Source organism: Rissa tridactyla, chromosome 1 (genome assembly GCF_028500815.1).
Source record: "Rissa tridactyla isolate bRisTri1 chromosome 1, bRisTri1.patW.cur.20221130, whole genome shotgun sequence".
In the NCBI taxonomy this organism is placed as follows: Eukaryota; Metazoa; Chordata; class Aves; order Charadriiformes; family Laridae; genus Rissa; species Rissa tridactyla.
The window spans coordinates 164,199,939-164,443,131 of record NC_071466.1 but is presented as its reverse complement, the minus strand read 5'-3'; the positions used below and the strand labels follow the sequence as shown (position 1 = coordinate 164,443,131).

The 243,193-nt window shown below is 46.7% G+C and overlaps 7 protein-coding genes across 31 annotated transcripts; 2 read left to right on the top strand and 5 right to left on the bottom strand.

Annotated features, from left to right (window-relative positions):
• Window positions 1-18,704: 18,704 nt before the first annotated feature.
• TEF (TEF transcription factor, PAR bZIP family member) lies at window positions 18,705-41,785 on the bottom strand. 3 transcript variants are annotated; one of them, XM_054200739.1, is made up of 5 exons: window positions 41,520-41,785; window positions 30,334-30,660; window positions 28,639-28,859; window positions 27,780-27,991; window positions 18,705-25,887 (listed from the first exon to the last, which is right to left on the bottom strand). In XM_054200739.1, the coding sequence occupies exons 1-5, from the start codon at window positions 41,620-41,622 to the stop codon at window positions 25,866-25,868; spliced, it is 885 nt and encodes a 294-aa protein (XP_054056714.1). In that variant the 5' UTR covers window positions 41,623-41,785; the 3' UTR covers window positions 18,705-25,865. The 3 variants fall into 3 exon arrangements, with proteins under 3 accessions (XP_054056714.1, XP_054056708.1, XP_054056723.1); XM_054200733.1 differs by lacking the exon at window positions 41,520-41,785 and adding an exon at window positions 36,561-36,902; XM_054200748.1 differs by lacking the exon at window positions 18,705-25,887 and having other exon boundaries at window positions 25,907-27,991; window positions 41,520-41,784.
• An 8,708-nt stretch (window positions 41,786-50,493) lies between these two features.
• On the bottom strand, window positions 50,494-98,042 carry ZC3H7B (zinc finger CCCH-type containing 7B). Of its 8 annotated transcripts, none has more exons than XM_054201577.1 (23): window positions 97,769-98,042; window positions 91,414-91,474; window positions 89,458-89,491; window positions 88,896-89,093; window positions 87,855-88,013; window positions 85,152-85,232; window positions 83,604-83,663; window positions 82,151-82,193; window positions 77,792-78,051; window positions 76,529-76,877; window positions 75,431-75,540; window positions 74,387-74,549; window positions 74,139-74,300; window positions 73,085-73,290; window positions 72,242-72,342; window positions 71,377-71,558; window positions 67,841-67,926; window positions 60,260-60,393; window positions 58,882-58,987; window positions 57,354-57,462; window positions 55,512-55,645; window positions 54,560-54,723; window positions 50,494-53,757 (listed from the first exon to the last, which is right to left on the bottom strand). In XM_054201577.1, exons 2-23 carry the CDS (start codon window positions 91,464-91,466, stop codon window positions 53,565-53,567), a joined length of 3,087 nt encoding a protein of 1,028 aa, XP_054057552.1. In that variant the 5' UTR covers window positions 91,467-91,474; window positions 97,769-98,042; the 3' UTR covers window positions 50,494-53,564. The 8 variants fall into 8 exon arrangements, with proteins under 8 accessions (XP_054057552.1, XP_054057526.1, XP_054057545.1 ...); XM_054201551.1 differs by having other exon boundaries at window positions 75,431-75,543; window positions 97,769-98,041; XM_054201570.1 differs by having other exon boundaries at window positions 75,434-75,543; window positions 97,769-98,041.
• A 4,511-nt stretch (window positions 98,043-102,553) lies between these two features.
• Window positions 102,554-123,957, top strand: RANGAP1 (Ran GTPase activating protein 1). Of its 4 annotated transcripts, none has more exons than XM_054222356.1 (17): window positions 102,554-102,678; window positions 103,328-103,365; window positions 104,943-105,081; window positions 106,319-106,446; window positions 107,363-107,422; window positions 108,064-108,243; window positions 109,518-109,652; window positions 110,849-111,007; window positions 111,197-111,310; window positions 112,831-112,930; window positions 113,645-113,729; window positions 114,144-114,300; window positions 114,744-114,857; window positions 115,202-115,304; window positions 116,043-116,131; window positions 117,931-118,052; window positions 123,044-123,957. In XM_054222356.1, exons 3-17 carry the CDS (start codon window positions 104,970-104,972, stop codon window positions 123,111-123,113), a joined length of 1,728 nt encoding a protein of 575 aa, XP_054078331.1. In that variant the 5' UTR covers window positions 102,554-102,678; window positions 103,328-103,365; window positions 104,943-104,969; the 3' UTR covers window positions 123,114-123,957. The 4 variants fall into 4 exon arrangements, with proteins under 4 accessions (XP_054078331.1, XP_054078340.1, XP_054078323.1 ...); XM_054222365.1 differs by having other exon boundaries at window positions 102,558-102,660; XM_054222339.1 differs by lacking the exon at window positions 102,554-102,678 and adding an exon at window positions 102,743-102,842.
• Window positions 123,958-125,590: 1,633 nt separating this feature from the next.
• CHADL (chondroadherin like) lies at window positions 125,591-133,057 on the top strand. 2 transcript variants are annotated; one of them, XM_054188511.1, is made up of 5 exons: window positions 125,591-127,576; window positions 128,916-129,083; window positions 129,167-130,828; window positions 131,502-131,668; window positions 132,046-133,057. In XM_054188511.1, exons 1-5 carry the CDS (start codon window positions 127,232-127,234, stop codon window positions 132,269-132,271), a joined length of 2,568 nt encoding a protein of 855 aa, XP_054044486.1. In that variant the 5' UTR covers window positions 125,591-127,231; the 3' UTR covers window positions 132,272-133,057. The 2 variants fall into 2 exon arrangements, with proteins under 2 accessions (XP_054044486.1, XP_054044487.1); XM_054188512.1 differs by having other exon boundaries at window positions 127,495-127,839.
• Window positions 133,058-134,158: 1,101 nt separating this feature from the next.
• Window positions 134,159-152,085, bottom strand: L3MBTL2 (L3MBTL histone methyl-lysine binding protein 2). 9 transcript variants are annotated; one of them, XM_054181051.1, is made up of 17 exons: window positions 152,003-152,085; window positions 150,014-150,281; window positions 149,635-149,768; window positions 149,162-149,285; window positions 148,115-148,194; window positions 147,081-147,198; window positions 146,574-146,708; window positions 145,773-145,861; window positions 143,894-144,125; window positions 143,103-143,182; window positions 142,400-142,504; window positions 141,066-141,213; window positions 140,106-140,188; window positions 137,776-138,010; window positions 136,937-137,002; window positions 135,862-135,984; window positions 134,159-134,983 (listed from the first exon to the last, which is right to left on the bottom strand). In XM_054181051.1, the coding sequence occupies exons 1-17, from the start codon at window positions 152,021-152,023 to the stop codon at window positions 134,874-134,876; spliced, it is 2,151 nt and encodes a 716-aa protein (XP_054037026.1). In that variant the 5' UTR covers window positions 152,024-152,085; the 3' UTR covers window positions 134,159-134,873. The 9 variants fall into 9 exon arrangements, 4 of the variants coding, with proteins under 4 accessions (XP_054037026.1, XP_054037036.1, XP_054037060.1 ...); XR_008463237.1 differs by having other exon boundaries at window positions 134,966-134,983; window positions 135,862-136,475; XR_008463240.1 differs by having other exon boundaries at window positions 134,966-134,983; window positions 135,862-136,472.
• Window positions 152,086-152,694: 609 nt separating this feature from the next.
• LOC128905372 (histone acetyltransferase p300-like) lies at window positions 152,695-157,723 on the bottom strand. 2 transcript variants are annotated; one of them, XM_054191408.1, is made up of 4 exons: window positions 157,469-157,723; window positions 156,576-156,693; window positions 155,899-156,073; window positions 152,695-154,368 (listed from the first exon to the last, which is right to left on the bottom strand). In XM_054191408.1, the coding sequence occupies exons 1-4, from the start codon at window positions 157,582-157,584 to the stop codon at window positions 154,325-154,327; spliced, it is 453 nt and encodes a 150-aa protein (XP_054047383.1). In that variant the 5' UTR covers window positions 157,585-157,723; the 3' UTR covers window positions 152,695-154,324. The 2 variants fall into 2 exon arrangements, with proteins under 2 accessions (XP_054047383.1, XP_054047373.1); XM_054191398.1 differs by lacking the exon at window positions 152,695-154,368 and having other exon boundaries at window positions 154,490-156,073.
• Window positions 157,724-167,692: 9,969 nt separating this feature from the next.
• On the bottom strand, window positions 167,693-232,613 carry EP300 (E1A binding protein p300). Of its 3 annotated transcripts, none has more exons than XM_054191374.1 (33): window positions 232,546-232,613; window positions 231,373-231,485; window positions 230,631-231,251; window positions 215,530-216,188; window positions 206,447-206,623; window positions 204,702-204,963; window positions 203,844-203,957; window positions 202,745-202,981; window positions 200,005-200,098; window positions 199,538-199,672; window positions 199,049-199,166; window positions 198,370-198,544; window positions 197,054-197,131; window positions 196,066-196,175; window positions 195,395-195,550; window positions 193,905-194,348; window positions 193,189-193,377; window positions 192,254-192,410; window positions 191,561-191,679; window positions 189,305-189,544; window positions 188,653-188,741; window positions 186,096-186,176; window positions 183,501-183,557; window positions 181,971-182,048; window positions 180,833-180,900; window positions 179,268-179,418; window positions 178,769-178,915; window positions 178,211-178,324; window positions 176,248-176,413; window positions 175,410-175,574; window positions 173,158-173,319; window positions 172,428-172,709; window positions 167,693-171,110 (listed from the first exon to the last, which is right to left on the bottom strand). In XM_054191374.1, the coding sequence occupies exons 3-33, from the start codon at window positions 230,722-230,724 to the stop codon at window positions 168,867-168,869; spliced, it is 7,362 nt and encodes a 2,453-aa protein (XP_054047349.1). In that variant the 5' UTR covers window positions 230,725-231,251; window positions 231,373-231,485; window positions 232,546-232,613; the 3' UTR covers window positions 167,693-168,866. The 3 variants fall into 3 exon arrangements, with proteins under 3 accessions (XP_054047349.1, XP_054047359.1, XP_054047339.1); XM_054191384.1 differs by having other exon boundaries at window positions 232,550-232,566; XM_054191364.1 differs by lacking the exon at window positions 232,546-232,613 and having other exon boundaries at window positions 230,631-232,148.
• Between the last annotated feature and the right edge of the window lie 10,580 nt (window positions 232,614-243,193).

Sequence of the window (243,193 nt, the reverse complement as noted above, 5' to 3'; positions counted from 1 at the left end):
GGGGCCTGGGGTTGGTTTACAGCCGATAGCTGCGCAGCCTGGGCAGGGATTAGGGAAAAGGCTTAGTATAGCCTTGTTCTTCCTGAGGGATTTGCTCCTGTGCTGTCTCAGGGAGCCTTGAAGGGTGTGGGGAGGTGAAATGTCCCTCTCCCTGCCTTGAAGCGGCAGGGGAAGGGAGCCCAGCAGGGCACGGGGATGGGGATATGCCCTCCGTCAGCCTTCAGAGAGGAAAGGAGGTGCTGGCACTCCGCGTTCAGCCGGTGTGGGGTGGTGCCCGGGTGTGGGAATGTTTGCCGGGTGTTTGGGCAGTGACCGAGTCGGTCCCCAAATAGGGTGCTCCAGCAAGGCACGGCAACAAGATGGGACTTGTCTCCTGAAACCTCCAAAGCGAGGGGCGTGGGGGTGGTGTTTAGACACTCGTCACAGGGGACTCCGTTATTAAGAAGGAAACTTGCAACTTGAGTCACCCAGCGGGCGGGCTCCCACCTTGAAAGGAGGAGACAGCTTGGGTAGAAAATGCCACGCTTCAGCCTTGGGCTTTTCAGTCTGTGACAGCAGCCATTTCTGACACGAGTCGGGCTGTTCTGGGAGAGGGAGGGAGGAGGAAGGCCTTATGCAAGGCGTGAAAAGCTGTCTGCGAGGCAGCCTTGCCGTGGACTGCGTGTTAAACAACAGGCCCAGCAAAACAGCCCGAGTTTGCTCTGGCAGGAGAGCATCTCCCGCTGCCCCAGAGCCTCCCGGAGATTTGGGACTACTGGGATTGAATAACACATGGCGCAGGTGCCGCCGACAGCGGGTGTCCCTCCCGTGCCCTGGCGCTTGCCGGGTGGAAAAACACCGCTGGTGGGGGGGTTGGGACCCGCCGAGTCCTTGGCGTCCCCGAGGATGGCGCCTGCCAACACCACCTGCTCCCCGCTCACGTGGCTGCGGCCCGGACCGTGCAAGGGGCCAGGCTGACACCATGGTTGCAGGGGGACGGCCACCACTTCTCACCCCACGTGTGTCCTCTGCCGGAGCACGGGCGCCAGCCCACAGGCTGGCGGTGGCCAAGGTTAGCCGCCTTCCAAACCTTGTGCTTTTTCCTTCAGTTTCTATGGCTGGGCTCCAATTCAAACATGGCCGGGAACACACTCGCCCCGGCCCTTGCAGAGCTGTTCTTCCTCTGTCACCCCGGCAGCTGCCGGCATCGTCACCTCCAGAAACACGGTCTGCTTTTTATAAAGGTGTGGAAGAGCAAAGCTTTCAGCCCCCCACATCCCCAAGACACCTCGGTGAAGGCTAAGCCCTGGCCTGGTGCTTTTGGGTTGTACTGGTCAGTGAAGTGCCAATTTGCCTGATGGCCAATTTGTGTGTGGCCATTGCCAATGGCAAAAGTGACTCCCATGTGGTAAGTGTGTGCGCCAGGGAGGGACACGTGATTTTTTTTCCCCCGAGAAGCCCCCAGAGGCACGGCGGCGGGTCGGGAAGAGGAGATAGATCTCTGCGAAGAAGGTTCAGGGTCAAATTTTGCCGCTTTGCCTTGAGGAGGCGCAGGGAATGATGCAGGTGGAGGCGAGGGGGAACTCGCTCCCTCTTCACCAAACGCCGAGGAGGCGAGTGTGGTTCCTGTGTTATTCCGCGGTTGCTGAGACCTAGTTAAGGGGTTTTTTTTGCTTATTTTTGTTGGCCCGGCGCAGCCTGCCGTGCTGCCGGTGGAGCCTGAGTGCTGAAGGAAGCAGATCCCTGGGAGGGAGCGTGTCCCTCCCACTTGGCAGGATGTTTCCACCAAGGACAAAGTTTTCCTTCAAGTGAATCAGCCAGAAACTGCTTGCAGAAGGTGCATCTGGGGCTTCCATCAGAAAAAAAAACAAAACCAAAAAAACAAACCCAAAATAATCCACACAAGGTGATACAGCAAGACACGCTTCTTCCATGGGCCTCGCTTTGCCCACAGAGCTCGGTGAATCCAGGCAAGGACCACGTCCAGCTTCCCTCAGCAACAGGCGCTTTTGCTTTTCCTGATCTTCATGTGGTCGGGTTCAGTGTCAACATGCTGCTCCGGGCTCCCGCAACGTCACAGCAGGCCCTGGGAGCCTTTCCAAAATCTGCCGAGGTTGCCTTCCATCCTTGCCTCTGCCCAGCATCGCTCTGCGGAGCCTGGCTGCAGCTGGGAGGACGCACCGGCATCACCTGCGGAGCCTGGCGAAGCGTCAGTGCTCGCATGGGGCAAGTCAGGGGCCATGGGCATGCAGGAAAACTGGGGGAGAGCCTGAAGGTACTTCATCTGCTGGAGGAGGTCTGGAGTTTGCATCCTTGGGGAGACAGTGTCAGCATGGCAGAGAACATGGGGGAAAGGAGCAGCAGAGATGTCTGGAAGACCACAAACACGAGCCAGGGGAGGACTGAGAGGAGCAGAGGGAAGGAGGACAGCACCCTGGGGACATCCGAGGTGTTTACACACAAACAACCGTGGCAGGGAGGCTGCAACTCTCTTCCCCCTCACCGCCCAGTGAAACGGTGCCTGTTCCTGGTGACCCAACGTGGGCGGCAGCTGCGTAGGCCTCCTTCCCGCCTGGAATAGCCCAGCACAACCTTCCTGTCCCTGCCTGGCTCCAAGCTTGTCACACTCTGGCGCACGATCATCCTCCGACTCTCCCGCTGGACTGGTCCTGACGCGGTGGTTCCCCTCTGGGGACACGGCCAGCACTCGCGGGGCACCCGTGAGTCACCGCCCTGTCATTGCCTCCAGCACAGACATGGCGACGCTGAGGCTCAGGGAGGGGCCATGGCTTCACCCCTCTCGTGGGGAGCACGAGCACCCATCGGTCTCCCCTGTCACCTCGCACTGATCCCACCAGCGCCGGGAGCTGCTCCGAATGGGAAACGAGATGGCAGAAGGAACGAGATGGAGACACGCTGGGGGAGGACAGCTCATCCCTCGCAGCAATGCCATTGCCAGCCATCCACTGAGGAAGGGAAAGGGCTTGACAAACCCAGGCAAAAATAGGATCCAACAAAATAAACCCAGAAAGGGCACAGGCGGGCTGTGACGCACCAAGGCAGAGCCGAAGGTGCCCAGCGCTGCTGAGGAGAGCAGTCTTGCTGCCCGAGCAGTCGCTGTTGGACAGGGCATTGAATGCTATGACCTACAGCTTAAGTGCTAACACATCAGCACAGAGAACCACAAATTGCTGATTTTTGGAAACACAAGTGAGGAAACTTTCCTATATTCCAGATTATAAATCACAGCACAGATCAAGTGTATAAAACCACGCAAGAGAGACCTCATTTGGTCCTTCAGACTGGAAACTTGTCCATTGAGACCAACTGGTCGGTACCAAAGCCAGCTAAGAAAGATTTTATTCTGATAAGACTTTGTTTTTTATCTTGGAGTCATTCTCTTCTCCAAAGGCACAGTGCCCTTTGGAAAAGATTATTTTCCTCCATAAAGATACTTATTCTAGGAATTTGTTGACCAACCAGTGCATGTAAGTAGAAACCTTCCCAAAGCCAATGGTTACAGAGGTGATAGTGGAGACTTCAATAGCCCCGTGGCAAGTAGAGAATAATACATCATCTAACCAATACACGCTCCATCAAAGTCATATTAGACCGGTATTTATTGTAGGAGAAAGCCACTGACCACATCTCTTTGTCATACAGATATTCAGCACACAGACAACATCGCAGCTGAGGAGATTTTCCTACTTCATATTTTTAAGAAAAAACTCCAGGCTTCCCAACATGCACCTTAAAATGCCATGAAAGGGCCTGAGTCCATCCAACCTCGGCCCTCATGTTTTATACGGTGGGATGCCTGAGATTGAAGCACTGACTCCTCTGAGCACGCAGAGTAACTGCTGAGACCTGCTGCAGGGACCCCTGGCTCTGCCAGCAGCACCCCCAGTTGATCTCTGCCCCCTGTCACGGGGCTTTCCTGGAAAGCGGGATAAACTGGTTGAACGAGGTTGTCTGAAGACCACGACAGGAATCTGCAAAGCATCACGAGGAAGTGGAGGTCTGTGTTAGTAACTGTGTGTGCTGACCCTTCCCTTGCCTGGCCAGTAGATCTTCATAGTCCAGAACCGGTTGGGGCTGGACATCTTTCTTTCACATGCCTGGAGTCTCCTGCAAAGTTGCGCAAATGTCTGCCCCAGAGCTGCTCTGCCCACGTAGGGCTGCAAGAGCTGGTGGGACCTGCACGTTACCGTGAGGAAGCCACAAAAGCAAGACCACAGCGCCCCAGTGGAGAAGGCCATGTCACCTCAGTGGTGCTGCAAAGGATCCCGCGAATGGCTGAAGGTGCCTTTTGGCTTCCACAGCCTGGGAGGTAAAAGGGGGTGTGTGTGTGGGTGTGTGTGTGTCTCTGTGTTTGCCTGAACCCCATGCATTTTATCCAGTGAGACTTGTTGACCTCAACAGACTTGGGTACAGGGAGCTGGCTATGATCTCACCAAAAAAACAACCTCCCCAGGTATTTTTCTGTGATACAACTCTGTTGAGGAAGGTACGATTAGCAGGGGGCCCCCATTTACTTCACTGTCTTTAATTTTGCCCTCCCTCCCTGCAAGGTCTGCGGACAGAAAAGGGTCTCCATCGCAGGCTGTGCCCCTGCCCTGCCAGCCGAACGCACAGAGAGCTCCTCCTCTCCTCCCATGCCTGGCGAGCCTGTTCGTTGCCCTCTTCTTCACCTGAAGATATTGGTGGGGGAATTAGTAGCTGCTGCTCCTGAAGGGAGCCATGTTTCCTCCTGGAGATAATTGTCGCTTGGCAGGATCTTACTCACCTTGTGGTGGCAGTGGTTGGCTTTCCGGGCTCTGTCACCGGCGAAGCAGGCTGCAGGGCCATGGAGCTCCACCTGGCAGCCACACAGAAGCCTCCTGCCCAGGGGCACAGCCAGCTTCACTCCTGCCTGCAGCCTGCCCTGCCAAAGCATTTGCTTGTGCTGGGTGAATGCTGGCCTCTTCACACTTGGCGAAGCAAAGCAGGTTGGACCTCAGGGACTTAAATGCTCACGCTGTCCCGCAGCTGAGTCTGTCTGCTCTCCCTTGCGGATGCTCTTCACCAAGCAGACCAGAAGGGAAGGTGAACGGATGCAATCGCATCTCTATAATGTTTGCCATTACGTGCCCCTGCTGCCACAGGCTATAGGAAGACCCCAAGAGTGTGGAAGGGTGTCCCAGCTCTCTGGCTGTGAGACCAGCTAATGCCACCATGGATGCTGGTATTCCCCAGGTGGGAGCTCATCCACCTGGGGAACTTGGGAAGCATCCTCCTCTAGAGTTTCTTCTCCCTCGCCTCTCTATCTTTCTTGCTCCTAATTATTTTCTCTAAATGCTGTGGTCTGATCCCAGGAGCAAACAGCAGCCAGCAGCGGGGTGCAAGGAAGAGTTCTGCCACCGGCCATATCTCTCCCCATAGTACCTTTGCCTCCTGCCAGGCCCATCCCCGCTGTTCCATTCACTTGTGATCGGCCTGGGTCCCTTTTTTCCCTACCACAGCTCCTCCCTGTCTTCTCCCACTTCCCACGCATGCCCTGCCTGGCTGGCAACGGCTGACCTCCATGCAGCGAAACAGCTTTTGCAAAAATATCTGCATGGCAGGTAGCTGCGGGAGCTGCGTAGCGCAGGGGGCTTCAAGCACAGCGAGGGCACTGGCTGCACACTGGCGCGTCTTGGATCAGTTGCCTTGGCTGGCAGAGGCGCCCCAGCTCTGTTAGCGCTGCTGCAATAGCCCAATTAGTAGTTCAGGTGTTGCCACAGCCTTTGGCTAGGGCCCAGGAGCTAATGACAGAGCAGGTGGCAGATGCGAGGATTGCAGGAATTGTGGCTGGAGATGAGGGGAGCTCGTTCTGAACAGCTTGTTGAGACCAGTCTCTGCTGACCAGCTGGGATGATGGGTTTTGCGAAGTGGATTCTTGCTTTGTGTAAGTCTCCAAAACTCCCTTCAGCCTTTGAAGGATGCTGCAGCTGCGTTTGGCTCTGCCACCCCTCCCAGGATGTCCAAAATTATCCTGGGATTACTGAGGTGACCCATACCCATGACCACTGGTTTACAGTAGGAGGAGAACTCATCGTTAAACACCCAGAAGTGTTTAATCAGAAGCAAAGTGGCAATGGGACATTGACACACCATGCATGTTGGTGCAATATGATGACAGAGGGGCATAAATGTCAGCGTCTTACCAAATTCCTGCGCTGCGTGTCTACCACAAATGGCCTGAGGCACTTGTGAACTACTGACCCCAAAGCAAAGCTGTGGAGGGAAGCTGGGAGGGAGGAGAGGAGAGGCTGAAGAGTGGCAGTGGAAACCGTAGAAGTGTATGGGCAACGCAGCGAAGAACGTGCGACTTGACACACAGCAAGCGCTTGAGGAGATTTTTCCAAGCACGTTGAAGAACTGGTTAAAAAGAGGCTTAGAGCTATGACCAAAGAAGCTGTTGATGCAGTTTGATTCCTGCTGTGCTTACAGAAGCAGGAGTTGGTATATTCTTTGTAGGCAAACAGGATTATGTCAAACCACCTAGTGCCATCATTCAGTTCGCTTACTAATGGAAACACTGAGTACGGGCTAATTGCTCGAGCCAAAAGGGAGGCAGGTTTTTGTGATCGCCACGCTGTGTTATCTACAAGTACAAACTGCTCCCGCGGTGCCCTGTACAAAGCAGGAGTATAGATGCAGTTCTGCTTGCTTAGGCACACAGAGGAGTCAGGGTACACGAACCCTCTGAGTCTTCTCTGTCCCAAGCCCTTGTCATTGCCGTCCTTCCGCAGGGCCCGCTTCTGCTTCTGCTGTGCTCAACATCAGCGCTGACTTCAGTGGGAGCTTTATGGCCCTTGAGTGTCTGCCCCCAAGTGGGCTGTGAAGGAAAGGGGTCAAAAGGTCTGCTCTTGTGTCTGTGTCCACATCTGTGTTGATGCTTTTTTCCCCCCTCAATGGCTCCAAAAACACCTTCAAGATCACCCCTTGCTACTGGAATACAGCCCCATCTTGCAAAGAGCTGTGTGGCAGTGGGTGTCAGGGCAGCCATTTTGTACTAATAACAATAATTTTGTACTAATACCGTGTCATGGTAGGGAAGACAGAAATGACTAATTAAAATGTTGGAGAGATAGTCAAGTCATGAGAGCATTACTCAAGTGCAATTTAGCTGGGAAGCTGCGATTTGCAGCTCTGCTATTACAAAAATACCACAGGACTTAATTCAGCAGGCATCGTCGTTAAGGTATCAGATTATCATCCCACCTGAAAGCAGCTCCAGGCTACCCACCAACCAGCCTGGGCATCAGGTCAGAGCCACCCACAGAAAGCACGGCCCCGGCTCCCAAGTGGTCAGTGCCATTTCCAGCAACCATAATTTTTTTTCTGGCCTAATATCAGGCAGGCCCAAGGTGTCTCAGCTTGCAAACAGGCTCGTAGCTCAGTGTGGCCTTGCTCAACATCAGGATAACACTATCATCAATGGGAAGCAGAATCTCAAAGCCCTACCATTCCTCGCATAAAATACCTCACATAAATGCCCTATATCATTTTGCAACTGTTGCTCTCTCTCCTGGCCCATCTCCAGAAGCTCTAATGAAGAAGATGATGAAGAAACTACTTCATAGTGAAGGGAGAGACCTGAGGAAACAGCTTGGTGCTTGTTAGCTGGGGGTCAGACCGGGCTCAAAGTGGACTCTGCATAGCCCCTGAGTGCGTCCTGTCACTGCAGTGAAGGTCCCGAGGCATGCAGGGGTCTGCGGCACATGGACTTCAGGCAGCGGAGAGAAGACAGGCAATAAACATCAGCCTCTACGGGCCCGATGCAAATTAATGGGAGAGCTGGAGCACGAAGCATGTGTTTTAGCAGCTACGATGCCTCCCCTGCTGTGTTGGTCCCTGCTTTTACAGCTGTAGCAACAAGTAGCGGCGGTCTAGAGTAGTGGAGCTGCGTAGGAGGAGGGCTTAGCTGAGAGAGGATTGTGCTGCAGATGGACTTGAAGCCCACGGACTCGGGTAGAACTGGTGTTTGGGGTTGTAATAGGGTTTGTAGGAGTTGAAGGGCTCTTTTATTGACAGCTCCGGCACTGCTTTGGTTGGTGGCCACCACTGACTGGTGAATGAAGTGGGGGAGAGGGATGAGGCAGTGTGGGGAGAGGGAGAAGGACAAGGAAGAGGATAGAGCAAAAGAAACCTGAAGATCAACGTCTAGCCAAGAGAAAAATTAAGTGTAGAAAGCAAAGGAGGTGGAAGGAGGGGAAATTTAGGAGTAACACAAAGGGAGTGATGAAAGAGAGACAGCAGCCCTCCACAGGCCAGAAAAGGGAGGCAGGAAGGAGCAGGGCGTGGAGGACACAACAGCTCCCATACCTGGTGCATTTCTCTCCTGCTGTTGCTGTCTTGGAAAAGATGAGCCTGGCTTTTTCTGGGAATGCTTAATGAGCAATTAGCACAAATACCTTCCCTGATACCATCCCTTTTGTGACGCTTTGAAGCTAAATGACGTATGTTACAGGAGAGAAAAATAGATGCTCAAGGAGGCATTGTACCCATGTGAGAAGAAGCTCCCGGAAGGGTTAATGCAGGGCCAGGACTGTGCAAGAGGCAGCAGGAGCAGCCAGGCTCTAGGAAAAGGCTGTTTCAGTCCCAGAGAACCTGGTCCAAAGGAAGGGAAAAAGTTGTGGATGCATCCTGGCAGTTCGGTGCCAAAGAAAATCACTTTCGTGAGGAAACACAGCTGAGATCTTTCATGTAGCTGGCCTGTAGGTAGTCCCCCTGCGAAACTCTATCCTCCTCTTTCGGCTCCTCACTGCTGACTGCCAATGCGGACGTCACGCTCACCAGTGACACCTCCTTTTCCATACCCTAGAAATGCCCAGTCTCTCCCCATCTTGGCCGACAGCAGTCCCTCAAACCTCCTGCCAGGGTACGAGGCGAAGGGCTGGCAGTTGCTCTTCTCCTCAGTGGGGCAGGAGGGGGTGGCTGTGGCAAGGCTCAGCCTAAGTATGGCGTGTGCCCGGGACCTCGGTCGGTGCCAGCGGGATGGGGGGGAGAATGAGCTTCCCTGAGCCTGGACTCATTCATAGGCCAGCGGCCTCGCAGCAGGTCCGGAGGAGTGATGCGGAGCCAGGAAGGACATGCACTGGGACTTACTCATTGCTCTGGGATGTCAGTCCTAATGGAAACCAGCAGGGAGTAGTTAGAATATGCCATAAATATTTACTAGCTAAGACATCCATTTCCCCAAAGGTTGTTAGAAGTCTGTAGCTGCCTGAAGTTTCGGGGTTGGACTCTGGCTCCTGCTCCAGCACCAGGAGAAGCCAAGCATCATTCCAGTGCCATCCCGGTGTCTCCGGGCCATGCCTCCTGTGCAGCGGGCGGCTGCATGGCTGCCAAACCAGCCCCGGGCCTGCTGAGCCCCCAAGTGACAACACGGTCACCTCCTGTGGAACACGGTTGGTTTGTGGTTATGGAAATTGTTCGGCATTGTTTGAGGCTGGGCTGAGCTGCTTTGCTCTCCCCACCGAGGGAGAGGGCTGCTGAGAAATGCCAAGTTTTCCCTTTGCTCTGGGAGAAGCTGACGGGGGCTCGGCGTTTCTTTCCTCTGCGTGTCGACCCTGGGGTCCGGCAGCGCTTTCCTCCCCAGCCTGCGCAACACAGGCACGTGGCGAGCGCTCAGAAGACACACTTTAAATAACTGCACCACAGTGACTCATGCCTTACCCAAGGCAGTCTGGCTGCTGGCGTAGAAAGCATGAAAGCCGGTGATCTTTGGAAGAAGAGAGGATCCTACAGCGAGCAGACATATGGCTCAGTTCCTGGCCAGAAGGTGGGAGGGGTGGAAGCGTTGCTAGATGAGACGGGCTGGGAGGCTGAGGCTCGGCAGGGGCAGAGCGGTGGCCTCCCCACCACTGCCCAGCTCCGTCCTCCTGACCTGCCGCCACATGCGCAGCCCCTTGTCTCTGGAATTTCCCCAACTCAGCAGTTTTCGGAGCTCGGGGAGGTAGGGAAAAGGCATGTGGGAGCAGCGCCCAAGCCCAAGCGTGGCCGTCATGGAGGGGGCGTGGCATGTTCTTTTTGCCCTTTGCAGCCTTTGGCCTGTAGCACCGAGGAGGCAGACAAGGATAGGCAGTCCTGATGGATCCAGTGGATCTTCGCCTTTCCCTCAGGCACTTGAATCACCCTCCATTTCCCCGGCCCCCAGTGGTCCCAGCACTGCCCTTCTCACCCTGCCTCCCTCTCAAAATTCTCCCCATCCACTCAGTCCCCTCGGACCCCTCCTCACACCAGCTCCCTCCAGCACTGTCCCTCCCTGCACTGCCTGTCCCTCTCCTCCTCCCCCAGACCTGTCCTCCCACGCCTGCCGCTCGCCCCTTCCCAGTTTCTAATTCTCCCCGGGGAGCTGCTCTGCAATGCCTGTGCTACTCCACTTCCCGGTGCCATCTCCGCACCCCTCCTCCTCCACCCGCCCGCGGCCACATCCTCCCCTCTGGCAGTCGCCCCTCGGGACCTACTGCGGCATCTCCGGCAGCCCTCCCCACAGCCCCTGACCCCTTCCCACAGCCTGTGGCTGTGGCTGGGTTGCCCCTGCTAGCCAGACAAGCCGCTTTCCCCAGCCCAGAGGCTGTTTCCAGGGCCCAGGCTCCTGGGAGCTGCTCGACGGCTTTGGCAAGGCAGCGTAGATGCCATGTCCCTGCCTGTTCCGGGCCCGAAGCGATGCCCGCATGTCTGCCATTATGTAAGGCACAGTGTGTACGGGAGCTGGGAGGCCTCGGGCTCGCTTACGCACCCTGAATGGCAGCTGCAAAAATGAGATGGGGACTATTTTTAAATCTCCTCCCCCCCCTCCCTTCCCTCTTTCTCCAGCTCTTCCCTGCAGCCCCAGCCAGGCTGTGCGGATGTCCAGACCTGACCCCACAGTGGGAACTGGTACCGCTGGGCTGTGCCAAACTGGTTCTGCTGGGCAACACTTGGTACTGCCACAGAGGGACACGCAGCGCCTCAGCACAGGGCTGGTGGTACCCGGAGGACACATGTCCTCTTCCAGCCCTTCTTGCCCATCAACAGTCCCTTGACATTGTCTCCTTCACCTCTCATGGCCCTCCTTGCCGGCAGGACCCGCGCTGCCCTTTTCCTCCCCCCAGCCTCTCCCTGTAACTTTAGAAAGGTCATTCTCTCCTCCTCGAGCCGTGGGGTTATCGCAATTCCTCGGAGCAGAGCGGAAGGGACCTTGAGGGGGGAAAAAAAACCCCTACCTTCTCATGCAGAAACATGATACCCCCAGCACCACCCTCTCCCTCAGAGCGAGGGCAAGAGGCAGATGGTCCGAGCAGGACCGCGTAACGTCTCGTCTCCCACCGAACGCTGCTGGCACAGGGACCGGCAGGGGAGAGACGAGGTGGGTGAGGAGCTGGCTAAGAGAGAGGCAGTTTCGGTCACAGGGAAAGGAGAGTTGTCAAAACCAGCAGTGTTTTGCACCAGAATGCTGTGAGACAGGCACCCCTCAAGGCAGAGCAATGGAAGAAGACTGTCTGCCTGCTGCTGCTTTGGCTCTCAATAAACATACTCAGTTTAAGGATATGCCCAGCAAAGAACTGTCTGGAGAGACCAACAAGTATGAGGTACCACTTCACCTGGCATTGTAGATGCTGGTCTAGACATCCCTCCTCAGGAAGGATGGATCTGACCTGCAGCAGGTACAGAGCAGGCTTTGTGAGTGGCCATTGTGAGCATGTGGCTTGTTTAAACCTAAAACAGGAGAGGCTGAGGCAGGGGCAGGACCCATGCGTCATAAATACATGCTAGGGCAAAAGTCTAAGTCATTCTCCTAGAAGCTCATCTGGATCACAAATATATTTAGACTTAAAATTAGAAAGAAGTTCCTAGCCAGCCATGGTGTAAACTCCTGCGACAGCCTGTTAGGCTGGAAGGTGGGCAGAAGCAGCCTAATTTGGTAAGAGATCCAGCCGGCTGGTAGTCACTGCATGGCAGGAGAGGAGGGAGCCCGGAATGAGCCATACACACATCTGAAATAAAGCTTGCAATCACGTCCCCAGGCTGGTCCCCAGAGGGAATGGTACAGAGCTGAAACCGCGGTGTGTTGCATGCATGTTACATGTTATTAATCTTCTGCTTTGGCGTCATCCCGGATCTTTGAAGAGGCAAGGAAGAGGTCATCTCTTTTGCTTCTGGGTTTTTAGCAAACTCTTTCATTCCCTTCATCTCTGTAACCTCTCTGGCCAGGGCTAGGCCACAGGGGTGAGGCAGGGAGGAGAACGGGACCCCTCCTTCTGCTCTTAGTCATGCTTTGGGTGTGTTGGTTTGCCTTGCTCACAGGCTCAAGACAAAGCCAGCTCTAGGGCCAGGAAGATATTTCCCTCGGGCTTTGTGTGCTGGGGCGACCTGGGGAGCTGGAAATGTTCACTGGAGGAAGCAGTGCCCTTACGGGACTCCTTGGCTGCATTTTCCCTATTGCAGTATCTCGGGGACATTAGAGACACCTTTGCTCCCTCCCACTTGCTCCCTCTGCTGTATTCATATCTTTAGGCTTCTGTGGAGCTTCACCATAGGAAGTGAGGTGGTGCCTTCAAGCTGAGGTGGTCAGGACGTTCCCTGGATGTTCCCCACATGTCTGGGCTCAGGCACTACACTACAGTGTGTTCAGGTCAGAAGGACAGGAGTCAAAGTCCCAGGCCTACGTTTCCATGTGGCACTGAGCCTGCATTACCACACTACCATGCCAACGTCCCCAGCCTTGTGACCAGCGTGCCAGCTATTTTTGCCTGCTCCGAGTCCTCAGTGCCAGGGGCAGCTGGGCAGAGCCCCAGGCAGAGCTGCACTGAAGGGGGAGCCTTGATTAAGGGCTGCGGTGGGGTCAGTTCAGGAGACTGTGGAGAGCTATCAGAGGACAGAGGTCCCTCAGCAGGGGAGTTAAGGCTGCCTCCTCCAGTCTCTCATCTCTTAGTTTACTTCCAGGCCATGACTGTGTCCCACCCAAGGCCCTCAGCTGATCCTTGCTGTTCTCCCCCCACCGCAGAGGTTGCCTGTTTTGCTGTTGAGCTGCGGGGATGAGGAGAAAGCTGTGTCTAGCATCGGGACAGAGGTTTCGGCGCCCTTGGTCTTGGGATGAGGGAGGGCTTGTACCCATTACCACACCTCCTTTCCGTGTGACTCCTTGTAACAAGGGAGCCTCCGTCCTCTTGGTAGCCACCCTTTAAGCACTGGAAAATGGTGACATGGTTTCCCTAAGCCTTCTTTTCTCAAGGCTGGATAAACCCAATTCTTGCAGCCTTTCCTTATATGTCAGGCTTCCCTGTCCTTCGATCATCTTTGTGTCCCTTCTGTCTCCCGCCTGTCCACATCTTTTTTGTATAGCGGGAACGAAAACTGAACACAGTATTCCAGGTGTGGCCTGAAAAGCACCGAGTAGAGCGCAACAATGACTTCTTTGTCTCTGCTGGTGATAGCCTTGTTGATGCAACCCAGCATCCTGTCAGCTTTCTTTGCCACGTTAGCTCATAGTGAGCTTGTCCACCAGGACCCCCAGGTGCCTTTCCACAGAGCTGCTCCCCAGCCAGGTAGATTCCAGCCTGTGCTGCGCTCCTGGATTATGTTTTCCCAGGCGCAAGACCTTACACCTGCCCTTGTTGAACTTCATAAGGTTCTTCTTAGCCCACGCTTCCAGCCTATCCTGGTCTTCTTGCAGGGTGGCTCTCCCTTCTGAAGTGTCCACTTCCCCACTCAGTTTGGTATCATCAGCAAGGTTTGTCAGGGTACACTTGATCCCATCATCCAGATGACTCATGAAAATATGAAGAGGAGGGCCAGGAAGATGATGAGGGGGCTGGAGCACCTCTCCTGTGGACACAGGCTGAGAGAGTTGGGGTTGTTCAGCCTGGAGAAGGCTCCAGAGAGACCTTATAGCAGCCTTCCAGTACCTCAAGGGGGCTTACAGGAGGGACGGGGAGGGACTCTTTATCAGAGAGTGTAGCAATAGGACGAGGGGTATCGATTTTAAACTGAAAGAGGGGAGATTTAGATTAGATATTAGGAAGAAATTCTTTACTGTGAGGGCGGTGAGACACTGGAACAGGTTTCCTAGAGAAGCTGTGGATGCCCCATCCCTGGAAGTGTCCAAGGCCAGGCTGGACGGGGCTTTGAGCAGCCTGGTCCAGGGGAGGGATCCCTGCCCATGGCGGGGGCGTTGCAGTTGACGATCGTTCCCCGCGGTTCCGCCTCCCCGGATCCGTCCCGGCTCTTCCCAGCCGGGGCCCCGCGCTGGGCGCTGTCGCAGCGCCCCCTGGCGGCAGCGCTTGTCAGGGCGCGGCCCAGCCGCCATTTGGGGCGCCCGCGGGGGCTGCGCGGGCCGGGGCCAGCGGTGACGGCTCGGTGGCCGCTCGCCGGGCTGGCGACAGTCCTGCTGGGGCGGTGCAGCCTCTGCCGGCCTTCCTGCTGCCTCCCACCGGAATCCAGCCGGGCCGCGGGGAGCGGGCACCGGCATCGCCCAGCTCGTTGTGCCCCTGCGAAGCCACCACTCGTTTCTTCACAGCTGGGGTGTGAGGGATGGAGGCGAGGACTAACCAGGGAGGGAAAAGCAAAGGGTTTGAAACGCCTCCCTTTCCCCACGAGCAGCCCTGCCCGTGGCACACACATACCCTGAAGCCTCGAGGTGCCGGTGACGGTGGGCCCGGGGGAGCGACGTGCCCCTCCGTGTGCTGCAGCGAGGAGACACGCCACCATGACACGGCTGCACGGACGGGGGAGATGGTTCCCAGCTCCTGCAGCCACCCAGGGCTTTTCACCGTGCCCGTGGTTGCGTCGACCCCCCGGGACTGAAAGGCGGCATAAACACAAAACAATTTTTCCTTCAAACACCTATGTTTCGGCACCTATGCTCGCATTTGGCAATGCGAGCAGCCGAACCCTCCGTCAGCCTTGCTCAAACAAGCACCCCAGCCAAGCCACCTGCCCCCCACACGCTGGGGGGGTCCTGCCAGCTTCACTGCCCCAGTGCCTTGGCCACGCTGGGGGGCACTGTGCAGAGCCCCCCTCTGCTCAGGTCCAGGCTCTGATGGCGACTGGCTTTCTGCCCAACTGGCAGGCTGCTGTCCCCCCCAAATGGTGGCACACCACAACAACGTGATGTTCTTCCCTCTTCAGGAGCCATCCTGGGTCAGCAGGCCTTGGTAGTGCGAAGAGTAGCGAGATCTCCTTGTGGTCAAGCTACTTGTAGGTCACACGTGTCCCCAGCTCTGCAAACGTCCCTGATCTCACAGATTCTGATGGGGCTCCTGCTGCACGAGGCACTGAGCGTACATGACAGCTCCTAGTTGCTGAGAAGGGATGAGCAGAATGAGCAGCAAGTCCCCAAACCTCACGTCCTGCAGGAGGCCTGCAGTCTTGTAACTCGGTGAAGCCAGCCTTACCTTCAGGATGAGAAGGATTTGGAAGTGGCACCTTTTCCTGGGCTGCAGCAGTGTCCCAAGCAGGAGCAGGACACTGGAGGACCCATTGCTTGCTCGATTGAGGCAGTACCTGAATCTAGGAGAACATGAGGCGGCTACTTCTCCTCGAATTATGTATTTTACATTTATAGATAGCACATAATGCCTTAGGAGCAAACAAGCAGCCAGCAGGATAAAATGGAAGGCATGACAAAGACTGAAGCTGGCTGAAGCAGCTGCTGTTTGGGAGACACAGGCAACCGTCTCAAGCATGAGAAGCACTGAGGCACGGGGTGCACCCACAGCACAAAGTCTGGAGTGGGCTAAGTGCAGGTGCATGGCCTGTTGCCACCAAACTGCCACCGTGGAACATGCACACGGGTCTGGCTCAAAGACTTGCTGCTTTGGGGCTCAACCAGGGCTGTGTGGCAAGCCTGCTCTCACAAGCTGGAAGCAAATTTCATGATTAAAGCATTCAAGTACCGGTTTTGACCATAAACTTGTGATCAAGCACAAGAGGGAAAAGGTACTTTAACTCACCTCTTGCCACGTCTGGAATATTGCCAGCACCTTTCCTCTCTACTCCGCCTAGCTACCTCCCAACCCAGCCTCTTCTGCCTCCTCTCCTTTCCAGAGGGAGGATGGCTGGTCCCGTGTTGCCCTTTTGCAATTACCTAAACCACCAACTTCTGGCTTGACTCCCTCATGCTCAGTTTGCTCCTGATTTCCTTACAATGCCCTCCCACTCCTCAGAAGCCTGTTCTACTCACATAGAACACTGATCTCCCTTCCCACCTCCCCTCCCAGCATCACAGGCTGGACATCTGGGGCACGTCAGAAGACAGCCTCTTCCTCCAAGGTCTCTACACAACTGCATCTCTAGTCCCTCTGTGTCCCTCCTCTTCCAGGGCAGGAGAGGGGCTCCAGTGTCCTGCTGCAGGCAGAGGCTACGCTGGTTGCTGGGTCTGGTACATACACAGGGTCTCCAGCAATGTTTCACCCATACTCATGAGCTGGGACTCCCACCCTGTTGCAGGTTCTGCTAATTCCCCAGTCACACAGTAGGCTCCCTCCCAGCTCTGCATGTCAGCAGAGGTGGTGTCAACCTGCTCTTCAGTTGTCTCCATTCCTTCTTGCTTGCACAGTCACACAGGGCTACAATGCCATGGGATGTCCGAAGGGGAATTCGGAAGCAAGTAGCAGTTGAAACCACTTTTGCAACCTGGTCACCCCACAGATTTAACCTCTCAAAGCCCAACAGTCTCCCCAGCTCTAAGAGAATGGTATCATTTGAAAGCCATGTAAGACAAAATATTTTCTCAGCGGCCCTGTCTAGCCAACAACCACAACCAACAGCAAGCAAAAACCCAGAAGAGCTTAGTGGATGCAGTTCTTGCATATTTCTCAACCAAGGCATTCCAGTTGCCGCTATGCAGCACTACCAACCAAACAGGAGCCAGATCCTTTCCCCACTCCTTTGCGGATCTGGTGTAGCCAGGAGAAGAAAAAACAAGTACAAATGCATTTGAAGTCCTGAGGTCAGCAGATCCCCCCCAACACACAACAGGAAGGAGGCTGAGTAAGAGGTTGCCATTTTTTCCATTGTCATCCTTCAGATCGCTAGTGATCTGGAGATATTAGGGGAATGCAAATAGGAGAATTTCCTGAAGGGAACTAGTAATATAATGTGCAGAGTTAAGACATTTATAAACTTGCTCCCCACCCACCCAAGAGAACATACGGTCTCCCTGAAAAGACGACACTGTTTAATAAACCTCCGTGCTGCTGACAGCTGCCATCACAACAGAGAAAAGATACCAAATATCGTCCATTGATTCTATCTTAAGGCTGCGTAACACCAGAAGGATACATCCAACATATCCTTGTATCCACTCACTTTCTACCGCAATTCCTTGTTTTGTCTACGTCAAGTCCTTGGCCTTCAGCACATGGCACATGTCAGGACACTCCCTCTAAATAGGTAAGTTTTTAGCTTTTATATACAAATTGCCCCGGCTCTGGAAGATAGGCAGAGAAAAACAACTAATTGACACAATTTCTTCCTTCTGCAAAACCATATGAATATATTTCCTAATCGGCTATGGTAGGTTGCAGGTAGTCATCTTCATACATATGTTTCAAAAATAGCACTGAATGACAAGACAAGATGCCAACCCAGTCTTCATAGACCTTCTAGTGCCTGGGCTAGGTACCCCTTCCCTCCCTCAAGTGTCAGGAAACAGTCACTGAGTGTTCACGTAGACAAGAGCCCTACCTGCAGAGTTGGATCAGAAATCCTATCTTCCCCTTTTCCTCCTGTTTTGAATTTTATTTCCTTCCTGTCGCCCCCATCACCAATCATACAAGATACCTTTTACAAAAGCAAAGAACCAAACTCTACCTTACTGCAGATTCTATATATGCTAAAATATTCCAGATATATTAAAATACCAGTGATCTCACCTTCCTTGAGAGCGTGTGTCTCTGGTAGAAATAGCATGGACTGTAAGTGGCCAAGGAAAATTAACGCATTCTGGAAGCTGTCCTTTCCAGTCAGAGGCAGTGAATGTATACAAGACATACATTTCTTACCAGCTTGATCTTCACCTACCAGCCCTTGAATCATAGGATGGTTTGCGTTGGAAGGGACCTCAAAGATCATCTCGTTCTAACTCCCCTGCCATGGGCAGGGACACCTCCCACTAGACCAGGCTGCTCAAAGCCCCATCCAGCCTGGTCTTGAACACTTCCAGGAAAGGGGAAGGGTTGGAAAAAACAAAACAAAACAAACCACCAACAAAAACACACCAAACCAACCAAAAAAACCAAGATTTATGTCAAAAAACGGAAAGGAATGGAGAAAGCTGTCCTTGTGGTCAAAACTAACTTACTCTAAACTCTGTTTCTTCCCATAAAGAAAGAAAACTAAATTCTTGTGGTGGCTGTCAGCCCACAGGTAACAAACGAAGCAAGGTTCAAGTGTACGCAGCTGACTACCACTTGTCAGGATTTCTCCCTCTACCTGAAAGAGCTCAACCTAGACTCACTACAGAACAAATGCAAAACCTCGCGAAGTTATTGAAATCAATTAATCCAGAAAATAAGAGTGGGGAATTGTATACCTGTTACCAGCACACCTAACAGTTAACATATGGGAAATGCACAGCAAGAGCATAATCCTAAAAGTTGATCAGTTGCTTTAGTGTCTACCAACTTCAGTGCAAATTGCAGGTGTAATGCTGACAGTTGAGGTGTACAGCACACAGTACGCTATCTAGAGAACAAAATTACTGGATCTCAGCATAGTGGAATATACGTTTTATTTCTTAAAAAGGAAGGGTACTAACAGAATTTAATACAGTCAAAATTTTACATTTTAAACAAAAGCTTTTCTTTTTCTTAAAAACCAGTTACGAGCAGAGAGGTGAGAGGATTTAAACTACTCACAAAATCCAAGCTGAAGACTTTGAGAATTCAAATCTGTGGTTTATACATTTAAAAAAGTGTAATAAATGGAAATATAAAATAATACCAACTCCGCAACAGTGAAATGCCCTTTCCTCATTAGATTGCTGTTTAAGCACCTTTATTTTTACCCATCAGCTGCCAGGAGTGTGTAGGTTTATGTACAAAATAAGCAGTTTGGGACAAAAGACTCATATATAAATTAAAACCATTTATGGCAATACAGTTTTACCCAGCCGCTTTACAATCTTTATTATCTCTTTCATTTCTATAGAGTCTTTCAGTCAGGATGATCTCAAATGCACTTGATGGACTGCTTCAAAAAGCAGCTACATTTACAGGAATTATATAGACAACCTCAAGGAATAGATATCCAAGAGATTAAACAATATAACAGGCAGTAAAACTAAGATCAGATTTATATCTTATATAAATACCGTGCAGATCTATCATCCATCCCACTGAATGAATGGGACAGATCAGTGTCACATCTGAATCCAAAAAAAACTTCTATCCAAGAGGAAACAGAATTTCAGGCCAAATATAAGAGTTCCCTCAAACTATTTAGTTAAAAAATGTATGTCTCTGAAAAAGCTTTACAAGAACAGAGCTTTCTGAATAATTTGCACATATGCTTAGCTGTTTCATAGCTATTTTACAGCCTAGAGACACTGAGAGGGGAGCTAAAAGAAAAAAAAAGAAAAAAAGAAAAAAAGAAAGATACGCCACCATCTCTGCCCACTACAAAAAAAATGTTGTGGCTTTGTCATTTATGGGATACTGCTGATGTAGCTGCTACTGGAGAGAAGACTGCTCCAGTACAGCATTAAAGACAAAGAAGTTACGTTATGGCTGGAGAAAGTGTCATGACAGGCTAATCTTTTTAGATGAAGGCTGATGGTTCAATCTCACGTCCCTCTCAAAACCCAAGTGTTCATATTTCCTAGCAGACTGCTCATGATTCTCATTCCACTGTTTGGTTTTTTTTTTCTCCTTTTAACATGAGATAGAAAAAGTCATGAACGCTGATGAAAGTTCCAGCTGTGCAGCATCCAGTGAACATGTACTCAGCAAAACCTCAAGTCATTAATCACTTTCTCTCCACAGCACAACAGAATACCTGTGTCATCTATGTACCTAATGGAACTAATAAAGCTGTAGGCTATCTAGGTTACAAATGAGCTTCCGTAACAATAACTCACTCTTTCATTGCAGCTTGCTGCACTCTGGCTGAAGGGTGGAGACAGATCTGTTTGAGCCAAAAGAAAGAATAGTTAAAAAAACAACCAACCAACCTTTAGTTTTCCGCAGTCACTAGGCTTTATGAATAATTAAATATCACCACTTTCCAAATGCTACTCACAAACAACAGATCAACTGTCCAGCTAACGGGATGGGAAGAGTACAGTTATGAGTGTCATCAGTGACTACTGTTAAAGAAAGACTGGAAGAGAATCAATTCCCTCAAATTCTCAGTTTCTCTGCTTAAGTAGCTCATTATTACTTTTAAAACATTTTTTTGTTGATAGAAAGCATCACAACTAGACTAGAACTCCACAACATCAATCTTTGTTTTGATTTCTGTAGTTCTTTAGGAAAAAAATAATCCCAAATCAAGCTACATGAAGCATTAACAATATTCAGATATTACAATGGAAGCACTTATTTATTACTTCATAGAACAGATTAGTTTTAAAAGTGTATTTACACGTTCTAAGTTATACAAAATACAGTATTCCAATAATTCATGTTAATAACCATATTTCAGACAACTTCACATAGAAGTGCAGAGGATGCATTCGTCCATGATCCTGGCCAGTAGCAAGCAGTCACCCGCAGCGTGGCAGATGAGAGCTGCTATTTTGCCCCCTCGGGAAAACAAATCCCACCATACCTTCTCACCGAGACAGAACTGCAGATCTAAGAAAACAGTCAGGCAGGTACACGAGCAAAGTTTGTTGAGACCCACGGACCAAAATCACATGCCTTAATTTACTAGACGTATGTGAAGTACATTTTTTTTTTTTTTTAACATATGTTCTACAGCAAAGGGCTTCTGCTCATGCCTTAGTTGGGAAAATGAAGTAACAAGGGTTTTGGCTATGTAACAGGCACCCAAATTACACTTAATATCAACAGCCTTATAACTACAACTGATTGCACGTTAAGGACACAATTCTGCAGCTGACTGCCGGGGCAGAGCTTCACAGATCCTGTGAAGTCCACATGGTTCTCTACAGATGCAGGGCTAATCCCATGCAGAAGTGACAGCAGAATTGAGGCCTTAAAATATTGGGGCCTCAGATAGCAATTTCCTCACGACACAGCACTATCGGTTCACATTGGCAGGTCAAGTCCCAGTGCAACAGTGCACTTGGTTAAAGCAACTGCTATTTTTTCATGCCTTTCTGCAGTAACTCTCCTATCTTTATATTCCTCTCACTTTTTTCTGGACTGTGGAAACAAGATCAAGAAAAGAAGATTCCCCAAACCTAAACAAGTACATATCTTCTGTATGATGCTAAACTGAGGGGATCCAAATTGGCCTAAAATTGTAAACAGTGAGGCTTCAGTTTTAGCAGTCTTGCTCAGGTCAGACTCTTGCATTACGCTGCTCTTCCTGCTTGCATTCTTTGCTCTCCTTGCCATCTATACGTGTCTCTTCCTCAAAGGATTCCTTTTCCCCTATAGCTGCTTGAACTTTAAGAACTTTGCATTCCAAAAGTGCCTCACTAGGAGATAGCATACTATCAAACTAACAAATTACATTCTGTATGACAAATCTGTATTATCATGAATTAAATCATTGTAATTTCTCAATTAGCATTATGTTAGCATCTCCACAGAAGTTTAGTTCAGCCTATTCTTTCTACCTTTTTCCTAGTCTCTCTTTGTGAGTTTATCTATCTCGACCACGTTACAGTGGCAGATATACAGATCAGAGTAATTATCTGAACATCTAGAAAGCCAGCCGGTGTCTTGCAGTGCTGCAAAGGCAAAACACTAGCATTAATAAATGATTTTGCTGTTTATGGATTTAGGCTGCCAAAAAGATGAGATTCAGGCATTAAGACAAACTTGCATTTCTCATCTTGTGTTTAGCAGCTAAAACCTTAAGGGGGAACAAAAGCCTATCTGGATTTTACAAAGGTCTGAGATACCTCCACTTGCACTAAAAATGAAGGCATCTGATCATAAGGAACAAAGCCCTGTTACGCTGAGGAGGCTTACAAGCCTGAAGCAGCAATATTGTCTTCTGTGCAAGTCCATTATTTCTGCTGTCTACACAAAAATATTTTTCCACATAAGTGGTTTTATTACAGTATTCCCAAAGCTGCTGCCCTTCCACTGCACCTCCCAACTTGAAATGGATTTGGTACAATTAGTAGCAGTCCTGCAGATAACGCTGAAAGTGATTTCTACAGCTAGAACACCTTGGCCTTTCAAACAGCACAGCTGGGAAATGGAGAATTGTCAGAAAACACATAAAATGTTACTGGAATCATAGATTTTTTTTAAAACATTTCTTCTCCCAGAAAATAAAAAGCAGAATTCAGATTATCTGAGTATCAAAACTGTCACTAACTGTCAAAATGCACAAGTGATAGGACCAGTTTACCAACATTACACCTGCAATGAGATACATCCACCTGATGCCAGCACAGAATGCTCTAGAGTAAAGCAAAGACACCCGTGACTCCAGTGCTTGCTAAAACTTTACGATAACTATGTGAAAGTAAAGACTTTTTTCTGTGGGAGGTAATAAGATCTTTGTTAGTGGCTTCAGTGGGAGCAGATCTTGGCAATAGGTGAAAGATTAGTCTTCTAGGGAATTTTTTAAATACAAACCCGCATTATTATAAGGAGATATAACTATGTGTAGATTAGAAGACCATGTATGAAAGCAATACTGTATTATGTTGCGCATCATTTATTCATAGCCCGTTTCTTCTGTAGAGTAAGACAACACTCATTGCCCACAAATCTCATCAACAGTTTATATATTTTCAAAGTGAGTACTGTCAAATGGTCATTTGGTGTCAATCCACTTCTAACGAACGTACAGCTGTGTCAGAAACTGATCCCTTTACTGGCAATCCTTGCAGTGATGCTGAAAGGTGCACTACCTTTATTCTCTCCCCTTGGAGATGGTCCCTTTATGGCTGGAATGGGGTACATTGCCATCAGGCACACTTACGGCCTCTACAGACCATGTTCCAAAGTTAGAGAACTTCAGATTCTAACAGTGTCAATTCAGCATCTTTTAATGTTCAAATTGAGTTAAAAGAATATTACTCTTCTTATGACCACTATGAAAACATACCCAAGTTATCACTTACAGATAGGATTGTCATCCTAGTCAAAGAAACAAAATTATATAGTTACTTGTTCTGAGAGGAGCAGAGAGCTCCAAAGCAGTAAGCTTAACTTCCTGAGACTGCAAAAACTGAGAAAGGAATTCCGCATTGCACATCATTTTTTGTCTCGTAATACCTCCACTCTTTTAAATAGTTACCACCTTCTCATCTATCTTTGAAGATGTTGCTTCCTAACAAAAAAAAATAAAATTCTCCAACTACAAAAGTTAAGCCGCACTCACCATAAAGTGCGATTTTCCAGTTTTGCAACCCATAGGCACATGAATCACAGAATGTGGAAATCTGCACTGTCCTACAGGGAAGCACAAGAGTTTGCTAACAGTATTCTCTGAAAGAAAGATCTAATGAACATTCACTGTTAGTTTCCATGGTGTAAGCTTTTAATACCAACACAAAAGGTAACAGAATTGCACATACTATTCTCACTGACTGAATATTTTGCTGTTAAAATAGCATGACATACTGCAAAACCAAATCCTGCATACAATTTGTTAAGTATTTAAAAGGTATTCCTAAAGCAGCAAGACAGCAAGACCCAAATGAAGGACTAGCAGCTCCTTGCCCAGTTAACAATACCCGTTATCTTTGTGATTTAAACAGGAAGCATGACTTTCAAGAACGGCCATTCAAAGCTAACTGAAAATTCAGAAATGATAAATGCAAAAAGAGTTGCTACATTTACATGCTGTCAGGTTTGTTTGGTTTGCTTTGTTTTTGTTTTCTAAATCCATGGTTTGGCCTTTATCACCAAAATAAAACAACAAACAAAACCCAGTAAATACCAAAAATATCGGTCCAAATCAGGAATACTTGATAGAGGTATATGCTGACATTTCAGCAACATGGAGCTAAACTATTCATCTATTTGAAGAGAATACTCCAAGATTATCTCAGCTTTAGAATCCCAAATTATAATAATACACTCATAAGTATACTTCTGTAACCAAAAAAAAAAAAAAAAAAAATCAAAACAACTTAAAAGTACTTGCTTGACTTCAGAACATGGTCCATTAAAATAATAGGTTAATAATGGCATTTAATGTATATGCTCTTTACAAAGGTTATGTCTTCAAAAAACTGGTTATAAATTCAGAGTTTTGAAATTTTTATTATTTTTTTTTTTAAATTAAGTTCACATTAGCTGCTTCTTTGCACCTTTTTCCTCTTTGCCTTTCTGCTCTGAAATTAGGGGTGGAATCTCTTGGCTAAATGCAGAGTCAAAATACTTGCCCAACATGATAATGTTGAGCTTTGCTGGTAACTAGTTGTGCCTCATAGTTTTGGCACTTGTGCTTCTGAAAGCTGTCAGGATTATTTTTCTTGAGATGTATGCTGTTTATGAATACGCTTGATCATTTTTCACTCCTGTCTTACAAGCTCCACTTTGGCTACAAGCATGGCCCAGAAATTAAGTGCTCTTTTTCTTCCCACGCAAATTTAGCTCTTAAGCTTCCTCAATATAAGAGTAGATTTTTGTTATGCTGATGAAACTCTTACAATGGAACTTCCACCTACTTCCTCCATCTTCTACACACAATAAACATCCCCGCAATCTGTCCAAGCTTTCATCTACTCTCCCACACCAGCACAAGGGTCTTGATACTTAAGCTGCCCATTGTAACGGTGGGAAATCGTTGGCTGTTTCAGTTCTATGAAACAGATGAACAAAGTGCTCTTTTGCCACTGCAGTTCTCATGTAGTCAAGAGACAGAAAATTGTAATATGGCAGCTAATAGACGTTGTTTTGCTGGAGCTAATACTCAGTCGGCGGTTTCAGACTGCCAAAAGTCATGAGGCTCAGCAGCTCAGACTAGCACCTTTTCCATGATTGCTAAATCATTAACAGAAGAATAGATCTTGTTTCAGCAAGATACCATAAAAGAAAGCAAGCCTGATAAAAAGAAACAAAGGAAAAGGCAGCTTACAGCAGTATAGCTGTGGAGCAGGAAAACAACCGAAGTGTTTTACTATTACATGGGTCATTTGATAGAGGTTTATTACTACTCTTGCTACGGCAAACTGTGGTGCTTTCTGGATTGTTTCAATACATCTGCTGTACTTTTCTGCACTGCAAGTCTCACACATCACAGACTGTTGTTGTCCTGGTGTCTTTAATTCTGCACCCACAGTAGTCCACAAGATACTATGCTGTACCAGAAGTGAGCCGCAGTATTAAATAAAATTCATCCTACTGCAGGGAAAAGAAAAAGAGTCTTAAAATATAGCAGTTCTTAATATATACACTTTCATTTAAAGCTCCCTATTTTCTTCCACTTGAGTGCCAAAACAAAGAGTCACTATTCACACAGGCTGTCAACAGACTTTGAGACATGAACTTTGAGTGTCTTGACAAAACCCCAATAAGTAAGCTTATTGTAGTTCATAGTTACAGTGAGAAAGACAGATAAGAAAGCCATATACAGAATTAAGGAGACTTTGCACTTTTCATCATGCCCAGCCCTGGGTAGTTCAGATGGGGTACTTGCAGGCAAGCAGGCAGGCAGGGTCATCGTCAGTTGTTTGTGTTGGGACACCTCATAGATTTCACTGCTCACTCTGAAGACTGGCGATTCATGTGTGCTTTTTAGTTGCTTTGTTTTTAAAAGTCTTTAAAGTTGCATCACTCGGAATCAGATAAGTCACTTTAAACAAAGCAAAGTGTTAAGTGTGACAATTTATTTATAACATACTTCCCACCATCACCACCACACACCACCCTGTGAAAGAAAAACCCCTGCTGAAAGGGTGACAATTTTTAGTACGTTTGAAAGAAGAGCCACTCTAGTCAAATTAAGAACATAACAGAGGGGGAGATAATTCAAAGCATACATTTACTTTAAGCATTCTGAATTAGCCTGTTTCTCAACTTCCTTAAGAAGTCAACACACGATTGGTCTAAACTCACATCAATTTCCACATTATGTTTAAAAGGTAAGCTAGGCAAGAAGACTTTAGTATAGAAAAGAAACCCCAATGCTTTTTTAATAAACTTTTCAGTTTTCAATAGGGGACCTGGAAACTAGCTTAAACATCTTGTATCCCACATTTACTCCCTAATATAAATATTAGCCCAAGATGTGTAGCCTAAGAATTCTGACACAGCCACTATCTTAAGATAGCTTCTCTCATTAAGAGGACTTCTAGACACATATTTCTGTTAAAGCTTCTGGTTCTTGCAGTTGTAGGTCATGTAGAAGGTCCCAACATCACACATAACATATTTTTCTTTTAACGCCACGTACTGTTGAAGCAGCGCTTGGTGCTGAGAATGGATTACTTCCAAGAGGGCAAGTCTCGTGTGCTAATTTTGTAACAGGAAACATGCTGGAGAGAGAACCAGCAGGCATGGAGAGACCAGATATACTGCTACACAGGAGATAGTGAGGTAAACTGTTCGTGTTTAGAGTGGGTGTAGCTTGTTCCATAGAGTGTTCATGAGGCAAAGGACCAAAAGTCTTTCTCAAGCCCTTGTACAACAGGTAAGGTGCAGTAAAGTAACAGTGGCTTGCTTGCTTTTTAAAAAAAAAACAAATCCTTCTTCCAAAGCATAAGGTACTGGCAATTCCTTAACAGATGGGACTCAAGGTTCAGCCTAACGAGCCAGACCTCTTTTCCTAACTCTCCCTTCCTTCTCAGCTAAGTGTGACATGCTGCTTTATCATCAGCAGTTCAAGAGAGAAGTCCCTCTAAGGAAAAAAAGGAGGGGTTGTGGTAGAAATACAGCCTAAAACCCACAGCAAATTATTTTGTCCGTATCCATAAAGTGAGAGATCCCCTTCTGTTCTCTCTCCTTGGTTTCTGGAAGTTATCCAGGATTAGAACCTACCATGATATTTGAGCAGTATTTTAATCAACACTGCACTGACTCTGGTCTGCATAACACTTGTGCATTAACCTTGAGATACCTCAGTTTTTACAAGAGATTGATTACTTTCCTGTCTTTCTGTCCTAAAGGCTCGCCTGTTCCTCTTCGACAGGAAGAGTTCTATACAACAGGTACTTCCTAGTGCCTCTGAATGGGAGAGGAAATAATTTCATGATGCTGCCCAGCAACATCTACTTACATCTTAAAATTATGTTTTACAATTTGACTGGGAGGGGTGGGTGGGCTGGAAAGGGAGAAAAGAGCAGGAGTTTAAAAAGAAAAAAAAAAAAAGCAAGGAGAATCTCCTAGGCTCTTTCTCCACTTAAAATGGAGATTAGAACAGACAGCAAAAGCCCTGTCCAATCAGGAGGGATCCACATCTATTCCTCCAGACAGATGAATCTGTTCTATTGTATGACATCAGAAAATGCTCTATCAGTGTTAAAAACATAGTTGTAAATATGGACATTAAGATTTTGGGCAATACAATGATCAGGAAAGAGCCTGAACAAGTTGTGCCAACAGAAACAGGGTTTGTTTGGGTTTTTTTTGTGTAGATGCAAAATGGCAAAGCCTCCACAAACTTTATTTCTGTGTGTCTCTACAGAAGGCAGAGAAGTCTAAGAGGCTAAAACAAGGAGCCCTAACAAGGAAAAGGGGTGTGCTTACAAGGGTCCGTATCTGGTCTCGTATTTAGAAACAATGTTCTTGCATCGTCCCACTTCCTTGCGTAGCTCTGCGACCTCCGTCCTCAGGGCCGTATTCTCTTTCTCAAGAAAGGCTGCCCGAATTGTGATCTGATTCTCCTTTAATCGCCGAGCATCACGGGAACGCTTTGCTGCCACATTGTTCTTCTTTCGCCTTGTCCAATATTTTTCATCCTGCAGCAAAAAAGGAAAAGAAAAGAACAAAAAAAAGATGCGCCAACCTGACAACTGTATCAAATAGACACCTCTTTATTGTATGATTACATTCATACTGACTGTTATATTGAAAAATCTTCACTGGTTTGCAGGTCTCAGACACCAAAATGAAAGCGACACAGTACTGTAAGATTCCATCCTTACATGAGTCTTTTTTTTAGGATAAACCAAGTGCACTGCTAGAACTAGGGAGATTAAGAGACTTGGCTACTAAGAAGCTGTCCAACTAAAATGCTCCCTTTACTTAGTTTCAACTCATGAATGAACTTCCACAGAAAACAACCCGTTCTGTTGTCTGGGCTGACATAATGCTGGGCAAATATATACACAATGGCCTTCAAAAATGCAGTTGATGAGGATGTGACTTGATAATTCTTCTGATTTCTGTGTATAGCATGATAAGTTACTCCTGCCCAGTAATTATCTCATGATACTAAACCAGCAAAAGAGCAAGAACAGCAGTTGACTTGCCAATTCTATTCCTGGCAGTGCTTCTCCCCAATCACATAGGTGCAGCGCATTAGTTTTATGTGTCAAAATGTTTGGGTAAAGAATCAGGAACTTTGATCAAGGCTTAGAGAAGTTTGTAGCAATAAATCTGTTACCTTTTGCTCATCTGGGACAAAAACCTTCTTGGCTTTTTTAATCATTGGTTGTGGTTTCAGGTCCTCTTCAGTAAACTTGTGCTTGCGAGGATTGAAGAGCTCACCACCAGGCACACTGGACAGCACTAAATCAGCAGGATCAGGGTTAAAATTCACCTCAACTTCTACGCAGTCAGGATCAATGGGGCTGGGAGTATTTCTCTCATTTTGTGGTGGGGACTCTGGCAACAACAGCAGAAGTTACAATACATTCAGCAGAGTGAAGAGAATTAACCAAGAAGCCAATCTGGGTATCTCTGTTTACTACCCTACTGTAGGCAGTATTTAATCGTATTATTTAGTATTTCCGTAAGGTGTGCTCAGTGCTGCACAGCTGCTGGTACAGAGAGAAGTTACACAGTCCAGTTTGTAACACAAACTCTAGGAACACATGCTAGACTAACAGACGTGAGCAAACAGATGCTGGACAAGAGTTAATACTTCCTTGGCAGAAACTTCATGCTTTACACAGTTAAGAAGCACTTTCCACAGCAGTAAGAAATGAGAAACTTGTATCAGCCTCAGTTTTGTGCCATAAGAGAGCCTTACAGAAACAAGGTCCTTCAAAGGTCAGACATTTGTATTTCCAAACAGAGGACTAAATAAAGGTGGGCTTGTTACAAATGCAACAGTATTCTACTTCTTTGCCACATGGAAACAAATGTCCCAACAGATTGTCTAACACTGATAATGTTCATATGAACTTTGTCATATTAATGTTTACGTTTACATACTTCATATACATGAATTGTAAATGTCAGTGCAATTTGAAGTAGTGACGAATGAATAATTTTTTCATATACAACCTAGAAAAAAGCCACACCCTATGTCTTATTGAAGTAGTTCCACATTTTGCTTTTCTCTCACAGATTCACAGAAAAGGCCCCGAGCAAAATGCTTGCTGTAAAGTCTGCTCAGAAAACAGTACTGTGAAAGTTTAGTGGCTATCATGTTTAAACTCCAAATCTAGTGCAAATTGAGCTGCTGCATTTTTTAATAGAGAAGATCTCCATACTACAAACAAAGAGTAGAAGTTTCCTACTACCATTTAAGTACAGTTTTGTTTCTTTGTTCCTCCATTCCCACTTCAAAGCACCACAGAACATCAAACTGCATCATTAACGCACCTTTTCCAAGTGTCTGTTCTCACATTTCACAGGCTAGCATGAAAAGATTGCTTCATTGTTTTTCTATTAAGGATTGTTATTTGAGGTACATTAAGTTAGCGTAAGTTCACCCAAGCATACCAAGCCACCAAGGTAGCACAAACGACTTGTCAGAAACTATCAAATCTGTTGTAAAATAACCTGAGAAACTATTTTCTCAACATCTCCAGCTTCTCATTAGACTAGCAATACCAAGAAAGCAAATACTTTATGTTGGTGTTTCAGCTCTCTCAATTTCAAAAGGGAAACAGACTGTACACTGAGAGACGCTCACTCATTTTTTCCAGGTGGGGGAGAGGGGAAGAAGAGAAGAAGCAGCATCTTCATGAACTCACACATAAACCTAAGGCTCTACACTGAGCATGTCTGTGCTACTTAACCTGCCACAGCTAACACTGACAGGTTAGCACATCTCCTCTTTGATCTGAAGAGGCACCTTTTAATACCAGAAAAACGGAAGTCCCTCAGAGCCCCATATTATTCCATCTACCTGTGCTGGAGGCTGCTTCAGATTGCTGGTAAACTGCAGTGGAAGAGGATGATGCAGGAGAACCAGTGGAAGCACTGGCAGACTCCTTTCCTTCCAGCTCAGCCACAGGCAAGAGTGGATTCTGGTTCAAATCCAGGTGAGTAGGGCTGGAAGGAATTCCATTCTCCAGCAGGAACTCATCCAGATCCATGTACTCCAGGTGGAAAGACTCGCCATCATAAGGAATGGTTTTGTCCCAAATGGGCGGCATAAGGGAAGCCGAGACTGCCATAGTGCTGGCAGCTGCTGCCTCATCTTCCTCAAGCTTTATCTTCTCCTTCTCTTTATCTGAAAGATACAAGTAGGTCACTGTACAAGCTGCAACACAGGAGAGACTCAAGGTTTAAGAGTCTAACAAAATCCCCATGAAAGGAAATTCAGTAAGCTGTATTTCTGCCTCATGACGTAATCTGAAAAATCAGATGTTGAAAGGCGACATTCATACATTCAGTATGGAACGCTCTGACCCCCTGTGATGGCCGGACCACAGGCATTTGAGTAGCCTTGAAGACCAGCATCTTTGCTATGATAACTTACCAAAGCGTGATATAATACGCATGTAGCTTATTGTTAAATAGTCACTGCAAAATAGCCTGGCTCATCTTGGAAGACAGCGAAAGTGAGTGTCCGTAAGTAGGATTACATAGGAAGCCATTAAGAAAACTCCAAGGAAGCAGAGTAGTTTATTCTATGCACAAAGAAGGAAGGTGCAGAAGAATAATCTAGATACAAACAAGAAAGGAATATGGATTTTCAGATTACATTTGAAAAGCAGTCAAAAAGGTCCACCAGACACCAGAGACCCGGATGTCTATTGTTCAGCATTTTAGAAGCAGTTATTTCTGAAATGACTCAGCATGTCCACACAAAGCAATAGCTCCAAATGCTGTTCGCTATAGATAGCTCAGAGTACCTACATACAATTTTCACTCTTTGGGGAGATGTCTAATAAGGCATATTCCCACACCCCACCCCCAAGCCACAAAAGACTGATGAAATTTTCTCCATTTACTGTGCTACAGTGCACATATGACAGAAAAATGACTGATTCTGTGTTCCCCATAGCTACTGAATCTTAACAATCGTCTGGGACAGAATCCAAGCAGAAAAGTCAAGTTATGGAATAATTACATAATTTAAGAGATAAAAATAAGCTGGCAGAAAAGAAAAAAGAATCCAAGTAATTTTCCTGATCCAGTTCTCCATGTAGACATGCAGTTCTACCAGCACTGAAGGAGGCATTGCAGAAGCAGTGCCAGCACTGCCAGCACTGTGCCAGCACTGCCGTCAAAAGGAACGGGCACTGGTTGTATCCTAACCAACTGCAAACTGGGTCTTTCCACAGAAGCTGGCAAATATTCAGTTCAATGGAACAAGGACTCCAGGGACATAGACTGGACCAGTTTGGATCTCCAGTATTGACACAGATTAGCCCAACACAATGCACAAACGTTTTGCATTAGGGTTTTCTAGACTGGCAACAATATCCTAAAGGAATATTTTTCTTTATTGGGGGTGGGAGTGGGGGGTGAAACTCTGCTCTAAATCAGAAAAGCCTATTTATATAAAACCTATTCTGATAGAACTGGCATTCCTTCTGCTCTTGCCTTAGCTGGTGTGGAACTGGGACTGAAAGAGCTTTTTATGTCTTAAAGAACAGTGCTGCCATATGAATTAAATTATCATTTTAATCTACCATGCTCTGAACATGTTATACAAAAGGAGACACCTATTTTAAACTAAACAGCTGAGAAAATACTTACCAGCCATACACTTGGCTCTAAGAGCAAGTACCAAAGAACATGTTAAATTCAGAACAGTGGTTCCTGGACCTGAGCTTTATGAACATAATCTTGTAGTTTTGGCCTTCCCCCTTGCTACTTGACACTGCTGCCTCTGAACTGCCATCTCTCAACTCCTATCCCTGCTAACAACTCCTTTTTGCAGGGAGTTTTGCACCTTTCCTACCCTTCGCTTGGGCAAAGCAAACGTGCAGGCTCACAGTCATGATCCAAATAACCTGCACATTTCTAAATAGCTCCTACTTGAAGCTAGTAAAAAAACAGCATCTACTCTGCTTCACATGTAAGGATGATTTCACTTACTAGTGAAGCACCAAACTGGAACCACCATTTTACATTCAACTTGTGAATCAGGGATTGTGTATTTCCATAAGGTTTGCATAGTGCTCAGCACAACCAAACCCAGATTGGCACTGGAGATTGTGGACAATATCCCAGTAAAGACAACACCAAAACAAGTGCAAGTGACAATAATGAATTCTTTGCAAATCACTTTTATTTTTTGATCAACATGATAACAAAACTTGTGAATGTTGACTCAAAATGGCAGGGAAAAAAAAAAATAAAAATCAGTCTCTACTCTTGAAAACACCATTATTCCATTTTAAGTTATACCAGCTTTAATGCAAGCCAGCAGTGCTTTTGTTTTGCAACACCTAATACAACACCTCCAACAGAGAAGAAAAGAAACCTTAAGTCACTAATAGACTAAACATAAGGCTTAAAAATATTTTTCAGAAGGTAGATGCCTAAAGGACTATTCAGATCTTTTAATGCCTTTTAGATGCGCACCATCATCCTGCTGTACTTCAGTAACCTGAAAAGACTGTGGTCCCTCCAACTTCCTCTTGCTATCATCCCTGGCTCACACCAGATTAGATCCTTTCTTCACATGAGAAGACCATCTGAAATTTTTTGTCCTTTTACTACCTGTTGACAACTGGACAACCACTGGGCCTCCAGTGCTATCTTTGTTCAGCTATGCTGCCTCTCTCTTTCCCTCCTCACTTCTAACAGCAATATCTGAAACAAATTAAAATAGCAGAAGTTAACATGCATATTGGCTGCCCATGTATTTCAAATGCGATACATAAAAAGATAAAACCTTTGTATGATCATTTTTCCATTGACATTTTCCCACTGGCTTTCTTTCAATTAATGTAATCTTCATTTCTGCTGCACAACATCCTGCTGGGTGCACAATATCTAATGAAACACTAATTAACTTCTTGCATCTTGAGGGGGAAGTTTCCGCCCGCCCCATCACAGGGAGCTGAAACATTAATTCTCTTAAGATATTTATAGTGTAAACAGGTATTACCTGACAGCAGAGCTGCAGTATCCTAAGAGGCTCCATTTGCAGTGATTCAAGGTCACCCTGATAAATCTGGACTGTACTTCTGCAGATGATGGCTCATGTCCGATTTAGCCCCCTCATTCTGCTACTGTGACCTACTAACTAGGCTGTACATCTGCTGTTAACAGAGAGGTCACTAGTTTGTGCTAAGTAATTTAGGCAGAGCATTCCAGTTCTTGAACTGTTGGAAATACTGCTGTTTTAGCCAGAAGCAGCAGCCTGTTAAGAGCTTTATTCCACATCCTGGTGGTTTTTTTTAAAAACAAACAAACAAAAAAAAAAAACCAAACAAACACAAAAATCAAACCAAAAGACCCACCACCCACAAAAAAAAAATAACAAAACAAAAGCACACCAAAAGATATTTTGGACACAACTGTCAAGTGCTCCCCCAGCCACAAACAGAACAAACACTTATTTGACAAAGTTCCCCTGGTTCATAAAAAAGTATTGTAAATTATACCAAAAACACTACACAGACTAAGGCTGATCGCTCCATAAATCTTTAGTCCCACTTGTGACAATAGAACAAGACAGGTTACAGGGTTCTATATTCCTGATGCCCATTACTGTGATGTTTGTTGAGGCATTCCTCCTGCCACAGCAGCACACAACTGGCGATTAAGGCATCCTTTGGAGAGTATGCAGCAGCTCATTATTAATATATGACAGACTTATACTCCTGCTCCAGAATATTAATTCTCTTCCCTTACCCCACAGGACTTTTTATAAAAAGACTATTATTTTTATTTATTTAATCCCTACAGCATACATGATCACAATTTACAGCAAGGCTGGTCAGACATACTTGGTATATGGCAGGGCATTCAAGATTACGGCATTCATTTGGAATTGGATGTCCTCCTCTGTTGCTCAGAAGGATTAGAAAGCCTGCTGGATTACTGGGTAGTCAAATTACCTACAGCAGTTGGAAAACCCACAGGTAGCTTGTGGAGACTATAAATGGACACTGCAGCTAGCTGATACCATTTCTCACTGAATAGAACAGAAAATTGTATTTTTCTCAACAGGTGTTTCAGGCAAAAGGCATAGGGTCTTTTCTCAGAAAGCTTGCTGAAAACACACCACTGTTTTAAGTAAATTTGTAATTATTTAACATTTTGGCTGTGTCACCATACTGTAAAGGAACAGAAAATCAACAAGGATCTTCTGAAGTCAGTTGAGTCACAATTCTCCTGACAAGTCTTTTGTAAAATTACCTGCTAACACAGGAGGAGTTCTTTCTTTTGTCTTGCAAATATGCAAACAAGAAAAGCAAGAGAGATCAAAATGAACAGAAAGCAACAAGTTCCACAAAGTGTGAAGTGGAACAGTACAAGATGGACTAAGGAAATCTATGGAGAAATTTTAAGAATGAGAACAATCTGAACTTCATCACAGCATGAAGGGAGAGGGGTAATCAGGATGCAATGGACTCACTAGCAAGCTTTAGAGAGCCAAGCTGAACACCTTCCCAAGATGAAATAGGGTCTTTTACTAAAAGTATAATATGTTTCTAATTTTAGGAAGATGCACTACCTCAAAATCGTATTAATTTTAAAATTTTACATGTCCATAGGCCAGATCACATGATTCTGGACAAGAAAACCACCCCTAAGACAAAGTCACCACATCCCAGTCAGCTACCATCATAGTTTCCACACATGACCTTAGGCTCCTGCTAGCACTATCACCTTAAAAAGGATTGGGTGAAGAAATATCTTAAGAAACCCCATAATACTGTAGATTCAAGATTCTATGTACTGCAACATCCTGCACCATAGCAACATAACTAAAACCTTTATCAGAGGCTGACTTTTTTTTTTTTAAACAGAAAGGAGAAAAAAATATTTTCCAGAACCACAAGATGGATACATTTACACAGTACTGTACAACATTAGACACACAAAGTAAACAGATCTTAACTAGGCTCCTCACTGGGAAGAATCTTGCCAACCTTGCTTGCACTGCAGTCTACTCTGGATATCGCCTGATGTTCCAAAAATTATTCTCAACTTCAAAACTCCTAAATGTAAGGATTTATTTCACAGAATCACAGAATCTTCATGATTGGAAAGGACATTATACACCAGTACACTGGGCGCTACAGCAGTGCGGATAAACACAAACCTTCCTCAAAATCAAACTGATACTCAAAAAGGCAAAAAATACTGCCAGGTGGAAAAAAAAAAAAAGTTTTTAAAAGAAGTGCCATCACCATTGAAGACTATAAGCACCAGCACTGTTACTTACACAGCTGCTGACTGCATAATCGGTGGGAGAGAGCGAGCTCCAGCCTATGCAGCGCTGCATGTGCAGGCAGTCAGTCATACCCTCACGGATTATCAACAAACCTAATCTGAGGAGATTTGCTGTTTATGCGTGTCATCGTACGACTTTTCAGTAATTAAGGTCACGGAAGACTCGGAACCTTTTCACTGCTGCTCCCAACTATGCGTCTAAAGGTAGGGGAGGCTGCCTTTAGATAGCTAAGGGGATAAAAACCAGCGCGTCACGTCCTGACTTCCACATATCCCTCGCACCCGAAGCATTTTGTTTTGCCCGGCGCATACACTTAAATACACCCGAAAGGACGATGGCAGCAGCTGAATTTTCCAGTCGCACCGGCTCGCCGGGGAGACCCAGTCCCGCGGGGCGGCCGCTGCTGCCCTGCGCGGCTGAGGCGGGGAGCCGGCCGGGCTGCAGGCCGGCGGCCGCCCCGTCAGGCCGAGCCCTTTCCCGGCGGGATCCCGTGCTGCCGGCACTTGGCACGGCCGGCCGGGGAGGGGCTGACAGAAGGACGTACCGGGGAAGGACGCCAGGCCCGGGCGTGCGGCCTCTCCCGCGGGTGCCCCCCCTCCGCGCACACCGCGGCCAGTCCCTCCGTGACCCGGCGAGACCCGCCCTCCGAGGCGGGAAGACGGGGGGGGGAGAGGGGGGAAGGAGGAGGAGAAGGAAAGGGAAAAGGGGGGGGGAAGCTGGAGGGTGTCGCGCGCTCCCGCCGCCCCCGCGCGCGCTCCCGCGCTCACCCAGGCGCGCCTCCCGCGGCGGGTTCTCCATCAGCTTCTTCAGCACCAGCGGGAAGGCGCCCGCGAGGCCCCGCTGCTCCTGCTGCGCGGCGGCCCCCCCCGCGCTCCCCCCGGCTGCAGTGGGCTCCGGTCCTCCCGCCGCCGCCGCCGCCTCCTGGTGCGCGGCGCGGCCGGGCATACTCCCCGCGAGCTGGCGGGCGGGCTGTCAACGGCTGTGTCAACGGCTGTCAACGGTCGCGGCGCGAGGCGGCGGCGGCAGTAGCAGCTCCCCAGAACACGGTCGAGCAACGACGAACGCGGAGCGAGACGGACGGACTCGCGCGAGCAGGCAGAGAGCGCATGCGCAGCCGGCTGACGCCTGGCAGCATGTTTCAGTATTCATGAGGGAGGTCCGCCCCCTCCTCCCCTCCCCGGCGCGCCCATTGGCCCGCACCGCCCGGGGGGGCGGAGCCGCGCGCGCACGCGCCCGCCGCCCGCCGGGGCACGTGCGGGGGCCGGCTGCTGCGCCTCATTAGCATGCGGAGCCCCGCCTCCCTCTGCGTCATCGCCAGCTGCTCCTGAAGGCGAGGGGGGGTGGGGGGGGGAAGGCGCGCGCGTGGGCGGCGGAGGAGGAGCAGCGCCGGCCGCGGGGCGCGCGCTCGCCGCTCGTCTCTTGGTGGCCGCCTCTGCGCATGCGCGGGAGTCCCCCCCACCACCACCCCGTCGCTGCCTGAGGCGACAGTTACCGACTGAGGGGACCGTGTGGGCGGCCCGGGCTGCGTGGCGCCGAGGAGCCGCTTCTCAGCCGTAGGCCGCTCCCTGCTGCCTCACCCCTCGGCCTCGGGTCCGGTTGGGCTCGACCGCCGGGGCAGGCAGCGCGGCGCGGGAGGGCGGCGGGCCTGGGACCGGGCTCGGAGGACGCGTAACCGCGTCGGCCGCCGCCAGTGCCGAACCGCCGCCGGTCCTTAAATATCCTCGTTTAGGATCCCGAGATCACCTTTCCCACATGACCTGGATTTAATCTCCCTCTGTCCTACATCATGCCCGCAGCAGCGTGCCCTATATATATAACATTAGCAGGGAGAAGGACCTCACTGCGGCTGGGAAGCTGGAGAAGGAGGGGGTCTCTCCAAGTTCTCATGATCACAAGCGATCCCTTGAGATTCTCCAGCTGATCCCATCTTCCAAGCAATAGGGATGCCGTGCTGGGATTTAAGCTTCTGACCATACAAAGGGAGCAAGTGTTGCTGAGTTCATCCCCAAGAGCACAGGTGGATACTGAGAAGCTTCTCCTGCAGAATGAATAAACTCGCAGAAGTGTCAGATGCTACAGCCACAGGCTTCTCCCGTCAGCAGTTGCTGCCTCTTGCCGCAGAAGGGCCGGCCGCAGCAAACCTACTGCATAGCGCTGCGAGTGGGGAAAGGAAAGGGTGTGCAACCTCCATAGGGTGGCCCCATCCGCAGCCAACAGAGCCACAGGTGCCAGGGCGGAGATGTCCTTCAAAGTGCCAACAGAAAAAGGACCTCTTCTTCCCAGGTAGACACTCAGGCATCTGCTTGGTTCAGCTGCTCTCCCACAAAGCTCAGACATTTCATTTTGGTTGCGAGGCACAATTTGACCTGACCTTTTCTAATAAACCCTGATGGTCTTTGTGACACAAAATCACGTCCAAATTCCTCCCCATGTGCCCCAGGAAAAAGAACAGATTGGAAGTTGCATGGGGTAGGTGCTTTTCCCCATTGCCCTTCTACAACAAGGACCAGGGGACATCTCCATCCAACCCAGTCAGACAGGGAGCTGCCCTACCTGCCCGCTACTTCTCTTGCATGGGCTGGGAGGCTGAATCTGCCACCTTCTTCGCGGGGGCAGGGGTGGGACTCCTGACGCAACTCCTGCTTGCATGCTGCCCAACGGGGAGCTGGGAAAGGGCCACCTCGTTAATACAGGCTGTGGTCCAAAGGCTGGAACAGCATGGGTTAATGCATCGTTTATCAAGGCTGATAAATCCAGCTGCAAGAAGCAGGCAGAACAGGTCATGCTCCGCTGCCCAGCATGCGCCAGGGCTGCTGCTCACCCTCTGCAGACTCCCTCTGCCTTGCCAAGCTCAGCTGGCAGAAGAAAAAAGCACATGCATGAAAGGGAGATGCCACTTCACACAGGGCAATGAAACACAGATGTCAGACCACACATGACAGAGGCAGCACACACAGCTCAGCAAGGGGCGGTGGGCTCGCAGTGATGCTTTTGCCTGGGAAACAGCTAGTGGTAGGCGGTAGGAGAACACAACCTAGTGAATTTGGGAAGGAGCACCTTCTAGGAACAGGGCAAGGGGACGTAGCCAAAGTGGGCAGGCTGCAGGCTTCCCGTTCAGTTACTCATGGCTCTCATGGTTGCTTTGTTCCATTGTTGTTGATGCTGGAGGCCCCTGGGGATGTCACTGTGTCTCAGTACTGTACAATGCTACTTCAAGGAACAGGCTCTGCGCGCATCACCCCCTGCAGATCTCAACGCCAAATGCTTTGCTGGGTAATGTCCATATGAATGGAGGTTATTAAAACCACTCAGCAGCCTTTACTCCAGGGCTCTTCCTTTTAGATCGACCATGTTCTTTCTCCAGCACATTTCCACCCACACTCCACTGTGCTAAACTTTGTTGTGCACCACCACTGGGTTGTGACTTTGCTTGGAGAGGGTTTAAGTATGTACAGTGTTAGCTGCTTGGCCCGAAGGCTGGAGGGAGTTCCTGGGGAGCATTCCTGTGGGTTCCCTTTCACAGCACCCTGCTTGGGCATCAGCTCTGCTCTGCCAGCAAGGAGGGAGGTTGCTCTGAGACCTTTTTCTGGCCTCCTCTGGGAATTAGGGGCTCAAGCTACTGCCAGCAGAAAGTGGCCACTGCACCATCAGCTGTACCTTCTTAGTTGAGCTGGAATCTGCCTGGATTTTTACAATTTCTCTTTTGTTCTGCAGCTGAGAAGGAAAAGGAGGACAATGAGATGTGAGGAGAGGAATGCAGTGGCCTTGGCTGCTACTGCTGGGAGTCTTGTCAGGGCCAGATGATGCAGAACAGCCCAGCTCTGATGCAGCAAGGAGGCAAGCAAGAAGCAGCCCAGCACTAGGCACGGGGCAGGGGGAACACGTACAGCAAGCCCCACTGGGAGGTCTGAAGAGCAGAACACATTTCAGACAGAGGCCTGAGACCCAGCAAATCCAGACAAGTGGTGTATAGGTATGGAGACCCAGGAGGAGGGAACTGAGCTCTGTGGGAAGAGGGCCATGATGGGAACACTGGCCCGGGAGGGAGGCGGCTTAATAAGGACAATTCTAAGGGTTATGGGAGGTGATGCTGAGAGGCAGGGTGGTCCTGGGGCTGAGGAAGAAAGCTGCCACAAAACAGCACTCTCAGCTGCCAAATAAGCCATATTGAGTTAAGACTAAATCATTCCCCCTGCAAATCATTGATCCCCCATCCACTCCCCACTTCAACTCTTGCCAAAGAGATAAATCTTGCCAGCACTCCTCCCTTGGATTAATTCAATCCACTTCGCTGTGGAGGCCAGAGATCCCAGAGAGGCAGCCAAACTTCAGCTTAGCCACAGCAAGGCTCTGTACCACGTGAGCCTCCCTTGGCCGTTACTGCCTCCTCACAGCCAGGTCTGCTTTCTACCTGGGTATCAGTCAGCTCAGAAAACATGCCCTCGTCCCCACACACAGCTTCTTACTGTGTGATATGTAAACACACCCGTTAACAGGCAAAGTCTCAGCAAAGGAGAGAGCTAGCTCACAGGTGGCAGCAGTGCAGCAATGTGACAAAATGAGACCCTTAGCAGGTATGGCAGCTCCCATTGCCCTATTAACCCCTTTCCCACCGGGAGCTGTGTGGGTGCCGAGGGCTCCCTGTATTCCAGCAGGTGTAGGCAGCTGCCTTTCCTGCTATGAATCCTTTACTGCTGCAGCAGAACTGCTTTCACCTGTTGACCCCTGAGAAAGAGCAGGGTCTTTCTCCACATTGTGAATCTGGCTTTTCTGCTCCCACCTCCTGGATCATGCGGCCCCTCAAGACTGCAGAGCTGTCTGCATGTCCTGGTCACAACTCTCTGCAGAAGAGCGAGCTCAGTGCATGTTTGTTTCCATGAGTTTAACTCACTTGTGCCTAGACATGAGCTTGTTGAGACAAGGTGTTCCCACTCACCTCCCCATAACTCAGCAGTGAACATTAAAACACAACAACCAAAAAGCAGCTTGCCAAGGGCATGTGGCATCCTATCCAAAACCAGAGAGTCCCCAAGTTGTGCTGTGGGCACTTGGAGCATGCCCAGCAATACAGAAGTGGTCAGTCCAGCAAGAACGAAGTGTTCAGCACAACAGAAGCCCAGACTAAATAATCTCCTGGGTCCTTTCCATTTGTTTTATAGGATGCTGCACAGAGAGTGGGAAAGCCTAGGAGCATAGAAGTGCTCTTGCAAAGAAAACACATTTGCTGTGTTCCCTACCCCAGCTTTCCACTGATAAACAACTGCAGCATCAAACACAAAGTTTGCACGGAGTCAGCCGGCCTCACACGGGCCAGGCTCCCTGGACAGCCTGCATCTGGGAAGAGTCTTAGCTGTTATTAACCATGGGACAACCTGTATAGGAGCAACTTCCAGGATTGCTACGTGAGCACAGAGATTTGTGCCCAAGCCTTCTCTGTGCACAAAGGTTTGAGGGTTTCCAAGAAGTAGCTGAGCACAGAGATTAAAAGGATCAGGAGCTCAGCACTCTTGACTGATTTTGTAATCAATCCATTGCTGCCGTTTTTCCTCCTAGCTGCACAACATGCTCGGTGCCAGAACTCTCTGTCTGACTTGGACACTTGGGGGAAACACGCCCTTGAAGGGCTTGCAGCAAACGAGATCTTCTGCCCGCTTCTTGCCTTGCAACTTAAGGAGTGGAAGGAGAAATCAAAACAGAAACGCCAGCATGCGTTCCCTCAATCCTACCTGTCATCTTGTTGGTCCAGGGTAAGGAGTACTCCAGCAGGGACTTCAGGACTTCAGGAAAGTCCAGGGCACTGGGGCCCCCAGGGCTGTTGCAGCTTGACATGTCCTGTCCTGGGACTTTGCTAGCACGGCTAAGGGAGGGCCAGGTGCCTGGCCGCCAACGCTACACCCCACTCGCCTGGATGTTGCGAGAAAGGCTCGGAGGCACCCACAGCGGGCTTGCCAAACTACTCCAGCTGAGAGAAAAAAACAAGGAGGAAGGGAAGGAGCCTGGCAGAGATGCAGTTTCCCTGGCTGTCTTCACCTCCCCCTCTCCCTCTCTGAAGTGGCCAATTGTGGAAATAGCTTGCAGCCTCTCAGGGCTGGGCCGGGCGGCTGGCCAGCATGGTTTTACAGGGCCTTTCCCAGCCAATCCGGCAGCAAAGAACTGGGCCAGTTATCTAACTTTGCAAAGGCAGCACCCTTTTCCTTCCCAAGGTGTTACAACAAATATACACGTTCAGGGAAAAAAAAAGAAAAGCCAGCGCACGCTGTCAGGGGTACACACATCGGCTGCAAACGCAACAACAGAGGGATCCTCTGAAGGGAGGCTCTGACGAGCTCTGAGCTGCACAGGCTGCCCCGTGGAGATACACACGCTGCCTGCGTCTGCCTGCTAACTTTTCAACTCTCTGAGATGCAGATAGTGACAATATTTGTATACGGTAGAACACTTACTCTGTGTCCCTCCTAAGTCAATATTGATAACAGCATAAGGTATCTTTCTTATCAAGTGTGCATCATCCCCAAAGTGCAGAATTTCTTTTCATAAGTGGCAGAGTTTTATCAGAAAGCCAACAGCCTCCTCTTGGAGCAGCGATGTAAGGCAAGAGAGTTCATGCACCCTGCAAATACTTTGATAACAGCTGGTTAAGTAAGATCTTCAGCATGCAAAGCCCCTCCTCTCCTGTTAGTGAAGCTTTTTAGCGTGGAGGGATGGATTGGAGACAGGAGGATAAATGTCTTTATCAGGATCTGGCTTGGAGAGGAGGATCTTACACGTGCTGGGGTCTCCTCTTTTGCTGTGTGTGATAATTAGAACAGAAATGCCTTTATTTCGCAGTTTGCTCCTGTCCATTTTGCCAGGCTCAGTCTTACAGCGCCAGTGCAAGTTGATAGGAACCAAGCATTCCTACACTGGTCCGTGAGCCCCAGCTCTCAGGGACAGCCTCACAAAACCATGCATGGCTCTGAGCATGGAAGTGGCCTGAGTGAAGTCAGTAGGGCTTTTCTTGTCCCTAAAGTGAAGCATTTCGCTGCTTCACTTCTGGCCCAGAATTTAGTCTTAAAAAGTGATAGTTTTTTTGCTCACTCCTGATAGCATGGTGTTTGGTCCTATAAGGAAATGCATTTGATTTATCTGCACTGAAACAAAAAAAAAAAGAATTACCTAGCCAGGCTGGGTGGTTGGGAATTTCAGATTAGCTGGGGAAGTTTCATGATCTAGATCCCAATACAATTAGGCTCAGAAATCACAAGGTAGATGCTTTGGTAGAATTCTTAATTACGATACAACTACATTACAACCTATTGGGATTTTCCCTGTGGTTTGGTGCCCCAACACCCCCAGAGAGAATGTAAGAAAGCAGATAGTGGTAACCATCAGTGCTGAAGCCATTCAGGGAGAACAGTCCCCTATTAACCCTAGCCCGTTATGGTGTCCACCATACATGGTGCCTCCACCATACCCAAACCCAGAGCCAGCAGACAGACCATGCAAACATTCTAGAAGGTCAAGGTCAGTGGATTCTGGCTGCTGGGAGCAAGACAAGCGATCATATCTCTCCCTCCTGGAGCACAGTCTGCCGGCCAGGAGGTCCACGTCCTTTCTCAAAATTTTCTGATCCATTCTGGCTGGTCAAGGCAAATGGAGTGGGATCATTCAATCCTGCCAGGCATCGCTAACATTTGGGACAGCTACCGTCACATATGCCTAGGCCTGCTTCTCATCAAACAATGGCAAGGTAAAGTGACTGAGAATGTGGTAGCTGCCCAATGCCAGGTACACCTGGACCTCCTGGTTTTGCCCCAGGCTCAAACTTGTCCTGAAAGCTGGACAAACATCTGATCGCACGTCTGGAGGCACCCAAGGACTTCACAGCAGCTGCTGCACTGATTGACTGACATTTATGGCATCAGAAAATTAAGAAGTTCATTGAGAGGAAATTGTCACTTAGCATTTTGAATTATTAGCCTGCAGTGGACATCTACAAGGAGTTTTTTAGAGATCTGAGAGCACATATAACGTCTTGTGTTTGCCATGTCCACAAAGCGTCCTGCCAACATTACGTGTCCTTGATTCCTAATCCCTGAAAATCAAGCTCCTGCCCCGGAGAAGAGCTTGGGTAACATCACTAGTAGGATGCATAAACGCTGCTCTGACTTCAAGCCCTGGGGAAGCAGAAACGGTACTATGGAGTAGAGTCATAGCAGTAGGGAGTGCCCGTCCGCCCTTGTGTCCCGCCACGGAGAGTGCTTGAGCTGCTTTAGCGAATGGAGTTGAAATGTTGGCTCTGGAAAGCTGCAGGCATGGCCACAGATTGCATCATTTGTGCTGGCTGCACTGTTGTCAGATCACATCATTATTTATTATTATTGTAACCCCACGTTAGCAGAGGTCTCAGCAGCTTTGCTCCATCACTCAGAAGCGCAGTCAGCCCTTAGCAGCACATCTTCTCACAGACTCAACCAGCCATAGTCAACTTATGCTGGTCCTAAGTGGCTGGCACACAGAAGGGGTTACCTAACCAGATGGAGAGGGCCAAACTCTGGGAACACCAATTTAAATGGCAGAGGCCAGACCTACCTTCAGTATCTTTCCTCTAGGTCTCCCAGTGCAGCTACCCGCACCTCCAGCAGTGCTGCTGGGCCCCTCGGCACATTTGCCTGAGGAGCATGTTCAGCAGTGACATGGCTGCACGCAGTCCCAAGCGGAAGAGCAGGGGTCCATCAACATTTGCCTTGGTCCATGCTCTCCCTCCTTTTACATTTTCATTCCAAAGAGTTGCTTTTTTTTAAGCACAACCAAATTCTTGTACCTTACTTCCCACCCCCTCCCTGCTTTGATCTCTGCACTGCTCAGTTACTTATATTGGTATTAGGACATGTAAATGTCTTTTTTAACCCCTAATTCTACTCTTGTCTTTAGAAGGATCTCTCTACAGAGGTCTGTCATCAGGCTTGAAGGGCACCAGGAACTGCAGAGCACCGCTGCTCGTGTGTTATCGGTAGGTACAGCCTTTGTGTCAGTTTGAGACCCCAAGGAATCATTTCGGACATTCAGACTTCTCTGATACAACCCTGTTCATTACAAGGAGCTTGTCAAGGAGGCTCTTTGTGCATCTCTCCAAATTGCACAGTCTCCCTCAGCCCCAGGAGTGCTCCCTCAGCTCCTTCACAGGGCCACATCCATGGTGCTTCTGTATCTGCCTTTCCACTGCCTCCCCTCCTGCTGGTGTCTTGCAGCCCCCTTCAGCCCTGCAACAAGAGGCAGAGGCACAGCTGGGTGGCTCCCCTGGCCAAAACTCCTGCAAATTGTCTCTGTGAGTCTTGTACTTGGTGGTGGCACCTCGCTGCACACCGATTTCTGAGGCTACCATTACAGAAGGGAACTTAGGTGTTTATTACAGGGATCTGAAAACATACCCCGCAGGGAACCCACCAGCAGCAGTGACATTTGACCAAAGAAAGGCATTAATGGTTATTATTACTAATTGCTGTTATCTTAGCTTCCTCAGATAAGATGAAAGCCTGGCTTGATAATCTAATGGAAATAATTTAGAAAATAAAGAACTTTTTGGTCTGATTTTCTAAGGACACAAAGCTGACACAACATATGTATCTATATATATCCATATGTCCACCCACCCCTTGCTCCCCAGAACAGGCTACTCACTTTGGCAAAGGGATAAATATATTTAAATATCTTTTTATATTTGAAATACAAACTAGGAAGAAGAGAGAGTCAAATTAATGCCTCCTCAGAGAGAAAAACTGCTGTTATTTGTTCTATTTGATATGGGGCATATGCATTGGCAGCCAACACCCCAAAGCACATGCTGCCCCGGCAGGCAATAGTGAGGGGAGAGGCAGAAGCCAGCAGTACTGAGGGGGCTTTGTGGTGACAGACAAGGAAGGTTACTTACCCTGAGGTGTATCTGGATATAAGGAGAAAAATCTGAAGAAAACTCTAGAAGCTTTACAAATCCTGCTGCACAGCCATTATTCAGAAATTTTCATATCGCCTCACACGCGGATGTCTCCTGCTCCAGGTCCCACATGTCAGACCTATTTCTCATGGTCTGTGTGGAGGCTCCAGGCCCACCCATGGGGATTGAGTCTTGCAGCAAACCCAACTTGGTAAGTGGTTTCCTCTTTCTTCTTTTATCTAAGCAAACCCTTTGCCAGAGGTCAGCCACTGCCTTTTTGCAGACATCTGTAATTTTTTGTTGTTCTTATTCTAGACCCTAGGACAAACGCACACTCCACTGACAGCTGCCAGATTTAAATGTTTATTTCATAGTGCTTTGGGCTTGATAGGGAATTTTGTTCACCTTGGCAGGGGCCGGCAGGCTGAGGTTCACTGTGGCCTTTCTGAAAGTACGCTTGCCCCACATCCCAGCACCTTGTCTTCTATGGGGTTGAGATGCTGCGACTAGTGGCAATGGACATCTACGGAGATACAAGGACACCCAGAATAGCAGCAGCAGGGAAAGCTGAGGCCAGACCAGCAGATTACTTTAAAAGAAGAGGAGGTGGGAGAAGGAACAATGAAGCCTGTGTGGGAGGGTGGACAGCTGAGGGTAGTTACAGTGGGACTGGAGTTCTGTGTTGGCTAAAGACTCTGCCTGGCACCTGAAGTGTGGGCATGTGACCCTTTAGGTACTTGTGATGGTGTCAACGTGGGGCACGGACACGCAGGCTTGATGAGGCCTTGCACTGAGCCCCTTCCCAACTCTGAAGGGGTTGTCCCTTCCCTGGGCAGGGTATTGCATGCATACACATGCATACATATCTGTACATGCGTGCCTGTCTTCCTCCGTGGAGGAGCAGCGCCGGGATCCCCAAGCGAATGGTGCAGCTCAGTGGAAGGAACCGCCTGCACCTCCCGCCTGAGATGAAAGGATTTCTAAAAACTAATTCCCCAAAACGAGTGCCAAAAAGCTAATGAGCTTTGCTTCCCCAACCCTCCTGTCAAGACATCCCCCCCTTCTCAGGGTGTTCACGTGGCAGCTGGGCTCACCGCAGCTATGCTCCTCTGCACGTGGCCTTCCCCTGTGAGGTGCCATTTCCCAGAAAACTAGGTGCTAGGCAGGGCGAAAACGTGAGAAAGACTCTTGGGATCACCAGAAGTTGTGCTGCCCTGGGCAGGAAGGACACCTAGAGCTGCCTTTGTGCAATTCCCTGCTCTGGAAACGCTCTGGGAGCCTGGGCAGAGCTGGCTTTGGGAGCTCTCCGAACAAGCCTTGGCACAAGGCAGAGCCCAAGAGGTGCCAAGAGCAGCAATAAACCAAGGTGTTTAAAGCAGGATGGGGAAATCCAAGGACAGTGATTGCTGGGCCTCTTCCAGGGTCTGTGAGAGACCATTGGGTGGGACAGCAAGGAAGATATGTGCTCCTTCGGCTGCTTCCTTCTGAAAATGAAGAGGCAGGCTGTAAGCACCTCGTCTGTCCCTCAGCTGTCCCTTCCCAGGCTCACTCACCTCTCCTGGGAACGACGTGGCCTCAGGCAGGAGCAGGGATCCTGCAGCACCATGGTCCAAGAGGTCAGAGCCCGATGGACAGATCCACGAGTTAGCTGAGCCTGGGGAAGGCATGTGGGCTGAAAGACAACAACAGATCCCCCCGAAGCCTGGGCAGTCTGGCTGCTGATGATCCCCAAAAGCCAAGATACGAAAGCCTGGGTCATTAACAGGAGAAGATCCAGCCTGCTGAAAGCCTCTTTTGAAACACTGCTTCTGTATTGAATCCCCACCACAGGTCCCAGGGTCAATGTCCAGCCGTGTTGCAATTATCCTCAAGCCGTTTGGCTGAGGAAAACTAAGGCCATCTTGCTCTTGCGGAAGCAAGACTTTCCCTCTCTGCCCCTGAGCTTTGCTGAGGTACAAACAGGGGAGTGTGCCTTGATATTCAATTAGAGAAACTATGCAGCTCTTCATCCTTCCCAACCATCTGCCTGGAGGGCCCCAGCACTACTGAAAGCCCACAGCTAAGGCAGACGGAGGAAATCCACAGAGAACAAGGGAAATACACCAAAGAGCACCTCCAGCGCTGAGTATTTTTCCGGCTCCAAGCAAGCTAAACCTACTCTGGCATCCAGGTTTAGAGATTTTTATCCCAGCCCTGGATAAACATCATTTTTGGGAGGATTAATCCAGATGGTAAGAAATAACCCTATTTTCTGGGACTCTCTGCTATGTCTATGCCTCCTAAGGCTCTCAGGAAAAATTAGTTTTCTGGAGTGCTGCCATCCATAAGCTAAACTGCAGAGAGGAGCACCCATGGAAGGGGCAGTCTCAGGAGCTGCCAGGGCCAGGATGGTTGCAGTGGAGAAGGAGTCAGCTGGAGTTGTCATCTTATCTGACCCCTGCTCTTGTCCTTGCTGCACCCGGATCTGCTTTTAGGAAACACCACCCCTGCCCTGGGGGCACCGTGACCTGCTGCTCCTGCCTGGAGGGGGAACTGCAGAGAAGCGGGAGGGTGAGAATCCACCTGGGAAGGGAGAGAGGTTATTTGGAATGGATGGGCCCTGTCCCATCCCAGGGAGAAAGGGTGAGGCTGGATGAGACATGGCGCAGAGCTCCTGAGCTGTGCCCACGGATTTCCAGGAAGCCCCAGGAGCTAGCTGTCCACAGGACCTCTGCCCAGAGCAACCCTACAGGCACCCAACCAAGTCTATTCAGCACCTTCCCTCACCCCACACCAAATGGCTGTCTGCTCCAGCCATTTGGAGGCTGCTCCTGCAGCCTTTTCTCCTCCACTTCCTTCCCACCAGTCACCCCATCCAACCCTCTTTCACCATTTATTTAGCACACCACTTTCTGCCCAGTGTTCGCCCTCCATCACAGGCAGTGACCAGCACACCTCCGCAGCTTACAACTCCTGGCAGGAAGGAGCAGTCCGCTGCTCTCTGTGCACAGGACATGATGCAACATGGCCGTGTTCTTGGTTGCAACAGCTGCAGCAAACACAATTAAGAGTGATGACAGCATTTGCATCACCTGTTGTCAGTGCCCAGAAACGTTTCCCTATAGTGTGGGCAGACAGACTTGGTCACAGAATTGCTTAGGAATCCCATCTGCAGCTTGCACGCTTTGCAAGGCAAACTCCCTCTGCCAGGCTGCTGTGTGATAGTAGTAAAGGTCTTTAGCACGAAAGCCTTCCTCCCACCTCTCAGGGGTTTCTATCCCTGCTCCTCTCAAATCCTCCATCAGATCCGGATCCTTCCTGGCTGACCTGGCGCTCTCCCCTTTGTCTTTGTATCAGCAGAAGTTCCTAGGAGGATCTGAATACTGAAGTCACCGCTCCTTTCCCTGCCTATTCAAAATACAAATTTATTTTCTTCAATGAAGAAACACCAGTGAGGAGGTGTTTACAGCTGAGGCTCAAACCTGCAAGGAAAACACTGCCGTTTTTCTCCTCATGCTTTGTCTGCCTTGCAATTGACAGTTGTGGTCCCCATTGTACCGGAAAAGCTGCCCTCGCTCTTGCCAGCCTGGCCTCAGTAATCTGTGCAGGGTAAAACTAATGCCTCTCACATTGTACCTCCTCAACAGATGCACCTTAGAAGCGCGCTGGTCTCCTCATTCCCTCTGCACTACAAGCTTGTATTCAGGCCTCTCTTACTATGACCAGAAGGGCACTAGTCCTTATGTCTGTATCCAGGCACATCAGGGAGGTGCATAACACATCTCCTCTCCTCAGGGCTCACTGGATGTGACCTTCTGGTCACTCTACCGGTTTATACAGCAGTAGCAGGGTGTCTCCATGGCACTTCCTTGTCTTTGCCGCATGTCCAGTTTTGGCTTTATCAAGAATCCCAAATTAATCTGCACCATGATGGATTTGAAAAATAAAGAAAACAGTTTTATTAACAAATGTTTTCAGACTGACCTCTTCCCCCAGGTGCAATCTTCACCACACAGCACCCTCTCCAGGGGGAATCTCCACAGATGCTTCTTGTGGCCCAAGCTGCATGCCACTTGGTGGTCAGGGCTAAGGGCATTTTCCCTGGCAGGGTACACACTGGCAGGCAAAAGAACTGGCTGACCCAGTTAAACAGAGCAGCAGAACAACCTCTATATGAAGGTGATTACAGACCTGATTACTGGAGGTTTCAAAACACAGGTTACCCAAACACCTGAATGTATGTGTTAATGCAGAGCGCGTTGATTCTTGGTGCTTGGGGGAAAACAAAAAAAAAATCTTAAATACACCTAAAGTTCACTAGAACTGTACGTCTGATGAAGAACTGCAGAATCTGTTAATACACATATGGTCAATTTTCCACTCAGAAAGAAGAGCAGCAGATTATACTTAAAGATGGGAGAAAGCGAAAATGATCCAATGCTTGAAGTGCTCCCTTTGCCTCCCTCCTTACAGCAGGGAAACCTGAAACCAAGATAAAAAGCTTTTGCGGGCTATTTGAAAAACGCAAACACACACTGGATCAGGAGAGGGTTTAAAGTGCACACTTTTATTTTCTATTACAAAGGCTAAAAGAAGCAAGTTTGTTGGTTTTTTTTTTATTTAAGAACAAAACCAAAAATGTTGTTAAAACATCTACATTATTATCCTGATACTAGACCTTATGAAAGATACTAAGTTCTTTTTTAATAGTAAAGCGTGGTATTCTTAAATTATATTAATACAAAGACATATTAAAGGACTCGAAATCATTACTACCCAGCTCAGAACTGCAGCATCCCCTTGCTATCTTTTCCTTTCACTTGCTAAAATCCATCCATTTTTGACATACAGTTTCATACAAGCTAAGTAGGGTATTTTTTGGTTGGTTTTTTTTTTTTTTTCACTTCCCCCTGTAAAGGCCAGGTTAACTCCAACACCAGTGTCACTTAAATCCCTGCCCCTACCAAAGGATTTGGGAAAACATCTTCACTAAGTCCTTCAGCATTTAACAAGTTGATCTAAATCATAGTCTCTACTCTGTGTGAGTGTGTGCGTCTGTGGTGATTTCACAGGGTATGAGATCTTCTTCTAACGTTATAAAATTAAAACATCACTTCTTTTGTTAATAACCCTCAAATTTGGTTCTGCGCTGCAAAATTTTCTTCTTCTCTCACGCGAGTGAAGAAACGAGAGCATTATCACAGTGTCTTGTGAATGCCCCACTAAAGCAGCCCTACAACTTGTGGTTTATCTGCTGTAGAGCTGTGAGCACTGAGCTGTTCTGCTGAGAGTACATAACGTGCTGAAGAAAACCCTCTTGGCTTGATAAAGCGAGCCTGGGAAGTCAAGTGTGAAGCCTCCTGCCTTTCACAATGTCCCTTTAAATAATATAAGCAAAGCCTTATCATTAAAACTTTACTTGCTAGTTAGCAGTATAATACTCTTTCACTGAGATGGGACTGCAAGGACATCCTAGGGGGTTTCAAAAATGTGAACAGGGAAACCTGTCCCATCTCAAAAATTATACCTATCTATATAAAACCCTCCCCTCTGTTATTTCCCTTTCCCTAACCCAAATAAAAGTCTTCATATTTAAACTGCAGATGCTGCGTTTCCTGGCCCGAGTCCTTTTCCTTTACCCTCATTTAAAAGATTCCTTCGATACCACACACATATAATATTATATAGAGCGATATATTTAATACTTGTGTATATATGTTTCATGGGAGGGGTCACATATATACACACTAAAACAAGTCTGGTGACAAAGTACTGCAACACCACAGACCAGGTTATCATATCAGGGAAAACAAAAAGAGATACTCAACGCAACCCCCATGACCGTGGGCCTCCCTCACCTCGCACACGCTCGCCCTCTCCCCGCCTCAGCCCCAATCTGAACCTCCCAATCCCCACCGAGCAGCTTGGCTCTCATTGCAGAGATGGGGAGAGGGGACAACGACCCACTCTCCAACCTAAACAAGTTATCGTATGAGAAATCACAGCGCAGCGAACGCGGAGTCGCACCAGAGATGCAGATTTGTTTTAAAAATAAAAACACATTCCAACGTTCCTCGATCCAGGTTCACTTCCTTGACATCTCTGCCCAAGAAGAGGAGAACAAGATAATCCAGGAGCTGATGCCTACCTCCTCCCGTCTCTCTCTGTTTATAAAGTTGACCAGTTGAGCACAAGGAGCACTAGGAGAAGGTACAATGCGGGCAGCTCACGGCCAGATTGTATTTACCACAGATACGGCACTGCCAGCCCCAAGGGCTCTGAGCTTGCTGTCCTGGGAGACTCTGTATGAAAAATACATCCCCTACAAAGGCTGGGAGGGAGATGTATTTGTGTTTGAGTGGATGGTGCCATCCATGCATGCAAAACTGCAGAGCGCAGCTGGACTGCAGAAGAGAGAAGGAGAGGGAAGCTCAGGACAGGACACACGTTTACTGCTTGCAGGATGAGACCGCCAGAAAGGACAAGGCTGGCATGCAGAGCAGTACTGCCTCTCACTGCTGCCTCTATAAAAGCCAAAAATCACGGCCCAGAGCTCAGCATCACTGGTTCCCAAATTGTGGCGCACATTAGGTGGGACCCAGGAGCAGGCGCTGGCCAGGTCCTACCATGCCACTCACCCTCCACCGCGGTCCCTGCCCTGGATCACATCCTGGATGCGCTGTGCATCCGCAAGCTCCCTGCCTCAGCTCCAAGTGCTCATAAGCACACTTCCAGCTGGATTCCCATCAGCAAAGCATTGCCCATGCTGCTCAGCAATGTCCTTTTAAATGGGTCCCCACCCAGTTCTTCTGGCAGTGCACGGAAAAACGCAGCTCTAAACAACCAGTAACACACGCCATTTAAAGAGCGAGAAGGGAACCCCATCACCTTCCTCTCTCTCTTCAGAACACAAGCCAACAGAAACACAGGCTCCTTTTGGTTACAGCCTTCCTCCTGACACTGCTGCATGGAGTATGGTGACACAGGGTGTGTCACAGTCTCCACTATGCTTTCTAGATGGCTGCAGTCTTACTTGCACCAGTCACACCAGCCAAAAAAACAAACCAAAACTACCCAGCCTGAATACCTGTTGCAACTGAGAATGACATCTAATGAGGGAGTCACCCATTTGCTTTCTGGGTACAGGCAGCTGAAACAGTCTGAAGTCACCTACAATCCAGTTCCTGCTGCTGTAATCAGTTTTATTACTTTGCTGCTTTTAGCTACACTCTTTATACCAGATGGTTGTTACCCTCCTCAGCGCCAGCTGATGCCTCAGGGCAATATTCACAGCAGAAGCTTAAGCCTAGACGTTTTAAGCCATATCCAGTGGTTTTCCTTCTTCTGCACCTCAATTCCTAATTCTTTTGGTACTGAACTCTCAGGAGAGCAGGCCAGCTGCAGCAGCCTAAGTGGGGCTTGTTCTGCAGCACTGGGAAAAGGAGCACATGAACCTCATGGTCACCTTTTCACCTGATGCCTGGCCCTTTCTCTCAGCTTTGTCCTCCAGACCTCTGCAGCCACATTCCGAATTGAATGACACAAGGAGAAATTCTCTGACTCACAGCCCAGTACAAACTGGATTCATTTCTTTGAATGAAGGACAGCGAAAACAAAAAGATGGAGAGGAAGGAGAATTTGGGGGAAAGAAGAGAGAGAAGATGGATCACAAACTCAGTGAGCATGGCGTTCGCTGGCCAAGGAGAATCAACTTCACGATTTCATTCACCACTAATAAATCATCATCTCATAATCTTAAAACGAAAGAAAATAAAAAGTTCTCTTTGCGAGACACAGATCTCGCTCTCCCTGCTACTGCCACTCTCGGAAAACCCGCCCCATGTTTCTCCAGCCAACAGCCTACTCCCCGCAATCCTTACTATACGCCATCCCGCAATAGGAAGTTGTATTTCCCAAAGTCGTCATCCCTGGGGCAGAGCAGCATGTCCTTGCGGGCTTTGGCCAGTTTCTGTTTCAGCACCTCCCTCCGGTCTAGCCACTCCGTCAGCTCGTCCTGGCCGTGGGCATAGCGACACTCCTCTCCTTCGGGGCAGGCCTTGCTCTTCTGGAACCTGCCGGCACAAGGAGCGCGATCAGGAGGGCACCCCCAGGACAGCGTTTTGACTCCCCACCTGGAATACTCGATCGGGGTCCACTGAAACATGCTGCAAACTCTCCTTTCTAAGGGCAAAGCGATTCTCCTACAAACCCATGCGCAGCCAGGGTTTGTACGGAGGCTGGGCACAGAAACCAGCAAACAGAGCGACATCTATGAGGGGATTTAGTCAACAGAATGAAACCATGTGAACTGGAACTGGACCAGCAGGGATAAGGAGAAACCACCAGAGAGGAAATGCCAGGTAACAGCCACAAGAGACAGAGCCTTCTCTCTAACCAAAATGACATTTCTAACCATCACAAACCTCCTGAAGACATCTCAAGGCACTGATTTAGAGGGCATGAGACATTCAAACCATTTAATAAAGCACCTGGGATTCCCCCAGACATCAGGCCAAGCAGACTGTACAGCACTCTGGGAGCTGAGAGCATCCTGGCTATGGAGGGCACAGGTGCAGACACGAAGCTCACTCTCCTTTTCTAAAGACATGTGCTCAGGAATGTACTTTTACCACTCAGTGGTGTGGCTGAGCACCTCTGGGGTCCAACACCAGCCTCACCATCACCCAAAAACCTGTCAGCTCGTCCCACACCTCCACCAAGAAAAAGTCCCTGGGGACTCTGTGAGAGGAAGAAGAGGTGGTGAAGGAGCGAGGTGGTGAAGAAGGGATCATGGAAGCCCTGGCCCTGTTGCCCTGTCCCAGCAGCAGCAGGGAGGGAGGGACGAGGGACAGGAGGGAGACGAGACAATAGTACCTTTCGCAGAGCCGGAATTCGCCCATGGGGAAGCGGTAGCTCCAGCAGCTGGAGTCACTGTCCGAGGTGAAGACCTTCTCCTTGTGCTTCTCTGACTGGATGTGCTGCTGCCATTGCTTCTTGCTGTTGCTGTTCTTCCCACAGAGCCAGCAGTGGTAGCCCATCTAACCAGTACAGACAGCGCAAAGGGCCAGTCAGTGTGTTAACAGTCCCACCCATCAGCCTTCCCCGTGCCAGCACTGCCTCTCCCCCTCTCCTTCCAGAGCACCTGGGAAGCTCCACTCAAGTCTATGACCTCCTGCACTTCCGTACCACGTCATCTTCAAGGCATCACGCTGCCACTAAGGGGGAGCAGAAGAGGTGCTTTGTTGAGGTCTACCTACAGCTGAAATGGGCTCAGAGAACAGGGCAACTCGGTTCACGGACATGGCCACCCCTGCCCCTGCTGCAGTCCCGGTGGGGTCTGACTGCAAGGCCCCCAGGTGCACAGGCAATGCAGGACTCTTCAGGAGCACAAACCCTTACACCAGCCACTGCCCCTGGGCTAAGGAGACACATCTGCCTCTGGTTTTCCCAGGCTCCTGACACAGCTCTTCTCCAACCTTCTCCCTCTTTTCTGACAGGCCAGCAATGGCTTTGACAGCTTTCCCAAGGAGCACACAGGTACCCTGGGGAGAGACTGAGCCCACGCAAAAGGGAACCTAAGGTAGACTCCTACTGACTTGAGGATTAACAGAAAAGCCATTGCAGAGCCTTGCTGGCCCCGGGTCAATCCCTTCCCGCCTCATCTGTGCTGCCCTTGCTGGGCTGCTCCGGGCTGTCCATTTAACCTACCATGGGGTCCTTCCCACAAGAGCAATGCAGTCCCTGCTAGCTCACACAGGAGGGGGCAGGCTGTCAGCACCGAGGAGGAGGAGGGGAAGGGAAGAAGGACAAGAGATCGGCTAATTACCATGATGTCAGCGTAGTCTGTGGGCATCTGGATCTGTTTCTCCCCTTCTCGCGAGGTGAGCGGTGTCCCCTCTCCAGGCTTCCCAGGGTTGTGTTTCTTTAGCCACATGTCATAGGTCTGCTGCATATCTAGTACTGCACAAAGGTGACCCATGAAGTCACTCAGACAACCTCCTGCACCGTGCACAAACTACGAGAAAAGGACGAACGCTGGGGCAGCCCTTCCCTCCCGTCTCCTGTGCAGCAGCACCTGCTGTCTGAAGCCTCAGGAGGCCCTATGTCACCTGCCCAGATGAGAGCCCTGGGGAGAGGAACCAAATTCACACCACGCTGCCTGGTGTGGCGAGGTGTCTTCTACAGGTCGAGGGGCAACCCTGATGACAGCCAGACAAAGTATTCAAGAAGGAGAGAAAATGCCCCAAGATCTCCATGGACTTCACCCCACAAGGTGACTCTGCATCAAGCCTGATTCTACTTGATCTCAGCAGACGCCTCACTCCAGCCAGGGATCTAAGTCAGGGGCTGGATTCAGATCCGTCCCTTCCCTCTAAGCCTAAGCTTCATCCTCAGCACTCAAGAGGGAGGAGAACCCTTAAGCAAGCTGGCCACAGGAAGCACTGGGGAAGGGAGGAAGACCTAATGATAGCCTGCCCCAAGTTCAAAATCTGCCCAGAGGAGTGCAGCCGATGTCTTTTGGTACTTCTGGTTTAAAGCCCTCTCAGGATACTAGTGGGAATGGAAACTTTGGGTGGAAGCTTTGACTGCACATCTGCCTTTCCAAGATCAGCTCCTGAGAGAAGCTACGGAAACATAAACATTTGCAGACACGGCTGCGATGCTGTTAAGTGCAATGCGTTAGTGATTTACTCCTCGCTAAATGGGTAATTGAGGAACTCAAGGCAATTGGGGATAATGAATGCAAATTCCCCCAAACTGAAACAACACTGCTGTTTGAAGATTCACCTTCATGCTTGAGCAAACACACCCAGACTGGTCTGATGTGCTTTAAAGGCCTCAGCAATGAAATGACTTGAACTGCAGCAAATAACAGTGTTTGGCCCATCAGAGAGAAAGACCCTCCATCCAAGCACAAAGACCGAATAAACTCAAGGGCAGGCCTGAAACTCTTCAAGCTTTCCAGCACCTCTCAACAGAGATAGGTGAGCACCTGGAGAACTGGGCCTTACAAAGAGCTTGCTGTTGGTCTGAAAACACAGGGACCGCTGACAGAGAGCTGGCATCTAGGACATGGGCAACCCCCCAGCTTTCCCCCAAAAGGTAAATTGGGAGCCTGCAAAATTAATTCCAGACAAGCTCCCCCACAAATGCACCACCCAACAATGTTCTAATTCAGGATCTCAAATCCACCCCTTTGAATACAATGCCATGAGCAGGGAGTGCCGCAGCTCAGAAGCACGGGATATGAGCAGAAATGGCAAGAAAGCCAAGGCAGATGCAAGACAGACAAGAAAGATACAGAAGCAGCTACAGGTCAGGACTGGTGCTTTGGCAGAGCTCCATACAGAGCCAGGCCTGGGACAGTACAGGCAACTGGAGGGGTAGAACAGGGTGGATTCAAAGAGCTGCAGAAAGGGAGGGCAGCAATAGAGCAATGTGCAGTCGTCCCAGAGCGAGGGACTCAAGATACACAGGCACGTTTAAGAAGAGCAGCTCTCAATGACTGTAAACAAACCTGCCCCATAATCCCACCTAAGCTCATGGTACCAGCTCCAACCCGTTCCATCTCTGTTGTCAAGAGTATGTCTTAACAGACCCTGCATCCACTGCCCAAACATCCTCTTCCCTCTCCCCAAACTCTCTGGCCCGTATTTTCCTCACTCACTTTTATTTTCCTTCATGAAGGTCCACATGTCTCTCTCCTCAGGGCTGTGGGCAAAGGAGCAGTTGCCCACATACTGGCATTTCCTGCCATTTTGTGCATGGATACACAACTGTTAAAAGACAGAGAGCAAAATTTAGCATCTGCACAAACACTCCTTGCTAGAGGGGAAAGTGCGTTCAAAAAACCAACTGGGACATTAAATTGCACACAGGAGAGGTCACAAACAGGACACTTCATACATCATTAGCTCGTGCTTCTTTTCCTCAAACTCCTGATGACACAAAGGGTAAGTTTTCTCTATAAACATGCAGGCAGCTCAGTTCAGCACCTGGCCTCTCTCTTGTTGCCATTTCCATAGGCAACCAGGTGCAGCTATGCTTAGCACTGGCCCTGGGGGAGACAGCAAGGGGCAACCCGATTGACCCAACAGTGTCTCCTGCCTGCTGGTCACATTGCTGGTCCTCAAAGGTGACTCATTCTCCAGCCACCTCCAAGCAGGAGATGTGGCCTTACAGGTTGCTTAAACCGCACTAGCGTGCACACAACTTTACCTCCTAGCTACCAACAGCATCATCGCTAGAGAAAATGAGAAGCTTTCCAAGCATCATATTTACTGATCACCCCTTCTCCCCAAGTCCTGCCACCAGAGGAGGACAGCAGTGTGGACACCAGCTGGCCCACACAAACCGAGGAGAAGAGACAATGCTTTTCCTCTCCGGCTGGGGCTGGGTGGGAGCTCGGGCAACGCACACACTCGTACGGCAACCTGTTTTGCTGCACAATCTGCGACTCACCTGCTGGCCTCATCTCCTACTGCAGCAGCCGTTAATAACTCTTGCTCCCCTCCCCAGCTTCTAGCAACTGGTCAGCAACTGGAGAGTGCTCAAGGCCTCACACGTGGCCTTGTGCCTGCCCATGAACTAAGGGCTAGCAGATCCCATAGGGCAGGGGGAGCGGAGCTTTCTCCTTCCGGGGAGAAAGGAAAGGAGCGGGAGAGAGAAACTATCAATCGCTATATTCAGGGCCGGGGTGGGAGGTTGGATATCTGTAGTTTTCCTCACAGCACGTGGCTTTTTAGCTGAGTTCTTAGTTTTGCTTTCAAAACACATTGTGAGCCAGTTTCACAATCTGCGGCAGCGCAGCCACAGCAGAGGCAGGGACAGGCTTCTCCCAAGCGCCTTGTCTTGCCTCTCACCCACATTGAGAAACCCTGACCTAAGGGGAGACTTAAATCTCATTCCCAAACCCTGTGCCAGCCACTTCTTGAGATGGTGACTGCATTAACAGCAACGTCAGAAACTCGCATATGTGCATGGAGTGGTTTAAATGGGTGCTGCTCGTTTTTCTCCTCCACCCTTTTGCTGGATGTCTTTGAGATTTTGCTGCTGTCAGTCTGTCCTTGCCTCCCACCTCAGCCAACACATGCCTGCCTCCCTGCCAGGTCTATAAGGGACCAGCCCTCAAAGCACTGCACCATGGTGGGAGGGAAGGGGAAGGGGCACCTGGCCGTGCTGGGCATGGGGCTTACATCATATTGCTGTGGGAAGTTGCGGATGGAAGGCAGTGGTCGGACAGACACCCACTTCTTCTTTGCTTTGGACATCACCAGCAGGACGCGACGTTCCTTTGTCCAACTAGGAAGAGAGAATAAATCAACAGAGGCAAAAGGAAAGGCAGAACAAGGTTTTGTTTTCCTCAGGGACCCTTAAATATTGAGAAATGACCAGATCCTCTAGTCCAGCTTGTCCCTGCACTATCCATCTGCTCCTAGACACACACATCTATGGCAGAGAAGCGACAAGAATGGTGTTTTAGAAGGATTTCTCCCAGTACTTATCACATATTTCCTGGGGTACGTCTTCTCATGAAGCCACAAAAGTCTCCTCAAGTCTCACATGGCATCACCATGGATTACTAAACAGCTGCATTCCACCCTTCAACACAGCCAATTCTTGTGCAATCAAATCCATGAAAAACATTTGGGAATATTTTCTGCTTGAAAGGTGCAGCAGAAATGCAAGTCATTACAAGCACTGTCTTATGAACAGGTGCCAGGACGTATTAATTCCCCTGCAGCACCAGCGAGTGATCACCAGAAGATACCCTGGGCAAAATCCCCAGCTCTATTCAGTAGCTGCATAAAGAGGTATTCTCCTTCCCATTCCAGGAAGTGATTCTCACCTGCTCATGTCCTTCAGCAACTGCTGCTTCTCTTTCTTTTTTATCAAAGGTCTCACATTTGCAATAGGATGCTGGACTGCGCCTTTGTGGCTTGTGTTATGGGAAGTGAAGTCCTATAAACCCTTCCATCCTATCCTGCCAGGCTGCCTGGGCAAGAAGTGCCACAGTTTCCATGACCCAATGGTGCCTTCCCAGCTGATATTCCTCTTTGACGACACTGAACATCCTCACAGGCCCCAGGGAGCCAGGAGGTGCAAACAGACAAGATGTGCCAGAGAAGAGCAACCAAAGCAACGAAAAAGCCAAGGAAACTAATTTAAAAGGAAGCAGAATACCTTGAATCGTTGCTAATAGTGACCTGACAGACATCTGCAAACAGCTCGGAGTATAAACAAGTGCAGAGGAGAACTATCTTAGTGGCCTTCCTAAGAAGAAGTAATAGCAACTGGGAAAAAAAGGGAATTGTCGGAGCTGGACTGCACACACCAGAGTAACAGTCTGCGTAATGCTGGCAGCCAGTACAAACAGCAAAGATCAGAGCTAGAAATTGGAAAACAGCTATCTGCAACGCTTGCTATACTTGGACAAACACCCCGAGCAGCAAGAGGCCACTAGGAAACCTTGCAACCTCTTCCAAAGAGGCCAAATGAAGCCCTGGAGAAGGTAATAGGATAAATTCCTGCCCTTGAGGAGGGTGGGGGGAAAGAGAGGTTTGCATGGCTCACCAGTGACGGGCTTTGGCACTACAGTACTTGAGGTCTTTATCTGGCTCCACCAGCTGCCCATTCCTCCAGCACTGGCCACACACAAATTTCATCTGGAGGTCAAAGGTGCTTGATGTGGGAGCCCGAGGAGAAGCCTGGGGAAGAGAACCACAATCTCAGGCAAACAGAGCCAAAATGCACCCCCCAAACTGCCACGAAGATGCTGGCAGCTCCCTGCACACCCACATGCCAGCGAAATGCCAGATTAAATCAGAAACAACCCAGCTCTCCAGCCAGCATTAGCTGGTGGTCCATCGAGATACCAGACAGGAGCAAAACCACCGCCTGCTTCAGCATGATTTCCTGGCCTTTGACATCTGGCCAAAAGCACAGCCAGCCTGGCAGCTTCAAGCACTGACCAGGCCTGGCTGCAAAACCCCTGCAGCATATCTCCATGTACGGACAAGCTCTGCAAGGCCTGCCCCAGCACTTAATCCCTGCTTCCCTACAGGGAGGGCAATCCACATCCCCCTCGATACCCATGGAGAGAGCTCAGTCGCAGACAAGAGAGCCCCCTTGGGAGGAGGCCAGGCTGTGCCACAGCGCAGGACCCACCGCTCCCGCTTTGGGACCAAGAGGCTCATGTCACGTCTAGGATTTGACACACTGAATTCAGAGCTGGGTACTCTTGTTAATACCCTTCAAAGCTATTTCTGGGCAGGTTTCCATCCCTACCAGTTCCTTTGCACCAGGCCTCTCAGGCAGTTAATCATGATCTCTGGACACAGGTACAACTGTCGATGCACACCTTTCATTTCCTCTCAGCCACTTACCTTCATTGGCCTTCTATCTGTCTCCTTGAGAAGGCTCTTTTGTGATTATGACTAAGAGATTGTGGAAGGGGAAAAGAATGGAGCCAGTCCCATATCACCGCTGCCTTGCATTTTCTGAGCATATCTCTGGAAAGCTGTGCATATTTTGTACTACCACTGGAAGACGCAAGGCTGGTGTCTCTAGCTCATTTCCAAACCAAAGAGCAAACCTTACTGGACATCAGTCGCCCTGGGCACAGGAGTATGTGAGGGTATAAGCAAGAACTTTTAAGAACACACTGGCCATAGAGCCGACTGTGAATCACAGAATCCTAGAATGGTTTGGGTTTGAAGAGACCTTAAATATCATCTTGTTCCAACCACCCTGCCTCGGGCAGGGACACCTTCCACTAGACCAGGTTGCTCAAAGCCCCATCCAGCCTGGCCCTGAACACCTCCAGGGATGGGGCATCCACAGCCTCCCTGGGCAACCTGTTCCAGTGTCTCACCACCCTCACACTAAAGAATTTCTTCTTAATATCTAATCTAAATCTCCCCTCTCTCAGTTTAGAACTGTTACCCCTCATTCTGTCACTACACTCCCTGACAAAGAGTCCCTCCCCATCTTTCCTGTAGACTCCATTTAAGTACTGGAAGGCTGCTGTAAGGTCTCCCCAGAGCCTTCTCTTCTCCAGGCTGAACAACCCCAACTCTCTCAGCCAGTCTTCATAGGAGAAGTGCTCCAGACCTCTGATCATCTTTGTGGCCCTCCTATGGATCCGCTTGAATAGGTCCATGTCTTTCCTGTGCTGAGGATTCCAGAGCTGGACACAGTACTCCAGATGGGGTCTCACAAGAGTGGAGCAGAAGGGCAGAATCACCTCCCTTGACCTGCTGGCCACACTTCTGTTGATGCAGCCCAGGATGTGGTTGGCTTTCTGGGCTGCAGGAGCACATTGGTGGCTCATGTTGAGCTTCTCATCAGCTAACACCCCCAAGTCCTTCTCAGGGCTGCTCTCAATCCATTCTCTGCCCAGCCTGTATTTGTGCTTGGGATTGCCCTGACCCATGTGCATGATCCTGCACTTGGCCTTGTTGAACTCCATGAGGTTTGCACAGGCCCACCTCTCGAGCCTGTCCAGGTCCCTCTGGACGGCATCCCTTCCCTCCAGCATGTCAACTGCACCACACAGCTTGGCGTTGCTGGCAAATTTTCTGAGGGTACACTCAATCCCACTGCCCATGTCGCCAACAAAGATGTTAAATGGCACTGGTCCCAGTATCAACCCCTGAGGATTGCCACTCGTCACTGGTCTCCACTTGGACATCAAGACGTTGACTACGACTCTTTGAGTGCGGCCATCCAGCCAATTCCTTACCCATCAAGTGGTCCATCCATCAAATCCATGTCTCTCCAGTTCAGTGACAAGGATGTTGTGTGGGACAGCGTCAAATGCTTTGCACAAGACCAGGTAGATGATGTCAGTTGCTCTTCCCTTATCCATCAACGCTGTAACACCATTGTAGAAGGCCAGCAAATTTGTCAAACACAATTTACCCTTAGTGAAACCATGCTGGCTGTTACCAATCACCTCCTCATTTTCCATGTGCCTTAATATAGTTTCCAGGAGGATCTGCTCCATGATCTTGCTGGCCACAGAGGTGACACTGACCAGCCTGTAGTTCCTCGGGTCTTCCCTTTTTCCCTTTTTAAAAATGGGGGTTATGTTTTCCATTTTCCAGTCAGTAGGAACTTCACTGGACTGCCACGACTTCTCATATATGAAGGATAGTGGCTTAGCAGCTTCATCCACCAGCTCCCTCAGGACCCACAGATGCATCTCATCAGGTCTCACGGATTTGTGCACCTTCAGGTTCCTTAGGTGGTCTCAAACCTGATCTTCTCCTACAGTGGACAGTTCTTCATTCTCCCAGACCCTGCCTTTGCCTTCTGCAACTTGGGCGGTGTGGCTAGAGCCCTCGCTGGTGAAAACTGAGGTAAAAGAGTTGTTGAAGACCTCAGCCTTCCCCATATCCTGAGTAACCAGGTCTCCTGTTTCCTTCTGGAGAGGGCCTGCATTTTCCCTAGTCTTCCTTTTATTACTGACCTACCTGTAGAAGCTTTTCTTGTTGCTCTTGATGTCTCTGGCCAGATTTAATTCTACCAGGGCTTTAGCTTTCCTAACCTGGTCCCTGGCTGCTTGGACAATTTCTCTGTATTCCTCCCAAGCTACCTGTCCTTGCTTCCACCCTCTGGAATCACAACGGTCATGTACCAGTACACCAGCTCTCTGACGGCTAACCACATAAGCAGCCCACCTCAGCTGCCATGCCTTGACTTCTAACCCTGCGTAGACAAGCAAACCGTGTTCCCGAGGAGGCGGCTTCTGCCAGCAATTGATTAGCAGTAGCATGAACCCCATGTGCATCCTTTGGCAAAGGGACAACAGCAAGCACAGGTGGTGCAGAATCAAAGCATCTCCCAGGAAACGCCACGTAAGCTATTGACTACCACCCTGCATCCTCCAGGCCCAGTCTTTCAGAGAGGCAGAGCTGACACACAAAGGGTCCTCCATCGCTGTGAAACGCTGACCGGAGAGCTGTATTTGTGCCTGGGATTGCCCTGACCCATGTGCACGACCCTGCACTTGGCCTTGTTGAACTTCATGAGGTTTGCACAGGCTATCAAGAGGCCATCACTGCTCTGGACATCCCAGCAAAAGGACCTTTCCAGACAACCGTCATCTCTCTTGAAATGCAGTGGTGATTCTGGCCTACTCATCAGCAGAACAGCCTTTCTGGTGGCATCTGGCACGCGACTTGTTCATCTGTCAGCTTTCACCAGTGCTGGTGACCGCCAAGAACACATCAAAGCAGACAGATGAGCAGGGGTGAGACATGGGATATCACAGAAGGCAGTAAGGTGTCTCCCTCTCAGACATGTGGCATTTGAACAGTAGTTTTAATCTCGACTTGTCTCCAAAGAAAATTACACTACAGCTCACCACTGACCCATCAAATGTGTAGGCCTATGGTAACATAACAGCACTGCTGGCATGTTGCCTTTTATCAGCCCAGTGCTATCTGCCATATAATCCTCCAGGTGACAGATCTCTCAGCGCAGCCAGGAAGCTTGGTTCAAATCTACTGACCCAGCAAAATGAAAAATCAAGTGGCTCCAGAAGGCACAATAAATCAGAGATAAAGAAAATGTTTCTCAGGTAATTCTGGTGATTTGGCCTACTTTTTCCACAAATTCTTAACAAAAAGAAGCCCTGTGCATTTCTTCATCAGAGTCATGCAAACTGCTGGTCAATCCAGTGGGCATGTATGCTCCCAGGGGATTAGCAGACAAGCGAAAAATCAAAGCTGCTGTTGTTGCTGCTACATGACTGCATTTGTAAAGGCAAGACACACACCTGGCAGGCTGCTGATAACCAACGGTGTGGAAATTAGTATCACATGAGGCTCTAGCAGACAAAGCCAGGCAAAAGTGCTGCGGGCTGTGGCACCACCCCTTGCTACGAAGCCAGACAATATAGTGTTAGCTACGCACCATGGCAACCAAATAAACAAAAGTCTTTGGCACAACAGGTCTCCACTTCAGGCTTTGCAGAAAGCAACAGCCCCAGCATGGCCACTTGTGTCTCCCAACTTCAGGAACTCCTCTCAGCGGTACTGAAATGCTCTCTGGAGAAGCCACATGCCTCAGAGGACTACATGAGGAATCCAGGTTATTTAACCACCTAACTGAGGGAACTGTACTTAGGTGCATGTACTCCTTATTAGAGACTTTCCTTTCATCTCCACGCTTAAATTGCTAATTCTGGGGCCATTTTTTATGGGGGTTCTGCAGCCAGCTAGTTGAGTAAAAACAGAAAAAAAGAGGATTAAAACCCATTATTCCTAGGGATGCGATGGGAGGACACCTGGATACCTACAACAGTCTCTCCTGCTGACTGCCTCTTCAATTTGCAGCCCCTGGGTTTACTCCTATAGCAGCCTCTATGGGGCCGATTTTGTGGGGACAAGTGTGAGATCCCTGGCAGGTGTTTAGCAAGCAGTGTATCTTTGTCTTCCACTTCTTGCTAGGTCTCCTGACCTGCATCATCACAGCTGCTGGATCCCTGTATGCTGCCTGCCTCTTTTCTCCACAACTGGATAGCGCCAGCCGCTAACTGAGTCCAGCTGGCAGCTGTGACAAAGCTGCAGCAAAATCCCTGGGACTGACTCTGCTTCCGCTGACCAGAGGGCGCCGGGGTGAGCATGGATCACACGGGATGGTTGGGAGGAGGGGTCTGCTTTTACAGCACTCCTGGGAAGTTGTCTTTGCTACGCAGCCAACTTTGAAAGCTGGAAGGACACTGAGAAAACTCTGAGTCATGTTAGCCTGCTTGGACAGGAGAAAATAATGGCAAAAGCAAACATCTCTCAATAGATACGTTAATTCTGCCCCCGGGGTCTTCAGCAGCAAGCCAGTGTCTCATCCCGGAGCACAGCCCTCTGGCTGAGTACGTGCTGATGCCAAAGCCACGGTTTGCTATTGCAAACACGAGTCTGACTGACTTGACTGTCTCCCTGCACAGTGTCAATGACAGACTGCCAATCCCTACAGACAACTGACGGTGACATTAGCAGGCTCTTTCTGACTGTACCAACAAGGCTGCTGCTTCGCCTCCGCACAAACCAATGTCCTAGAAGGGTGGCGGGTGCAATCCAGCCCTGACAGGCATTTGTGGGGTGCAACCAGACTTTGACATTGGCCAACAGCCCTAACACTGCCCACAGGGCCCAGAAACTGTAGCTCTCTGCCCATCTCCTGACAGCTGATGTAGCAGGCACTGGCATTTCTCTCTGATCCTCTGCTCCCTGCGAACCCCAAGAGCCAGAAACAAAACCCTCGCTCAGCATACAGATCCCACATGCTTCTGACCATGCCTGCTGAACAACTTGTTCTTCCAACAGCAGGACCTCCAGACAAAGGTGAATTTGAAGCTGCAAGGCTTACAGGAAAACAGTTGCCCATCTATCTTTTTTTATCCCCAGATTATGGACAGAGAACGGCAAGACAGAGCTTTCTGGAAAATGCAGGCAGATCCAAAGCAGTCAGGACTAAAGTAGTCACTAGACTTCACACTCCATGGGGCAGTGACTGCTGATATAAATCCATCTACTGTCACAAACTGCTGCAAATTCAAACTTAGTTTCCTCCACTGTGGAGATGCAGGCCTCTGTCCTCACACCAGGCAGAAAGACATCACAGACAGCTTTGTCTGCACGGACCATTCAGATCATCCAGTCTGTAGAAACTTATCCTCTCACCTTCCTGAGAGGCTAGAACGTATTCCTTAAGCCAGTCAGACAGCTTTGGGAACTAGAGACCTTCGTTATTCTGGACTGCTGCTTCCCTTTCCTCTCCTCCATCTATTTCAGACCACAACAGTAGAACAGGCCGCACAGGTACGTGGCTGAGCACCTCCTCAAAGATAACTCCATCTCATGCAGCATAACCAGTACATAGGTGGACACAGACACAGAGACCACTGCAACCATCAGTGCAGTCACCTGCATCTTTCCTGTTGGGCTAACCCATGCCCATCAGACCTGCTTTTCCCCAGCACCAGTGCCGTACAGCCTTCAGAACACCTCTGCTGGCCCATAATCTAGCCAAAAAACACTGCTACACACCACACGAGTGACTCAGATCCCTTTGCTATAAAACACCTCCTCCGCAGGGTGCTCGCAGGCTGCACTCCGTGCTGGTCTCTGCAGAGGGACTCCTGGCTGAGAGGTCCCAGACAACGGTGAAGCACCCTTGCTCTGACAGTAAGGCACAGGCCAAGGGCTGGCGAGCTCAGGCCTCCACATGGAGGAAAGCAGGCTGTTAAGTGGGAACAAAAAGGACTCACAACACTTTCCTCACCATTTTGCTGGAGAAAGAATTGCTCCTGTGCCTGACAGCTTCCTAGGAGGCATGAAGTTTCTAATCTCGTCGGTATCTTCTGAAAGTAATTAAAGAACAAAAACCTCCCTGTTCTAATGGCAAAACTGCTTTAGTTCAACCTCAGGGCTGGGCTGGGAATCATCCTCACTGGGTGGGCTCTGCTCCTACACTACAGAACATCCCCTTGGGGAAAAAAAACGGGTAAGGCAGCACCACCCATAGCCAACAGGCTGGAAGAAAGCAAACGAAGAGGTGCCCTTTGTTTATAACACACCTCTCCAGAGAAAGCTCTTGGCAGTGCTGGAGGGTGCGGCCAGAGGCACCTTCTCCCACACCGAGACTGGTGCCACAAAGACGGGCAAAGCTCGGAGCCTCCTGGCAAAGCACTGCTAAGATCTCTGCCCAGCCTCAACAGCACCTAAGCTGCAAGTGCCACCCTCTCCGGCGTTTAGAGCAGTCCCGTGGGTCAGGAGTCATTTCTTACAGTCCTTCAAACTGCCATATCATCCCTTGGCCACTAAAGGGCAGCAGGACCCCTTTGATCCCCAACCGTTCCCCGGTTTCACTAGCAGGGTGTTGCATGCAGCACCATTCTCTGCACATTGCCCTCTCTGCTCTGGAGGCTTCACCCCACCACTGAACAGCACAGATACAACGCTGCAAAACAAGGTACAAAGCTCATCACTGGCACTGCAAACAGGAGAGCACTCAGCTGTCCTCCTCCTCAATGCCCAACCTGGCCTGCCTGGGACCACTCAGGCACAGCGGTGGGAGGAAAAGAGAGAAAAAGTGCTGCGACAGTTGGGAGCAAAACCAGGCTGCAAGCCCAAGGTGTGCCCTACTCACCATGCTGTTGGCTGGTTTGCTGGCATGTGCCTCCATCTGCTGCCAGTACTTCTTAGATTCCTGCACGATATCTTCGTGGGTCATTCCTGGGAATAAAACAAGACAGGACTGAGCCACCACGCTTTGGCCAGAAGAAGAGAGGGAGGGAGGGGTTGCAGGACTTCCTAAGATGGGGCTTAGGAACCCCTGTGTGGCCGAGAGCTCCCAACAGTCCCACTGGTAATGTCAGGACATGGGTTGCGAGGGAGCCTGACACCACCACAGAATGTTTTCAAGCACAGGCTAGGGAAGTTCTCTCTCCAGCACTCCCACTCAAGGCAGGTGAAAGGGGAAGAGTTCGGTCCCCTGGGCTCATTCAGACCTGGCTTTCTGCTCAGGCTGTCTACAAAGGACCCAGATGCTGCTTCCAAGATGCTGATTCTTGACTAGGGATCAAGACCTTGACCGAGGCTTTCCCCCAACACCACATCAACAGATACTACCCAACGTCCTGAAGACAATGCTTAGTTACCATCGATCTACTGTGTACTGGAGTTTTTGCCAGTAGGTAGGAAGATCACAGAGACCCCAGAAGTCTCACCTAATCCCTGCTGAGATTAATCAGCCTGTTACACACTTCAAGTTGTGGGGGGCACCCATCAATCAATAGGTGAAGAGGAAAGCTGAAATTCAACACAAACACCAAGGAGCAACTGCTAGTACGTAACCAGCAAGGAAAGATCTGCAAGGTTTCAGGAATCAGAAATGCAACATCAGACAACAAGAAAAAGGGTTGGTCAGACCTTATCTAAGGAATTAGCTCCTGACCAACTCAAGTGGTGAGGGAACAGCCCCTGACAGCACCAACCAGCCAGATGGGTGCTACAATTCTCAGAGCACTGAACAGTGAGAGAAAAGTATATAAGTAGGAACTGTCTGGTCAATGTGAGGATTCTGTTACAAAAACCCCCATGTTACTTAAGTGCTATAAAGACCCAAGACAGCTGCCAAAAAAACCCGAAGCAAGTATCGTACAATGGCCATCTGACTGCAACAAATGGGGTGCTGAGGATGGCCTTGATGCAGCACCCCCAGCACAGACAGGTTGCAATATTGCTTGTGTTGCTTTTGCCTACAGCTTTTATTGTTGATGTGTGGTGTTCCCCAGGCATGCCACATGGACACGATTTTTGATCTGAGAGCCAGCATGTTCTAGAATTTAAGGGCCAGCAAACACAAGTTTTCATCCCAGTTTAGGCCGTGTGTAACTTGGGTAAGTCACAGCATTCCTGACCTCAGTTTCTCCATCTGTGATTTCAGCTGTTCAGGTCTCTGCCAGGCAACAATACTGCTGTTTGTACAGGGCTTGGACAAGATTAAAAACTTTCAGGAAACTTTACTACTCTTCAAGAACGTTTGCTCAGGCCTCTGAAATGGCAGCTGCTGCATAGCTGGTACTAGTCCCAGATCAGAGCTGTTTGTGGATTTTCTCCTTAACCATTAATTCCAGAACAAATTGTGCAGTTAGAAAAAGTGCAACTCCCTCTTCCATGTCCAAGTATGCCAGGGCTGGACACAGCACTGATCCGTACTTTGGGAACAAAAACTATAAAACTGGGAAATCCACAGCAAAGAGTTAACGTGCTGCACTGGACCTAGCAGAGAAAGGGCCAAAATAACCTCCATCTTCTCCATTCTGCACACCTGCACTGTGAGCCTGGGCGTGCAGAACTGACAGAAGAAGCAGATACAGCTCGTGTCAGAAGACTGAATTTCAAATTAAGTTCTTAGCAAGTGACTGCCTTCTCCCAGCCCCACAAATCTGAACTAACTCAACAATACAGTCTAGAAATGTGGTGGTTGTGAAAAAAAAACAACCCTCCCAAATATGAAAGGATGTTTTCCAATACACCAGCTCTACAAAGTATGAACTGTCCCAAAGAGATGACCTGGGAACCAAAAGACCCATGTGTTGATTACTTATAACATTTCAGCATATTTTGCAACATCATTACTGAGGACAAAGACTCTGATTTCCACTGATGGAAGAAGACAGCAAGATACGTCTGTAAAAAGCCACAGCAAACAAGAAAACAGTCCCGCCTGTCCGAATTTTCAGATCTTGGGAACCTTTACTCCACTAATACAATCCTTTATCCCCAAGAACAAAGCCACAGCCTCTGTAAAAGCTCAAATGGCTGTGAAATGCGACCTCCCACTGGTTTCAAATGCAAGCTGCTACGAATGATGCCCCCTCCCTATTCTTGCCGAGCAAATGGTGTCCAAATCAAACTCTCCGCTCCAAAGCTTCCCCTTTGGAAATCACTTCTTCAAGTAAAGAAGGTAAGAAGTGAAAATCAATCTAACCTTTCTTCTACAGGCTGACGAGAAAGAAATAGGGAGGGAGGGAAGGAAAGAGAAAGAAACTTTTTCTAAAAAAAACCCAACAACCCACTACTAAAAAACCCCACAACAACCACAGGGTGGGGAAAAGAGCAAGGTGCTTGAATACTAGAGTGCCCAGAATACTACAGGCAGTATCAAAAGCATGTAGGGCAGCAGCGGTGGCCTACACCTCACTGGCAACATGCTTAGAAACTCTGGTGGTGTAATTTTTTATTTCCTGTGGCCACAAGTAAGTGAGGCCAAACAGGAAGAATAAAAGATAGCATCTGCCACAGTGTGCTACTTGTTCGTAACTGTCCCTCATGAGCCACCTCAGGGCTGGGGACTGTATTGAACTACCGTGAGAAGCACTGGAATAGTAAATTAAAGAAGTTGCCTCCAGTTAAATCAAAGAACGGTGAGAAACATACAAAACATGTTTCCTCTCTGAAGTACTCCCATCACTGCGCTGGGTTCTGCACTAAACAAGACCCTGCAGTGAAAAAAGATGCAGGTAGCGTTGTAGGTGGACCAGCATCTACTCAGTTAACAGAAGAGCAGCAAGAGAAACCCTCCAGCATGTCAGAGAGAGAGGATGAAAGTGCCAGATGTGGCAGTGTCATTATATGACTGACCTGAATATAGTTTCTGCAATAGCCTTTTCAGAGGTCTAGCATCAAAGCCTTTTTGGTAAACACCAAGTACCTTTTCATTTCCCACCGTTGGTGATTTTGTTTAGAGAAACTTGAGATGCAGTCTTCCTTTATATAACTGCTTTGTCACTTGCACATGCTGCCATTCTCACTGCACCAGATGCTCACTCAGGGCCCCAACTGATATTTAGAGTCTTGCCCAGGATTTAAGCACCGAAACACCTCTGGGGATTCAGCCCTACCTAATAATCATTTCAACTTATGCAGCTGGTCACAAGGGAAAGGCTTCCAGGTCTGCAAATTACAGTAGCACCTGTAAAGCAACAAGGGCCAAATCATCTCACAGAACACCTTGGCCCTCTTTTTTGTGTCACTGAGGAGACAATAAGCATATGCACGAGTGAGCGACAACTTCTCAATACCCCCAGACCACGCTGTTCCACTCTTAACTGGCCCTAGGCACACACTGGAGGAGAGCTGGGTGCACAGGTCACCAGCCCTGCACCAAGTCACACTCACCTGAATATTGCTGCAGCAGCCAGACCTTAAGCTCGATGAAACTATGAGCAAAGTGGCAGCTGTCCTCACGCAGGCAGCCATAACGCACCTCATGTCGGCACACATCAAACTGGAAGTGCTCCTGGAACTGGCGGATCTTGGAGTATTTCAGGGAGGTGGAACGCACAATGTGGACCAGACACCTGCAGCCAGATTAGAGAAATATGAAGCACCAGATGACCAAATCTTCACCTTACACGTGACTCTCACACACGTGACTGGGCAGGCAAAGGACACAGAAAATCAATTCTGGGAGAGGCAAACTCTCACTGGGAAAACCAAACCCCTGCCCTCCCACTCTGTATCAACCCCAGGCAGATATTTTCAAGCTCCTCAGCCCACGGGTGATGCCCTGCTCAAGTTCAGAGATCAGACACATTTCAAAATATGCAGCAAAGATACCAACTCCTCTGGCTCAGTAAGTCCCTAAGTTTCAGGTTGCCAGGAGCCAGAAGGGGTTGTATTACTGTGTACTTGACGTGTTTCTTATACTTGTTCTCCTAAACATTCATTACCAGCCTGTCAGAGGCAGGATCCTGAGCTAGAAGATCTTTGGTTTGACCTTTATGTAAAGGCCAAACTGAAAGGCAAATTAAGTCAATGGAAAACTTAGGTTGACTCCAACGGGCTTTGCTCATGCCTGAAATCCTTCAGCAGTAGGAGCAAATGTGCAGGGTGAAGCACACAGTGCTGTTTATCACGCTTTTAGCTGCCCTATGATTGGAACCCATGAGGAGGAAAGAAAGAAAGAGACCAGGGCCCTGGAGTTAAACTGGCTGGACTTGTGATGAGATTGCTCCCGTTGGCGCAAAAAATGTTCACTCACTTGTTGTCATGGAAACTGTGTTTGGCAGAAAGGTTGGAGCAGACAGATGGTGTGTCCTTGGTCCCTTTGCTGATAATCCGAGGTTTGCTGTCGAAGCAAATCTGAGAAGAGAAGAATTAGCATGCTGGGAAAATCTTAGAGAGAAGAGAACCAGAGCCACTTCACTTGGAAGGGGAAGAAGAACCAGAGCCAGCCTATTCTTATGTTCAAAGTGAGAAGAAGCCTGGTGAAAACTTTGTGGTAGGGCTTTAAAATAAAGCAAACAAATTTTTGGAAAAGCTTCCAGACAACATTTTTTGGCTTATTCTCAACAGTATTTTCCATTGTGGTTGGAAAAATTTTGGTCAGAGACACATATTCTTTCCCAGTTAGCCAACAGAGCAAGAACAAAGGGGAAACGAGGGGGAGAAATAAAAGAACAGCCAGTTCACAGCAAAGAACACGGCCCTTTACATGTACCACTGCCAGCGTGGGGAACTCTCTGCTACAGAACATCAAGATGGCAAGAACCAATCCTCAGCCGACCAACTCAGTGGCTCAGCACAGACATCAAGTGGGAATTTGTTGCATTACAGGGTTCTGCTTTCTAAAGTAGCTGGGGCTAAATTCCAATTCAAAGCAACAGCTCAAGACAGAGGGAGAGACAGGTGGTCCCATGAGGCTGTGTGCACTTGGTTCAGCTGCAGGGCTAAGGAGGAAAACCACCTCTCCTCTCTCCTACACAGCTGCATCCACTGCTCACTGCCCTTCTGGGAGTACAGCACTGGCTGAGACATATCAATGGTCCAGATACATACTGAGGAGATGATGAAGGGTGCCTGCTCCCTCCCACCAGCTCTGTACCTCACAAAGGAAGGTGAAGATGCCCTGATGTTCCTTGAGGAGCTTAGCAATGGTGAGGCTGCTCTGCTTGATCCCACCTAGCGGGTCAAAGAGGAGGTCACGGTTGAGAGTCCCCTTCCTCTCCTCTGTCCAAACGTCGATCTCTTCCTGGTGGTACGCGAAGGTGCAGTTATCCCCGTACTTACAGTCCTGCTTGTTAAGCATATCTACAAAGCAACAAACAGCACACACCACCACACAGGGAGGGCGGCCCAGTCAGAAACTAAACTCTCTCTCATCTCCCACTGCCCACACCTCACAAGGAGTTGAAAGCAAGAAAACAGAGAGTTAAAGAAAAAAGAAAAGACATCTCCCCCCAAGTTTGTCTACACCATTCAGGAAAGTTAATGCAAACTACTGAATCGTGACAATCTCAAGCAATGCCATCTGTTGTGGAAACCATCTCAAAATGGAGGCCTGCTTTAATTCAGTGCCTGGCCAGGGACAGACCACGATTTAACCGACCCCTTTCAAAGCCAATCCAGATTAAGTTCCCCTAGCAGCCCAGCACTAAGGAGCCCTGTTATCCTGGCTCTTGCAATCTCCCCACCTCATTAGGTACTTTGTGATGACACTGCCTCAGGGACCAGTTTGGTCACATTGCCTGCATATGAAGGGATGGGCTGGAGCAAAGGAGGAGGCAGAGTGAGCTTTTGCCTTGGAAGAACCACAGCCCTGCCATGGGGCTGCTGGGTGGAGTGGGACTACTGCAGGCACATGTACAGGAGGCAGGTTCTCAGCAAAGCCCATGTCAACAGGGCAGCTCTGAGCCCTTGACAGTGCACAGCACCACACTATGCCTTGGCAACTCTTCTGCTCCACCACTTTAAAAGCTGCCAGCTCTCCACAGCATGGGAGCTCACTGCCTTTCATTGTACTGAGCCTCCCGGCCCATGGGACAGGAAGACCCCCAAGGCAGCAGGTGATACAAACTGTAAGTCCCCTCCCAACCTTCCCTGGCATGCCCTGTACAGCCCCTTCCCAGCCACCGACAGCCCTATCCCCTCCAGATCACCTTTGCACAGGTAATAGGATCCTACAAAGTTGGTTTTGGTTGGGCGAGGGCGGATCCTCTTCCAGGTCTTGTCTTCTGAGTTCTTCAGCCTGCCTAGCAAGATGTCTCGCTTGCACTTGTGCTCCAAGCCTTCCCGATAGGTGTAATCGCCAGCCTTGGGCCCTGCAGGAGAGAATAACCCTATCAGCCCAGGGAAGGGCAAACCCTAGCCCGGGCCAGCGCTCTGGGTGGCAGAGCTAACGCATCACCTGTTTTGGGGTAGCAGATATGACAGGCTTGTTTAAAGACGTGAGTAGATGCCAGGGGGTTCTTTACTAGCAGGGCTGTGTTGGGCATTACAGGTTCCGGCTGGGACAGCAGGTGCTCGGTGACCTTGGGCACAGCTGGGTGACTCACTCCACCAAGGCTGACCTGAGCGAAAACACATGTACCTCTCTTCTCAGCTCTGCAACCACATGGGTAAGAAACCTCTCTATCCCCTACCCCATTCCCTTCTCTCAAAAACCCGTCTCATTTTCTCATTCATCAAAATGTTCACACCTGAAGTGACATTTCCAAAAATGTCGCATGCAACTTTTTCAAACGTAACAAACAGTGTGGTATGTTCACTTCAAAGATGGGCCTCTTTCTCTCTTGGTAAGAGACCTCAGTTTTCTATCATGAAACATGTAACAAAATGTCCCCCTCGCTCCTTCCCATTACTTCCATTGTGACCAAATCTGCATCTGAAGACTCTCAAATCAACGCTACCCCAACATGGGAAAAAACCAAGCCACTTATCAGTGAGTCTTCAGGAGCAATTAATCTGAGGACAGAGACTTGTCTCTGCATTGAAGTAACAGGGATAGTAGGATGACAGGAACTTGAGAATAATTTTTGTTCCAAGCTTGCTAACCATAGATAAGCTTTCCCCTTTCCTCCAAGACTGGAGACATGCAACAGGGACAGAACAGTGTATCTGGAAAAGCCTCCTGACAAGGGCAGAGAGGAGCAAAGAACCTCACTAGTTTTAAGACAAAGCTGGCTTACTCCGCCCCATCCTTCAGTGTAATGTGGCTGCCAGATACTGTGGCACTCTGGCCTCCGTGATCCCCTGTTGAGTCTATAACCTAGGTCACACCATGTTTACCTTGGCAATATGCAGAGTTGCAGATAAAAATGAAGATGGAACAAATGTCTTCCTACTGACTCTGGAGAAATCGTTACCTGCCTTGCCACAACGTGGGAGGCAACACTCACTGGGGCAGGTTAAGTAGAGGGGCCCAAATTACCTACATCACCCAAGTCACTACTACCTTGGCTCCAGAGCACCTTGGGACATCAGCACGGGGGAGCGTCTCACTCACCACGGGGGATGGTTTTTGGCTGCCAGGTGGGTGTCGCAGTTCCTGAGGGCTAGTTTCTTCTGGACAAAAGAAGGGGGAAAGAGCCCCACAAAACAAAAACAATCATTTCACTTTCAGAAGCAGTTCTGCTCACAAAAAGACAAATAAATGCTTATTAAATCCATTTGCTTTATTTATTTTGTAACATTTAGTACTTTTTCCCCAAACCACCCGTCTAAGTCTTGGAAAAATTTCAGGAAAGGCCTTCTTATTCCCCAAATGCTACTGAACCCAATTCTATGTTGCTGAGTGCTGGCATTCCCAAGGTGGCAACTCCAAGGTAGCCCTACACTGAGGTGAATATGAGTGTTGAAATGCTGACTGGGCAATCTCTGCTCTTCTTAAAATACTTTTGCTGCCGACTGCAACGCTGGGGACAAGATAGCCAAGAAAAAGCCTCCCTTCCCTCCTGGGACAGAAGGGGACCTACTCTTTGCCCACCATCCTCCACAGCTTTGCTCCTTCTGACATGACAGTGTAGCTCCCCATGCATCAGGACATTCACCGCCCTGAATCCAGAGATGGGAGACACCCACCTTGGCCTCTACCATTCTGCCCAGCACAACAAGGTCCTGTATCATCTAAAACAGTCAACAGGATTTCACTCATTTGGTCCAAAATATCAAAAAGTCATTGGGGAGGGTGGAGGAATCATGTTACAGTCTAGCAAATTCTACCATCGGAGGCGTCCTGGATACGAAGCCATGTTTAGATCTCATCACTCATCATTATGTACTTTTGTGTTCCTTTCTCCTCTGAGATTTCACACCATGTACATCCTGCTCATCTGGGATAACACACCTAGAGCCTTTTTCATTACTCCTAAGCTAGATACATTCAGTTGCTCTGTTCAAGACAATTCCCTGACCTCTTCTACAATTATACTCCTGTTCTGCGGCACCAGCATACAGAGCTATATGACAGACATTCTCAGCATTGACGGAAATAATTTTAGCACTCATTCACCGGGAGAGCAGCATGAAATTCCATCAGCCCCACACCTACCAATGGCAAAGGAATCCAAGGCATCCAGTGACCCTCTGCTTGTCCCAAAAGAGTCCAGGGCATCAAGCCGTGAGTCTGTGTAGGGGAGCAAATCCAGGGAATCCAGCGAATCTAAGGTGGAGCCGCCACTTCCCCCCGGTGGGGCCTCAAAGGCATCCAGGACAGAGGAAGAGGAGAGCTGCTTGGTGGGATCCATCACCAGGCCGAAGGAGGCAGGTGGCAGCGGGGTGGAGACAGGGATGCTGGCTGTCACGACTGGGGGCAGCAGCGGAGTTCCCCCCGGAAACACAGGGATCAGCTGGGGCATCTCCGTTGGCAGGTTGGTAGGAATGGTGCCCTGGACCAGAGACTTTGGGGAATCGGGAAGGGGGAGGATAAGCAGCATATTAGGGACGAGGAGAAGAGAATAAGTGAACGCAGAGAGCAACAGGCTCCCACTCAGGTGTGTGCTGTATTATCTGAAGCAAAAGGACACCCGGCAGCCCCATCTGCCTGCAAACTTCCCACAGACCTTCCAATCTATCTACACTGCACACAGTCTGGACCAAGGTCCCTGAGGAGGTGTTAGGCTACCTGAGCTCATCAGTCTGCAAGGCAGAGCCCTGCACTGGGCACTTAAACCAGCTCAGGTCAAGAAACAATGCAGCTGAGTACACGCAGCACCGAGGTCAGGGTTACGACCATTACTTGTGGCACCTCTCATCATAGCTTTTTGGCTCAAGAGAAGCCCTGCACAAATATGATTATATTGCTTCCAGACCCAAGTTGGCTCATATAACATCAGCAACACTGGCAACTAAAATCCAATGTAAGTATGAATACACATCGTCTCTACGGCACCCAGACCTGTTCAAAGAGCTTGGGCTGAATGCAGCCTGTACAAAATACACGGAGATTAGAGCATGCCCACTGTATAAAATACACCCATCATTCCTGCTTCAGCACACTTATTTCTACCCTCAGGCCAGCTTCAACTCCAAGGACACCAGAGGCCAGGGAGAAGGTGATGGTGGGGGATGGCTATCTTGGGTACTTTTGAGGGGCAGCTCCATGAACTTGCACACAGCAAAGCAGGCTTGGAGGTGGGCTCTTGAGATACTCTCAAGCTGGTTGCAGAAACAGAAGGAATGAATAAGTTTTGCCAGAGGAAGAGCTAGGTGAAAAGAGTGACAGAAAGAGAGAAAAAGGCAGCACACACGTCCATGTGCTCCAAGGACCTATTTGGAACAAGAATCAGGGAACCCATGCAGCGCCCACTCTTACTAGAGGGTATGGTGACCCTTCGGCGAGGGAGTCCAGGAGGGAGTCCAGTTCTTCCCCAATGATGTCCCCATCTGTGAAGTCCTCCACGCTCTCAGGTGCTGTCAGGGACACGCAGTCTGGAGACGGAAGCAAGCTGGCAGCAGGGAGCGAGGTAGCCAAGCTCTTTGCATCTGAGTCAGAGGGCAAAGGGACCAGCCCCTCGCTCACAGGGATGGAGGTGGCCACAGGAGCTGGGAGGCACTGCAGGTCCATAGAGCAGTCTGTGATGAGGGAGAAACAGAGCCAGTCACCCAGGAGAGCCTCTTGCAGGGGGCAAGCAGAGCACAGCCTGGCAAAACCAATATTGTACAACTCCATCAAATCACAGAAACCAAGTATGCCAATTTTCCGAGAGGAAGGGCTCTGGTCTGAAGAGTTCTTGCCCTTTCATTTTTTTTTTCCCAGTCTCCAATGGCTCACCAATAGGTGAAATACGTTCTAAGGGCCAGTACCCAGACTGACTGTCAGGATTTGGCAAGCGTGTACAGTCACCAGGAACAACACAAACCCTGTGGCTGAGCAGTTACTGAATTCACTGTGGCCAGGACTAAAGGCCAGGGGCACATAACCCAATTTCTCTATAACCCATCACCTGGTGTTTTCTTTAATGTTCCTCACTAATGCATTTGGCAGAGATCAACGCCTTCTCTACTCCTTGGAGCTTCGATATCCCAGCTGAAAGCTTGCTTACTCAGAAGCTCTCTAAAACCTTAGGCATCCTACATGGCAGGAGATAAAAAACACAAGGTCCTACTGGGAAGAGAGTCAGAGATTGGGTGCACCAGGTTGTTAGCACCAGGTTGTGCTAACAATGTGTCTCCAAAAAACCCCATTAGACTCACTCGGCTGTTTTTACCCAGGTAAACTCCCTGCTCTCGAGTGCTTCCTGATGTCCGTAGGTGGGAGGTTGCTGCCCACACTCCCCCTCAACACCTCAGCAACAAACATCCCCTTGGGAACTTGTGTAAGCCAGGGTCAGGGCAGGAGAGAGGCAGTGATTTTCCCTAAGGCTTCCTTGCCTCTCCAGTGCATTACTGAAAAGGTAAGACGTTCCCATCATGCAATATAAACCTCTGTTAAGTGAAGTTAAGATTACAAGCACATATTCTTCACAGAAGAGCATTTTATTCTCCAAAAAAAATTAAAGGTTAAAAAAAAAGAAGTTCAAATGTTAGAAATTCGGAAAATGCAGCGTTACATTTGCAGTTCTCAAACCAAGCACCCAAACTACCTTAATTCTGCCCCTGTGCAGATGTCCTGGAATAAAAGAAAAGAAATAAGACAAAGATGCTACCTTCTCCATCCACATAGCAGTGGCTGCACTGTAGCTACGACGGTCTATGGCTATAAGCAAGGCAAAGTTTGGAAGGAGAGACAATAGCTTTTATTAGACAGACTGGTAAGAACAGGAAAGAAACTAGACAAGCTTCTGAGACACAAAGCTTGATCCACTGAGAAATGCTGCGTCCTGTCTGTGAAAGCTCAGCTCACTCACCCCCACGAGACCTCAGCCATCCCTTTCTAACTGTGACTGGGTGAGTGAGCCACGTTGCTATCCTATGCACTGCACGTTCACTAACCGAGGACTGTGTTGGTGCCCTTCTTTGAGAGCTCAGCAAACCAGCAATTCCTGCAAACCCCGAAGTCCTGTACAAAACAACAGCAGAGATGACACACACACGCAGGCTCCCTTATCTCTAATCCCACCAAGAGTACACCACCGCCCCCTGCAACCTTTCCTCCAGCATTTGTTCTAAGTGGTCCACGTGGATGGACCACAGCCAAGGTCACTGTGCAAGGCACCGAGGCCGAGATGTCTGGTCTGTGACAAAAGGCAGGGAAAGCAGGGGAAAGCAGCAAGGGACAGACACAGGCCCCTCTCCACAACCTCATGCATGTGATCGAAGGAAAGCGCATGTTGTACCTTATGGGATCCAACACAGGTTTTCAGTGCTGCAGCTGAACATTTTCCCCACAGCCAGTGGCTCAAAGGAAGGCTGTAAATATCCTCAGTTTTGCAGGCCAAGCTGCCCCTCAGAGCAGGCTCAGCTCCAACCCCATGCCCCCTTTGCAATGACTTCTCTCAGCTCATCTCCCTTTGGTGCGGGCCCCCCAGCTGCACTCGCGAGCCAACCATCCAGCTTCCCTCAACGCTGGCCTCATCACTGGTAGCTCGGCCAGATTTCCTTCAGTACAAAGGGACAGCTTGTGCCTTCCCGTTTTTCAGATGTTTAAATCTGGAGCACAGTCAAGATCCCTCCAGGGGCCAACAAAAAGTTCAAGACATGCTAGAAGGGACTGGGACACGTGCAGGAGGGAGCAAAAGATTTCATAATGACATGGCCCCAAAGGATCCAGAAGCTCAGAACTTCTGTGAGGAACGAACAAGTCCCTCTGGTTCCCACTCAGACTGGGAAGCAGAGGAAAGAGGCCCTCACACACCCTGTGAGAAACAAAACCCTGAAAAGTTGAACGCATGACCAAAAGGCAGAGAACCATAAGCCCCCCCCAGCTCAGTGCATGTGAAGGGTGCAGAGAAGAGCAGGGACCAACAGGTTCCATTACTTGCAAAGGGCAGAGGAGAAATGCCTGCTCCCCTCTCCCTGACAACCCAAACCCTGTCATTCCTTCAGCAACTTCCTCCCATTCCTCTCTGTCCAATCTTCTCCCCTATCCCTCTTTTCCCATTCCTGCTTTTCTCAGGACACCCCATCTGCTGACCTCACTCACCAGCCACCACAGCCACATTTCATGTACTCCCTTTCCAGAAAGCTCGTGCACCTCCTGTACTCACCTCATGTTTGCTCCACCCTAAAAAATAAAACAGCCCTTCTTTGATGAGCAGATGCCAAGCACACATCTGTCTCCTTCTGATTCCTGCCACTGCCATGACACTGAGTCCCATGTGTTATTATTATAAGCTAAATGAGGGTCTTGTCCATCCACTCCCTCTAACCAAGTCACTCATACCATGTCCCCCATGTGGTATGTTCTCTGGCCATACACCTGCCTGTCCCAGAGCGGCAAGTACAGTGCTTTTAAAAGCCACGTTTCTAGCTCTACTTCCCAAAACAGCAGTGATTCCCTAGAGCATTAGCTGGCCAAAAGCCATACTGAGCAAGATGTGAGCCATGATCTGTGCAGGGCAGGACTGAGTTAATCAGACAACTTTGGGCAAAGCATGGGGGAAGGGGATTCAGTAGTTTCCATCTTCAAACCAAATCAAACCAACAACAACAAAAACCCTTGCTAAAAAAGCTTTGAATCTGAAACTCTTGAGGTACCCAGCACCCACAGCCCTCCTGGTGGCACACCACTCTCAGGCCAACGGGACAACACATAATTCCAATGCTTTTGAAAAGATTTCCTAGTAGTAAAGGTTCTCTCTGCATGACCTGCAGCAAAGGCGGCATGCTGCTCTTACACCAAATCCTGATCAGATAAAGAGCTTACTGGATGCAGTCACTTTTTACTCTGCAGTAGGAGTCCAGTTCATTTTAGCACAGCAAGATAACGTGAAAAGCTCTCCTTAATTCCCAGAACTGGGTCTCATGATTGCACGTGGCACTCAGTTACTGAACTGGCATTCAACAGAGAACTACCATGTTTTCCAAAGCACCCTAATAATGAAATTAGTTTCTTTCTATAAGAAAAGCAATTGCTACTTGCAGTGGTAAGTCTTCACAATTACCGTCACACACACAGCTACCTTTCAAAGCAACAAAGACTGATGTGCTCAGAGGCACAAGTTCAATGCTCCAGCACACAACGAAGGCCAAAGCATGCAGCAAGCCTTTCTACAGGGGCAGAGTTAAGGTCACTTGTTTTCCGGCATAAGAAAAGCAACCTCGTAGCCCTCCTTCTGCTCCTCCTGGGTGCCTAACCCTGAACGTGGCTCTCCCTGGGTCCCTCCCAACTCCCTTTGTTTTCATTTCCTCCACCTCCACGTCTTGGAGGACCATAGGCGCTCAGAGCACAAACAGCTGCCTACAACCTTAACTTCGCTTTATCTGGACTGTTTTGCCTGGGAGCAGAGCTTCAGAAGCTTTGCCAAGCCCAGCTTTAAGAAAGCACAACTGGAGAGAGCTGTGTACCTCGGCAGATCCTTTTAATTCCCAGACGTCTCTCTCACTGGGCCTGGACAAAAAGCTTTTCTGCAGGAAAAACACTCCCGCTTCTCACCACCTTTTCCTCCTCCTGTTACCAAAGCCAGCAGTGTGCAGAAGAGACACAAATGAAGGTGACGAACCTCTCAGGCCTGCCAGCCTGGTCAGATACCTTACTGAAGCCACAAAAATCAGAGAAGAGAGATGTCTTTACCTGTTTCGATGTCATCTATCGAACCCAATCCATTGGAAGTGGTCTGCAAAGAGGGTGTAGGAAAAGGGAGAGAAAAATATCACCAAAAATTCATCTTTAAAAAGATATTCACGCTTCACAGATGAGACTCTTTACTACTCCTAAATGCATCTGGCACTTTCTTTTCCTTTATGGCCTCTTTCAGCGCAAGAGCAGTAAACCCAACAAACTTTAACAGCCCATTAATCCAGAGAGCCTATCCGTTTTTACCTCCAGCAGAGGACAAGCCCTGTTGCTGCAAAGGAACACCAGCCCTGCACAATATCCAACCATGTGAGCAAATCTGTACATTAGAATAGGGTTTTTCATGTGTGGATGAGAACGCTGTGTCCCAAGTCCCAGGATACATCAATCGGTCAGCCCCATGCAGTGTGAGATCTGATTAGCCTGATCTTACACAACATTCCTTTTCTTAGTTCACATGTTTTGCAATCTAACAACCACAAACTTTTATAGCAAACTCAAAACAGGAAAAGGCTTCCGTCAAGACAACTGCTGACTTGGACCTCCAGGCAAGGAATAAAATGAGCCCGTATTTTACAGAAACATAAACAGAGGTAGGTATGTGTGCCTTCAGCTTAAACTTAAGAAGGCACAAGTAAAGCATTACTCTTGAGATACTGCATCTACTGCAGCAGTTTTTGCAACTTCTAGTTTTTGCACTTTTCCTTTCTTGCAAAAGGAAAGACTTTCAAATTGAAAACTAGGCACGACTGTTAAAATAAGCTGACTGGCTCTCCTAGAAAGATGTGAAGGCAAGTCACTCAGCGCTGGGAGGTAAATGAATTCTTTAGGATACCATCTTGTACAAAATGTCAATTTTTACTGTTTTATAGTTTGTTTGCTTTAATGAGTAGTGTGAAGTACCAAACAGCCTGTAAAACTAGCGAGTTTCTGGGGTTTTTTTTGGCCAGCAGTGGAACAAGGAAATCAGCAATTTTTTATATTTTAGCTTAGTATTTGCACAGTGCCCTGCCCAGGGTCTCCCAGGTGACAGGACAATAGAAAGAATACATAAACTGTGTATGTACCTTGCTCAGTACATCGCATGCGCATGATTTAATTTTGTATGTTTCTTCAGCAGTTGCACTTTCTGAATTTTACTTAGCATTGCCCTAACTATGTAAAAACTCGAAAAACAAAACTTATTTAAAATGCAAGAGAAAGCATGCATTCACAATACCTAAGAAAAATAACCACCTTCAATGATCTAATTACTGACATCAAAAATGTCTTCACTAGAAATATTTTCAAAGACATTAATTTCCTTGGCGATACTCCTTAAAAGCTGAAAACACTAATTAACACATTTAAATCATAAAAGACAATCATAAATTTGCATGTAAATGAAACTGCAAAGCATTCTCGTGGCACAATCCATAAGCAGTTAACAATCAGAGGATGCAAACTCTACCTGGTTTGACAAATTGACTGACGTGCCATTACTGAGTAGCGAGAATGTTTCCAATTCCTGCTGCGAGGAAGAGAGAGGTCTTAGAACAGAGACATTCCATGAATGCTCGTAAACTAGGTAAAACTGGGTTACAACACTGTTTCCTCCCACCCATAAATAAAACCCACCCCAAAAGGCATGCCACTGTGACACAAGGGTACACTTTTCTGAACACTGAAAGGGACATCTATTTGTTCTGGAGACCTCAGTGCAAAACTCTCAACATCCAACGCACAACCAGGAAGCAAAAAACTTTCCCAAAGAACGTAAGTTTTTTGTCTTTTCATTAAGGAATTACTACTTTGGGAAAGCATTACAGCACTGGAATGAAAGCTGGAAGTCAACACAATACATAGCAAGGTGTTACCAAAATACCGATCACTAAATTTCAAATAATAAAAAGCATTTTGGAGTTTTTATTCTTTATTTTACTAACATACAGGTGGTCTAAGCTCATCACAGCAGCAAAAAGGTGGCAAGGCCAACACAATGAGCAGCTACAAAAAGTACTTCTGTGTAAAACTTCCCCTTATTTGAGGAGACAGAGTAATTTTGGAGCATTAAGAGCTGCTATAACATCAAGGATTTTTTGGGGGGTAGGCCAATCATATGTGAGGTTGGTCAGGGAGAGGAATAAGATTGCTACAGTCAAATTTACCCCAAAAGCTCTCTGCAAACTGGATGCCCACTAATCACTTCACCGCGTACTGCAAAGGTGCCCCTCTGGAGGTGGAACACGCTGGCTGTTTAACACACCGCTGTGCAGGGGCCCGAGCATGCGAATGCAAATGTAAGCCTCGACTACTACTAGCTCACGTTCCCTACTCCTGAAAACGCACACTGGGATTTTACGTGACCAAGGCAGCCTTATCCAAGAGTGCTAGCAGTGGCCGAACGCCCTCTAGCTCCATCCCAGGGTATGCACTTAAACACCAGCAGCACTCCAGTTACTTTCCAGCACTTTCTTGTAGATCCAGGCTATGGGTCCAGCTACTGGCATCGTTTAATTGGACCCACAATTCGCTTTTTGCTGCCTTCTTTCCTAGCGTCTCACCATATGCATACCTGTTGTTGTCCCAAAGCACAGGCCTTTCCACCACCACAAAGCTGGTGTCTGCCTAGATATGGGGCAGGAACCCTTCATGACCCATCACGCTACAAAACCAGCCATGCGTCCAATGCAGCAGAGGATCCCACCCTCCTCATCCCATAACAGGGAAAGGACTTGTGACGCAAAATCTCCTTTGTGATCAGACCACATGTCCCTCTCCTCCACAAACACAGGCTCCTGGTGCATTGGAGGCCTCTCCTGCAGAGCAGCAAGGGGGTTAGAAACGAATCAAGGTAAAGCGAGTCAGAGGGTCAGGACAAGGAGGACAGCCAGCAGCCTGCTAGAGGGATTGCAGGGTAGTGTACATGTGTCTGTAACTCCAGAGCTGCACCTACCACTTTTGCAAAAGTAAATCTGAAAGAGCCAAAGGACAGTCTCTAAGAAAAAAGAAGTCATACCTGAGGTCTTTTGTATGCTTTTCGAACCCTCAGTCCCAACTTCTGGGCAAGCTCCTGTCCCAGCTGTGTGACGCTTTCATCCTGGGGACAAAAACAATTGGCAGGACACTTTCAGTTTTGCCTTTGCGGCGCACACAGTGAAATAAACAGGAATGCAGTTACCCACTCTGGGCTGTGCCAAGAAGCCTCACTTTTAGACAGCAGCAGGTGGACAATTGCCAGAGCAGCCCTAGGAGAGTCCATGCAGACCTAAGCGCTGTTGTCATTCAGTCATGCTGAGGTACTGAAGCTGCACCAGGACACCCCCACACACTCTCCGGATGCTGCAGAAAATCAGAATTGAGTGTCTGCTTCCAAGAAAGCACCCACTCTGAAGGCAAGGTTCATGAGTCCTGCTGGCAAGACAGCTGAAGGGGCTGCCAAGGCTGGCTGCTAGCAGTCCCCGTGCTGGGGGCTGATACAGCTTCCATAAGGTCCCCATGTCTGGGAAGAAGGAGCCTGCATGCCTTCCTGCATGCACAGCCTGGATACTTTCCCTCTCCACCAGCCACAGAGCTAATAATCGGTTTTGATATGCAGACGGTATTCACTAGCCTGTTTTGCTTGTTTGTTTGTTTTTAAAGCTGAAACCAAGCCTCAGTTTCCAACTTTCTAGCTACAAGGCATTTTCACCGGCTCCGGCTCCGGTTAAACAGCCTCAGCTTAGTCAGGCAGATCCTTCTGCTTTCCCCGCTGCGTGCTATTTACCATCCTCCCTGCTCACTGCCCACGCCCACTCACACCCCACCGCGGGCTTTAGACAAAGTTCTGGGCCATGCTTCATTCCCCTGCTCCATCCTCTCCAGCTCTGCCTAGACTAACAACCTGCCACAACCTTTTTCACTTATTTATCACCAGCAACTCTTTCCTCTCTCTCCCTATTTGCAAAAGTACTAGAGTACTTTAACAGTTTCTTCAGAGAAGAAAAAAGCATCTGCCCACCCTATTGTGACATCCCTCCTTAATGTCCCAATGTCTCCTCCTGCATCTGCTGCTAACTTGAAGTTTGCTCTTTTCTCTCTACTTGTCATGCTGGTCTTTACAACCTCCTTCTCCCTGAAGGTTCATCTTTTCCCTTTCAACCCCTCACTAGCCTCTGGTTCTTCCAGCCCACAGTATCAGTAACATTGCCCTTCAATTTGGAATGCCACTTTTTGAGTGTACTTGCTCCCCCACACCCTCAACATCGGTCTTAGAATCATAGAACCACAGAATCCTCATGGTTGGAAAGGACCTTTGAGATCATCAAGTCCAACCATACACACAAAAAAACCCCAGCCCTACAATCTCTGCCACTAGAGCATGCCTTGAAGTGCCAAATCTACACGTTTCTTAAATACTTCCAGGGATGGTGACTCAACCACCTCCCTGGGCAGGCTGTTCCAGTGCCTGACCACTCTTTCAGTAAAGTAATTCTTCCTGGTCTTGTCACCATCTTCTCTGAACTCAGTGAAGACAAAATCTATCTTGTCTGTTTCCTTTTCTCTCTCTTTTCTCTCTCCATCTTACACCCCTTCAGGATGTACCTTCTTCTTCTCAAACCGTCTGTCACACAGAAGTCTGTCATACAGAAGTCTGACAAAGCGTTCGTAGACGCACAGTGATTGTCATAATAATAATGGGAGATACGCAAACAGAAGTATATGTTTAAAAATTAAATTCAATTAAGTGGCTCAACTGCAATGTGAAAGACAGCCAGATACGGCTTTACATGAACACATAGATTAGATGTTTTTGTTTATAAAAGGGTTTGTTTAAATAACAGTTCTTTGGAACTCCCCTAACATGATACCTTTAATGTGTTTTGGTCACCCTGTTCTGACAAGTCAAAGGAACTAGAATTTACAAGCTACACAAAAGGAGTAACTAACTGCTAATAAGGCTTTCAAAGATTGCTTCTGTAACACTAATAATGAAGGAAAGTTAACTTCTCCTGCTGAAGTAGATGCATTTTTCTTGTAATAGCATTACTGTGATGGATCAGAACCAAATTTAGCAAAGATAAGCAGTGCTCACTAGAATCTAGCTAATCGCAGTCTGGTTTCCTGTTCAATATTTGGCCTAAAAGAACACTCAACAAAAGCATTGTCAGGAAAATATCTAGGGCCCAGTATATGCAGACAGTCCCCTCTGAATGCAAAAATTCACACGCCTGTGAACACAAAAATAACTATGGCATGTGATGTCATGGACACCTTCGCATGTCCGACAAGAAATAAAAAGCTCTATCAGCTTGCCTTAGCAACCAGTAGGTAAAACATGAGACATTTTTATCTAAAACAGGAAAAGTATACATGTTTTCCTTCCAGTGCTCCAGTTCCCCTTTGTCTCATGCTCCTAGTTACTCCCATTAGACATATAAAACCAGCTAATTAAAACAATCTCATGGCCTTAGTTCACATATTATTAGGGTAGAGTTTTGCTCTTCACAAATAGGTTACCAAACCTGCTGTCACTAACCAGTGAGGGTGACCTGGACTGAAGAAACATGGGAGGTCCAACATCATCTTTGAGTCAGAGACACAGAATTTCTGGGCATAAGTGTGTTCCCAGGAACAGACGAGCTTCCTCTTCCACTATCCTCTGGCCTCACACTAAGCATCTTACAGAGGATGAAGGTGACAAACCACAGAAATCAAGATGAGTTGTGTGTCAAAAACTTACATGTGGGAGGGACAGCAAGCATCGGCTATTGCACTCATATGCTTCTTTGTGTCTTCCAAGTTCATTTAAGCAGCGGGCTTTCCGGAAGAGCGCTCGGATGTTCTCCTTGTCAAGACTTAAAGCCTTCTCACTGTCTTCCAGTGCCTTCTCATACAACCCCTGCACAGAAGAGACCATCTCGAGTCAGCTGAGGCACAGCAGACTAACCCCTCCTTCTGTGTGAGTGCAAATGTTTTATCTCTCAGCAGAAAATAGAAACATAAAAGGCAATTGAAAATATATATGTTACCTCATGCACAGACCAGCGCACAAACATACAAAATCTACTGTAATAGAACATTTTGTTAAGTCTTGCAAAAGTCAAAACACTTCAAAGTCAGTGAATGCCAGAATTAAGGCTGCTTGAGCAACCTTATCTTTTCTCCCCCTCTAACTTGGGCATGTGACATTTAACAGTCTTTAATTATGTGACTGCTGGCTAATTTTTTACACGGGACTCAGCCTCATTATGAACAGGATGGACCTGCTCTGGGGCAGTGCCATAAAGGAAAGCTGTTAGATTCCTTAGAAAAATGGAAGCACACAGCCTTTTAGAGCCTAAGTATTGCAGATTCCTTTTCCATATGTGTGCTGAAAGTTCCATCAAGGCCTTCTGATTAACTTCCAGTGCCTCACTTGAGTAGGCAGGAGACTCCAGAGCAATATTCAAACAGTATTCTAGAGAGACACTCAGTCAATACTGGAAGGCACTGGATCTTTCCAATCTCCAAATTGTACTAGCACCTCACCAACATGGACCAGAACTGCATTCTCAGTACCTTAGGACTGGCCCCCTCTCCTTCACAACCTTTCTCTGGTCTTGCAAGACACAGTGCAATAGTGGGGAGATAACAGTTTTCTGTGTGTCACGGTCTCGTCCAGTGTTGGAGAAGGGAGCACACAAAATCAACTGAAACCCTTCTTGACATCTTTTCCAATTGCATGGCACTGCAACCATGATGTCCTCCCTGGCCCCTGCGGATGACTTGAGAAGGCACTCACCATGGCAAAGTAGCAGGCAGCTCGGTTGACATGCAGCTTGCACAGGAGTTCCTTTGGGATGGTCACCTCATCGGAGGCTGCGTAATCTGCCACATTCAGCCCTTCTACATACTGTACCAGTGAAAGCTTGAAATCCTTCTCTCGAAACAAATCATTGCCCTCTGCAAACAGGTTTCTCACCAGCTTCTGCAAAAAGGCCTGGGCAGCAGGGAGAGAGCAGACAGACTGAAGTGGATATTCAGAGACAGGAGAGGTTTCCCAATTTCCCATTCCTTTCCACAGGTTTTAGCAAACTTCCTGCCCACTGAGATTCTCCTGCCTCCCCAGCCTCCTGTAAAACATCAGACTTTGGTAGCAAATCTCCTTTCTTCTTGAACACTCAAGTGTCTTCTCCTTTCCCTGCAAGTTGTCATTGTCAGAAGCTTAAAACTTTAAGTAACAGACAAATTGTAAGAGACCATCCCACACTTTCCACTTTTGGTATGTAAACTAACGGCTGTGCAACAGAACAAATCTTGCTAACCAGAGGGTTCCCAACTTCAGAAAACAAATTCTTCATTACCTCATAATCTTCTTGGCTTAGGGGTAACGTGGACCTGAAAAAAAGAAGAGAAAACGCTCATGAAACAGGCATCCATGCAAACAAGGGCTTTTGTCTGACGAAGAAATCATCTTTCTATCCTGTGTTGATGATCTCAGTGAGTTACTGAACACTTTATCACTTCAAAAGCAGCTGGTGCAAAGAGAACACAATTAGGGAGATCGGTGATGGCCACAGTGGTGTCAAGAGAGAGATGGTCAGGTCTCAAAGGGATCTGAGACTAGAGGAATCTTATTCTCAGCTATTTTCTGCACATACACGATCCTCTGTAATGTGCCTTCAGCCCGCCACCTAAAAAAAACATCTTTGAGAAAGTCCCATGAGAGATTGTCATGGAGAATACAAGCGTATTTTAAGTGTATCTGGCTCTAATGAGAGGCACCAAACCGGCACACCAAGACCTCCTCAAATCCTCTGTGAGACCAAAGACATTCAGTGATAAGTGAATCACTTTCCTCTTTGTTAACTCAGCCACATGCCTTTAGGCCTACACCCCAAAAGGAAGGGAGAAAACAATGCAGGTTTGGGAGCCCATTTAACTCCAGCTATCTTGATCAAGGCTGCCAGGCTGTGCCACAAAACTGGCAGTACTTGTGTGGATAACACAGCGCTGAGACTTGGGAGAAAATTTCCGTTCTTCAAATGGGACCATCCAAGTCATCCAGGCTTGGTCCACATGTATTTATTTTTTCTCTTCCGGGAGAAAACAATCGGCTGTAGAGAAATCCTTAGCATCTTTCATAGCCCTCCTCACCTTGGAAATGCAACACTGTATACATGAACTTATTGGTCAGAGAATAAACTTTTTTTTTTAGATTTCATCTAATCTAATCATCGTCTGCTCCTTAAAATTAATTACAGGAAATCCCATGGCTCTGTAAGAAACATTCATTCTGCTTACAAAATTGGAGTACCCCTCTTTCACATCAAAACAAGCCAAAGATGACACTGCCCCTGGTTCAGACTTTAAGATACACTCCAGAAGCATGAACAACACCCCGTATTTCTAAATTATTTTCTTTCCAGGAATCTTGAACATTTTTATAAATATTACCAAATCAAACCTCACAACTGCCTCTCTGAAACTGGGTTATCAGCCCCATTTAGTCTCAGACTGGGGCAAAAATACCATTGCTGTGCCACGGGATATAAGTATGTAACATGGAAGATTTGGCTTTTTTTCCTATTGTAGACACACAGATTTCAGCCATAACAACTGCAGGACTCAAGGCAGACCTTAAAAAAACCCCAAAGCAATCTGATTACAATCTTGCTACTTCCTTACTCAACATGGAACCTGGATCTGAGAGTGAGGCCTTTGCTAACTCAAACACTGGACAGAAAAAACATGACTATACTTTATAAGGAAGTACTTGGACTTGTAACTAGTACATAAGCAACAACTTCAAGCTCTAGAAGTCCATGTGATATTCACAAAAGGATGACTTGAGGCACCTACCAGGTTGGCAACTGTAAAAGAGCCCAGGTCATCTATTTTTTCTATAGACACCATACAGGGTACCTGGCAAGTCATTTACCTTGCTTTCTCCACCTACAATGCAAAAACACTATTTCCCTTCCTAAGAAAAGTGGGATAACCTTGTTGAGAGAGCAGTTCAAGATCTTCACGCTGAAGATGAAGTAGAAGGTCCAAGCGTTAGCTTTATGCTGACTATAAAGACCATCCTAGAACTGTAGTGGAGGTCAAAATCCAAGGAAATGAAAATGACAGAATTTCAAGTTCAGAGAGCTGGCACGACAAGAAGCACCCTGATGAATCACAGTGAAAATCTTCAGCACCAATATCTCATTCCCATGAAGCAGAGCCGTAAGAAGTGAACAGGAAGAACTCAGTTCCTGCAATCCTCGATACAAACACTCCCAAAGTCACAGGAAACAATGAGGTTGTCCACTTACTGAATGAACTGAAGTCCTTTCTCTATTTCTTGTTTTCTCTTCTGTCTCTCCATTATAGTTGCTGCAGAAGAAGAAGAAGAAACAACATAAAATGAGTCATTTTAGGTCTTGCTGGCAATTAAGCAGCACAATATTCTGTGTGTGCCTGAATTTACTACTAACAAAATGTTCCAGACCAGATGCCCTGAACACTGAAGTCTACGATTTATCCACACTGCAGATACAGAACGGCAAGCAGCTCACTACCAAGTATCTGCTCTTTCTCACATGCCACCACCAGGATACATGGGCAAAGAGCAATTACTTCAGTTTGAGCTCTCTACTTAGGCTGCCAGTAAATAAAGCAATGGGAACCAACTGTTATCATGACTGCCTTCTAAGAAAGGGGAAAAAAATAAAAATCAACAACTCCCCTGCACTGGCAGTCATTTCAGGAATTTGTGCAATTCTGACCACTATTCATCTGGTCTGGATTTAAACTGGTTTACTGCACATCATATGAGACGAGTAATCTATGTAAGGTGTCTGGAGGCATATCACAAAGAGAGACACAAAGGAAGGAGACAGAATCGCTTGCTGCGGTCCACATAAAAGGACAGCAATGAATCTATACAATGGGAATTTCATGCTGAAAATCAGCAGGCAAGAGCAGCAAAGACTTGGGAAGGCTCCTTTGAAAGGGGACAGGGCCCCATTCTGCAGTGTTTTAAATTGGGGTGGGCAGCACCTGAGGAAGGCTCGAGAGAAAGTTATCCCCATTTAGTCAGGGACACAAATGGGCCCAGTAACTTGTCTGGGTTTGACCAAATCCTGTTTGGGTCTCTGTGAGCACAGACAAATAAGCAGTATGATGGAGCCATTTTGGAGTAATGTCCCTTTTCTCAACTAAAACGGGCCTGAATCACACCATTAGATACATGACCATCATCCCCTGCAGTTTGGGAGCACATCTTGGAATGGCTCCTCCCTGTACTCTCCCCAAGCTACACAGGTCTGTCACACAAGAAAAGAATAAAGAAGAGGAGAAGGGATGGCACTTTGTGGCAAAACAGAGTTGCTGGCGACAGCACATTTCCCAGGCTTGACATCAACCAGCTGTGATCACAAACAACGCTCAGCATTTGAGGAACGGTAACTTGAGGACAAAGGCAGCAAGCACAAAAACACTGAGATGAGATGGAGCTGAAGACACTGTGCCCTCCCAGCCTGGAATCACCTCTAAAGAGATCACGAGAAAAACAAAAGTCGTTTCTCTAACTCTACACTACAACAGCTCTTATATTAAGACCATCTCTATCATTCTAAGGTATCTTACAGTACCTATGGCACATTTAGTCTGGAACGGGGTGAAGAGACCTTTAAGGTATGTGAAAATCAATTCTGACAACTCAGCAAGCCCTTATTGATTGTGCTTTGCACCATGTGAAATGTAGAAGAACTGATACCTGCCCTTTACCAAGAAGGACAGTTGGGGGAAGGGGGAAAGGCAGGAGCAAGAGAAAGACCAAAAAGACGTGGCAGAAGAAGGAATCGAGAGCTTGAAAGTGACACTGTGCAGTTTGTAAGTCATCAGACATTAAATTTGAGAGCAATCTGGTCTGAGCAGCAGGCAGAAGATTTTAAGCAGCTGCATTCGGAACGGGATGGGCAGCACAGCAAGAAAGGGAAAGCCAGCAGACGAGTGATGATCAGCATCTCTATAAAGGCTTTTAACAGAAGTGATGGTGAAGAGCAGGTAGACTTCAGTACAACATCAACGGAAGGCCTGGAATGATTTATAAATAGCCTGGATAATGAGCAATCAGGAAGAAAGAAGGAAATTTAACAAGGAGACTGTGAGGTTAATATGATCACTAACGCTACAGGCAGACCGGCATGAGGGGTTGAAGAAAGAGACAGAGGCAATTCATTTGATACCTCTCCTTGCATGAAATTCTACAAAGACAGAAGAAGTAAGAGAGAACAGACAAGCTGAGGAGGAGCAGTAGGAACCATTTTCAGACAGACAACAGTGAAAGCCACAAACGAGGACAGAGTAGGAGAGAACTGCAAGGGCCATCAGAGACAAGAGAGGGGAAACAGTCACCATGGGAAGTGACAACAGATAAAAGGGGAGGGCAAGAGGAGTTAAAAGGTCAAGGGGAACATCACAAAGGCTGATGGGAGAAAGGACAGGGAGGAAGGAGGAATTTCTATCTGCCTGGGCCCTGAGTGCACTAACAGACCCCCACCCCCGCACCCTCTGCGCATGGTCTAGGAGCTCCATTTAAGCTCCGGTCCAGGCATACGGCCTCACCTCAGCTATACTGTAGGTGTACCTGCCCTCAGTCCTATCTCCTGGACAAACCTTGGACCTACACTGTAGGCAGCTTGTCTCCAGTCCTGTCTCTGGCACCATCTGCTATCGCTGGACTCGGTGGGTGGACACGGGACCCGATTCACCACCTCATCTTCTCTGGGACTGCTGATGGACCCCTGCTATCAGCATCTTGTTCTGCCTGCACTGTTCAGATAGATATGGTGGGGCTGTACCCTCCTTAGTGAGGGCACTGCTGGTGGCTGTCATCAGCTTCGGCTCCTAGCTTGTCCTCCCTGGAGGAGCAGCCCTGCTCTTGCTGCTCCCTGACATGAGCCATACTGGAGAGAACAAAAGTCAGGGAAGTGGCAGCCCACCGATCTGATGAAAAGGAAGATTATTGGTGGGGAGAGCAGTTGAACACTGGCTGGTCATCACAAAGTCAATGGCTGCACTCCAAAAATGCTGTGGCACACTTTCACAATTGTGTATATCCACAAAACAGTCACCTTGAAAAGCTTCTGATATGCACAGCCTACTTCAACCTCTGCTTCTGAGCTCAGTTCTTAAAATATGACTGCAAGGAGTGAAGAAGAGATCAGTACCTGCACTCATGGCTACCCTGACCCCATTGCTAAAACATCCTACACAGCAGGATGTGGGCACGCGTTACAACGAGAACTGGTTACTGTTGCTTGCCCACAGAGAAGGGCATTCAAACATTCAAAAGCTGGAGTGGAGCCAAAGAACCACGGGGAAAGGCTCCAGAACGTCTCCTTCCGAGAGTTACCCAACTCGTCTTGCATCCTGGAGCTCCTCTTCTGTTTTTTCTCTCCTCACCACCATTGCCACCACATCCAACATGCCTATCTCGCTTCACGTGGATAGCTGACCAACCCATTGCATCTCTTTTAGTCCCACAATACACAGACACACAGATACAGTTTTGATCCTTGCTACAAAACCCTCGTTAATAAAAACCCTCTGTGCCCTGCATGCTGTTTAATCTCTGCAGTCCTACCCTCATCTCCCACAGTGAACGTTCTCCAACACAAGACTACATTGCTTTCTTTAGACATAAACCACAGGCCTGATCTCCCCTCCTGACTGTTGCTGCCTGATACTGCCCCATATTCCCCTCTCCTTGCAAGTGGGTGACCAGCTTCCTCTGCTAAAGCTCCATCATGCCTTCACACTTATGTCACGACTTTGCACATAAGAGTCATCTCCTCATGGCAACACCCTCAAAACGCGCACCACATGCTGCTGCCCTAACAACTTCTTTCACATCTCTTGGGAACAACCACCTTTCCCTTTCGATCTGACTCCACACCAGCAGCCTCCTCCACGCCTGGCTGACCTCTCCCCCATCCTGCCTGCCCCACTGCTGCTGGAGGCTACCATTCAGACTCCTCGTTTTGCTCCCCACACCTCCTGCCCTGACACCTCCCTAGTAAACTCAGGTCACTTCTGTCTATCCTCGTCATTCCAGCCTCTTTGCCATGTCTCATTCGACCTCAAACCAAGCTGCACACTCGTTACGCCAGCAAACCCAACACACAGCAAGCCACCCATACGTGCAACACTTCAGTTCTGCTGCACACCACACCATGGCTGATGCATAATTAATTTTAAGCCCAAAGCCTGTTTAGCTTTTGTTTTCTCAGTCTTTTAAATATTTTTAGAAACACAGAGGAAAACATTTCATGAAGCAGTGTGCCTAAGCATCCTTCTCCCCCCCCCCAACCCCCCAGATCTGTCTGTTCAGACTCGTCTGCTCAAATCACCAGCAGAATTCGAATCCAGAATATTTATATCCCCACTACAAAGCTCTTATCCTTTCAGTCCAGAGATGTTTATTCTCTCTGGTCCACCATCGAGAGAGGACTTTATTCATAGTCTGTCAATGAGTTACAAACTATTTGCCAGACAAAAATAAAATGCAGGAAATAGGCAAAATGGTTTTCTTGCCTTCAGAAGGAAGAACGAGACAGTAAACAGGGTGACTCAATCACAAACTGGGTAGATACGCTCTGTGAGACACTACGAGATGAACAGAAAGACTTCAATTTATCTTATCAAGGACCTGGGTTTTATTTCCAACCCTGAGACAGATTAATTTGGGCAAAGTTTTTCATACTGTATTTCTGGGATGGCAATGAGTTCACACTTGACCAACTTTCAGGCTTTGACTGTAACATTTCAGCCAGAAATAAGTGCACCGAGATGCAAGTGGCAGGTTGTAGAGCTGAGACAAGAGCTCAGTGCCAGGGTCTGTGCACTCTCGTCCAGGCAAAAGGTTCCAGGATGCGCTAGTCTGCAAACATGGAGTCTCTCACTGGCTGCTGCAGTTTCACCACCTCGGTGGTGCAGCAGAAGGGGTGACCAGACCCACATCAAGCAGGGGACAAGCCGCACTACAAACACGGGCTCACGCTTGCTCCTGTGGCTGGTCTCTGCCATGTCCCACTCCCTGGGTTTGAAGGCTCTCAGGGTCCCCACCACCATGCTGTGCACACCAGCTCCAACAGCCCTGTCCCTCCAGGCTCCAGCCACCCCAAGGTGGCCACTCTACCACACCTCACTAGTCCCGTGGCACCATTGGGACTGCTGGCATCAGGGTACCACCAGCTTCACCCAGCAATACCTCCAGCAAATGCAGGGTGAGGTAGCAACGACCTCCTCACCCCCAGCTGAAAATAAAAGTATCAACCAGATGTTTCCCCAGGAAGGGGATGGAGATGGAGCCCAAAGCCTCAAGAGACCACTCCGGCCCCCATCACCCCATTTTACGCGCCCTCCAGCCTCACACCTGACATGTAACACTCTGTTTACTGCAGGCCGTTCCACACATAACACCCTTCCTCCTCCTGCCCCAGTCCTCCAGGCCCTCCCCGAGGGGCCCTGCATTGCGGCCGGAGGATGAGGAGGGGGCGGTGGGGTGATGCTGCCCGTCCCTCGGCCATTTGCTCTTGATTTCGTGCCCAGCCAGCTCGCCCTCCCCTGCTTCGCTTTAAAAATTAAAACCCGGGGCCGGTTCCCATATGGGTGGAGCGGGAGCCCCCGCTCACCTCCTCCCCCCGACCCCCAGCACTAGGCCGCTGATCCCCGGCCTTGCCTAGCGGCCGCCGCGGACAAAAGCGCCACCTCGGCCGGCCAGAGCAGAGAGGGGCCGGCGGCGCCTCCCGCACCCCCGGCGGCTCGGCCGGTGGCCGGCACCCCGGCATTCCCCCCACCCCGGTGCTGCTGGGAGGGGTCTCCAGCAGCAGTAGACATCCAGGTTTCTCCGGGAAAACAAACCAAAACATACTCTTCCTCCTTGCCCACCCCCCCCATCCGCTTGAATAAAAATCACTCATCTCCAGGAGACTGGGAGGCGACTTTAAGGGTGAGGGGGGGGGAGATAACCTCCTCCTCTGCCACCCGGAAACTGTCTAAAGCATTAAAGAACTGGGGGGGGGGGGGGGGATTAAAAAAATAAAAATTCCACAACCTTCTTATTTTATAAACTTTACAAGCCCCTACGAAAGGTGCATTCGAAAAGCTATTCCACAAGGGCTTCTCTGCTGCTTCATGGGGTTTATACCAAACAAGAGGGGGAAACTGCAGCTTGAATACGGATCTGAACACAGCTTTCAAACCTACAAACCACAAACAGGCACAAACGCATTTAATACTAAGTTTTTCATATAAACCCAGGGGCTTTTCTCTTAGCTATCCACTTTTAGACTACTACCACATTTTTTTCCAGGGGGTGGGATTAGGATCTCTGACAATTATTTTTTTGCAAACCCCACATTTTTGGCGGAAGAGGGGGTTAGCTTCAAAATCTCGCCCATATTATTTTCCTCCACTTTCCTTTTTTTTTTTTAATTTGCAATTACACAACACTTCATCCATGCTGTTACTATCTGAAACCTTTACTTTCTAATGAAGCAACATCCAGATTTTCTTGTTTCTCAAGTCCACCCCTTTCTACATACACAAATACACACACACACACACAGAATTGGTTCAAGACAAAAACAATCCCCCCCAAAATAATAATAAAAGACTCACCTCTCCTTGGGTTTTCCCCCCCACACTATGCATAAACTTTCCTTGATAAATGATATTGTATTACTAGAGATATTATTAATGTATTATTACTAGAAGTAATAATAATAGTAAGTGCTATTTAATTATAGAAGGCAGCATTCTGCTTCTGGATCGGCTGCCCCTGCAGCTCCCTCCATGTGCCTCCTGATCTCTTTACTTTCATTTCCAGGTCTCGCTCGCTCGCTCTCGGCTGCACCAGCAAGAGAAAATGCCTCCCTGCATATCCTCTGGGCCCTAGAGGCTACCGCTTTCCATTGCAAAAAAAAAAAAAAAAAAAAAAAACACGAAAAATCACAGATCTTTCCCTGGTGGTTGGTTTTGAGATTCTTTAAGGTGAATCAGGCTTAAAAAAAAAAAAAAAAAAAAAAAACACCAAAAAACCCGAAAGCACTTAAGCGGTCAAGGCTCCGTTCTTTTTTTTTTTTTCTTTAATGCAACGTTTTTCTTCTTCCTGGTTGTCTTTGCTGATATATAAAATCTACCCCACAAGAAAAGAAAGCTGCCTCTGCAGAGTGATTGCCTGCATACGAAACGCAGCAATGAACCGAATTACGAGACAACACCAACACACAACCCCCACCCCCCCGCCATGGGATTGTCACATAGGTGAAGCAGCGACCCTTTTGCCCACCCGAACATACGTTTGCTGGAAGGGGGCCAGAGCCATTGCTTATGGGAGAGCAATTATCTGTCCCTGCCAGACCTTGCTTATTCCACCCTGCACTGCTGAGGGGGAGTTCCCTGTAAATAACATCTTCTGAAAACATAAATCTTTGGGTGGAAAGGAATATACAGTGTGTGTGTACATAACATATTATTATTTTATTATATACAGTTGGGTATTGTACAATATATGTGCATTATATATAATTTATATGCACATGCATATATATTTATATCTGTACATGGGAGTTTCAGCGCTTTTTTTGAACCAGATTTTTGCATTGTTTTCATCCCAAATCCCTCAATATTTCCAGAAAGTGGACTGAATCTCCGCAGCAGCCCAATGCCGACAGAGCCCCAGGAACGGAGCTGCCGGTGGACAGTGGGGCCCCAGTGGCACACGTTATTCTGTTGTGGGAAATGGTTCCGAAGACAGAGACACAGGCATCGCCTTTGGCGGCGGGTTCATCCATCCCTGCCCAGCTGCACTACCATTAACTCCAGGTAACCCTCCGAAATGGGTTTTGTGTTCAGCTCCCAGTCCAGCCTCCCTGGTAAGGACAGGTTTTCCACTCCTTAAAGGATTCCGTCTACCGTCAGATCATCATTTCCAGACTGACGCTGGTTTAAATTATCACCTCTTTTCCACTGTAATCAGTGACATGTTTACTCCTCGGCGTCTCGCTTCTCTATTTACGGTGACCTCAACCAGTGTCACTTTGGGCTTTGCAGCTGAGCAGCTCCAAGGAGATTCAGAAGCAGGTAGAAGGTATCATCTGAAGCGTACTAAACTTGTTTAGTATTTAAAACACGTTGATCAGAGAAGGAAAGCCTTTATTATATTGAGTAGGACTGGCTTCTGGCAGCTCTGTCAACACAATAAACGGATAATTCATGAAATATAGGTTGCGAATTGTAAAATGTATCATATGACACCGGAGAACACTGTCTTAAGTTCTTCACAATATTTAATCACAATGCACTTTTTTTTTTTAGATATTCGCTATGATCCAAAGATTGCTGTTATTCATGGATAGGACAATGTTTATTTTTATCATCTCTTCGCCAGATTTGCTACCTCTTATTTTCAGTCAATGACACCGTGACAATGAGTAGGGTCTAACCAAGCTGGGCCTCCGGTGTAGAAGCCGCTGGGCAAAATGTACCTGAAAGGACAATCCCTGTCGAGGGGTGGCTTTGGGCAGAAGAAAGGTGGCGCAGGCCTGGGGGAAGGAAAGTAAATGCGATAAGACCTGCCATGACATGCCAGATCACACTGTGAGGGCAGTGGCATCAAGTGAGTCACAGAGACCAGGACGCCTCCAACCTTGCTGCACCTCTGCAAGGCAAGACATCACAGCTGGACGAAAAGAAGAAGAGGGCTTAGGAGGAGCTGAGGAGAAAGAGGAAGAAAACCAAAATCTACAGACAATCAGAAGTTATAGTGGAATAAACACTATTTTTTAATTCAAGAACATTTATTTTCAAGACTGAATTTCCTCACTGAATGTCACATTATACTTCCCTTCGGCCCAATTTCCTTTGCCTGTAAGACCGAGGGGTGTCCTGCAAGGTCCTGATCCAGCTTGTACCTCTCCTCTCATGAAATAACATTTTTCCTCAGTGGTTAACATGAAGATTTTCATCATTTGCAAGCACGGCTATCGAGGTGTCATGTGCAGGTAGTCAGCGGAGTCAAAACACCACCAGTCCCCGCTACGACCTAGTTAAAGTATCATAAAAATTACCCTGATCTGTAAAGCTATTCTTTTAAGGAGAATGAATCTATTGATCTATGCTACAATGGCTCAGCACATCTTCATTCCCACATAGCTGCATCCACAGTTAAAGACTTTATTCTCACCCCTCTGGCCCAGGTAATTAGCCAATATTTGGGAGAGAAACAGAGAAGGGAATTGAATGTACTTGATATGATCCTGTTTATTGCTAAAGATCGTGAGGAACTAATAACAAGTGCCAAATTCCTTGCTTAAATTTTCAAAGTTCAAGCTCCTTCTTGAGATCACACTAATATATTCCCTCATCTGCTCTAAGTTTTCTGGCAGCTTTATTCTTCATCCATACACCCGTACTCTAGTCAGTGCCTCAGCTTCCTAATTGTCTTCAGTTGTAAGACAAACTCCTCTTATTTTTTATGATAAATTTTGCTCAAGTTTTCTACCTGGTTGCTGTACCGGTTTATGGCTTCTATTCTTTCAGCTGTTATGCTCCATGAAGAAACTTAATTCCTTTTTGTATTCCCGCAGAACGAAGGTGGTCTTCCATGCCCTTCAACCTCAACGCAGTCTCCCCGGTCACCCGGCATTGCCAACTACTGACATCCTTTTCTTGGGTCCATATAAACATTTGATATTGTTTCTTAAAACTACACTTGGGAGAACTGTGAGAGAATGAGAAATGCATCTTATCATGTTTTGGGACCAAATGGCAGAAAAAATCCAGCTGCCACCTGAAATGGTACCTACGTCAATCCCTGTACACTGCAACTCAGAGAGAAGGGCTTGGGTTAAGAGGACCTGTGCAAACACACTGCCATAGCAAGCAGGTTTATGCACAGCTCACCTTGTCATAGTCATAGAATGGCTAGAGTTGGAAGGGACCTTGCATATCATCTAGTTCCAACCCCCCTGCCATGGGCAGGGACACCTCCCATTAGACCAGATTGCTCAAAGCCCCATCCAGCCTGGCCTTGAACACCTCCAGGGATGGGGCATCCACAACCTCCCTGGGCAACCTGTTCCAGTGTCTCACCACCCTCACACTAAAGAATTTCTTCTTAATATCTAATCTAAATCTCCCCTCTCTCAGTTTAAAACTCTTACCCCTCATCCCATTGCTACACTCCCTGATAAAAAATCACTCCCCATCTCTCTCATAGGCCCCATTTAAGTACTGGAAGGCTGCTGTAAGGTCTCCCCAGAGCCTTCTCTTCTCTAGGCTGAACAACCCCAACTCTCTCAGCCTGTCTTCATAGAAGTGCTCCAGACCTCTGATCATCTTTGTCCAGACCTCCTCTGGGCCTGCTCCAACAGGTCCATGCACTGATTAAGTTGGAGGCCCCAGAGCTGGACACAGTACTCCAGGTGGGGTCTCACCAGAGTGGAGCAGAGGGGCAGCATCACCTCCCTCGACCTGCTGGCCACGCTTCTTTTGATGCAGCCCAGGATGCGGTTGGCTTTCTGGACTGTGAGCGCAAATTGCCGGCTCATGTTGAGCTTCTCATCAGCCAACACCCCCAAGTCCTTCTCCTCAGGGCTGCTCTCAATCCATTCTCTGCCCAGCCTGTATTTATGCTTGGGATTGCCCTCACCCACCTGCCCATCAGATGTACTTTTATTTCTATACTCAAGAGGAAAAATGTCACACGCAACGTACAAATGAAGCCATCAAGCAAAATGATGCTTTTTGCATCCTTAAGCAGGAATGACTGCACGTTCCTGGCCGAAATGCTTTCCTCAGCTGAAAGGCTTGACAATAACACATTAAATACAAAGGTAAGATCTGCAGAGCCGTTATTAAAAACTAAGGTTCGCAGAAAAAAAGGCACTCGTGTCGCACCCGTGGATATGTGGGAGAGCTGCTGAGCACCTCGGAGCTCCTCTGCGACATCTTCCCTGCAGGCCCCTTGTGAGGGGGGCTGGGGCCGCACACCGCAGAGCCACTCAGCCCTCCGGGACGGCTGCCACGGCTGCCGCGCCCCGGATCCCGCGCTCTGGAGAGGCAGGAGCGGCGGTGGCCGAGGGCAGGGGCAACCGGCCCCACTCGGGGACGCGTGTGGGAAAGGGCCGGGCCCCCGCCCGGGCCCACACCGCCTCCACACGGCCTGCCTCCGCGCGAGGCATGCCGGGTACTGCGCGGCCCCCCCCCCCCCCACAGGACTACAACTCCCGGCGTGCCCCGCGGCCGCCCCATAGCCCCGCCCACCCCACAGCGGCCGCGCCGCGCCGCCCGTCAGCACCCGGTGCGGCGCGGGGTGGGGTGGGTCGTCTCTGTGACGTCACGCCGCACAGCCAATCCAGGAGGGGAGAGCAAAACTGCCTGCTTTCAAATCCTCCGCCTCCCCCGCCCGCCCCCCCGCCACTTCCCCCATCGTTCCCGGCAGCGGCGGCGTGAGGGCTTGGGCCGGTGCCACTCGATCGCCTCCCCCAGCAGCCGGCGGCGGCGCGGAGGTGAGGGGCGGCGCGGAGGTGAGAGGAGGCGCGGGGGGAAGAAGCGTCGAGGGGGCAGCCGCCGCCAGCCGTTGGTGGCCGGGGGAGCGGGGGTTGTGCGTGAGGCGAGCCCGCAGACTAACCCACCCCCCCACCACCGGCGCCACACCGGCTCCCCGCGGCGCTCCCACGCGGAGGCGACGGTACCCCCTCGTGGGCGCGGGTCACGCGTGCCGGGCCGCCCCCGCGTGGGGTGGGACGGGGGCGGTGGCCGTTATGCGGGGCCGGGGGGGGGTGGGCCGCGGGGAGCAGGTGGCGGCGCGGCCGGCGCTCGGCAGCTTCCCCGGGGGAAGAGCGGAGTCGTGGGCGGCGGCGGGAGGAGGAGGGTAACCTTGGGCTGTCACCCCGGGAGCCCGGCGCTGGGCCCTCCGTGGCCGGGAGAGCGGAGCCGGCTCCTCCTCGGCACAGCTCGGCAGGGACCCGGCGTGTTGGCTGTTGGCGTGGGCAAACAGTTGTAAATAAAGCGTTCGGTCTGGGACTTGACTTGTTTGACCATGGAGAAGCGTGGTCAAACAGCTTCACGCAGTCCCTTAGCGATGAGGAAACCTCTCCTCAGGCATTTCCAGATCTTGTTCTTATTTGCCAAGCGTACTAACTCTTCAATTTTTCATTATTTTTTTTTTAAAAGCTTTCCCTGCGGAAGAAGTAGCGGTGAAGAGACCTCTGGTAGGTTGACAGCTGGGTGTGGCTGGCATGTTTGCAGTAAGGCATGCTTCAGGATGTGATGATGGAGTCATATGTTGAAATTAGGAAGGAGCCTGGGTGTAAGGTGAAGAAAGTAAAAGGGGATTTAAGGCAAAGAGAAGCAAAGGGAGTGGATACAGCTGTAGAGCGTAGAAGGGCGTCATAGTAGAACAGATTTTTTTAAACAGTAGGGTGATGAGATATTTAAAAGTGAAGTTAATAATTGAATGAGGTGAAAAGACTGACTTGCTTGGATCCTAACTTTTGTTCCTGCCTGGTAAAACCTTCACGGGTTGGAGGATGTCCTCTCTTTCTTCCTTCTCATTCTTGGATTGACAGAGGTTGGGAATATCCATCAGTCTGGTGTCTGTGTGGGCTGGTAGGAGTGGAGTAAATTATGTGAGCACCTCTCTTCTGGCAGCACCTACTTGAGAGGACAGTCATCCTAGAAAAGTGGTGTTGATCAGCCTTGGAGATGTTCTTTTCCCCCTCTTTGTCCAAAAGCAATACTAAAGGTGATGAAAGCTGAAGAGAAGCTGTACTCTGGGGAAGCTGAAGGCTTCATGGCTAGGTATCAGGGGGAAAGTACGTATGTACAACTTTTGTTTAGGGTTTGTTTTAAAACCAGCACTGTTGAACTCAGAGCTGCAAGAGTGTGGGGCTTCTTCAAAGTCACACAAGAATGGAAGAGAACCAGTTTTCTGTTGTAGGAGTGAACCTTCATCCCTTCTGACACCTGAATTCTGTTTTATATGTATGTTGCTTCTAAGCACTAGTTGTGTGTAGTTTTTTATCCCAGCTGAGGTGCTGGGATAAGAAGCATGTTCTGTTTATCCTGCTGAATGAATGGAGGCCAGTTACTTCATGCAGTGATTGATATTCATTAAATAATGGTATGCCAATGCTACTAGGCATGGTTAGCTTCAATTTTGTGCCTCAAGGCAAAATGTTCACTAATCCATCATCAGTGCAAGATCGTCCTGTTTAATGTGTGATGAATCTGTGTGGGACATCCAAAAGGAAGGAGAACCTGCATCAGTGAGGGTTTTGTATGCAACACACAATGTTTTCAGCAGCTCGGTGGTTCTAGAACTGTGCTGACAAGGGCATTACTGGGGATATCACTGAAAAGCAAAAACTGTTGTATTCATTCTAGCTTGCTTTGGAGAGCAGGGGAAATGCGCAGCATGTATAATTAAGGGATGGGGTTTGAGGAGAGAGGAATGTTACATTTTAATTGTAAAAGTGTTGTGCAAGGAGTAATGTCTTAATGTGGCCTCAATCCATAGTTTTGGCTACTGGTTATTTATGAAGTGTAACAACTGCATCAAAACCCAAGTCTCATCAATGTTGGAAGAATCAACACCATCTGACTGGCTTTGGAATATTAATCTAGCTTAGCTGTCATAAGTGAGCTATGGGGAAAATGACACACTAATGACACTGAAAACTCAGATTTCTCAGGAACAAAAAAACACGTTAGTGTTCAAATAAACATGATTATTTATACAGATTATGTATTGTAGTTTGCTTTTCTTAATGTTTCTTTTAATTGACAGCTCTTAACATTTGAAAAAAGCAGAAAAATGGCATCAGAAGACATCACTAAGCTTGCGGAGTCACTTGCCAAAACCAAAGTGGGTGGTGGACAGTTGAGCTTCAAAGGACAGAGCCTTAAACTCAATACAGCTGAAGATGGTAAGAGAAAATACCCTTGTGTTTGGGAAGTGTCTCCCTGAAATTCTAAAGTCTTGTGGTTAACCTCCTGCTAATCCTGCGTGGGCAAGTTCTCATAATATTAGCTGTGATGCATCAGCTACAGCTGCTTCTGATAGACACCTCACCTTCCCTTCTTGTACCTGCTCTGACCTGGTGCCCTGGCAGTGCTACAGCTGGCAGAATTGGGGTTTGGCTCCCTGGTGTGTAATTTATGTTTTCTTAGTGTTCTCTCCAAGTGCTTTTGACAGTCACTGTGCATTAGAAGTCAGTGCTCCTTTTAAAAGCAGTAAGCAAGCTGTTGAGACAAGTAGATGCTGCAAAGACATGTGCAGAGGAATGGGCTAATATGTTAGTCTGCTGCAATAGTCCAGTTTCTTCACAAATTCTGACTGATTACTCTTCTTATTTTTTTTTCTGGAATCTCTCTCTTGCTGGTGTATATGTTTTTCCCAATTAAAAATGTCTTGCACTGGCTGCTAATGTAGTAAATATCTGGAGAAAATGTATATATTCTTAGAGCAACATTTCTGCCACACCAAGAAACAGCATGTTCTTCAGAGATGTTATTTGCTATATGTCCTATAGCGCATATCTTTTTTTATGGATTCCAAGGTGAAGCTTTTTTATATGCTGCTTTAGTAGTGCAAAGCCACTGAACTATGGGGAAGGGCTTTGGAGCTTGGGAATGATAACAAGTGCCCACTGACAGGAGAGACTCTGCAGCCTGCTCCTGTATCTTGCATGGGATTACTGTAGAGTTAAATTGTTCCGACCTGTTGTGTTTGCTAAGCAGGCGTCTACTTTTGTCAGTCCGTGGAAACTTCTTCCTGTTGATATGGCACCGATTCCCATCAATTTTTGGCTTAGTCCTTGCATCTTTGTAAGCACACGCACTCTAGCTCCTCAACCATGTGCTGAATGGCAGAGGAATCTTACTTAAGAAGTAAAGAAACTTAGTTTTGCAAATAGGAGGATGCCTATCAGAGAATAGAACTAGAAATAAATTATGAAAAGGCAGGGTGGGGAATGGCGAATGTTCTGTTTAGTGATCTGACACTTTAGCTCTGTTTCCATTGCTGTTTCAGGATTCTTTCAGATAATGTTGTTCAGCTGTTTTCTCTAAGGGTAGAGTTGAGCAAGTATTGCTGCATCAGAGTGTTACTCTGGTACCTAAGATGATAGTTAAAAGGCCAACTAAACTATCTGCTTTTTGCAGCTGAAGAAGTGATCAAGCAAATCGAGGAATTTGATGGCCTGGAAGCTTTGCGCCTGGAAGGCAACACTGTGGGTGTGGAGGCAGCAAAGGTCATCGCCAAAGCCTTGGAAAAAAAATCGGAACTCAAGGTGAGATCCTCAAGTGGGTGGTGGTGAAGGGAAAGAACTAATGTAGAAATACTGAAGGCCTATCTACGCTCTTCCTGCAGTAGCCTGCCTTGAGTTAGCCCCAAAGCTTGCTTGGCAATTCTTCTAGTAGGAAGAGCAACCATATGAAAATACAGCAGAACTTGGGGACTTTGGGGTAGTAGGAATGCTTTCTGTGTTCCTAACTCTTCCTGTTCAGAAGGCTTACTGTCTTAAAGTTGGGAAGCTGTGCAGGGAAGAGCCTCTCTGCAGAGGAAGCACCTGTAAACAAAGCACTGTGGCAACAGAACTTAAGTTCTAATGGAAAAGCGTTTCACATCTTCTGGAGAATGAGTCTTCAGAGAGTGCCTGAGTAGGGAAGAAATAATGGAGGATATGCACTAGGGAGGCTTTTCTGTGTCCGAGCGATGTTTCCCAACTGCTGTTCTAGCCTAATGTTAGGAGGATGCAATGCTGCTAGAGGCAATGTCCTTTGCAGGAGAGGAGTATGAAACCTTGATTCATGTTAATCACCCAAGTGTGGCTTTTCAAGCAAGTCCAGATTGTTGAGCTCCATACCTTAGTGAAATCTGCATTCCTAATGTATCCTTCAGTTTCCTGATGCTTTTTCCTGGGGTAATTTTCTCAGCAGGAAAGAATTCCAGCTTGAATGCAACAACAATTCTCGTACAGTGTTATTTACAATGTGCATTTCAGTGGCTTTATGTCCTTGCGAGTGAAGTAATTGTAACATTAGTTCTCATAGCTCTTCAGCACAATCAAATGACAAGCCCAAGGGAAGGCAGACAGTATTAAGCTGTCCCCAGTGATGTAATGCAGCCTGTATGTGTAAACCTCTGTACAACTGTGGTGTTCTAAATATTTTTAATGGCTTCTATCTGTATGTTTCTTATTTTAGAGGTGTCATTGGAGTGACATGTTCACAGGGAGACTAAGGTCTGAGATCCCTCCTGCTTTGGTAAGTAAAAACTAGATCTGAGACTTCTGACTAATGTAACTTCTTTTCTCGCCTGTCATGCTTTTTGTGGGAGAATGTTTTTTAGCACAAAGCTGATCTTTCTCTACGCTGTTAACACTAGGTGAGTGATTCTTTTTTGCTCCTTCTGTATGAGGTGGAGAAGAGTAGATAAAAGGCCAAATGCAAGTCCACGCTAGTGAAGAATCTTGTCCCTTGGGAAAACATCATCATGGTCTGATAGACAGAATGGGAACTAAGCTTTCTAAATAAAAGCATATGCTGTCTCTTCCAGAGCATTACAGAGCTCCCCACCTCCTTGTGTCCTGATAAACTCATCAGAATGAAAAAAATATTTCTTTTAGCACTGTTGAGGGGGAAACTCACTTTGAAAAATCTGTATTTGACCTGAAGGGATGGGATAACTTCCTGGTAACTGCCTTACGGTTATCTTTAGCTTAATTTGCACAACTTCTTCTCTGGCTTTAGTTGTAAAGTTTTATTTCCCCATGCAGCTTTGCCAAATGTCTTCAAAGTGGAAATTTTTTGCAGCATCACTGTCATACCTAGCCACTGCAGTGATGCTGTCACTAAAAGTCAATCCACTCCCTCCCACCAACTCACTGCCATCTGTTTCCTTACAGATCTCTTTGGGGGATGCACTCATCACTGCTGGAGCCCAGCTGGTGGAGCTGGACCTGAGCGACAATGCCTTTGGGCCAGATGGTGTGCGTGGCTTTGAGGCACTGCTGAAGAGCCCCGCATGCTACACGCTGCAGGAACTCAAGCTCAATAACTGTGGCATGGGCATTGGTGGTGGCAAGGTAAGGGTTATCTCCTTTTTGGGAATGAGGTCAAAGCCAGGACTTGGCTTCAGACTGCCCGACATGGGATCACAGAATGGTTGAGGTTAGAAGGGATCTTCGGTGATTGTCTAATTTGACTTCCCTGCTCAGGGCAACTAGACCAGGCTGCTCAAGGCTGTGTCTAGTCAGGTTTTGAATATCTCAAAGGATGGAGACTTCACAGGCTCTCTAGATAGTCTATCCCAGTGTTAACAACCCTCACAGTAAAAAACGGGGTTTTATGTTTAAATGGAATTTTGTCTGCATTGGTTTGTGTGCATTTGTGTCTGGCTTTGCCTTCTTTACACCGCTTTCTTCCCCCATCGTGTCATTCTGTCTGTTCTTCCACGTGGATAAGATCTCCCCCAGAGCTTCCTCTTCTCCAGCCTTAATAATCCTAGCTCTCAGCACTCTCCTAGTATGTAAAACTCTCCAATTCCTTAATCATCCTGGACTCACCCCAGTATGTGTCCATGTAGGAGCCTGGAACTGGACACAGCACTCGGGTGCCTTTCACAGGGCTGAGCAGAGAAGGATCGCTTCCCTGACAATCCTTTTCCCAAGGCAGACCAGTAGCCTTTCTTTGACGCAAGCACGTATTGCTAGCTCATAGTCAACTTCTCACCCACTGTGACCCCCAGGTTCTTCTCTGACAAGCTATTTTGCCCCCAGTTGACCCCTAGCTTATGCTGGAATGTGGAGTTATTCCTCTTCATTTGCAGGACTTTGCGTTTTCCTTTAATGAGATTCTTGTTGGCCCATTTCTCCAGTCTGAAGGTCCTTTCCCTCTATGTGTTTTCGTGGATAAATTTCTGAAATATCAAAAGCTCATCTGTTTTTCCAGGATGGGAAAACAGTTCTATCCTGAACATTAGATTCCATGTCAAGAGAGCTAGTAGCCTTGGATTTGAGAGAACAGTATTACCAAGCCTAGCACAGAAGGATGCCTGTTGGATGAAGCGGAAAGCCAGGACTAAGTGTCGTTATCACTAAGACCCTATCTGTTTGCCTGTTTAAGAATTGAATGTTCTTAATGGGGTCAATGTGTTCTAGTGTTGAAAAATTGTAATTTCTTGCCTAAGACTGTAGTGTGCAAGTGTTGTAGTTACAGACAGTTTTATTGTATGCCTTACTGTAGAAGCAGATGCATTTCAGCAGTGACCAGAAGTATTTCTTGAAAGCTGGATGTACAAAACACATTTGGGTTCCTTCAGAATGTGATGCTGAGGTAGTATAAACTGCTTTATCTCTAGATATTGGCAGCTGCTCTGAAAGAGTGTCACAGGAAATCAAGTGCCCAGGGCAAGCCGCTGGCTTTGAAAATATTTGTGGCTGGCAGAAATCGTCTGGAGAATGATGGTGCCACTGCCCTGGCTGAAGCCTTTGGGGTAAGTAGCAAAGCAGAGCTTCCTGACAGCAAAGTGGAGCAAGGTCGGCTTAAGTGCTGATGATGTTAAAGATAATGTATGCAGAGCTTGCCTCAGCTTGGAGGCAGTGGCTGGCTGTTGGTTCACTAAAGCGGTGATGTTGTTAGCTGCTGAAACTGGAGTCTTCAACAACTGCAGTTAGAATTGATGACTGAATATTTATGTGATATAAGTTTCCAAACACATAACTAGTGCATCGGTAGTTCCTGAGGGAGAAAGAGGCATTTCTTGAGTATATTAATAGTAGTCCTATTCCTTCTCTGCCCTTTGTGCTAATGGAGGTTATCTGGTACTGTGTAGATGTATCACTGACCTCTGGAGTGCTTCTCTGCCCAGTAGTTCAATCATCTAGCAGAAGCAACCTAGTATTTTTCCTAGGATCATCCTCTGAGGGCTCTAAATGGTTCCTAGCTTTCTCTAGCTGTCCCTGGCCAGCCAACTTGCACTTTTGTTGGAGGAAGAGAATTCACTGTGGCTGGGGCCACGTACTTTCCTTTTGCTTCCTCCACTGCTGCTAAAAGTAACTTCTGAATTATAATGCATATTTTCAGGTATATTAATAATGATATCGCAGGTTATAGGTGTTCTTCTTTGTAAAGAGCTATCTGAATGTACCTTTGACTAATGAGCAATCATAGCAAAACTAAGACTTCTTAAATACTTGAGGCATGTAACAAAGTGATGCATGAGGAATTCAGACTGGCACTACCAAAATGGGATTAATTTTGTGATGTGCTCTTTAGTCCATAAACAGTGTTCATACTGGTTTTCTTTTGAGTCTGCTTCTGCAGTCAGGGTGAAATGTAGATCTTAATTAAAAAAAACACCGTATCCAGGGATGTTGCTTGGTCTGTTTCAGGACTGTTGAACCACAGGTGAAGAACTCTTGTTTTAAGGTATCCTAGAGCAGACATGCTAGGAGGATGCTACCTGTGACTTTTAGAATTGGGGGCTTTATATTAATCTGACACTTGCCATGAGCATGTGGTTTCACTTAGATATGTGATGTAATTGCTGGTAAATAGTTCTGTGTAGAAAAGCTAATGGAGTTTTGAGTTGGAGGAAAACAATTGTAGTCAAATCCTAAAAAGTGGAGCACTATGCTCAAGTTGAAGTATGTCTTCTAACAGCTTTTTTCCAATTGCATCCTTTCCTAGATCATTGGGACTCTAGAAGAGGTCCATATGCCACAGAATGGAATTAACCATCCTGGCATCACAGCACTGGCCCAGGCCTTTGCTGTCAACCCACTACTTAAGGTTATAAACTTGAATGACAACACCTTCACAGACAAAGGAGCTATCGCCATGGCAGAGGTGAGTTGTTCTAAGCAGTTGCTTTGTGTTTGTCTTCTGCCTCCCAGTCTTCTCAAATATAGCTAACATTGGCACCTCTGTGATGGTGGAGCCACATGCCACACTGCGGAAGGAAAGATGACCTTCTGGGATTGATAGGACATTCATTTACTTCCATGTCTGTACTTTCAAATTTGTGCTGTCTTGCAGACTCTGAAGGCACTTCGCCAGATTGAAGTGATCAATTTTGGAGACTGCCTGGTGCGGTCAAAGGGTGCTGTTGCTATTGCTGATGCTGTTAAAGAAGGGCTTCACAAATTAAAGGTATTGTGGTCTTGCTGTTCAGCTTTGAATATCTTTTGAAAACGCTTTGTTTCCCATTTACTGATTATTTTAAAGTGGGATTCACTTCAGTGCAGGCTCTGTGCTCACAATGTGAAAGCAATAAACAGTAAGTAGATCAGTGGCATTGCCACATCCAGCTAGGACTGTTCTACATGGAGATGTATCAGTGATCTGTTTAGTCTCCACTTGATGTTTTTGAAGCTGTTGGTTCAGGTCAGCAAATGATATTCAAGAAATCTGGTAGTGGAAGTATCTGCTTTTAGAACTTCTCAGAGGGTCATGAGTGGGGACTGAGATGTTCCTCTTCACGAACAGCTTGTAATCTCTTCAGCATTTCAGAGTTCATTCAGTTAATGCTTTTTTCTTTGTTAGGACATGTATTAAAGGCCCAAATATTTTTAGGTTCTTGGCAATACCACAGCCTCCTAAATCAGTATTTGCATAGGACTCATATTTGACAGCATTCTAGACAGGCCCAAGTCCTGTCAGTAATGTAAGTAAACTAGGATCCCTAGAAACACCTGCCATGGGTCACAACTGCACTGGCACAGATGCTGAACACATAATTCCTAATCTTGCAAGTTTACAGTCAAAGACAAAAATTCATCCCAGTGCTAATATTTATTTACATATATGAACCTGGTACAGAAAGAAGTAGGTGCTTTGTGGTGTGGGATCTCTGGCTCAGGCTTCTGCTGGTTCTACTGGAACTTGTGTCTGAATCTCCCAGGAAAACTTAAGTAAGGATTCTAACGGGAGTATTGAGATGAACAGCTGGAAGTTAAATCCTTTTTTCTAGAGCAGAAGTGGTTAAGGGAGGGTAGCATGAAGCAATCGTAGCTGATTCATTCTGTTCAAGGACTGCTTCCTTTTTGCTGTTAATATTAAATCTCTTCTCCGGAAAGGATTGATTGAGCACAACGTGGAATGGTGGGGGATGGTGCCTGGCTGTTGAATAACTTTACTCTTACTAGACTATCCACGTTGTTTCTCTGTTGGCTGTGTTTATCAGAAGTAGTACCACTGGTAGCTTGTCTTTTGAAGGCTTTAACTTGCAACCTAAGCGTTCAAAAGCAAATGTGCAGTCCATTTGGTGTTGCAGCTACCCTTCTTCAGTAAGACTTACTGGTGTGTGAATTCTGGAATGCTCTTATGACCTTTGAATAAGTGAAGATCTCCAGTCAGCCGATTGCTAAGGACTGAAATGGTTGCTACCTTTTAGGTGAGCAGTCAGAATGGTGTGGTCTCTGTGGCTATTTTAGTAAAGTGGTTACCTTCAGTAATACTGCTCTTAACAATAGTATGTTTCAAAATGCCCCTTTTAGATACATGAAGTAGGAGTATGTGTCAGGTTTTATTTCCAATTAAAAATACTTCTTTTTTCCACTAAGAGCCTCTTCAAATGAGAGTCTTTCCAGAACACTTGTGAGCACCCAAAGCTTATGGGGATGATAGACGTTAATAGGAATTCTGCAAACAAATGTTCTTCTGCTTCTTAGGAACTGAATTTGTCCTTCTGTGAGATCAAACGAGATGCTGCTCTGACTGTTGCAGAAGCTATTGAAGATAAAGCAGAGTTGGAGAAATTGGATCTCAATGGTATGTTTGCTAGATCAAAGTATGTCTGAACCCAACTAGAAACCACTAGGAAGAAAGTTGACAGTATCGCATATTCTAGTCTTCAGTCGTCAGCATTTTAAAAATGGTACTCTGAGAGTAGCTGAACTTGGATAACCTTGGGACAGGAAGCAGTTAGATCCTGAAAGTTTTCTTAAGCCAAGAACTCGTTAATTGTTAAAGTTAAGCAGTTTTGGTGCATCTCGTAAGGTGGAAAGATGAAACTGATACCCATACCTGTTTTCAGTAAAACTTTTTAAATTGTTCCTTGTGATCTCAGATATTTCACACTTGCAAATAAAAACCTCTGTGCACATCTCTGCAGAAGAGTGGGGGAGCTTTGACCAGTGTTGGCTTTTGCTGTTCGTACCTTGGGTCAGTGTATTTCAGTGGTACTGTGCTGTGTGTCCTTGATTTAGAATTGCTGAGAGCAAGAGCTGTTTGTAGGACTATCAGGAAGACTCTGGAAAGTTAGGTGTTTGTCTCCAACCATTGTGTAATGCTGTTGAAATTTACTTAACAACTGTTTGATTCTGGTAACTGAAATCTGTATTGCTGCCTCTAAGGTATGGTGTAGAAATGACAGATAACTGTTCAATTTCAGAAATAGGAGATAGACAAGAATATACAGCTAAATCCTCCAAACCAAACTTGTGTGCATCTGTTAAGTCTAATCGCTTTCTTCTGTCAACGTAGGTAACTACCTGGGAGAAGAGGGATGTGAGCAACTCCAGGAGATCCTTGAGGGCTTCAATATGGCATCTGTGCTGGGATCTTTGAGGTAGGCAGGGTACCAGAGTTTAAATCGGGGAATTTTTTCTGGCAATTTTCATCAACACTTTCATTCATCTATCTGAAAATAAGAACTGTAACATTGCAGATGGCTGTTGGCCTGAGTGTGCAGTGTGGAGGAGTCAAAGGATTCCATAAGCAGGATAAGCCCTTGTGTCTTATTTTCATGGATGGACTTATCTTAGTGTTAGCTATTGATTGCATTCCTCACTCTTTGCTTGCCACTGTCAACTGCGTGACCTGAAGCCTGAGTGTCCTCTGAATCTGTTCTAGATTGAGATGTACTTCTTGCAGTAAGACTTGAGGGGAGGCTGCTTGTTTTGTTTTTTGAAAAAAATGTTTGAGTTAGTGTACAGGAATTGCAAGTATGTAATTAATGTAACATGTAACTTTCAAACTTTAGTGATGATGAAGGGGAAGAGGAGGATGACGATGAAGAAGAGGAGGAGGAGGGTGAAGCTGAAGAGGAGGAAGAGGAGGAGGAAGAACAGCAACAACTGAAGGAGAGAGGACAGGGAGAACAGCAGTCACTGACTCCTAAGAAGATAATTGATTCACAGGTAAGCTTACTTCCAGATGCATTCCTGTTTCCTCAGATGGAGGAGAGTAAAGGAGGAAATGAGTGCTGGTGGCCCTTCACATTCCTGTGTGGGCTGGCACTGTAGTAACAGGCAGGGAGATAACATGCAAGAAATAAAGAAAATGGATGACTTGGAAACAGTTTTGTTAAAGTGTGCATGTGCACACATGCATGGAGGGAAAAGTTGAATAGCAGCTGTAACAAACGGGTAGAAAAAGTCTTCCCATATCCAGAAAACAGTGGGAACTTTGCCACGCAGTTGTGCTAGCATATTCTGGCTGTTCCAACTCTGGGCTCATTCCAGCATCAAATAGATCAAATCCTGAACTGACATACCTGTGTCCTGACCTGTCCTATGTGCCTTTGCTGAACCAATTTATGTACTTCGAACAGTAAACTTGAGACGGATTCTGCCTGTTTCAGGATTCAACTCCAGTGCCGTCTCCTCCTGTGGACGTTGCCACTTTCCTTGCTTTCCCATCACCAGAGAAGCTGCTGCGACTAGGACCAAAGTGCTCTGTGCTGATAGCTCAGCAGGTAGGTGAGCTGGTGGTCTTCTGTGCTTGATTCTCTCTCAGAATCATTTAATCCCCGGAGATGATAACTTTCTTTTGAGACCTAGGTCTGCATCTTCTCCCCAGTGATCCCAAGTAACCTTATGGAAGCAGGTGATGCTTACACTGGCAGCAGAGCCTCTACTAAGAATGTCTTTGTTTCACAGTGTTGCTTGTGCCTTGTGATATGGCCCAGGCAAAATTGTTGTCAGTCAGCTTAAGACCGTAATTCTTGTCACAGTCCTAGCAGAGAACCATCTTCTGTACTTGGCAAGCAGTGAACTGAATGACCCTTGATTATTTTTTTTATTTTTTCTTGTCTTTCAGACAGATACATCTGATGTAGAGAAAGTAGTTACAACACTCCTAAGGATATCCTCGGTTTTCAAAGATGACGCTCCAGTGAAAACAGCAGTGCATGAAACAACAGGTGACTGGGCCTTTCTTCACTTCATAGTGTGACCTTCTTCAGTGTCAAAGACACTGGTGCAATGCAGAGGAAGGCCCCTGTGGGCCAGGCCATTGGACTGTTTTGTCTCTGGCAGCAGGAAACCCCAGATAACAAAGTACCAAGCTGTGCCGTGCCGCTGTGCGGAGTGAAAGTAGAGATTCATTCTGAACTTAGCATGTGCTTCCAGAATATTGTTCCTGAGGGAGCCCAGGAAACAGTTGAACAAGCTTTCTTATTGTGTTCTCATTTATTTGGGTTTAAAATGAAAGGTGAATCCTTGCTGGCCTTCAAAATTTTAAGTCTCTAACTCTTGCTGCTCTAGTTCATCTGAACATATTTATATGCATGTATGCACATAGCATGAATGTTCAAATGCATTCAATAGAGCATTTTGTGATGCATAGGACTAAGGTCAAATTGCATATGAAGCTTGACAGTGGGCAAATTTGGGGGGATTTTTTTGCATTTTTGTGGCATGTTTTTTCTTTTCCTGTGTATCAGGCCTTATACCTAAAGACTGGGTTTTATCTGTCTCCGTGTTTCAGAGGTTATACCTAGTCCCTGCAGAGACAACTGGAATCTCAGCAAATATTACCTCCCAAAACTCTTGTAATAGCTGATATTCGCTGAGGTCCTGTATGATCAATCTTGATCTTAAAAATCTGTAACAGCATCCCTTTCTGTATTGTTTAATATGATGCGTTTATTTCTTTATAGATGCCTTGATGAGAAAAGCCTTCACTTCTGCCACATTTAATTCGGATGCATTCATCACAAGCCTCTTGATCCACATGGGACTACTTAAGGTGAGGAAGCAGGAAAGAGTTAAGTTATGGTCTGTTTAGGCTGTTGAAGACCAGACTGGCTGGGTTTTGGGTAATTATGTTGCCATGGAAGCAGCTGGGTGCCTGTGCATGCCTGGTGCCCAGGGACAATAGAAGTCTGCAGGTCCAGCAGAAATTGCAAATTGCAAGGTTGCAGTAGGATGGAAGGAGGTGTCAGCTCTTTGTACCTCTTCTGCTTAGTGTGCTCTGCATTCTCAGTAATCCCTTAAAGGTAGGGAGTGTCAGGTAAGGAAATAGTGCTGCTGCTGGACTATGGTGTCTATGAAAAGCCATGTCCAGGAGTCTAATCTACAGTATTATTAGTTAATGTGGTCCTTTAGGGCATCTGTTAGTAGCATGGCTCAACAACATATATCCAATAGCTTATGCTAGGTCAGTAGCGTTCAACATCATGCTTTAGAGTATCTTTGCCAAATGCTAGAGTCAAATATGTAGTTACATGGAATAAATTTCCTCTTGAGAAAACATGGAGGGTCAGTAGAAAACCTGCAAATTGCATTAGAGTACCCATAGCTTTACTTTTGATGAGATGAGTGGGAGAAAGGTTCTGTCTGCAAATTTAAGTAGCATTTTTGCCTACTTTTGCTACAAGAGGTAGTTTCTCACTGCCTAGAAGCTCAGAATGGAAATGTGGACCAAGACAATTCTAAACCACAGAATAGCAGTAATCTATGTTATAGCAGCCTGCTCTTAATTAGGCTTATGTATTTCCTTCTGGTAATGTGCAACTTGGGATTCAGACAGCTGTTGACATGCTTGGATACATCTTAATTTCCTAAAAATCAGTTTAGCTTTTCCCTGTGTTCACTGGACCAATGCTGAGCATCCCATTTGTCAGACAGGTCAACAGAACCAAAGATGGCTTTCTGTTCTGCAGAGTACTTGTTTCAGGGACTACCACCTACCTCTTATCATGTACAGAAAATAGCAAATATACATGAGGCACAGAGCACAGACTTGTGCTCTAGAAGAACTCTCAGACCGGGAAGTGGTGTTGATAGTAAAGCCCTTGAGGATCAGCCAGGTGATTGTTTGTCCTCTGATATCAGCTTCCATCATTTTTTGTCCCACATAGCTGGAAGCACTCAAGTAATGGATAATCTTAGCACCATGAAATACAAGATCATACACCTGGGAACACAAGTCCAAATCCTGCCTACAGAGTGAAGTGGAGAAATAAATGAAAACAACGTAAGACTTGGGACATGTAGGTTAGCATTACATTAGGAGCAAGAATAACTTGATGCATCATGTAAGCAGGGGGATGTATATTAGCTTTATCTTGTACATAATTGTGAGACCAGTTCTGAGAATACTGCATCAAGTGCTGGAGGAAGCCTACTGAAGGACTGGACATAGTATAAAAACAAGCTACAGAATAATACAAGAAAAAATTATGTAATTAGGGCAACAGAATTCTTTATGAATTGGAATCTGGTGGAATTCCTTAGAAGAGCACTTTGACACAGAGACTCTGAGAAGATTGGTCTGTTTCACTTGCAAGTTCATCATTTCTCTTTCCCCATTACTTCTGCTGTCAATTGCTGTCAAAAGTTCTTGATGCTGCTTTATTACAGATATTGATGCTGGGAGGCTATGGAGTTGGCTACCTTTGTCTTGAGGAACATTGCACTTAATCTAGTGAGCAGCTTTCTCTCCTGCAGTGTATGGGAGCACTTCATTCATTGCCTCTGTGAACTACAGGGGATCAGATAAAATGGTGATTGTCTGATGTCTTCGTCTTCTTGTCCTTTTCTCAGAGTGAAGAGAAGATCAAAGCTGTCCCCAGCCTCTATGGTATTCTTATGACCTTGAACCATGTGGTCCAGCAGGATTATTTCCCTAAATCCCTGGCCCCAGTTCTTTCAGCTTTTGTCACAAAGTGAGTATTGTACTTCTCATGCAGTTTTCTCTGTGGGAGCTAGTGAAACTGATGGTCAATAGCTACATGCGAGCTGTTCTGTTAAAGCCCACTAAATATCTGTTCTGAAATTAAGAATTAATAGTTTAATGGGTGTCTACTTTTATCTTGCTTACTCCAGAATGCAAGGTTTAGAGTACAAAAAAATCTTGATTCTAAAGAAGAAATAGTGGAAACTGGCTTTGCGGCTAACTGTCTCTGAAGCAGAGACTGCTAATGCCAGTCACAGAAGAGGTGTTTTGACCTTAAGGAAACCTGCTGGGTTTCTAACCATTGTTTGAATGAACTATGGAGACACTGGATTGAACTGTGCCCTGCAAATCATCCTTCTGAGTTTGAGGGTCAGCAGAGCTCCACCTGAATTGTCATGCTGTGTAACACGAACACCAGTAGATCAAAACAGTGCGAAATACAAAGACTGAATTTGTTCCTAAATGAAACTGTTCCTGCTGTGACAGCAACAAAGTTAGTGATTATTTTTTTTGAGAACTAATTTGGGAGCGTAAGTGTTGAAGAAGCTGCTTCTACTGCCTGCTTCTATTTAATGTTGTTACTTATAGGTATAGAATCAAGCCCCACCAGCTTTAGTTTCTTTAATGTCTTAAAGCATGGAAGCCATATCTCTTCTGGATTAAATCAGCCTGAACTTTAGCATTGATGTGACTTAGAAAAAACACCCCAAATAGTCCTTTTCTCAAGAGAGCAAGAGCTTCAGCAGTCAAGGGGAGAAACAGTCCAAAATTATCACTTTAAGCAACGCCAGCAGAGGTCTGAAATCTATTTGGAACTTGGTGGCTCTTTGGCTCAGCATGGACCATGTGCCACCTAGGGTGAGGGCAGCTTTTTAACAGGTTCCAGAATGAGGCTTAAGCCTTCCTGGTTTTCACAGTATGGGTAAAGTAATATGCAGATGCTTAGGTTCCCTTGCTGATGAAAGGCAGAGGCATCAAATACTTGTGGCCGGTATGAAACACGGATGATAGGGATGCAGTCAAGTGTTGGTAGGCAGTCTTTTCTTGGCCCTACTGGGATTGGAAGCAGGCCAGTTGTGATAGGGGAGAAGAATTTTTCTACGCATTGGTGTGTCTGAACCTGTCAAAGCTGATGTGTAGCAGTGGTATGTGTCCAGCCATGCCAAGGTCAGTTTTGGAAAATAAAACTATAACTATCTTGTTTACACATGTGCAAATGCTAACCCAGAGGCACTTCTGGTGTAACAGTTTGGCTCCTCTTTGGCTTGATCAGGCTAAGAATTGGGCAGTTACAAGCCAATGACTATATGCTTTACCAATTGAACAAATATACCTCCAACTCTTAGAAGCTGGAAGTATACCTCCAAGAAGTATAACTCCAGCTCGTTAAAGTTTAAGCAAGAATTATCAAGACTTGCCACATGAAGTTGTCCAGACAGATCACTGGATTTCTGCTGTTTCCTGCACTGCTGCCTGTGCCTATGATCTTGTTTGTTGTTCAAATAGATGTGTACAGTGTTAAGGGTACAATACCAACCCTAAAATAAAAGGGTGAAGAAAATGATGGCTTACTACTTCATTAGGCACTAATTATGCAGAGAACCCAGCTTGATCAAAACAAGTACCACTTAATGTCTACCAGCCTCACCCCTCCAAACAGAGGATTTAAATCGCTTAAAGCTGGGAATGCAGAAAAGGGGACTTTGGTTCAATGCTTTTGACCCTTCTAATTGCTTATGTCAGATTCCAGTGCCTAGAGTAGCCTCATAACTCGACATGTCTTTCTAGACAAACTTGTTCCCCTTTCCCTGTATGTGCGTATTCAGGCCTCTCCCAGGTTCCAGGCCTGCAAAATACCAATACATGTTTTTCATCTGTGGATGATGCTGTATGTGAGAAAATGAGAAAATTCTGGTCTTAATGAATTAATCAACAAAAATTCCATTGAAGCCATAGCCAGCATTTCACTGTAAGTAGAGGAGGGTAAGGTCTCTTTCTGAAAGTGAGAGATCGCTCAGAGGTCCTGTAAAAGTTGAGTGAGAGCCAAGAGTCTCACATTAGAAGGCAGATCTCTCTGCCTGCTTTCGGTATGTAAGGGTGCTAATGCCAAGCCTAAAGAGTGTCCCTCGTGCTGTGAAATTCTTGGAGCCGAAACTTTCTCTGATTTGCAAACCCCTTGCTTGCAAGGTGTGATAGAACATAGGTTTCTTTATGATAATATGCAGCATAATGTCCTGCGCAGCCAAGAAGATGGATCAGGGGGCTGGAGCACCTCTCCTATGAAGACAGGCTGAGAGAGTTGGGGTTGTTCAGCCTGAAGAAGAGAAGGCTCCGAGGAGACCTTATAGCAGCTTTCCAATATCTGAAGGGGGCCTATAAGAAATCTGGAGAGAGACTTTTTACAAGGGCATATAGTGATAGGACAAGGGGTAATGGCTTCAAACTGGAAAAGGGGAGACTTAGATTAGATATCAGGAAGAAATTTTTCACTATGAGCCAGGTGAGGCACTGGCACAGGTTGCCCAGGGAAGTTGTGGATGCCCCATCCCTGGAGGTGTTCAAGGCCAGACTGGATGGGGCTTTGAGCAACCTGGTCTAGTGGGAGGTGTCCCTGCCTGTGGCAGGGGGTTTGGAACTAGATGATCTTTAAGGTTCCTTCCAACCCAAACCCTTCTATGATAATGAAGTAAACACTATATACAAGCAATACACCTTTGTTTTATAAATACATGTTTTTCTTAAAATGCTTTCCCTGAGGGAACAAGGAGGACAGCTATTAAATCCTTTACAGTTGCCTGGAGAGAACAAGAGCTGTTCAAGAACCACAAAGTCCAGTTAAAACAGCTTCTCAATTAACCTGCACTCCTTGTCTTTCATTGACATTCAGTCAGAACAAAATTATGTCCTAACCTTAAATCAAACCTCTAACTGGTTAACCTAGTAATCTGCAGAGCTCTATTTCTGCACCAAATCTACTTCTACTCTGTCCAACCCATGAGTCCTTTGTTTGCAGCAAACCAGTATGCCTTTTTGTGATACTTTCTGGATTTTTCCTTTAAGATCACAGTTAGCTCCTCTGGGCTTCTAGAGCTGTAATGTTCTTGTAGCTGTTTAGGCTAGAGCTCTGCTGCCTTTTGTTGCAAGGGGTTTACTTCTGGAGTAGTCATTCTACTCCTTTCTTTTGTGACAATTTGTGATGGTGTGGGTAGTGCTCTCTAATCAAAAATAATAATAAAATTGCCGATATGGACTGTAAACAGCATCCATCTTACTCTGCCATCAGTCCTTATTTTCTTTTTTTTTTTGGACACAAGAGGGTGCTGTGAATCCACCTGTGCTTTTCCATAATTCTTGAGGTGGAAACATTGAAATGTGTCTCTGTATACCTGCCTACCCACCTATCACTTGCTGGAGGTGGTGGGTTTTTTGTGAGGGGTTTTTGGTGGGTGTTTTGGGGTGGTTTTTTTGGCTCCTCTTTGCTTTTTGGTGGGTGTTTTGGGGCGTTTTGTTTTTTTTTTTTTTTGGCTCCTCTTTGCTGTTGAATTGGATCACGTCACTGGCCTCTTTCAACAGCCTGTAGCACAGAGTAGCGGGCAGTTTAACTCCAAAGCAAGTTGGGAGGCTCCGTGGTGTTAGAGGAGGCTTGGTGTTAGGAGCAAGGTCTGAGGGAACCTATCTGTGATCAATGTCAGCAGTTCAGGTTCATTGTTCCCAAAAGCGGGGAGCTGCCAAGACAAAAGCAGCCTCCTCATTGCAAACAGGGCTGAGTCTTCCAAAGCTGGCAACTGAAGTATCTCACCCAGCCGCTTTGGAGATAAACTGCTAGTTGTAATTGTGTCCTGTCTGTTCAGTGAGGGGCATTGAATGCCTCTTGGGTGGATAACAGGGGTTAACTCTTCTCCAGAATCTGGTTCTGTCAAACTGGAGCATAGATGGAACCTTATATCAACCTCTGCAGCTATTGCCCTGTACCATAAATCCAGAGGTGAACTTTTTTGCTCCTACCTAGATACTCCCATCTTTATATCGGCTCCCTCTTCTTTCCCAAATCGTGTAGACCTCACTGCTATTAAGGTTATTTTGCTGTGTTGGAGTAGGAGAAATATAAAATTAATGATTTCCATTCTTAGAACAGTGGAAAACATTGGATTAAAATTCTTTGGAGAAAGTTCCCTAATGGATGGATACAGGCTGCTAGAAGTTGCAGCTAGCCCATGGAAACAGAAATATACGTTACTGGGAGGTGCTGGGAAGGTTAGGGAGATTTAGCCCCACGTTAACCCTGATGTAACTACAGTTCCATCATCTAGTTTCGAGGAGCAGGTTACTCTGTATGAGGTAGACCTTGCTGTGGTAATCTTTGTGCCAGCTGCTTTCAGCCAGTGGTCCGCAGGTTCTGCGGGCTATTTGTAATGCCCTCCAAAAGGTGGCCCAGCAAAGCCAGTCAGGTGTTACTTGACCTCAGGGCTGGGGAGGGCCTCTTCTAAAGACTTAAGCCCTGAGACCAAAGTCACCATTGGGTCAAAGAGAGCAGATGACTGGGTGAGAAAAGATTTGAGTACGAGCAAGCTTGTCTTTGTTTTGAGGCCCTAAATGCTGAACCTGTATGGAAAATTCCATTGCTGGGAGGGAAAGGGGGTTCCACCCACTTCCTGCTACCCAAACTGAGACACTGGGCTGCAGACATCAACTTGCTGATTTTTGTGCCTGTGAAAATAAATGTTCTGATTCTTGGCCGTTGTCTTTCTGACTCGGATTCAGCAATGGGAGAGAGAATTTTCCACAGCAAGCTCTGGATGGGAAGCAGTGATCCATGCATAAGTCAGGGAATTGTTTCAGAAGAGATGACCAAGGGAAAAAGACAGAGTTTTGGGCATGCCAGCCCAGCGCACTCGAAATAGTGTTTATTTGCTCATTCAAAGTCAGATAAAAGCAGTTCTTAAATTTAGAATTTTAAATCTCTCTCTCCTCTTTCCACAGACCGAACCGTGCCCTTGACTCCTGTTCATTTGCTCGCCACATGCTCTTACAAACCCTCCACCAGCTGTGAGACAGGAGATGTGCTGCTGTGCCCTTCCCTCCTCATAGGACTGTCGTCAGCAGAGAGCTCAGAGCTGCATGATGGGAGAGGATCCCAGAGCCCATACAGACATGCTCTCCTTTCTTTTTTCCTTTTCTTTTTTTTTTTCCCCTCCCCTCCTGTCTCCCCTGTAGGAGGTCTGTCCTTCCTTCTGCTTTCGTAAACTTGGACAAATTCTGCTGAATTTTTTTTTTTTTTCCTACTCCTCGTGAAGTGACTCCCTGGTCTGTAGGGCAGGTACTTAACGCTAGAATAAATCAGTGCAGCTCTGAGCTCTGCATGAATTACAAAGAAGAGTCCTCCAGTCACATTGCCAAGGGTGTGCCAAGACTCACATGGAGCTGAGAAGCGCTCTCAGCAGGAGCATCCCAGCTGTGCATTTTATTTCGTTGTATTGGACTGTGACTCCTGCCTGGTAGCACTCAGCGCTGTGCCGGAGGGAGGCTGCGCTGCTGCCGCCACCCCTGCTTCTCCAGGCCAGGGGGGTGCTCGACCCCCTTCTGCTGCTGCCGGCTCAGAGGCACAAAGCGTGCTCCGCTTTGTTTCTTCTTTCAAGTCCATTTGTCGAAGGTCGCATGTGGCTGATTTGTATTTTAATATACCGCTCCCCTGCTGCTGTGGCTTGGAATATTTGTGTAGTGTGGCTGACCCTGGTGGCCATTGCTTAAGGGAGCAAGCATATTTTTATTGTAAATTTTGTTGCCGTTGCCTGTGTTATTCCCTCTTCCTGCCCTTTCCCTGTCCCTTTCCCTTCTCTTCCTAATTAAATAGGCTCGGTTTGGAAATGAATACAATCCATGAAATCCCTGTGGAATACATGTTCCCTTTCTCCTCCCTTTGACAAAACACGGGGGCCGCGTGCACTGTTCACATGTTTGAAAGCTGAGTGTGTGTAAGAGCGTAAAGAATCAGTGCTGTGCTCGTCATTCTCGGGTAGGGCTGTGCTTTTTTCTTGTCCTGAAGCAGTAGCAGCAGCTGCCCCTAAATCTCTGTATGGAGGATTGTCCGTGTTCCTGCACACGTTTGTGGCACATACCTGTACAATTCCTGAGCACACAAGCTCCTCCTCCTCCCTCTTTTTTTTTTTCAAGCCTCTGGAAATCAACACATCTCTTTAGGTAGCAAAGAGTTATTCCTTCCCTCTCTGTTTTTCAGTGGGAGGAGACCTTACAATTGATGTACAGTATAAATAGGGCCAGCGCTAGAGAGAAGTCAAGGAAATGGAGTCAGCTGTCTCTTCCCTGTGAGAGGCAATGTGTACCGCAGCTAGCAGCGGGCACATGCAGGTAAGATTGGCGTTAACTCACAGGTTCTGCGAGCAGCAGAGACAGGAAAAAGGGCTTGGGGCACTGGATTGAAATAAAGCGTGTGGTATGTGCAAGACCTACTTGCGTGCGCTCTCTGCTTAAGTTCCTCTAGGTTGTGGGGCTGTTCAAGGCAACCACTGGTGGAACTGGGGTGGCCGGGGGAAGTTCTGTGCGGCTGTGATCCAGCAGGCTCAGGAAAGCGGTGTCTCTTGTCACTCTGGCAGGGGAGGTGCTGGCCTTTGCGTAAGAGCAGTGTCCTCTCATCAAACAAAAAGGCTGCCCTAAGGCTAAGAGCAAAACACATTTTCTCCCAGTTTCTGTGACTGAAGCTGGAACTACGCTGTGTCCAAATGGGTAAAAATAAACTGAAGTGAAGGTACCTGCATCTGCAGAAGGAGTTGCAATCACTGCAGGACAAGCCCCTGCCTCCTTCACCTCGTCCTATCCCATTCCTTCAGCTGCCCGTTGCAAAAGCAAATTTGTTAATTTTTTTGCCGCAAGCTTGAGGGCAAAATTGAGACATAAAAGAATCTGTATTTTCTGTAAGTCTTGAACCCAGCGTAGCTTTTCTTGGAGGCCCCTGGCCTCTTGCTGCTCTTCAGGCCCCTCTGCCCTGGAGGAGGGGTGTGGAGAAAAGGAACGTGATGCAAAACAGAGATGCAGAGACGGAGTCAAGGGGTTAACCCCTCCAGGAGGCCATCTGCAGCGGGTTCCATGGAGCGTGTCGCGTGTGCAAGGCTGTCCCAACAGGGCCTGCGGAGGTCAGAAGGATGATGCTGCTTGTGCAAAGACCTGTGGGCCAGGTTGTGGGGAGAACCTTTGCGGGAAGCTTTGAGTAGCCAAGCCATAGCAGAAAAAGTGTGAGATGTTGATCCTTAAGTTTCTTTCAAAAGCAAACAATATTTAGAAACAGGATTTTCCTGGTCCTGGTGTTTGGTGTCAAGGTGAGACGTCTATAGGGAAAAGGCGGGGTGTGAGGGTAGAAGTGACAGGCTTCTACCTGAAGACAGATTTGCTTCTAGGTAGGACATGGAACCAGAAGTCCCTTAAAATTGGCTTATGCCTCAGGATTAGGGGGGCAAAAAAAAAAAAAAAAAAAAAAAAAAAAAAAAAAAAAAAAAAAAAAAAAAGAGGATGGAAATTGCTTCCTCTGGTTTCCATTAGAAGTTGCTCCCAGAGGATGATGTTTCCCAGCAGTGCCCTGGAGGAACATGGGCTCATTGCGGTGCTGCTTCAGCAAGTCTTGTGCAACCGTCTCACCCCAAAAGCACCACAAATGTTGGAAATATTTCGAATTTGAACTTCATTAGCCCAGCAAAGCAATGGCGGGCAAAGAGCTGTGTCTGTGTGGGGCAGTTTTGGGGGTGTCCGTGAGCAGTGAATCCCTTTAGCGGTAGTAACGGGATCGGGCTCCTTGCAGGCAAAGGTGAAACATCTTCTTTAATGCAAAGCAAAAGCATCTGGCCTGGCAGAGGTGGGTTAAACCCCAACAAGTGGAAGTTCAAGTGTGCTGCCCTCATGTCCCATGGCCCACCAGAGAGCTCAAAGTCCGACTAGCTCCCTTGAGCCTCATTAGATGCCAAAGATGGAGAGATCATTGCTGGGGACATCATTGCTGGGTAAACGGACAAACTAAAAGCCTGTGGGGAGGCTGGGGAAAGGGCAGATGTGCTACTTGGTGCCCGGTCACCTGGTGCCGCACCTCCACCTCCCTGTGGCCCACCATCAGAGCCCAGGCCAACATGAGGGAGGTGGTGTTGCCCACGCAGTCAGCCAGGCGGGGCTTGGGGAGGTGGTGGCCTGGGCAGTGGGGAGCAGGACAGGCCGGGGGTGATGGTGGCTGCAGCGGATGGTTCCACGTCAGCCAGCAGATGGGGTTGCCACTGAGATGCAAGATGGCCAGCAGCTGGGTGGTGGAGGTTGTAGATCAGGTGGATGTGGTCAAGGTTCCCCAGTGGAGCATCATCACTCACCTCTGAACATGACTTTGGCCACCTCAGCGAGGGTCTGTGGGAGCTTTCTTCCAGCTGTGGCGCATCCCACAATGAAGCTGAGCCTGCACGAGGGGCTTCTCCCTGCTGTGTGCAGGGGACAAAGGGAAAGCGGAAGGCAGCAGCAGAGACATCAGGTTGGGAGCAAATGCAAACACCTGGCTCCCAGCTGCTTTATTTTGGGGCAGCTCCTCAGCTCGCCCCAAACTCGGTGCCAGACGTGGAGGTGTCAGCCAGCCACCAACCCAAAAGAGGTCGTGGTGATTTGGCACAGGCAGAGAGTTCCCTGGGGCGACTCCTGCCACCCTGGGGCAGGTTTATCCCCTCTAGGCCTATGTCCCCACTGGTCCTTTCTGCACAGCAGAGTGGGGATGAGCATCAGAGCTGGCGCCTCCGAGCTGCCCCCCTCCCCGCATCAGCGCAGTCGGGCGCTTGCCCCATGTCGCAGGAGCACTAAGCACCCCTGGGAGCCTGTGGGGACAGAGGGGATGCTGGCCCGAGGGGGTGGCCAAGGAGGCTTTGGCCATCTGGCTGTGGGGAGGCTTGCAGACCCCGGCCAGTGTGTCCTTTGCCCACAGGTGGCACTGGGACATACTGATTCTGGCAGCTGAGATATTGATCAATTAAGGGAAGGGCTTGAAGGGAGGAGAGCCAGTAGTAGCAAATCTTGCATTTTCTTGTCAGGCTGCAGCTCTGCTGGCATTCCCTGGGAGAGCGAAAAGCAGAGCTGAGAAAGAGAAACGGCAGAGTTGAGGAAAAAAAAAAAAAAAAAACAACCCCAAAATCTTCAATGGTCTTCTGCAAGCAAATGGTGTTTCACCCAGGCACTGCCGCCCGCGGCCTCTTTGAAACAAGCAGAGAAGCAAAATTAGGTGAGCTGGGGGCTGTAAATGTGGCACGGCCCCACAGCCCGGCTTGTCAGCTGCCTCTTTCCTTTTGCTCAGGCTTACCGCCGCTGCTGCAATTTTGGCTGGATGTCACCTTTCTGCCCTGCGCCTCTGTAGCTCCTGTGACTTATGCAGCCAGGAAAGAAAAGGCAGAGCCGGGAAACAGCAAGTGCAGGTCCCACGGGGGCTCCGGCCGGGCTGATGCTGTGACACGCCACACAGACTTTGGCTCGCCAGCCCCCCGCGAGGTGAGGGGGAGGCCATGTCTGGGGTCACTGCCCTCTCCCCAGGGGTGCTTTACCCTTCCTCCCCCCCCCCGCCTTCCTTCTCCTCCTCCTCCTCCTCCCGCGTTTCTGGCTCCGTCCGGCGAGCGCTGCTGGGAAAGCGACACAACGGGGCCCATTCAGCTCTTGCTTCTGCGAGGAGAGCAAACACCGGCACAGGAGCTCGGCAGCCGCTGGACGGGGGGGAGCCGCTTCCCCCTCTATCTTTGCCGCCTCTTGAGGAGCAGGTACCCTGGTCCCCTGGTGCGTGATCCCCCAGGAAGGGGTGGCGGGATGGTGCCCAGCACGTGGTGGTGCCCAGGTGCGGGACGCGAGCTCAGCTGGGACATCGTGTTGGTGGCACTCGCTGATGGCCACACTGGGGAAGGGGGGGGGGGGGGCTGAGGCAGGGCTGGCTGCAGCAGTGGCAGGAGACAGGAGCATGGGACCACAGGGGAAGGTGGGCAAAGGGATGGGCACCATGGTGGCCCCTGTGGATTGGAGCCTTGCAGACCCCACTGCTGCTGCTCCCCAGAACTTGGGGGGGGGGGGTGGGGGGGCGTGTATTGGTCATATGTGCAGCCCCACCACCCCCTCTGCTCTCACCCCAGCCTTGGCCCCTCTCTGGCACCTCCACCCCAGGGGCTCCCTCCTGCCTGGCCAAAACCAACCCGTCCTTCCTGCAGCTAAACAGTGGAGATCTATTCCAAAAACTGCTATGAATAGCTTGGCGGGGGTGGAGGGGAAGCAGGGAGCATGCAGGGTGGGAGGCGCAGAGCTGGAAGGTGGCCGGGGTGCTGGAGATGGGACATTTGCAATTAAAAGAAAGGTGGCAGCTCAGAAAGCCAGTGTGATCACATCCCCTGGATAGCCATATCTGCTCGTCTTAGAAAAATACAAGCCTTGGTTGTAGGAGGAATATTGATACGCTGTACAGATCAAGAAAATTTTATGCTAGTGATATAAGAAAAAGGGGGGGGGTCTACTCCAAGCCAGTTCCCCACGAGTGACCCTGTGGCCCTGACAGGTCCCTCGCCAGGTCCTCCCAACTCTCTCTCAGGGAGTTTAGATAACCAGGGTAAAAGCTCTTTCCACATGGAGACCTGCTTGTCTGTGACCTTCACCTTTCGCTCTAGATAATTCTTTTCTGCTTCTTCCCCCCCCCTTCCTTGTTTATAACCTGTGAGATCACAGTGTGAGAGCAAGAGAGGGTGAGACCTGCCCCACTGGGTCACAGCAACAGCCCCCATGGCACTCGGTGTTTGGGGACACATGGGGGCCTGGCCCCTCTCCTGGTCTCACTGCCATCTCTCCCCGGCCACAGGTGCTCTCCACCATGAGGCTGTCCTGGGGGCTCCTGCTCATGGTGGCCCTGGGGCTGGAGGGGACAGCTGCCACCCGCTGCCCCAGGCCCTGCGTCTGCGACAACCTCCGCGCCCATGTTCTCTGCCTCAACGGGAACCTGACGGCCATCCCTGACACCATCCCGCAGGTGGGAGAAGGGACGGGCAGGGGGAAGAGGAGGTGGGGATGGCAGCCCTGGGGTAACTCGGCGTTCATTTGTGTGACCGACAGCTCACCAAAAAACTGGACCTTCGGGGTAACAGCTTCACGGTCATCCCGGTGGGAGCCTTCCTCGACACGCCGTACCTCACACACTTGGACCTGCAGCGCTGCAAGGTGGAGAGGCTGGAGGAAGGGGCTTTCCGGGGGCTGGGAAGGCTGGTCTACCTCAACCTGGCCTCCAACAGCATAGCCCTCCTCTACCAGGAGTCCCTGGATGGGCTGTCCTCCCTCCAGCAGCTCATCCTGGAGGGGAATCGTATTGAGGAGATCCAGCCAGGTGCTTTTGGCCATCTTGGGTCACTCACTGTCCTCGACCTGAGGGCGAATGCCTTAGTCTACCTCCCAGACATGGTCTTCCAGGGTCTGCAGGTCCTCCGGTGGCTCCGGCTGTCCCACAATGCTCTCCATGTACTGGGCAGCGAGGCCTTTGCCGCTCTGCCCGCCCTGCGCAGGCTGAGCCTGGACCACAATGAGCTGCAGGCGCTGCCCAGCGAGGCCCTAGCCAGGCTGGATGGGGCCACCCGCCTGGACCTGGGCCACAATCCCATCACCTACGTGGCCGAGGAGGCCCTGGCCATGGCCTCCCTGAAGCACCTCTTCCTGGATCATGCCGCCCTCCAGGACGTGGCGCCCGACGCCTTCGCCCGCAGCCCCCAGCTGCGTACCCTGGACCTCCGTGAAAACCAGCTGCGGGGGCTGCCACCCCTGGCCGGGGCTGGGGGGCTGGCAAGGGTCAGCCTGGCTGGGAACCCCCTGCTCTGCTCCTGCCTCCTGCGCCCCTTCCGCGACTGGCTGGTGAGGGCGCGGGTGCAGGCGGAGGGGTCCTGCACCGCACCCCCTGCCCTCCGTGGCCGGCCCCTCGACTCCCTGAGGCCTCCTGAGATGAGATGTGGCCGCCCTCAGCTGCCTCTCAGCCCCACTGTGCCATCAGAGCAGCCGAGGGTGGACGGCAGCGGGCAGTGCCCCCAGGGATGCACCTGCTCCCCCGATTTCCATCATGGGTCCTGCGAGAACAGGGACCTGCGGGAGATCCCCCAGGGCTTCCCCGGGGACACCCGCCTCCTCGACCTGCGCCGAAACATCTTTGGGACGGTGCCACCAGGCGCCTTTCCCGGTCTGAAGGAGCTGGTGTCCCTCCACCTGCAGAGCTGCAGCATTGGGGTGCTGCAGCCCGGAGCGCTGCTGGGGCTGGAGAACCTGGTCTACCTCTACCTCACCGACAACCGCCTCTCCACTTTGGCAGCCGCAGCCTTTAAGGGGGCCCCACGGCTGGCCTACCTTGACCTGGACCACAACGCCTTCACCCACCTGCCCGCGGGTGCCTTCCAGCTCCTGCCCAACCTCATCTCCCTCCATCTGCAGCACAACGCCATTGGGGAGCTGGCAGAGGGTGACCTGGCCAGGGCCAGGGGGCTGCGCTGGCTCTACCTTGCTGGGAACGCCATCGGGCACATCACTCCCGCCGCCCTGGCTCCCACCAAGATGCTGGAGAAGCTGCACCTGGAGGGAAACCGCCTGATGGAGGTGCCAACATCAGCCCTGCGAGGCCTGTCTGCCCTGAGCGAGCTGAAGCTGTCCCGAAACCCCATCAAGCGCATGGGGGACAGTGCCTTCCTGCCGGTGGCCTCCAGCCTGCAGCAACTCTACCTGGACAACATGGGCTTGGAGCAGGTGCACACAGCTGGGGACCAGAGGGGCAGGGCCACTACAGGGCACAGCTGTAGGTCCCATCTTGTTCCAGCGCCTTGAATTCCCAAGGCTCAGGAGATGCTCCAGAGCCTGGCTGGGAGGAGAAGCTTCCTCAGGCTCAGCCTGGAGCCTTGTCTTGCTCCAGCCTGTCCCCCAGCTCCCCCAGGACAGCCTCGCTCCCTTCGATCCTTGAAGACACACGGTTTCAGTGGGGCCCAGACCATTCCCCAAACCACCCTCTTTCCCCAGCCGTGGCCATATTTCTCCTGCCTTTCTATGAGTCCTGTGGGAATTTTTCGCTGCTATTGCCCTGAAGTCCTCCATCCTCTAAAGAAAGCAATGTTAGCACCGCGCTCGTAAGGCCCATCCACCTTTAACAGCACCCAGGGATTGCTCTAAGACATCCTGCGTGTCACCTTCCTTCTAGGAAGACTGAGCGGGGTCTAGCGAGTCCCAAAATGTGACCGAAACTGGTTGAGTTAATTAACAGTTCCCAAGCACGTGTACTGCTGTTTAAAACGGCTCTTTCATGGAGCTGCCAGGTTCAGAACGGGTTCTCTCAGCCCCCCCCCAGGCTGATAAGCAGTTGCAGGGGCAGAGGTTTGCTCCCCTGCCTCCACCAGGACCCCCCTGACTCACCCTCGCTTCGTTGCAGATTTCCTCCGGTGCCTTCGCTGGCCTCGGTCCCAAGATCAGAAGCCTCTACCTGGAGAGCAACAAGATGAGCAACATCCCCGACATGAGCAACTTCACGGGGCTGGAGATCCTCAACCTGAGGGATGTGCCTTTCCACTGCGACTGCCAGCTCCTTCCCCTGCGCAGGTGAGTGCCACGAAGGGGGGAACAGCCCTGGGAGACAACCCAGGGGACAGCTGGACCCTGCAGCACTGGACGCACTAGCCCATTGCACACTAGCCATTTTGGGTCTTCTCCCGGGACACGCTGGCCATTTTGTGCCTTCTCCCATGGTGCTGAGGTGGAGCACTCACCTACGTGCGAGGATGGCGGTAGCCTGGGCTTTCCTGGTGTAGGGAAAGCAGCCACAAGCTTGGGGGGGAGAGATATTCAAAGCTCACCCAGGTGAGTCCCTGAGCAACCTGGCCTGGCTTTGAAGTGACCCGTGCCCACTCACAGACACAGTTTTGCCTCTCCCCTCACCCCGTCCTGCTCCTTTCCCTGATCTCCTGCCACATTTCCAGGTGGATCGACAAACTCAACCTCCACGTCGGGGCCACCTGCGGGTCCCCTGCAGAAGCCCGGGGCCTGAAGGTGAAGCTTTCCACCACTTTCCAAACCTGCCCTGGCTGGGGCCGAGGCGAGGCTGGGGGAGCCCGTCCTGAGAAGACCAAGGCTGCAAGGAAGCCCAGCAAGAAAAAGAGATCGGGAAAATCACCAGCCAGAGGCTTCAAGAAGAGCAGAGCTTAGGAAAAGCACGCAGGACGCAACAGAGCCCTACCTACAGCCTGGTGACAGCAGTTCTTCTAGACTTGTCCCCAGGGTGGTGACATGGATATTGCAGAAGGTGCAAAGGAGAGAGCCCGGTGCCACCAGCGCGATGCTGATTTGCCAAAGATGCCGTGTTGTTTTTTGCAGGACACAGGGGCACATTACCCTGGAAAAAACTGGTGCAAAAGCTTCTTGTAGTGTTTGCAACATGCTTTGATGATCAAACAACAAAGCCAAATACTTCCTTTTTCCTCCCAAGGCTCCCTCCAGCCACGCGGAAGAGTTGGAATCCACAAGTTAGTTTGTTTTTGTTTTAAAGAGCGCTGTGCTTTCACGGCTTCCAAAACTATTGAAGAGCCCCGAGCAGGACTGCAAACAGCACCTGACGCAAGATCCTGCACTGGCTCAAATCTTAGAGCAGAAAAATTAACAATTATCATCAGTGAAAACATTGCCTGAATTCCCCGCAGCTCCTCAGAATTAAACCAAGCAGATTGAAACCTCTCTATTTCCCGCAGAGTTTGATCAGTGGTGCGATCAGTGGAATGGGATCACTGATCCCATAAAGGATCCCATCATAAGCGATGTGCCCAACCTATTCCCCGTGGCAGCCCAGGTTAGGACCCTCCCCCTCCCCCTGGCCCCATTTTAAAAGCAGAAGTTTGTTCAAATTGAGATGGCTTTAAATGGTAAACAACTCTAGTCATTAAATGCAGGGCATGGAACTGTTACAGCAAAAAAAACCCAGGAGGAAGGAAGCCAAAGGTGTTTGGAAATTATCATCCTGTACAGACAGGTGTCCCTACAAGCCCAGCTTTTTGACGAGGCTGGGGAAAGGCGGTAGCCCAAGAGGGAGGGGAAGAGAAACACCACGGCTTTGCCCTGAAACAGGATCCTCCCGCATTGAGACATCCATTGCAAGCCGGTGATCGGCAGAGCTGCCGGAACAGGCAAGCAGGCCTGGGCAGGGAAACCTCACTACAGACCTTCGATAAAAATCCCCCCCGGCCCCCCGCCACGATCACCCCATCATGGTTTCTCCAGGAGCCCAGGGCCCTCCAGGGGTCTGCAGGGACGGGCCGAGATGGTTTGACACAGACCCTGCACGCTTTTTCCACTTGTGTTTCATTGCTCCCCTGCAGCCTTTTCTCCCCTCTCTAGTTAAAGGCTCCGTTTGCCTCTTTAGAAGGGAAAAGAGGAAGGCTGCCTTAATTGCTCCCAGTCTCTACCCTTTGTTTTCTAGGCTGTAAGTTTGCCAAGCATTTTTTTTTTTTTTTTGGTCATGAACCACTGTGCAAAGCAGGAACTGCTTTGGCATCACAAGCTCTCACCTGGAAACTTGAGGGGAGCTTGGCCAAGGCAGCCATTTCGTGGTGAAGGCAGCCATTTTGTGGCCAAGGCAGCCTCCTGGGCAGCCACCATTTCCCTGTAGGGTTAACAAGGCACCTGCCCTACAGCCGGGCCCTTCGGTGGCACCAAGAGGCAGGGCACTTCCTCACCTGCAGGAAGTTCACAAGAACCTGCTACAGGAGATTTAAAACTGTTTTTCATCACTGTCGCCACAGTGACCTTTCTGATTTCTGTCCTGAACTTTGATGGCCGGTCTGAGGAGAGAAAGGAACGTTACAGTTTCGCCCTAAAATGGGAAATGGCATTCCCCACCTTAAGTTGTTCATCGCATTCTTGCAATATTCAGCAGAACTGGCAAGTAGACAGGGGCACGTGCACAGAAAAACCCTACTGCATGCCTCAAAAAAACCCCAAGCCAGCCCTGAACGGCACAACACACTGTTTACTTGCACCCAGCCACCTACAGCCCTCTTCTCCTCCCCATTTTGGCTAACACTCGTACCTTGATGATCTGGAAAACAATACACAAGCCTTTGGCTTTTTCCTCAAGTTTAATTCGCAGGGCTTTTGGGTACAGATCAAATTTACAATAGGATTGCTAAAAAAATTAAAAATTCGAACTGTGCACCGCGTCCTCTGCAGTTCTGGCTTCAAAAGCAAGAAATGACACTCAAAAAGGTCTCTTGCTCCCCCAAGAGGCATCACCATCCCTTTTTGGTTTTTCACCTGTCTTCATTCTTTCTGTCCTGACGTTCTCGGGGTGGGGGGGTCACGGGACCTAGAGCAGGGAGCACAGCACAACGTGCCATGAGGGCAGCTGATGTCCTGATGCATGTGACCTGCACACATCATCTCAATACTGCGGCTCGGCACCTCCAGCCACGGCTGAGAACCCAAACTGCCCCTTCGTGCTCTGGCAGACTCTTTCCCCATTGGGAGCTCCTGCTCGGAAAGGTGCCCTCAAAGCCAGGCACACAAAACCCCAGCAGCCACCCTGGTCATGCTCCTCAGCACGCCTGCGGCCTTTCTGGAGTCTGTTCCCCAGGGCTTAAAATTAAAAGTCTGGGGGAAATTTTCTTGCACACCAGGAAAGCGGAGTTGTGATGTTGCAGGGCGGTCTGCCAAAAAAAGGGAAGGCCCTCTTAGTCTTCCACTTCCCTTTGCCAGGACTTTCCCCAGAGTCACAAGGTGAAGTGCAGGCTGCTGTGGGCAGCTGGGAGATAGCCCAGGATCAGTCTGTGACCTCCTGCTTTATGCTGCTGACAGGAACGGGAAGCTCTGTAGCTCCAAACTCTGCTACCGAGGGGTCGATGGTTTCTTCTTTCACCCGCACGGCAATGACTAGCAAGAGACAGAAAGAGAGAGGGGAAAAATAAGTAAGTAAAATCAACCCATGCTGCCTCCCTCTACCTGCGGCACCCCAGAACCCGCCCTGTTCATGCAGATACTCAAAATGCCCCAGGTTTCCAGCCTACCTCTTGAGGGTTCCTTACCACCGGCAGCCCTGTCTTGCTGGCACAAATCTATCCATGATCACAGCAGCGATCAGGATGGGACTAAACCCTGGCAGCATTCAGCTGCCTGCTCCCAAGAACAACTTCTCCTTGGGCTGAGGGAAGAAAAGCCAGTGTGATCCATTCTCTACCTGCCTAGATCCACAAATGGGAAATGAAAATCTATGAGCAATGAGGACCTTCATGAGGCTCCATCCCCATGAAACCACTTCACCCACCCTTTTTCCCCCAACACCCACAAGTGTTGGCAGGTGACCCTGCTGCTCTTCTGGTCACCACATCTCTTGGTGCTCAGCACGATGGGCTGTGTTCACATGCTGCGACAGCCCTTGTGGGGACTGGGATGTGACAACACACTTCTGACGTGTCCATCTTGACTCTCCTCTCTAACTGACCTCGCACAACCAGACTGCCCAGTAGGGCAGCCAGATCCATCAGCAGCATCAACAAATCCAGCTACGCTGGTGTCACCAAACCTCCTCAGGAGGCAGAACTTTCCAGGGAAAGCTGACTGAGGCTTTCTTCCACTCTCTCTGTCTCTGGAGGAGTGGGGAAGGATATTTGTCACATATTGCCCTTCCCTGCCTGGGGGCACCCATGACTTAGCAGCCAAGAGGCAGCACAGGCCTCTGGAGGGCCGGTGGAATGAAGGGTGTATGCGAGGGAGTTGCATGTGGCTGCCAGGTAGAGTAATCATTCCCTTACTCTCATCAGGTGCTGGCTCTGGCAAAGCCTTGCTGGCAGCTTTTGCTTCTCGTTTCGTCTTCGAGGTGGAAGGCTTCTTGGCAGTCTGCTTGATGTTGCGGGTTTTGGCAGGTAACTTTTTTCCTTAACAAAGAGATAACAGAGCATGGGGAAAAGCGTGTTTCTTTTCCCCTGGAAAAATCAGCAACCCTGCTCCACTGAGAAACCACAGGCCAGGGACCAGCACAACTGACCAGCAAGCTACATGGTCATTAGCTGCCAACTGGTTACTCGATAGAAATGGCCTACTGGAGAAAAATCTCTATAGTCACCATCTCAAAATACGCTCCTCCGCGTTCTCCTTCATTAAAGGCAAGGCACTTCAGCGTGTGCATAACTTCCGAGGAGCGGATCCTGTTGGAATCAGTCTAGAGTCAGCTTTGCTTACCTGTCTGGGTCTAGTCCTAGGCAATGGGCATGTTGGCTCCAAGGCACGGACACTGTAGCATTAACGTTTTCATTTTTAGCTGACGTTTTTATTTAGGTTGAACGTCTTTATATTCTTTAGATGTCCTTTCCTCTCCACCCCCCAGGAAGGAATTTCTTGCCTGTCTACACACGATTTGCCACAGCTACTGCAACAATGACGAGAACAACGACAAGATGAAACAATGACACGGTCCAGCCCCACTACTGGCCTCTTCAGCCCTCTCAAGGCCTTCTTTCCCTCAGCACAAAGCAGGCAGGGTTGCTCTCCAGCCACCCTGCAGCTGCAGCCAACAGTCTCCCTCCGACCACGGACACGGTGGGGAAAGCAGCACAACCTCACGCCTGGAAGCAAGCGCCATCTATACCTCGGCCAACAGAAAACAGACTGCAAAACAGATCCTTCCCACACACACAGCTCTCTGCTCTCTTAGGCAAGGGGGGCAGCTAAGAAGGATGAGGCTGTGTTGTCAAACCCACAGCTGACTGAGGGCATCCACAGCAAGACAAGGCCTCTCTCTCCTGCTCTGACGGGACATGATGGACAAGGTTCCTCTAACTGGGCCCAGCCTGCGAGCGAGCGGGAGGGCACTAATCAAACATCACTCACTCTTCTTTCCATAGGGTTTCTTCTTCTTCTTGGGCACCTCCTTGGCCTTCACTGGAGTTGTGGGCTCTGTCATGGAGACGAGAGGGAAACGAAAGCCAAGTCCCATAACCAGTAGGTAACTGGGATGAAGTGACATAAGCGAGAAACAAGATACACCCGTCCCCCCGAGCCAACGCCCTCTTCCCGAAACAACCAGCTGAGGGGAAAGCAAGGCTCTAGGGCAGTTGCTGTCTGTGCTTCCAGGCGAGGGCCCAGGGTGGCAGGCTGGGGCAGCACAGGGGAGAGAGGCCCAGTAGAGATTTGGCAGGGGCAGTAAAGAAACGAGAAATGTAGCTTGGGACAAGAAGGAAAACGTCTGCAAAGGTGAGGCAGTGGCCTCCCTGTGACAAGGGAAGGAATAAACTCTTGAGAGGGATGCTCTTACCTTTTACAGACAGAGTCAGAGAATTGATGAGAAAAGGGAGCGAGGGGCCAAGCTCCCCCTGCTACCTGGCTGAGGTTGTAGGCACACTTAGTAAAAGGGAGCTGTGCGGGGATAGGACCACCTGGAACTCTACCCAATTTCATCAGGAGCAATTCTCTGTTGGTGTGCAGGTGGGGGAACAGAGGAAAAACAGAGCCAACCTCAAATCTCAGGCTGCTTTCTCCCCACCACAGACTCCTCCCTCTGCCAGCTGCTAGAGTGTGTGGCAGCAGAGGAAGACTTATGGTAGCCAGTGCAAATCAAGGAGGCAATTTTCTCCTCCCTACAAGGCCCACAAAGGAGGAGCCACTCACAGAGCAGGAGGAAGGAAACCTTTGCCTCTAGCATTAGAGACCACAGTCAAATTTTCACTCACCTGGAACAACTGGTGGTTGAAGCTGGTAGCCTGTCAGCTCGCACCACCCCACAGGATAAATGTCTGGAGACTCGCAGTCCACCCACTGGTCGTACTCATTGTCCCAGCCATCAAAATGGATGCTAAGGAGACGCTGGACTACACGCTTCACAGTGGCCACACATATGAGCCGGGGCTCCATCAGGTCCACTGCTTCCACCTTCATGCCTGCCTTGAAGCCATGGTTTGGGCAGTCCTGGGTGCAGAAAACATGAAAAGAAAAAAAAAAAAAAAAGAAAACCCAAGGCCATTGCACTCAGTCCAAACCCATACCCAGCTACCAGCAGCCTAGAACAGCTACAGCTTAAAGCAAGCGGCGAAAGAACAAGCCTACAGTCACGTAACAGAACGAAACAGTCGCGTAACAGAAGGGGACACGTGAATAGATCTAAGGCCAGCTGTGTCCTTATTGAATCTCAGCCCAGCCTTTAGAAATAAGATCCTGACTTAAGGGGAGCATCAGGCAGCAGTTAAGGGACACCCAATCAAACCTATTAACCTGAGAGGGCCCTGGGAAATCAGAAATATCAGCACAGGCCCAGGTGCTGCAGCAGTTTTGCTGATGCCAAGCAGATCCCCTCCACCCAAGTGCCAGCCACATATCCACAGGCAACAGGCAGTGCAGAATCCACCAGGAGCCTGGAGCTCTTGGAAACAGTACAGAATCACAGGTCACTCTCAGAGGGACCAAGATACCATTACATCCACAAAGACATGACACTGTAGTCCCGAGCAGCCAAACAGGGCTTTTCTTGGAGAGCGCACCCTTCCGTGCCTTGGGCTGTCCTTAGAGGTGCTGACCAGCAGCAAAGAGCAGCCCAGTAGAGACAATGTATATTGTCTCCCCTGACTTCAGGAAGGCTTTTAACACTGTCTCCCATAAATCCTCATAGAGAAGCTGATGGAACTATGGGCTGGGTGAGGAGACAGTGAGGTGGACTGAAAACTGGCCGAGTGGCTGGGCTCAGAGGGTGGTGACCAGTGGGCATGAAGTCTAGTTGGAGGCCAGTAATTAGCATTGTACCCCAAGGGGTCAATACTGGTCCAATCCTGTTCAACATCTTCATTAATTATCTGGATGACATGACAGAGTGTCACAGAATAATAGAATTGTCTAGGTTGGAAGGGACCTTTAAGATCATTGAGTCCAACCATCAACCTAACACTGCCAAAACCCACCACTAAACCACATCCCTAAACACCACGTCTACCCTTCTTCTAAATACCTTCAAGGATGGTGATTCCACCACTTCCCTGGGGAGCCTGTTCCAATGTTTGATAACCCTTTTGGTGAAGAAATTTTTCCTAATATCCAATCTAAACCTCCCCTGGCAGGTAGAGGTCCTAGTGTCGTGTCAAACTCAGCAAGTTTGCTGGATACAAAACTGGGAGGAGAGACTGATACACTAAAGGGTTGTGCTGCCATCCAGAGGGACCTTGACAAGCTGAAGAAGTGGTCTGACAGGAACCTCATGCTGTTCAAAAAAGGGAAATGTACAGTCCTGCACCCAGGGAGGAACAACCCCAGGTACCAGCACATGCTGGGGGCTGAATGGCTGGAAAGCAGCTTGGCAGAAAAGGACCTGGAGGTCCTGGTGGACACCAAGTTGAACATGAGCCAGCAATGTGCCCTTGGGACAAAGAAGGCTAATGGTATCCTGGGCTGCATTAGGAGGAATGTTCCCAGCAGATCATGGGAAGTGATCCTTCCCTTCTACTCAGCACTGGTGAGGCTACACCTGGAGGGCCGTGTCTAGGTCTGGGCTCCCCAGTACAAGAGAGGCATGGACATACTAGAGAGAGTCCAGCAAAGGGCCATGAAGATGATGAGGAGACTGGAGCATCTTTTATATGAGGAGAGGCTGAGAGAGCTGGGACTGTTCAGCCTGGAGAAGAGAAGGCTCAGGGGCATCTTATTAACGTATGTGAGTATCTGAAGGGAGAGTACAAAGATGGAGCCAGGCTCTTCTCAGTGGTGCCCAGGGACAGGACCAGAGGCAACAAGCACAAACTGAAACACAGGAGGTTCCTTGTGAACATCAGGAAACACTTTTTACTGCAAGGGTGATTGAACACTGTCACATTTTGCCCAGAGAGGTTGTAGAGTCTCCATGGAGATATTCAAAAGCCGTCTGGACATGGCTCTGGGCAACCGGCTCTAGGTGACCCTGCTTGGGCAGGATGACCTCCAGAGGTCCATCCCACCTAACCAGTCTGTGACAGCCAGAGCTCTTGTGCTCCTTCTTGCTGACTGCAAGCATCCCTACACATGTCTTCGTGGCAGCACTCACCGTGTTGAAGAGCCGTGCTGGAGCGGGTCTTGATTTAGTCTTTTCCAGGTAACTTTCCCAGTTGAAGGTCTGTGCATCTTGCCCTGCAGCAGGAAGAAATGGTCAGCAGGGAAAAAGGCAGTCACTGGGCAGACCAGCTGGGAGAAAAGGCAGAACAGACAGGAAGCAGGCATACCAATTGGTTGCAAAGTGGCTTCATTAACCAGCATATACAGCCTGATCTTGGACATAAATCAAGTGCACAGATTCCATGGCAGTCCAGCACTCGCCTCCAGTGGGCAAATATGGAAAAGTGCAAGCTGCAGCTCTGGACACCTGTGTCAGTCACATATTCAGACCACAGAGAAAGGTGAGGAGAAGCAGCTGGCAGGAATAAGTATGTTCAAAACACACCACTAAGACAAATCTTTCTCCCACATCAAAGGAAGACAGAACAGCACTGCACAAAAGTGCTGCAACACAGAAATTCAGAGCAGGCCTATTTGGGTATGTCCAGATGAGGCAGTAAAAACACTCCTAGGGTGATTGCCTCTCAGGCTTTTGCAGAAATATTGGTCTCAGATTTATTCATACAAGAAGAATAGAGATGACTCCTACCACTTTTAAGTACTGACTCATGCAGCAATGGCTCTACTTTTCCATTCCCGCCCTCCTTGTCCTTTAAACCTTTGATTCTGTTCAGTTTAGGGATCGTACACCTCTCCCATTGATCTGCCAGGAGCTAACAACCATGCCATTAATACCCTCTGGAGATGTTACTTCCTACCATAAAATACCAAGACTTGGAATATGGTCAGAGCTCAAATGGACTGGCTCTCTGAACCAGCCCTATCTCCGTGAAAAACATGCAGATCAGGACCTTTTGCTTTTGATTCACCTGAACCTGACACCCCTCAGAAAAGGGCAGCCCAGCACATTCTGCATGCACGTTTGTACCACAGGGCAGAGTCCAAATCTCACCTTTTGGAGGGGTCAAATCGATGCTGTTCTTCTGACAGAAGTTGACGGGGAAGATGGCATGCGAGGAGGCATGATAGCAGAACCAATCAGAGCCATCAGCAGATGTGGCTCCATCAATGCTGATCATGAGATACCCATCCAAGAGGACCTGAGATGGGAATGAAGGGCATGAGTGTAGAGCTTCACTTGCTCTAAAGCCTCTCCTCTCAAAGGATACATCCCCGCAGATGGATCACAATTGCCACTAGATAGTAAAATGCAATGTTACATGCTCTAGGGCATGCAGTAGCTTCTCCTGTTATGTTACTCAACAGAAGCTAATCCCCAAAGCAGCAATTTCTGCAGAACTGGGACCAACGCTAATAGCTTTGTGAAAAGGACTCAGCCATAAACAGTCAGGAGCTTTGTTCTCCTCAGAAACAGGCTTTATTGGCAGCCCAGAGACCCTCTAGACCAACCAGGTCATGAATTTGTCACTGGGCAGAAGGGAAGGGCCCCACCTTCAGACTTGCCACTTTCTACAGCAACAAGACTTGTCCTATCCCATCACTCAATGGTAACTGATGCCTACCAAATGTGATGGGCACATCTGCCCCAGCCTCTTCACGTGTCCAAGCAATGGCTGAAGGGAACATTTTACAGACACAAAGAGCTTTCCTAGCATCCTCCTGCCAAACCCCAAGTGCCAAAGTCCTCTGTTTGGGTTATACAGGGGCTAACAGCTTCTTCATGGAGCAAGAAAAGCCCAAGTTCATGCTGTGCTTTACGACATGCAACACCCCTCACTGAGGAAACCTGGCCAAGCAATTTACTTCCCAACACTAGCTCAGGAGTAGAGCTCACTGCCTCATCAAGAGAGACTGCAGGAGACATGTCTATCCTCAGCTTCCTACACCAGTGAATGCACCATTCCCCACATAGAGGTGACCCCACAATGCTTCCCCCATCCTTTCTCTCCTCAAGGCAGCACTACAGAGACCTCCTCTTTATGCACTCCAAGAACTAGAGAGCAAATCTTCCCTACCGGATGCCCAAGGGTGAAGGAAGGGTGGCAGCTGATAACACACACTGGACAGTTAGCTTGCAGACCAAGCATGCTCATCTTCATGCTGTCCACTTAGGCACACGTGGACAACTGCTGGTCTCATTAGCTTCTCAGACCTCTGAGGTAATGCCCCAGTTCCCTCCATATACCAGCTGCCTACCACTATTAACAGCCCACTCCTCCCCCTCATGCAAAACCCTACCCGTTCTTACTCATTTACAAAGACCTGAGGAGAGGCTGGGTTATCTCAGGTTAACACAGTAGACCCGCTTCCACCCACTGAACTTACCTTGCAAACAGTGGCCACACAAATGTTGCCCAGATTCAGGGGGTCAATAGCCTCCAGTTTCATGCCTTCCTCGAACCATCCTCCTTCAGCATAGACAGCTCGAACCTAAGGGAGACTCTGGTACGTCATGTGCTGTCAGAAGTATGGGACAGTCCCATCCTAACACCAACCACACAAGTGCAAACAGGATTAGAGCTTCTTTACTTGGCTCAACCCAAGTTGGGAGGGGAAAGAAGAAAAATTACAAGAAATACAAAGAGGCAGCCAGAGGAACTCTGTGTCAGCAATCTCCTGCCAAGGCCCCGGTCACTCAGAGGGCCAGGCTCAGCACTCAGCCACTGCTCCACAGCAAAGCCAGCCTCCTTCCCATCTCAGACCTTACCAGTATGATCCAGCCCCTTGTCTGAACTGGTCTCTCCCATGCAATCGTCTTCCCTCTCCAACTCAAAGTTTCAAGCAACTGCTCACCCTTCAATGGAATCCCTCAATCTGTCTTTGTCTTTTAATTCTCCCATCCTTCTATTTTGACCTGCCCCTGCCCAACCACAGCCTTGACATCCCAAATACCTCACTGCCCTATAGCTGTACGGGAGACAAATGAGCCATCCTCAACAACCCACAGAGCAGTATATATACCCAAGGAAGGAAGCATTATCATTGCTTCCTTTGCTGTGGCCAGCACAGAAAGGCAAACTTGTCCTACCTTCTTAAACAGATAGGGGACAGCATCACAGTAAATCTTCCGGAAGGTGGGATGGTTTGCCATGTCACTCCGTTTTTCTTCTGTGAGGAATGAAAGAAATAGAGAGGTAAGAAACCTGCAGCAACTGCAGTAAGAAAATACACTGGCTATTAATTATCTGGTGAAAGCTCAGCAGCTGTGAAAGAGCTAGATCAGAGACCATGAGAAGAATAATGAAAAAAACCCAACAGGTCAGTCCCTCCACACCTTCCCATAACATGGGCTGTGATGTAGGGCCTGCTCAAAAGCAGATGGACAATCTTCCTGAGCGCTAGTGATGACACCTCTACATGCAGCTTTAATCACCAGGGAGAGGCAGCAAGAAAGGAAAACACAACGATAAGGATCAGCAGGGCTCAAGTCTTGTTTTTTCTGCCAGTCTAAGCTGACCAAGACTTCCTCTCTGTAAAGTCCAGAAAAAAACCCCAAACTGATGGCATCCAGTCTTACAGAAGCCAGCATGAAATTTCTCAAAAAGACCATAAACATCTGTGATGTTGCAGACTCTGCGTTCTCACACTGTGGGGACGGACTACCTGCTTCAGGTATGAAACCCTACATTCCCTCTGTCCTGACCTGTGGCAGCAGATCGCTGGGCTTTTATTTATGCAGGGGGAAAAGCAGCAGACACATGACTGCATAGACCTTATCTATCAGGTCCTCAGCTCCCAGCATGTCAAGACTGGTGTCAACAGCAGGGTCCAGGCAGTTCACAGGAAATCAGAAGATGCTTGTGGTGGCCTAATCCCTACCTGTTTTCTTCATGCTGTGGCCCACTCTCCGTGACCAGCCCACAGGATGGATGAGGGGACTCCACATGTGGCACCAGAAGTCATCATCACTGTCGCCGTCCTCATAGAGGAGTCTCAGTCTGCCCCCAATCACTGTGTCCACCACTGCCATGCGTGTCCGGGACACATGGTTCTTATCCACCACCTCCACCCGCATGCCCTGCCGGAACGGGTACTTCATGCTCTCCGCCATCTGGCAACAAGCAAGAGAGGAGATGGGATCAATCGCACTTGGTGTTTTCCTTCCCCACACACTTCAGAGAACAGCTTTCCCCACAGACATCCTAGCCAACCCCCTGCGCTGCCCAAAGCTGACTGGGAGACACTTCTGGGAAGGGATGTATGGGAGTGGGTTCATCAAGGGGATGGGGAGCTGCCACCCCCCAACATGACAGCACAGCTGGGCACCCGTACTCTAAGTCTCCCCTGCCCTGTGGCCCCATAACAACTACCCCCATCCTGTCCCAGCAGTTGTGCCCAGCCAGCACCTTGCATGAATGTCCGAAGCATGAGAAACAGATGTCGCTTCTGTTCTGCAGGAACTGAGTAAGGAATTGCGTGCTTTTTTCAGTCATGAGACCATAAGGGTTTCAAGGCTGGAAGCAGTAAGAGCTGTAGTTTCCCAAAGGGCAACAGAATTTTCAGCTAACTTTAAAAGAGGTCAGGCCCTTATTTTCACCTTTTTACTCTGATTTACTCCAAATTGTGATTAGAGGTAGAACAACATGATGATCTGCCAATTCTACCTCCAATGCCAAAGTTACTCTGCAGACTGACCCAAAGGCACAGGCACACAAAAAGAGTTGCTGCCTTCTAACTGATTTTTTTTTTTTTTGAGACCTTCAGTTTGCTGATACAGCCTAGCCCTACACATGCACAAACACCTGAAGATGTTTAAAGAACACCTGACATTTTGGCACTGGGGATCCCAAATGCTGTGCAGCAACTAAGAGACACAGCTCAGAACAGATTCAGATACCCAAAACAGCCTACACTTGAATCCAGAACTTTGAAGGGAAGGTCCTCCCCTTCCACCTCCTGTTCATTAGATGGAGGTTGGGATGCTGGGAGGAGAAAGATACAGACAACATCTGTCTCCCTCTACCACTTCCCTTCCACAGTGTGAGCTCTCAGCTACAAGCCATGGAACAAGCAGCTACAAACATCCTCTCAACTTCCTGAGAAGCAACAAGGAAAACACAAATTACGCCAAGGTCTCCAGCTCAGCATCACCAGTTACCTCACACATAGGAAAACCCATCACCTGCCTTGCTGTCTCTGGGACCATCTTCCTTATCTGTGGTTTACAAAGTTGTCAGCAACAAGAGTCTCTTCTCTCCAACAAGTTCTAACCTCAGTGCAGGCTACACAAAACAACCACAAGAGCTATAAAGCTGACAAGGCCATGGCACAGCTGCTTCCACGTACTTTGAGGGAGCCTGCACCCCTCTCACTCCCCACAGGCTGCCTTGCTACCAACACTGAAGACAAAGGGTTTTGACTCTCAGAGCCATTCTCCAGCACTGAAACAGGGCAGGGAAAGGCCAGTCTGGAGCTGCACTGGCCTCTCCCATCAGCAAAACACAAACTCACACCCAGTATTTTCCAGCACAGGTTGACATGACAACAGCTTTTAAAGCTCATCTATGACCCAAAGTAGAAATGGCTGTGCCATTACCTACAGGATCATGACAGGTGTCTCGCTGCCCCTGCCCTGCCTGGGTTTCAAGGGGACAAACAGAGGAGTTGCACAGATCAGAACCAGAAGAGACGTGTTGCACACAGGTCTCTCAGCTTCAGCTTCATTTCCACACGTAAAATGACAGCCTCCCACATTTACCTTGATGTGGAAATCCACTGGGATGGTCCTGGCTCCCACCAGTTTTTTCATGAGGTAACTTCTCCAGTCAGTGTACTTGGCATGGATAGCTACATACGCACAGGAATAAAGCACATCTTTATGACTGAAAGAATTACAGCACCACACTACATTTTTCTTCCTCTCCGAGAGTCCATCTGCATTAAAAGGCCTTCTTGACGTTCAGATCCTGTACCTGCTCTCAGGCAGACTCTGTTCTACAAGCTCACCCTCACAAATGGCTGCAATGGATCACCATTACAGAACAGACTGCGCCAAAGAGATACCCAACTCCACTGATCTAAATGTGGAAGTGATATTAGAGCAAAAACACGTGGGCCATACCAAGTAATTCTCAGCTTGCCAGAATTCTGCTAAACTGGATAATTCTGGCATCCTTCTCTGAACTGCTAGCTGAGCAAGGGCTGGATCCAGTGCACTCCCCAGAGACACTGTGCAGGACGCAGGACAAAAAAGCTCCCCCAAAAGTTAAGCGTAGCCACCGTGTGGGTCAGAATGAGGAATGGCCACCTGCATTAGCCTCTGCCCATAGGTCTGACACCAGCTCTGCATCCAGCATCCCCAGATCAACGACAGGGAGATGCAGAGAGAGCAGTCCAAGCAGTCTCCAGCTTCCCAAAGAACTAACTGTTCCTTGTAACTCAGAGCACAAATGGAGCTGTGGTCCCACGTACAGCGGGAGCACCTTTCCCACTGCACTACGCATAAACCAAGGCTCCTCAATGCCCAGGCACATGCTGACCCCTCTCGTCCCACACTCACTTTGTGGTGGTACCAGGATTTTGCTGTTGATGGCACACCAGCCAATGGGGTGAATATCCACTGTGCCCAAATTGCACCAGAAGTCATGGCTGGCGTCACTCTCAAAGCCCTCATATCGCAGAAGGGCCCTGTACCCTGCCAGGACAGAGCAGACAACCAGAGAAAGACATTAGAGGCCAAGAATTTCTCCTCTCCCCATTGGGCACCACATGCTTATTTCCTACAGCATTCCCTATGGCCTTCATTGCTCTACATAGGTTATCAGAGCTTCTCTAGCCATTCCGGAAGCAGAACCGCCCTTGCAAAGAGCCCAGCAACCAGAACAGGAACCAGATGCTGGTTTCCTCCCGCCCCCACACTGGCGTATTTCCTGTTCCAAAATCTCTCAGCAATTGCAGAGGAGCTCCTAAGAGCTGGTGCTTTGCATGACCAGCTACACTCGGCTCTCCAGAGCTTCCCTCAGAGGTTAGCCGTCCCCAGCTGTCAGGAGTTACATTGGAGACGTACCTACAGTCTGGATGACAGACGCAATCCAGTACACACGGCTGGGGAGCACAGCATCACTGTTCAGTACTTCCACTTTCATACCTTTCACCACATCATCCCACTGATCGAAGAGCGGCACCTGAAGAATTGAGGACACCACGTTGGGAGAGGGACATTGACAGTTAGAGCAGGGCTCAGGCCCTCATTCTAGCTTTCAGAGCCATGTTTTTAGGCAGCTACACTTTCACCTTAGGCCCAAGTTTGCAAGTCTTACCCTTCCTCTATCTGCCAACAGCTTGAAATGCAACTGAACTGTCCCAGCACCTCACTGGAATGTTCACAGAGGATCCCAAAAGGCAGAACATTCTATAGCAACACTTAACTATTTCACTGCCAGCTGCCCTATCATCCCAAAGTAGCTGCTGCCATTCCTCTATGGTATCAAAATCCCTAACCATCAAACTACTGTGTCTTCCTGACCGATCCTCAAGAAAAATAAAATTTTGTTAGTATTATCACAGATCACAACTCAAAAAGAACATAACGAGTCTTAATACACAGAGAGGCTGGGGCTGCTATAATACCTAAGAACTGCCATTCTTTCTTGTATCTGCCTTGACTACTTGGCCCACAAGGATTGCAAATCAGTATGATATGAACCAGACATGCTAGAGGGGCAGCTACTGACAGGCCCACTTGAACTGAGTTCCTCCCTGCACATCCCCCTGGGCTGAGCTCACCCACACAAACTGCAAAGGCACTTTCCACTATTCCTCCCTGTCAGAATTAATTCTGTCCCCAGCCAGCACTGGGCCATCGCTACTGGCAGTGCCTCTACCAACTCCCCCTCTGCTTCCTCCCCCAGAACTCCTGGTCCCTCTGTGAGACTCCCATTCTTAGCTGTGAGAAGTCTCATCTTATTTCCTTGCATCAACTGGGGCTTAATAACCAGCTCCCCTGGTCTCTTCCCACCACCTAGTCACTGGAGTACAGGGGAGCCCCACGCGTACGGCATGTCCCATGCGCACTGCGAGGCACAGCAAAGAAGAACTCACGTGTTTGAAGCAGCTGACAGGAGCTGCCTTGAAGCCATGTTCCTGCAGGTATTTTCCCCAGTCAAAGCCCAGGACAAGTGCTATAAGCACACAGGAGAGCAGAAAATCAGGTGAGATCACAGAAAAGGCACAGAGGGCTCAATTACCTCTGGACTACATTTTGCAGCCACATTGTGGCCTGCTCACAAGGACTCGGCATTCCACTGCATTTTCCCTGGTGGGGAACTAAATCCCATGAGTGCACGGGGACCAGCCCCCACAAGAGGCACAATATATTATTAATCAATTCTTGCTGTCACTTGCTTTTGGGGAAAGAGGGGCAGGAGGGGCAAAAAAAGGGGTCAAATCCAGCCCAGGGGTGAGAGTGGAGACTGCATCATGTCAGTGCTAAACCACTTAGCAGCTCTGCCTCTCAGCAGCAACACTGCAGGGTCATACCAGCAGCGCTTGCTCCCCCAGCGGGTGCTGAGAAAATCAGAGTGAAGCACTAAGATATTAATCCCACAATCAGTCCTGATCCAAGGCTACAGCTCTGCTCCAGCAGCAGTCTGCTCAGGGATCAATCCTTGCTGCCACCCCCTGGGGCTTCGCTTTTGCCCTAACACAGCAGCTTCCTACTCCTTCAGCTGCAGTGTCTGGCTGTTCATCAAGTTGATCACTTAATGACTCGACTTAAATATAACTCCCCCCAGGCAGTAGGGCAGCAAATGGCTGGGAGCAACAGGGCACCTTTAAGTCAGCTTTGCCAGTACGTCATGAGACTGTGACTAGAGAGCTTGTGCTTCTGTCCAAGTCACACCAGGAGTAAAGATAAGGCAATAGTGGATGGGCAGGAACACACCAGGACTCCGTTAGCACCAGCAAGGTGAGGGAGAGAGATGTGCCCCATGTCCCGCCAGCCTGTGTCAGAGCAATCCACACACATTGTTTCAGTACACGGCAGTGTACCAGAGGGGAGAAAGAGGACTGCAGAGCTTACAGCCCTCCAGGTATCTCCATTTCTGTGGCTCCAGCAGCTGCACCTCCTCACACCCCACCTACACTCACCATCCTGGCCTGTCAGGGTCCCATCTGCCAGCTGCCCCGTGCCCTGCGAATGGAGGAAGGCTCCAATCTTGGCTGACCAGGCTGCCTTGTGCAGAACTTTAGCTTTCTTTGTCGGTGGCTTCCCCTGCAAAAGAAGGAACATTAGGAACACTTGTGGCACAGGAGAGGAAGTCAGTCCCAGCAACTGGCCAGCAGGGCACCCATCTCTTCTTTGGGGCATTTTTCAGTTTACTACAATTTTTACTAATGCTCACAGGAACAAGAGGAAACAGCAGTTAAAATATCAATGTGTCCTTCCTCAGCTTCTAAGGAGCACCACCTTTCAGCTGGCATGTGTTCCTTGGGGACTTCAGGCAGGAAGAACAAGCCACTGGTAACGTCAGCCTGACCTTTAACTAGAGAGCAACTACCCACCCCTGCGTACAGGCACATCCTGCTCCATCTCCAGGGAAGAAGGAAGGGTTTTGACTCACCTGAAGTCTGGCCAGGATGCTGGCCTTCTTGGAGTTTGAGGAGTAGCTTCTGGAACAGGAGACACTGCAGAAACGTTTGGTCTTAGAGAAGAAAGCCTCCCTGGTGCCCACAATCCCACACATCTCGCACACAGCTGAGAGAAAAAAGGCAATAAAATGTGAACAGCTGGCAGGGCCGATACACTACAAGGACAGAACCGAGCTCAGATAATCCTTATTACACATAGCAGCTCCCCCCATAACCCAGAAAATGCAGTCTCAATCCAGTGCTGCTCCCAAAGCATACTCAAGATGCAGTCATGCACCCTTCGGCTTCCCCCAGCCCTTATTCTTTCCATCATACGCGTGCTTTAGGCAGAACAGGCAGGCAAGGCAGTACCTGGCTCAGAGCCGCTGTCCTCTGTGAGCCGGCCTGTGGATGGCTGATGCACAGGAGAGGTTGGAAGCTCTCCAGCCTCTCGGTCTGCCACCTCATCATCACTAGACTCATCCAGACAGGAACTGCTGTCACTGCCCATGCTGCTGTTGTAGCCCCGGAAGCTGTCATAACCCCCAAAGATGTCCAATTCATCATCCTCCTCATCGTCATCGCCTTCCTCCTCCACCCGTTCCAAAGACGAAGTCTTGTGGCAGAAGGTAGACACCAACTGAAAAAAAGCCAGTCTGCTTTAAAATAGACATTTTACACCACACCCCACAATAAACCTGCCTTCGTTGCCGGGGCGAGGGGGGGGCCCACCTAGATCATGGAGGGGTCTAAGGTTGAGCAATGCATCCATGTAACAACCCCAAAGGCCGGAGTCTGAATCCCTAGCAGGAAAACTATTACCCCCGCAACAGGTCCCTTCACAAGTATTTCACAGGCTGCATTCTGCTTCCCAAGAGCAAAGAGCCACGGAGCTGCAGCTACATAGAAAAAAAGTTTGAGAAACACAGAGGGAATCCAGGGAACTACACTGACATGCTGACAGAGGAGACTGCATCCATCCAGGCACTGTCTCTTCCAACAACTGCACAGTAGTGCAGACACCACCAACATTAAAGTCACTGCAAACTTGAGCGCGGAGCACAAAGCTGCACACTCTGGCCACCATAGCTCACAAGACCAGTCCAGCCTGACGTCAGCAGGACAAACTCGACTCTGGAGAAGGCTGATGTTCTTTGGAAACTGCATAGTCCACAGCTGACCTCAGTTCAGAAGCTGCACTGGCAGGACGACAGAACAATATCTGTTAAGAGTTTTTCCCCTACAGCCAGATGTCTGCACAACTAAACATCTTCATTAGCTTTTGTAGCTCTTGCTACGAAGCACTAGCTCTTGCTGTTACAGCAAGAGAGCAGAGAGGCAGCGACTAAAGAAAGAGCACAGAAATCCAGTGACTGTTTCTCAGATTAGAAGAGCCTTGAACCAGCCTCCAAATAAGGGCTGGGAAAAGGTGTTAGCAACTCATGAAAGAGCAGCAAGAAATCAGCACAGGGAGTGATGGAAAGAAAGGTGGACTGGAACAGCCACACGAGGCACCAGGATACAATTGTGCATCCAAGCAAGCAACAACAAAAGATCAGCAGCAAGTCTATCACCTTCCAGTGCTAAATTCCCTGCAATCATTGGCTCCTGGGTATTATAGACACATGAACAGGAAGATCAGACTTCACTCACTGCTGTCTCCCCACATCCTCCCTACCTTTCACACAAGGTCCTGCCTCACACACACAGAACTCAGGTTGCTCCCCAAAGACAAAGCTCCTCTCCTGCAGATCCGCAGGCAGCATTCCTGATGACTGAAAGGCCTGAACTCCTCAAGAAAAGCACATTAATCTCTTTCTCGCCCCTTTCTGGGGGTGCACCTTCCCTCAGCTCGCAGGAAGTGAACATCTTTGCATCGTTACTCTTCCACCAAACATGAATAAAACTTGCGGACACGTTACAAGTTCCCAGGGCTGACAAGCAAGGGCAGCACCACCCGCAGCTGGCTCAGAGAGGCGGGGGGGACGCAGAGGCCCCATCCCGCCCGGGTCAGACCCATCATCCCCCTCCCAGCACCAGCCCGGTATCCGGCAACACGGGGGCGGGGCGGACAGCCACGCCGGCAACCACAACAACACGACGGCAAGGAGGAGGCTGCCCAGCAGTCCTCGCCCCCTCCAGGCCGCGGGCAGCCCTTACCCCGTACCACACCGCAGCCATTACTCCCCTAACACAGCCCGGGCCTCGCGCCCTCCCTCAGGGCACCCGCTGGCCCAGCCCGCTGCCCCAAGGCTTTCCCCAGCGCCCTGCGGGCGGCTCCGCAGCTGTAGGAGCGGACGGCCCCGCTCCGGCCCAGTTCCGTCCCCGGAGGAGCCCCCGGCGCAGCCCATCGCCGCTCACCTCCCCCCGATCCTGCTCCATGGCTCCCAGGACGCCGCTAGCCCGCCTCGCGCGCGGGGAGCGCGTCCCCCCTCAGCGGCGCCTCCGATTGGCGGGAGCCGTGAAAAGAAAGCCAATCAGAGAAGAGCTTGTTCTCGCCGCGCTGCCCGTGGGGCACGACGGGAGCTGTAGTTTTTTTCCCGGCCCGGCGGCGGTGAGGCGCGGCCATGGCGCCCGGCGGCGGTCCCACCCAGGGGCGGAGGAGAGGCCGGCCCCGGCCCGGCCCCGCTCCCACCCCCCCGGCCCGGCCCCGCTCCGGTCCCCCCGGCCCGGGCCGTCCGTTCTCGTAGTTCTGGATTAGCGCTCTCAGTCCCAGTAAACAACAGATCCCCAAACTTCAGCCCCACGGACGCACCTGACACCCAGCAGCCATCAGTGTCCCCAAAAAGGATGTGAACCCCGCGGAGACCCACAGCTGGAGTCGTGTGTCCTAAAAATAACAAGAGGCTGCACACAGCTTCCTAGAACTGTTGGCGAGTGGATAAGGATTTGGTTTGAGGCGTGAGGAACGCCGTTAGTGCGGCAGCTGTCTCCCACCCTACCCTGCCGTGTCCCAGCATTGCAGGGTCAGTAGCCCCCCTGCGTCAATGGTGCTGCTCCTCGTGTCCTCAAATCATCAGTCACCGAGATTTAATGCATAAATAGATGTTTTATTTGGCAAAGAAAGTATTACCTATACAAAAGAGGCCTCAAAGTGCTTACAGTGCTATGCAGTTGGTTTTAAAAATTTGTACGCCTTTATAGCATGGGTTCTTCTGTGCTCTAGGTGAACCTGCTCTGGCAGGGGGGTTGGACTAGATGATCTCCAAAGGTCCCTTCCAACCCCTACAATTCTGTTATTCTGTGAAATCCTTCTCTCCCTTTTGGCTCTTTGTTTTTCCCCATGGAAAAGCGTTGCGGTCCCAGTGATACCGGCAGCAGCATCCCTCACCACAGCTGGCTGTCTCTGGCACCCGTCCTCTTTTACGCAAAAGCTATGTTCCCCAGACATAGTGAAGTATTTCTCATTTCTACCCCTTTTATTTTGTTATCACCTTCATTGTGTTGACATTGCACCCTCAGCAAGGTTGCCGATGACACCAAGCTATGTGTCCCAGTCAACACGCTGGAAGGAACGATGCCATTCAGAGGGACCTGGACGGGCTTGAGAGGTGGGCTCGTGCAAAACTCATGAAGTTCAATGAGGACAAGTGCAAGGTCCTGCACCTGTGTCAGGGCAATTCCAAGCACAAATACAGGCTGGGTGGAGAATGGATTGAGAGCAGCCCTGAGGAGAAGGACTTGGGGGTGTTGGTGGATGAGAAGCTCAACATCAGCCACCAATGTGCTCCTGCAGCCCAGAAAGCCAACCGCATCCTGGGCTGCACCAATAGAAATGTGGGCAGCAGGTCAAGGGAGGTGATTCTGCCCCTCTGCTCCACTCTGGTGAGACACCCCCCTGACCAGCTCTGGGGGCTCCAACGTAAGAAGGAATTGGACCAGCTGGAGCAGGTCCAGAGGAGGGCCACAAAGATGACCAGAGGGCTGGAGCACCTCTCCTGTGAAGGCAGGCTGAGAGAGTTGGGGTTGTTCAGCCTGGAGAAGAGCGGCCTTCCAGTACTTAAATGGAGTCTACAGGGAAGATGGGGAGGGACTCTTTGTCAGGGAGTGCAGCAATAGGACACGTGATAATGGTTTTAAACTGAAAAAGGGGAAATTTACATATTAGGAGAAATTCTTTACTGTGAGGGTGGTGAGACACTGGCACAGGTTGCTCAGAAAGGCTGTGGATGCCCCATGCCTGAAGTGTTCTAGGCCAGGCTGGATGGGGCTTTGAGCAGCCTGGTCTAGTGGGAGGTGTCCCCGCCCATGGCAGGGGGGTTGGAACTAGATGATCTTTAAGGTCCCCTCCAACCCAAACCATTCTATGATTCTGTGATTGTAAAAAGAAAAAAAAAAGCCTGTACTGAACGTTCCTACTCTGTACAGACTTTGCAGTGAGCAGCTGCACAACAGATGTGTGAAGCATGTGCACAGTTCCTCTCTCACACATAAGTGTGGCCTTTTGCAGGCAAAAGCAAGGCAGCGTGGACAAGGTTCATTCCAAAGGCTCACCCACACACGCGGGTTGCTCTTCCAAAGGCGCGAGCATGTCACTCTAAACGCAAAGGGGTGTCACTATTGGTGCGGACCACGCTGAGAATCTGGGGTAGCGACTGGGGTCACAGTCTAATTACAGAGGGACAGGGGCGGGGAGCTTGCAAAGTCTACAGCGTGCAACTTGAACAGCAGATTTCCATAGCATTAGGGATCCTCCAGCCTCAGCTTTTCCAGACAATTCTCCAGCACTGTTAAGAAACAGAAAATTGCTTTTAAGGTATTCAAACAATGCAGTTGATATCAAAATAAATTACGGAGTCTGTTATTCCCTTGCAAATACTGCTAGAGAGCGCCCTGCATGACAGGCAACAAAGCTGTTTCCAGAAAAGACACAGATACAAAATTAAAGGTTTATTAAATCTTTCTACTGCAATAACCTCTCATGTAACACATTATGAGCTATTGCGGGTGTGCATCCCCTGCTTCCTTCCCAGAGCGGAACAAGCAGCGCTGCTCCCTCAGGTCACAGACAGGCTGGCTCAAGGCTTCTCAAGAGCTTAAAAAAAAATGAGTCCTGTCGTGGCACAGAACAGGTTGAAAGGCAGTCCCCATCCCACAGCTCTTTCATTTGTCATTGCAGTTCTAAATAAATCTTTTCAATAAATAATAGTATTTAAATAATTTCCTTTTAATTTGATTAAAATTCAAATTGATTACAGAATACTTGTATTCTCTTTAATAATAAAATCTTTGTTATGAAACAATATCAAAATATCTTGGTAAAGCCAGGTCCTTTCTTTAGGAATACAACAGCACTGACAATCTCAAGAAACAAAACCCCAAAACTTAGATTAAGTTTTCCTATCTCCTTCCCTACTGCTGCTCTGTGCCTGGTTTCTGTTTTGATGTCATCTGAAATAGAAATTTTAGAGAAGGGCTGCTGTCAGGTGAAAGCACGGAAGGAGTTCAGGGTGCAATGGGAGGAATTATTCCTGCAGGACAGAGGCCAGGCTGCTTTCTCACAGCCGGATACAGGCACTCAGCTCAAAGTTGTGCAGCTGGAGACACTTTTTGTACTTCAGCACAGCTCTGTTCCTCATCCCCACAACTGTCTTTAGCAGCACTGCACACTGGCTCTTTGTGCCTCTCTACTGGGACTGTCCCCTCACCCATGGTCTGGGGTGGGGAGCTCATGCTCCAGGCCCCTAGGCTTCATAAATTCATCCGCTGCTCCTCCAGAGCCTCCTTTTTAGTTTTCTACTCTCTGTCATTTCAAAGAGCTAATGAGGATACTGGCAGTCCATGGGCTGAGTTTCACTTCCAGCACCACGTGGCAGCCATTTTGGTTAAAGGGCCAGCTTCGAAATTCTTAAGTGCAGTGGGAAGTGGCACACGGCTTTAGTAATGCTTTTCCTCTCACCTCCTATGCTGACACAGTTAAGAAAAAGAATAGCATTGCAAGGGTTTCATTTCTGTCATCAGCACTGGGAAAGGCAGCCATTTGAAAGAAAAAATGTTTATAGACTTGTAACCCTTGGTCATACTTTTACAATAATGTCCTTTGAAAAAGTAAGGTAGAACAGCTCCGAAAACCAACAAGCAAACAGAATTAAAAAACCAAACCAAACCAAAAAGTGTTCTGCTTAACTTTTGGCAGACTAATTTTACAAAGGTAACTGTGAAATGAAAAGAGGGAAATGGTCACCAGCCTGACCATGATGACCACGGCAGTACAGGATTCCCCTGCACCAGGTAGTCAGTAACCCAACTGATCTTACTTGCAGACATCCCTGGCTGGGGCTGTCCCGTGTTGGGCCCTTGATTCATGGGAGCCTGTGGCATGCCTGGAGCACTTGGGATCATGTTTTGCTTCTGCAGCCTAGTTCTTTGTTTCTCCTCCAACTCCTTCTGAATCTTATAGATCTTCTCCGCTAGCAAGTGATAGTACTCTGCCTGTTGGCGAGGAATACAAGTCAGGGAAGGAGACGACACACACTTTAAGTAAAGGCAACTGGTCACAGTGATCCAAGCTTGGAAAACAGCCTTACACACACACACATTTCCGCTTGGGTGGGGGTGGCTCTCCCTTTGCAGGAGCCGCTGGGCAGATAGGAGGGCAAAAAGGGGCACTGCTGGCAACCATTAGGCCAACACTGGACGTATCCCTTCTTGTGTTCAACACTTCTTTGGGAGAATCACAGTGAAGAGCTTCATGCTGCTTTCAGGGGACCCGGAGAAGTCTCAGGGAGAGCACGACCTGACGGGCACCACCCCAACTCTGGCACACCCAGGCAGAAGCCTGCAGCTGGCTGGTCCCTACACCCCATCCAGCAGCCCTCAAACACATGTTTCCTCAGCCTGGGAGTCTCATCTGTGCTTTCACTCCTCTTCCTCCCCACTCACTATGGGCTCAAGGCAGAGACACATGACTGGACAACAAAGGATGGCATCTCACCCTGCTGTTTGCCGATTCATACATATCCCCTTCCACCTTCCGAGCATATGCCACCAGATTCCCGAAATGTTGATCCCTCAGTGCTCTAGGGTCAGGAGTAGGAAATATGGCTTGGACTCTGAGGAGGGGGGGAGAAGCACACAAGTGATTAGAATATCCCCGTACAGGGACATCAGCACTAACCCCAGTGATCTGAACACAAAGCAGCAGGCAAATCTTCTGCCAGACTGAGGCACTGCTACTGCTATCAGGCGACATTGCCCCCACATATATGGCTTGAGAACAGAGTGGGACACTTAAAATCACAGAGTCATAGAATTGTTATGGTTGGAAGAGACCTTTAAGACCACAAAGTCCAACTGTTAACCTAGGACTGCCAAGTTACCACTAAACCCTGTCCCTCAGCACTACATCTTTTAAGTACCTCCAGGAATGGCAACTCAGCCACTTCCCCGGGCAGCATATTCCAATGCTTGACAACCCTTTCAGTGAAGAAAATTTTTCTAATATCCAATCTAAACCTCCTCTGGCACAACTTCAGGCCATTTCCTCTTGTCCTATTGCCTATTACTTGGGAAGAGAGACCAACTCCCACCTCGCCACTATCTCCTTTCAGGTAGATGCAGAGAGCAATTGGAAGGACAGAGGAGAATACTACTTGTGCTCCTGATCCCTTAGGCAGTTGTCCCAAGGCCCTGAATTCTCTCTTGATTGCCTTGGGCTTCCAATCCACCAGCCCCACACCAGCAGAGGCGGCTCCATGTTTTGGGCTTCTGCTTTCCCTTCTAACAGACCCTGACAAAACTCGCTCCCTGGCCCCCTGGTTTTGGAAGCTGGGCTTCCTCCCACCCCACACATACACCTCAGAGATTGTTTTGGTATTAGCTACTCACAATTTATAAACTAATCGGTCTCGGAGATCCTGAGTGACTTCTCCATGCCACTGCTTCTGGCTGCCTCCTGACAGAACAGAGCCTCCCAACCCTAGGCCGAGCATCTCGGGGTTCATGGCTACCGACGCTGCCGCAGTTTACCGAGGGAAGTACAGCCTCCACACCCCCCACCAGAAAAAAAAACGTCGAAAGAGATCCCCCGGGCGGGTTTTTCCGGGGCCGGCGAGGGGGAGGGCGGCGGCCGGCGGGGCCGGCCCTGCCCGGGGCGGGTGGAAGGGGGCGCCGCTCTCTCAGGCTCCAGCGGCCGAGGCGCGCGCGCGCGGCGTCGCCCAACGGTCAGCGCCGCCGCTGAGGGGAGGGCTGGGGGGTGGGCACCTCCGTCTACGCTGTTTTATTTTATTTTTTTAATTTATTTTTTTTTTAATTCGGGATTCTCAGGCAGAATCTGAGACAGAATGTGAGACCCCATCTGGAGTACTGTGTCCAGCTCTGGAGCCGTCAGCACAAGAGGGACGTGGACCTGTTGGAGCAGGGCCAGAGGAGGGCCACAAAGACGATCAGAGGGCTGGAGCACCTCTCCTGCGAAGACAGGCTGAGAGAGTTGGGGTTGTTCAGCCTGGAGAAGAGAAGGCTCCGGGGAGACCTTATAGCAGCCTTCCAGTGCCTGAAGGGGGCCTACAGGAAAGCTGGAGAGGGACTATTTGCAGGGGCATGTAGCGATAGGACGAGGGGCAATGGTTTTAAACTAGAGCAGGGTGGGTTTAGATTAGACATTAGGAAGAAGTTCTTTACAATGAGGGTGGTGAGACACTGGCACAGGTTGCCCAGAGAGGTGGTGGAGGCCCCATCCCTGGAGACATTCAAGGCCAGGCTTGATGAGTCTCTGAACAACCTGATCTAGTTAAAGATGTCCCTGCTGACTGCAGGGGGGTTGGACTAGATGACCTTTAAAGGTCCCTTCCAATCTGACACATTCTATGATTCTATGATCTTACGTCGCAAGTGTAATGTAGCCAGCGCGCTGGTTGTGTTTCCTCAGGCGAAGGCATGTCCTGCACTCTTAAGAAAGGGTAACAGCCTGCTCAGAGGTATGAGTTTTAGTCCGTCGCTGTTCTCTAATTCTCTCTCATGGGCTGCGGAACTTACCGAAAACCCTTGTCAGATCATCCTTGATCTGACGTTGATGTTTTCCTGTATTTACAGCAACTTGTCATTAAATCACACTGTGCGATAGACAGCGATTGAACAGTTCGTGTGGTGAGCAAATAATCCAACCCCAGACCCAACAACCATCGCAGTTAAGGGCACAGATACTCAGTTAGGGTTTTAACTTGTGGTGGCTCTAACCCAGACAGTGAATGGGTTACACGCCCTGGCAGTACAGGTGCCATTAGACCCAGGTCACACCTCGGGCCTTAGGCTGCCTTGCCTTTCAATTGACAGGCCTGGTTGAGATATCCGTTTTATGGCTCCCAAACCTCTGCTCACCAGGAAGACGTTATACTGTGAGCTCATTTCAGTGCCACACTCCAATCTTCACACCTTATTGATGGAAAATGAAGGACTGAAAACCCCACAATATCATCCTGGAAATAAGTTGCCTGATTTTAACTCCCCATCCTATCCCAGTGCTGGACAACGATTTGCTTTGGAATAATAAATCTTGTTCTCCCCTTGATTCCTTGGAGCCAACTGAATTGCGGGAGAAAGAGCTATGAGCTTCTATAATCAGAAACTGGCCGAATCTAACAAGGAAGGGAAATGTATTAGACTCACTGTCCTGCCACTCCCACCCCCCCCAACCCCAGCAGTACAAACACATTAAAAGCCTCTGTGAGGCTATATAGGTGCCTGGCAGGAAGCATCGCAAGTACAGGAGAGTGGCGTAGAAGCCTCCATCATGGCAGAGCAATGCATGACCCAGTGAAGAGTCCAGCTTTAAAACAAGGCACTTGTTTTATTGCGCAGCTTATCATCACAGATAAGATAAAGAGACCGGATCCCTGAATTCCCCTTCAAAACAGACACAAGAAAACAAGAGTGCCATAGTTACCTGCTTTGAGTCACTGGGGGGACATTTATATTCAGCTTCACTTCCCTTCCCCACCCCACCCCACCGCAGCATTCATTCCACCCACCCCACTCATTTTGAGAAGTGGCATCTCCCAGCTGGCTGCGTTGGGGCCCCTGTCTCCTGCACCAACATCACCATCTGCAGACCACTGCCAGAAAGGCAGTGATGAAGTCCTGCTGCCTGAGCACAATCCCACAGGACTTCCATACCAGTCTCATCTGCTGCTTTAATCGCTGTCTTCCACCTTGTACCGGGCAGTTAAAGCTGCAGGGTGGCTCCTAGTGTCTCCAGGCGAGCACAAGTGAGTTAGCTCATCTCGTCTCGCAGGTTGCAGAACGCCAGCTGGGCTGGGCAGTGTGTGCTGTGCGTTTCAGTGGCAAGGACACAGACTTGCCTCGCCTGCGGGTTTGCATGACTCAGTGTAGACCACAGACTGGAAGCTGTTTGGGATAACAACTTAAAAAAGCAAGTCCCGATCTTTGGCTGGATGGCGATGTAATCTCCACTGCAGCTGTGATCAAAGCAAATGAAATCGTCACTTCAGCACGGTACTGATCTAGCGCCACAGTGGGTAGCTAGTGCCTCTCCTACAACCTGTTGTCAGCTCTCCTTCCCCCGGAGGAACCTTTCAGATCTTCTTCTTACAACAGAAAAGAAGATGTGCTGCTCCATGAACCAAGCAGGCTGCGTGAGCTGTGTAGGGACGGGCACCCTTTTCCTTCCCCACATCCCCCCACATGCCCCGTAATACTTTTTCAGGCAAGACATAGTGCATGGTCCACAGTCCAGGAGAGGAAGAGCATGGGTTACAGTAGGTGGACTGAAAAAAGATGCATCCAAAATACCTGCCCCAAGGATTTTCTTTAGAGAAACTTGAAGTTACCGACCTGCTGCCAGAACAGCCGAACACATTTGCACAGGAAGAACACGGCATTCCCTGGCTGCTACTGCTGCTCTCACTGCGATCTCAAGAAAGCACATGAAAAGCAAACGCCTGAAGGACGTTCAGCTTAGGGAGCCGGGGTTGCTACGAGCAGAAAATGGGGCCCTGGCTTCCAGTGCTGTGTTTGCAGCCCCTGCTCCTGCCCCACAACCCCTTCCCCTGCAGCCACTATCCCTGGCAGCAGTGCAGAGGGCTGGGCCCTGGCTTACCAGGCCTCATTTCCCAGACAAAATTTAACACCCAAGTCCTGCCTTCCAGCCCTTGGAGATCCCTTCTATACCAGCCCAGGGATGCCCCTACATCTGAGCCCCTGCTTCACCAGCCCCAGTGTCCCATGCTGCTGCCATTCTTCCTCCACAGGGTAGGCAGCCATACCTGCATTCTTTCCCCATTTTAGAAAGGCTACAGCAATGCTGTGGGGCAACAAAGACAACAAAAAGCAAAAGTGAAGAAGGAAACAAACCTAAGTGAAGGACTCCTCGCTCTTCTGGGCAGCAGAAGCTATGCCTTTTCAGCCAGAGGAGCAGGGTTGGCAAAGAGCTTTCTTCTTGTAATGTCACTGTCGCTGCTTTCCAATTCCTGCTATTGCCCTGGGGACTGCGGGGGCATGGGGAGAAGCAAAACACCCACTGACAGAGCTCGTGGTTGCTCCCAAGATACACCAGAGCCTGCCACCACCCAGCACACCTGGGGAAACAACAATCTCAGCCGTGCCAACTTCACCAGGAGCTATGAAGGGCTTCAAAGATGGCTATGGGAGGTGGTGCCAATAGTAATTCCTCCACCCTCTCCCTACAATGGGGAGAATAGACTGGAGCCATGGCTGATTGCCCATCGGCTACCCACAGCACCGGTTACAGAACAGGTTTCCCTTTCAAACATCCACCGTGCGCAGGATCCCTGCTGCGGAGTTACAACCAAGACCCCGTTCTAAGGGAGTGCAACTAAGGCAACTCAAGCAAATCATCAAACCCCCATTTTTCTAAACAAAGGGCCAGATCAAAGTTGGGCAGGCAAGTGCCAATGCACACAACACGCCTGCGAGGCTGACGGAGCAGCTCAGTGGCTTTTCAACCGTGATGCAGGCATAGATGCTGCTGAAACTGCTGCAGGGGGAACCTGCTGCGCTCTCACACTTTCAGGGGCTGGGCTAGGCTCTGTCTCAGGCCGGGATCTACAGCATGTGATCTATTTTGACAAGCCGAGGGAGGCAATAGCTCCTTGTGCAAACTGACAGTTATCCAAGGGTTGTGTTGTATGAAGGCAGCTGCTAAGAGGGCTTGTGAAAACAAACATTCCCCAGCCAAGGCAACCTATGGCTGTTCTTCAAAGAAAAGCTCCTTTTAAGGGTAGGAGGCCTCTTCACACACTTAGGCAGAACCAGTCATTAGGAGCAGATGTTTCTGACCACTGTTGTCTTTCAATATAGGACCTGCTCCAGATTCTCCAGAGAGGCTGGGCCAGAGTGCTTGAGTTTGGTTGGAAATAGGAGCTGTACAATCGAGGACATGGTGTGTGTAAAAAGACCATCTTGGAAAGAAGAGGTGGAGTTTCTTGCAGAGGAACTAAGCGCGTATCAAACACTGGAAGAAGCACTGGAAAAGAAAGAAGAAGCTGGAATAGCTGTCACTGTCAGGTAGTGTACCTCAGCCTTGTGGTGGTGCTGCCACCGCTTGTAAGAAGCCACAAGCTCTGTGTTATTTGAGTAACTCGGGGCCTGTCAGGCTTTGTCTGGACTTGTCTTGGCCTGCCAGAAGCTGCGCTGTAGCTGATTTTGCTGTTACAACAATTGTCTAATGACCAGATGACTGTTTTAGTTTTTGTGCAATTATCTGGTGTGACACTTAACTGCGTATGTATTATTGTAACTAATAGCAGGTACTAGGGAGCAGCCTATGTAACTGTTGGGCCTAGAGCACAGCTCCCAGGGAGCAGCTAACAGATGCAGGGGTTTGCGTAGCAGGGTGCATGGAGCGGGACAGGGTCCCCATGCTCAGCAATGGTGGTGACGTGCCACGTGGCACGGTCTCCTGCAGCCACTGGAACAGGTCTCCCTGTAACATCAGAGTCCCTACCCAGGCTGAGTTCCCCTGTGGGAGAATATGGCTTTGGAAGTCTTGTGCTGCAGGGAGTGTTTGAGGCTTCTCTGGCTGAGCCTGGGGCAGAAGAGGATCTTCTTGGAGACCCCGCAGTTTCAAGAGTCTGAACCCCCCATCTGTACTGAAGGCAGAGTCTGTGCTCCGTGGCTTGGAATCAGAGACTCCCACGATGATGAAGGCTGGAAGCTTGTGACTTGCAGTACCAGGAGGATATCTCCTGCTCTGCCTGCACCTGTACAGGACAATAACAGAATCAGTTCCGTGCCCTCACAGCAGATGTGGGGCTGGGAGCTCTGTCCAGTGAAACATCTGAACTGCCTGAGTCTGGGCCTGAGCCTTGCAGCAGCACCGTGTGGAAGTGGTAGGTGCTGATAGTAAGAGACTCCCTGCTGCAGGGGATGGAGGTCCCCATCTACCAACCTGCCAAAGGAGATGTGCTGCTTGATGGGTTCGTAGATGTGGGATGTTATGGAGAGGGTGCCAAGGCTTGTTCAGCCCTAGCACTGTTACCTCCCCTGCTACTTTCCCATGTGGACATTGATGATACTGCCAGGGGAGACCCAAGCATATCAGGTGTGACTTCAAGGCTCTGGATGCAATGGCCATGAGTATGGGGGCAGAGTGGTCTTCTGCTGGTGAGGGGAAAGCACTTGAGGGGGAACAGATGCAGCCTGCAGTCAACAACTGGTTGTGCAGCTGTTGTCAATAGGGATCCAGCTATTATGACTGTGGGATCCTCTTCAAGGATCAAGGACTGCTATGAAGAGATGGGATCCACTTGACCAAGGGAGCAAAAACATCTTTGCTAAGTGGACAAAGGCTGCTCAGCACATGGAGAAGAGTTTTAAACTACGGACAATGGGTGACAGTCATGTACAGGTGACAATCAAGTAAAGGAACCGATGGACTTCACTTGGCAAGCAAAGGTTGCAGTATAACGTGGACAGGAGAGATCTTGATACATCGCAGATGGAGGCCAAGCCCAATATATGCATGAAAACAAGGACATGCTGGGAGGACGGCATCCTGGGGAAAGCTCTCATAACTTTTCTGGGACATCAGCACACCTGGGTGCCTCTCTGAAGTTCCCTGCTTCCAGCAATCCCAGCTCCCTGAGACCAGTGGGAATGTCGGGAGCAAGGGAGACCCTCTTAGTGAAGTAGAACCAGGTTAGAGAACATTTGAACAAACTAGACATGCTCAAGTCCATGGGACTCAATGGTCACACACCCAAGTGCTGAGGGAGCTGCCAGATGTCGTATTATCTGCCACACTCAATATTATCTTTGAAAGGTCATCGTGACCAGGGTAAGTTCCCAAGGAGTGGAAGAATGAGACTCTTGTCTTGAAGGACAAGAATCTCAGGAATTACAGGCCAGTCAGCCTCATCTCAATCCCTGGGAAGGTGACAGAGCAAGTCTTCCCAGAAACCATTTCCAAACACACTAAGGACAAGAAGGTGAATGGGAGTAGTCACCATGGATTCAAGAAAGGGAAATCACACTTAAGCAACCTTACAGCCTTCTATGATTCTATGAGTGTCTTGGTAAATAAGAGAAGGGCAGTGAGTGTTGTTTATCTTTAATTTACCTAAGGCTTTTGACACCATCTCTGACAACTTTCTCACAAATTGAGGAAGTATGGGCCAGATAAATAGATAGCAAGGTGGATTGAAGGGTTGGGATCAGTGGCACAAAGTCCAGTGGAGGCAAGTCACCGGTGACGTACTCCAGGGGTTGGTACTGAGGCCAATACTGTTTTGTGTCATCGTCATTAGTGACCTGAATGATGGGGCAGAGTACATCCTCAGGAAGTTCACAGATGGTACAAAACTGGGAGGAGTGGCAGATATACCGAAGGGTTGTGCTGCCGTCCAGAGGGACATCAACAGGCCGAAGGAATGGACTGACAGGAACTTCATGAAGTTCAACAAAGGAAAACGTACAGTCTTGCACCTGGGCGGAACAGCCCCATGCACCAGCATGTGCTGGAAGGCAACTTGGCAGAAAGGGGCCTGGGGCTCCTGGTGGCAAGTTGAACAATACGCCAAAAATGTGCCCTTGTGGCAAAGGCAACCAACAGCCTTCACAGCTGCATTAGGAAGAGTATTGCCAGCAGGCAGAGGAAGGTGTTCCTTCCCCTCAGCACATCTGGAGTGCTGTGTCTACATCTGGGCTCCCCAATACAAGAGAAATATGGACATAGAGGAATAAGTCCAGCAAACAGCCAGGAAGATAATGAGGGGACTGGAACATCTGTCAGGCGAGGAGAGACTGAGAGAGCTGGGGCTGTTCAGCCTGCAGAAGAGAAGGCTCAGGGGGATCTTACCCGTGTGTACAGGTACCTGGTGGGGGGAGTACACAGAGAAGCTGTAGCACCTCCGTGCTGGAGATATTCTTCTGGACATGACTTCATACAATTAGCTTCAGGTGACCCTGCAGGGAGGTGGGTGAGATGATCTCCAGAGGTGCCTACCCACCTCAGCCATTTTATGATTCTGTAATAACAAGTGCCTCTGTGTAGAACAGGGCATCTGTGATGCCAGAATTGGAAGAGAAGAACAAAAAAAGAAAAAAAAAAAAAAGCAGTGTAGACATATACAGTCACAGGACAATAGTGCAGGCCCAGGGTTATAAGAAATTCACCAGTGTCCAACCCATCAGAGTAACCAGGAGCTGTGTAAAATCAGTTTTAGGGGTAACAAAGAACAAGTATGCAACATATGTAAAACATTGTGTAAACAGTACATACATACATAATGTGAAGCAATGAACCAGGGCAGAGCAAGGCCTAGAGTATTTTTCACAAGCAGATGACCCATGACCCAGAGAAACCATGAATATACTCCTCCATGTGACTGTAAGCCCTCCCCACCTGCACTTCCATCATTGACAGGACTCAAAGGGGCTTTGGAAGGGGTAAAGGTTAGAGAGTTTACATCACTGAACTGCATATTATTTGACTATAAGCATTAGCGTCATTGTAACTGGACAATAAATCGTTGATTGGACTGCCAAAACGTTGGGTGTCAGTTCTTTTTGCTGGTCCAAGAAGTGAAACAACCTGTTCTAACTTGGATGCAACTAATTGGCAAGCGCACACTGCAGTGATACAGGTGACATCCTGATGTTGTCACTCTGAAGTCCTACCCCTTCCCCAGCCAGCCATCATATTTCCCCAACTGGCAGGTTCTGGTTCTCTAATAGAATCAGGGAAAGCCAAGGCGGAGGGATGTAAGGGAAAGAAACCCCACGCGAATTCACAACCTTCTATCATCCGCACCACTTCAATAAAATATTTCAACTCGGGCCAGAGACAGCATCTAGAGAGGGACACAGCAGCTGCGCTGTCACATAAAACGCTTTGTGGCATCTTTTAAGCAAGTCGCTATGTTGGCATTCAGAGTTGGAAGATCTGTAGCTCTTTGAATCAAAGCTGCTCTGCAACGTCTCCAGGCCTCCCCACTTCAGCATGGACCAGATGCTCCCATGCATGCTGGGACAAATTGAAAACAGATTTTTTGCGCCAACATAGCAAACCGCTTTCATTCATGCCTCTAAGTCGGGATGCACGAAAAGCATGCAAGTCAGAAAGCTGGGTACACTTCACACTTCACTAGCCAGCGTGCGGTCAAAAGGAATTGTATTTATACTCCAGCCTGAGAGGCCCCAAGGCTGAAAGTAAAACCAGGCTTTGCTTGTGGGGAGTGGAAGAGGAAAGCTTGCCGTGAGCAGCATGGGGAACCCAGACCTCAACCATCCCAGGCTGCTGCCCTGGCCTCCAACGTGTGGATTGTTGTTTTCTGCCCTCCTTTAGAGCAGCTCCAGAGCAGTCCCTCCCAAAGCAGAGGAGGTAACATGGTGCAGAGCTGGTCTGCGCCACGCAGTGGTGATGGGTATGAGGATTAGCCAAGGGACAATACCAAAGCACCGCGCTGCTTTCCTTAAGCCTCCCAGGGACTTTCTACCATCTTGCTGCCTAAGGCTTGCTACCAAATATGTCTATTTTAATACAAGATTCATTGTTCTACTTGGGTTTAGACCCAAATATGCAACCCTTTTACTCCCGTTTTCTAACAGCCTCTAACATCCGTTCACATTGCAATACACCATCGCTTTTGTTTGGCACATGGCTGAGGCTCCCATGCGTCCAGGTGCCCCACTCCAACATCTTCCACCAGCAGTTTCCCAAGGGCAGCTTGCTCATGTTGTTATTTGCCTGGGATTTGTGGATATGCCGATGCTCACAACACAGCTGGTGTCATGCAGATGTTGTGCTCTGGTCACATCCGGGTCTTCCAGGTGTGTAACGCCCTGGTACAAGTTATTCCCTACGCAGCCAGCACTGGAGCTACACAGCATAAGGGAAGCCCTCGCTGGACCAGCCGCATACGTGCTGCCCAGCCAGCGCACAACACACAACACGTTCTTACACGATGTGATTAACTCCACATGCGCACAGCTACGGGCAGTACACAACTGGGTTTACTACACACGCGCTCCACAGCTGAAGCATTTCTATTCAGGAAATCCCCCAAATGTATACAATACACAGTAACCGACCACATACGCCCTACGTCTGGCGGAGGACCAGATATAACACGGTGCAACGGGGCACCCACGCGCCCTCTGGGTGCCGTGTCTATGGGGAACGCCCCCCGCAAGCTTACCTCATGCTCGCAACTTCGGTGCCAAAAGGTGTACAATATATTCCAAGTGAAATAGGATCTTTTAATATCACATATCCAAACAAGAGTTCTCATTTCAAAATGCAAAATAGGTCCTTTGAAGATGAGCTGCTGCCAGGCCGTGCGAGCAGGCTGGGGTACAGCTGACTGGCACAACTGCTGAGGTCAGACCTCGTTTCTTTGGTAAGATACATGCCGGGAACAAACGCGAATGCGGAGTTGTACCAAAAGTGTCCATCTAGAAGACTAATTATTACTTCACGTCCCTTATTTAGAGATTTGCATTTTAAAACAGTCATATACATTAAATAGCTCTCCGACTAAATAGCAAACATTTGAATTAAGTAGCGTATTTTCTGCTACCCCCACCGTTTTAAGAACAAGCAACACGTGGGAGAGAAGGGAAACATTAAAAAGAGGCTGGCTGTCTCACGCAGTTTATTTAACAATAGGTAATAAGAAATCAATTTTTAACAGTCTATACAGTGATCGAAAGTTCATATTTATAAGTAATCAACTTTAATTGCATGATTTACAACATTTGAGGGTTTTTTGCTTTCTATTTTCAAGTTTTACAGAAAGTGGAAGAGGGCGGGAAAGGGGCACGGGAGAGCGAAAGCAAGCATAAAGAAGAAACCCCAGGGACTTTTTCTCAGGTTAAAATCATCCCATTGGAATTGTTTCTTACCCTCTTTTTTATTTTTTTTTTTCCTTTGTTAGATGTAAAAATAACAAAAAAAAATTCTTTCAAGAAAACAGAAACCACAATATATATACTACATCCATTTGGCAGCTGCCCCTGTGTATTTGCAAAAATGTTGTCTTCTCTCTAAATGTACAAATTATTTTAATACTTGAAGTTTTTTTTAAGCTCAGACTCTTGTATAGAAAATTTCTGGAGGACAAAAGTAGACTTCAGGAGGGGACTGAGTTATTTAATATTTTTACACTTTTCAAAGAATTGACATATTTCCAACCAAAGAGGAAAAGATTGGTAATTATTTTTATATATATATATTTATATATGTAATGTATTTTTAAAGCAACATTAACCCCTTTTGTCCTCCGGTTTTAGGAAAAGGTTCTCCTGTAGTTTTGTTTTGTTTTTGTTGTGGTGTTTTTTTTTTTTTGCAGTGACATGAAGAAAAACCAGAATAGGGAAAATGTTTACCATCTGCCTCAGTAAATAATAACTATCAATATTACATATTTTCATTAATTTAAAAAAAAATAAAACCTATTGGAGGCACAAGTAGGGCATCCTTTGGTGAACAGCCAAAAGACCACCCTCTTCCCCCGACCTCCCCAACGCACACAAGGAAAAAAAAAAAAAAAACCCAAGAAAAAGGACTGGTTATGATTCCAGCCATAACAAAAATATATTCTTTGTACTCTACTGTCCCTCAGGTTCGTTGTTGGTTTGTTTTTAAAACCACAAACTACTGCTGCAGAGTTCAGATGTGTTCCAGGGAAAAATGTTGTTTTAGCTAAGAAAGATTCAAAAAAATTTGTCTTCAGTACAAAAAGTCTTGAGAAAATAAGTTTTTTTCTTTTTTATTTTTTTCTTTTTTTGCTCCCAAAATGCTACAATGTGTCTAGTGTATGTCTAGTGTACTCTGTGAAAGGTTTGAATTCAAGTCTGAGTTCTCAGAGCTGAGCCCCAGTTCTGTGGCGCTTGTACCATGGAGGCCTGCCATGCCGGGATTGCTAGCAAGCTGGGAAAGCATTGCACTCTGGTCCGGGCTGGCAAAGTGCCCTTGATCCATGGGGTTTGCCTGGGCAGCTACCAGTCCTGGATGTGGGGAGCTGGTCTGCGGGGAGACGTGGTGTGGAGAAGGCTGAGGTTGCATCCGGGGGGACGGGCTGGAATGGGGGGGCTGGGACTGGGGCCGCGGTGAGGGTACAGGCTGCGGAGAACGCACTTGATTGGTGAGCGATGAAGGGAGCTGCTGGCCCTGTAGGTGGGGGGACTGGGCCTGATTGGGGAGCATGTGCTGTTGGGGGCTCATAGGATTGGGCTGAGCTGGGGACCCCATCTGCTGCTGAAGTAGCCTCTGCTGGAAAGCCTGCTGCAAACTGGCTCCTGTCTCTGCACTCATCGCCTGTGGAAGCTGGCTTATTTGTCCCATGTTTCCTTGCTGCATCTGCTGCATGTGATGCTGCATTCGCTGCTGCTGTTGCTGCTGCTGCTGTTGTTGGGGATACCCGACGCCCTGGGGCTGCTGAAACTGGTTGTGGTTGGCCATGCCCGGCCCCAGTGCTGGTCCCGCTCCCTGCTGCTGCTGTTGCTGCTGGTGGCGCTGCTGCTCGATCATCTGGTGCCGTCTCATCAGGAGGTCTCGGAACTGGGGAGCCATCCCCGAATGATTCATATTCATCTGCTGCGCCTGAGGATTCATCCCAGCCATGGCCTGCTGCGGCTGCTGCTGCGGCTGCTGCTGGGGCATGCTGGGCCTCTGCACTCCCGCTTGCATGGGGTTCATGTTCTGCATGGCTGGGTTGGGGTGCACCCCTCCTTGCTGCCCTTGCATGGCCTGCTGCGGCTGGAGCCCCGGCTGACCCTGGGGGATGCCAGGTTGACCCGCCATCCCCTGGGGGTTCTGGGACCCTGCGTACTTGGCAGCGCGCTGCTTGATGAAAGCAGCCAGCAGCTGGGGATTGGAGTGAAGGATGTTAAGCACCTGCTGCTGCTGCATGGGTGAGCTGGGAGACCTGAGAGTCCGCAGTAGGTTTTGTAAGGCCGCCTGGGGCAGAGGTGGTTGTTTGGGCTGGGCAGTGCCAGGTACCTGACCCATCCCTGGCTGAGGTGCCATATTCATCGGCTGACCCGGCTGGGCTACTGACATCATGGATGGCCTCTGCATTCCTGGCTGCAGCTGAGCTTGGGGTAAGCCCCCCTGCACCCACGGTGGTTGCTGCTGGATTCCTGCCGGTCCCATTCCTTGATCTATATGACCACCGGGACCTCTGCCTATCTGTGGAGGGTTCATTCCCATAGGCGGCATCTGGGGCATCTGGTGCTGAATCGGCCTTTGGAAGATCTGAACTTGTGCCATCTGACGCTGGGTCTCTGCTGCGCGCTGGATCTGCATGGCCATTTCCACTGCTGCTGGAGGAGGACCCTGAACTGGTGGTTGAGGTGGCTGGGGTGGAGTTGGAGGAGTCACCTGGCCACCTGCCTTGCCCTGGGACACAGCGCCGGGGGGCTGAGTTCTTGGCATGGTGTAGGGTGGCATACTGTTGGGAGGTGCAGGCTGAGGCTGCGAGGCAGGCTGGGGAGGAGGCTGGGGTTGTGGGGTTTGCGGTGTTGGGGGCTGCTGGCCTGTTGGAGTTGTTGGGGTGGCTGGCGTCGGCGAGGGTAATCCTTGCTGCTGGCCTACCACACCGGTCCGCTGCATACTCGCCATCCTCCTTCGGAGCATCTGCGCCTGTTGCAGGCGGTGCTGAAGTTGCTGTTGACGAAGCTTGTGTTTAATGTTGAGGCAGAAGGGCACTGGGCACTTGTTCTCCTGGCAGTGCTTGGCATGGTAGCAGCAGAGAGCAATGAGTTGCTTGCAGATGGGGCACCCTCCGTTGGTTTTGCGTTTGCAGCCTTTGGTGTGCTGGACAACCCGTTTCATCTTCTGACAGGATGGCAGTGAGCAGTTGGCATTACGACACTGGCAGGCGTGGACCAGAGACTGGATACAGCGCTGGATGCTCAGGCGGCGGGAATCGCCAGGGCTTTGGGTGGTTGCAGTCTGCTGGTTGTTGCTCTCATCATCTAGGCCAAGGCCTAATTTTTCCATCTTGTGGTCATGGTTTTTAGTGTTATAGCAGGTGATGCACAGGTCATAATCCTGGAAAGACAATGAAGGAAAAGTTATCAGTGTTCCTGAAACTCCATACAATAAGTGATGTCATGCCACCTCAACAAATTACTCTTAGTCTGTTCCAGGCAAATTGTTGCTCTAGAGAAAAATTCAATCTTTCACGCCATGTTGAGGTACTAGAGGAGGAAAGAGTCCAAATTATAGCCAGGGAAAGTGTGTGGGCACAAGGGCGTCTGAAATCTACACAAATATATATAGCTTGAAAAACAAGTTTCCTCTGAGCTATTAAGTCACACGTTATTCATCTGGGCCAGAAAAATCCCTTTCTTTCCTGATAGGAGAGGAGAAGAAAAAGGCAAGGAACAAGTAGCTGCCCATCTGCTGCTGCTGCTTCAAAAGAGGGCAGGAGTGACAGGAGAGGTACCAACTTTCAAAGAAGAAAGGAGAATGAAAGCTACATTTTCAGTTTTCAGGCAAGTTAAACAGCAGTGTGTCGACAGAAGAACAGAACAGCATTTACATTCTGTGAAAGCAACAGCACACAAGTTTGGGCTCAATAATTGATCCTTAAGAAAAGGATCCAAGACTTTGGGATTCATTTATCCATGGGAAATTTAGAATGCATTTTCTGGTATACACAAGGAAATGGGAGCATAAAATTTTAATCGTAGCTTTTCAGAACTGGATCTGAGAGTAATTTACTTCCAGCAGGCTAAAAAATTAAGTTACAAGCCAGATTCAAGGTTAGTCCAGCTTCTGGAGGGCACAGCATTGACCCTGACCACTGGCCTCAATCTTCAAACACACTGGTATTGCAAACACTCCTGAGGACAAATATGCTGTTTGCAGCCTTCTACAGAGAGACAAGAGAGTAGTGCAAGAGTTACCCAAGTACAGGAGTCTGACTCCCAGCACAGCAAAACCTCTGTGTCAGGAAACTAATGCAGAGCCCTATTTACAGAAATACTGCAGCACAGCACTTCCGACTCTGGAAGCAGCAAGGATGCATTGCTCTTCAGAAAAGTCAGCTGATCCTACCATTACAGCTCAAGCATTTGCTACGGTTCCCAACTGCTTAAGCAACAGCACCTTAAATGAACTACAGGAAATAAAATTCTACTTTAGTTCTCCACAACTTGAAAGCAGAAGACAAAAATCACAGCAAGTAGATTAGCAGAATCGCTTGTTATGGAAAACTTTTCCTCTCCTTTCTTTCTGAACTGCCAGAGGACAAGCTGTACATATCTTTTTCTACCACTTAATATTCAGAAATTCATTCAGGTAAAGAGTATTCTGGGCACAGGGATACAGGGACACAGGCAGGGAAAACTTCCCCAAGCATACCTCACAAACAGTGCAGTGCCATCTGGTCTCCACATGATGCTTGCACTCGTTGCAGGTGTAAACAAAGCGGTCTTGGCTCTGGGTATGCAGTTCCACCAGCATGCACATGGTTGACCACTGAGCCCTTCGTAGTGAGGAGAACTCCAGGTGCTTGTCTCTAGCAAGGGTTAGGAAAGCATCACGCCCATCCATCAGGTCGCAGGGAATGAGTGGGTCAGGCTCAACGATGGGAGGCAGGGAATTGGCTGCAGGGCCGGCAATGAGACGGATGACAAAGAAGACCTGAAAAGTAGAAAGACTTAATATGCCAGCACTTTTCCAGATGTTTTGGTACCCAAACTTCATTACACAGAGCGTACAATTCCAGGACCAACTAACACGTGAATGATGGGCTGCCAGGGTGCTGTGCTTGTAAGGGCTGGGAAATTTCAAACCTCCGGGTGCTCTGCAGGTTCACCTTCTTCAGATGCATTAGGTAAGGAGCACTGGACCAAACCGTAACAGTAAAACTGTTGTGACAATCCAGACTGTTAGGAAGTTCTGTACGAGCAAAGCTGTTTTTATCCCCACTGCCTTTGCAGCAAAGAGTGCCCAGGCCTACTGGTGCTTGTCTGGTACACCACTCAATTCTCCAGACAAACCTGTATCAGGGCACAACTCTGAAGTACCAAAGCTTTGTAAACCTCTCTACTTAAGTAAAATACATATTTCTCGTTCTATCGACTCTTACCTCCTTGTGCTTCTCCATAGTGGCATACAGCTTTTGGGAGAGGTCATTGGACACATTGGGCATGCCAGGCTTTTTCTTATTGCCACGACTCAAGCTGCTCTTGTTCTTACTTGTCTTCTTATTGTTCTTCTTTTTGGCATTTTTGCTGTCTCCCTTGCTCACCTATTAATTTTAAAGGCATTTTATGTCAGGTATCTAAGCCACACCAGCATTTTATTACTTTCAGATCTTCTGTAACGGCAGTACAAAACACATTACACAATAATTTACTCCAAAGACGCTTACCAGGGCCCCCTGAAACATTAAATTAATTCCATTAGAATCACTCCAGAAGATATCAAGATCAGCAATACATAGTTCTAAAAATACTAAGAGCATAAACGCTCAGGAGGTGCAAGGGAAATGTTATTTACTGAAACCCATTTGTCTGCTGTAGTTGAACATGTAGGGCCTCTTGGATAATCACAAAGGGGTTCGGCAGATAGCTTCTCAATGCAATTCAAACTCAAAATAATTGAGAAGTACAACTGATATTGCACTAAACAGAGGTAGAAAGACTTAATCCACCTAGATTTAATTTTGTCACAGCTGACAGATCTCTTCTTATTTTTTAATATACTGCATTAAACTGATTTTGATATGAAGCTGTTCTTTTGATCCAAAAGGCATCAGTAGGGCCATTTCTAGTATGCCCCTTCCTCCTGTCATATCCTGCAACATATCCTGTCGAAAAAACCAGCTCAGCTTAATTTCAATTATAATCAATTAGCAATGAACAGTTTATTCCTCTCTGTGCTTCTCAGAGGGCCCTTCAAAACACTACAGCGTATGATGATCAAGGATCAAAGCAATTCTTATCCAAAGAGGCATTTTTCCTAAGCTTAAAACAACTTCATCAGGATGGAAATTTCCAGTGAACATGAATGACTATGGCTTCATTTGAGAGTACAGTTTATTATTGCCTCATTTTCAAGAGATGAAACATGCAGGTCAATAAAGAGTTGCAATTATTTTTAATAATAAAGGTTAAATAGTAATATGCTGCAAGCTTCTCCCACGGCAGGATTTTGGGGCCAAACTGCTGTGAAGGATCAAGTAAGTGCTGACCAACCTCACATATGTAGCTGGGTCAGATGCCTCACGACTGGCTTCTGGGAACTTGCAGCTATGCCAAGTGGAAAACAAACCTTTAAATAATACTTTCTCTAGTAAGATGTTAGCTAATGCAAATGTGGTATCAAGTTGCCTAATTCCCAGGTTACTCCTGCACTTAGTTTGCTCAAAGTTCTTGAAAGGAGGCATTGCAAAGAGCAGCACAGGAGAACCACAAATTCTAGTTGTAATGTTAAACCTACCTTTTTTGATCCAAAGGTCTTTTAGTAAAAAGATTAATTCTAAACCCCAGCAAAAATCTGGTATCTAATAAGGTGACAAAGCGGCAGTGTTTAAACTAAGTGTTAACTAACAAGTACTACTACTGTGTGAGCAAAACTACTAACTTTATCCTAGATTCACCACCTCTTCAATAAAAGCTTAGAAGATCCAAGGATGGACAGATGCATAAATGCCGCATCTGTTCATATTCAAATTTATTGTTGAATTAAGAGCCGTACCTTTTTTCATTCTTTGTGGAACGTGAAAGCACAGTTGTTGCACGTTCTCCAAAAGAACTGCACAAGACACCAGCAAGAAATTTCTCTAGTTTAAGTAGCCCTACAACAATCCAGCTGTATTTTGTCCTTCAGATCATCAATGGCTTAAACCTTTCTACTAGAAAAAACCTATACCGAGTAAACTACTGAATCAGAGTTCTCTTGTTACTTTCTCTGAATGTTCTGCTAAGATTGGTACTATAACATTTAAGTTAGAAAGAAAGCAGTTAGCCACTGTCCAAAAACTAAAGCTTGAGGAAAAAGCTTCCAAGTCAGGTTGAGGCTGCAGCATGAATATTGGTAATAATTGCATTTCAGCAGCAAAATATTCAACTAGCAACTGTTTCAATCTAATTGACTTTGGTAATTATTTAGGTTTATAGCCATACGAACAGCCACTGCTCATACAAATGTAGCATAGTAGTATTTTAACAGCTCTAAGTTATGAAAAGTAAAATTGAAATTTATATTGGAGTGAAGCTAGAAAGCCAGTTAACTGAAGTGTCTAGGTCCTCCCCTGCCTTTTTTTTTTTTTCTTAATTAGCCACAGGTAATCATAACTTTTACAATTAGATCATAAAATAGCAGAAGCCTTCTTACATCTGTGCTTTCATTACTAGTGTTTTCTTCTCTCTTCCGTTCTTCTTCCTCTTGCTCCAATTCCTTAATGCTCTCCTCTAGAACATTAGGCCAGAAGTCCCCTTCAAAGTAAGGTAGCTCTTTTGCACTTGTTAGACGATCTTCTGTTGCCTGCTTAAATATATCCTGAAAAAGGGCAAAACACTTCGTTACCACTATTACCAGTCATATAAGTAAAGCCAACCTCTTCAATAAATGATAAGAAAAGGCACCAGCAGATCAAAGGCAAGGTTAATATTTCAATTCATTTTATGAGGGCACATTTTAAGTGCAGATTTAATACTGCATCAGTTACAGACAATGCATCAAATATATTTCAAATATTCCCGCTCTGAAGAAATAAATCATTGCCATGTGATAGACTTCAATATGCAATACTTGCCAGGTGGGACAATATAATCACTACATTATCAGCACCAGCTGAAGTCCTAATAATTCCAAGGATTTTACATAATTCTACCTGTGTCAGCAGCCTAATCCTGCTATTTTATGTAATGCCAAAAGACTAAAGATTCCATGTATTTTCTCTGTATTAATGAAATGAAATTCGTTCTCTTTTACAGTATTCCTCAAAAATTTAGTTTGTTCTATGGTATCATTTCAAATCTCTTGCTAGAATGATTTCAGAAGCTATGTGCTTTGAAGAGGGTATTATTTTAACTCTGAACTTTTAATGCTCATTTAACTTAAAACCAATACAGTAAACTCCAAGAATCGGACACAATGCATAAGGCAAGGAAGTAACCAAGACAAGACTGGCCAACACACCCTCCCCGATACGAACATACACTTCACAAACCTTGTAATCATGAACGATGCGCTCTGACACAGATTTGTCCAGCATCTTTTTGTACCACTCTTGCAGTCGTTTGGGTTTGGGTATCTTTTGGTCAGGAGGATGGCAGTGGAAGATGTAGTCATCTCCTTCACTAGGTGGGCATGCCCAGATATGTCCAGTAGTATACCTAGCATCATTAGACAAAAAAACAGTACTTGTGGGCTCTGACGATTAATACTAGAGCTTGCTCTCCTCTCTGCCACCAGATGGAGCCACCACAAAGTTGGCTAGTGTTACCAGATGAGTAATAATTATAGCTCTCCAAAATTTTAATTCTAGTGTTCATTCTGGCTTCATTCACGCGATAGCATTAACATCTTTCCACCAATTTTTTTAGAATTTAGCGCTATATGCAAAGTAGTTCATATAAAGTGTGCACGTTTCCTAGTCTAAATTAAAAAAAAAAAATCAAAGCCTGATACAGACCTGCGATTGCCACCTCCCAATTAACTAAGAGAGAGACTAAGTATTTCAGTAGTAAAAGGCAGAATTATTTTCCCTTGAGACAGAGCAGTCATTCATTATCTAGCAACATTTTAAAAATATATTTACTTAAACATACAATTCACTTCACTCTAAGTCCTTTTTTTTTTTTTTTTAACTTTGAGGATCAGTTTTAAAAGGTTTCACAATCATATCTGGGAATAAACAGTCACTGTCAACTGATGCTATTGGGTGTACAATCTAAGCACAATGAAGACAGATTACATCCAAATAGTAGCAGCTGCAGAGAATATAATACCACAAATATCACTTCTTCATCCTCAATTCTTCTCTTGGTTTGTGTTTTTGTTTGTTGTTTTTTTTTGTTTGGGTTTGTTGTTTTTTGTTTGTTTGTTTTTTTTTTTTTTAGGAGAACTCCAGTAGGAGGAATAATCAGATATCACATTGGAGAAAAATAACCATCCTTGCCGTGTTGAGAAACAGCTCTGCAGAACCCTAACCAAACCCTGGGAACTGCAGCCAGTTGTCATTCCTTCTGCCCAAGAAGGGAGAGATGATACTGCATGACCAATATTGTTTTCCCCAAATGAGAACCTGATGTTACCCATTAGCACAGAAAACAGCATTAAGTAAGAGCGAAGCCTGAGCTCTATGCAGCTATTTTACAGACTCACAGGCTAGGAAAAAAGCAGAAAGAAGTCTAACATATGCCTTTGAAGTACTAAGAACTATATCATCTGAGGTACTGAAGACAGTACCACACACCTTCATTCTGACTCCCCTGTTTTTCTCATGCGACTACTCTGAACATAGTCCCTGACAATTTCTTCACGAACAACACTCTGCCAAGCTACACCAGATACCTTTGACAATAGACTGTTTACTTCACTGTCTTTTCTACTTCAGTAATCATGGCCATTTAATTTCCACCTTTCTCATTTCTTCAATTGTTCCATGTTCTTTTTTGTCCTGTCCCAAGTATACTCTCGTCTTTCTATTCCAACTTTTCAGTTTCTCACAATTTCAACTACTCGTTCTATAAGAGACATCTTAGTGGCCTTACAGAGCCGTTACAGAGTTCATCAGTACAGCCAGAATACACTTACCTTTCTCTCATAAACATGGGTAAGAACTCACTTGCCAGCCCAAAGGAATGACCTGATTAGAGTAGTGGCATTACACAAGGCCAGCAAAATTTTAGGGTCCAGATAAAAAGGCTCACTTTTTCTACTTAGACTTCAGGAAGTTTTACATAAGTTTGGAAACCTAAAAATACCTGAAGCATAAGCCTCTCCTGAAAAGTCTGCGATCCCTTTTTCTCTTTTCCCCTTGTCAACTAAACACAGTTGTTGCCAAGTTATTCTATCACCAGTTGGTATTTAGGCACCATATTTGGCACAATAGGATCTAGTAATTTCACTTGCAGTAAGAACTACCTAGCACACATGCTGCGCAGGAGAAAACATTAAAAAAGACTTACCCTAGTTTCTTGACGTATTCTAGATATCCAATTAGTATTTCGTGATAGACAGCAGTCCTCAAGCATTTAGGGCGGAAGAAATGAACACTGTCAAGGTAAGATATATACACTCGCCTAAAAAAAAAAACAAAAAACCAAAAAAGGCATGATGAGAAGCAGAGATTTTAAAGTAGTTCTACAAGTTTATTCATGTTAATTCATAAAATGTGAAGCATGCAATAAAACAGTAATCTTCAAAGCCTCTGATCCTAATTTACCTCTAGAAACTCAGGGGTTTTTTGCTATCCTAGCCTCATCTCTCTAAAACTATCCAGTCCCTGCCTTGAGAATACTGACAACCGATCCTCCAGGCAGCACTGTCTGCCAGCCAGCACCCCCATTAAGAAGTAACTCTGACATATTCGCTACAGAAGCTACTTTGTTTCTAGAAGCTAACATCAGTAGACTCTTCACATACGCAACACGGAAGCTCTATACAGAGCTTCACAAGGTTCACTCAACTGAAACAGTGCCAAAATGCCGAAATAAAATAAAATAAACTTTCACGCAGCTCCTCACCTTTGATTGGGTGGAGGACAGTCTGAACCATACTCCTGTACGTGCATCCCAAAGAAGCACAAGTCTACACCATCAATTTCCTCAAAGGCAAAAAGCGCTTTCGTACGATAAGGGAAAGACTCGGCCATCTCTCCGCTGTCTACAAACCTGTGGATTACAGAGGGTAAAGGGGAATACCAAATATGTTCACATATTAGAGAATACACGTCACTAGGTAAAAGCAACAATGATGATGGCTACTGTAAGTGTAATTTCAGTGCAATTTTAAAGTTAAATGCTTACAGACTACTCAAAATCCAAGGCATACACTTTTTTACTATGAAAAGGATGACAGTCACAATTAATGAATATGCTGCTGTAACGTCTGTTTGTCAAGAACTGGTCAGTGATGAGGTTTTGAATACAACAGTCTACTTTTCAAAATAGTGGCATGTAAGTAAATTCAAATAGCTTCCACCTCCCCCAAAACAAAACAAAATTAGAAATGGAAAAAACATACCTTGCTTTCATTCCTGGTTTTACTTCGACAGTTTTGTCAGATGCGTGTACCACCCTGACTGTAACCTCTCCTGCCTCGGGGTGATTCTGTCGTCTTAGGAAATCATTGACTCTGTTCTCCAAGAAGGTACCAAGTCTTGTCGCTGGTAACCCTGCAGCAGAAAAATACAGCTCTAAATATGTACAACACTGAACTGTTCAAATGTGACTTCTCTATTCAGATGCTAAATGAAAAGCGACTCTTAATGCATGCAGTATGTTATCATAAATTAAAGCTTTATCTCTAAGCGCTAACACTTCTAGATTAGGTGAGCTGCTTTTCACCTGCAGGCACATTTACGGCTTATACGTTATTTAAATAAAGAAAGAACCTGTATATATTTCAATAATGGAAAAAACAACTAAATACAACTGTATCTGCAAGTAACAGAGTTTAGAAGTTTCCCAAACAATCTTCATACAAAAGAAGAACAAGCATAACCTTAGCTGACATAAAACCTAAAACTGAAGAGGAGTTTAAGATTTGTGGTGTAACAGGTCTCTCTGCTGTCCGTTACCTCTGGCAGAGTTACGTATCTGATCATCAACTTTTCATTTTTCCAATTTGACACCTTCCAGTAAAGCATCACTACACTATGTTAAGTATGCAATACATACATGTTGCTAGAATCAAAACCTGATAAAAACTGTAAAAGACCCTTTGTATTCTTGGTGAATCTAGGAAGTTTTGATTTTGGAGATTTTGGAAAAAGACTCAGATGTTGAAACCATTCATTGAGTGGTTTGCTTTCCATTTCATAAGAACAGTTGAAGAGACCAACTTTTTGTGACTGAACTATAAGTCATCCCCCAAATTTCAAGACAATTTCCAGTCTTTGATATCCTCTCCTTCCTCTTTTTCCAAAGAAGGACCTTAAAAGTTAACTCTCTAACACTACCGTTAATACTTGTTAGAATCTTGATCCTATTGGTTGGCTGGGGATTTTATTATTATTATTTTTAGCAGAAATGTAAATGCTCATGATTTGTAATAAGTACACCAACGTAAGAAGCTTCTGAAAGACTTGTTTTGTCTATAGAACAGATGGACAATGACTGCACAGGTTTCGTCCTACATTGCTTTCAAATCAGCTGCCTTGATCAAAAGGAAATGTCTATAGAGAGTTTTGTCACCAGTTGATGCAACCTTTATCTCCACTAAAGCTTTTAAGAGCAGCAGTAGTCACGGTGACTTGAACACGTTATCATAAATTTAAGTTAGACTGCAGACACACAGCAACTATTTCCCAATGCTATTAATAATGCAATTGAGATAAAGGGCTGTGTATCTTGCATTAGCAGTGCTCTAAAACAGTTTGTTAACCCTCTACAACAGACTATTAACCAACGACAACACCTGCAAATGCAAACATTCTGAACATCACAGAACTGATGTTCAGAACTGACCAGAAGTATCCTACTTTAACTCAAAAAATTGAAATAAATGCAAAATGAGCATAAAAGCCACCCCTTTCCCATTCTAAACAAATTACTTAAGATTTGTTGGTGCAAGTGTCAGAATCTTACTTTTAGCAGAGAATTTGTTCTCTTTCCTGGTTCTTCCTGTTTTCTTTAGGCAGCCATCGCAGACAAAGCTGAAATAAAAATAGGAGAAAGTGAAAAACCAAGTCAGACCGTAAAGTTCCTTAGCATCTTAGAAGCAAAATTATTCATTCACCATATCTTATCCTGTCTGGAAAATACTTTAAGTGAAAGTTGAAATAAAAGACAGCACAGAGAACAGTGCTGGTAGAAAGAGCCCAACTGTTTCAGAGGTGCAGAGGAGGATCTAAGCTCCAGGGGGTGCACCTCCGGTCCGTCACCCACGTCACCATCCGCAAGCTCAGCAAACACTGTCTCCACTGGCAAGTCTATCAATATTGGCTTAAAGTATTCTTGCAATAAGTAGTCTCAAACTGCCATCTCTGATGGAGATACTGCAACACATATAGCAAAAGGCTGATTTTTTCCTAAATGCCCAAGTATGAAATGATGGGCAGATTCTTCCTCAGTTACAGGATGTCTGCCTTCTTCTGCAGCGATGTGGATGGGACAAAAAGAATGGTACAAGTCATAGCTTTCTTGTCAAGAAAGGGAACAGGTAAAGCTCTTACAGAGCTTTACCTACATATAATTTATCAGCTTTTTAAAAAAGCTTTTAAAGCAATTGGAAAAAAAAAACCCAGTATTTTTATCAAGAACTATGAAGTATCTAAAGACGACTAGATTGTTTTCAAAATTTAAATTTAGTCACTGAGGTCAAAAAAGTGAATTCACCTGTTAAATTCTTTAGTTTTTACAATATTTTTTTTGAAGATGACAAAGCAATATGATTTGTACAGAAAATAGATTAGTATAAAATTGTTATGAAACTAAAACCATCTTTTCATGAAGGACCAATATCTTTAAACATAAAAGGCTGAAACTTAAGCCTGAAAGGCCCTCCTCCACACACAGGTATTTTAGAAACATTTAAGATTGGAAACAACTTCACATGCAACACAGTAAGATATGATGCCTAAATTTGATGTTACCCTACGTATTCTGTAAAATTTTCATGTGGGAATGCAACTTCTTCTTAAATATAACCAACGTAAGAAGGTTTGTGCACTAACTCTAGTAAATCTGTCATCTACTCTCTACTTCAGAAGGAGAAATTCCTCACCCAGAAGGCCAGATTATCTCATTATGAAGAACGCAGATCTGGTGCATTTTTCTTCCACACTCTATACATTCAACAAATCTGTAGAAGGAAAAAAGGGGGAAGGGAAGAAGGTTAGTAGTGTCATTACTTGCTTGTATATTTTGTAGTATTTTTTTAGAGGAGTTCTAGCATTTAGGCTCTTGAGCCTTTTTAATATAGAGAGCACGCCTATGCTGAAAACAGCTTCCAGAACAAATTAAGACTCTGTCAGCTCGAGTCAGGTAGCCTATGCAGGGACACATTATTATTACTATTTGCTTGCCTTACTGCCATCAGCTTCACTCATTTTTTTTTTTTTTTTAAAGTTAAGCCCTTCTAAGGATAAAATCTGTAAACTGCTTGTTGCTATAACAAAGAGAGGAAAAAGGAGTCACAGATGTCAGAAGCGAAGAACCAGGAGAAATAGTTGGCTCTTAGTTGCCTCACTATGCTTGAAGCCTGGGCTACATTGCAAATATACTGCAGGAAGGTGGGAAGGAAGAAAACAGAAGCTTTCAGAAGTATAGCAGAGATTTAAGGACAGGTTTTAAGGTAAGCGATATGGTCTGCTTCACAGATGTTGGTGAACGTAATTCTCCAAAATACCTAAGGTTGCTTCATGTATCGGGGCAATCTGACTCCTTTTGAACACAGCTATTTATTAAAGTCTAAGACTTTGAATGAATAGCTAATTTATGTAGGGCATATGGTGTCATACTGTAAGTTAGGCTTGTATTCTAGCATTATGCTGTATCTTCACTATAACAAAAGGGAAAGAAAAGTTATGAATCAAGTTACTATTCTCTCCTTCCCACAGCCCTTGTAAAACAGAAGAACTGGCTGACCCTTATGCCCTTATAAGGATGGTGTGGGAAGAATACATATCCTTTTTGCTCATTCATTTGAGAATGAAGATAATGTTTGCAGAGTAACAGCACAGGTGTATAACGCAGAAGCATGTAAACTGGCTTCAAGAAAACCCTCAGGAATATAAAGAAAAGCAGCTGAGTCACCATCATTTAACATTAGCGAATGCCTACAGTTCTGCTTCCAGAGCAGCGTAGAAGAACCGGCTGATTCAAATTTAACAACTTTTCCTTCTACTACATCTGCCTGTAAAATATGACAACCAGAAAAGCCAACAGCATCTAAAGAGCTACTGCCAAATGACTCAAATCAGTTCTGAGACTTGAGCGTTTGCCACAACAGGGTTTCAAAGCAGAGTTATCTGCATTCATCCTTCTGTTGAATCCACATTTAAGACATCAAAATGCACTGATTTTGGCCAATACATACAGTGTTACATATTTCTCAAGTACAGCTGTGGTGGTTCGGGTTCGCAGGACAGAATGCCAGATATGCCACTTACTGAGCAGCCCCTACTGGCTAACAGAGCTACATGAAATTTGGAAAATATTGAAAAACAAAGGTGATGGTGAACGAATAACATGTTTTTTTACAAAATAATTATAACGAAATTAGGATCATTCAAAGAGTGACAGCATTACTTACAGTTCAGGGTCCAGTGTATCGTTTTTCCTTTTTGAAAACTGTTCTTTGTTTATCGTGCTACGGAGAAACAGGCAATAAAACTCAGTTTTAACACAAGACAACATACATTCATGCCATACCACACGCATCTGCACACCAAGACAAAACTTGTAAGCAGATTTTTTGAACGCTCACTGGCATTACAAGGAAAGGAGCTGTATTTTACAAAGTGACAGACAACTAAAGTATACGCCACCCTTGACTCTGCCCATGGAAAACATTCTTTTCTATGGGACAATAGCTTGTAGAGAACCACATTGCTCCTTTATTCAGTTTTACTACAGGATAAATGACAAAACTTGCTGACATTCAAGTTTTGGACCAGTCTGATTGGTATTTCATAGCGAAGGACTATTTGATATGCCTCTCTGATATTCTGAAGGTAGAGAAGTCCAATTATCTTTGATTACCGAGAACGGCAGGCTCTTATTTCAGATCCCCCTAGCCCTCCTCCTAGATTAACTTCAAAGGATAAATTGCATCTTCCAAGCCCTGCAACCCCAGCCCAGCCATTATTCTACATTATCTTTACCTTCCCTATAGCCTTTGTAAGGCTAGAAATTCCATCTTTTTCACAGTGAGATCCCAGCTATCTTGTATACTAATCTGGTTCAAAATAGTCCAGAAGGATCACACAAGAATACCCAGATCTCTGAGAATTTACCCCCAAGAGTGTGTTGTATAACATGTGAAGATCAGAACATGCCTCTGAGAAGCAATGACAGAGACTCAGTCCAACTTGCGTGAGGTGCATTAGCCTTCCTATCCTTTTATTTCAGTGTTTATTCCGAATAGTGACAGATGCAGAATACTTCAAGATTCTTATCAGATAAATGAGGAAATTTCAATCACCCAATTACCTCAAACTATTATTATAATATGGTGAGTAGAACTGTAAACAGGACCTGACATATATACTCCTAATCTTTTTTGCTTTTGTCCATTTTAACAACAGATTGTGGGAAGAGAGGAAAGGAGCAAGATCTCTATACGCCCCAGTAAAATGAGTTCTAAAACAAAGCCTGTAAGCGGGTGAGAGAACATTCAAAAGCATACTCGGTCCTCATGTGCAGCCCATAGCCTCCATTTTTACTACACAACAACCAAGCATTTAAAACAGCTATGAAAAAATTATACCAGGAGCTGGAAGTACCTTCTAACCATTGCTTGTGTTCAAAGAGCTTTTGATTGCTTTATTAAAAAAAAAAAAAAAATTGTATCCAGCATCCATGTTCCAATTCTACTGTAAAAATCAAAAGCACTCTATGCTGCCTTCTACCCTGACTCTAAGGTTTGTAGGAAACCATTCAACCTTGTGTACGAGAAAGATCATACTCTCTCAGCAGCTAAACAAAAATTTATATATAAAGATGAATATATTTAATGTTTGTTTATATATACAGATTTATATGTATATAGATACTTGCGTCTTTCACATGCAACTACTTCATATCCCACGTCTCATATTAACAAAACTGGACAGTATCGATTAAACTTTGGGTCTCTGCTTCTACTAGAGTAGTAATTAATACTATTCACAGGGACACGGCCCATTGTACTGAGCAGCATATGAACATTATTGCTTCCTTTTTCCTTCCAGAAAGGCACAAGTACTCTTACATCTTCCCAAGGCCCAGCAGATTCTTTCACTGCTGTTTTAGGTACATCCACCAGTGCAACCAGGATTCGGTAACACGCTGGTAAAGACAATTCCTACTTCCAGTGAAAGTTAACTCAGTTTATCCAATTACCAACTTGGACAACTCTCCCCCTGGCTTCAGACTTTTCTAAGTTCCTCACTTCCTTCTACAGCAGTGTTCCTGCAATGCCCTCCCCCAAAGAGCTTTCTTCAACAGCTCAAAGAGTAACTGCCTGGCACTCATCTGTCCCTCAAGGGCTTCCTCAGTCGCCCAAAACTCTCTTTCAAGATTTTTTGGGGGGAGGTATGAGGAAGGTACAGCAGAATGAAAGACTGTCCCAACAGCTTGCTACCAGCATGGAAAATGCAACTAAATCCATGCCTGGCCTTTTACCATGATCTCCTCAATAACTGCACAGCATTTCCCAGAAGCAGATGACACTCCAGCAGTAAAATGTTTGTACAGCAAAAGGAGGTTGCCTGCTTCTGATTTGGATGAAAAACAATCTGAAGTTGAGTACAAGTTTAATAGCATAGCCAGTCTATAAACAGAATGGTACGTTTCATTATTTCCAACTATGTCTGTCACCTACCTGCCTGCAGGCATGCTTTTTTTTTTGCAGTAGAATACATTTCTTTCAGAAAAGCAGCAATTCTCTTCTTTCCTCTCTATTGGTATAGTTGCAGTATATAGTTGCACTAAGTGCTTATTTTTCACTACAGTTCAGTTATTCCAGATTTTAAAGAAAAAATCTACAGCACAAGTCCAGGCTTTTATGAAGAATATTTGGTCCACCTTCTACTAGCCTATGAACAGCAAGGGTTACCTAAAACTAAACTCCTTCCCTTTGAGAAAGCACTATAGACCATGACACAGCTTATGAATGCACAGCCCAAGCAAACGCAAATAAACTCACGTTTGAGGTTGTGATGGGTCATCTCCCAGAGAAACGCTCTCCCCTTGGATTTCGTTGAAGCACTTCTCACAGAAATGATACCTGTCAGCAAGAAGGCCATATTTGGGTGAACTGCTCCGTCCACACAACACAGCCCAAGCCAAGCAACGGAGCCACCAATCACAGCAGGCCAAGGAAGGGACAGGAGCAGAGAGCAGGTCATCAACGGCGACAAGGATATTCAATGATGCAGGTTTATGGGCCCCACATTGTGTTTGGTTGGTTTGGTTTTTTTGGTTTGTTTTTTTTGTTTGTTTGTTTGTTTTTGGGTTTTTTTTGCGCAATCAAAGCCAAGTGCAGACAATGACAAGCATGAAGGAGAAATAAAAAAACAACACAAACACGAACAAACAAAGAAATGGGGGTTTGCAGGACAAAAAACAAAAACATAGAAGCAGGACAAGACAACACAAAGCAGAAAGCCAAGGCAAAGCACAGATTAGCATTAAATCTCTCAAATGGGTTCACAAGCAGCAAATGATTAAAGCAAATTAAACAAGATTATTCCATTTTAGCATACCCATACCCTCTTCATTTTAATAATCCATGCCATGTACAGCAAAGAATTAAAATGAGAAAGGCAAAAAGAGCAGAAGGAAGGAAGAACTGCTACTCTGACTTCTACATCAGCACAGCAGTTCTGTTGGCAGGAGGATCTGCAGGAGATCAATGGAAGAGGGATAGTCTTCCATCTTAAGTGTATAAATGCTGAAAGGCCACAGGATTCTCTCCCAGTTGAAAGGGAAAGCTAAACACCAGAAGCTTCAAGAATAATAAAATCTGTCCTCAAAAATCTTACAAACATTAATTATAGAACTGTCAAACTGTACATTAACTAAATACGTAACATTTAACTATACACATAATGCTCTATATTGATACGATTCTGCCATAGCCCAGTTTGAGTGTAGAACAGTCCAGGCATCAATACAGCAAGCATTACAGAGAAAGATTTCATTTATACTTGAATAAAATAGTGATTAATTCAAGATTCTACCCCAGCCCTCAAAAATGTTCTAAAATTGTGGCCTCTCCATTACTAAGGCATGTTAATTGAGTGCACAAGACAACTAAAAATAAATAAAATTCAAACAAGTTTATTATAAAGCCACACAAACCCACGCTATAGCAGCTGTTAGGCTAAAAAGACAGGTCTCAACCCTCTCTCGCATTTCTCATGTGAGATAACGCAGAAAACAGTACTTCTGAAATTGTACATTTCAGTCTATAGATATATATGCATGTGCATACATAATGTAATTTACAATTCACATATATGCACCTGTTATAATGCAAAAATTCCCTTCTAATGTCTGAAAATATGTAAAGCATGTCAGATTTTTTGAGTCTTTTGGTCCATCTAGCGCTTGTCCATAGATAAACGTAAGCAGAAGATACTGACATGATATGAAGAGCTCTATACTATGTAAGTCTAAAACTACAATAGTTATTATGGGATACTATAAGCTTATTTTCTACTTCTTCACCACTAAAAACCTCCACTCACTGCTATAAACCTTTGTGAAGCCTAAGAAGGTTAAGATCTAACTCCTGTAGCTCTTCAGTTGCTTTCACCTGACCGGGTGCTTAAGAAAACTGCAATTCTTGCAAAAATCTACTTGGCTTTCAGGTAAAAGCCTTAGTGTTTTTGTTGTTCTGGGGTGGGGTTTTTTTGTTTAAGGTGTTGGAAAGAACGGAGAGCAGGAACTAAATTCATGGAGGTGACATAGTTTGGAGATAACTGGCCCTTTGCTCTAACAGGTACATTCTGGTAGACAGCCCAGGGGATATGGGAGTGTTAAAGCACGTATTTCCCTGCTTCTTCCTCCCTCACTACCCCAATTGGCAAAGAGAAGCCTTGCAAGAGTCTTTCAGAAGTCAAATACATTTAAATCCTTTAACAAACCTCAAGTCAAAAAAATTATTCGAAAGACCTGAAGAAGTGACAGCACTTTACAGAGCTGCTGACAGCTACTGCAAGACAACTCCCTTAAGGAAACTTGGGGAGGAAAAGCAAGTACTGAAGAACTGAACACACAAACCTTCCAACGAAGATTTGCACCATAAAAATAAGTATGCTCTTCAGTGTTAACATCATAAAAAAACCCAAGACTTGTCAAGTACAGTATGTATTATGAGCACTAATATACACTAATATACTTGCTGCACGGTTTACTTAGTGTTCTGCATGAAAAACACTGCTGCATGGTAAGAAGGAAAAGACAACAGACTTGTATATATGATTTGTAGATAACTGAAGATTTAACTAACTGCAGGATAAAAATTTAGTAAAACATCATGTTTCTGCAAACAAAAGAGGAAGAGAAAAGACTGCAGTGAACTTTTGCAGAAAGAAATTATCACACAAGGTAAACTATTCAAGGGCACTTCCAGCAAATTTTTATCTTAACACATGAAGGTGTACACATATAAAGAGGGTGTATATTTAGATACATGCACGCCTTTTAAACAGATCGATTGCAGCATGCACAAAAACGCACCAATGACTTTTCCTTACCTGTTCTGGTAACTGTAGTAAGTGGCATCTCGAGGGATTGTACACAGCTGTTTGCCATAGCAACACAAAGTCTGTGGCGAGAACTCCAACTGCAAAGAGGAATGGGTCATCTTAGTACTCAGGAGTGTTTTCACTCGCTCTCCAGGCGAAGCAAGCGTGACCCAGACAATGATCATTTCCACCTTATTCTGTGCACAGATCTCACAGCACGGCAAGTGCACAAAGTGCTAGTCATAAAAAATGTTCAGTGGGCTGTTATTCTCAAGTTAGCTCTTCTCCAAAGATGGAAAGCATATCCAAACAAGACAATGGAAATACAGTCTCAATATACAGTGAAGTAGAGCGCACTTCTGCAGTAACAAACCCACATCTGTTTAATTTGCAATAGCAAACATGGTCGCCCTAACCAAAATAAGCCTTCAGTTACTGAATTCTTCCCCCCAAGGGCTTATATACAAATAGATGATTTAAGCACTGCATAGAATTTAGAAGATCCATAAAACCCTCAAAATCAGATTACTCAGGGTTGCTAAATTGTGGTAAATTTTCAAAATTTTTGACACAACAAAACTGCTAACAATTACAACTGCTGTATTTTTTCCCCGCTTAGCGCCAGAAGCACGCGGCAGACTAAAAATATTTATTTTCTTACCTTTCTTCCACAGCAATAACCAAGGCTCTGCATAACTGGGTCAATTTCTTGCTCAAAGACCTCTGCCAGTTTGGAACAGTACTTATATACCCGGGATGTTTTGCGGTTATACAGCCAGGCATTATTGAACATGAGCCAGATGTCATCTACGTATTGCCACGGCTCCTGATACTGTCCCGTGTCCAGCTTCCTCTTGATAGTGGAAAGGTCCATGGGGTTCTTTACTATGTCAAAATAATCCTGCAAGAATACGCAGCGTATCAAAACACCACTACCGAACTGTGTTGTGACAAGACAGCATGCGCATTCCCAGCATATAAATTCTTCTGCAGTACATCAAGAAAAACAGGTTCCTCCCTGACTTGATTGTCAAACTGCTTGTGACGTACAATAAAAAAACCCCTCTAAGTAATACTGTATCACTCCCTAGTACTTCCTTTTCATTATGCCTTTATTTCTCAGGCTCTAACGCTCTTCCACTCCTGAGGAAATAAAGCCACTCTAATTTTAGTCAGCAAAACAAGTAGCACAAGCAGTAGGAAATAGCAATGTTTTTGCAGCCACTGTGATCTGAGGATATACAAGAGCATTAATAGAAAGTGACTGGTTGTAATAGACCAGACAACCTAGTAAACGAAAAGAAGTAACTTTATTAGATTATAAACAATATCATGGCTCCTCTAAAGAATGCCTTTTTCCAATCCCCCCCATCAGTTATATGGCCACTTCTACAAAAGTCCCCAGATTATGATAGCCAATTGAGAGCTTGTTAAAGAATATCAGCAACATTTATGCCTACTTATAATACAGCAGGCCTTGAATTTTTACAGTATCTATCCTGAAAAAACCACACACCAAACAAACAAACCAACCAACCAACCCTTTCAGGCAAAAAAACATTGCCCAAAGCACCTAAGCAGAACTTTTATGTATACATATTGTGTATAAATAATAAACTTGTGTGGTCAATCCAGAGAGTTTATGTCCTGGTTTGAGGTAAAACAGAACCAATTTCTGCTCAGTAATTTTATTCCTTAGCTAGGCTTCTTCTAACTCTCTGAAATTAACAGCACGTTGTGTCGAAAGCGGTTCATTCTCAAGAGTGATAAGACCAATGTTTACAGTTTGTGCCAAGAAATGGTACTCAGAGAGGCTCTTGCTTATACTTATTGCTGTAACAACCAAGGTCAGCTAATTTCATTATTTGCCCCATTGGAGGGTCGGAAGGGGAAAAGCATAGAGGGGTCCCACCTGCAGGGAGGAGCAGACAGGACAGGTGACCCAAAAATTGACCAACAGGGATGTTCTATCCCATCTGCCCCATGCTCAGTATAAAAGCTGAGGGATCAATGGGTCAACTCTCCTTCTTCGATGACTGACATCCAAGGAGGACCCTGCCTGTTCATCTGCCTTTGATCCCGATCCGTGGGTTTCTGACTCCAGCTGTGGAATCCAGTTCCCACCCATCACTGAGTCCAGTCTGGGACTTCCCCAGTGCCTGCTGGTGACGTCATCCTGGGAGCTTAATGCGGTTTTGTGTATACTGCTATCTATTTTCATTATTTCCCTTTTTATTTTATTATTAACATTTCATTAAAGTAGTTTAGTTTCTTCTAAACTCATAAATCTCTAACTCTCCTCCTCCTCTCCGTGTACGAGGCTGGCGGGGGGGGGGGGGCATCTGTTGCCGGCCATTGGCCAATTTGGCCAAAACCATGGCAGTTTAACACACAGATCCCTGAAGGATAGTAATGCCTTCTGAAGACAACTCTAAAACAAGCAGAAAATTTGACCTAAACAAAACTAGATGTTGAATAGTCTCCTTGCTCATAACAGATTAATAATCATTGATGGATTTATTTTTTTTTTAAAGTGGTCTTGATCTGCTTAATTTCCCACACATTCAGCCAAGTTTTATGTATGATGAGAAACGCCTAAGGAATTCAGCAATAGAAACAGCACATCATGAAGCAACGTCCATAAAAAGCCCACACAGCACCGGGGTTCTGCTGGCAATCCCTTCAACGTATGGTACACCTGCTTATTTATCAAGAGGAACACAGACCCGAACAGACTTCTGAAAAAACAAACTTTCCTAAGTCAGACATGGTTCATTCCACTGCCCAAGCCAAAACCTCTTCAAATGCATCAATATAAAAATGTTAACAAGAAAGACTTCAGCTGTTCTCAAACAGGTATGCCATAATATAGTAGTTTTGAATTAAAGCCAAGAAAGTATCTTGCTAAGACACTCACAGGAATTCCTAGTAGTTGAGGATCCACAGGCTGTCGAAATGGAAGAGACTCTGGATCCTGACGGTAAAGTGCCTCCAGTGTTGGCATAAGTGCCTGCCGCAACTCTTCTGGCTTGAAAACTTTTGGAAAAACAATCAACATTAAAAAGACAGCAGAAACAGCTGTAAGGAAGAAACCTGCTGGAAGATGTAAGGTCTGTGGAAAAAGACTACAAACAATGGATTTAAGTTACTTAGCATGGCTTGTTTATCCTCTGCAACACTGAATTCTGAGGAGGATATTAAAATGATCATCTGTACACAAGGAGATGGCCAAAATATTAAAGAGAATCTTGTTTTTATCGTAGGAAGGCACCGCTACATTTAATAGAGCTGTTTTACATTCCAAATATGGCTCCTCTCTGATGTCCCAAGAAATACTTGTCTAGAAAACCTGTAACCGAGGAGTATTTCAAATCTCAATTGTACTGACAATTTCACTAAGGCTCAATGTCTAATACTAAAGCCTTAAAGAACTTGCCCAAAGCCAATTACAAGCACATGTATTATCAGACAGTTTTGCCAAAAGCCACAAAGAACAATCCATGTAAGTTTACGGATTACCAATGAAGAAAGCTCTTCCCTCCCGCCCACCCTGGCAAAGATTTCTTCAGGGAGATGCAGTGAATTTCAGTCAGACAGTATTCCTGCTTACTTTTCTTCTTAGACTGCCCAGCTGCTGGAGAAGACTGAGTAGCTGGAGTAGTAGGTCTTTCTTCCCCCTCTGGTATTTCAGTCTTCACTTCAGATTTCTTCTCTTCTTGTTCCATTGGGTCTGGTTTACATTCCTCCGTGACTGGTTCTACTTTAACCTGGAAAATAGTTTGGAGCCTGTCATCTGCCATCCTACCCACCACTCTCCCCTAAGACTAACGGTATCTACTTTGTAGTGAAAACTTGCCTAAAACTTGAGCAGATGTGCTAGAACGCACCTTTAAACACTGCAGTAGCAGCACTGATGAGCTGCTAACCAGTCCTGAGCTGCAAGTAGACTCAGAGGTACTCATCCAGCTCTTTGGGCAGTCTCTCCCACACTGGGGCTGCCAGGATGACTCCCCCCGGCAGTCACACTCCTAGAGCTGTCCTCAGTCCAATTTATCAGAGCCCAGAAAGCAGCCCATCATGTGCATATAGAATCATAGAATCGTTTAGGTTGGAAAAGATCACTGAGTCCAACCATAAACCTAACACTGCCAAGTCCACCATTAAACCATGTCCTTAAGCATCCCCTGGTGCAACTTGAGGCTGTTTCCTCTCATCCCATTGCCCACTATTGTAACATATTGCTGCCAGTAATGTCTGAAGGACTTACCTGAGTGCTCTCTTACATTGGCATTTACCAAAAAGCCTCACAGCTGCAACCACATTATTATGGTCTTTCCTGTGGCCACTGGCTTCTACCACCAGTTCACCACAAAACAGAGACCCTTCTTTAGGAAGAAGTAGTTTAAGACAACAACCAAAATGGCAGCAGCAGGTAGCAGCTACAGCTCTCACTGAGCTCTGGAAGGAATGGCTTGCACGGAGACAGAAAGCATCTAGCAGCACTAGATAAAGATATCCTACCCAACAACTGGCCGACAATCTCACCTCAGATTTCTCCTCCATTTGCATCTCTGTTTGTTCTGGTTCCCCTTCCTCTGTTTTAATATCCATTTTCACTTCCTGCAAGGGTGGCTGCTGCTGCTCTGGAACAGTCTGCTGAGAGTTCACCTCTGTGCTGCTGGTGGATGGGGGGTTGGATACCTGCCCGTCAATGCTTACAGCTGGCTGTGAAAGCTGAGGGAACAACACACACATTGCAAACAGGCTTCCAATGAACTTACTTTTCTTTCTTTAACCTACCTTTTACCTATACTACGTTTCCACCAAGTTTAAATGCTCTCCAGTCCTTTTACTTGCTTCACCTGAACATACTGCTATACAACTCCAATTATAGAAAAACATGCAATAGAAACATGCACTGAAAGGCCTAGTATACAGAAAATTACATACTGTTTCTCTATTGTACACCACCACTATGCATATGTAGATATAACTAAAGACCTCATCCATGTTTCACAGTGAATTTCAAAACGTGCACTACAATTCTGAAAAACATTCTCTCTCTAGAAACACCAGATGATCTATAGACTTGTCTTGATGCAAAAAGGTCACTTCCCAAATGCAATAAAACCTATTTTGATATTAAACATGCTAGGAGCTACCTCCATTACCACAGACTCTCACAAAAATAAAGACCAACTGAAAATTAAACCTTACGCTTAAACATTTGGAGGGAAAGCACAATTAAAGTATTTCCTTACAGGTGTTGTGGGGTGCTGAGGCTGCAGCGGTGCTGTCGGTGTAGGAACAGATGCAGTCGTGCTCTGCTGCGACAAGGGCTGCTGCTGTTGCTCTGCAGAAGGGGTAATTGGAACCGGAGGCTGGACTTGTGGAGGCAGCTGTGCCTGAGGAGGTGTTGGGGTCTGCCTTTGAGGGGGGTGCATAGTTTGCGACTGTGGTCCAGGTGGCATTGCCTGAGGAGTAGGTGTGGGGGCAGCAGTGGCAGCTGCTGCTGCTGCCTGCTGTTGCTGTGATCCCAAGCCTGGGGGTGTGTGGTGAGGTGTCGGGGTTCGGCTAGGTACCGGAGAAGGAGAATTTCGGTGCATGGGAGGCTGTGGAAGAGTTGGGCAGTGAATATGGCTCCCTTGAGAACCTGGAGCCATTGCAGGAGAATTCACAGGACAGGAAGCGCTGGTCATTTGTGCCTGTGGGAAAACAAGTACAAATTTGCAATGACTTGAAATAGAAAAGCAAGAGAAATTACTGTCAAATGGCTGCTTTCCCACAGTTATTTGCATATTTTTAAAAATGTAGCAAACTAACTGTTTTGTTTTAAAATCCCTATTTTGATTTTTTTTTGCTCCAAACAAACATAAAGCTGTTTTATAATTTATTCAGGTCTAAAAGAGAAGTTTCATAGAATAACTTATACTTGTTGACATATTTAAAGAATGGCACACCTACACTCCCAGTTCGCAAAACATTTCTTTCTAGAACTGCAATTTGTACATCCTGAATATGCGACAATGAACCACAGTGAAAAATTGCATTCAAATACACTTAGTGTGCCCATACCCCCACCCCCAAGACTAGAAACTGAATTTACCATCACAAATAAGTACAGCTGTAACCGTACTATTAGAAGATTACAAAAAAAATTTATTGGTCAAGGAAAAAAGCTGTCACTCCACAACAATCTTGCCTGCAAACTAGGAAGAAGCATCAACGAGAAGCAAACTGACGCTCCCTACTTCTTCCTGGCCTGAAAGGTTCTTGCTGAAAAGGGAGAGGGAAAGGACAGAAAGGAAACTGCCAGACTATAAGGTCAGATCTTTAGTAGTGATAACCCTTGTATCCCCCAAAGCCAGCAACACACATTGGTCCTGGACAGACATGCCTTTTTATGACTTATTCTTCCATGATCTCTTAATTTCTCAGGCTTCGCTGCCTCACTGTTAAGCAAGAAATTCTTAACTACTGCATGCTGAGTAACAATTCTTCTTTGCTCCATAAAAACCAAACTTAAAATTCTTGTATCACACTTATGCCTGAGAACAAGCCAACAACGTTTCACCCTTGCCATTCCCAGTGCTACATCAGGAAAACGCAATATGTCAATAAATTAATTCAGTTGACTATAATTCCAAAAGCACCTTGAGAAAACAAGTTCTCCTCCATTACTACTAACTGAACAATGAAACTGATATATGACAGAGCCCACTGACACCACTCCCACAAATCAGAAACTCACTTGAGAAACTGGTGTCTGATTGCCAGGCTGAGTCATAGGCATGCTCGCTGCGTTCATTCCTGGGGAAGACGCAGTGAACTGGGTCTGTTGTAAAAACTGATTCTGACCGGAAGGCTGGCCAACGCCTGGCTGCTGCATACGTGAAGGAAATCCCATCTGTTGGAAGAGAAAGGAACTCATTTCATACAATGCACGTGCACTTCCATAAAATTTTACAAAAAACCCCCAATGTTTATCTTGTTGCAAAAACTGATGCTTGCCGCTTATCTGTAGGATACAATATAGAAAGCCTGCTTACAGCTCCTCTCAAAAGACAGAAATTATGATGATTTCCCTTGTAAGCTAAGGAAAAGGATACTGATTTCAGATTGGGACTGTGGCTTTAGATTTATTTTTGTTCCTTGTTTTAAGGATGCAGCAGCACAGAAAGTCACTTAAACTTATTTTTTAGGCATTTTTTTTTTTACCACCAAGATCTAAAGCCTTACCATAGACTAGACAAATCTTGCAGTGGTCATGCAAAAGGAGGAACCAAAGGATCAAGAGATTGAAGAAATAATACTTGATTATTTTTTTTTAATTATGATTTCTTTTACTTATTTATTTTAAGAAAACCAGAGCAAGCAGAAGCAAACCCGCGAGCTGCGCAGCCCTCGGAAAGGCAGACTGACCTGGTTCATGGCCCCAGCCTGGCTTAGCTGTCCAGGGTGCTGAAGAGGAGGGGTTTGCCGGGGTCCCATCGGTGACAGCTGCATGTTCATCTGGCCAAACTGATTCATTCCTGTGCGTTTGGGCCAAAAAAACACTTATAAACAAAGGCCTGAATTCTCCTTTGGGCACTATTCAACATTTGGAGAAGTGCTGTCAGTTTCTTCACAATTTTGTTTTCTAGCAACCAGTTTTCGAGCATGCAATACTATAAAGGAAATACTTTCTTCTATCAACCTGTTACATGGAATAATTTTAAATACAGCGTCCAAGCTACCATACTCCTTCAAAATACAGACTAAGGTTTGGGTTCTTTTTCCCCTCAAAAGACATGCTTCCCCTAACTGTTATCAAAGCTCTGAAGTTTGAAAACCACTGGAATGCATAACAAATAACCAGAACTGTCACACCCGTTGCTGAAGATCAACTTTCTACAGAAAGTTGTATTATCTTAATTACGTATTAGAAATTCACTTATTGAATCCCAAACTGTACCTTCACTTCCTCAAGTACTTTGTATTTTGACTACAATACTTCTTGACTATGTAAAAAAGATTTTGTCCCTTCCTTCTGAGCAATAATTCTCACCATCTTCCCTCTGCCACCAGCATGTCCTCACCTAAGCTGGCCAGGCCCACCACATTTGACCCACCCCATCGTCCTATGTCCACACAATCAGAAGTTCCAAAAGCATCAAGTTCTTTATTTAACAAAACAAGCAGCTAACCTGCAACTCTTAAATTCACAAGATCATGAAATGTTATTACAGATATATATAGTTTAGATATATATATTTTATATATATATTTATGTTAAGTGTTATACCATACACATAGCTATTTTCTCAATCAAATGGGTGAAACAAGGGTGAATGTGACACTTCAGCAGGAGCTGCCCAATTCCAAGATTCCTTCAAAAAATCATAGTAGCGAATTTTCTTCAAGTATTTACCTGGCTGTGCCTGCATGCGATTCATCATCTGGTTTGGCACATTGGCACGTATCAGGGTTGGGTCAGGAAGAGGACCATCTGGAAAAAAGATATTGGAATGAGATTACGGCATTTAGAAGACCACCAGGTTTTACCCATCAAACATTTTAGTGAGAATTACACACTAGAATCCATGTGTAAAAGAAAAAAGAACGCGTACGGCACAGTCCAGTAACACTAAACACTCTTGAAGAGTCCTCAAAGTGTGAGGCAAAACCAAAAACCTCCTTGAAAGTATAAGCACGTTCCACTGACAGAAATATCCTCTGACAGAGGCAGAGGACAAATCTGAGGTATGTTATCGAGGTACAATGACAAACTCAGTAGCTCACGAACATTCCAGACCACAAGAACTTCTACAGACCACTCTACACTGTTACTGCACCTCTGGATTTAAAACGCTATGAAAACTACATGGTTCAACAGAGTATATATCAAAGCTCTGAAGTCTGAGAACTACTGGAGTACATGATAAATAACCGAAACTGTCACATCTACTGCTGAAGAACTTTCTACAGAAGTTACAATAAAGTCACAACATTCAATCTTTAAGAATCTTTCTTGTATCTTGGTAATGCATCTCTCTAAATCCTGTTCTCACTTCAAATATAAAAAAAACCCAGAACTGGATTTACCAAGATACATTCAAATTTAAGCAAGACAGAAGGAACTCAGATGAACATTCTTGCAGCATGTGCCTGGCACTACTGAATCTTGGTCTGGTTTTCACTGCATGCTGGAAAGACCACTTGTCCGAAAAAAAAAATAATCATGGCACAGAACAAGCACTACCTAAACTTCCAAAGGTATAAATACCTAAGCATTCCAATCATCATACTATCTGCTTAGCGACAATAGCAATAGTGATGATCATTTTAAACACCACACAACTAACTAATATGAAAATATATATCTCTTATAGTAACTGAAGTTATCTTTAAATCAGTTGATTCCAGAGGTGAATCTAACGAGACTGAAGTTTTACAACGTTAAGGATGCAACTTAATCTCCATTCCCTGGACCCACAAATTAAGTGTAAAGGTTTACAATATTTCAATTTGTTCAGAAGACTAAATGCTTTTAGATATCTATGGTCATTAACACATAAGCAAAGGAAAGATTTTGCTAGTACTTCTGAACAAAGAGAAGAAAGTTCTGTTTAACTTTGCGCAAGCCAGGTAGCTGTGAAACAAGAAGGGCAAAATGGTCACCGGCCTAACAAAATGACAGTACAGGATTCCCCTGCACCAGGTAGTCAGTAACCCAACTGATCTTACTTGCAGACATCCCTGGCTGGGGCTGTCCCATGTTGGGCCCTTGATTCATGGGAGCCTGTGGCATGCCTGGAGCACTTGGGATCATGTTTTGCTTCTGCAGCCTAGTTCTTCGTTTCTCCTCCAACTCCTTCTGAATCTTATAGATCTTCTCCGCTAGCAAGTGATAGTACTCTGCCTGTTGGCGAGGAATACAAGTCAGGGAAGGAGACGACACACACTTTAAGTAAAGGCAACTGGTCACAGTGATCCAAGCTTGGAAAACAGCCTTACACACACACACATTTCCGCTTGGGTGGGGGTGGCTCTCCCTTTGCAGGAGCCGCTGGGCAGATAGGAGGGCAAAAAGGGGCACTGCTGGCAACCGTTAGGCCAACACTGGACGTTTCTCTTCTTGTATACAACCACTTCTTTGGGAGAATCAGAGTAAAGCACTTCATGTTGCTTTCAGGGTACCCTGAGAAGAGTCAGGCACAACACACCCCAACAGGCACCACCCCAACTCCCAGCACACCCAGGCAGAAGCCTGCAGCTGGCTGGTCCCTACACCCCATCCAGCAGCCCTCAAACACGTGTTTCCTCAGCCTGGGAGTCTCATCTGTGCTTTCACTCCTCTTCCTCCCCACTCACTATGGGATCAAGGCAGAGACACATGACTGGACAACAGAGGATGGCATCTCACCCTGCTGTTTGCCGATTCATACATATCCCCTTCCACCTTCCGAGCATATGCCACCAGATTCTCCATACGACGATCCTTCAGTGCTGCAGGGTCAGGAGTAGGAAATATGGCTTGGACTCTGAGGAGGGGGGGAGAAGCACACAAGTGATTAGAATATCCCCGTACAGGGACATCAGCACTAACCCCAGTGATCTGAACACAAAGCAGCAGGCAAATCTTCTGCCAGACTGCAGCACTGCTACCGCTATCACGGGACATTGCCCCTACACAGATGGTTTGAGAACAGGCTGGGACACTTCCAATCCACCATCCCCAAACCAACTGATGCAGCTCCATCTTTCAGGCTTCTGGCTTCCCTTCTCATAGGCCCTGACAAAACTCATTCCCTGGCCCCCTGGTTTTGGAAGCCAGGCTTCCTCCTGCCCCACACGTACATCTCAGAGGCAGCGACTCACCTATCAAGAGATTGTTTTGGTATTAGCTACTCACAATTTATGAACAAGGTGGTTTCGGAGATCCTGAGTAATGTCTTCATGCCACTGCTTTCGAATTCCAGTATTGGATGGTTGAGCTGTTGGCATGGCTCCCAAACTGGCAACGTTGGCGCTTTCACTCATCATGGGGCTTCAAAAACAGAGCAAGAATTGAGGGCAAAAGTCTAGCCCAAGCTTAGTCATCTTACAGTCATAGCCTCTTTTAGAATAATGTTAGGACAAAGTGCTAGTTCAGCCATTCCCTAATCAATGGACAAACTCTGCAGAAATATCTGCACAGACACCAAAACAACGCCGTGAAAGAGTACATGCTGTCCTACCCAAGGATTTGGAAAACTGCAACAAAAGCCACAAAATCCAAAGGGAGAGATAGCCATCAAGGGCATTTACCCCACTGTTTATGCAGGAAGTGCCATGAGATCAAAACAAAATCACTGGGGTGCAAAGAATAATTCAACTTACTTTTGAGAATTCATGGTTGAATGCAACATTGAGTCAGGCAGCAGATTAGAGGTTTGAACCCCAACTCCTCCATTCACTCCCATTGGATTTGCACCTAGAAAACAGAAGAATAAGTATTCTTCAATGAACAGCCCATTTACTGTGCAAGATCAGTAATTGCTCAGCAATAACAAAGGTCTAGACTTTCAGGTACTTTGATTTTTGTGAAGGGAGTTTAATTACCCATTGCTCTCTTTACTCTCTTCCTTTTACAAACTCAGAAAAAGTCTGCGGTACAACACTGGTGACCTCCAAGTGAAGCATCACACCACAGTACTCCTCTGCATGTCTTCCTGAACTTCGCAACAAACAAGCAATTTCAACTTGCCGCAAACATTATGCACCGGAGCCCTTTTCTGTGACTCCCTAAAGATTCAGCGTTACCAGCCACTTCTGGGTTTTGTTTTCTTCTTTTTATTTAGAAGCAATTGAGGTTTTTGTCATACAGGGGCTTACAATATATATTCACAAAGGCTTCAAAAACTTAAAACATCAGCTACCACCTACATCTGATAAGGTCCCCTCTCACCCACTCCATATTTAAGAATCCTACAACTAATTCCAATGTTTGTACTAAGAAGGAAGATCTGACAATCCTTTGCAGGAAAACCTCTAGTAATTTGTTACGTTACAGAATTTGCTTTTCTGAATCACAGCAGATCTCAATCACCATAAAAATTTGCTTATTTTCTTCACACACTACAGTTAAGAGTCAAATAGTGAAGAAAAACACAGCATATTTGTCTGGAGCCTCTGAATAGATCACTTTGTGAAGCTGACAGTAGCATGAATGCCGTTACCAAGCTTCATGTGCATTTAGGAGGACATCTGAATCTACAGAATCTGTATTTCAGGCAAAATTAGGCACGGCATACAAGAGAAATCCACTGAAATTAATATATAGAGCTTAATACATACGTCTAATATCAACCAAGCGTTTAACAGTCTTTTCATAACGCTGTCTCCAGCCTCCCTTCCCTTAATCACTTTTTTCTCCTTCCCAAATTCACCTTGCCATCTGAGAGCAAGCTGATGTAGAAAACAACTGTCAATTTTTTGCCTCTTTTCAACCACCAAAACCGACCATTGGTTTGATCTTCTTAGTTAGGACTGCATCTCTTCACATCACAGTCCTTGCCAAATCCTGCTGTTTCTCCTAAACTAGCCCTGTTGTCACATAGGAATCATCAGGTCGTGGCCTATCTCACTTGTAATTCCCTCCTTAGACACCCACTCCTAATAACGAGACAACACTTGAAAGTGTACACTCTCCATGCTTGTCCTTTCTATCTTAAGCTTCAGTTCTTTACTCTCCAAGAGCTTTTCAACTCCATCGCACTGGATTTTCTTAACAGTGCTACAATGAGTGCCCAGTAAGAATGCAGAGGCCAAACTTTGTGTTTATAAATTTTAAAAAAACCAACAGAGAACCATTTTGCTTCAGAAAAATGGATGAGACATTCCTTTCAACCTTTTAAGGCCCTCACTGTAACATTTTGGAGCTTCTAGAAATTAACCTATTTGTAAAACACTTGAGTGCACAGTAGAAAACATATTATTTTGTAAGCTCTCAGGACCTTAAACCCTCCCCCCCTTTTTTTTTAAAAATGCGTTACACACTGGAAGGCAAAGTTTTAGCAGTACACAAGTCATGTGCAATCTATGAACACCAGCCACCCCATTAACAAGTCTACTCTACCCAACAGTCTTTTACTGAATAACTCAGGAGTACTATGTGCTTTGGTGCAGAAACAGCACAAACTGCAGCCTACAACCAAATGCTACTTCCCTCTGCAATCTCTCAGGTCCTTCCCCATGGAATTTCTGTGCATACACAGCACTCATTGCGTACATGAGCTTGTCATGGGGCATATAGCCAGGATCACTACGATCCCATACAAGCTTGTAATAGATCTCTAACAGTTTAACTTTCCTATTTTCCATTAAAAACAAAAAAACCCAATCAAAACAAATCAAACAAAAAAACAAAAACAAAAAAACACCTCTACTTAAGCTACTCAAGCGAAGAGCTGGGGGTGAGAAAAATTCCTGTGATGTAATCTTAAACTACCAAAATTAGATTTGATGGTTAAAGGTTACTTCATTTGACACCAGTGATAGCCAGGTTAGAATTAATTGCACTTCAAATTAAAATTCTTATACAGTCTTTTGTGATTTTGCAATAAGCCACTCAGACAATTTACGGTTATATGAGTCCACATGACAGGATTCAGAGAGAAAGTCTTATTTACTCCTTTTCATTTTTAAAACAAACATTACATATGTGAGATACAACTGTAAAATGCTGTGGTGTGAGTGTCAAGGAACTACACTTGAATCCAGGCATTCCAATGCATGCATTTCCAATTAAACACTTGTAAAAAGTCCAAAACTTGCATTACAATACAATTATAAAGCTACAAACCAACATTAAATAAAATGCTTTGGAAAACTGGTTCTCAAAAAAAAAATCATTTTTCCAAAGAAATACTTTTCCCAGATAACTTGTTTTCCAAGGGAAGGCATCTGGACCCTCTAATGTTCCCGTTCCACTGGGTAGCTTGCTATCTCAAGTTTAAAATACTGCAAAAATACCTTTTACAAATTAACTTGTAAGCTAGTAGGTTAAGAAAATCTGCATTAGATATAGCACGGTAAAGTTGGCTGTAGTTTGTATTTTAACACTAACGGATAAACTTACTCATAGGATTCATAGGACGCAGACCCTGGGGTGACTGTCCTTGTGGCTGATTCTTCACTTGAGCCTGGGGCTGTGTTTGCATCTGGTTCCCTTGATAGGTCAGTCCAAGGGCCGCGTAGGCTCTCTCGATGGAGCTGGGGTCTATCTGGCTGGTAGTGTTTATGCTGGGTGTTGTCTGCTGCCCCACACCCACGGAGCCAGTATTTGCAAGTCCTACTGCAGCTCCGCCCAGCAGCGCTGGAAGAGACATACCAAGGTATTAGGGACAGCAGGAGATAGCCAAAGAGGTCCACAAAACCAGGGAAAGAATATAAAGAGTTCACTGGCTTTTCATAACTAAAGCATCTCCTTCTAGGAGCACGCAGAGAAGAGGACACAGCTGGAAAACCTGTCATGAAACAGGGAGACAAAAGTTTTGACCCAACCAGCCATTCCAACAACATGCTGTTTTCCCTTTGAGCTGCTGAGAGGAAATCCCAATCTAAGTATTTAGGACACATCTGTTTGCTTCAAACTGAAAACAGAGGCACATCACAGAGGCTAAAGGCAGAAGAGTACATCTTTCTTTTTTTTTTTTTTAAGTTTTCTTAAAACAAGATGTAGCTCACATCAGTCATGAGAAAAGCCCAAGGTAACATTAAGAAAGGAGAAAAAACACACACAAAAAAAGTCTTGCTGAAGATTTTGGCAGGAAGACCAACGGGACACAAAGAGAAGGGGAAAGGGACATCTGATGCAAAGAAAGGATGAAGACAGAACCAAATATTATCACAGCTGAAATGATACAACCCTCTGTGTGTGTGCGCATCTGTCACCAGAACCTGGAAGAGGTGGTAGTGAAAACCAAATCATCTGGTTGACAGATGACTTGTTCACCCTTACCACTCTCCTGCTAGGAAAATCCAATAAAGTTAGAAAGCTTCCACAAACACTGGCTACCAGAGACAAGAATACTCTGCAACCCCAAAGTAAGAGGAAAATCCTATGACGTGTTCCCAGGTTCAAGAGTATCATCACTACAACATGGGTGCAGGAAAGTTTAATTCCCGACATGCATTTTATGGTTTATCCAGTACACAGAACTCCCCGGAAGACTTACATTGTTGATTTCTTTTGTCCCCAGCATTTTTGAGAGGCAAACATACAGGACAGTCATGTCTTGTACAATTCTTCCAGTGAGAGATGATTTGTCGGGAAGACGCGCAATGTGCCACTGAGAAAGGGAGGGGAATGAAAAACTTTTACAACCTACTGCCGGTATCTCCACATGGTCAACACAAACTGAGTAGGGAGCAACTATTTCTCAGGGAACACATCTATATCAACACAGGTCAGTAAAGCATTACTTGAAATAGTTCAGCACTAACTAGCCCTGAAAACATAGCTAGAGATCTTCAAGTACTGTTGGCTCAACTAAAGCTCAAGCCTATGTCTCCCTGGCTCAAAAGATAACACCATACACATCAGCAGGCAGACTGTACCAAGCAATTGAGATGCCAGCAACTGGCAAGACCCAGACAAGCTTAGGCTACCAAAAAGGCAGCACATGTTTTCCTTGGCTACTAGGATAGACTAAGTGTGTACCAGTGCCAGTAGCAGCTTAATTGCTAGCCTAGCTATTACCTGAGCTTCGTCTCTTCCGTTTAAGGGAGACAGACTCCTACTTGCAGATTCTTACTTTATGTCTACCCTTACCAGAATGCAGCACCCAAGAGACCTTACAGTGAATTCAAGTTAAGCAAAAGATCTTCACTTATCTCTTTGCACTATCTTGCCCCCTCAAACTTGCCTGAACTTTAAGGGCTCAGAAGAGGTTTATGTTCTCCATTCTTAAGGGGACAGCCAAGTTAAAAAACATTCTACTTTCCAAACCATGCACTAGTTCTCCATCTCCTTCTAGGAGGCCCTCTCGTCCTGCAAATGCTGACTGCATCTATATAACCACACCTCCACTTACCCTGGCAAGATTTGCCAGCTTGACAGTGTGTCATGTGGTTCAGGACATTCTTCATGGTTCGGCAGTGAGGGAGGTTGCACTGTCGCACTTCCCCGTTGGCTTGTTCTCGCCGCTGACACTTGTGAGCGTGTAAGAGGAGAACTAGTTGCTGCTGAATGAGTTTGCGTTTTTCTGGATCTGCTGTCGGTGCTCCAGACCCCATTCCTTGAGAAGCTGCTGGCCCCATCCCAGCTTGTTGAACCTGGGGAGCCTGCTGTTGGCCCTAGAGAAGGTACAAAGGAAATTCACAGAAATAGATTTATTCCGGAGAATAATCCATTTAGCAAGTAAACAGCAACAACAAAAAAAAGAAATCAAAGAAGAGAAACAACTACTACATTCTGTGATTAAGGGAACATCCCACCTATCTGTAGTTCTGGATGACCCATATTAAATATACCCCTTAGAAACAGTGCTGGCAATAATTCTCTTGCCAAGCACAATTTCTTCCCCATATCACTCTCCTATTCCTAGCTCTTGCCTTATCAAAGGCCAGCAGAACTTAACTTTGCACATGCTCACAGGTTAATTTATGGTGCTAGACCATCCAGAAAATATAGACATAGAACTTAGGGTCTTAGGCACTTAGACCTCAGATCTCCTCCTCATTCTGGAGGCTAAAAAGTTGCATCCACAATTCTTGCATTAATGGAAGAAAGCACCTTTTAGAGTGAATAGAGTTCTCCCTCTATTTCAGTATAAGGTACCTCAATATGACTGTTCCTAGAAAAGGAGAATGAAGGGGAAGTTACGGAAACCTTTTTCCATCAGCAAACTTGCACACAGGCGTTCCAAAAAAGCATCTCCTAGTCTCTGCCAGAGATGAAGCACGACTTCAGGATAATACATGCTACAGAACTAATGTCAATTATGGCAACATCTAGTACTTCTCTGTACTTGTTTATTTCTTCACACTTCTTTGTATTTCTTCCAGGTGACATCTGAGGAGTACTCAGCAAAGAAGAGAGGCACAGGAACTCTACGTTCCTTGTATCACTTCAGTTCAACAGCCTTCAGTATCTAACAACCTCTTCACAGCGGATTTTAGAGGATGTTCTGGAGATCTTCAGATTTTTAGAGCTCAGCTACCTGCATTCCTAAACCCCAGCTCTCCTGTAGCTCTTCAATACTAGTAACTAACCTTCCATTTTACAAGGAGACTTCACCGGTTACTCGGGGTATGTATATGCCGCAATCTGACCATAACTGCCTTGTTTGCACCCTGTCATTCTAAACAACAACTGAGATGACAGCAACTTTTCACTCCTAGGTTCAGCTGGGTAGCAATTCAAAAGAGTTATATACTCTGCGCTGTACACAGGCTTGACAGCTGGGGTTCTGAACAGCAAGTTCTGGCTGCTTCTTTATTAGTTCATACAACCAGCTGGTTGTGCTAGACTTCCAGTGTTTCACGCTCAACTTAAACATTAAATAAAACTCACAGGATCAAGCTCTTTTTAATTCAAAGGCACAAAAGTTACCTGGAAAAGTTTTTTCAGCAAAAGTTACTAAGATCAAGAGACTGACCCCCTCCAAGGAGATGGAGGGGGAAAGAAAAAAAATTGAAGCAGGGAAAACTACAAGCTATATTCGGAAGTGTGAATCTGTTTCTCAAATTAAAAAAAATGGGGGGGGGGGGGGGGGGGGGGGCAGACAAGGGACGGAGAAATACAACATTTGCTGGAGACACCTTTCATTCCACTTACCATGTTAGGCATTCCTGCCCCAGGAACTGGCTTCTTGTCCATTGGAAACTGTGGTAAGCTATTCTGCAGTCCAGCTTTATTTTGCATCTGAGGACCAAGTCCACTGGCTCCAATCTGCTGCCCGGTATTCTGACTATATGGCTGGCCGTAAGGGCTGGGATTGCTCATCATTCCCATCTAGGAATTAAAATGGTAAGATGTTCAAGTAAGACAGCTTAAGTTCACAGTGTAAAAGGCAAACAAATACTTCCGAGAAGCATGAGTGATCACAGCCATGAACCAGCTGCAATGCAATACTGATCCACATGCTTCCCCTCCTCCTTTATGTGCACATATTTACCCGTCACACAACATTAAATCCTCAACCAGACAGTTCCTATAAACAGAGTGAGGCCAACTTATGAACCTTTGAGGTCAGTATGGTCAGAATTGGCCTGATTGGTTCTTTATAAAAGATTCTGTTCAACAGACTTCTAATCTCAGCTTTCCCAGTCACAAATTTGTACTACAGACCATATAACTCACAAGTCTGGAAGAGTTTTTTTGCTCCCTGCGTCTGTGGAGACTGCAAATGGAGACAAATACCACCTTCATTCATATCAGCAGGGTTTATCCCCAAAACCTCCCACCTAACTGTCAGCACTCCCACAGCTCCTCTCCAGAGAGCCGTAACAATGCATGTCTGCATTTTCAGTACACAACCGTTTTCAGTTTAAGAACACACCATAGGCATAGGTAACGCCACACACAATCACAGGCACAGTAACTGGTCTGCAGTGAGCAGTACTAGAGGTCAAAGGAGATGGTAGGAAGGAACTCTGCAAACAAAACAAAGCTGGTGAACCATTCATCCACAGGGGAAGTGGATTTGTATTTCACACAAGCTATACGCTCTTTTCTGCAATATGAATCGCCTATTTGCATATTCAAGAGTTTTAGCATATCAAAACATACCATTTGTTGCCTTAGAATGCCCCAGAATCTAAAGAACAGTAAGGATCAATCTTGCTAATAAAATTGTTTGTCCTCTGACACTTTTTATTCCATTCCTTGCATTCCAATCTATTTTTTCATGGGAAATTTGGCATTCTAAGACCAAAACAACTAGCCATAGAGGACCAGGAAAACTGAAGATCTTTGTTAAGATTACCAAGCTCTCACCATTACTCAGGCAGGATCCTAGAGGAGCCATAACTCATAATAATAAAGGCACGAAAATACTTTGAAGAGCTGTATTGTTTCAATTCACATTAGCATTTGACCAGACAATGTTCAGCCTCCTTGATACTTTTTGGTTCAAGTCTGGGCATTTTCTTGCATCCAAAAAAGTGCACACAACCTCTTACGGTAGGTTTGTTTCCAGTCACTCCCACATTTATTCTCAAAGCATCCTCCCCTAGTAGACATGCCTCATTTCTGCTCCTTACCAAGCTTCTCCAACCTGCACAGAGAAGTAACCTACATGGCCAGAGATTACCCACAATTAGTAAAACACTTTCGCTTTTCAGATTGTAACACCTGCCAATCCATTATAATGGCCTTCAGTTTGCATTGACAAAATAAAACAGGATCAAACCCAAGCTATGGGAAAAGGAGCACAAAACTCACTAAAGAATCTGCCACTCCAGACATCTGATATGTACAAGTGACTTCCTTTGAGCCCCCCCCTCCACACACAAGCAATAACCATAATCACACAGCAGTAATTCATTAGAGAGCAATGAAAAGAATCTCTACACATGGCAGATAAACAAACTACGCAATGATCAGGAAGAACTAAAAAAGGTTCATTTCCTCAGTCTCCTTTGGCACCACCCCACCGCGTCTTGACTGCGATGAATACACACATGGTGACCAATGAGGCAGCTGCTGCCAGAAACAGAACAGGTTAAGGCTGAAACCCTTCCTGCCTCTCCCTAAGACTAGTAAGATCTTACATGCAAGTCAAGCAGAAGGGAAAGGGAGAAGAAAAACATAAGGAGTCAGCAAACACACTTTCAGACTCTTCCCAATTGGCACTGCTGCCTCAAATTGGCGAACAAGTTCAAGACTTAGTGAAGGACTGACAGTGGGAATTACTTCTTTAAGAAAACAAGGTATGTTTTCCTGTAAGATGGCCTGTTCCCTTTGGATCCAGAAAGGGTTTTGAAAGCAGGTACATCCTCAAAAACAGAAGTGTCTAAGCCAAGTTTTCAAGTTCATTAACAATTATAGCTCCCAAAGTTAGCTGACACCTATGAGTACAACAAAGCATAGACTACATTTGCCATCACTAACGCTGCCCCCATATGACTTCTGCACATTATGCTGCTATCAGCCTCAAAAAAACCAACCAACCCATTCAAAAGTGAAGACTGCAGGCACATTCTCACACCGTGGTGTCACAGGGAGAAATCAAGATGCCCAACTCAGGCAGCTGGGGACTCCACACACTGATACCAAGGTATTCAGAACCTCTGCAGCCTGATGAGCCAGCTCTGTCCTGACTGCAAGGGTAGAAACCCAAACCTAGACTTAAAAAAGTACCTTTGCTGTGTCACCCAAAACGTAAACTTCCTGATGAAACTGAGGGACAAGGCTTGATGATGACAGTGAACCTTTGTATCTGCAATACACCTGGAGACATAAACTTTATGTGAAGCATCTGGCTTTTTCCAATATACTAATCAAGTTGGCCCAGCACAAAAGATCTCGCATGTTTTCTCAAGCATGAACCATTGGCACTGTTTGGAGTGCAAAACCAGCCCCCTCAAACAAAGCTGTCTCCATGACAAAAGTGCAGGGCTCCACTCTCCCTAGGGCTGAGAACCATCATCCACCCCACCAAGGGGGCTTCCTTCACCCTGCTGTAGCCAGGGACCTGGCAGCAGAAGACTACATGCCCAGCTCAGCCCAGCTACTCCTGAGCGGGGTAATTCTCAGTTCCCTGTCTCAGCACATAGGAGAGGCAAAGACCAAAGAAACACAGGTCAGGTTGGAGGGCAAGCATTGGCAAGCCCTGACTCCAAAAGCCACACACTCAAGCAACACCTAAGGATGCTAAAAACCAAACGCCTCAAGGTCTCCTGGAACAAATCAGCAGCCATCAGTTGGTTCAGGTGAGACCAACACCTGCCAGATCCATGGCTGAACCTCACAGCAACGCTCCCCGATAATGCAGTCACAGACCTACTGACCTGACACCAACAACCTGCATGCAACTCTAGTCTGAGTCAAGAGAAAGGTCATTTGGGAGATTCTTCACGCAGCACAAGGTGGCCTTGTGACCTTGGCAAAAGAAGCAGGAGCATGCTAATGTCATTTGCTGTGACATGTTGAGAAATATGAATAAAAGAAAACATCAAACAGGAAGACATGGATGACCTCATGACTACAGAAGGAAGATAAAGATAATCCTGTAGAATTTTATCAGTAGGAAACAACCAGAAAGACTGACATATAGCACACCATTATATTAATGACGTATTGGGAGCGAAGGATACATAACAATCGAGTGCAGAAGAACCAGCCAAAGAAAGGTAGTGTTAGTACCACTGCATGAGGCAAGTACAAGGCTTCATCTGCAATACCACGCAAAAACATACATGGCTGATCATAGTGCCAAGTCAGAGAATTTGACCTCTACACAGTCCTTCCTGGCCACCACCTCCTTCCACCGCTCATCCCATTTGTCTTCTTATCCATCCCATCTGTATTTTTTCTTCCTCTCCTGACCTCACAGCCTCAACTTAACTTTCGTCACATATGCAAGGACTTGCACAGAAGGAAACAGACAGAAATCGCATCTTGGTAAAGGAGAAGAGGAGGAGGTAACAAGGAAAACCACAAAAGATGACGATGCATGGCTAATAGACAGCAAAGGTAATCTCAAATGGTTATACCTTCTACATACACAGTGGAAAACAACTTGACTTTCCTGCCTCCGACAGAAGCAGGGGTTTTCATTGCCAGAACGCTGGAAGATGTACAGCTCTCGCCATGTAAACAGCATGAAGGACACAAGTTCAAGAAACATCCCAGTTCACAAGCACAAGCAGCATCAGATAGGGCTGTTCAGAAGTTCCTCCTTTCTGAGAAGAGGAACTACAATAGTGGAGGAAATTCCATGAAATTTTATTCTAATGTCTTGAAACACATGCATCTTCAGTTCAGAAGAAGGTCGAGTAACTAACTCTGTTTCTAGTTTTACTGTTGATACCAGAGAGCACAAATTGATGGGGAATACCCGTTACAGCTATGCACATAGCCATGACAATGTCCTAGTGTATCTCTATAAAAACAACTACTTAGCTGACAGTCTAATATTTGAAGGACAACTAGGTAACAGCAATAGTATTGAACAATGACCATTTTTAAGATTTGCAAAGATAAAAGTAATAATGGGGAAATAAAAAAAAATAGAATTAAGCTTTAAGAACATTCTTCCAAATAATCCAAAATTTGCAGTATCAACTATTTATCTTTATCAGTATGTATCTCTAACTGAAGAGCATGCACTAGTTTAAGACCATACTGATGGTTTTGAGTATCTATCCATATCCAGATGCCCACAGGTGGAAGTTAATTAACTTTCCTGAAACTGGAAAGTTCATTTCATTAAATTGCAGCTGGCTCTTTAAAAAACAAGAATGTATACCTGATAAATTGCACATCATTTTTAAGTGCCATTCTACTGACTGATAGAACATTACTGGACCCAGACATAACCAATTCAACAACAAAATTTTGCCAGTGGTGTCTGCTGCATTCTTTCCAAGGACTATTATCAGTCATTATTCTGTGCACTTGACTGCATTATGTTTTAAGATACCTACTGCAAGACACTACCATTATTTCACTGCCATCTGTGCAAGACACTCTCCTATCCACCCCAGGAACTTCGACTCAAGACAAATCTTTACCAATCCATTTCTCCCTCAAACACACACATTCCTCCCTTACACTAGGATAAAGTAAGAAATTATTTATTTTTTCACTTTGGTTCAGCAAAGAGGAGAAAGAAAAGGACCAGAACACACAAATACACCTTTAGTGGATCATACAGTACTCTTGGTACCGGAGTCTAAACCGTATGGATACATTTACCTGTTGAATCAAACAGCTATCAAAAATAAGGCAATCAAGAACACTGACATTCTACCTAAAATGTGACACTGAACATGCTAACACTAAGGGACATAAGGTGCTTTTATTTTATCTAATTTTACAATTTGAGGGTGACATCATCTTCAGTCTCCCTGCAACTTTGAACAAGGCCTTTATTATTCTGACTTTTCTTGTTTTACTTAAAGGAAGTTATGGAGATTCTTAAGAACTACGTTTGTCTTTGTAAAATACTGCCATCAATTCTTCTTAACAGAGGTTAAACTGATAAAACCAAGTGTACCCATTATAATAGGAGAGACCCCTGTACACACTCAAACAGTAAGACAAATGACAGTTACTGAAATTACTAATGGAACTCTAAACATTTCAAGTAATTTCACATGTGAGTGAAATACATAGCAGAGGCAGTAGTAATGCCCTCACTAATCTGAATGGCCTTCATGTCCGCTTCATTACTTGAGTAACAGAACATTTCTTGAATCAGTGGAAGAAGCAATCTAAATGACCTGAAGGCCAGGTGAACTTAGTCACTTTGTGATAGAGCACTGCTATCACAGAAACACACCCACCAACTTACACACAAAATACCCTCCTCCCCTAGTAAGAGGCTGGATGGTAATACCATAACTGGGAACTCTCAACAGAACCCAGTGGAACAACAAACTGAAGGTTTTAACTAGATATAATTCCAAATGAAGAATGGTTCAAAACAGGAAACATGAACTTGTTCTTATTATAGAGTTTGAACTTGCTATCTATTTTTAATTAATCAAAGCTGTAAAACTATCTAGTGAAACAAAAAGCCCGAAAAATGCTTAAGCATTGAAAGAATCAAAGCATTACAAGAAATTCCCAAAACTCTATTTTAAGAGTAATAGGCACGTCTGTTGTCTTCCTAACTTGCACACAACCAAGCACAAAGAAAACAAAAAGCTATTCAAGAAAGCAAAACTTGTTACAATTCCTTTCCCCTCCAAACTTCTAACAGTTCCTTTCAGTCTAGACTTTCACAGACATTTTTAAGCTGGTACTGTCACCAAAGCAGGGTCCACACCCTCCTCTGACTGGCAATATCAACTCCTTTAATATGTCCCCTCCCTAATATCAGCATTAGCTTTGCAACTGATGAGTATAAATTGGACCAGAAAAACAATTCAAATTAAAACCTTTTTTTAATGACCATGTGAGTTTCGAGCCTGAATTTGTTCCTCAACACAGCCTGTCACGCAACCAACACAGAGATGGCGTGCAGGCAGAATTGCTCCTTTGTATGTCAGTGACTGCCTACATCATACATAAAACGTCAGCATTAGACCACAGGATGTAAGTGGCAGATTATGACAGTACAAGTTTTTGTATGCCAGGTGACCCCAAATCAATCATTTACATTGACATCTGAGGTACTGAGCCCTAAAAAGTACCATGCACAACTAGAAAAGTTGGGAAGTACATGGCTAATGTGTAAAGCAAGCGTTTCACTTTGTCGCCAGCCAATGTTTGGGAAGGAGAGGAAGAAAACGCTTCAGTAACTCCGCAGGACAACAGAGTAAAGCAGAAACGTAACCAATTTTGCTTTCCAAATTGACCAGCCATTTGGAGCTCATCTTTACTGTTAGAAGAGCATAACACTCTCCCTCCCAGTTGGTTAACATCACAGGAAACCTAAGCTATTCCTCTGTACAAACCACTGCAGACAACACACCTCTGTTCTACTGAGAGAGAACTCAGAGGCAACCCTCCCATCACCTAAAACAGCTCATTTTGGCAAGCTGAATGATGAAGTTGAACACAACTCAACTGTCTGGTCTATTTTTTTCCCCTCCTACTGAAGGACAGCTCCTGGATAATGCACATTTTCTGCAGCAATGAAGGAAACATACAGAAGTTATTACACAAACTCCCACATTAACAGCAACACGGTACTAAACCTACCAATTAGAAAAAAAGGGCTTTAAAAAAATAAATGCTATGGTTCCTCTGTTTTCATCTACTTTTTGAAGATTTGTAGGTGAGAAAAAACAAAAGCAGATGGGTGGAGAGATAAAACGGTCAGACTAACTCCACTGCGCAAAGTGAAACACAGGCTCCCTGCCAACAACCAAACCAATTGAAGACATTCTGGAATTTCAGCCTCCATTTCAGGCTGTTCTTTCTCATCCGGCAGTTTCAACTCCTTTATGAGGGCTGTAGCCACCATACTTACACTACAAGTCTCAGGGTTGTGGGTTTTTTTTGGGTTGTTTGTTTGGTTTTTTTTTTTTTTTAATCAGCAATTAAAGAACTCTTAAGTATTTTTAACCAGTCTGGGACTACAAACTAAAAGCCAGAAATTATCGTGTATTTGGTCTGAATATTCCGCAAAGAACACAATGTTGTTCTTTTAGATGTACAGCACATCTCAAAATTTAAGCAAGTGAGGAAGACAACTTAATTTTGGACGACATCAATGAGAAGCTTGATTTTGTGTCCCTTCTTTACTTTTCCTAGATAAAGAAGTTTATTATAGTGCATAACCCTACTTTATCTGTGATAAGTAAGGATTAAGAAGTTGCATTTCACCCATATACCCAATACGTCAATTTTTGACCTCTGAATACTACTTTCTGAAGATCAGGGTGGGTTGTTTTTTTGTTTTTTTTTTTTTTTTGTTTTTTTTTTTTTTTTTTTTTTTACAGCCAAGGAATTATGAATGAGACATATAATTCCAATACAAAATATGTCTAAGTAGTTACATATTTCTTTCCACTGTAAATACATATTTACATATATATGTAAATACATATTTCCACTGCATACAAATTTTCTACTGTAGCAATCAAGCTTTACAACAACTTTCCTATCAGGCAAAAATATCTGAAATGACCAGACTACAAAAATCAACTCATTAAGAGACATACATATATCAGAACCATTGTTAGAAGCACACCGAGTTTAAGCAAACAGCTAAGATCAAAGAACTTCATAATTAATAACGTTCATAAGACACTAAAATCATTTTACTTAATATATTAAAGCATAGCAAAACTATTAATACAGAGCATAATTTTCATTTGTGTTCCAAATACATTTATAGACTATGTTACTTATCATTCCAAGCCCTCCAAGCAGACTGACTTCAGGCATTCCGAGATAGATCTATTCAGGTACTGCAAAGAACCTTGGAAGAACCTTCCCCTCATTAGCCAAGAAACACAAAATACCCACCTAAAGTGAACTGAAACATTTAAGCATTGTCTAGGCTTTTGATCAAAACACTAAAAACTTGAGAAGAAATACTCAAGTGGCTCCCTGCTCCAAAAACGCTAATTGTGCATGACCAAAATTAAATTTAGACATCGCCTTGTCACTTAAACCATTAGGTCTTCCCTCCTCTTTTCAGTAAATTGTGACTAAATTACAAAAGCACATCTATTTCCCTCTCCAGTATAAAATCTTAACAAGGCCAATGTACGTCTCAGCACATATAGCATATCAATCCATTCAAACCTGTATATGCCTCTCAGCATCTGCTACTGCATCAACACTCAGCTGATCTCAGACAACAAATACTCTAAGTGCCACAGAGAAAAAAAGCACTACAACATCTAAAAGGTCCTGATGGATTCCCATCACACTCACAATATCAGCATCACATTACATGAAAAAATACACTTGCGGACAAAGCATAGAACAGAATACAATACAATCCAAGTTAATACAAGTTAATTTCAGTGTTGTTGATAACCTATACTGTCACAAGACTTCTAAAATAGGCTTTTTAATCTAGCAATAGTCTTGCTTGTCGTGCAAGACTCAATTTTTGCCTCCCATGACTGCCACAGATTCCACTTTAGCAGCATATAAACTATTTACCACGTAATCCAGGACTCTTAAAAGAAAAAATCCTATTCTATAGAATCCATACTGCAGAAGAATAAAGCTTACAAAACAAAGTCAACAAGAAGGAAAGTAATACAGTCAAGCTTAGCTTATCTTACCTTGTTCATGGCTCCAGGCTGTGGCCCTCTCAGTCCAGCCTGTCCTCCCATCTGCGGAGAGCCTTGTTGCAGTGTCTCGGCCAACAAATTACCAGCACTACCCATTCCTGGGTTTGGGTACGGCATATTAGGTCGCCCTCTGCCTGCTCCAATTGAACCGTTCATGACTTGCCCCTGCATCATCCCCTGTCCGTTGCCTGCTGCCAACATCCCAGGATTCATGCCAGCATTCATCCCTGTGTTCATTCCCATGCCAGGCTGATTAACTGGACTGTTTACTGTTGGCATCATTCCTGCTGTGGATTGGGCTGAAGGACCCTGGTTTGGTCCGCTTGCACCCATCGCCATATTGGGAGAAGTCAACCCAGCCTGTGCCATGGGGCTTTTCACCATGCTGTTTAACATTCCCATTCCAGGACTATTTTGTTGGGTTTGACTGGCCATGCCCTGCCCAGGGCCACCAACCCCCATATTGAGATTTGGGGAGCTACCAGCCCGTAAAAGTTCAGACAGCTGCTTGTGTTTAGAGGCAGCATCTTGTGCCAGGCCAAGGCTGGTCTGCAGCTGATTAATGTCACCACCATTGGTGAGTCCCAGTTCTGTGGAGCTGATCAGTTCATCTGGCAAGTCATGTTCCAGATCAAAGAGTGATCCAAAATCTGAAAAACAAACCGGATTTTATATGAGGTCAGAGCAATCAGTACTGTCTTGAAGAAAAATCTTGTTTATTAGTTTCTGGTATTTTATTTCAACTAAGTAGCAAAACTTTACTTTTTATGTTCCAGCAAAATTCCCATATCAGTCATTACTGAAAACTATCTGATTTATCATGATAAAAGTAATTTCTAAATTTTGCAGAGTCTAAACTAGAGAAGACCATTCTACTTTACTCTCCTACAACAGTTCGTGTTGAAAGATCCCTGGGTATCTCAAACTATGACCTCTCAACTTGAAAAACTTGACAACAAAGGACAGAAAAAAACTGTATTAAAAAAATCTCACCGAGTTAGCCAATGGAATTAGACAACAATTATTACAAAGAATTAAAAGGTTGATGGGAAAGCACTGTCTTTAATTTTTAACTTTCACAGAACTCTGTCACTTTTGGAATAGACATAATTAATATAGTAATATAGTTTCCAAAAAAATGTTTACTATTTATAAAGTAATAAATAGAGGTTTGGTTGTGAGGGTTTTTTTGTGTTTTTTGTTGCTGTTGGAGTTTTGTTTTTTTTTAATCTTCCACATCCAGTGATTCCCAGCACATAATTGCAAAGTTCCACTGAAGTTCACTGGACAGCCATATCTTCCCACAATGTACACTGTCAGAAAACAATCAAAGAAACCCTCCTGGCCATGAAGCTCTGAAAAAACACTAGGAAGAAAAATCAAATTCACATCTCAAGAGCCCATGCAAAGCAATCCCCAAGGTGACCAAGTGGAGAAAGATTACTATTTGGGATATATAGACACAAGAATATTACACAGTATCCAGAATCAATTTGCTCAAGAAAACGAGAAGTTGTTATGTCTGCAGAAGCAGCATGCACCTTGATCTGTATATTTAATCTATGGTAGTTTGAAAAAAAAAAAAACCCTACAGAGTTTGTGGCTAAAAGCTGAGCCACTGCATGACGCAGCTACACACAACTAGGCTGTAAAGCTCAATATTTGGAATCTGAAAATACCTAGTAAAGGAAGTTTTTTTTAAATTTTAATTATTGGAATATTTCAGCACCACTTCTGCAAGAAAGGTGATTTCGTGGATGCTCTACAGGAGGTAGTGCACTGCATTTTAAAGAACTTCAGATATAGACAATGACCTAAGATACTACTCATCTCAGCAACTGCATTTAAAAGGAAACGTCAATTACACTGAATTCTAGAGAGGCTGGCAAGATGACTTGGTCCAAATATTAATGGAAAAAGACTACAGTTAAACAGCAAGTAAGTCATCAGCATTAGAGATCTGCTCAAAACGTTTCACACGATACGATACCTAAACTGCCAAACTCCAGTACTAACAGAGTTTCTACAACTTGACAACTGTTATCACAGATAAGATCATGACTTAAGAAATCAGAAAATATGGTATGAGGTTGGCAAGAATGCAGGTATACCACAACAGAAGAGATTTTATAACTCCATTTATATATTCTTCATTGCTGCAAAGCACCAGAGATAGAATGAAAATTTCCACTAAAGAACTACATTTTAAACTATTAAAATCATGCTAAAAGTTATGCTTTGCAACACATACTAAGGACTGATCTTTCATTGGCATCACTGGTGTTCTTCAGCATGACTGGTATTTTTGAAGATTCAGAAGAATAAAGCTTTGTCCAAGTTCTCCATTTAAATTATTAGAGTTTTGTGTCAGTAGACTTATCTCAAAACACCCCCCCCACACCCAAAAAAACCTAACTTACAATGCTCAGTAGTTAGCGTAAGAATTAAATATTGACAAACATGGGAAGAGTTACAGGGGAAGAGACCCTCAAATTAAATGTGAAATCAAGGAAATGGAGAAATCAATTAAAAAAATAAACGATAGTTCAAAATAGCTTCAACAGGCATCTTAAGGTGCCTGTTAGGACATCTTTTCAGGCAAACATTGAAGCACTACATCCAGAAAACACCCTGGCTAATAACCTGACAAACAGCCCATGAACAAGGAAGGAGTGGAAAAACAAAAAAAAAAACAAACAAAAAACCCCCCAAACAAAAAAAAAAGGCAACCCAAACCCAAAAACTATCCACAATTTACAAGTTTGTCTGCTGTCCAGAAAAAAAAAAAAATTCTCCTTAATGATGAACAAACAAAACTGAAAATTAAAGTTAAGTGTCTGGGAAGAACATGAGCCAGGGCAAACCCTGCACCTACAACATAACCATAATGGCAGCACACAGCAACCTCCCATCTGCAAACCAGGAAACAGCTGATGAGGCAAAGATGCCCACACAGCTCAAAGGCCAGTTTTGTGACCAATTGTAGCCGGGGAAAACAGTTCTGCTCTTAAACAGACAATTTCCAGGATAGGGCAAGTCCCAAAACAAGAATCCCCACACTTCACCTTTCTTGCCATCAGGCAGATTAAGCCTTTCACAAAACCACCTGGAAAGTGATCAGTAAATGTCGAAATATGAAGAACTAATTTCCAAACCAACACAGAATATTTTCTCAGAAAGACCCATTTAAGATGATTTCAGACATAACACTGCAAAGGGACAGCATGATTCTTGTTTTGAGAGACAAAGATTTGCTCATCTTGCTTCACAAGAAAACATTAACCTTCTTCTCTGAAGACCTCATTCTTTTTGAAATTCCCCCTCCTCATAAATGAGAAGATAGTTCCAGCTTTATGGCTTACTCGCTCGTATCCAGCTGGAGTACCTGAGCTCCTTGGCCCGGTCATTCTGTGCCACTCGCGAACAGGAAGAAAAATGTCATAGAAAACTCAAAGTATTTTTAACTCTTTTTATTAATATCTCAAAACACCAACAAATCAACAGCTACACTGAAAAAACAAACCTAAATGGTTGTGAGATAATCCAAATCAGATTAGTTCTTTACATAAAAAAATTTAAACTGTTCTTTCCATATAGAACTAACTTGTAAAGATTTTTAATCCTCGAGAATACACAACAGAAGACTCATCATAAAAGAATACTATCAGCTACAAGCCAAAATTGTAAGTAGTAGATACCAACAATGCAGTATTCTGGTGTGTTTTTTATAAGTCTTTTCCAAAAACAAAACTTCAAAGTCTTCTTCAGACAGTAGATAAAAAACAAAACTAGGAAAACTTTCAGTTGTCTGGTCAACTATGAAAATTACATTTTTAGTCAACTGTCGGGAGGCAGAAGTTTTCAGATACAGGACTGAAACACTAACACTCCCAAAAGACCATATAAACATCAGTATGGCTTCGTGTATATCTAGCAAGAGTTGCAATCCATTTCACAGTGTTTTACGTGTAATACATATCCTAAAGCCCATTGTAGAGAGTTCCACCTATGACCAATCCCGGGGCCAGACAGCTCACAGAGTATGTAAGAATAACGGCACACACACTCACATAAGAGCCAAAGGCATAGGTCAAGACAATGGTGATAAATATCCAGTGAACTGATTGACTTTCCAGTACACTGACTCCACTGCTAGCCTTGCAATCTGCTTCATTAAGGATACACACAAAGATTTCTTACCAATAAAATAAAGCTTGTGGGGATGGTGAAGGAGGTAGATTAGTCCTGCAAAGGTTTGTCTACCTGATTTATAACCACTAGAGATCTTAGAGTATAATCAGACACGGAAAAACTAGGATGTAACGAAACAGATAGTATGTGGTCAAAGAGCTCAAAACAATCCAGTAATATGCAGGCAGTAAGTGATAGAGCTAAATCTTTATATCAATAGAGTGGCACGGAGCAATTCCACATTATGTTATTTGTGGTATTATCAGTGTGTGTATTACCATAGGTAACAAGAAGATACAGAATATATTGCTATGCCACCTACGATTCAAAGAAAAGAGCAGGAAAGTACCTCCACAAAACAACACCCAAGTTGCTAATCAGGAAGTCTTAACCTGAGGTGGCCTCAACATGCAAAGGCATATAATAATTCCTTTTAGGGACTGTACCACTACTGAACACTTAAGCAAGTCTTTTGTAGAGTCAAGAAACTGGCCTGACTTGCCCTGGCTACATTAAATCTGCAGTGAGAAAGCGGGTCAGAAAAGACAGTAGATGGAGCAGGTCCATTTCTTTCAATGGCAGGCCAGTTAGACTGGATTAAGTAATATGAACTGCACCCTAAACGGTGAGAAAGCAACTCCAAAAAAATCAGTGTGCTAACTTGTGTTGCATACTAAGAGTTATTTTCTTAGTTTTGGACCCTACTTCTCAGAAGCCTGCCTTTGACAGTGTCTGCTATGCAAGATGCAAGGAAGCTGCCAGCCTGCATTGGAAACCCGCATGGCACCAAAATGGACTTTAAACTAGTACCGATTCAGAGTGTGCAATCAAATTCTTTATGTCAATAACACATCAGTACCTTATCAAGCAATCAATTTTCAAATGAGTTACAAAGTATTTATTTCAAGCTAGTGTTACTGCAAGAGCATCTGGCAGCACCAGCGATATAACAGCTCTCAAAGCGTGCAAAGCAAGGTAGAGTTTTCTGACAACACTTAAAACACGAGGAAAACATATCCAAAGAAATCAACATGTGGGTTCAAGTGGCACATGCGAGTTTCTTTTGCATGCTTTCTAGCCTACAGTCATGATTTTGTCATTTTCTCATTTCTGGATTAAAACAACAGACTTCTATTCACCTTTCAGAATAAAACAGGCTTTTCTATCAATATGGAGGTTACCAGGTTCTAGCAAATAGGCTGCAATGAATAACACTAGTTTTCTAAGAACTTGCCCACATGCTACAAAACAGCAGGAACGCTTTACTCTTGTGTGTACTGTACCCTTAGGCTCCAGATGTTCAAGCATTCGGTCTCAGAGAAGAGTTGGTATGTCCCAAGAAACAGCATCACATGTGAACAGTGATGCCTGAAGAACCCTCCACGCCCTCCAAGACATGTAAAAGAACTTACTCCACCACGTACCTCGCTGCTGATCTTAAAGATGCAAGAGACTTTACAGTTCCTGTCCCTGCATCCCATTTGTTATATTCTGAGCACAGACATATCAAATTAGAAAGCTGCTGAACAGTCACCTTTTTGCACAAATGTTTCTGGGCTCCAGAAGCCTATCAGTGGATCAAATTATATCACAGTTGTTAGGTTCACAATGAAACAAGTGGACAAGGCTTAATGCGGGGCACTGAATACAAAGCATGCATGTGACAGGGTTGACAGGAGCCACAGATGATGTTGGACTACGCAGAAAACATGATACCTTTCAGACCAAGAATAACAATAAGCTGCTGAGGTCAGTATCTTCCCTGCATAGTGACATGAAAGCTATCCAGGAATCGAACCGGGCCAAGATGGAACAGAGAAAGCACCCAGAGGATACAACCAATATTCCAGAGAAGCCAGCCTTTCAAGCTCGCAGTCAACAAACAACTGCATTACAGGCCCTAAAGTGTACTGTCTGAAATGCCATTAAAAAAAGCCAGAACTCAAAAACATAAAAATAAAAAGAGCAAAACAAGATAAGGAGACATATTCTCACAAGATGATTCCCAAGTACCCATGAAAATGCAGAAGCAAAGGTGAAGCACAGACTTGAAACAAAGTGCTAATAAAGAAAGTCATCGTTTCCCAGGGCCTCTGCCATGGCAGAAAATTAAGCTAGACATGTTCAGACAGTTTTATCAGGGGGGAAAAAAAAAAACCAAACATGTCTAAGAAAGAGGCAAAACTCTAAGATTCCTACCAGGTGGGCGTGAGAGAACTTTGCTATACAGCAGTTTGAAAATCAGATTTATTCTTCCCATTAAAGCCCATTAAGGAAAAGGCTTTTCATGTAGATCCTCTATGAAGCCACAATTACACAATGGTAAAAAAAACCCTGCCAAACCATTTTTCCTAACTTGGAATGTAGAATTAATTTAATCTACTAGTTTGATACAAAATGAAGGGGAAAAAAAAATAAATATATCAACATCAGCCTAAAATATTAAGATCTGGATTCATCATTGCAACTACTGCTTCCAAAACCCGTATATAGGAATGTATCCCTATATAGGACATCAGTCCATATACATATGTGTATATATAGGCACAGTCCTCTCTATATATATTGGGACATCAGTCCCTATATAACCCTAACTGTCACTCACCCCAGAGTGGAAGTATGATGCAGAGGTCTTCACTATCACTTACGCAACAGCAACTGAGAATTCTTATTCTGTATTACGCTATTTGGGTAACAAAGTCTTCAGCATTAGACTTCGGTATTAATTCTGTTCCCTGCAAGAAACTGGGGAAGCGCTGCCTCCTCCTTCCTTCCCTGCTAATCCAGGGAAGACCTGAATTTGTTCACTACATCAAGAAACTTGGTAATTTGAAGTAAGACTGCAAACAATACATGCAGAAAACACATCTTAAAAGGACATACTCAAAACCACTGAAGGACAACAAACGCAAAGGCACTAAACAAGTTAGCACATCACAGTAACACCTAACTTCAGGCACAGATTTTTTTAAAACAACCAAATGTTTGTTGGCCAAATTCCAATTCTCCATCTAGAATGCACATGATAACCAGATACAAACATAAGTAATTTACAATTGTAAACAAAAAAAGCATTCTAAAGAAGCCACAACTTATCATTCAACATCTATTGAAGTTCTGAAACTAGGACCTCACTCTCTCCATTTTTTTTAAGCTATCCCAATTCCTATTCAAACACTTGTGTCAAACACATCAACTCTTGCTTCAGGAAAAAAGTCTCAATTTTGCAAAGTCTCAATAATCTGCATGTTTAAGTCATACTTGTCCCAAACTAATATCAACAAAAATGCTAATTTTAGTAGATGCTGGCTGATGCATTTTTAAAAAAAAACTTCAGAAGAAAACTGTATTTATAACAAACTGTTTTAATTTTCATTATCATATTCAAAGTTCTTCAAAAATCAGTATTTAGAGATACAGCTGATAGCAGTGTTTACCACTGAAAACCACAGTGAAAACTCAATGGTTACGATTCGGGAATAAGGAATTGTAGCTGTTCCAGGGAAAAAGAAGTGGTGCAGTCATATGGAAAAGACTGGATGCAAGAATCCAGATAGGGTATGTTTTATGTTTTAACATCACTTAAACAGGAATTTCAGAGACACAGAGGTTCGTGTACCCGCCTATTCACGCTGTTACCTAACACACTGCAAAGCTACTAGTGTTGCCATCACCGATGACCCAAATAAGATGAAGTTTTGACATTTTAATTTCAAAATGCTGAAGTAACACAATTAATAATTTCCTTGTGAACATGAGGCTGTTTGCATAAATTTCACTGGGCTACCTTTAAATTTACTGAAAAATCTCTAAATTAGTATTCTTATTCCCAAGACTATCCTGCGTATACCACTGAAATTCCCCTAAAACCACCTTAAGCTATCTATGGTTGGTCCGTGGTGTTGTTAAATAGTAAGAATAGCATTTCAGTTGGGAGTCTGATAAATTGTGAACCACTCTGCATACAAGTCTGGAAACTTAGAGATACCTCGCTGGTCTGCTATACTGGTGGGCAAAAAATGGCTACATGCAGATACAAAGGCAACGCCCGTATGTGCACAAACACACTGAATCAGATTCATTTTAGAAGTGATTACAAATCAGTTTCAAAAAAAGAGTAAAGTTCATTTCATTGTCAAGTTAATGATGACTTTGAAATGATGCAATCTGCGTATACAGTTACCAGAAAGTCAAGGCAGTTTTCCGAGTATTACTGACTTGAGTTCATTCAGCATTACTCCTGAGTAAAATCAAGAAGCAATGCTGAATTTACATACAAAAAAATATACAAGTAAACAAAAAACAGAAGTCAGAAGATCAGACTTCTTTATCTTGAACCAGTAAACTCCCCAGAGCTCCTGAAATTATATTCAGGAATACGTAAAAGCTAGTTTAACTTCAGCAGAATTTGTACTGAGCAAGCCATACACCAACATTTTGCCAGAGTTTTATTTTTTACTATAAATCTAAAAAAAAAAAAAGAAAAAAAAAGATTATGTTGTAAGAGAGGTTATCTATTCACATGTATTTGGGAGTTCTACAAAAACAGAAACAGCAAGTCGTGATTCTGCAAGCAAACAGATATGGTTCAAACCTCTACTTACACCTCGTACGGAGAAGCAACAGGAGGTGCAGTATAGAGGTGTTCTGCACCATCAGATGGAAAAAGCAAAATCTTTCTCTGCCCCATCTCACAACGACCAACAACCGAAAATAACCTGCACTGTTTTTAAGGATCCTGTAACTAACTTGCACTTTTTTAATGAAAGTCTTAGTTCGGATCACAGTTTCATCTCCTTGCTGTTCCAGTAAACACACCTGACATCATCAACTAAACCACAAGTCACTATGATTTGCTTTCATCAGAATTTAACACTCCTTTTTCCGATTTTCTTCAAAAAGTTTTGAAAGAAATGCGTGCTTCAAGAAGAATACAGCACGCCAAGTTTTTAAGAGAACTTTAAAAACATTCACATGCCAATCCGTTTTAAGGAAACATTGCTATTTAGGGAGAGAACGAAGTCACCTTGTCAGATTCATCACTGGTCAGGGAGAAGATTTCAGTGAATCACCCCAGTTCAAGTTCTACTTGAAGTTCTATGGATTCAATGTAACCATGGAAGTTTTTTGTCAGTGCATACAACCATATGCAGAGACAGATGTATTTTACTTCAGCCTGCTGCTACAGTTTAAGTAAAGACAGAAAAGCCAAATCCTTGGAGACAGGTGTGCATTGTTTATCTGTCAGGGAAATCTACACAGCAAAATTACTCCATTTGTCAAATAATAAATCTAAATGACTTTTGGCCAAGCCCTCTCAGAGGGGGCACTAGTTTGGGTGATGGGAAAGGTTAAAGCAGTATCATTACGATGTTGGAAAAAGCACTGAAAGGCTGCTCCTGCTGAAGCAGCTAAGCAAGACACTGAGGTGATGCACTGGAGATAATCAAGCAGCCTACAGATGCAAGAAATACACACTAAATCATGCAAAATTAGAAATAATAAATTCATTTTCTCCAAGTTGCAACATACAAGTAACCAGAATTCTTACAGTAGAAGTTCAGCATTTATCCCCAGTACTTTATGAAGCCCATATCCCCATAAAAACTAAACCCTGAGTCCGCGAGACGCTTCCCCAATAAACTTGGTTTTCTGCAAATACACAACTGACCAATAACCTGAACTAGGGACCCTCTAGAACAAATACAAACCTTGTTCCAAGACTGTGAGGGACAAGATGCAAAAATTAGTAGGTTCTTTTTTTCATCTAGAATTTAAATCCCCAAGTTCAGCAACAAAGATTTTCCCTTTAATATCAAACTTGTGAATCCGTATTTTTAAATTGCAACTGTAAACTGCTTTTCTAGTCTCAAAGGTTTTTTATTTTAAGTGCTCAAGATTCAGTTTTACATAGCGACATTTATGGTCCTTGTGTTGTAGTGGATATTTCCTTTTTTAAAAAATAGGTACCTTTCTAACACTGCTCAGAAGTACATACTTATGTCAGAGACACACACAATCACTTGGTGAAAGGAGCAAAAAAAGCAGAGATATATCAGTTTGGAAATTTATGAGGTTCAAAAGTCTGCAAGATTTTCCTTATAAAGTTACTAAGCACCATATGAATGACTGATTTACTTAAAAAAAAAAAATCTTGCAGACTTAAATTCTCTTAATTTATTCCTAATGCAGTTACTTCAAGAACCTACTCGGCTACAAGGCAAAGATGCCCATTTTTGCCACTCAAGCATCCACCACTGCAATACTCAATTTACAGTATATGTCATCCATCAAACCATATTTTAAAGCATCTCATCTCGTAACAACTAATACTTGGGGAAAAAAACAGCAAAAAAAAAAGTGGGGGGTCTCAACAAGAAGGGATAAAAATATTTATCTGATGGCTAAGTTAAAGGTAGCTAATTGGTTTTAAACATTAGCCAGAAAACAGATTTGTGAAAAGTATTGAGTTTTAAAAGTAGTATATACAAACACTAGGAAAAAAAACCATAGCTGTCTGAAAACAATTGAAAACTGTGCATATGCCTCTGGAAAAGGCAGTGAGACAAGACTAATACGATTCACTTCAAGTAAAGAAACATCCTAATACATTTGGAAGAAACGAAAGATGACTATCAGTCAAAATTGCAGTAGTCCAGGCGAGAAGTTTTGTTACAAATCTTAGACCTTTGATGTAAGGGAGAGTAACGTTTTAAAGGTCAGAAGCAGTTCCTTGAAAAAGGAACATACAAACTTTACAAAAGACGGATACTGAAAGGGAGGCTGAAGATGTGCTATTACTCAGAAAAACGTGACTTTTGGATGTAGTAAACTGAAGGATGTTAAGTCATGTATCACAAACACATACACTGATATAACACACATGCCAACTAATTGTAGAAAACTGACTTCCAATGTTGCAGCAAGCCAGAAACTCTAAGCACTTAAAATCCTATTTTCAGATCTAGCAATCCAAAGACACGATACCATACAAATACGCTGCAGCAGAGAGTATTCTGTTTTTACTCCCTGATGAAACACAGCAGTTCTGAACCCAGAGCTCAGAAAGCTTTCCTAGTTCACAGAAAATGGTTTGTTTCTAAGGGGGGGATGGGGGTGGTGTCTGTAAAACATGATTAAACTCTCCCTTCCTGAATATACCACATAGAAATCTGAACGTAGCAATTTCAGCACACCTGCATTACTGCAGGAAAAATTGAGGGGTTCACAAATAGAAAGGCCAAATAAAAAAAAAAAGTCACTGGTTTAAGGTATCCAGTTAAAAATGTACCTTTATGAAAGACTTCCACTCACCTACTCAAGGAGATAACTCTTTAGGATGCACTCAAATTATTTTGTTATATAGTGAGGGCAGAAATAAGATTGATATACACCAGTTTGCTAATGCAATGTTTAAGAGAGTCTTGTTAGACTAGGTGCAACATATGAAAACAAGCTAAGTAAACGAGCTACACTAGCAAAGCACTTATGTCAATGTAGCCATCCCAACACAGAAGAGCTGCCCCAGCATCCAGTGTCCAAACTCACATCCCATACTCAGGATATTGTACCAACAAAAGGTAACCCCATTGTAGAGTTGTAATGACCCTCAGAAAGCTTAACATCTGGACAAGATACACATATAATTACCATTCTTCTTTGCAACAAATTTAACATTTAAATAGAGAAAAAAAAAGTTCCAGAAAAACCTCTGTCAGTCTAAGGGAATCCAGAGAGTCCTGCTCCTGAAGCTATTCTAGAACTACACAACGTTTTGGTTTTTTTTTAAAAAAGAGACCATTCTGAAATTCTAATATACTACACAACACTGACAATACCAAGACTTTCTAAATTACTTCAAAATGTTTATTACGAAGTGTGCTACATACATTTCAGTTTCCCTGTAAATCTATGTTATTCTTACCTCCAAAAGAAAGAATTGGTATTCATAAAGCAACTCAAAACTACACCAATACAGCACGTTTTATGGCAAAGCAAATTCTGAGTAGGGAACACACAAACCATTGAAGACTTTTAAGACAGAAGGAGATGCAGCACTGCAACAACAGTGGGAAATGCAGCTATATTTGGCTGCTGCCTAAAAGTCAAGCATATTAGGGCAATCTTTGCCAACTTCTTTTTAGAAGGAAACCACCACCATTTGAGTTTAGTACATTTCAAGCCCAGACTATCAGTGTCATCCAGGTCTACAGTGAAAACATGAGTGAATTAGAGATTCAACTTAGCCTCCATATATATATATATATATGCACTTAACATCTGCAAGTTTGGGAATAAGTTAGAGTCAGTCATTGTTTTTAGCTATCTAACAAGCTAAAATAGCATTTCAGATTAAGAAATGAGCCCAAAAGTTAACAGCAGAAGTAACACACTGGAAGATCCACTATGCACACGTGCTGGAAAGAGTTGCATCAACAGTGCAAGTTTCTTACCTTTCTCCTTCCCTCTCTCTAATGACGCTGTGAATCTAACAGTTTTAAAAGAGTGCTTGAGTAAGTACATAAGCACCATGTTATTTATTTTCTATAATTAACTAAGGAGCCAGGACAATACAACAGATTCTATAAGTGGAATTTACTTAACGAAAGCTGCTTGCACTATTTCAAAGCAAATTTAAGGAGCAGATAGGTTAAAAAAAAAAATGTAAACTTCAAAGCAGTTTCCCACAACATTAAAAGTGTGGAAAAAAAAAGTGCAGCCTCTCAAGCAGCAAATGAAAAAATATAACCCTCAGAACACCCTTATTGGTTAAAAGGTTTTGGTTTATTTTAATTAGAGAAACAGACATGATATCATGTTAAAAAGCACAGAAAGTGGAACTGTCCCAAATCCAGGTAATAAGTTATCAAAAAAAAAATATCTAGAAGAGTAAGAATCTTTAATGGTTTTTACGTAGTGTATATACAGTGATCACACCACTATAAACCTCCGCGTAGCTATCAGGTGATGACAATCTCAATCACTTTTGAGAAAAATTATCCCATTTGTGCACTACTGAAACTGCCCAGCAGTCCCTAGTGTTTCACCATAACTGTAAAAAGCTCACTTGTTAAGCTGCCCAGTAAGCTAACAATTAAAATAGACTAAATATTCTGTGAAAATCTGCACCTGTGAAACCGAAATACATTCACAAGTTATCCAAACTGTATTTGATCACAACTGTCTTAAGATGAATGCATTCATCTGAATCAAAACATGCCTCTATCTATCATATTTTTTCAAGTATCAGGACTTCATTTTTATTTCATGTCTCTAAACAGAGCAAGATAACCACTGTCAAGACAAATTAAAAATGGTTACTACTGAATTAAGTACTGTTTTCCAAGCCTAGCACAAAACCCCACCAACGAGCTCTAGCTAAAGATCAGCTTCTCCAACACTTTTACTCTCTTACCAGAGACCTGTTGATATTAGGAATAGTCACGTCCTCCACTTACAAAGCAATATTGCCTGTACCTAATACGCTCTAAAAGTTACACACAAACTTTTCAAAACTACTACGTCATTCACCAAGAATAGAGAAGGCAAAAATCAAAATTTTGAAGATGATTCCAAGTAGAATCACATCCACTGCTCACCCAAAAACCGGCTACTAAAACCTTCCATTTACTGTCAAACAAGTAGCTTCTTATTAAAAAAAAACAAACAACTCTTCCTTTTTCTTGCCAGCTGTTAACTGCATCGAACAAGACCAGTGGCTTCAGAAAAGCTACCACTCACCAGACTCTGGCAGGAGGAGGCCTCCTCCATATCCAATAGTCTAAGAAGATCTAAAGTGAGTTCAAAGAAACTCCTATGGGACAGGTGACCAAGTACTCTCAAAATGACACCAAATACTCATCTGCTTCACAAGAAGCATTAAAGAGCTGAACAGCCCTTTGTTACTCCCTCCCCCCTCCAGTACAACCAGTTCGTATTTGCTTGGGATTGGGACACACAAGATTTTCAACCCCTAGCTTGCCTTTGCAGCATCACCAAAGACCTTTGCAGGACTGCAGAGAAGCCCCTTTATCTTCACAGCCCTTAAGTCTACGGGGGGATTTCAGACATTTTGGTCTCGCAGCAAAGAAATGGGAGATGCAAGATGAACTACACTCCATATTGATTCTTAATGCAAATAAAGTGAAATAACATTTCATTTGTAAGAAGATAAGAGTCTCGATAAACCTTATGCCCCAAGCTCAGGATCTGGATTTTGGTTTTAGCTGTTTTTTTCCTAAAGTCGATGGTCTATTTGAACCGGAAAAGCAGTTTTTAGCTATCCTTCTGCAAGAACGAGTAAGAAGGACTGTAAAAAGTAAATCAAATAAACAGACTGCATGTAAGGACAAAAAAAAAAAGAAAAACAGCAGAGAAATAAATCTTGTCTCTAAACGAACTGTAAAAAAAAAAAACCACTTGTATATGCAAAATAAAATAAGAAACAAGACAGTTTTGTGCGTACAAACGTACACATGTAATTCAACAATAAACTGTACAAAAGCATCATCTTTAGCACTATTTCGTATTTCTGCAACTGGCATTCAAGGTATACGCTTAGCAACAAGCTCAGTAATAACTACTATTGTGAAAGACACGAAAACGACGAACTGTTAAAGTCTTATCTGCAGTTGATCAAAAGCACAATAAACTGAACAGCTTTGCTTTGAATCACTCCCAAAAACACAGAAGGGCAGAAACATCCGAACACCCTCCCCATGCCATTAACGCCAATGGGTTCCAAACGGAGCGAAAAGGGGAGAAACGGGCAGAAAGGCCGAAGGGGGAGGCAGGAGTTAACAGCAGCGAAAGGGAGGAGGAGGTTTAAGGCAGAAGAGGGGAGAAAAGGGCAGTAACTGCGGCACCGAGAGGTGGGGAGGGCCCGGGCCCCCGAGACTGACCTGTGCCGTCGCTGGCGGACACGGAGAGCGCCGGTGAGGAGAGTTTAGGCCGCTTGGCTGAAGGCGGGCCCGGCTCCACCACATTCTCGGCCATTTTTAATTCTTTTTTAGACAATCACTCAGAGCGGAGAGACGGTGGTGGTGGTGGGGGGTGGGATGAACCCCGAAACCTTCACCTTCTTCTCGGGCCCCGAGTCAGCTGAGGAACAATAAGGCCGAGAGGGAGCGAGGAGGATCTGGCGGAGAAGGGGGGCCGAGTTCCCCTTTTTCTGCCCCTCGGGCTCCGGGAGGGCGGCAGCGGAGAAGCGCGGCGAAGGTGGGAGCTGGGGCTGGAGTCGGGGGGGGAAGAAGCCTCTTCCCCCAGGCGAAAGGGCTGAGCGAAGATGGGAAGAGCAGGTAAAGCCCCCGCCAAAAAAAAAAAAAAAAAAAAATTAAAAAAAAAAAGAGGCTGGTGGGTTGTTGGGGTTTTTTTTTTAGTTAAATTAATCCCGGCTGTTGTGCTGCTGATGCTTCCTCGCCGCCACCACCATCATCATCTTCATCCTTCGGGGGGTCTCCTCCTCCTGCTGCCTCCTCACCGCCGCCATCAGCCTCTTCCTCCTCGGCGCCGTCCTCCTCCTCCTCATCGCCACAAGGAGGCGGGCGAAGGAGGGGAGAGGAGGAGGAAAAAAGAAAAAAAGATCACCGTCCTCTAGCAGCGGCTCCTTCCCCCTCCAACACCACCCTGCAAAAAAATACCCACCGCCCGCGACAGGGCTGGGGGGGAGGCGGCGGGGAGAGAGGCAAGGCGTGCGCGGGGTCCCCAGCTCCACTCGCTTCTTCCTCGCCCGTCGCTAATGGCTGCAGAGCGGGGAGCTGTAAGGATGAGGAGGGTGAGGATAAGTCCCAGGAGTCTCCGCTTCACATCTTGTTGTGCAGGGAAGGAGGAGGGGTTGTTGTCCTGATGGAGGCAGCACCGATCGCGGGATGGGAAGGTGGGGGGCGGGTTTCAACACCCTCTCTGCGTCCCCCCCGCCGCTCTCCTCTTCTTTCCCCTTCCTCTTTCTGTCGCTCTCAGTAGCAAGCTGCCCCCCCCTCCGGCGCAGGCAGAGGGGCCGATCCCACAGCAGCGGCAGGAGGAGGAGGAGGAGGAAGAAGAAGCCGGCCCCTCCCCTCCCCCCCCTCTGCCTACCTTCCCCCCTCCCGGGCGGCCGAGGATGGCTGCGAGCGCTGGCGCCGGGCAGGGAGGGGGGCTGCCCGTCTCCGCTGCCGCGGACCCACGGGCAGTGCGGGGGGCGGAAAGCGAGGGAGGAAAAACCTCGGCCGCTGCTGGGGCGCGGCGGGGACTCCCTCTTCGCCTCGGCGAGGGTGGGGAAGGAAGCGAAGAGGTTGGTTGTCGGGGGGGAGCGAGGGGAGGGGGGGAGGCCGGTCAGCGACCCCTCCGAGAAGAGGAGGGGGGGTAAAATTAAAATAATAAAATAGAAGAAAAATTACGCCGGGGAACCGGCCCCGGGGTGGGTTAAATGGCCGGGAGGGGGAGGGGGTCCTCGGCGGTGGGGGGGGGGGGGGGTTGGGGGGGGTGGGGCGGGACGGCGCAGGCAGCGCGGGGGCCGAGCGCAGGCTCCCTACTGCCCCTGCCTGGCGCTCGGCGGCGGCCCGGCGGCGGCCGCTCCTCTGGCGTGTGTGGCGGAGCGGGCCGAAGCGGGGGCGGAGGGGAGCGGGGGAGAGAAAGAAGTCGGGGAAAAGGAGAAGAGAGAAAAGGAGAGAGAAGGGACGGGCGGGCTGGCGCGGAGGGGTGGGGTAGGGTGGGGGGGGGCGTCTCGGCTCCTCGCTTCTCTCCCCGTCCCCTGGCCGGGCCCCTGGGTCTCTCTGCGCTGCCCTCCCCCTGGCTCGCCCCGTCCGGCTCGGCCTCTGGCTCCCTCCCTCAGTCGCTCACACACAAACAAAATGGCGGCTGTTGTTTCTTCACTCTCCCGAGTCCTCGGAGGGAAGCGAGCGGCGGCGGCGGCGGCCGGAAATGAGCCAAGAGAAAAAGGGGGCGGGGCCAGGCCTCGGGGCGGGGCCCGGCGGCGCTGGCGCACACAATGGAACGCGGGGAGGGGTGGAGGGGAGCGGGGACCGCCCCGCCGCCGTCACGAGACCGCGCCCGTCCAATCAGCGCCCGCCGGGCTCTTCCGCAAACTCCCCCGGCTCCGCCCCTTAAAGGCGCAGGGCCTTTTTTTTATTAAAAAAAAGCAGCTCCTTCTTCCTCCTCCCCTCACGGCCTTTTCTGTCGGCCGAAAAGTGCGCGGAGGCGGCGGGCCGGGGGAGGCCCGCCGTAACCTGCGGCCCAGGGCGGGCGGGGAGGCGGCCGCTCCGCCCAGTACCCGCGGCCCGGCCCGGTTGGGCTGAGGGGTCCGAGCGGGGGTTTCTCGGCCGCCGCCGCCCTCCTTTCAGGGGTGTCGGCCCCCGGTGGGTTCCCCCGGGGGGTGGGGAGGTCCTGCGGGCGGGCGGGGCGCTCCTGCCGCCGGTGGCGGGCCTTGCTGCGCCACAGACATGGCAGCCCGCGGCGGCAGGCAGGCCCCGGGGCGGCGCGACGGCCGGGCGGGGGTACGGCCCCTCCCCGGGCGGGGATGGGGAGCAGCGGTCGCCCCCCCATCTCATCCCATCCCATCCCATCCCAGGGCCCGGGGGACATAGGGAGATCCAGAGCCGCTCCCCACGTACAGCTCAACGCAGGGATGTGGGAGCGGCCGCAGGTTGCCATCGACGGTGTGCAAAATAAAAATCCCCCCTCCCCCCGCAAAAAAAAACAACAAACAAACGAACACCACCTAACCCAAAAATCACTTCATGCCAAAGCACAAATAAACCCACAAAACATACACTTTATGCCCTAAAATCACCGCGTGCGCTGGGGAAGGAGGCGTTGGGTGACAGGCCGGTAGCCTCCTGAAAAGGCACCGGCTCCTGCAAGGCTGGGCACGGGCCAGCCCCAGGTAGGGGTAGGCCATAAGGGCCGCTGTGGTCCTCCCTGAGCTTCATGAGCATGGCTGACCCACCAAGAGTGTCCCTCAGACCTTGTAAGGGCTCACTGGCACGGAAATACCCCATCCTGGCTCTCGCCTTTGGTGCGTTTGGGCTCTTTGGGGCTGTAGACCATGTCAGGATAGGAGCAAAAGGGAAATGTGGGCCTGCAATATGTTTTTTAATGTAATATTATTTTTCCCCATTTTCATTTGATCCAAGCGCAGCCTTTGCAAGGGTCTCTCTTGCCACCCACCCTTACAACTGAGGTCCCCACAATCCTGCGCCTGAGAACCAAAGCAGGTATTTGGGAAGATTTGGGAAGCCTAAACACCGGAATAAACAACCGCGGCGACGGACGAGAGAAGGCGTGAGCAGAGATTCACAGCCTTGTAACAGTTATCTACCGGCTCCCTCACATACTCCCACACTTCAGCTTCCCTTGTTTGGGCTTCACCTCCAGCAACATTATCGTTGTCTTCCCCCGGCACAAAACGCAAACAGGATTACACTCAAACCACTCCAAAAGTGCTTAAAGATTGTACATGTATTAGCTTTCTGGAAAAGTCTTGGAGCCCTAGGCAGCGCACAGATCTATATGTTTTAAAAGAGAGGTGGAGGGAGCCTTGCAAGGACAAGTGACAGGAAAATAGTCTGGAGAGAAGAAAGTCTCAGAACTACAGCTTTCGGGGCTAACACCGTCAAACCTAACAGCGTCACCTTAGAAACAATGTTATGGTTCTCTCGGGTTTTTTTGCTCTTATTGCTACTAAATTCCGCAAAATATTCCACTTATAGAAGTCTTGTATTACCCCAATTTATTTATTTTTGTCAGATTAACTCTTTCCCTTGCTTGTGAAGAATTTTTTAATACAGCTGAGACTAATTGTAACCTTTTTTTTTTTTTAAATCTCCTTAGCATTAAAAGTTGACTGAAATAAGTCTATGTAAGGTTTTCAGACTCTCTAGAGGCCCTTAATCCATCTTTCAATAAGGAATTAGTGCCAGTTTTATAAAGATACCAAGGTGCACATAAACACCTCAGTGCTTTTAAAAGTCAGGCCTTTACTAAACAACAAGTTTGGAGCAGGGCAGGTGTTTCAAATAAGAGTTTCGTGACACTAGTTCCTATCTAGAGACTTGATCCTACCAATAGTTGCATGTGTGCTTAGTTTTATATAGCACATAGTTCCACTGAAAGTGCGCTGTACTACTCGCCATAGTAAAACTAAGCACATATGTGCTTGCTGGAGCACAGCCTGAGAGATAAAAGTTAAAGAATTGGGTGGTGGTTTGCAGCTCCACAGAGAATCGTATGGATCAGTCAGTTTTGTTAAGTACCAGAAAAATCTGACAAACAAAATAAAGTCCTTTTTTTTTTTTTTTTGACGCAGATTCCCCTCTGCTCTGTCTACCTGTTTATCTACGCTTCAAATGAGTTCAGGGAAGTGTGCCTGGACTGTAGGAAACATATACCCTTTGGTGAATGCTACCCAACTAGCACGTATCGTCTGAATATGAATTATGGATATAAGTAATTAACCGATATATCAGTAAAACCATACCTCTGCCTTACAAGCTTCACAACCAGTAGAATATCTTAGTCATACTCAGTTAGATTTCTACATTGGAGATTTAAATGCAAGCTAAAGTATATGAAAAATAAATTGAAAAGAATGCTACTGTGTATATTTCTGGTAAAGAAGGTCATCTAAAACCAGAGAAGGAGAAAGAAAAAGGAAAACCCAGGAAAACAGGGTTAAGATAAATCAAATATATATATATATATATATGTATGTATGTATAAAACCCAAACACATCAACAGCTGTTAAGTTTTCTAAAAACACTGCAGTTTTCTTAAATGAACCTGAGTACATACACACAACCAACAGTTGCTAAATGCTATCTGCCAAAGCAATAACATATAAAATTACCAGAAAGCAATAATAGAACACAAAGCATACTAAGAAAAAAATACATAAACCTACACAAATAAAACCAGGAAAGGTTTATACTATTAAAAGTAAAATAAGCCTATTTACCCAAGAGCTGCTCCTCCTTGCCTCAGTTTCCCCATTCTTACAGCAAGGATGGTGGTATTTGTCCTTTGAAAATAATACCCAGAAGAATTAATTAGCTCATTATTGCCAGTAACTACAGCAGTCGTTATGTACTTTGAGATAACTGGATGAAAGTACCATAAGTCTGATTAAAATGAGAATCCGCTCAGGAAGGCAATAAGAAGAGGAATGCAGGGCCTTGAATTTTTATCATGGGATCTCGTTTGGCCTTAGCTGGTAGTTACTGAAATTTGTAAGCGTGCCCAGCTGCTTTGAGGGCTACGAGGAAAAAGATAAGATCCCGTCGTCCTGCAAGGGTCAATGTGATGCCCAGAGCTCAGCATCCTGGCATCAGGGAGAGGAGCAGCAGAAGATACACCGTCTCCCTTGGCTGGGAGGGCACCGTGACTGTGGCCTTCCCCTTCCAGCTGCTGGAAGGAGAAGCGGTGTGTGATCTCAAAGTCACCCGACCAACCTCCTCCCCTCCCTCACGCTGCTCGGGAAATCGCTTATACTAAATAAAACTTCCCTGCGCTCCATCGGCAGGATCTGTTGCGCAAGTGTCTCCAAAAGAGGGGAGCCCATGGGATTGGGGGCAGGAGCTGAGGATGGGGCTTTCCCACCTTCTCAGCCCTGTTTCTGCCTCCAGTTTCCAACTGTATTATCTTTTTTTCTTTTTTTTTTCTTTTTTTCCCACATTATCTTTTTTTTTTCCCCCTGAGATTTCCAGGGCCGCTGCCCGTGTCTGGCAGGTAATTTCTCCTGTTCCCCAGCTGCTTCCCGCTGCCGCAGCTCTCCGCTCACACAGCACCGCTCCCAGGGAGGGAAGGAGGAATGACCCTCTTTCTCCATACCAGCAGGGAGATCTGCGTGTGGAGGGTCCTTCCCAGCACAGGTCAGAGGGGCGAGGAGATGATTTAGGGCTGCAATTTTTGCAAGTAATGCCAGGGCGCAGCTATATTTCTGGAAAGCAAGAGCCAGCTGTGCCGGAGCAGAGAACATCGCTCAGCGTGGCGTCAACATTAAAACCCAGCAGCGTTTTGATATGAGACAAATTTTATTAAAACCATGAGAAGTAACCATCCAATAGCTGGTTCTTGCATCTAGTGTATACATAGAAGAAAGGGCTGGCTTTCTGACAGCAAGCAAAATGCTTGCAGTCCTCGGCCCCAGAAACGCAGGCTTTCTCGGTCACACAGTTTTCAATAGCTGCAAACACAGAGCTATGTTGCTAAATGTTAAGGGTTCAGCTGTTTACCAGAAGAATGTTTCCTCCCTGGAACACATGTTTTTGCTTAAAAGAAGTTCTCCAAAAAACCCACTTTGTTTCATTAGCGAGTGCAACATTATAGTCCTAACAAACATGCCGTGCAGTCTCCCCTTCCCAAGAGCGAAATAGAAAAAGACGACAAAAATGGATGTCTCCGTTTAAGAGAGGGGCAGAGGTACACTCTGCCTGGGAAATACCGCAGCTTCGAGGCCTGGTGATGCAGAGCCGAATCTTGTGCTCCGAAATGTGTTTATCTTCACACACCATTTTCATATTCCGGTTCATGTTTAAAGCACAGATGTGGAACAGGAGCGAGAGGCTTGTGCGCTCCTCTGCCTTTACCAAGGGTTGGCCAAATCGCTGCCTTTCACTTCCCCGGCTCAGCTCTCCCCTCTGTAAGGAGGAGTTGGTGCTACTCCCCCCTTACACAAAGCACATCTGAATCATTAAATGAAAATGTAATGCTCTCAAATTTTCTAAATAAAATTACACCGAAATGAATGGGTTTACATCAGCGGTTGATTTATCCCAGAGCGTTACAGGGACACAAGCGAGAGGTTTTGGAGTGAAAGTATAATATTGTTAATTAAGAGCCCTTGAACTTGCCACATGCTTTGAGCTTGAGGAAGGTGAAAGGATGGCAAATTTCTGAACAACTCGGTCAGCTCAGCACTATATTTACAATGATCTGCTAAAAATCATCATTGTGCGATGGAGCTCAAGCTAACATGGGAAATCTGTGCTGAAAGAATTACAGTTATTGTAACGACCCGGAGGAAGCACGCTGTTCACATTCCTCTTACTTCTTTTGACTCTGGTATCCAATGGGAAAGTTCTTGATAAGCTTTATTGCGCTGCAGAAGGTATAAACGATGTGCTTTGAAATCTGCCGAGCTTAAATCCAAAACTTATCTTCTCGTTTGTTTCCTGTATTGTCCCACAGATACAAATCCACTGCCCACACATGCTTATAAAGAACAAAATAGATTTATTTCTGTTATACATCCCCTTCCTTTGCTGTTTTCTTGCAGTGTTCCTTAATTCAGATAATTTTTTTTACGTGCTACAACATTCTTCTGTATGCTGAACTGCGATGTGTTGCTTGATGTCTGCAATCAAAATGCAATGAGGGAAAAAGTAGCATTTTTTTCTGATTTATTAGTTTTCATGCTTCAAGTTATAAAGTGATTCCTTTGGTGGGGTCAGGCAGGGAATTTACTCTGCAGCAAAGAAATGTACTGAATCGAGAGGTTTTCAGTACAGAGGGTATTGGCCTTCTGACGGAGATAATGGGACTCTGTTGTTCACAGGATAATACACTTAGTTAATCAACACAATCTGAGCTGTTTTTACAGTTGCCATGGAAGAAAAATTTTCCACAGGAAATATAGGTCTGGTTGTGTTTTTTTTTTAATTTTATTTTTCTTTTTCTGCTTTTCTCTAAAAAGTTCTTGTACTTTCTCGGCTTTTTGGCATGCTAGAAAAGGCAATGCCTTCACGAGTGCTTTCCTTCTACACGCAGATAAAAGTCAATAATTAACCCCAAACACCAAAAGCCAATTGATTCTAACGCGATGACTCTGTGTAAAACAATAGGGATAATCCTCAGTTCCTTACCTTCCTAATTCATATGGTCTTATCACTTCTCTTCCCAGAAGTTCCCTTGTGAACCCTCACGTTTCAACACCCATATGGGGTTGTTTTTTTCTCTTGGTCTCTCCTAGCAAGGGACAATGACATCAGGCAGCCCTGGATTTTCTGTTCGCATCCTCTGACCGCCCCGTACACGAGACCTGTGAGCCTCGGAGAGCATCAGCTCCTGATTGTGTGAGGCTACTAAAAGCCACCAAGAGAGCAGCAAGAAGGCAGAATCTGTGGCATCCCTCGGCAGCATGCTTTTCCTCCTGGTGCTCTCACGGTGACGAAAACCCTGGAAAGACCATTTCTGCAGAGCAGGGCTGGTTTATGACCCGATTTGTGATATTTACTCCAACCTCTTTTGCCGTCTCAGACACCTTCCCTTTGATCTCAGGACAGGCGTGGGAGAGGGATGCCACAGCCCACCCCGGATTAAATGCACAGAAGTGGACACAAACAGCCGGTCGGTGGGACGTCAGGGAATGGCCGGTTGTCCGGTCCAGCACAGGCACCGCAATAAGGATGCAGCCACCCAGGAGTAAGGCTGAAAACTTTTGAGATGGCTCGACCGGCCATTAAAAAACACTGGCAGGACCCCTTAAGAAGTGAAGGTCATGGTTGGCACAATATTTTGGCAGCAAGGACTGGTTTATCTTTGGTTGGAGCTGAAGAAGCATTTAGGTAACTTCTGGGGGAACATAGAGAGCTTTCCTAGCGATCAGAAAAGCAACAGTTTCAAGGTTGCTGCCACTCCCCTTTTGTCAATATTTATATGAGCGCAAATTTGTTGCTATTTAAGAAGGCACTTCAAGAAAGCCAGACACAAAGTGTGAGATGCGCAACGGGCATCACACAGTGACATAACGTTTGGTTCTTTCATCACTGTGTATGTGATGAGTAAATGTTTTGTGCAAGCTTTCGGGCCTCATACGAGGAGTCTTCTGTGTGGTGCTGCAGGGCCAAGCCAAGAGGGGCTTCTCTGGGCGACCAGGGCACTGCGCTTTCCTGGGCAGAGAAAAATTAGTTGTCTCAACAGGAGAAAAAACGGTTGTAACATCGACCCCTGCAACAAATCCTTGCAGCACGAACCACCCCCTGCCTCTGCGGCTGCTGCCCTGCGCAGTGAGCATCGGCCCCGTGCTTGGGAAGGGACAGAGGGGACTGTGCCTGGCCACGCTGGACCCGCTCCCAGTTTGCCTGCCACCTGCCTCCCCGGGGACATCTTGGTGGTGATGTCTCAAACAGCTCCTCCGGCAAAAAGGACCATGCAGCTGGGCGTGCGGAGGTGCAAAACTTTAAACACCGGAATGAGCAGCCTGGCGAAAAGTCTGTCGGCTGGATGTGCTGGTTGTCTTGGCAGCTAGGCAGGGTTTTTTTTCTCGTTACTCTGCTAGATGTAGGCATCTGAATTCCTACTGAAAAGAAACAGGGGTGCTGGAGGCCTCTTGGAATTATGCAGTTTGCTGGTTCATGTGTCTTCCCATCTGTGGCACTGCCACAGATACATAAATATATATATATGGGTATTTCTATACCTCAGGAGCAGTGTTTTGTTTAGAATATTCAAGTCATCCTGGCATATTTAGCCCCTGCAAGAAAAATCTTTAAAGATTACTTGCACCAAGGTGAGCACCTCTCTGTTCACAGAGGAGCTGCACCAGCTGCCAGCAGGTGAGACACGTGTGGAAGGTTCCCTGTTCCTGCGCGAAGGAGCTGAGCCAAGGGCTAACGACGATGGCTGGATGCTACGACACGAAGCTGTGCTCGTGCGCGAGTACCCCACATCGGTGCAAAACGGGCCCGTGGATTTCCTCCGTCCCTCCTGGGTATTTCAATTAAAAGCCTGGGGAGGAAGTCCAAGAAAATGCCTAAAATGGCTTGAGTCCTTCCTCACGGTCTGGAAATGGAAGTCGGCGGTGACTAACTCCAGCCCAGCCATCAAACCCCTCCCTCCCCGACTCTGCATCGCTCTGCTCGCTCCCAGCTCCTCTCCTGCATTTGCAAACCGTCGGCAGTGGAAACAGTGAAGCAGCCCGGCTCCGAGCGCCAGGAACGCACGAGCGGTATGCGACTGCAGCAGTGGCCATCATCTACCCGTCCTGGCGTCTAACCTCGGAAGAAGTGATTAAAACCTGACAGGGGCGAGTCTTGATTATAAGCAGAGGAGTGACTTTAAAAGAGGCTGCCGCCAAGCCTGGAAACAAAGCCCAATTAAATCCTGCCATTGACTTAAATTGGCTTCAAACCAAGCCCCTAACAGCTTCTCCAGCAGAAAAAATAAAAAAAACCCGCTTGTTTATAATTTTTTTAAGTGAGTCCAGGCGATGTCTTCTGACCTCCTCACAAAGCTAACAGGTAGCAATATCCATAACGAACAAGATTAACTGAGTGGTCAGGACAGCCGCGTCCCATACTCGCTCATGGTGCGATGGCCTCTGTGATAGGTGCTTTTTTGCTGTTGATTCAATTGTGGTTATGTGGTTGACCTGGATTTGAAAGCATCAACCCCGAAAGAAGAATCACCTGGATGTTGAGAGCAGCAGGAGCGCATGCTCTGATGGTGGGTGACTTTACGGGCACCAGTCTGGTTCCTTCTCTCTCTATTCATTCCCATCCTGCACCAAGTGCGAAGTCTCAGCCCTTCTGCTCAAAATTTCTAACCGTTTCAGTGCAAATACCCAATGAAGAGCCTTTTTGTGGGATTTCAGCTGCTGCTTTCCTTCCACCACCCATCCATCTCACATAAAAATCCATCGAGACTTGCGCTTCGTGTGGTATCTACCCCACGGGGGTTGTGATCTCTCCTGGTATCCACGAAGTACGACAATGCAAAAAATAAAGAACAGAATGGGATGCTTATGATCCCAGCAATGTGTTATTCAAAATCTTACAGTTCAAAATCTCACCTCCTCTTCCAGTTTACTTTGGTTGCAGCTCTTTCTCCAAGGACTTGAAAAGAGTCAGAGCTCTGCGTGCTTGCGAATGAAGGCTGAGGGAGGATAAATCAGCCAGCGTGGGGCCCAGGATGACCCGTCCTCTCCTCCTTGGTGGTGTGTCATGGAGAAAGATGTCTTCGTAAAGTTTGACTGCTTCTGAGATGAAGCTCTATGCCTCCAGGTGTCTTTGGGAGGTGCTGGAGACCGAACGTGCTTGGAGATGACTTTATTCACGGGGTGTGTGAGGTGTTGGCTGGAGAGCTGCAGAGCTGAGCTGCCTCCATGTGCCCTACCCAAATTTACTGCTGCCCTCAGGTTTGTGCCTTCAGTGACTGTTCAATAGTGTAAACCTACCTTGGATATTCCCTGCAGAGGTGATTAAAAAGGATGAGCAGATGACGGCACACCTGAGCAAGGATATCGCTAAACTAATTCATTATTTTTACTAAGCTAATTAAGGCAGACCAATGAAGTGATCACACCGGGATCATGATTAAGATCAAACCAATAAATCAATAGATTCAAGTGATCGGTCATCAGATTATATGTCCGTCTATCAAAGTGATTTGTGAAGTTGCCACTGAAGGAATTACTTAGATTTAATCTTGTCTAGGGAGATTTCAAGGAGGAGGCAGAGTCTTTTCAGGCTAAAACCCCAGCGGTGAAGAAGATAGGTCTTGAAAGGATGTAAGGATATCCCCCCTTTGAAAGATACATCTCCCTTACTGCGAAGGGGGATGTAGCTGTCCATTCTTATTTGGATTTTTTGCCAAGCTACATGACCCAGCTCGTGCGGTAATCTTGTCTTGGTTCCGTTTGGGGCAGTAATGTGGTAGGCATCTCCACGTTAACTTTCTGTTAACACATCTTCCCTAAACCTTAAGCTTATTTTTAGGCATATTGATATTTATGGTCTGTATATTCCCCCTTTCATAAATGTCCCAGTTTTCCTCCACTGCTAAAGCAGAGGGAGTGGTCAGGGCAAACCCAGCTACTTCTGAATAACGTTGTTTTTCAACTCCAAGGATTGCCACCCTAATTCATTTAAAACTTAATTTTAGTAGTCCTCCAAGGGTATTTTTCCCACCAACACATCCGTTCATACCAAGAGAAAATCGGAAAAACAAGAAGTGAGGGAATCAGTTCATTAAAACAAAGGTAAAAATAAACAGTGTAATTTCATCTGCATCTTTCCTTGGCGTTTTTCATTCATGTCTGTATTTCTTCCTTATACTGAGCACAGCACTGAAGGCTTCCTCCGGGCGCGCAGCCTGGAGCCTGTCATGGTCCTGGCACAGGCTACAGTGAGAGTCTTCACTCCAGCCCGGTTTCTCTTCCTCCGCGTGGGTTATCCAGCGCAAGGCAGAGAGGTGATGTTGGTGTTTTTATTCTGGGGAACGGCTAATACAAAAAGAACCACGTTTCCTGCGTCGTTATCATTTGTATAGGTGTAATTTCTCTTTGGATTAGGGTCAGGCTGTACGGTTGGTGGCCCAGTCATGAAGCCTGGTGTTTTGGATGGTAGCTGTCATTCAGGTCCCTCACAAGTTGTCCCATCAGCAGGTGATCCTCCATTGTACCTAGTCATACCTTATATATATATACTCTATATATATAGAGAGAGGGTATATATATACACACTATATATATATATATTTTATACGATATACATA

What these genes read in the sequence shown, in the direction of transcription:
- TEF (XM_054200733.1), bottom strand. Translation starts at nt 36,738, where the DNA reads ATGCCCGGCCGCGCCGCGCACCAGGAGGCGGCGGCGGCGGCGGGAGGA. An exon ending in TGAAGCAGCCTCCAGCACAG is followed by an intron (nt 28,860 to 30,333) that starts GTAGATGGAATA and finishes TGTTGTTGCCAG; the next exon opens with AGTCCCCACCACAAAATGAG. An exon ending in TTGTCCCAGATGAGCAAAAG is followed by an intron (nt 27,992 to 28,638) that starts GTAACAGATTTA and finishes TTTTTGCTGCAG; the next exon opens with GATGAAAAATATTGGACAAG.
- ZC3H7B (XM_054201551.1), bottom strand. Translation starts at nt 91,466, where the DNA reads ATGGAGAGACAGAAGAGAAAACAAGAAATAGAGAAAGGACTTCAGTTC. An exon ending in TAAGCCAAGAAGATTATGAG is followed by an intron (nt 89,094 to 89,457) that starts GTAATGAAGAAT and finishes CCTGCTGCCCAG; the next exon opens with GCCTTTTTGCAGAAGCTGGT. An exon ending in GGTGCTCTGGAGCCAAGGTA is followed by an intron (nt 74,550 to 75,430) that starts GTAGTGACTTGG and finishes GTTTTCGCTCAG; the next exon opens with GTCAGCCTTGGTGGAGTGAG.
- RANGAP1 (XM_054222356.1), top strand. Translation starts at nt 104,970, where the DNA reads ATGGCATCAGAAGACATCACTAAGCTTGCGGAGTCACTTGCCAAAACC. An exon ending in AGAAGATAATTGATTCACAG is followed by an intron (nt 114,301 to 114,743) that starts GTAAGCTTACTT and finishes TGCCTGTTTCAG; the next exon opens with GATTCAACTCCAGTGCCGTC. An exon ending in CTTTCAGCTTTTGTCACAAA is followed by an intron (nt 118,053 to 123,043) that starts GTGAGTATTGTA and finishes CTCTTTCCACAG; the next exon opens with ACCGAACCGTGCCCTTGACT.
- CHADL (XM_054188511.1), top strand. Translation starts at nt 127,232, where the DNA reads ATGGTCTTCTGCAAGCAAATGGTGTTTCACCCAGGCACTGCCGCCCGC. An exon ending in TCCCTGACACCATCCCGCAG is followed by an intron (nt 129,084 to 129,166) that starts GTGGGAGAAGGG and finishes TGTGACCGACAG; the next exon opens with CTCACCAAAAAACTGGACCT. An exon ending in CAGCTCCTTCCCCTGCGCAG is followed by an intron (nt 131,669 to 132,045) that starts GTGAGTGCCACG and finishes CCACATTTCCAG; the next exon opens with GTGGATCGACAAACTCAACC.
- L3MBTL2 (XM_054181051.1), bottom strand. Translation starts at nt 152,023, where the DNA reads ATGGAGCAGGATCGGGGGGAG. An exon ending in GGACAGCGGCTCTGAGCCAG is followed by an intron (nt 149,769 to 150,013) that starts GTACTGCCTTGC and finishes TTTTTCTCTCAG; the next exon opens with CTGTGTGCGAGATGTGTGGG. An exon ending in CAGTGGATTTCCACATCAAG is followed by an intron (nt 144,126 to 145,772) that starts GTAAATGTGGGA and finishes GCTTGTTGCCAG; the next exon opens with ATGGCGGAGAGCATGAAGTA.
- LOC128905372 (XM_054191398.1), bottom strand. Translation starts at nt 157,584, where the DNA reads ATGAACCCCGAGATGCTCGGCCTAGGGTTGGGAGGCTCTGTTCTGTCA. An exon ending in GACCGATTAGTTTATAAATT is followed by an intron (nt 156,694 to 157,468) that starts GTGAGTAGCTAA and finishes CCCCCTCCTCAG; the next exon opens with AGTCCAAGCCATATTTCCTA. An exon ending in ATGAATCGGCAAACAGCAGG is followed by an intron (nt 156,074 to 156,575) that starts GTGAGATGCCAT and finishes CCTCGCCAACAG; the next exon opens with GCAGAGTACTATCACTTGCT.
- EP300 (XM_054191374.1), bottom strand. Translation starts at nt 230,724, where the DNA reads ATGGCCGAGAATGTGGTGGAGCCGGGCCCGCCTTCAGCCAAGCGGCCT. An exon ending in GGGCAGGAATGCCTAACATG is followed by an intron (nt 204,964 to 206,446) that starts GTAAGTGGAATG and finishes TACCTTCTCTAG; the next exon opens with GGCCAACAGCAGGCTCCCCA. An exon ending in TCGCATGCAGGCACAGCCAG is followed by an intron (nt 196,176 to 197,053) that starts GTAAATACTTGA and finishes CCAAACGCACAG; the next exon opens with GAATGAATCAGTTTGGCCAG.